Here is a 263,395-nt window from a genome sequence, read left to right as displayed (position 1 = left end):
CCCTCCAAGGAGCAAGAAACATTTGCAGCTTGGTGTCATCCCCACGGGGACAGGGGCTGGCGAGAGCCTCCCCCCAGTTTGCAGGGCTGCAAACCTCAACCCCAAACCGACCTGAGCTTTCCCCCAAGGAGCCCTGTAAGTTTTGCTAATCTCGAAATATTGTTGGCATCCGGACCAGTGATTTACTGCATGTTTTGCCACAGCAAGTACTTTCCAAAAGGCCATGCTAAGTTTACACTGAAGCTGACACGATCAGATAATCAGCTGCTGGCTGCTCCCGCCGTCCCTGCTGGCTGCCGTGCCGGGGTGCCAAAGGCCGTTGGCTTCCCCGCGAGGAAGAAGTGACCACAATCACAAGCAGCAGAAAAAAAGGAACCCCAAGGGCGTTTTTCATCGGCCAGGCGGCAGAGTGGGATGTAGGTCATGACCTGCCTTGCGGGAAGTTGTGAACTTGAACGGGGCCCTGGTATTTCCCTTTGCAAGTCGCGCTGCCAGGGGCAGAAAATAGCTGGTCCTGGCCGTGTCCACCTCCCCAGGGGATTTGCAGGTTGTGAAATTAAATTGGCTTCTCACCTTCAGTGGCACCCGGGGCCCGTTTCCAGGCTGGGTGAGAGCCCGTTGTGTTGCTTTGCGTTCCTGGTGCATCGTGGCCCCGCGGGATCCCCAATCTCTCCTCCTTGTGCACCCATCCCCTTGGGATCTCTTCCATCCCCTAACCCCCAGGAGAGGGGAGCCAGCCTGGCGCACACGGCCGTAGTGAAAGCCCTGCAAAAACGCAGGAACATCTGTGCTGCGTTGGTGTGTGCATGGGTGAGGAGGAGGAGGATGGAGCATCCCCTTCCTCTGTTGTTTCCTTGCAGGGCCTGCGTTACTGGGCAACGGATCAAAGCTTATTTGCTCTCTGAACCCCATGTCCTGCCTGACCTGCTCTGGAGGTGCTTTGGGACGATGCCTGCTCCGGGGAAGTCACAGGACCACTGTGGACAGGGACGGGCAGGAGAGCGGTGGCTGGGTCCCTCCATCCACGGCAGCAGGGCACCCTGTGGCCGGTTGATCGCCTACATCCAAAGCGGGACTGGGCCACATCTGGCTGCGGGGATGTCATCTCTGTCTTGAGGACCAGGCAAAAAGGGGACAGCATCATCCCAAAGCCTGGCACAATGTTTGGAAGGTTTCAGATCAGCTCAGGGTGAGAAAAGCTTTTTTAGGTGTCCCCGTGATGCTCTCTGGTGGCAGCAGGGAAGCGTGCAGCCGGGACAGGGCAGGGCTCTGAGCACGCCCCAAATTGGGGGGCGGTTCCCAGTTAGTCAGAACATGGAGCGAGTCACGGGGATTTGGGATAAGGACCTGTCCCCCCACTTGTGGCCTGAGGGTACAGGGAAAACCCTGGCTGATGAGGCTGAGCAGGAACTGCCTTCCCTCCTGCATCAAAAGGATGGAGATAGGGTTGAGGATGGGAGGCGATTCTGCCCCCAGCTGCCACCAGTCACTGTCCCACTCCCCAAACAGCTCTGATCCCCTCTGCCCAGGCCGTGCACATGGGGAAGCAACCCAAGGCAGTGGAATCAAGCTGATCCAGCACCTCTGGAGCAAGACACTTGTTTTTCTGCACACTTCGTGCTGTGCACCCTCCCCCCCCAAGACTGCCGCATGGCCACAGACCCCTTGATGGCCCAGGCTGCCCTCCAGCCTTTCCAAACCCCACTCCACTCTGGCCAGAAGGGCTGTGAGCTGCTCCAGTTGCAGCTGTGCCCGGGGTGGAGCATGGCAGGTGCTCTGCATCGGGGCGGGCAGTAGAGGAGAATGGGAGGCAGAGAGGAAGGAGGGGATGGGGGGAGAGCAGGGAGAGGAGCCTGGAATGGGCCAGGAGGCAGGTGAGGGTGCAAGTGAAAGCATTTAAAGCAAGGAAACTGGGGGTGTGGATGGGAGAAAGCTAGGGAGGAGCTGGGAGGAGAAGTGGAGGTGCCAGTCCCTAGTGTTGGCCCTACAAGAGGAAGTGGAGAGCAGAGCAGAGCCTTGAAGACCCTGGAGAAGGTCCTTGATGGACATAATGCTGGAACTCCAAGGAGACAATGAAAGTCAAATGAGATTGGGAGCATGTGCACAGGTGTGTCACTGGCTAATGGGGAAATGCACTTTGGCAGGGATTTTTAGTGCCTTGAACTCTTTACATCAAGGCTGGATGCCTTCCTTGGTGTCACCTGTTAGTGGGCTGACTGGGAGATGGTGGGTGCTATGGGGGACATGGGCACAGAGGTGAGCAAAGGGGGACTCTAGCAATGGTGTCTGCCCCTGTGTAGTGCAGAGCTTGAAGGTTAAACATTTAAGATTCCTGCTGAAACAAGATGATAAAGGAATTAACCTTTGGTGTTGGTGGAGCCTGGGGCTCTTCTTCAAGCTCTTCTTCCCCCTTCTGTTACAGAGCCTCCCAATTTGCTGGACAAAGGACTGTAGTTTTGTCTGGTGTTCACACAGTGCCTTGCATGGCTGGGGGGGACAATCAGGTGTGTGTCCCTTTATACACCAAGGTGTATAAAGCCTGCTAAATAAAGCAGTAAAGGTGGCATATCAATATTTTGTGGCTTTAGGGGCTCTTGACTTTTAATGTGGAAGAGAAAACAAAGTCACTGCTTGCAGCTTTTCCCTGCCCCAGAGCAGGACCAGGCAGGTGCTATCAGAGCCTTATTGGCATCCCCAGCTGCTGTCCCCAGGCCTTGGTAGAGGTGACCCCCAGCAGGCTGAGGACAGCGGGACTGGCAGGGGCTCAGCCCCTGTGGGCTTTCTGCCTGCTTGTCCTAGGTAAGCTCAATCTGGCAGCCCCAGACATAGAGGGGGACTGGAAAAAATGCCAAAGGCAGAGAAACGCCTGGGGTTTGACATTGCTTCTTGGGGCTTGAGGCACAGGAGGTGACTGACATGGTGCCAAGGTGTGTGAGCAGTCCTGCTGTCCCACCATGTCCCCTCCCAGCTGGCCCCCAGGTGCAGCTGCTGGAGGTCACCAGTTCTGCCCTGTGTGGCTGCTGATTTGGAGGGTGCTGTTGACCTTGCTCTGTGACCGTGATGTGTGATGGCCCCGTGGCTAGTACTGCTGGGGCTGTTTTGGCTGGGGGCATGGGCAGTGCTTCTCTGCTTGCCCCCTGTGATGCCATACTCAGGTTGGAGGAGACTTGATGTTGGCGCTGAGCTCCCTGGCTCAGCTCCTAGCAATATGTTGGTCAAAATCGGGTATCCCTGTGTGGGTTTCCCTAGTTGTCTCCACCTGCCAGCTCAGAGGAGAGTTATTCCATCACAGCCCCAAAATAACAATCAAAAGAGGCTGATGGTCAGACAGGGCTGGGTGTTTGCAACTATGAGCCCTGCCCAAATCTAGCAGTGCCTTTCCACCTGTGTCCCAGGGAGAGGACTCAGCTGCAGGTTCCCATAGGTGCCGTTTCATGAGCCAGTGCTGGCTGTTGACGTGGGGGTACCTAGTGATGGGCAAACTTGTTGCTTGCCCTAACTGCTGAATCAAGCTGTTGATGCTGAGCACACCTCGTGTGAGCTAATGTGTTTCCCCATGCAGCAAGGATGGCTTGGAGCATGTGCTGCTGCTCTCCTTACCTGGCTGCACAGGTTGTGCTGCGTGAACTGTACTACGGGTCTGGCCGAGATGCCCAGCAGTAACTTGGAGACACCCTGAATCGCACCAAAGATGTCTCTTCCTTATTGCCTGGATGTGTTTTCTAGACCAGACAAGGAAATATTAAGGCAATGCTAGTTTAAAACAGATGCCCCAGAGCAGCACTGCTAACAGGTCCTGCCCCTGGGGACTTTGGGAGAGGGACCAAGCTGTGATGAGTGGAGCCCGCATCACGGCTCGGCCCCGGGAGATCCTGCCTGCCGTCATTGCTTCCTGGTGAAGTAAGCACCTGCTTGCGTGTGGCACATAAAATGGAAAGCTTGCCTACGTCCCGGCCCACCTCCCGCCTGCCCTGGCCGTTTGACTCAGCATGCTGCGAATATCACAGTGACACGGAGCCTGGAAAAACTTCTGCTCGGAGCCGAGGGAGACGTGACGTGGCAGACAGGGCGCTGAGCCTGTGTGAGTTTGTGGCTGGTCACTGTGCGCTTTCCCCATGAGCTCCCTGTTTTTTCTGAGGTCTGACTTCACCATCAAGGAGGGGGGGAAAGCAGCCAAAGGCATGGGGCTCCCCAGGCAGGACACAGCCCACCATGGGGACAGTCTCAATCCTGTCTGTAACTGCAAATGGCCAGCAGTGATAGTCTCTGCCTAAAGAGACTTAGGCACCTCTTTTCTGTTGAAATTCAAGGGATTTGGGCACGTCCTGGGCCTTTTGCGGTGGCCCCTGAGGACTGCGAATACTGCATACCCAGAGCTGGACGTGGCTGCAGGGAGATGAGGTTGGCTTCTCTGCTCTCCCATCAGGTGGCTTTGAATATGCTGCTCTGGGGGGAGGCAGTGGGGGGTCCTGGAAGTCCGGGGTGTCCCCCTACCTTTCCCCACCCTGGTACAAGCTATGGGTGATTTCTACTTGTTGGCACTGATCATGAAACCCCTTGGAGCTGGGCTCTGTCCTTCACCTTGGTAAAGCACCAAGCACATCACTTGCACTAGGGACCTGGTGACGCCACACCTGAAATTGGTGGTAGCTCAAATGACAACACACAATAGCTGTGCTGCTGCTTTTGCAGCCCTCCTGGGGTGCAAAGGACCCATCCAGGCTCTCCAGCCGTGTTCATGGAGAGGGGGGGAAGACAGGAAAAGCATGGAGGATGTTATGGCTTCAAGGAGCCCTTCCCATCAGGAGGACGGGGCCTTCATTTATTCCGGGCCTTTGGTGTCTCTGCTTTGCTTTAGGGTATACAAATGGAAAGGCCTCATCACCTTGTGTCTAATCCTGGAGTCCTGTCTAGGCACTCGTCCTAATCTTTGAAGCCTCCAGGATTTGGCCCAGCTGTCTGAGGCATCATCCATCTTCCTGCACCAGCGTATCAGCTGTTGGGGATGGCCACGCCTGGGCTTTCCCCCAGCGGGTCCCCTGCTACTGTGATTTCTGAACTTGGCAAGTCTGGGTGAAGAGGAATCTGGCTGTTTTGGGGACAGTGTAGCCACACTTCCAAGTGAAATATCTCATTTTACAGCCTGTTTCTGAGAGGTTTCTGTTCTGCAGAGGGATGAATGGAAGCACAAAGTATTTCACGTATTTGTCCAAAGCCATTTGGTAAATCCAGTGTCAGAAAAGACCCTGGAAGACCAGACTTCCCAAGCAGTATTTTAACGTTCAACCCCTCAGCTGCCCGTGCGAACAGCTAGGACAGCCTGCGGGATGTATTCTTAGTCCTGCTCATTTGCTATCGTGTCAAGCATCAGAGGAATCGCACTGGGGACACTTCCCTTTGTTTCCTTCATCGGACTATTTTTAGCTTGCCCTGACAGAGGGGCTTTAACTGAGACACCCTGCTCTCGTCTGTCGTTGCTGAAGTGACTCCGCAGGAGCGGTTTTTCCCTCCCTGCCTAGCTCGTGTGTCGCGCCCCATGAGCGTGTCTGTCCACTGTGGATAGCTGAACCTTCCGCTTCCACGGCTGGTCCCCCAGTGAAGAGCTTTGGCTTTGGACTCGGGCAACTTGCCACGGATGCCTCTCGCAGTCTATGGCAGGGAGCATAGTGCTTCTGTGCTTGAGTTTGTTCAACGTACGGCGGTCTCGCTGGCAATGCGCGAATAAAGAAGATGCCAATATACTAGAGTAACCTGGCCCAGATAAGTCTTGATGATAAACCATGTTGATTCGCTTGCTCTTAACCTATGAGTCATCCTGTGAGTCAACAGAGAAAACAGCACCTAAACGTCATTGATCCAGTTAAAAACCGGAGTTTTGTTCAAATCAAAAACTTCAAGTGTAATAATTGCACTGATGTTCTTTTCCAGAGGAAGTGTTTAAATTTCAACTGTACTCACCCAAATTGAAATGGGAGAGAAATTTGAGTACTTCCTTATGAGCTGGAGTTTCAGTATTGATTTCTTTCCGAGGTCTTTAAATTGCTTTTCTTGCATGAAATCGAAAGAAATCTGCTTTTGCAAAGCACTTCAGTTTAGATTAGACTGCATGATCACTTTTGGAAAAAAATGCAGGGAAGACTTCTGAACAGAGAGTTTATGCTGCTGTGGGAGTCAAGATGACCACCTGAGAGCTGATGAAAAAAGCTATCAGACATGAGCAAAGTGACTGTTGTAGTCTCCCTGAGAAAGGTTGTGTGTTTATCTCCTGAAGTCCCCACAGAGATGTCAGCTGTCTGATAATCATGTGGCCAGTACTACAGCCAACACTTGTTCTGGACAGAGGTTTTGGCAGATCTCAGTCCACCTCCTTCCAGATCAAGGAGGTGCCAATATCATCTAAGACAGGCTGAAATTTCTGTATGTCAAGACATGGAGAAAACAGAGTTTCCCCATCCCTCCCCTCCAGGTCCCAGATCCTTCAGGGAGCCAAAGCTGGCTCAGAGAGGTGCTTGGATGGAGGAGGACAGATGGTCTCTTCTAGCCCTACATTGCAGTTGGGCTGGGGAGTGGGAATGTCTTCTCTTTTGCTGGAGCAGCTGCAGAAAATTTTCTGGATTGTGGCCCAGTTGGCAAATTTGAGCTGCTTCAAGCTGCTCCAGATAAGGGGGAGGAACTGCCAGTGCCTGTCCATGGTTGCCCAGCTCCCCGCAGGCAGCAAAAATTGCGGGACCCCCACTTCTCCCCTCCTTCTGCAGGGAGCTTGGCCCTCTGGCACCTCAAAGGTATTTTGGGAAGGAGAAGCCTTTATTGGTCATATTCCTCCCTGCTGACTGAAGTAATTAAGGAACACTTGGGTTATTACATGGTTTTGAAGGACAAGTGCCTTCTCCTGAGACACTGATACCTTCTCTTGATGTCCTTGCTCTGTCCTGCTGCCAAATGTGGTCACTGAAATAACCGAGGGATGAAAAATCTGTCCATGGACCAGGAGGAGATGCTGCCAGGCTGTAGCCTCCCGGCCGTGCTTGGACTCCGAGGGGCAACAGGGCAGCAGGAGGGTGTGCACACGTGGAACTTGATCTCCCTGCGACTTGTGAGGCTGGTGGCTATGATGAACTTTTCTCTCAGCTTACAGGGGGAGCAGGGCTAGCAGAAAGTGCAGGCATCCTTCATCTTGCTCCTGGGGAATGGCAGTTACCTCCTTTATATCTGCCCCTTCTCTCCTGCTGTCTGACCTCTGTGTGGAGCATCAGGTGCAGAGGTCCTCAGGGCAGTGCCTCCATGCCTGTGTGCAGTCATGTCTATCCCTGTCTTTACAGCCAGGAGCTGAGCCTGGGGTCCCAGGCCTGGCTGAGGTCAGCACCCAAGCGACAGACTTCTGAGCCAAATAATCTGCAGAGCTGCCCTACCCTGGTGTTCTCTCCCCGTCCCTTCTTCTCACCAGGTCCATTCCCAGTGCAGGGGTCCTCCATCCACCTGGGATGTGTCCCTCAGAGCACTGTGCCTCTTGGGATGTTGGCATCCCATTTAACATTAACCTGGCCATGAGATTTTGCTTTTTCTTCTCTCCCTCCACTTCTTGGGTTGTCATGGCTCCTCCCACCCAGAAAACCGCCCTGCTGTTAGCAAAGCTCAGTCCTTTTGCCCTGTTGGAGCATGTAGCTTCCTTCATACTCTGGCTATCTCAGAGCTGTTGCTTGACCTCGATGCCCCTGTTTTGAGGTGTTTTCTGGAGACCACAAAGCAATGAGCCCTTGGAGCAAAGCCCAGGAGAGTTGGCTTGCTTCACTCCTCCATGACAGCATCCCTGGAAGCAGGCACATAGCTGGGGAACAGGAGAAAACACTGTCAACCTGAATTTGAGGAAGGTTAAGGAATTAGACCATAGGTTACAGAGATGTTTTTAGTAGTATCCCATGCACAGCACGGACAGGTGGGGGCCAAGGGATATATCCTGTAGGGCTAATGGGGCTTCCCTGGGCTAGTGTAGGATGTTGGGGTGAATCTGAGTTTGGGGGCTGGCAGAAGGGTGGCTGGACACAAGTCCTGGGGTGACCTGACCCCATGGACAGGTAGCTGTTCCTGCCTTGCACGTGCAGGACCGGGCTGGAGGATATGAAGCAGGGCTGGCCCATGACTAAGCTTCTCCAGGAGCACGGGTCAGCAGAGCTGGTGTACGTGTGCAGTGGGGTGTCTGGGAGGGGTCTGCGTGAAGATTGGAAGGGATTGCCGTGGTGCAACCCATTGCATCAAGGTTGAGGGGCTATGGGGAGGACATGGGGGCAGGTGGGTCTGCGGTTGAGTTAGTTAGGGAGGACCTGGGGAGCCTGGGGTTCAGGTGGAAGCTACGGGAGGACCTGGGGGGCAGAGGACTGGGCAAGGTCCTGAGCAACCTGCTCTAGCTGATGCTGCTTTGAGCAAGGGGGTTGAACTGGGTGATATCCAGGGGTCCCTTCCAACCCCAGAGATGCTGCAATTTTGCTGCTCCAGGGGTCAGCCAGAGGAGGACATGAGGGGCAGAGGGGCCTGAAGCTGTAGTAGGGGCTTGGGGAGGACTTGGGGGGGGGCAGGTGGGATTGGGGGGTCAATGCAGGATTCTTGGGGAGGACTGAGGGGTAGGGGAGGTCTGGGGTCAGTGGAGGGGCTGGAGGAAGGCACGGATGGGGGGGGAATCTTGGGTCAATGGAGAGGTTGGGGAGGACCAGGGGGTTTGGGGTGGCTGAGGTAGTGGCAGTGTGTAGGGGGGGTCAGGAAGCCCTTAGCTAAAGGAGCTCACAGGGGTGCCGGTCCTGGGAACAGGAGCTGTCAGCCATGTCCCCAGGGAAAGGTGACCTGGCCCTGGCCTGCCTGGTCCCGTGCAGGGCGAGGGGGTGGGGGTGGGGGGGGCAGGGCCATATGCTCTGTCCCCACGGGAGGGGGTAGGGGCGAGCTGCTGAATGTGCAGGTCCTGGGTGGCTATTCCTGGCGGCCCCCGCCTGCGCAGGCAGATTGGTTTGCAGGGAGGTGACAAGTGCCAGCCGAAGCCTATAAAAATCTTCCAGCTCCTGTCCTGGCTCAGTGACCTGGTCCCCCCCCTCCCAGCACAGCCAGCCCAGAGCGGAGACCGTCAGTCCGGAGCGGAGACCCCAGACCCAGAGTAGAGACGCCTGGTCCAGAGCGGGGACCCCAGATTCGGAGTCGAGATCCCAGGTCCGGAGGAGAGATCATTGGTCTGGACTAGGGACCCCAACCCGGAGCAGAGGTCCGAGAGCAGAAACACCCCCTTCCCCAGCCCCCAGGCTTTGCAGCAATGACTGGCAAAACCACAGGTCCGGTTGCAGACCCGGCTCCAGCGGCCCCGAAGGAAGAACCAGCGCCAGCCCCGGCTGCTGAACAGCCCCCGGCCACGGAGCAGCCCGCAGCCCCCACCGAAGAGCCAGCTCCCACCCCAAAGGCAGAAGCAGCTCCAGCCCCCGAAGAAGGCTCCCCGGCTCCCCCAGCTGAGCCCCAAGCCCTGGCCACTGAACCTGAGCCCAAGAAGCCTAAAGCAGGTGAGGAGGGGGATAGAAATCAAGGTTGGGGGGGGTCTTCAAGGCTGGGAGGGTGCATGCGGGGGCGTTGGGGGCAGGGAGGGAGACGGTGGGGTGCTGTTGTAGAGGGGAAGGATGCTGGGATGAAGTTGGAAGGGATATATTTGGCGTGGGATAGGGTTGGGGGATTAGGCAGGAAGGGGTGGCAGGGGCCTGACGACCAGCCCAGAGGTCGTGCGATTGCCCTCTGACAGCCCTAACACCCTGGGAGCCTGCCCTCACTGCCTCGGTTTGTTGCAGAGCCTCCGAGCTCCCCCTTGTCCTTGGCTGTGGAAGAAGTGAGTGAAAATTCGGTTACGCTGACCTGGAAAGTCCCGGAGCAGACTGGTCGCTTGGGCCTGGATGGATACGTGGTGGAGTTCTGCAAAGATGGAAGTAGGCTTGGGCTTTCCTGCCTCGTGCGCATGAAGAGCTGGTGTGCTACTGTGGAGGGCAGGGGACCGCCCCACGAGGGCAGTTTACCCCATGATGGAGCTGGGCATAATCCCACAGTGCATTTCCCGGACATGATTTCCCTTTCTTTGCCCAGACAAGTTAATTTCAAATGGCCATTTAATTTCTTGGAGGAGAGCAGCTGCCTACCAGCTGTGAAGAGCAGAGCGCTGCCTTTAGCGCGGGGCTGGACTGTAGAGGTTCATCACTGATGGGTCCAGCGTAGAGGGTGGGGGAGAGACCGGCATGCCCATAGGTGATGGTCTCTGATAAACTCCAGCCGCCCACAGACCTGGGGTTGGGGTGGTGATTCAAGACCTCAGGAAGAAGAAGATGCAATTCTCCCATGTTTGCCCAAAGAGAAACACAGAGGGGATGGGGATAAGGTGGGAGGATGAGGGAGGAACAGGCCCTGCTGGGTAATGCAAGAGCAACTGGCAGGCAGAAGTAGTGGGCGAGCCCTGCGCGGTGGAGATGGGGGCTCCAGACACCTGGAAGGAGGAGGGCTGCAGGCTGCTAGAGGATGGAGTCAGGCTGGAGGGTGGCAGTAATTATCTGTGGTTCTTCAGTGGCACTGCTTGTTGGTGGAACGAGGTAGGTGAATGAGACTTAATTTTTTTTGGGGCACTCTTGTGAAGCCCAGCTTGGCTTTGGGGTGAGAGAGACCCACCTTGCGAAGTTGTGGAGGAGGGATCTGCAAAGCGAGGCTGGAGGTGGTGGACTGGGTGTGTGGGTGCTGGGTGAGGCTGGAACAGTCTGAGAGACCCAAGTGGTTGGTAGGTCTTGGGAACATGAGCCATGACCCTTAGCTGTTTGCTTGTAGCAGGCATGATCAACACCTGTTTGGCCATAGGAGGTTTTCACCATGGGGCTGGTGGGCTTGGGAGGTAACAACATCTGGACTTGATGTTTGAGAAGGCCATTGCATGGGAAAAGGGAAGATGCAGCCATTCCTGGAGGGAGCTGGCTGACAGCGACACAAAGGTCACAGTTTTGGATGCTCTCCTAGCTTGCTTTGGGTTTGGCTGGGTGACAAGAGAGTACTAGTCATTCAGTGATGACCACATGGGCTCCACAGCTGCTGAATTTGGGCTGCTGCAAATCTGGCCCTGTTTGGCTAAAATATGGTGAGATTCGTCTGAGGGGAGGGTTGGTTTCCTCGGTTTGAGTAATGCAGGTGGTGAAGGGATGGAGGAGCTGGTGGGACTTGGCTGGTCTGTTGGCATTTGACTGGAAAAACTTCAGATTGAAGGTGTGGATAGTGGTCTAGCAAACCCTGGCACACGTGGGTTGCTTTGGTTGTCTGCATGGGTCACCTAGTCCTGTGGTGGCTGCATTGTCCATTTTTTAGCTGAGAAACCTCTTAAAAGGCTCAGCAGGGGTTGCAAGACCTTTTTGGCTGATGTGGGAGAGCTCCTGTGGGGTGAGTTTGAGACACCCCTTCCAAGCAAGGGAAGCTGCTTGGGAGCTGGGGAACATGGTGAACCCCAATGAGTCTGGGTCAGCTGGAGGAGCAGACTGGCTTGTTGAGTGGTAAGACAACCTTTGGGAACTCCAAAAATGCACTTGGATGGTCATTAGAGACCATGAGAGCCGTTCTTGTTCTGCAGACCTTCTGGTCTGACCCTGGAAAATTCCTTTTGCAGACTGGCTGGTGGGATGGAGAGACCAGCTCTGGTCTTGTTTGCTAGTGAGTCCAGGCTTGCTGGCAGCTAATGGTGGCTCTGTGAGCCCTGTTTGTTGGTTTAATTGATTTTTTAACTTGCAAATAACATGCTACTCAAAAGTAGTTGATGAATATTTTAATGGAGAAAAGTTCAGCATCTGCCAGTGTCTGGTACCCTTCAGTCCTTGGCAGGGCTGGGTGGCGGCTGGCCTCCAGGACAACGTGGGATCGTATCCAGTCCCTGGTGGCCAGCCTCACTTCTAAAATGCCTTTTTCTGCTGGTGTCTTGAATCGCTTGGTCTTTGCAAGGAAGTAGTTCTGGATTTCATCTCCTGTGACGTGATCCAGCTTGTATGGTGTGTGTGTGACCAGCCACGTTGTGCCTGAAATGCTCTTCTGTTTTTGTTCTAGCTACAGACTGGATTGCTGCGAACCAGGAGCCTTTTCTTTCCACACGGTACACAATCCAGAACCTCAGCTCTGGAGAGAAGATCCATGTCCGTGTGAAGGCCGTGAATGCCAATGGAGCCAGTGTCCCAGCCACCCTGGAGCAGCCAGTCCTCATCAGAGAGATCCTCCGTAAGTAGTGCTCCTGTCACGATCCAGGGTCTGCCACTTGAACCCCCCTTCACTCTGCCCGCTTGCATGTGACAATCCAGCCTTGGACTTCAACATTATTCTCAATAACTGGGTCCAATTCCCTTGGGGTGGGATGCAGCAGCTTCCTGACCTCAGGACTATACATCCATCTTTTAGACTGTGAGGCCTTAGGGGCAAAGGGTTGCAACCAAAATGCCCTTAGACCCATGGCCTGGGAGAGCAGATCCATGTTTTCCCATTTCACTGCAAGAACTCGGAAACAGTTGCATGTTCAGATGTTCAGCACATCTCCTGTCCTTTCTTTGGGCACGCTTACATCTTTGACACACACATACATGTTGGGTGGTTGTGCCAGAGGCAGCCTTGTTTATTTAGATGAGGGAAGTTGAGCTGATTGTCTCGAGCATGGGAACTTTAGTCATGCTGAACTCGCTAGTAAATAACTTGCTCCCATGCTTAGCAAGACTTGCATTCCTTCTTGGGTGCTGTGAACATGCTGAGGCTGATGTATGATTGCAAAGCTGCTTTTCATTTATTCAAGGGCAACTATAGACTTATTTTCCTGTTCTGAGGAATTACTAATGTGCGAGTTTTTCTATTACTCAAAGAATGCAGCAGATTTCTCAGCTACTTAAAAATAGTAATAATATTAAAAATTATTCTGGGAACCATCAGCCTTTGGTAGAAAAAGACTTGGAGAAAGCTATCAGAGTCTGGAAAGAGGCTCTGCAAGGTCCATCCTTGGACTCTGCTTGGAAGAAATGAACCTGGCTGGGTAGTTCGTGTCTTGTGCCTTGTCCAAACTCCCACTCTGCCTAGCAGGGCTGAATCCTTTGGTGATTTAAGCAGAAATGTCAGTGGAAGGAAGTTCTGTCTGGCAGCATCTCTCTCTTAGCTGTGTTCACCTCCAGGTCTCAAATGCATTGTTATTTTCATTGTGGGGCTGGGGAAACTGAGGCAGGAGGGGAATGCGTCGAGATGCCAAATGCACAGCTCAGGTCTCCCACTTCTAGACCCATGGAGCACCCACTAAGCTGAACAACCCCTCCAGGCTGCCCGAGGCTAGTCCCAGATGTTTGCACTGGCTGAGAGGCATAAAAATCAGGGACCTGAAAGACCCATGCAAAATCTGCTCTTGTTCCACACAAAGTGACTGAGGTTTTTAGTTCTTTTGTTTGTTTTACTCTTTTGCTAACTGAAACTCTTAATCAGCAAATGGCACTTTCCTAGTTTTGCATTTCACTTGAAATACATCCCTGAATGTAATATCCGGCTTTGCTGAGAAACAAATTGCCCGTCAGTGCCTCGCTAGCACCCCGCAGCCGCCCCACTGGCACTGATGTGCATCAGGCACACACGTCCGTCCCTCTCCGCCCCATCTCTAACCTTCTGGTTTCACCTTTTGTAAAGAAACACATTTTATACCTCCCAACAGACCATTTATACTTTTACAAGGGGAGCAGCAGGGATTTTAAATAGCAACAATACAGAAGGCAGACAGTTTGAAAACAGGTGGCACGAGAGCAGGCAAGCGGATTGGGGAGGTGGAGAGAGAGAGGGAGAAAACAGCCACACGCTCATCACAGGAGTCAGATTTTTCAGGGAAATGGGGCAGGAAAAATGCCTTCCCGCACGCGGCAACGCTTCACTTGGGACACTGGCCTTGGCCATCCCTCTGCAGCTAAGCAAGGCACGTGTGTGCAGGAACTGGGGAAAATACTCATGAATTAACATTCCTCCGTGGAGGCCAGGCTTCTCTGCTCCGCTCAGACTGATAAGACCAAGTGTCTGCGTCAATGTGTGGATTCCTGGAGCGAATAGCAGCGTGCGTGGAGGAGAGACTCTCTCAGCTGTCGGTGGGGCCATCTGGGACCGCCGGGCATCTCTCTGCCCTCCCTGGCCCACGCCTGCGTTTTACTCTCACAGCAGTTTCGGCATCACTCACTTCTGGTTTAATTCTGGCCGTTGCCCACCCCCCTGCTCATGCCATCCCTCCCCAGAGCTAAACTACGGCACGTTTAATCCGGGCAGAGACACACAGTTCTTTTATGAGGGACTCACGTAAACCCGATGCCTCCCCAGAAGGGCCGCGAAGCAGCACAGAGCCGGTAGGGTTACATGGCTGCTATTTTCACCCCCGGGAAGGAGAGACAAGCTCTATCAGCATTCTCTGGTGGTTTTTTTGCTTATTTTTGTTATGTTCCCTTGGGGACGTTAGCCCTCATTTTCCAGCCTGGGGCTTTCGCAGCTCCGCACCACCTCAGCCTCTTGGCTGCCCCGACCGCACAGCTAAGGAGGAGGCCTGGTGAGCCTTGTCCTTGATGGAAATTGGGTTGTGTGCCTTAGAAAAATCTGCTTTTTGAGTTGGGAGGAAATACTTCCCAACTGGGAGATGCTGTCCTCAGCTTCAGCACCGTGAGGGCCGTGATGTGGTAGTGCTGCTGTGATGGCTCTTCTGGCTAAGCCCACGTGGATCATCATGGACTGGCTGTAACAAGGGGGGTGAATGGTCCATCGGGGTGGTGTCACTGGGTTGACTGCAATGGTCAAGGGCAAATGGGGATGTAATTTTGGGGTGCTGGCAAAGGGGTGGGCTGGCAGTGCCCGGCAGGGAAGCACAGTCTGGGAGAGAAGAGGGAAGAGGTGGCTGTGTTTCTGGGCTGGATGTCCTGATGGCCAAGCGGGAGGATGTGTGGGATGGGTCAGCCTGTGTGGGATCTCTCAGGCTGCAAGAGATTTCCCAGAGCCACGTGACGACGCTGGCCTTGCGACGTGGCTTCTGCTCCCCCAGAGCTCCCGAGGATCCGCGTACCCCGTCACCTGCGGCAGACTTACGTCAGGCACGTTGGGGATGCTGTGAACCTGATGATCCCTTTCCAGGTAGGTGGGTGATGGTCCCCACAGAGGTGCCTGCTCGCGTGAGCATTTTGTGCCTGCTGCAGGGGAGGGATGGAGGGGACTGTGCCTGCATGGAGGCTTTGAGAGCAGAAGGGGCCACTTGCCCCCTGCATATCCCTGTCGAGCCCCTAAGCTGAGTGAGTCGGGAGGAGTGGTCTGGGGGGCTGCCGGCACCACAGTGCCCGGTGATGGGCTGAGCTGGCAGCCAGGGCTGGCCTCTTCCACCCTCTGTTTTGCCTTCGATTCCCATCGTGAAAAGTCCCAGCTCCTCCACGCTTGATCCTGTAGGTGACCCTGGGACGAGGGGTTTTACTCTCTCCATATCTCCCAATGGGAAACCAAACTGGGGGCACAGGCTGATCATCTGAGCTCCTCCATTAACCAAAGCAGGGTGACCCCCGAATCTTCCTGCACGGCTGTCGGTGGGCACCGGAGAGCGTGTGCACCTCCCTGTGCCTCAGGAGAGGTGGCTGCCTTCCCTTGGGATTTAATCCCTCAGACCGTTTCACTGCAGGTTGATTTTTGCAGTGATTTTTCTAGGTAGCATGAGGTGCCTGGGATCAGCCATGATCCAGCGTCTCCACTTCCCCCACCTCATGTAGGCTGGAGGGTGGCAGCCATGCAGGAGCTGGGGTGCGAACCCCTCCCTTGTTCCTGCCCAGTGCCCATCTCTGCTCACCCAGGATCCATCCTGATGGTGCTGACAGTAGGAAAACATCAGAAGAACTAAGTCATGGGCTGAATATTTTGTCTGGAGCAGGGCAGCCCCAGCTTCTGAGTGATGGGGAGAGAGAGGCTGGTGCTGGTGGGTCAAACTGGAGTTCACCTGCTTGGCTGATTTATTGCACGTTCTCTGGAGAGGCCCCAAAGTGTTCCCACCACAGCCTCTGGGGTTGAACAGCTCCAGCTATGAAACACCTGCGTGTAGAGCAGGGGAAAGGAAGCAAGAGGCAGAAAGCTGCCCCTAGGATGAGGGACGTGCCTATGCCACGTCTAGTTGGCAGCTGGGAGATGGTGCTGGCCACACTCCAGGCATGAATCAGCCCTGGACACAGCATTCAAGTCCCTACTGCCAGGCTTGAATCTGGGCTCAGAGCCTGGGCAACGTGAGCTCAGGTCTGCAAAGCCCTGGGCAGGCAGAGGTGGGCTTGCTCGAGGGCAGCTTCGGGGACCAGTGCAAGAGCATCACCTTGGAGCCTGACAGCTTCCCTGCAGTGGGGCTAGCAGGGATCAGCTGTAGTTTCTTCCCTGGTGACTGTGGGATGGGAGAGGCTCTACCATGCCATAGCTGTCTGGAGAAAGTTGGTAGCTCTGCTCACCCTTCCTTCTAGCAGGACTAGTTGGGACCATGCTCTTGAGCAGCTCCTAACCTGCCCACCCTGGGTTGTTCCAGGGAAAGCCACAACCCCAGGTGATCTGGACCAAGGACGGCCAGCCCCTAGACACCAAGCGCATCAACATCCGCAATGGGGAGAAGGACACAATCTTTTTCATCCGTGAGGCGCAGCGCAGTGACTCTGGCAAGTACCAGCTCACCATCCGGATAAATGGAGCGGAGGACAAAGCCACCGTGGAGATCCAAGTGATTGGTAAGATGTGGGATGGGGCCCTGCAAGGTCACTCCTGTTTGCCTACGGTGAGATGCCCTGGGGTCTCATTTCTGGGGGCAGCTCCGGTCCTGGGTGGGAAGGGACAGGGCCAGCAACAAGGCAGGGGACTGTGGGGTTGCTCTTCCAGTGCGTGGAGGACTCTGGTGCCGATTTGCTCTGGTTGGGGATGCAGGGTTTCTGCTAGCCCATGTCCTTGTGCAGAGCTCAGTCAGCTTCTTGTCCCTTGTGCGTTGCAATAGGACAAGAAGAGAGTAGAAGGGGGGTGCAGGGGATGGTCAAAGTGCAGAATGTGGGGAGAGCCAGAAATTGGGATGCCACCCTGTGAGGGTTTGCAATTGTAGAGCCACCAGGCCCCCCCCAGAACCTGAAGCTGGTGGATGTGTGGGGCTTTAACGTGGCCCTGGAGTGGACTCCCCCGGCGGACAACGGGAACTCCGAGATCAAAGGTTACACGGTGCAGAAGTCAGACAAGAAGAGTGGGGTGAGTCTGGGCACTCCTGGGAACCGCAGCACCGAGTGCCCTGGTGCTGACAGTGCCCTGGTGGGTTTTGCAGTGGGAAGGGGAGGCACGAACTGCTGTTGTCTCCCCACCATCATCTTCTTTCTTTGAACAGTCTGGCTTTCCTTACCACTCTCCCTTTCCTCCCAGAAATGGTTCACGGTGCTGGAGCGCTGCACTCGCACCAGCTGCACCATCTCTGACCTCATCATGGGCAATACCTACTCCTTCCGTGTGTTCGCGGAGAATGCCGGTGGGCTGAGCGAGAAAGCAGCCGTCACCTCCAGCGTAGCCCACATCACAAAGACAAGTGAGGACAGGGTCCTGACTCTGGGAGGGGTGGTGGGAGGTGTCCTGTCCCCCTTTGGGCTGGTCAGGGGCTTCCAGGGCCCTTGGCACAGTCAGCAGTAGTGCTGCCATGCTGGTCCCCAGGATGAGACCTGTGGGAATGAGGCGGTGCATCCCTGGGGCAGAGGTACACAAGTCCCCTGTCCTCCCTCTGCACCTCCTTCCACCTTTGGGGAAGGCTGGTGCTGTGGCCAGACTCCTGGGAGGGGTCAGGACATGAACATCCTGGCCCCCAGCCCATGGACTGGTCAACCCCACTTGCAGGAGGACCCAAATGGGTCATGCGGTCCCTGGCTCCAGGTTTGCTTCCTACTGGATGGCAGTCTGGGAGGCACAGTATGGGGCTGGCCTGGGCAGGGGAGATGCCCCCGGACTGGAGTAGGAGGCAAGGATTCAGACCTAGACTACCTTCCCCCCTTTCTCCAGGGTGAGGTTGAAGCAGGAGCAAGAAAGGGTGAGGAACAGCCCCAGCTTTGCCCCACCACTCAAGGCAAGTGGAGGAATAGACCCTTGCAATGGTCCATCCCAGAACCAGGGCTCAAATCCAGCATCCCTCAGCCCTGCTCTCCCCCGATCTATTTCCATCCTGCTCCCTGGTAACACGTAGTGAGTCAGGGATCTTGGCCACCCTGCAGAGCCTGCCTCCGTCTCCTGTTTCTGTCCGCTGTATTTTGTGGGTGGAAGAGGAGATTGAGAGCTGTCTGGTCTGGATGTTGCCTGCTGCACAGAGCACGCATCACACAGTTGGTTTAGAGATGGGCATCCTCCCCTTGCAAGGACCCTGCACCGTCCCCACCAGCACTAATGTGGCATGGTTGCATGAGAAGGTATTTATAGGCAGGGCTGGTGAGAGCTGAAGACAAGGTCCTGGAGTCAGGCTAGGTGCTGTTTGGCTTTTTTTGTGAGGGAGCAGAAGTACTTTGGGGTACCCTGGGCTGAGTTCCCTTGACCATACGGCTGGTCAGCCCAGGAGACCCAGCTCTGCTGCAGCCAGCTGTTGCCCTAATTTCCTAGAAACTGTTTACCAGCCTGAGAAGATCCCCCACCGAGACATGATGGAGCCCCCAAAGTTCACCCAGCCCCTTACAGACCGAACCACCACCCGGGGCTACAGCACGCACCTCTTCTGCTCTGTCCGAGGCTTCCCCCAGGTCAGTAGCTGGATCTCTCCTCCATGAACGACATCGTCTGCGCGTGTGGGGAGCCACTGGCTGGGTTTTGCAAAGTGGCTGGAGGTGCTGGGTGACGGCTGCTTGTGCTGGGTTAGGGTTTGATTGCGGTTAAGGGGTTGCAGCTGCCCTCTGACACAAACCAGGGCAAGTCTGGTTATGTTTGCACAGTGGAAGTGAGAGAGTGGTTTCACTTCTTGCCATGTCGTTCCCTTCTGCACTGGGGAAGAAGTGTGGGGCAGTGGTTAGAGCTCAGGGCCGGAAGATTTGGCTCTTCGCATTGCCCCTCACTGTGGATCCTGCTGCAGCCACCAGCTTCAGGCAGGGCCTGGACAAGGAAAGAAACAGCTTTGGGAGGTGGCCGTGTTTTGGGGCTTATTTCTCTGCCTGCCTCAAAATGAATGAAAAACCCTACTGCCTTCCAGCCCAAAATCATCTGGATGAAAAATCAGATGGAAATACGGGAAGACCCCAAGTACATAGCGATGATTGAGCAGGGCGTCTGCTCCCTGGAAATCCGCAAGCCCAGCCCTTTCGACGGGGGCGTCTACACCTGCAAAGCTGTGAACCCCTTAGGGGAAGCCTCGGTAGACTGCAAACTTGATGTGAAAGGTAAGATGGGCTGGGGAAACTGAGGATCAGGCCCAGGAAACTCCTTGCCTACCTTTCCCTGTTCTCCCTTCTGCAGTAACATGGTTTGTCCCTGTTTTACATTATGAGTCCAGGTGATGGAGGAGTCTCAGGGCACTGGGCAACCCTGTAGAGCTGGAGCTCTGGGCTTCTCGGGTTTATGGTCTTGCAGCATGCCTTGGTCCTGAAATCCCCTTCCTCTCATTTATGGCCAAGAGTAGGGAGGAAACCAGAAACTGCAGAGCTGAAGGACCAGAGATGCTGGTGGAGGCCAGGACAGTTGTCTACTCTTCAGTGAATCCACCAGGACTCTGCTGTGCTCCAAGTCACCTGCAAGCCATGTGTAGGGGGGCTGTGCCAAAACTACGCCAAAGCCAAGAGGTGCCTGTCCCATGGCCCGGACACCTGGCTTGAGAGGGACAGCCCCAGCACCTTGTCCTCGATGGCGAGGTGACTGTCCAGAGCTGGTCAGATGACACAGGAGGCTGGTGTCCCTTGCCTGGCCGGTGCTGGTGTGCACAGCACCCAGGGAAGATCCCACTGGGCTCTTTCATTTAAGGAGGTCCTGTCCACTCCAGCAGCCTGTGGGTGCCGTGTCCCTGGCTGTCCTTGCCTGTAGAGCCAGGACAGCTGGAGGACAGCCAAGGAAAGGTCCCAAGCCCTCACCACCCCTCAGCATGACCAACAAGCACCACATCCATCAGTCGTGTGAACATCTAAACCTGTTTGTAGATGGATTTTTCTTGTGACCACAAACTGTATCTGCCAAACCTGGACTGGGTCATATCCCTGTCCCTCAAACTCTCTTGAACAGCTGCCAGCATCCTGGGCTGACCCGGTGGGGGTAATTCCTCCTTCCTGTCCCCTCCGCTTCCCATATCCTTCCCCAGTGAGAGTCAAGGATGCATTGATCCCCGTGCTGCAAAATGTCCTTGTTTCCAGGACAAACTCCCTTCTGGTACCCTGTGCACCTGGGAAGGTGGAAAGGATTTGTGCCTGGCTCCTCCAGGCCATCCTCAGTGTTTGGAAGGAGGAAGTACCGTGTGAAGACCCTGATCGGGTTCCCTCCTGCAGGCATCCTACAGCTTTTCAGTGTTTCCCTGATACCATCTCCTTAAGCTGGGCGTTGCAGCTGCCATATTAAATGTCCTCAGGCAGAACTATCAATGGCAAAGTGCCATGGCTTGGCTGGGTGTCTGGCCCACTCCACCCACAGCCAGGTTGCTCTGATTTATGTCTTGGGGTCCTGCCCAGACTTTCCAGCTCACATTTCCCTGCTTCAGCAGAGTATCCAGGCCAGTCCTGCACAGAGGCACCCTGCTTGCTTCACCCACCCCTCAGGCACCTCTTTTGGGCCCTGCAGACGCACCTGAGGATGCAGGAGGTTGCATGCCACCCCCCCACACACTGAGCCAACGTTTCTCAAGTCACAGTGTTGAACACGTGTTGTTTTTATTACTTCGCCTCCTGTGGCTTCCCGGCACATGGTTGCCCCAAGACACACTCTGCCCTACTTCCCGCGCGTGCAGGGCTGTGATCCGGCTGGCGCCCAGCACCCTCGGTGCCTGCTGAAGCCACGGTGCTTTTCAGCACGTTGTGGGGTCGGTGTTTGGCTTTGCAGCAGCTGGTGCCAGGGCTTCCAGCCGGTGCGGTGAGCAGTGACCCAGCCAGCCCTGGCCACGCTGCCCTGCGGGCAGGGCCGTAAGTGCAGCCATGCAGGCAGCACCGCGGAGTCAGCAAGGAGGCTGAGGGCAGCTTGCTCTTTCGCTGGGGACACAAGGCTCTTGGGAATTGCCCGGACTGAGGTTCAGGCTGGGACTGGGGGGGTCTTGGAGACAAACTGGCCAGGAGCAGGCGGCAGTGACAGCCTACACAGTCACTCAGAGCATGTGTGCATGGGGGTGGCGGGTGTAGGGGCATGTTGGTGGTGCACGTGAGCAGATTCATCATGCCGTGGCTGGCTTTTAGATGGTGAGTGAGGTGAGGGGCGTTCAGGGGTTTATCATCTGCTGCGCTTTCCCACAGTGCCCCAGTGAGGATAACTCAGAGCGCGAGATGAAGAGTGAGGTAAGTCTGGGCTGTAGCTGCGGGATGGAGGAGGGATGGATTAGTCCATCAGGGAGGGAGTGCACTGAATGTCCTGGATTAGCCCTTGTCAGCTGCTGACAGACCCAGCCAAGGGCTGCCTTGACCAAGAGCTGGAGATGTGCTGGTGGGGTGGGATGCTGCAGGGCCTGAGATAAACCTGCCCCTTTCCAAGATGAAGGGAGGGTAGTAAGCTTGGGCAGGAGAAGGAGGAGATGTATGGGGAGACTGGTGGGCCTGGCAGGCACCTGGGCAGCGGAGTTGCCGGGGGGCAGAGCCTGGGGTTTGTAGACAGGGGCTGGAGACACAGGGTGCCAGGGATTGATCGCACATGGGGGGCAAGTACTGGAACTGGGGGCAGGTAAAAAGGGGTGCAGGGTGGGTCTGGTGGAAAAACAGAGCTAAAGGCTGGACCTGAACTTTGTGGGGTGGAAGAGGACAGAGGAGCTGGGTCAGGCTTTTCTTGTATGGGAGACATGGCTGGGACCAGGTTTCCCATCTGATTCCAGACCACCAGTCTCCTGGCCCATGTGGGGCAGCAGTGCCCTTGTCGGGACTCAAGTCTCATTCTTTCCTTCTGTAGGTGGATGCTGCAGCTCACAGCCCAGCCGCCGTTTGGTATTGTAGCACGAGGTGATGCTCCTGCCATGGCCTCTGGGCCTGCTCCCTCCCTGGCAGTGCACCTAGGTGGCCCATGTGTCCGCCCTGCCACGACACAGTCCTTCCTGGTTATGTCCTTAGCTGTGACAATAAATCCATTTGAGGAGATGCTGGTCCTCCTTAAAAACACTGCAGCCTGTCTGTTGTGGGGTCAGCATGGGAGGGCTGGAATAGGGTGGGTGGACACTGCTGCTGAGGGTGCTGTAGGCTCATGGTAGCATCCCACTGAACCATGGGTGGAGGGGATGGTTTTCAGGCTGGGGGAGAAAGGCCTTGCTTTGAAAATTGCATATGAAAACGGCTAAACCAGAGGCAGTTCAGCCAGGAGGAGGAAGAGGAAAAGTTTCCTGCTGGAACTAGGGAAGGATTCTGGCCGGGGGAAAAAAATAGCAACATCAAAAACATCTTGTGTTGATGGTCCCTCATCAAAGCAGAATATCTTCATCCTCATCAGGATGAAAGGAGAAGTAACGATCCAGCAACTCATCACTACCCTGGCACTAGCATCCCCTTCCCCATGGCAAGAGACAGTTGGAGCAGGATACGCCAATCCATTATCTGGAGGTGCAATTGGTCCTGTTAGCTATGAATAGCTCAGATGCCGAAAGGAAGCCTCATTCCTTACAGCTCCGAGACAGTTCAGGTCAGATGCTGTTTATTAACAGAAAGCCCAGACAGATTCATCAGGTTGACTAAATACGCTGTTAAGCGAGGCTCAGCATCATGATTTAGCTCCTCCATCAGCACAGTCGTCCTTCTCGGGCCGATGGGCCAGCACGCCGACGAAGGCAGGAGCTCTCACAGCCACGTGCCACCTCTGCCATGGGGACGCATCCCTCAGCCTGAGCGAAAAGGCTGCCTGCCCTGAGACAGCCATCTCCTGGCTATCCTGGTGCATCCTGGGCCCCTGGCTCCCACACCTGGCACCGGCAACTCTGAGCCCACTACCCTGGGAGCAGGGTACCCTCACGCCCTGGGAGAGCAAAGCCAGGCAGTGCCAAGGGCCAAAATAGCCAGCCCTTCCCTGCGGCTTCTCCCCAAGAGCCCTGCAGTGGGGAACCTCCTCTCTGACAGTGTCCTCCTCAGCTCACCCACTCCTGGCGCCCAACGGCCGGGCCGGGTTGAAGCCCTGTGTGGTGGCACCCGTGCCCAGCCGGAGCGACCTGTCTCAGGGCTCCCCCCGTTCAGTCATCGCGGTCACGGCACTGCCTGCACTAGACAGCGTTTCCACCATCAGAGGGCATTGTCGTATTAATTTTTTTATCCTGGCTGATGGTCAGGCGGGCTTATTGAGCTGGTTTGGGTTAGCGATGCTGCCTGGGTCGAGGGTTGCAGTCCGGTTGCCCAGGCAGTGGACCAGGCAGCCACGTCTGGCAGGGCGAGAGCTGGCACCCTCCAGCATGCTCACACACGGCCTTGGATACCAGCAGGGCTGTCCTGGTCCCCGTTGACATCCAGCATCTTGGCTCACGGCTGTGGCCAACCGGAGCCTCGGGGGAACAGGGGCTGCAAGCTGGCTTTACAGCCCTGCCAGACGGGTGGGAGCAGCAGCATTTCCGAGACTGTGCAGTGCTGCAGACTGTGCCTTTTTCAGCTGTTTGTTACAGTCCTACAGGGCGAAGAGTGTGTTTGTAACCCCACGGGGGACTGGGGAGGGCAGCAGCATCCACATATAGTGAGCTCTCCCCGGGAAAGGGCCAGAGGGCACAGAGCGGAAAAATCTGCTAGTTTTTTTTTCTGAAAGCAATCATCTAAATGTCTTTTAATTTACGAGCATCCCAGTCCTTGTGTTTCTGGGCACCTCAGCAAGAAGCAGGCAAAGACATCAGTGCCAGGAAAGCAGCCTCCTGCGAAAAGGAGACGCAAGTGGGAATCAGACCTGTACTTGGTAAACAGCAGCCCTAACCCACGGCCAAGCCATAGCTGCGTGAAGGGACCAGGCATACCGCATGTGTCGGTGTCCTCTCTGCGTTAGCCCAGGACTGACAGCTTGAACAGGGCAACGCTGGGTGGGCAGCGCTCCGGCTCCCCGAGGACCTCTTCTCTCTTTTGGTGCGTGGCGGTGAACGTGCTGGGAGTGTCAGAGGCTGCCTGGTCCCTGCATGCTGCCCCGGGAGGGCTGCAAATGGCTGGGGTGCACCGGGAGGCCGTGCGGGATGGTCACCGTGGGCTCCTGCGATGGAGCAGCCCCTGCCCATGAGGGACTCCCCTCCAGCACAGCCGGGGGGGTGGGAGCCACTGAGCTGCGGGGCTGGGGGCTTCCTCTGCACGAAGCTTTTGGGCCCTCGTGAGTCAGGGTCTGCTCAGACATTGGACAAACGTGCCCGGGACCAGGCCAGCTGCCCCCAGGACTCCGCATGACGGGCACAGACAGCCCACCCTCCTGCCCTGCAGGTCCCTGGGAGCCACATCCCTCCCTGCACGTGTGTGTTAGTGCATGCTCTCCCTCAAGCATCCTTGGGCACTACTGATGCAGGTTTTCCAGTCCTTCAGCTGAGGGAAGCCGGGAGGGCGGTCAAGGCTCCTCCTTCGCGCTGAAGCCCAAGGAATGATTTGCTCCTCTCCTCACCATTGCTGTGCTGCTGCAAGACTCCTTGCTCCGCTCCAATGCGTTTTGCCCAGAGTAGTCCGAGTCTGGAGAGCCCAAAGACAGTATAGACACTGTATATAGAGATCCTAGCCGAATGTGGGATGCTGAGCCCAACCATCTTCTCTCATCCTTCTCCCCACCCTCTTTTGCTGCCCTCCTGTTATTCTCAGTGAAACGTAGCCAGCTGCAGTTCCCTCTGGACTGAACAGGGCTGGCTGCCCTGGTGGGTAGCACCCAGCAGGCCCATCTCCCCCACCACCTGTGCACTGCATTTCTTTGCACAGCCTGCTAAAGAGCCACCCATAAATCTCACCCATCCAAGCTCCTTTTCCTCTCTGCAGCCTCTCCCAGCCGCTGCAGGAACCTGCTGCAGTCACTTGGCCCTTCGGTGACGTCCAAGGGGCATGACCCTCCCACGAGAGGAAAGGGGTCATAGGAAGTGTTTCTCCAATGGGAGGCTAGTGAATAAGGGATGCTGATAAGAAAGGAATCCTGAGTAACTCAGATTAATTCTTCCCACCACCTAGTCAGCCCTGGAATAAATCCTGCCACGGAGCCAGGCCTGGCAGAGCTGCTTGGAGCATCACCCAGAGATCCTGCCTCCCTCCAGTGCAGGATGAGCTGGGAAGGCCCACTTGGATAAGAAGAGGGAGAAAGGAGCTGAAGCCTCTAAAATAAAAAGAGAGAGAGGGCACACGGAGGGGATGCAGCCCTCTGGGTGCAGCTCAGAGGGTGACAGGGTGCTTTGGTGTCTGCGGTGAGACATATCAAGGCAATAAAGGGTGCTTCTTGCTGAATGTGCTCTGCTATGTTTGAGGCTTTCACTTTCCTACTTTGGTGGCCTTGTGGGCCAGAGACAGACCCCTTTTTTTGTGGGAATAGTGGGCTCCTCACTCTGCAGTGGGTGCTGAAGTTGCCAGGGGATGCTTTCTCCAGATCCTCTTCCATAGTTAGCGTCCCAGGCCAGCTCACCTATGCAGGGACAGGGGTGCTTCTGAAACCCCTGTGCCTCAGAGCTGCCAAAAATCTCATTAACCAGGGCTCCCCTTGCTCTCGGCAGTTTTGCTCCCACCAGCATGTCCCTCTCCCCTGGTACCCAAGTACTTCCATGGGCCTGGGAATGTGGGGGCCAGGGGATGAGGAACCCCTCAGGGATCCCCCAGCATCACCGACCACCATGCTCCAGGGAGCCAGAGGTCCCCATCAACAGCAGAGGACCTTCTGGGTGGTTTTCATAATTTTACTTTATTTTCATTAAGATAAACCGCGCCTTTGTCTGTACAATTTCTTCTTAAATATTTGGCAACCTTTAAAAAAACAACAAAAAAAACAACAAAAAAGTAAGGAACAGTGCAGGCTACAATATCAAAACAGTACGATGCTTGTGAATAAATAACTCCCTAGAGTAGCTTGGGAATACGGCTGTTCAGATTGCACAGGGTTGGCAAACCCAGCTCTCCGAGGTCCTCGCCCCTTCCCCTGATGGCAGGAACAACAGTAAGATGGGAACCCGGCTGGGCATGGAGAACCTCCTCGCTGGTCTCTCCTAGCCCCTAGTTGCCTGGTTCGGCAGTGGTGTTGTTGATGTTTTTGTTGGTTTTGCAGCAGAAGTACTGGTTCCAGATTTGCAGGAAGGCTGTCCGGAACTTTTTGATCCTGAAGGCGTAGACGATGGGGTTCATAGCCGAGTTGCCATGGGTGAGGAAGATGGCGATGTAGGTGAGGATGTGCGGCGTCTCGCAGGACGGGCAGAACAAGGTGATGCAATTGAGGACGTGCAGAGGGAGCCAGCTCAGCGCAAAGAGGAACAGGACCAGCGCTAAGGACTTGGCAATCTTCAGCTCCTTCCCGTAATACTTCTGTGGATCAGTGGAGCTGGAGGAGACCTTCTTGTTGAGCTGCTTGCGGATGAGGTTGAAGACCTCCAGGTAGATGAGCAGCATCAGCAAGAGGGGAGGCAGGACCCACACAAAGAAGTTGAAGTACACCATGTACTCCATGCTGATGACGGTCTCAAACTGACACTTGATGACAAACTCCGTGTGGCTGGCATTCAGCTCCTGAGTCCTCCGCATCTTGTTCAGGTTGTTCCAGCCAAACATAGGGGTAAGTCCCACCAGAAGGGAGACAATCCAACAACAGGCAATAGCGACCGCTGCCCGCCGGGGTGTCACCATGCTTTTATACCTGTGGAAGAGACAGGGACCGCAGGGAAGAATTAAACACTAGCAGGATCCCTTGACCAGGTTTAAGGCTGCTCCACTTGGGGTGCCAGTGCCCATGCTGAGATTGCACAATGCTCTTCCCTCTCTTCCTTGGAAATTTATAACCACTCGTCTGGATAAACTTGTTAACATCCTCGTTTCTCTGCACGTGCCCTGGGGAACCCCCACCCTGTCTCCCACTGCCTCCTCCAGCCTCTTGGGGTTGATTCAAAGCCAGGAAATGCATTAGCAGCCCGGATCAGGGTGGGGAGAGACTGTGTGTTCAAAACCCTGTGATCAAAAGTGACCCCAGTACCTAGAGGGGCTTCATGTCTTTACGGCAGCCCGTGTTACATCTGAGTACCCCACACAGCAGTGACTGAGCTTTTCCTCCCCCTCACCACATGCCGTTCCCCTGCACTGGCCCTGCTGGGACCTTGCCCAAGCTAATTCTCCCTGCGCCGGTGGAGGAAATGGCTAGCAAAAGCTTCCTCTGGGACCTGCTGGGCTGGAGGAAGGATCCATCGGTGCTAATGGACCCCCGGGGAAGCTTCTGGGCAGAGCCTGTTTCATTTCCTAATGTGCCGGGCTGATTGACAAAACCCTCTTTCCTAATGGGATGGTGCCAAGCGATGGAGGGAAGAGGAGAGCGGTGCTCTGGCTTGGCTCTGCCCCCTCCCTAGTGCCACCAGGGAGCACGCTGGGGCCGTGCCCATCTCTCCTGAGCTTTCCAAGCGGGAAGTGAGGCCCGCTAGATTGATTTTTCCCCTTGGCCCTCAGATGAAAGCTTTTCCTTGGAGGCTGAGAAGATTCACAGCCCAAGTGTTATTGCTTTCCGCTGGAGGGGACTGAACAAAGCAGGTTTGCTGGGGTTTTTGAGCAAAGCTGGTGTTAACCAGGCCATGGGGACTGTATGGAGGTGCTGGAAAACCTGGATCCCTTTCCCAGTGCTCAGAGCTCCCCGCTGCATTCCTGTAGCCCTGAACTGTGGTATAAAGACGAAGCTTTCAGAACTTTTTGATACACTAGCCCTGCAGCCGAGAACCCACATCCTTCTCCCCCCCTTGAAGGTCCCTTCTCAAGTTCCAGCTCACAGGCAAATTGTCAGGGTGAGAGCACAGAGGGACACAGGATGGAGCAGGGACACTGGTCCCTAGGAGTCTGGAGGGTCTGGAGCCACCAGTCCCTGACGGTTTTTCCCAGTGGACCCCCTCTAGTCTGGGAATCAATTTCCAGCATCCCAGAGGCAGCCAGGTCCCATGGGAAGGATGTGGCATTGTGGGCTGCTGTTTGCTCTGCCAGCCAAGGCAGGAGCCAGAGGGTGATTTATTCCTTGTGGGCAGGAGAAAGGGCAGGAGACCCTGAGAAAGGCATAGGGCAAGGAGAGCCGGGGCACGGGAAGCCTGAGGGGTGGTGGGGACATTGGTCAGGGAGCCCCAACACCATGGACTGAGCAAAGAGAAAAAGGGGTCCCACAAGAGCATTGGTGGCAGAGGGGTACAGGAGGCCCTCGTGGGGCTGTGCCCTGACCTGTGCGTCCCACATCACTGATAATGGAGGAAGAAAGCCTTCGCGAGGGCTTCTGTGCCCTTCTGTCCATTACCCCCTGCTCCCACCCTGCTAGGCTCAGGCAGCCAGGGGGAACTAAAGATAGTAGCATCAACCCCCTCCCTAGCTCCTCTTTGCAAGCCCCTCTCGTGGCCCTGCAAGCTAAGGCTGTGTCCCCGCAAGGTATCCCCCAGTTCCCTGGGGTCTTCTAATTCTGCATCCCAGGTGCTCACCCGGTGCTGCAGCACTGCGCAAGAGCAGTCACAGGCGAGACGAGGGTGCTGGGCAGCCCCCGTGCCACTGCGGTCCCCAAACACCTTCCCTGGGCTTGCAGCCAGGCCCCTGGCACAGCGCGGCACTCATCCCTTCTCCCTCTTCCTGCACCCCTGCTTTTGAAGCACACACTCGCCACCGCTGCAGTGGGGAGCACGGGGGTGGAGTGGTGGCTGGGACCCCACTGCTAGCCGTGAACCAGAGCTGAAGAGGAGGGCACAGCGTTCACACTTGCAGCCAGAGTGGAGGGGACGGGGGAACCGCTGCAGGGGACCCAGCCCGGGTGATCCCAGCCCCCTGCAGCTCCAGAACATTGCGTGTTGTTGCAGATGGTTATCAGATCAGCTGTGGAGGTCGCAGAGACCTCAGGTCCCAGCGTGCATGCAAGCCAGCGTGGTCCAGAGGCTGTAACACACACACAGCAGGCCAAGCACCCCACACGCTGCCGGCTGCACAGCCATCTCCCCACTTCACTGCACATACATCCTGCCTCTTTGCTGCATATCCATCCCTTGCCATGCTGCACATCCATCCCCGACCACACTGCACATCCATCCTCTCCTTGCAGCACATCCATCCCTGACTACCCTGCGTATCCATCTTCTCCCTGCTGCACATCCATCCCCTCGCCACATGGCACATCCCTGGCCTGACACAAACACAACGGTCTGAGCGTCTGGTCCTGACTCTCCTCCCCACTTTGCTTCGCACCCTGAGGTTTAACCAGGGCACCGCAGAACCAGCCAGTGGCTGACACATAATCAAAGCCCGTCTGTGCGTCTCCGTCCATGTGTGCCCACGTCATCATGGTCACAGGAGCCACGGCGGAACCTGAAGAAATACGTGGAAATGAGCAACATTTGGAGCTACAGGGATTTTGTTCCCTTTCCTCCTTTGAGCAAGAAGCCAAGGCAGTGAGGTTTACCAGCTGCAGCACCCTGCAGGTAATGGTACTGCCCTAGGGCCCGTGGGTGCCTGCTTCCCCCCACCTCTCCCTGGCAGCCTTGCATGGTGAACCAGCAGGAATTTGGGCTAAAACCCAATGATAAAAAAAATGATAAAAGCCATAAAATGACTGAGTTCCTTCTCCTTCCACCCTGCAGGGTCTGGCCATGCAGTTCCCATAGGGCTCAGTTGCTCTGAAGGCTGCAAATCTTACTTAAAAGGAATGAAATGTGAGATCCCACCTGTAGCCCAACACCATTGCACAGGGTGTTTGGTGGTGAAGCAAATAGTGGAAGGGCTTGGGAGTGCCCTTGCTGCTCCCACTTTCCTGCTTTGGAGGTGCTAGAAAGAAAAAAAAACCCTTCTCATTTACCTCATTTTGCATTAATATCATAGGGCTGGAGTTTGGGACGGGTCTGGGAGGCAAAAGCACTAGAAAATGCTGGTAATGGCTTTCAATTAATAAATAATCATATTATTATTATCATCATTATCATCATTGCATTTTTATTACTACTATTATTTTTATTAACAGCTGCGACTAAAACATCAACAATAATGGTCACCACTATCATCACAAAATATGGGTTTGTTTCCTTCATCTGCAGTGTTTCAAGCCTGACCATAATTTCCAGCTTTTCCTCCAGTCCTCCCTCCCTCTGCTGGCTGCCTTCATGCTGTCCCTTCCCCATGGAGATGGGCATCATCCCAAGCCCTTCTGGACACCCCGCCAAGACCAGGAGAAAGGAGCCTGGAGGGAGTACAGCCATCCTCATTGACATTGCGGTGAGTTGCTATGGGCAGGAGTTTCGGTCTGGTGTGGAACCAGGATGTCTTCGAGGATTTGGAAAACATTGCAAAGAGCCAAGATATCCATTATTGATAGAGTGCTGTTTGCATCCCCAGAGGAAGCACAAGAAGTGACAGCTGGCGGCAGAGGAGGACAAAATGGCCCCAGGAGTCACACAGAGCTAATGGGTAAGGGGACGAGAGCTGGAGCAGGCTGCTCCGGGGAGAGATGGTTACTCGTGACAGTGTGTGCCAAGAGATGCTTCAGTCACACACTGTTTCCTGGGCAGAGTATGGAGTCCCTGGGAAAGATGCTGCAGCCCTGCTTCTCCAGCATATTGCAAAATGCTCCCTTGGCCCTTACCTGAGGACATTATTCTACATTTTCTTTCCCTGTGCTCATCATTTCCAGTCTAGATTCACCTTCTTCCTTACGCTGGTCACCAGACCGCCAGGTCTTGGTGTGGCTGGACCTCCTCATCCCTCTCCACTGCAGCCGAGGGAACGGGGCTCAGCCCAGCACGTGCTGTTCACATGTTTGTGCCCCAAGACAGAGTGGAGGGTCCATTTCCCAGGTCTCCTGGGACCCACAGTTTGGTCCAACTCTGTAGCCAAGAAACATTTCCTCTTGGCTTGGATGAAAAAGCTTGAAAGATTCCATGGCTGGTTTGAATTAAAAAAAAGTTTTTAGTATTCCTTTGAATACCATTTTTTTCTTCTAGAAAATACTTGCAACTGTCCAGCCAGCCCCAAGATGAGGCTTCACTGGTCCTTGCTCTGGTACGGTTTATTTCAGTGTAATTCTTGGGAAATTAATTCACTAAATGAAGGCAGGATCTCACTAATGAAATGAAGCTGGAGCCAACATGGTAGGAGGAAAGGAGGCCAAGCTGACATGAAGCTCATCTGCATTACGAACACAACAAGGAAAAGCAGCCAGAGCATGTTCTGATCTAATTGAAAATCTCTAGACAAAAGCACTTTGATTTCAGAGGGTTTAGGTTTCTGGTCCTTTTTCCTGGCCGTATCTTTGCTTCAGATCTTTCAGGTCCTCAGGGTCATGGGATGGGAAAACTCAGATGCTGGAGCTCGAAGCTGCTGAGAAGTGTGAAGCAGTATCCACCCCCTGAGAGCGGGAATATCAGCTGTGATCCACAGCTGGGACATGGCAGTCCCAGGGAAGGCAGAGGGGCATTGCATGCCAGAGAGACCTTGATCACAGCTCCTTCTCAATTCTAACTCCAGACTTGAAGAGTTTATTCCTTTTTCAGCCTCTTGCCCATGACTATTTCCCATAATTCTTCTTCCCTTGAGATCTCTTTTGGGCTTAATATAGGTTAAAACCCTTGATTTCAGAATCTTTAAACTTATCGAGGATTTGAAGGTATATTAAAATGTCTAGAAAGGTCTGCTAGCATTGGTACAAATGCCTTAGCACCAGCATCCCCCTTGGATTGTCTGTATGCATCTCCTATTTGTTCAGGTTGGGACTGCCTCCTCGCTGGCTTTATGCCTCCCCAGTGTGTTGGGGCTGGGGATGACTCAGGCTTGTAGGTGCTGCTGAAGGTTTGCAAGGGGGGCTGGAAAGCCGGTCCTGCTGGCCGGGAGCTGCCCTTGTCCTCCCTGGAGGGCACAGCTGTGTCCTGGATGGGTGTGCACATCCTGAGCTGCTCCACCTCCAGCTACCTGTCCCTCAGAGCCCATGCCCACGAGCGTGTCCACGTCTCAGTGCTCCCCTCCAGATCGTCAGCTTCCATCTTTGCAGCTCTTCAGGGCCAAACACCAACCATGTGATCCTTCATGCTCTCAGCAACATCCATCCAATGACTGCCGGCAAACTAACACTAGCGATGGGCCAAGTTATCTGCAAAAACAGCTGGGACCACCAAATGAGGCAGAACACACCCTCCCTACTGCCACAGAGGAGTTTTGCACCCTCCTGCGTCATCCCTGCAACGTTCACAGCCGGAATGGGGGCGACAGGCAGTAACGACACAACCTTGGAGGTAGTGTGAGAAAACAGCTCCCAGGCAGAGGGATGCAGACACTCTTTCAGCGCGTTGCTCTCATGATCACGTCACTTCTGCTTTTCCACCGTCGTCTGGCGCTCTGAAGAAATGGTGTCCTGTGACAGCTGGTGGGCAGGTGGCTGGTGATCCTTGCCCTGGGAAGGGACGGGTGTCAACCAACGTCTGCCAAACCTGGCAGCTACATGGAGCTCTCCATGGAGCCCGTGCCCACGAATGCTTTGAAAATGATGCCCTGGGGGAAGGAGACAGGCCGTACCAGCATGTCCTCCGGGATGCATGGGAGATATCCCTGATCCCTAAGTCTCAGACTTGTTGCCTGTCAGACGCCAGCCGGGCCAGCCTGAGCACAAGACCTAAACGTACTGTGAGACTGGTCCAAAGCCTGTGGAGACTCTTTCTGATGAGCCAGAAGAGTGTGGCCTTCTGCAGGGAAGACATAAGTGCTGGTGGGTGACAAAGCCCCTGTCCTGCATTGAAATGGCCCAGCAGCCTCCATTGGCACAGGATTTCCTTGCCAGCCCAAGGCCAGCATCCTGCCACAAAGACTGTCCCCAGTGCTCCAAAGGGACAGGGAGGACCCAAGGTGCCCTGTCCTCTCCTAGCACCTCCGGTTGGCTCGTCTGCGGGACTGCTTGTGAAGGCAAAATTCAAGATGTGCCAGCAGGGCCCTGGGACAAAGAGGGGACAGGGCAATGTGGTGGAGCACAACTACACCCCCACCCTTATCTCGCACCCCAGCTGACTGCAAATAACTCACAGAGCCCAGTGCTGACTGGGAGGAACCAGGCCATCCTGTTTGCAACTGGTGAGGTCAGAAACAGTCATGAGATTAGCAAAAAGGGGTATATTTTCCCCAACATGGCATGAAGTCAGCAAAAAAGGTATATCCCTTCACCAAATATTGTATGACCATGGGTCAAACTTGTGCCCATAAGTAGTGCTGCAGCCTAGGGCCATTGAGCTCTCCTGCACGGCAGTGGGCTGCATGGCGGTGAACCTCCCCCTGAGCTGGGATGGCTCTCGGGGTCATTCTCCAGGAGTTAAGGGAACCTCTGGCAAGAAACCATTGGAGTGGTAAGAAACCAAGACTCGAGCAATAACAAATGTGCAGTAAGAGTCACTTGCTATGACTACATTGTATAGCCATCTTCAACAAATCTGTTTGCAATAAACCCAGAGTTAATATGTAACCCCCTTGCCACGTGACAGGGGACATGGTGGAAGAGGATGAGCCAGTGCCTGGTAGTTTGGGCAAGGCAGTTTCCATAGTCCTGGCCTCAGATTCCTTGCGTGACCTCGAAGAAGTGGCTTAAAGGGAGTTAAGGAGGAAAATCCCCACCTGGCTCCATGCCCAGGTTTTCTTGCTCAGGATGAGAGGGAGCTGAGCTGGAGGGGGGACTCGAGCAAACACAACTTTGCTTTTTCTGCAAGTTGCACTTTTTGCAGGGTTGTAAATGGATTCCGACGACAGGAGAGGCACTGATGGGAGTATCTGTGTCTTACTCATCACACGTGCGGATGAGGCTGCATCCCAGACCTCTGCCTAAGACCTCTCTGGCACCCCTCAGGCACTCACACCTCAAGTCAGGGCTGTCCGACTGGTGTCTGACACACCAGTTACACCAGTGTGGAGCGTGCACTGGGACAGGGACATGGGGGAACCGCAGGGCGCTGAGCCTGGGGGACCATGGGAGAAGGGACAGTGCAGGCTCTCGCACACCCTGCAAGTACAGGGCACTCGGGGCTCCCTGGCACAGGCACAGCAAAGCCTGCCATGCACAGCAAGAAGAGGAGGGGGACCAGGGTGTCCAAACAGGGGAGTTTGTGAGGGCATCCTGGGGTAGATGTTCCTGGTGGTTGCTAGATCCTTTCTGCTATGCAGCTACGAGGCCCTGGTGTGCAAAGTGCTGGAAATAGGTGCAGTGATTTCAGTGGTTGTGGCTGCTGCCATGGTTGGACTCCCACTGAAGCCCTGCCGAGGGCAGAATGAACCTGGCAGGGCTTGGAGTGTCTCGAACCATCCCATTACGTCTCAGCAGAGGATTTCCACACTGTAGGGTGTCCCTTGCATCTGGGAGCAGCTCCACAAGCAGCTGGTGCCTTCTAGCCCTATAGCTCAGCCCACACGGTGTCAGCTGGAGTTAGGGCAGCTCAGCGCCCGCAGCAGAGAGGGGAGCTGCGCGTGACCGACCCTCTTCTTTCAGGACCTCTGCACCCAAAATGCTTTTTCTGAGCACTGTCTATCGAAGCCAAGGGGGTGCAGCTGGCCTGGCACCTGACTGGGGATGCACGGGCAGAAGCAGCACCACATCCCACTGCCGTAGGAGCAGTCCACACCATGCCGCAAGGCTCCTTCATGCAAACCTGACCTAAAGCCACCATAGGAGAGGCTGAAATCCTGTTCGCTGGGTTTTACAGAGCCGTAAGTGCACTTGGTTGCATGGGTCCCAGTGAGGTCCCTCCTGGCCCAGTCCATGCCCTGGATTATAGGGTGATGGCTTGGTTTTATCAGCAGAAAATGGCAGATCTCTGTGTAGAAATTACTCTGCAATGACTGCCCACAAAGCACAAGTGGCTACAACCAGACGCAGCAGCTGGCAAGTTCGACAGACGTTTCTAACTGCTTTTAATAGCCAGTAATTCTTTAATGGATAAAGGCGATGGTGATTATGAGGCATATGAGAGCAAATCCATCCTGCCAAAATTGACTGGTCCCTGCACGCAGAGATGCTGTGTCCCCAGGGCTTTGGTGAGTGCTTCATTTAGCAGTGGGTGAAGCTCGAGCTGGCCACAGCTCTGGCAAACAGCAAGAAAGTGACAGAAAAAGGAGGGTAGTGAGAGAGCAGGTTTTGTGCTCTGAGCTTTGTCAGAGCAGGGATGTGCAGGTTGTGCATGGGCTGGCACCGGGGCTGTGCCCATTTGCAGCTCTTCTGGACCCCAGACAGGGCCCAGGGGAGATGCCACTGCCTTGGCGTGGGTTCACGCCTCCCCGACACCTTTCCCGGGCCCTTGGAGGTGTCGTGAATTCCCCGAGGGCTGCAAAAAGACACAGGCACATCCAAAAGCACTAATAGGGACACCCATAGCTCCGCAAGAACCAGGGTAGATACAGCAGAAAAGGGCTCGTATGGGCTACAGTGCCTGGAAATGGAGGAGTGCCATGTCTACAAGGCAGCCGGGCTGTGCTGAGGTCCTGTCACCCCAATTTGTCAATATAAAACATAAGAACATGTTAGGGACTTCCATCCAGCTGATGGCTCCAAGGGTGGGAGCAGACCTCAGTGGTCTGAGGCCTGGACCTGGGTATCCAACACATCCCCCTGCCTCTGTTGCTTTCCTGACACTTTCAGCCCGTGAAGCTAAGCCCCTGAGCGTGTAGCAGCTCCTTCACCTTGAGCTTGACATTTCCAGTGGGGCAGCATCACCCACAGTGCCGTCAGGCTGCTTGAGGGGTAATCTCCCTGCTCCCTGATACACACAGACATGCACACTTCAGCCACCCGGTTTCTGAGCCTAAAGCTGTCATGTTTCTGGTTCCAGCCAATGGATTGAGTTTGACCTTTGCCTGCTGAGCTGCAAGAGATTGTATTATCACATCTCTGGTCCCTGGGATGTTAGGAACAGCCACAAACTCACACCAACCCAGATAAGTTCATTGCTGAGAAATCATAGCCCCCCTCTCCGGACTGAGACCAGCCTCATCAGAGAAATAGCTGGCTGGATTTCTGTAGCCTGCTTCATTTGGGACGTCTGCTCTGGCGGCTCCCTGGGCTCGAGCGATGAATCACAGCCCATCTTTGGGAAAAAATCACAGACTTCCAGTAACTACAGATCTTTCAGATCACTTTCCAGTTGTCCTGTTCTCAGTACAGAGAAGAAATGCAAGTAACCTCCGCAGCAGCTCTACCGCAGGTCTGTGCTGCTGGCTTCCCCCTGGACAGCTCAGCGGCTCTCACCGAAGCAGGGAGCTGCAAGGGGAAATGGGAGTGCGGGAAGGCAGGAGATCACAGGGAGGGAGTGTGGAAAGCATGGGAACCTTGCACGCATCTCTCTTCTTCAGGATCTCCCCCAAGCACAGGGGAGACACTGCCGTTGTCCAAAGAAGGCAAAAGAGCATATGTCATTCACAGCATTTTTTTTCACATCCTTCATGCAGCACCCTTCAACTGAGCAGTAAATACAAGTCCTTCCTGTATATAAAGTTAATCTGGTTTTCAAACTGAGCTTGATTTACAGCGTATGGTTGGATCCTAACGTGTTTCAATACATGGTCACTGCAAAAGCAGCAAGACTTGCTGAGGTTTATTCTCCAGCCAGAATGGGCCCCTCATCCCAAACTTGTGTGGAGGGGGTTAACCAGGGGGCTGGGGAAGCCTGGGGCATCCAGTGCCTTACAGAAATGACAATGATTTAATTAATACCTGTCTCCCTGGGATGGCAGGCCCAGGGATGACCATCCCTGCCCCGAAAGGAGCCCCGAGACCACCCAACACCATGGGCATCACCGAATCTCCCTGGGGTGCTGAGCGCAGGGGTGCAAGGGTGGCCGTGCTCCTGATGCATCACCCTCCTGGTGCTGAGCGATGGTCCCGCAGGAGCACCCGGTGTCCCTGCCAGGCAGGGGGACCCGGCTGCGCATCGCATCGAGGCACAGATTTGCTCCTGCAGCAGCGCGTGGCAACGAAGCAGAGGAAGACTTTCCCATACGCACTGCCTGCTTCCTTATGGGGTAACAGACAGCATTCAGCCTCCCGCGCCCAGGCGGCTCCGGGGCTCCCTCCCAGCTCCACCATGTGTGGTCACAGCCCTCCAGGATTTTCCTGGATTGCTGGCTTCTCCATCCAGGGCCTGGGGGTAGGTGGGAGGGAAGTGATTTAACACCATTGGCAACAGCTTCAAAATAACGAAGCAAGCTGCAGAACCTCAGGAACTGGGGAAAAAAATGTAATGTTCTTGTCGTTTGGCTCCTGATTTCAGAGACCAGCATTTCTGAGCATTTCTCTGCAATGCAAAGTATGAGAAGTACTGCTTTTAAAAAAAGAAATAGCAGTTGAGATTCTTCAGTAATAACAGGACTTTGGGAATTAGGACACAGAGGAACAGCCCGGGCACTAAGAGGTAGGAGGTAAAATTATGAGAGTTGATTACATCGGCTAGTGGGCAGTGTGATAGATTCGAGCAGTTTTCAGTGTGTGACCTCCATGCAATAAAGTTACTGGACATTTTTAGTGTCTAAACAGTTTTGTTGTCAAAAGGAGAAATTCTGTGTTCAAACATCTCCTTGGAGAGAGCTGTGGGCCCCCTATCCCATGGCTCACCCCGCTCTCCTGGGAGCAACCCCAACTCCAGCAAATGATGATTTATGCAGAGCAAGAAGGTTTTAAGGAGAGATGCTCCAAACCCAGATTCATTCCTCTCCTGGAAGCATCCTGGATGTGCTTTTTGCTTTCAGTCTCTCCTAACACCTTCATGGGGAGATGGATGCATTTGGACAGGAGCCTTGGGTTGTCTGCCCTTGATATGCCAGACCATCACCGCGTGCATCGGGTCGCCTCGCAGGCTCTCACACCTCAGTCCTCCTCCCCAGCTGCCACTGCCTGCCACCATGGCAATTAGCTGGGAGATGATTAGGCAGACCTGACCCAGCAGCTGATCTCACATACCTCTGCAGGTCACTGTACGACTAGAGAAATCAGGGCTCTGTACTGGTGTTGCACCAGCGAGAAGGGATAAAAGGCAGCTTCGGCTATCTTTGGTGTAAATTCAGACAGACTTTGCTGGATAAAAGTGGAAATTTTTAATTACTACTTATATTGCAGTTGAATTTTTCTATGCATTGAATATTTACCTTCTTTATCCAAAAGAACCTATCTGAAATGAGGACTCTGAAAGTCAACCCCCAGAAATGGAGAAGGGGGGAAAAGAGGGGAGGGAGAATAAAGAAGGCAATTTTAAAAACAGCTTAAAATGCCAGATCTGTCAAGCGTGGGCTCTATGAGAAGTCAAAATAAGATGGCAATTACAAAATGCCTGGTGCACCTGGACTCTGAGAGCCTCCGTGGCTCTTACTCCATCTCGAGAGAGAGCCTTGGGAAAATGCTGTGATTTGCAGAAAGCCCTTCATGCCAGGAGGAAGGTGCCAACTAAAGAAGGGCCTGGGTGCCATCTGCATAGCACCGAGTGGACTGCCCAGCCCCACCACCCTTCCCTGTGTGTCACTGTCATGCTCTGCAAATACCGCCAAATAAAAGGACAGGTTGGGCCCCAGGGGACAGCTTGGACCAGCTGAGTCTCAAAGGCAGGGACAGCCATTGAAGGGAAGGAACAGGACAGAGATATCAGGTGGAAAGGTCTTGAGACCTGCTGTTGACATTTCATTCACATTCAGCAGGAGCTTGTACCCTGTTCCATGGATAAACGGGAGATGGGAAATTAGAGATAACATCTCCCAGTAAGAGGCATTAATTCAGCCATGAAGCACAACTGAGGTGGGTCTTTATCTATCGAATGCAGAAGGATGCTTGAGAAAAAGATATCCTAAAGTACAGCTGGAACAAGAGATTAATATCAGCTATCTTTTAATTTCTTGATTTTACACTTCTGCTTGGTAACCATACTTCTGACTTTGTAGTCAAACAACTTAACTCTTTGATTTCTTAGGCTGCAGCTTGTTACTGCTGTCCAGGATCATCACAGCAGAGTCTGCTGCTGCAGAGGGAACATCTCCCTTCGTGCACTTAGTCCAGTTCAAAGATTAATACATTCAAGGCTGAAAAATTGGCTGGGAGCTGGCAAAACAAGAGAGGTTGTTTTCTCCCTCTAATGTCTAAATAGGAATTAGGAGGGCAGATGAGATCTACTGTTTTTAAACCTCAAAGGACATGGTAACCCCAAACAACCAGTTCAACATCCCTATACAGTGCATATTTCCTCTGCTTAAAAGATCAATTTCAAAGGAAAAATGTGGTTAGATTAATTTATTTTTTGCTAATGAGTTGGCTATATGTACTTTGAATTAATGAAAACCATTTTGGAGGTGTCATTTTGCACTACAGCTGAATTCCAACTTCTGTACAAATGCAACTTGCCACAAAGCATGAGTAAAACCTGTGTTATGCACTGTTCTAAAATGCAATAAAAATGAGAAAAGTGAGGATCAGAGTACACAAGTGTTAAGCCATAAAATTATTTATATAGAGATGAATCTGCTCAGTACAGATCTATATATCTCGACCTGATAAATGAAATGCCAAATTGAAAGTGAAGGCTCCAGTCAACACCGCAATCAAATGTTCCTCCATCTCAGAGAATCGATCTTTCACCAAGAAAGCAGATAAAAAGTGCAAGTGCAAAGCAAACCTGAAGTTTATTATTTAGATCATGTTTCCTGTTTCAGATTTAAATGATTTATTGCCTTGGAGGAAAACCAATTCACCTTACTGCCTGCAAGGAAACAACTCATTATTTCCATCAGGATGGCTGAGAGAAAGAGCTGAGACCCAAGACCAGGAATTACAGTGGAATGCATCAGCTTGCCATAAATTACATATTGCACATCTTCCTAATTACCTTGGCAATTAAATCTAGGCAAGGAGCAATGGGCAGACATAGTCTGGGTCTGCCCAGGCAGCCTGGCTGGCGCAGGGCATGGACATGAAGGATGCACGGCCCAGGCAGGATCGAGTCCTCCCCATGCGTGTGGGCTGTGCTGGTCCCCGTGAAGCCTGGCATCTCCCTTTCCTGACGTACAAAAGACATGCAGCAGTGCCGATCCATGCAAGAGGGCCCCCCAGGCCTTTGGGACAGGGGTGCTTTGCTGTGGCAGTTAGGGCAGGGGATGGCTCTGGCAGGCTGGCACCTCTGTGCTGCCAGGGCCAGACCAGGCTGAGAAATCATGGGTGTAAAAGCAGGAGAGGGACAGCTGCTGATACTGATGCACCTCAACCTCCCTTTGAGCAAAGAGACCCGCTGTGAACCCATAAAGTGCCCATGCCCCAGCAGCGCTGAAGGTGGGGAATGACCTCCCTTAAAATAAAACCCAGTTGCCTGCACCTGCACAAGTCTCCTCCATGATTTGCACGGTGTTGCCGTGTCTATCCGGATGCAGATCATCCGTTTCCCATGCAGTCATGTCTTGACTGCTCAGTGGCATGGATGTACAGAGCCATTTGCACTGGAAAAAAAAAAATGCCTTAGGAAACAGCATCATTTGTGAGTGTCAGAAGTTTTAAATCAATCACTGTTGTTAACAGAGCAGCAAAGAAAGAGACATAATTTCATCTGCAAGACTGTGCTAATTATGGCTATGTCTGAGACAGCATTTCTCAGCATTGGCCTCTCAGGGCTTTAGGAAGGTCTGTAGCATCATTCCCTCTGTGAACAGATGGGGAAACTGAGTCGCAGAGGGGGACTGTGACATGCCAAGCGAAGCAAGATGAACCAAGTTGAACGAGAAAGCATCCCTGATGCCAAGAGTTGGCACTTTCCTGATCTAAAAGAGGCTAAGCAAAAAATATCCTGGTGTCTGGATGCAGGGAGAGAAATGGTCCTGACAAGGTAGAGACATAGAGGTAGGAGAGAGGTGCCCAAAGTGGACTGGGAGGAGCCACAGGATTTCTGTCCCTGTGTCTCAGGGCAGCATGGGAGAACAGGGGCTTGGGGATTATTTCCCTTTCCTCCTCTAGCTCCTTTATGCGAACAGAGATTTTCATTAAGACCGAAAATCAAACCACACCAACCAAAACTGCAGCAGCTGTTGGAAGCAGGCCCCAGCTTGGTGCTGGGGTCAATGCGCACGCAGGAGGCAGGCGGGGAAAGGAGAAAGAAGGGAAAAGGCAGCGAGAGATGGGGCAAGGGCTCCAGGCTGTGAAGGGTGAATATAGATCCTGCCAAATTTTTCCACACGCTTCAGCAGTGCTAGGATCCTGCTCTATGTTGCCTTACCAAAAAAATACATTCCCCTATTTTCCCCCTCCCCGTCACCAGTCCAGCCTTAATCCATAGACACCCTCCGTGCTGTGTTGGAAGGAGGATCCCCTGGGGTTATTTTACATTCTCCTGCTGATGGCATCACCAGTGATGTCTCCTTTCCACCTGGATCTGCCCGTTCAGCCGCCCTCCAGCTGGAAGCACGTCTACGTGCCCGGCGGCAGGCTGCAGCGGAGCCGGGCTGCTTGCAGAGCAGGGGAGGCTCAGCTCATTGCTATTCTGCAGGGCACCCGCGGGCTGTGGGGCTTTTTGTGCCCACCTTGGACAGTGTCAATTGCTCTTTCTTGCGATGGGGCATCCCATGCAAAAGTCGGGCTGCTGCCCCAGCAGCTGGGTGACCGTGCTGCCAGCTAAGGCATCTTCCTGCCAAGAGTGCAGCCAGCCTCCGGGACGGCTGGTTTCTGAGTCCGGGGACAAGAACATTCCCATTCAGGGCACCTCAGATGACGTATCCCAGGAGGACTGGGTCCCTCGTACTGCTCCTCCCACCCCCAATCCACATGCTAGGCTCTCCTTGCAGCCCACCCACAACCACCCACCCTGCGTCTGACAGGATCACTTGGGAAAAGCATCCGTTTTTCTCCAGGATAAACTGCCACTGTTTGTAGTAGCTCAGCTGCGCTGGCTGTCATTTCTCCAGGCTCTGAGAGGGTGCTGTTGTCCCCAAGGGGATGAACCTCTCAAGATGTCCCTGTCCCTCCCAGGAGCCATCTCTCACCCTCGTGGCCTCCTCTGTGCTCCATGTCCTGATGGCCCCGAGCCAAGCTTCCCCCTTGTGCTATCTGCTGGGAGCCTTGAACCCTTGTGAACTGTGTCTGGGCTTCCCTCGTGCCCTTTGGGTAGGACCCTGGAGGGTTTCTCCTCATCCTTCCTCCAGCCAGAGACTTTCTTCCAGCCCACTGATTTCTTTCCACTTTGAAATGACTCCTGCGTGTGTCATGAAGAAACTCATCTCCCAGGTCATTTCACCAGGTTTTGTCCTCCATATGATTTCCTCCTTTTTTTCATTCCTTTCTGCACTACAAAGACCTTCTCCATTCCCCCTGCCTCCAAGCCACAATAGCAGGGCAGACAATACTCTGAATACTTTCTGAATTTCAGTCCCCTCTTGACTCCTTCAATGCTGCTCTGATTGGTTCCCCAGAGCCTTCTTTCCATGCCAAGGCTCATGCTATGACCCCTTGGGATGAGTCATTCCTCCCGGCTGTCAGGCTGATTTTGAGCATGGCCGTTTGGACACAGTGGCTATGCGGCCCCGGTTCCTGAGCGAACCCCTTTGCCCAGCCCTGCCTGGGCTGCCTTGAATGCCCAGGGACTCCCAGGTCCCAGCCTGGTGGCTGCCACATCCCTTTGTGGTGCAAATCCATGTGCAATATCCCCTTGGACTCAGGAACAGGCTGCTTTGAGATGTCCTGGACAGAAGACCTGGCTTGCTCTGGCTTCACCTACTGCAAACTCCCCAAGGACAGTGGCAGTGGTTCTGTGGTCCCTCCATATCAGACCCTGAAAGCAGAGTTTGGTAGGCTTTGTACTAGCTGCCTTCATCCAAGCTTGTGGCCAAAATCTCCCTTCTGGTCAATTGAGTCGACCTGGCACTTCTGGGACATGACTGAGCTCGTCCTAACACCAGGAACAGGCCAGAGAGACCACACTGTAATGCACCTTGGGGCATAAAGAGGGCGGAGGGTGGCTTAGCTGTCGGGAGCCACATGATACACGTCTGACCGGAGTGAGGCAGATGCCACACGCGTGTGCCATGGCCTGTGCAAGGACACAGAGACCAGCCTCTAGAGCCAGTGGCTGCGGAGGAGGTTGATACTGGCTGGGCTCAGTGGTAGAGGAGCGCCTGAGCCTGCCGGCACACTCAGACCCAGCCCCATGAGTCACTTTATCACCTACGCTGGCTGGCATGGAGCGGAGGTGGTATTGTTTCCATAAAGACCAGATGATGACAACATCTCCCATCAATGGAGTCAAATTCTTCCATCTCTGGGGTGGTGGTGGATTCAAGAGCTCCCTGTCAGAGGGCTCCTGCACGCCCTTAGTTGCCTCCAGCTCAGCTGGCTGGGATGTGGGGCTGATCCTGACTCACTCCTGACATGCTGCCTGCAAGGCTGGGCCGGGCTGGCAGGCTGGAGGCCAGGCAGGCTGAAACGGCAGCTTTTGCTTTGGCAAACCTTCCTTCACTAGGGTATTTCAGTTATTTCATTGTCGCCGGCTATACGAGGTCCTTAGAAAAGACTGGACACAAGGTCCAGACATGTATCGTCATCATCTTCATCAACCCAGTGCCCCTGAAAGCACCCCAGTCACTCTGGGAAAGGGAAAGCCAGCTCTGAAGTGCTGTTGGGAGTGTGACGGAGGCTGTCTGGGTGTTCCTGAGTGTTTTAGGGACCCTACTGCTCAAACATGGGTTTGGTGAGCTATCACACCACGGACTCAGGAGCAGTCATCACTCACCACCCCAGTGACCGGGCAGATATTTGCAATCTTGGGACACATCAGCAGTGGGGAGCCCTGCTTTTGGCCCCAAAACCCAGCTCCAGGAAAGTCAATCTTTGGTCATCAAGCTTGGAGTCACAGCAATGTTTTACTTTCCCTTCCCTTCCCTTCCCTTCCCTTCCCTTCCCTTCCCTTCCCTTCCCTTCCCTTCCAACTCTTTTTCTCCAGAAGAATCCGGCACTCTTCTCTAAAGCCTAAATGCTGCCTCCCTCCAGCCACGTGGGCACAGCAGTGCTAGAGTAGGAGGTGGGACTTGGTCAGTTCCCAAACGGATGGCTCTCCCGGGCTTTGTGTCAAGCCTGCCAGCTGAATTACAACTTTGCCTATGTTACACCCTCTCAAAAGACCCTCAGATCCTTCATCTACCTTCCATGCCTCTGCTTGAAAGGCAGAGGCAGCAGGAGGGTGAGGGGAGCAGAGATGTTGCAGACACCCCACTGTCCATCCCACCACGTCTGGTGGCCCTGGCAGTTGGTGCTCCACGCCTTTCGCTTGATGGAGAACTCATCAACAATTCCTATTGCTATGGGATGATGAAAAGCAAGCATATGGAGTCCCCATTGTCCAATGTCCCCTTTGTCTGCTTCATAGAGTATCCCCTTTTGGGCTGTTCGTTAAAAACATACCCAAATCACTACTGCTATGGAGATGGCAGAGCCCTGCTGGGTCCCATCCACTCATCTCAGCCTGGTTTGACAGCTGTGCTCACAGCAGGACGAATTCATGGGCAGGAGCCGCACTGCGTGGCTCCTATAGATGCATCTCAGCCCTTTTTGACTCTCTCAGTAGATTGAGATGCCACTTTCAAGTAGGACGGATTGAGCTGTGGCTCTCAGCGCTATTGGCTCCAGGCTCTGCACTTGAGAGATCTGCAGCCCAGAAGGACCATTTGGCTTCCCGAAGAAACCCTGTTCCACCTTGTTATGCCTGCGTGGAGCACCATGGCACGCACGGGGATCACAGAGGAGCCCTGCTGTCTGGTACCCCAGGGACAGCCGTGACATTAGACTGGGCGGACTGCTGCACAGTGCATGAATGAAAATGCCAGGTCATCCCCGCGTGTCTCGGCATCTACATCCACCTCCTGTGCCCTGGCCTCCATCCCTGCCCAAATGGGAGGTAAACCTGAGCGAGCCATGTTGCTGCTCTGTGCCTCAGTTTCCCTCCCTGTAAATGTGCTTCTGCCCTTGGTGGGAACATGCCTTCAGATTTGCTTGTGCACCTTGTCAAGGGGCAACGTTTTAACCTCAAAACCAGTGGAAATGGGGAAAACCCCAATGAAAATCTTCCCAGAGTGTGCTTTTGCCATATGGAGGGCGAGAGGCAGCAGGAGGGAGCTGGTTATCGTTCATCTCCCTGCAACTAAATGCAGGGAGACATAAGCTCTGCCGAGGGGACAGATGTTGACTTCTAGCTAACGGGGTCAGGGCGAAATGATCCCCTGGGCAGATTACCCAGCGCAGGGACTGTGTCTCACCCAGCTCAGTAACGGGCAGGAGGAGGCCCAGGACGAGGTGGGGTGCTGCTGCCTGGCCTGCCCTTCCTGGGTGCTTGGAGGTCACGCACCTCCTTTTGTCATTTTAATCCAGAAAGTTTGGGTCTAACCCCAAATATCAGCAAGCCCAGACATCCCTGCTCAGGAACTGGGGGAGCGTCAGTGCTCTTCCCCCCTTTCCCTCTGTGCTGCCATGAAGAGAGCACCCATCCCGTGGTCCCCCCTGGCCAGAGCCTTACCACATCCCACGCTCATCCCATGGAGGGGCATGGAATGAAATCCAAGCTTTTCCCCCAAGATCTCAGGAGCTGGAAACACTGGTGAGAGCCCAGGTTGCTTCTCTCTGGCCTGCTTCTCAGTGCCTGTAGCTTTCCTGAGTGACCTGATTTTTTTTCTGTCAGCAAACATCTCGTGGTGCCGCTGCGGCAGCTGTGTGTACTCCCGGAGCTCCTAATCCAGACATCCTCTCGCCGAGGAAAGAGCCCTTGCTGAGCAGGGATGCAGCACTGATCTCTGACTTAGTACGCATTCAGCTGAAAATTACTCTGTGGATCACGGAGTCTTGCTAAAAGCTGGCTCACTCAGGTATTTATAGGGATATTGAGACCAATGTAACCTGCTGGGAAAATACCCGTGGAGGGAAGCCCTCCACCTGCCCATTTCCAGTGCTCTCATCATTTCAGTGACACTAGAATTGTGCACCAGGTCTGGATTGCAAGTTTGGTCCCAAATCAGCACCAGAATCACTTTGGCTGAAATCGTCTGACCTTCAATTCTCCAGTGCTCCCCCCTCCCCAGTTTAACGGAGCCCCACAAACTCCTCAGACATCTCAGGGATGAGGATGCAGCTAGTGATGGAAACTAGAGCTTCCCATGTGTTACAAAGCCAGTACAATCTCCTGCGGTTAAACTAGACCCTGGAGCTAGATCCTGCAGGTAAATTTGGAGATAGATCCATCCCAGAGGTAGATCTGGGGGTAGATCCTTGCTGGGTTTAGCTCTAGCCCTGAAGGGGCAGAAGCACCCGGCGTTGTTTCCTCACAGCCTTTCCAGCGCAGAGACCATCGTCTCTGGCATTGGTGCAGCAGAGCAGCGTTCAGAGCCAGGCATGGATGCACTGCCACAGTATAATTATAATTGTAATGCACCAGCCGGCACTAGGACAGACATGCCAGCCCCAGGCCACATCGCTGAGGGAAAGGAGCTAGAAGAGGCTTTTCCTTAGGAGGAGCGGTACAGTCGTTGGACCTGCATGGCCTGTCCATGCACCATGGACCCGGTTCTGAACAGAGTTCAGCTCTCGGTGTGAAGTGCTTGCTCTGATTTAACACTGACACTCCGAGCTGAAAATCTCCAAAGTCCCCAGCAGACCCTTCCGGACCCTGATTTCTGCTTTTTATTCTTTGTCCTTCATTATGATCTACCTGTTCCCTGGGAATGAAGGTCTCCACAGGTCACCCTTGTTTGCTAAAAATATAGTTGGAGGAGGCCAGCAAGGGAAAAGAAAAAACCGAGGAGAGAGATGGCACCAGAGACCTGCCAGTCCCCCAAACTTCTCCAGCTTAGGAAAATGCAAACATTTTCCTGAGAAATGCAGTCAGTACTTTCACTGGGGCAGGGCTTGTGAGGAGGGATGGCATCTTTTCTTTGACTAATATAGACGGAAGGAAACCTAGTTGAGCTCCCAGGCGCGAGACACTCCCCCTCCCCACCCCCAGCAGCTCTCCTGTCTCATGCTCCCAGATCTGAGTCACCTGGATGTTTTCGAAACATTTCCTCCAGATTTAAAAATAAGCCTCAGAAGAGCCATGGTTGGCTCGTTCACTTGCTTGGCTGGGTAGGTTTGCTTGCTGTTGCCCTGATTTATCATCTGCTTTGGCCGGGCTGGTTAGATACATCTCCTGCGACTCAGCTTCCCAGGGGACTCCCAAATGAAAAGCATCACCTTGCAGGCAGATTGCCCTCAAGTGCAGCATGCAATGCCTTTTCTTAATTTCATCCCATTGATCTTCTTTTTCAGGCTGAAACCCTGGTGCCAGCCTGAAAAATTGCTTGTTAGATGTGATACCTCCACGTTTCAGAGGGCACCATCTCCCCCAGGGCACCAGCTCCCACAGCTATAGGGCAAGGGGCCACCAGACTTCTCAGCCTCAGCCAAAACCTCTCCATCTCCTTCCCATCTATGTCCTCGGTTTTTGAAAACCCAAATGCCTGAGAGGCTTCCAGGCACTCAGAGTCCAGAGCACTGGAAGATTTCACTACATTCTTCAGTGTTAGTCCATCTTTCCTGGAAATTTAGGCAAAAGCATGGTCCCATCCCAAGGCCCTCCTCATCCACCTCTCCCTCCCCTCCCATGGCAGCAGGGTGTCTGCCACCATCCTGCCAAGACCGTTCCTGAGTGGAGGAAAGGGGGAAAAAAACCTGTTTGCCAGCTCAGACGTACGCCCTGCTCCGTGACCCAGCTGGCCATGGGCAACGAGGCTTCCTAGGGTTCCCTGTAACCCAGCCCCAGCTGGCCCCACGCCTGTGGCTCTTGGCAGGCACCAAGAGAAGGGGAAAGAGCGCTGCAATCCCAGCGAGGGCTGGAGCTCAAGCTCGCCTCCTCTCCAGCATCACCCCAAACACAGAAAAGGAGGGACAGGCACTTCATTTGCACCAGTGCCCAAACAGCCCCTGGCACAAGCCAAGAGCAGCCCCCCTGCCCTGTACCCATCCCCTGCCGTCCCCCCCTTAACAGTGTCCTGCTGCAAGGAGCTGGGATTCGCCCTCCTCCTGGCTTGCAGGAGCTGCAGGTCAGGGCTGATGGGTGCTGCTGCCATCCTTGAGCTTTTTATCTCCAAAGGCTCAGGACAGGGCACTTCTGAAACAGCAGACAGTGCCAGAGCTGTCCTCCAGAGCTGCTCACAGACGCAGCTTTATCCTCACAGATCCTGCTTTATCCTGGGCTGTCCCTCTGCCGAGTCCTGTATTCCCCTCTCAGCTTCTGCCTCCCATTTCCTAACTGTTTCCAGCCCAGTTTGATCTAATTTCCACGCCTCTGCAGCCTCACACAAAATGCAGCTGACCCTGGCTGGAGGCAACTAGGGGAGCTGCACTGGCAAGGGCGAGGCTGGGGTGACGGGTGAGCAGCCAGCACCGTGGTGTGGGGGCTCGGAGACGAAGGGCGGGGGATGCCCTGGGGGGCAGCAAGAGGCCCCAGGGGCGAGGGATCTTGCTACAAGCAGATTTCTCCAGGTTTTCTCTTCCTGGCATGAGTTTCAAAGCACTTGAGGAAAGAGAAGATGGTCCAAGACAAGCAGGCGGGGGGAGGACCCTTGATGAGACCCCAAGACAAGACCTGTCTGCATCCACGCATCCGACAGCCCCAAGGCGCTTTGCTGTCTGAGACGTGCTCCGTGGGGGCTCTGGCTGCAGCAGGGCTCGAGCGCGCTGGTTCCTCGCCACCCCCAGCACACCATGAAAAGTCTGACACAGTGTCTCTGAGCGGAGACGGGCGCCGAAGGAGCTACATCCCTCCCCAAACATCCTCATCAGCATCCCCCTCTGCATCCTGTCACCAGCGGCTGCTGCGGACATGCTGGGGGGCCGGTTCCTGTTGGACGCCCCTGGCCTGCTGCTTCCCCTCCCTTTGAACTTGTTTCATCTTCCCCAGCAGTGGTGAGTGTGGCTGTGAGGGGGGAAGCATGGGCTGGGCCGGGGGACCCTGCTGCGCCTGATGAGGGTGGAAATGGGGCGAGGAAGGATGCAAGAGGGGAGATGGGGGGCTCTTCCGCCAGCACGAGCGCATCAAACCTATTTTAGGTATTTTCCAGCTGTTTGGAGCAGCTCCTGCGGAGGCTGGGAAGTATGATACGCTCCCCTCCAGCCTGCTCAAGTTGAGCAATGCTCCTACATCCCCCCATAGCCGAGGAATGGCCCCACGGGGGGATGCAGCCTCCAGCAGCCCCAGAGTGGTGCTTCAGAGGGTTTTGGGACAGAGGGAGAGGGTTTGGTGGGATAACACAGTCCCCAGATTCTGCCAGGGGCATGGGGTGCTGGGTTTGCCTCCAAGCTCCACACCCATCAACATATTTCAGTCCCCAATGCTCCCTTCCCTCTGATATTCAAGAGCTGCTGGTGGAGGGGAGGTCACTAAGAAGAAGAAAAGTGCACCAAAATTCCCTTTCTTTTTGGTAACCCCCCACCAAGAAACTACTCACTGTTGGAGTGTCCCAGCCAGGACCTCCAGCCTCCATGCTGCATGGTCAGCCCATATTCCTTGGTGTTCCCATGTCCTGGCTCGGCACGTGTAAGTGTGGCTGCAGACCACCTTTGCTGCTGCCCCTAAGCAGCAATTGCCCCAAAGACCCAGTGTGGTGGTGGAAAAGCCAGCCCTGACCTAGTGATTGCTTGGGCAGCCTGCCCTCGGCTCCGTGGGAAACCCAGCCATGGGAACGAGGAGGACGCCCAAGCTGGAACAGCAGCTTTGTGACCACTTGGGCATCTCCAGCTGGGATCCCTGGACAAATTCAGAGATGTCTCATGGTGAGATTTGCTCAAGACATGGCCATGCTGCCTAATGCCAGGGCAGCAATGTCTGCCGTCCACCCAAGACTCGCTCTCTGGTGGGTTGCATGAGGGAATCTGGGGAGCAAACGGCCGGTGAATTTGGCGGCACAAGGAGCAAACTATTGGGCAGTGCCTCCAAGCTTGCAGACCCAGGGAGGGGGTTTTCTGTGCGGGGCCAGGAGCTGGAGCCGGGCTGCGCTACACCCTGTTCTCCCCTCCTTGCCAAGCTGCACTTCCAGCCCCAGCTCCACACTGCCTAATTAAATAGAAAGCTTTGAAAGCCTGGTGGTGACTTTGTTTCCCCTTCAGACAACTCTTTCCAGCCAACACTCCTGTCTTCTTCTCATCCCAGCTGGCCAGTATGTGATAGGAACCTCAGTGGCACCTGAGATCCTCACGCATCCCTTCAGGGTTTCAGAAATGCAAACGATACCCTGCAAGTGAAGCCCTTAGCACAGACAGCTTTTGCTCTTGGCACAAGGATGGAGCAGAGATGCATGGAGCCTCTCTCATTGCTGCTCCTGTTCCCTGCTGGCCGCTTCCGAGAAATGCATTTCCCCTGCCTGCAGTCGGAGCGTTTTTCTGAGCCTCGTCAGAGCCAGCGCCAGCCATATGCGAGCTGATATCAGGGCCAAGGACGCAGGGGCTCCACCGGCACGTCAGCACAAGAGATGCCAGCAGGGACCCCCTCCACCCCCCTGGGCCACATGTCAGTCATGCTGGTGGGCCTCCACCCCCTCTCCCCCGTGCCAAGCTTATCTCTGGGCTTTTCTCTGACCTGTGCTGTCTTGGCAGAGGCGCAGGGCGTAGCGTGCATGCTGTCTCCTGACCCTCTCCCGTCCAGGCCTGGAGCTGGCCGACCACACTCTGCACCTCCACGTTGCCGGACGTGCCCCTGCTCCGTGTCCTGGCTGCTCCCGAGGCCAGGGCAAGGGCAGAGATGGCCCTGTGTGCTTCCCTCCCCAGCTCCAAAGTTTGCAAACCTCCAGCTGCTGGCAGAGCCCAGGATCCCATAGCAGATGGGGGCCCTGCTGCCCTCGCATCTCTGGAGATGTTTCCCTGCCGTATCCCAGGCATGAGCTGCATCATGCGGGCGCAGGGCATCTGCTCCCCCTGCCCCTTCGTGAATGTCTGGCTCATGATTTACACTCGGCCTCTGCTCCTCCCGTTGGTTCTGCCCGCTGTCTTGGTCACACAGACCAAAATATAAAGGCACTGGGTAACGGGTTTTTTAAGGTGAGCACCCACGAAGCAGGGCTCTGACCCTCAGACACCAGGGTGAGGGCAGGCAGGCAGCAGCCCCAGTGCCACCCGCGATGGAGATACCCTCCTCAGAGCGGGGGTTATTCCCCCGGCTGCCAGAGCCCACCCCGGGTGCAGGATGCATGCAGAGCCCAGGCGATGCCGGGAGAGGCGAGATCCACCTCTCCACATTCACTGCCAGATTGCAGGCTGCAGCGGGGGATCTTTTCTAGAGAGGGAGCTGCGTTTTTCCAGCACATCCTTCCCTAAAAATGAGTGCGAGGCAGGTACCAAGCACCCCTGGCTCAGTGGACACTTCACCAGGTGAAACAAATTGACGAAAGCAGAACGGCTGAATCGGCCCCTTGGAGCATCCGCGTTGGCTCCCTGGCTATGAGAGGAGTTGAGGCAACGCACTACGATGGAGATGGTCCTGCAGCAGGCACCTCACGAGGGACCTGAGTCCTGCCAAGGTGTCTCAGACTCCCGGCATCTGGCACCACTTTGCACATCTGTGGGTTTGGTGTCACTGAGAGGTGAAAAACTGGGAAGCTGTGACTCAAGCTATCAGCGCCTGGGCCATTAAAAATGTTTCAGCATCGTATTTTGGTAATGCACTTTTGGCATCTAGCGACAAGTCAAGAGAAATTTTGGGCATTTCTGATTTAGAAAATATCCTTTAGCAGTGTCTTCTATCCTATTTGTGTTCTCCAGCATTGTTTCACTGTTGCTGTGTCCAGGACATGAACCAAGTGGCTAAAATCACAGCACTTGCCAACTGCAGGGAATTAACAACAGGGAAAGAAGGAAACGTCCAGCAACCAGAAAACAGGAGAGCTGGAGAAGCCAAATTCATATTGTTAAGGCTACAAAGTCTTTCAATACTAAACTGGGCTACAAGAGCCATAGTAAAATCTCTTGATGCTGAGTGACTGAGCATGAAATGGGATGATGAAATTCGGGGTCCATATTGCACAAGAAAAACCCACCCAAATTATAGCCAGCATGAAGGGCTCTAACTTAATCCTGCTCTCGGGAAAGATGCTGCTGTCAGAGCAGAACTCTCCCTGAAAAGGCCCATTTGATGCTCAGATGCAGTATGGGAGGAAAGAGACGGTCTGGATTTGTTAGAAAAAATGACAGACAGGGAACTAGGGAGCGTTGCTATGTATAAACCTGCAGTCCTCCCACGTCCTGAATCCATCCCCACCTCAAAGAGGATGCAGGAGAACCAGAAAAGCTCTGAGAGCAATGACAGGGTGAGAATCGCAGGGCACACCGGCGGGTCAAAGGATTTTTCCAGCTGGGAAAATCACACTTACGAAGGAAGTTAGTAAAGACCTGAGAAAAGGTGTGCGCAAAGGGAAGTTGAGCAGGGACCATGCTTTTTGCCCTGCATGCAAGACGGAGAGGGCACCCACTGAGTTTCCCCGACAGGACCAAAGGAAGAGCTGTTTCACAGCAGCTCCACGTGGGATGTACCGGGGCAGGATGGCTTCCAGAAGGGATTGGACAAATTCCCGGAAGATGGAGGTGCTGACGGCTCCGATGACAATGCTCCAAGAAAGCTCGAAAGCTTGTGATTGCCAGAAGCTGAGTGGGTAGCAAGGACTTCTTGCTCAACGCACACACACACACTTTTTTTCCACAGGCATCCACCGCCAACCACTTTTAGGGGAAAAACCTCAAAGCAACAGATCTCTGGCTCAACCCAACAGAGCTGGGGATGCCAGGTGCTCCTGAGCAGTCATCATCGGCCCCGATGCAGGATGCCTCCTGCCCCTGTCCACCTGTGTAAGAAAGCAAGGGAGTCCTGCCCTAGGAAGGGCTCCTAGTCCTGTGGGGGTTTGGGCAGCACTTTATGCAAGGGATTTTGGTCCCTTTGGAGATCCTGACACTGATGCACCGAGGAAGAGCCATGTATCTGTCCAGCAAACAGGCTGGAGGCAGGGTCTGAATGGGGCAGCAGGGAGACGCGAGCCAGGCGCGTTCTCAGCCGTCCCTGCCCGCGGCACAGGCTGCCGGCAGCACCGGCCACGCCAGGCTGCGAGTCGGCAGCACTGCTGTTTCGCTGGCCAGCCTGGACCGCTGGCGAGCACCATCTGCACTCCGTCACTCGCACACGAGTCCTCAGCATTGACCTTCCCGTCTCCTCTCTCAGCTGGGATGAGAGACCTGTTGCCTTTTCCTTAGGGAAGGTTTCCTCCCCTCCGGGCTCCACGGGACTCACCAGTCCCATCTCCAGCCCTCCCATGGCACCAATGAACCACGGGTTAAGTTTTCCAGCAACGCTTTCAGCAGGTCACCATGAGCGGAGCTTTCCTGCAGCCGATGAGCCTGGCAAACACCCTCTTCTCCTTCCCACAGCCCCAGGACCTCCTCATACAGCGCAAGGGATACCAGCAACAGCAAATGCCCAGCGAGGATGGCCCCGTGCCAGGATGCCCTCAGAGAACAGCACTGGCAGTGTGCATCGCATCCCCTTCCTGCCCTGCTAACACCCCCTGGTCCTGCCACGGCACCCCGTCCCCTCGGTGCTCTGTCCCCAAACCCCAAAGTCCTGGCCTCAAACTGAGGGGCCGTGTCACTGCACTGGCCAGGAAGCGGTTAACTATCTCCTCTCGGAGCTGCAGAGCTCAAAGAAAGTGTGTTCCCCGATTTATGCCCAAGCACAGTGGCGAGGCAGTCAGACGATATTTGCAGAGGGCTCAGTTTTGTCGGCAGATGTTGAGAAGGGGAAGGACGGGGAAACGATTCATTTGCGTGGCAGCCTTGTAGCCAGGGCTCTGCCTGGGGAGGTGAGGCTGCCTCATGAGACGCCCTGCGGTCTCATCCCAAGCCCCTCGAGCCCCCAGAGGAAGCCAAGTGTCCCGCAGGTCCCTGAGCAAGCAGGTCACTAGCCCCAGGCTCCTGGGCTCCCCTCAGCAGGGAGAACCTGGGATAAAGACAGTTCTATCTTCCCCTTTCTGCAAGCAGGCTAAAGCCCAGCGCAGCCAGAGCCTGCTCTGATCACTGCTGTGGCCAGATGTGCCCCGTCCTTCGGAGTGGAGGAGTTAAGAGACCTTCCCCCTGTTGTGGCTACTTGGAGAGTTTGTGGGCTCCTCGATCCCTTTACCCACAGCAGCAGCCACCCCTGGACCCGGTCCCGAAGCGTTTTTCCTACCTGACGGGGATCTTCACTCTCAGGTATCGATCCACAGCGATGGCCAGGAGCGCCAGGATGGAGCTCTCCGTGAGGATGAGGACGGGGCAGGCCACCATGAGGCAGCTGTAAAACTCCGTCTGCGGTCCAATGTTGATGATGATGGCCAGGGGGATCACCAGGGCCCCCACGGCCACGTCCGCCACTGCCAGCGAGACGATGAAGCAGAAAGTGGCGTCCCGCAGCGCCTGGTTCATCTTCACAGCCCAGATGACCAGGATGTTGCCCGGCACGGACACCAAGGCAATAAGGACTTCGATGGAGATGTAGGCAGCCTGGAAAGCTGAGACGGGGTGTGCCATGATGCTCTGGTCCCCTGCCCACGAGCACTGGGGCCCTTTGGTCACCTGCAAACACACGGGGAGGCGGTGAGCAACTGGCATCCTTAGCTGTGCTGCGAGACGGGATGGAGCCCGTGCGGGGGGGGCCAGGAGAAAAAGTCTCCGTCTGTGCCTGCCCCTGCTGCTCCCCCTTCCTCAGGGCATGGCCAGCCCCCGCCGGCCCAGCGCCCCTGTCCCACCCGTGCAGCGCCCACCTCCATCCTGCCGCGACCTGCTTTGCAAATCGTGGCAGCCGCCTGTGAGCGCCCGGGGAGCACCAGGCGCCTCGTCCCCCTGCACCTCCCGCCGCCGGGGCTGGGGACCCGCTGCCCCTGTGGACTCCCCGCGGCCGTGGGCCAGACCCCTGCGGCCGCTGCAGCCGGCAATGACACGCTGCTCCCCTCCCATCTGCTTCCTGCCGTGGATTTGCACGGTGCTTCGGCAGCAGCGAGCCAGTCCCGGCCAGCTGGCAGCTTACCTTGTCCTGGACGCCAAGTGCTTTTCTGGGGTGCCTCCCCCCAAAAAACGGAGCTCTTCACCCCCAGGGCGGCCCAGGGGGCATGCTGGGTGCGCGCCAGAGGGATGCTCAAGGCTCTGGGTACCACACGGCCGCTTTGCCTCGGCCCGTGTCCCGCTGGTGTCACCGAGCCCCGCTGCAGCGCGCCGAGCCGTGCTCCGCTCCGGGTGCCCTGCACCGCTCTGCTCCTGCAGCCTCTGCCAGCTTCCAGCGGGAGCTGGAGCATCACATGGTGCAGCGCAGCGGCTCCTGCAGCGGTTTAAAGAGCGACTGACCCGATTTGGGGCACGCCGTGCAGAACCGAACTGAGCGGGGACGGGAATGGGCTGGACTGGGCTGCGGTGAGGGCGGGAGCTGGGCTGGCCCAGCCCGTTGGCCTGGGATGGAGAGGCAGAGCCGCTGCAGCTCGGCAGCAAGGGGAGGTCCGGTGGCACAAGCCGAGGTGGAGCCACGCTCCGAACTCGCTTTGGGTCCCAGTTTTAGCATCAAAACCATCATTAAAATTCAGTATAAGCACAGTTCCTGAAGGGGATGTGAACCCCGAGGCAAAACCAGATTCAGCCTCAGCTCTGCTCAAGCAAGGACCCAGGGCAGCACCTGGACACGGACCAGCCTCTGCTCCGGGTTCAACCCCAGAACGGGACCAGAATCCAAAGACAGAACCAGAACTGGCACCGCGAGCTGGGCAATTTCTCTGAGACAGCCCCAAAGCTGCATCCAGGCTCTGGCTGGCAGCATCCCACCCCAAATCAGTGCTGGGATGGATTGGGAATGAACCTTTAAGCACCCTTCCTCCTCAGGGGTGCTGTCTTCCGAATGGCACCCCAGGTGCTGTGGGGCGGTCCTGCAGCGTGATTTACACCCCGAGCTGGGCTGGGGGTAAAGGAAAGGGCTGGCCTTATCCAGGGGCAGCATCCCTTGCGGAGGGGGCTGCACTGGGGGAAAACGACCACCGCTTCCCATCACCTGGGGTCCGCAGCCCAGCCCAGGCATTGAGCTGGCTTCAGGGCGCAGCTCAGAGCCAGGAGGAGAAGGCAGGGGCCGTTTCCCAGCCCCAGACAAGGCGTTTGGAGGGATGCACGCCCCAAACTGGTGCTGAGGCTGGCCCAAAAGCTAATTAAGATCATGGGAGAAGCTAATGGGGGATTCTCGGGAGCAATGGCTCCCCCCCCCCCAATTTTTCCCCTTTTGATGGGTAGCAGAGAGGCAACGGGTTTGGGGGTTGGATCTGACTGATGGAGCTGAACCAGCAAGCCCAAAATGCCACAGCATCACCCTCGCAGAGCTGCTAAACCCCTCACCCCCCACGTAAGCCTCCTTGGATGCTCTCTGCACCCCCCAGTATCTCCAAGGATCCCCGCCCCAGCTGTGGTCCAGGCACGCACAGGACTAATCCTGCATAAGTGGCTGGGTCCAGTTTATGCAGGTGCTGCAGGGACCAGGGCTGATTCCTCATCTCTGCAAGCTTATCTACAACCTCAGACTGGATTTGGGGAAGGAGACTCTCCACATAGCTCTCCTGAACCTCGTCTGCATCTCTCCGGTGGGTTGGGGTGCATGTCCCCCACTTTGCTCTGTCTCAGTGGCAGATGTGCCAACACCTGTATTTGTCCCTTGGGGCTGGCCCAAACAGCCCCGACCATCTCCTCCATCAGAGCCTGCACACTCTGAGGCAGGGATGGGGACGGCTGTGGGGACCATCACCAGCCCGGTGCTGCATGCTGGGCTTCCACCTCGCTGTCCCGAGCTGCCTCGACAGAGCAGCCGGAGCGGGGCCGGGGGTCCAGCATACGGAGGTCGTCCAGCGGCTGTGGCAATGTGCCACCTCCGGACACTTTGGCTGTGCCAACAGCGGGGCTAGGAGAGCTTATTTGGATTTAAAAGATCTGTTTGCTCTGCAGGGAGAAAAATAAACCAAGGAGGATGGTGGGTTCACATAAACATTTTGCTATTTATGGGAGGCATTTGCTGGAGTGTCTCGCAGCCCCTAGTTCATCTCTTCACACATCCGCACAGCGGGGGAAGAAGCAGTCACCCCGTTACATGGCTCAAGCCTAAAACCAGAGGCAACATGTGGGGCAGGTATGCTCAGGGCATACCCCCAGGCTGGCTCTGGGCCCTGCAAGGTGCCATGAGACTGGGGAATGGAAAGGGCATCCCAAGATAGCCTCGAAACCTCTTGTCTGCCTTCTTCCCGTGGAAAGCATCCTTGCACTCAACCTCCGGCTGGGAGGAGAGCAGGAAAACCAGCGGGTTAATCATGAGAATGAAATCCTGAGCCAAATGTAGGCAGGTCCCAGCCTAATTGTATGTAAATCTTCCAAACGTGGTGATTAAAAAACCACTCCTTTTCCTTAGTGGATTCAGTGTGTTTCCCCCCGGGACTTGTGATCCAGAATACTTTATCTTAGCAGCACCCCTGAAAAAGAGATCAGGCAGAGAACAAACTCCCCAGCTGAGACGTGAGTCCCACCAAAGAGCACTGGTGGGAAGGGAGATATAAGCTCTCTCGCCAGCCTGAACAAACTTTCTTAGGACTCTGGCAAAGCCTGCAAAAATCGAACAAGCAAATGTGCCCAGTCGTGATTGATGGTTGTTCCATTTCGTTGTGCAGAGACCGCTCCGTGGGCCAGGCCTGGCGTACGTGGTGTCATCCGCTCATCCTTTCCAGCTGAAAATGGGCTAGAGCTTGTGTCGGAGAAGTTTCAGATATTCCTTAAAAGAAATGCAGGAAGCACGATGTTCTTGTGAACATCAGGCACCAGCAGGTTACCCAAGTCCTCCGGGCTCTTGCTGGGGTTTGGAAGAAGAAAATATCCTGAGAGCTGCAATGGACCGTGATGTTCCCGAGGAAGTATTGGATGAGGCTGCTACGGGCATCTTCTGCTGGCAAATACCTGGTGTCATCTGCCAGGAGTAACAGGGGGTGAAGGACAGCAGGACGCACGGGCACGGTGTGAGTTACAGCATGGCTTGATGCATCAGGACACTCCCGACCTGGCTTTTCCAGCTCACCGTCTCCTGCGAGAGGAGGATGGGAGCAAACCTGGGCCACTCCAGGAAGAGAAAATGGGAACGTTCAACGCCTGGAGCCCTGCCAGCGTGACACACCAAACGGCTCAGCATGCTGGGGCTGGGGCCGGTTGTGCCGACCTGCCCAGGTGATGAAACCAAGCCCCGTTTGCACACCTCCAGGGCTAGGCAGGAGCCAAGAAATGCTTTTTCCGAGAAAGCATGTCAGGACATGGGCAGCTCAGTTCCACCCATCTCTTAGTTCAGGCCTTTTCCAGTATGCGTGATCTTTGTCCTTCTCATGCCTCAGTTTCTCTGCATGAAGGACACGACCACGCTGCCGTCCCGAGTGCTCAAGGCAGGAAAGGCTGAGGATTTTTCCACCTCTGTGGTCATGGGGACCATCCCAGAGTCCCTCTGGTCACGAAAAGGGGCCTCTTAATTAGGGAAGTTAATTAGGAGCGTGGCTGGTGCCAGCAGCGCAGGGCTGTGTGCTTGGAGGGCTGACCCTCTTCGCGAGATATTAATTAAGATGACTGGCACCCCCGAACACCACGGTCCAGTGCATCCAGACAAGATGGCACAAGGAGAATTGGAAGAAGGAAACAATTGGGAAAGACCGGAGCTTTCCCAAAGGTGCCTCTGTTGCGCTGACATGCTGGAAGAACAAATTAGGAGACCCAGTGGCTTGAGCATCAGACTATCATGCTTTTTGAGGATGTCTTCAGCAAACAGGGTTAACTCAGAGCGATTGCGGGGCTCATCCTTGCTTGTCAGTGCTCAGCCCTGCTGCAGAACGATGCTCACATCGTGGTGCCCACGCAGGTGCCACCAGGGCTGTTTTTCTTCCATTTACAGGGGTACATGGTCCTTGTCCCATGGGAAGCCATTTGGGTGGCAAGAAGCGTCCCACTTTTCCAGAGCGGAGCATCCTTGTCTGGACTCACTGAAGGGCTCAGGAGCTGCTGCAGATACTCAAAGGTTGTGACACAGCTTAAGAAAAATTCCTGCGAGCTAGTCTGAAATGTGAAGTCCCTTCGTTTTCTTTTGGGCTCCTGAGCTGTTAGGTCATGTGCTGGCCACATTTTCAAGCTTTTCTGCACAGCCACAAAGGGTAATTTTTTTTCATCAGGAAGCTGAGATTGCCATCTAATCACAGGACTCCCAGAGCAGGGATTTTAACATAAAAACCCCAGCGCTGAAAGATGACAGAGAGATGACTGCCTTTCTGCAGAATGACACTTTCCACCAAGCACATCTCAGCCCTGCAGCCGAAAGCACTTTTTAAAGCCGGCTGGCAGCACTACCCATGCGCAAAAGGGAAACTGAGTCATGGGCTGTATCTGGTGCAGCAAGTAGGTGCAGAGCCAGGATGTGGTCCTGCTCTCCTTAGCTCCTGCTAAATACCTAATTAGGCTGCTGGCTCCAGCACTCAGGGCTGGAGGGACAAGGCCGGCAGCTAGCCAAAGAGAGGGGCCAAATCCAGCTCTGTGCCCTGCCAGATGCCAACCAGATGTTGTCTGCAGACCACTGGGCTGCAGCCAAATAGAGCGTTTTGGCACTTCTCCATCCCACCCTCTGCAAGGCGTTTAACCCCAACCCCCTGGATTAGCATTAGTCGTGTTTCCCTTCTCCCTCCAAGCCCCTTTAGCTGCAGGCAGAGCCGGGAGGAAGCAAGGAATTCAGGGTCGTCCGCCGGAGCACGCTGCTGGGATGGCAGGAGGGAGGACGCTCGCGGGGCTCTGGAGCCAGCCTGAACCTGAGTCCGGATCTGGCAGAGAAGAAATGCTGAGCCATCACTCGGTCCAAGGGAAAACAAGTCCCTGAAGTGCCAAAACACAGCCAGCTCTTTGCCGACGTTGTCCTTGGCGCGGTAGCTGGGTAGAGCAGAGGTCTCGCCGGGTGCTCAGCACGCTCCGGATGGCAGAGGGGTGCTGGCATCTGCCCCTGAGCCCCAGCCCAGGCCTTTGCCTTCTTCCTGATGTATCTTCCTTACCACGTGCGGGGCCTATTTTAATCCCAAGCGGCTGCCGGAGGGAGCCCTGTGAGCGTTATCGAGCCAGGCCCTGTGCCAAGAGCTATTCCTAAGCACCACTTCTAGCTTTGCGTGCGGCACAGGAGGGGGTTAAACCTTTCCACTGCCACAAGTCAGCGTGCTGCAGTTTATCGGACAAATGAAACCCTTTGCCCTCACTCCGTGGCATCTCTTAAACCAGACAAGTGCTATCAAAAGAACTTTTTTTTTGTTTTTCTTCTGTGCCCCACGTAGAGGCGGGATGGTGCTTGCCACCTCTGGCTCCGTGGGCTCCGAGCCAGGCCCACGGGGAGGGAGGCTGGTGGTGTAACTGCTCTGAAGCAGGCAACAGCAATCATAGACCTTTCTGGGACAAAGACTCGTGCAGAACAGTAACTTTCCAGGGAAGAAAAACAAAAAAGAAAACCATAGAAAGAAAAGTGTCTCATTAGAGCCCCTGCGAGTCATGGTTCGCTAGGGAAGATGGATGAGAGACGGAAACCCCTTCCCTTAATGGACCTTTGAGCGGGTGTAATCATTTTCTGATTGATCTTTGGGAAAATACTGGGAAGGGGATGAAGAGATGAGCTGGGAGGGAGTGCAGTGCTATGCCTGGTAAACGCAAGGGTCAGCCCCCGAGCTGGGGACATAGTGGCCCAGGGACAGTGGCCTTTGCCCCCATATACACCATGGTGAGCATTGCTGGGTGAAGGAAAAAGCAGGGGATGAAGGAATGACAGTGGCAAAGAAGCCACTTTGACTTGAAGTCTCCCTCTCCTCTCCACCTCTCTCCTTTCCCCACCCATGCCCCCCTCGCATGGGGTGTCCCCTGGCACTGGCATCCCCGTTCAAGGCGTGAGAGGTGGCCTCCAGGCAGCTGGGACGGGAACGTTATGTCCCCATGGATGCTGGTCCCAAGATTTCTTTTTTCTCACCTTAGAATTGTGTCCCTCAGTTCTATTTTAAATTTCTCTGCTTTTAGCTTCCAGCTGTCACTTACTACATCTTTCGCAGCTGGCTGAATAGCTCTTGATTTCAGTAACAGGGTTTTCTCCCCACTCAGACACTTATAGACCATAATCACATCCCCACCCTCCAAAGAAAAAGCTCCTTCTCTATTAGGATTGAGCTGTCAGGCTCTTGGCGGGAGGTGACTTCTCCAGCCTGCAAGTCCTGCGTTCTGCAGCGCAGAGATGCTGTTGCTAAAATTATTTCCCTCAGATCTCTCCAAGCTCAAGGGTTTGTTTTTGTTGTTTTATTTCCAGAAATGAAGTCGGGACAGAATTTCACTGGCCAGGTCCCCTACATTGCATGCTGTTTAAGTACTTCACACATGCCTAAATCTACAGAGTGCTATTGAAGACATGGAAAATTCCTTATCAGCAAACAGGATCCGCCTCCTGCCCAGCTTGCCTTCTCCTCTTTCTGCTGCGATCCTTTCCACGTGGCCCCAGATCAGCACAAACATTCCCCAAAACATCTGATCACGAACCAAAACAGTGTCCCAACATTCCTCCCTCGGGGATGGCTTCTGCAGAGCAAGGGCGCTGGGCTCCGATGCGACTCTGCGATGACGTCGTAGCCAGACATGTGATATTTGCATTGCGCAGAAAAACCCAGAGATATTCAGCAGCGACATTCCCACAGAAACGCTGGCTGTTTTCCTTCAGGATGTGCAACTAGAAGTCCCCTGCCATGAGCTTGGCACATACCAGCCCCAATGGACGCAGGGCAGCGAGCCTGGCTGCTTCTCCTGCGTTTCCTCCCCTTGCTCCGATGGGCTGAAAGGATTTGGGCTGCAGGGCCCAGCTCATAGTTTGCCCAGCTGCGTGGTGGGAAACACCCAGCCCAATTTATGTGCTGGGAAGAGTGAGGAGATGGGGAAAGGCAACTCATCGCAGCGGTGTCTCGGGGACCCGCTTCCGCCGCGGGATGCTGCGCTGCGCTCCCATGATCTCGCCTGTTGTGCACGAGGCCATGCAGAAGTGGGAACCAGGTGCAGGAGGCTCAGTGTCTCAGCTCCAAAGTGTCCCAGGAGCTGGCTCCCAGCCCTTGCTTTTGGGGCACTAAAGGCCCGCATCTGCTCCCGTGCCCCCCCAGTGCAGAGAGGGAGTGAGGGAGGATGCAGAAGTTGCCTTTCTGGGGAGCCGTGCTCGAAGCCACCTCCAGAGCTTTTCTCTGCAAAGCCACCGCCAGTCCCCAGCTCAGCGGCAGTCCAGCATCCCGCCTGGCTCTCTGGAGACCTGTTGGGAACAAGGCTCAGCCCGACCCCCAGGAGCAGCCCTTTCCCACGAAAAACCCTGGCTGAAGCAGCCCAGCATTTGCTGTCCCTGTTTGTCTCCTCCATTCAGGGTGGAGATGCAGGGATGGGACAGGGGAAGGAAGCCCCCCCCACTTGGCTCCTTGTGCCTCGTGTTTTCCTGTGGGGACTAAAGAGGGTCAAGCCCAGTCTCACTCCTGCTCCGTTTTCCCAAAATATCACAGCAGGCCAGGGAGCTGTAATACTGCACCTCTGCTTATCTCCGGGCTTTAAAGGGCAGCGGAGATCCAGCACAACCACTGGATAAGCAGTGGGAAAGACAAGCTCAGACACTGCCCCAGGTGCACCTCTAGGTCGCTTTCCCGGTATCAGGGACCTGCCCAGTGCCAAAGGCAATGGCGGTTCCCAGTCTCTGGATTTGGGCTCTCTAAAGAAATGCTCAACATGAGCATCTGTCCTCCACGTCCAAAGGCCCTTTGGGCAGTCAGGGACATCCCTGGAGCGAAGAGCAGAATCGCTGCCTCCACATGGCACAGTGCCCAGGTAATTAGTCCCAGGTAATTAGTCCCAGGTAATTAGTCCATAAGGGGGATGGCTTTTATGCAAGGATCAGTGGTGTCCTGAGAAAGCCCTTGGGGCTGGTTGGTGGTGTCTGCTCCTTTGAGCGCTGCCCGGGGAGGAGGACACGGGCAGCTGTCGGCACCGTGAGACATCGGCTGCTGAGGGTTTCTGCTCCCCTCAGCCGTTTGCTCCCCAAAAGCGATTAAGTAGATGAGTCCAAAGGCACCAGAGGTGACGCTGGACAGAAGTGGCTGAGCAGGGTGCTGGGACACATCTCCCGCATGTCCACGCTGGAGAGGACCCTGGAAGGGAAATACGAGAGACAAAAAAGCTCAAGGCAAATTCCTGTCCCTTCTGATGGGGTGAAAGCAGAGACGTTCCCTTGGAGAGAATCAAGTGCAAGCGGGGTGGGTGGAGCCGAGGCCAAAAATTCCTCCCCTAGGACCGTCTCCCCTCTAGCCAACAATAAAAATGCAAAGGAAAGGGTTTCCGGGAAGTCCCCCCACTTCCCCTTAGCCTCCCCTCCCCGGATTGGGATGTTATGGCCCAAAAGGAGAGCCGGAGCCTGGGAGGGGGGCAGGAACTGGAGGAAACCAAACCCTGGGAGCTATTTTCAGCTCTTGGGCAGGAAAAGCACCTGCTGGGGTCATTACACTGAGGGGAAAAAACAAACCTCAAGATTTTATCCTTCGGGGGCGGGAAATGAATAGCTGGGCTCATCCCCATCAGAAATTGGTGCCGGACCCCGCAGGGGTTTGCTCCGAGGATTTCCAGGTCAGCGTATGGGCGATTCCCTGTCTCAGCCCCTGCACAAAGGGCTGTGTCTGCACCCCAGGCGCCTAGACAGGTATTTGGGGGTGTTTTTCCCAGGAGGAAAAGGGGTTCAAAGGAGTCAGAGCTGCTCTTGGCCTCCGAAGCGGGGTGTGCAGCCCGAAAGGCTGGACCCAGCGTGCCGATAACTGGGCTTCTGGTGCCCTCTCCCGTCGGGAGCGCCGCACGGCTGAGGCAGCCGAGGGGAAGGCTGATGACTTCTGCATCACTCTTGGCAAGGAAAAGGCAACCTTGTTCCCCCCACAGCCCCGTGGGATGCTGGAGTCCTGCAGTGACACCGCAAAGGAGGGGGGTTATCCTTGGCCACAGCCTCAGGGCTCAGAAAATTGTCGTTTAAAGGCTTTTCCAGTCCTCCCGGCTGGTTTTGCTGGTGGCAGGCCACACAATTTTCTGAGTGTTTGAGACGTGCTGGAAGGAGTTTGATGCCCCAGGGCGGGGTGTCGGAGCACCCTGCAAGCACGCAGGGGAGCTCCCAGAGTCTCTGCAGTGCTGAGGCTCTTAACAGAGGCATTTATCCAGCTGTCCAGATGCTATCTGTCCTCAGCATGTCCCCTTCTCCCCATTCTTCCCGCTCCCCATGGAGACCTTTTGTTTTTAAGCCCGCTTCCCCCCAGCCAGTTGGGAAAGCGTCCCTCCTCTGCGCCCCATCCCTGCAGCACCCCGTCCCAGCCTGGTGCCAGCCCCTCTCACCTCAGCCCGCAGCCCGGGAACAGCCTGGTCACCAAAGCTGGCCCCGGTCTGGCCGGGGAGATGGGTCAGCAGCGACATTGCATGGGGGCAGCAGACTTGCGAGGGCAGCGAGAGCACCCTGAGCATCGCAGGGCTGGCCGCTGCGGAGTCAGGGAAGTGGCCTCACCATGCTGGTTTTCTTCTTCCCCAGGTCTTGCGGTCATGGTAGCAAAATCTGGCTCCATCAGCTCGTGCCTGTGTTCATCGGGGTCATTTTCTCCCACTTGGCATGGCTTTGCACGGGAGGAGGATTTGGGGAAGGGCGTGGGGATGGAGAAGGCGCTGGGGATCTGTCTGGCAACCAGGCAGATGGGATGCGGGAGGAGATCCTCGCCTTTGACCCGCCTTGGTCAGCAGGGAAAAGCAGGGTGAGAAAAGCATGGCATGATCCCACCAGGCGCGTTCCCACCATCCCCGGAAGGGAGCAGGGCCAGCATGCGAGTGGCAGGGGTTTCCCAGTCGTGGATACCCGGGGGTGGCATCCGCGTGCTGCGCTGCCTGTCCGGCATTGGGGCCTCACTGCTGCAGGGCTGGGATTATCTGTGAGACGCTTGACCAGGCCTGACTCTACTTGCTGGAGCACCCGACAGCTGAGTATGCGAGCAGGAGCCGGGGTATTTCTAGGGCTCCACGCGAGGCGTGGGCACGGCTGCCCGGCGGGGCTCGCCCTGCAGAGGGGGACCCGTCCCTGGGCAGAGAGGAATGAGTCCTGGTGAGAAGGGAAAGGGCTGAGCCACGAGCCGCAGCCTCTCTCCAGGCATGGGAATGCGCGGGGTGAGGCCTCTCTGGAAGGGCTGGGTCCCATCCGCAGGGACCGGCTTGTCTGGCATCACCGCTGGTGCATCCCGGGGAGGGTCTGCAGTCGCCTCTCCCCTCCACTCCCAGCCCCAAGCCAGGAAATCCCCACGATCCTCCCGCTCTGGCTTGCTGAGGTGCCCTACATGGGGTCACCATCCTTGTGCTGATGTTTGCTGTGGGGGCAGAGAAAAGCAGAAGCAACCAGTTAATCTCCCGAAAGCCCTGCAGATACCTCTATCGCATTTTTTTTCCCCCCTGTTCCTCAGGCCCTGATCCCAGAGCATCAGCATCTGGGTTCAGGTTGGGTCATCAGCGCCTCTCAAGCCCCACACTTGGAACATGCCCAACATGTAGCTGGCGATGACTCCATGGTCAACCATCCACGAGACCTGGCCTGAAGCTGCCTGAGGATTTTTGGCTCTGACCCAGCACACCAGCTCCCTTCTGGACCCCTCTGGCCCCATCTCTGCAGCAGCTCCTTGCAGCCCACCTCGGGGCTGCCCACCCGCTGTCCCCTGCAGAGGGACACTGCTGTCCCCAGCTCCTGTCCCTGGGCCTTGCGCCATCCCCTGGCCCAGACAGCTGTCCCTCTCGCGGAGTCAAATAGCCACCATATGTCGCTCATGAATCCCTCGCATTCATGGGTCTTCCTCCAAACGCCCACCTGTTCCCCAGTTCGCTGAGCCAGACTCTCCCACCCCAGGAAAACAGCCCGTTGTTGACAATCCGAGTGCTCCTCGGTCCCTCCGTGACACATACGGGGACAACACGGCTGGCTGGACCCTCCGTGCATGGGACAGAGCTGCCGACTGTTGCATGCCGGGGACACCCCAGCACGGGAGAGCCCGTGGGCCTGGCACGCTCGTGCTATGTCAAAGTGGGGTCTGCTGGTGGGGGACCTGCGGTGAGACCCTCCTCCAGCTGCATTTTGGGGCTGGTGAGTTGGGAAAAGGAAAGACCATGTCCAGGACATGGGGCCGTGAAGCAAGGGTGGCCATGGCATGGTGGAAACACACGAGGTTTAGTGCTGCCACTGGGGCACAGAAGGACTCAACAAGTGTAGGCCAGCAGCCTGGTATGTTGGGGCACCCAGTATGGTCTCTGGACTGGGAGCCAGTGAACTGGTGGGCTGGGACACTCAGTATGGTCGCTGGACTGGAAGCCAGTGGACTGGTGGCTTGGGGCACCCAGTATGATTGCTGGACTGGGAGCCAGTGGACTGGTACGTCAGGGCACCCAGTATGGTCCCCAGACTGGGAGCCATCAGACTCGTGGGCTGGGGCACCCAGTATGGTCTCTAGACCAGGAACCAGTGGACTGGTAGATCAGGGCACGATGGGGCTGGTTGGAGCAGTTGAACCCCCTGCCCTTCACCCTGGCCCTTAAACAGAGCTGGAGAAGCAACGACTATTAATTAGCAACATCATCCACAAAACCTAGGGCAGTAATTAATAATCAGAATACACCCATTATGCAATTGCACTTTCCTCCTCCAAGGCAGCTGTGTAATAACACCACACTACTGCTACTAATATCATATGGCTGCAAAGTGGGCACGGATGGGAAGCAGGTCGGTCGCACTACAGGTGCCACACAAGCCCCAAGAGTGAGGTGGCCGCCCTCGCTGCCCAGCTGGGGCATCCACGGCTTGCAGGGGTGCTCCACTGCCAAGCGCCAGGATTGTTATCCCTGTTTTACCGGTGGGGAAACTGAGGCACGGAGGCCCAAGCTGAGCGGACGGGTGTCTGGGTTGCAGGGGGGAGCAGGGAGGAGGGGGCTGGGGTGTGATGCCCAGCCCTGCGGTGGGGGCTTGCTGGGCACCGTCGCTGCATTACGATGCTTTGGTCCGGCGCAGCGCTCTGCACGGGTGCACGGTTCCCTCGTCCTGACCCCCCCCAGTACCCGGCACCCCGGGGAGAGCTGGTGGCACGGAGGGGGCACGACTGCTCCTTGCACCTGGGTGCTGCCCAGCTCAGGGCTGGCACAGCTCTGCCGCCCTCCTGGCTCTAACGCCAGCGGTGTGGGAAAAGTGTGTCTTGTAGCCTGGGCAAGCTCAGCCTGCCTGGTCCTTGTGCACAGTGCCGCACAAACCCTGTCCGACTGCTCTCCCAACCCACCGGAGAACCCAGACTGGGGGAGCTGGCAGGACCTGGCTGCTCCGGCCACCACTGCTTGCTTCCCAGGAAGCGATGGAGAGCAGGAGCCAGTCCCCCATCGCTGCCCCCAGGCTGGACCTAAAAGCAGCCCTGAATCCCTGGCAGGTTGGGACCTGGCCACGCGATGCCTGCGGCTCCTACTCACCGCAGGGCAGGCTCCGAGTGTGGGTTGCCGGCTGCTGCGGCCCCATCGCGGCTGAGCAGCTGTCGCCATCCCAAATCTGCGGCGAGCAGGCACGTCGGAAATCCCGGGTGTCCGAGGAGAGGTCTGCTCCGCATTCCTCGCCTGGGCCGCGGGGGAGCGGGGAGAGGGCCAAGCATCCCCCCGCCGCCTGCAGCTGCTCCCAAATATGTTATGACTTGTCACTGGAGCAGGAAGGGATGGCGGCAAGCCTGGAAAGCAAGAGGGGACGCGGGGCAGCGGGGTGCACGGGGCTGCGGGTGGGATGACAGGGTCCCCGGTTGGTGCCGGTGCTGGGGCAACTTTGCTTACGCGTCGGCTGGAGGAAATGGCTTTTTGGGGGGACACCTTTTCTGCCCAGAAATCCTCCCCACTGCTCAGCAGGATGGTGCTTTCGTTGGATTCTGTCCCCTGCTCAAAACCTGTCCCCAGCCTCTTTCTGCCCGGCAGCAGGACATTGCCTGTGGTCCTTGGGGTGTCAACGCTGTCTCCACCACCCGGCTCGCTTCCAACCCCCAAAACTCGCTGCTTTTTCTGCCCTTTCCAATGGCAGGAGAGCCAGGACAGGGAGAGCAGGCCCGGAGGAGCAAGGACAAACCTCCCTTGCTGGGGTTTTTCTCAATGAACCGGTATTTTTAGCCCGGGGCTCAGCTTCAGCCTCGTGGCTGCTTTTCCCCGCTGGCTGTGAACGTGCAAGCCACAGCCACGAGGCCCTCGTGCCCCCCTCCCCTTTTCACCGGGGGAAGGTCACCCCGTGACAGATCGCAACACGTTCTCGCCGGTGCACACACAGCGTCGCCTTTGTGTGCCTCCCAGCCGCGACCATCCATCACGGGCTAACCTGACAGCAGGCAGCAGAGCCCTAATCCCCGGCCGGCTCCGAATTACCCGGGGTGCAGCCGGCGCGGGCAGCAACGAGACCTGGGAAAAGCCGCCCCGCTCTGCCCATCCCGTGGCCCTGGACGTGGTGATCCGTGGTGTTGGCTAGCAAGGGAGCCCCCCGGGTAGCCCGGACCCCGGGGGTCCTTGGCAGCATGGGTGCGTGTGCTTGCTGGGCTCAGGGACCCCAGACCCGGCTGTGTCCCTGCACCGTGTCCGGGAATAGGTCCCGCCTCGGCAAAGAGGGTCTGACCGGCACCACGGATGGAGGAGCAGAGCCGTGGCGGGGCGGGCGCAGTGCTATCCTGGCTCCCCGTGTCGCTGGGGACGACCCACATCAGACACCCGAAAGGAGCTGGGAGGACTCCAGCCCCTTGGGCTCCCCTCCCGGTGCGGGATCCCTATCCGCAGTCCCCATGCTGGGGCACACGGGTCTCTTACTGGTGGCCTTGCCTCCCCATCTCCGGGGACGGGCACCTCGCAGGTGCCTCCCAGCACTGCTGCCCGCTTGGCCACGGGGAGCTGGAAGGAGACGCGGCTCGTGCGCCGGGGCCGCGCTCACCCTGCTCCCCGCCTTGCCGGGGAAAGCCCACCGCAACTGCCAGCGCCTGCTCAAGTGATGCTGCCCCCGTTTTATGAAGTGCTAAATGCTTGACCGGCCTGTTGTATGGGCCCGCCACATGTCCCGCGGACCTCTAAGCCTGTTATGTCACTGCTGGTTGCTTTATCCTCCATGCTATCTCGATTAAAAAAGCCCCATCTCTACAGCAAAGCCTGAGTGGTCCTACGGCGTCCAGCTCGAGGAGCTCGTCAAGATTGCTTCCACCAGCAATTTCCAAGGATAAAAGTCCACTTAAGCAAGGCAAATTTCCTCTCAGCCAGTTGATGTAACGCTCCTGGGCGCGGGTTATCCCTTTGTCACAGCTTCGTGCCCGCAGCCGTCTCTGACCATCGGTGTAGTGTCCCTGCAGCCCAGCCAGCTCCTTTCCAAACTCAGGGACGCAACTGCTTTGCTGCTTTTACCTAATGCATGGGCCAGGCTGGCACTTTGACACGTCCTTCTCGTATATTTAAGGGGTTTTGGTTGATGCCAGGGACCGCGGGGTTTACGCTAAGGCCAGGCTGAACCCGACACTGCAGTTCCTGCTCTTACTACTGTTGTTGTCCAGTAGTTTTGTAACCATAAAAATATGGGCTCAGAAATCCTTGGGTGTGATGTCCCCCAGATCTGGGGCGTGCAGAGCTCGTCCTTCAGGCCAAACCCTGGGGGACCCCAACGCTCCCCATGGGACGGTAAATCCCTGGTGCTGAGACCCTAAGAGAGCTAAAAGGGGTGTAGGCCACATTTTAAGGCTCTTGGCCCCAAAGAAATCATTGCCATGGGGCCAGGTGGGCAGGAGGGTTTGCAGTGGGCATTCCCATTCGCCAGCAGACCAGCCAGGCTTGGAGGGCTTTCGGAGAGCTCGGGACAAGGGGAAAGCGCTCAGCGGAGGTGGGAAAGGGTGAACTCAGCTTAGGGGCGGCCGACCCCGGCGCAGCCTCCCTGGGAGCCCGTTTTAGGAGCCGGCAAGATGCCTCCTGGCAGCGGTTGGTGCTGGCAAGTGGCCAGCCCTTGGTCAGAACCCTCCCTTCGACGATGACAGGCTTGAAACGGCCAGAAATCAACCCAAAGTTACGGAGGGTGCAAGCGGGCAGGCCCAGGGAATGCGACGTGGCACGGCCTCCCCGGGGAGGGGGATTTGGGGAAGGAAAATCTGGTCACGTTTTGCCCTTCTCTTTGCTGACATTCTTTCCACTGACCGATCCCTCGGCTGGAATTTGGCCTGGAGCAGGAATAGGAGGAGATGGGAGATGGTTTCTTCTGTTCCCAGTGGAAAAAAACCCCCTTTGAATTAAAGACAGAGCTGGAGAGACACGGTCCAGAGGTAGGAGTCAGCAGGGAGGGCAGAGAACCAGATAAAATCCCAACCCTGCTGTTGCTCATACAGGGACCGTTGCTGTGCCTCAGTTTCCCCACTGGCAATGTGGGAATGACGCGCTTCTGCCAGGGGAGAGGGATAAGGCAGGGTTGTCTTGGCGTCGGGGCAGGGGATTTGCTATACACATATCCAACACCCAGCACCAGGCCAGCTTGGGTTAGCGGTGGCGGAGGAAGGACAGTGTCCGGATGGGAGGGGACCAGGCCGCTGCTTGGTTCATCTCCCAAGCTTGGCCAGACAAGAGGTCCTGAGACAAGCAGGAGAAGGTGTCCGTTGGTTTTAGTGCCATGGAAAAGCCCTGGAAGAGAAGGGATTTCACACCTAAAGTGCTGCTCTGTGTCTGGGCTAAGTGGCTCAGCCGGGGACCTTTGCGAAGCCTGCGGTGGAGGAAGGATTTGCCCCAAAGTCACCGCTGAGCCATCCTGGCTGCTCCCACCCGCCCTGAGCGTCTCGTCCTCCTGGGGACAGAGGGAAAAGCCCAGCCTGGGGCGGGGGGGCACGGAGCTGAGCGAGGCTTCGGGGCAGACGGGATGGCTGCTGCCTCCCTAGCAGCGCTCAAGGCCGGGCTGCTCCGGGAAAGACTGGGATCCCGGAGCGGGGATCCAGCAGGCTCCCATGAGGCCGGCATGGGACCGTCCATCCCGGGGCGGGGGCTGGAGCCGCCCGGGCACCACTCTCCCCCAGCCCGGCCGCGCCGGCTCCGGGTAACTGAAAGGACCAGATGACGCGGGAATGCGGGAGGGAGCTGGCAGCCCCGCGGCCACCCGCCGTCCCCGGCGGCACCCAGAGGGCTCAGACGAAGCCCTTGTCCGCGGCGCGGCCGAGCTGCTCCTCCCGACGTGCCAGCTCCCCCGGGCCCCCCCGCCGGCCCGGGCCGCGTAATCCCCGCGGGGAGAGCACATGAAATCAGACGGACAAGTTTTGATGCGAGGCAGCAGCTTAGGGCGGGCTCAGGTTTCCTTTAGGTTTTTCTATATTTATCTCCGTGATTTAATGCCAGCGCCGGGGTTTAAATGGCACCAAGCAGTTGGCGTGAGGAGACGGAGCAGCCGTCCCCGAGCCGCGCGCACGTCTCCCCGCCGCCCGCCCGCCCATGGAGCTCTTCGAGACCAACCCCTACTTCTTCCCGGACCAAAGATTTTACGACGGGGAAAACTTCCTGGGCTCCCGCTTGCAGGGCTATGAGCCGGCGGCTTTCCCGGAGCGGCCCGACGCGGCCCTGTGCGCCGAGGGCAGGCCGGGCGCGGAGGAGAAGGACTCGGGCCTGCCCGAGCACTGCCCGGGCCAATGCCTGCCCTGGGCCTGCAAGGTCTGCAAGCGGAAGACGGTCTCCATGGACCGGCGCCGGGCGGCCACGCTGCGGGAGAAGCGCAGGCTGAAGAAGGTGAACGAGGCCTTCGAGGCCCTGAAGCGCAGCACGCTGCTCAACCCCAACCAGCGGCTGCCCAAGGTGGAGATCCTGCGCAGCGCCATCCAGTACATCGAGCGCCTGCAGACCCTGCTCAGCTCCCTCAACCAGCAGGAGCGGGAGCAGAGGGAGCTGCGCTTCCGCGGCGCGGCCGCCCAGCCGGGGGTAAGTGCCTCTGCCCCCCCCCCTCACCCCCCGAGGGGTGCAGCCCCGGGGCCCCCAGCCTTGGGCAGGGGCCCCCGCCGACCTGGGCAGCGGGGGGGGGGGGGGTGAATCCCTAATGGTTCCCCCAAGAGGAACCAGGCCCGGAGCGGGGGGGCAGGGACCTGGAGGCAGCTCCTGGGGGAGCGGGACCTGGACCCCCCCCCCCCCCCCCCCAGCCCTTGGGACAGCAGAGCCAAGGCGGGGGATGCGCCCGTGGGCTGGCGAACGTGCCTTGCACAGGGCAACGACGAGCCGGCCCAAGCCATGCTCGTATAAAAAATAACAAATAATAAATAAATGATAATTTAAATAATTTAAATAATAAATAACAATAAATATAACAATGTATAAATAATAACTGAATAATAAATACATAATAATAATAAATAAAAAACAAGTAAAATGTCCTCAATGGCTGGTGTGGCGCATCCCGTGCAGGGGGCAGGGTGAAAGGACGGGGGTGTTGGAGCGGGGCCGCCTGCCAAACCCTTTTCTGGGATCAAAAAAGCAGTTTGAGAGCCAGACAGGGACACTGTGTCTTGCCATTACAGCTGTTGGCCCCAGGCGGACACACGCTGTAAGCCAGGACCCTTTGAGTCACCAGATTTTGGTGGTTTAACTGGGTTTTGGGGGATATTTTTATCTGTGCTCTGATTCCTGGGGGATACGTGAGTGTGCTTTTCTCTGCTGCCCCGAGGGTGACAAATGGACTTTATAACAGGCATGGAAAATTGGGATTCACAGAGATTCATCTGATCCAGCACCAAGGGATTTAAGGGAAAACCATCAGCTATCAGGGTAGCTCAGCACGGTACATTTAGGGGCTGTGTAAATGACTGAAAACAGTCTTAGGCATCGCTGTAAAAAGTTCTTGGGACTTCCCAGCGTACACCCAAGCTATGTGCTCTCGTTAGTTTGATTTGCTTGGATTTTTCTGCTGCCCCTGCAAAGACTGATGCAAAGTGCTTGCCCAAAATACAACCCATGCTGAGCGGTTCCTGTGTAGCTGCTCCTCCCTGTGGCCTTCTCCAGCTGTGACCCATGACCAGAAACAGGGAATTCACGTAGTGAGTGTGAAATCCAGTATTTCTGGCAAAAAAAAAAAAGTCATATCTGCATGAATTTCCTATTTAGTGAGAAACAAACTGAAGTGAAAAAAAATCATCTTCTCATCCCGCTGCGGATGGACTTTGTTTCACTTTGTGTCCCGAAGAAAGGGAAAGCCCGACCCATCCTAGTGTTCACACGTGGGGTGAAATCTTTAATTCAGTGCCAAAGCCTTGTTGAGACAAGCTGAGGTTGTTTCTCTCTCCATGTCGGCAGCCAAGATATACCAGTGACCCAAAATTTGGGGTTTCGCCAGGTAGCTCCCCAACTACCGTGGGTGGGTTACTGTGAACTAGCTCTATCCAGGTGAAATATCCACCTCTGTTTTCCAGTCGGAGTCGGTGCCGCTGTGATTTTTTAGCCCCAAGGTGCCGTTTTTAGACGGCTACAAGTAGCAGATGGTGCTTTGGGGCTGCTGCCACAACTGGCAATGCAGAACTGCATTTCAGGCTCACCACAGGTCAGTGAACATCCACTTGGAGACTGAGAGATGAAGACAAAAAAAAAATTAATCCAGAGCTTTGCTGAGTCATTTTTTAGGTTGTCACTTCTTCACAGTGAAACATCCAATTGACCCAAAATCTGCAAATCAAAATGCCAAAAGACCTATTCCCCAGAAATTCCCCTTGGGATGGTCAGAGGTTTTCCAGCCCGTTTGACAGCTCTGTTATCCTGATTAGGTGCTTTTTTTCAGTAAAAGGCTGTTTTGCCCAAGGATGGGCGTCTATCTGTAGCCCTTTCTCCCAGGCATTGGCTGAAAAGACACTTTTTCACCTGTAGCGAGCCGACAGCAGCATTTTTCACTTGTTGACCGCAGTGCCCAGAGCCCCCCAAAATGCTTCTCAGCTGTTTTGGTTGTTAACCAAGCAAAAAGATGCCCTTTCTCTCCCTTTCTAAGAGCAAACCACCACCAGGAGTCTTGATCGCAAGGTTTATCCCTGCACGTCGTGCTGGACCATGGTGGTGGGGATGCTCAGAGGGAGTGGACAGGGACATGGAGACCACATCTGCATGGGGACAGCCCATCCTGGCTCCCCTCACACTGGTGTCAGGCCCAAATTAGCCCCAGGGATCCTGAATGCTTCGCCCAGTCCTGCCAGCGGCTTGGCAGGGAGGGCGGCGAGGGATGTGCCCATCTCCGCTCGGACGCTGTGCCGAGGCTGAGCGCGACGGGTGGCCCCGGGGTGTTTTGGGGGTGGCGGCGGCGATGCCCACGCTCAGCATCTCGGCTCCTTGCAGGCGGCCAGCGAGTGTGGGTCCGGCAGCTCATCCTGCAGCCCCGAGTGGAGCAACCAGCTGGAGTTCGGCAGCAATCCCGCAGGTAGGGAGGGGCCTGCTCACGTTGTCCTGGGGTCCCGGCGTCCTGCAGCCTTGCTGGGCCCAGGGCGAGGACAACGGGGTGGGGTGGGGGGGATACTGACTCCGAGCACGGCTCGGAGAGGACAAAGGGAGCCTTGTTCTTCTCTCCTCACTCCGCAAACTTCTGCCGGTGCAAAGACATGAGCCCCTAGAGGCCCATAAATCCTCCAGCGCCGCCTTGGCTCAATGCTCAGTGAGTCTAGGCTTCTTGTAGTGCCTGGAGACGGCAATTCCCCCGAGACGCCTGCTCCCAACCAGCCAAGAAGCTGGCCTGGAGCAGCCCAAAGCCACGCTGGCTTGGTCCCCATGAAGGATTTGCTCTTTGCCATCCCTCGGCTTTGCTTTGCCCACTGCACCTCCTGAGCATCACTCTCCCTGGGCTCCCTTCCCCTCGCCCCTAGGCCCCCAGCCCACCCCCATAGCAGCTGCTGATTTTTTTTTCAGTTTTGCAGCAGCTCCCCCCCTCCATCCAAATTCCACCTGTTTTTTTTCCAGGAGGCAGAAACTTGCTCTTAAGTCTCGTTTGATAGCAGGGAAAAAAAACCCAAAAAGTGTCCCAAAGTTTTGCTCCCCACTGCCCTCTCTGAAAGACGGTCTCATCCCCTAGCCCCCGGGTGCAAGCCAAGAGCGGGTCCCCAAGTCACTCCGGCCATGTGGGACATTGCAGGGCACCACCTGCGTGGAGCCAGGAGCTGCCCCCAGCCCTGGAGACCCCAAATAGGGGAGTGTCCCCTGGGCACATGGTCCCCGTCCCACCCCCATCTCCAGCAAAGACGTTATTCCCCTGCTCCCTGCAGATCACCTCTTGGCTGACGATGCTTCGGAGGACCGCAACCTCCACTCCCTCTCCTCCATCGTGGAGAGCATCGCCGTGGAGGACGTGGCCGTGACGTTCCAGGAGGAGCGAGTTCAAAACTGAGCTGGCGGAAACCTCGGTGGCTCTTTGAGCTGGTAACAAGGTGGAAATAAGACAGCGGAATGGTCCAGCTGCTGGAAAATGTATTTACTTCTCCGGCGTCGTGGACTGCGCCGCTGAAACCACTCGCCTCCTTTCCTACTCCTTGCAAAATGCTCCCGCTTGGCCAGCTAAAAAAAAAAAGGGGGAGAGATGGGATTTCGGCAGCGCCGTGTCCCCATGCTGGTGGCAGCCCCAGTTCCCACGGGGGGCAGCCGGCTGGTGTGGGGTTTGTGTTTCGTTCCCCGTCCGGGGGTGTTCGTTTCCTTGGGGGCCAATGTGTGTGTGTTGGGTTCGCTTTCTAATTTTTCCAAGATGCTCTTTGACCAACGTCTTTCACCAGCTGGCATCTCGCGGGCATCGAGGCCCGGCGGAGGCTGCCCTTGCCGTCTTTTCTACTGAGCACTGTGTGGAGTTGCCATTTTTTTTTTAATTATTATTTTTGCTAACTTATTTGGATTTTTTTTTTAAATAAAGGCATTCTTGTTTGAACAGGCTTGGGGGTCTCTTTTATTGCTGTCCCCTTTTGTGACGGTCTCTCCCACCTCAAAGATTGGAGACTTTTCCCAGTTAGAAAACCCCAGGCTCCCAGGCTGTGGCTGGACCTCAGTGTGGTGACTCCGCAGTGGGAACACGATGGTCCTACACTTAAATCAGCTCTGCAGAGACCAGCCATTTCACTGGTTTGCAACTGGGGCTCAGTCCTGTATCCCAAAAGCACTCAGGGAAGCAGACAATGCCAACTCCATGTTCCAAAGAGCTTTTATTTTTTTTACTTCAGCCTCTAGAAATAAGGCACAAGTCAGCACTGCTTTAAAATCCTGTTTATTGGAACACAGATACATCCTTTCCTGACCCAATTCAGGGTTTGGAGTCCATGCAGTACCAATAATATGAAGAAAGAAACAGGGCATCGATATAAAGGGGTCACCGACTCTTCAAATTAAAAAAATATTTAATACTGTATTAGGCAAATAATACACCGAAAAGACATCGTGACTGTATAGCCTCTCAGATATTGCACTTCCAAACAGCACATGATAAGTATAGGTCATTCCAGCCATCAATAAATATCACATCAGAAATAGGGGCCACACAAGGCAAACGTGGCATGAGGAGACAAATAGATCCTACCCTACGAGGAAGAAATGGGAAGAGTTAAGAGCCTCCTGGATTGATTCCTGCCTGTAGCCTGGAGGCAGGAGGGGAGAGCATCTCCTCTGCACCCAGAGAGGAAGGGACGGGTGTTTCCCGGGCCCCCCAGGTGCCCACGGAGGGTCCCCGTCCCGTGGGCGCTGAGCACCGTCCCGGCTGGCAGCGAGCCATATGGGGCGGTGCCAGCCCTTCCCCACGCAGCCCTTCGCGGACCCGCCGTGCAGGCGCAGCCTCCCCCTGCGCCGCGTCCAGTCCCAAAATGCAGCGCCCCGACCGGCCGCCCCTCGGCCGATGTCCCCCCCCTCCTCGCCCCCGCGATGGCCGGGGCCCCTCCACCCCGCACGAGCACGGCGTGCCAAACACCGACCCTGACGCTGGCCCCGGCCCCTTGGCCCCCCCGGCACGGCAGCCCGTCCGGGGAGCAGCTCCTCGCCCAGCGGCCCCAGCACGTGGGTTTCCACGCCAAGCTGAGCCTAAATCCTCGTCTTCGAGTCCTCCCGGCAGCGGCGTCCCCGATGCGCAGAGCGAGGGTGAGCCAGTGCAGCAGCCCTTGGCATATTGGCAAAACGAACCAGGCAGGAGAAGGGTTTACAAGTACCGCAGCCCGCTTGCGAGGCGTCTCTGCAGCTCACGCTACCTCCGCCAGCAACGGAGCAGGCACCCAGCGAACGCGTCCGTAACCCGGCCGATGCAGGGAAAGGTGGGCAGAGAAGCCACAGACGGGAGCTTGGAGCAGCCATGGGGAGCTGAGGGGGAAAGGTGGGTGCACAAGCAGAAGGAAGAGCAACCTTTTCAGTCCATGTGGCCCAAAGTGGCGGGACTGCAGTGTCTGTTGTTTTGGGCTGAGGAACAGGCACGGGCTGGGCTCTGGCCTAGTCCCAGAAGGCAGTCAGCACGTGGCCATATGGATAGTGCAGATGTGCTGAGAAACAAAGCAGAAAAGGCTCCTTAGGGATGGCAGCTCACCTACATCTGGGGACCCATGGACCAACGAACCCAGTCGGAACTGGTGGTGAACCCTCCTGGCCCAGCAAGGTGCCCATGGGTCTCACGCAGCGGTGGGTTGTTCCTCCACCGCCAAGGTCTCCATGCACCCTGACGGCAAGGCAAACCTCAGCAAATGAAGAAACCCTGCCTGAGGGATGCCAGGCAGAGGACACCGGGCCTCAGGCTCCCCTCTCGGCCCCCAGTCCAGCTCGGAGACCTCGGTCCTCCTCGCGCTTACCCAGGGCCGGGCTGGTTCCCGTCACGCGGACCCTCAGCAGGAGTATGTCCGGACTGTGGAGGTCTCCAGTCTTGGCGACCCCGAGGCACCAACTGGAAGTGAATCAAACAGCAGAGCATGCAATTAGTGATTGCTCCAATTAGCCCTGAGATTCCCACCAAAATGTTTGTTGCTGCTCCTATTAGGCAACGCCCATGTACTGGAGCCACGTGATGATGAGGGTCAAAAGAAGAGGCACATCGAGCCAGCTCCAATGCCTCCAAGGCTCCAGGATATTTGGAAAATTGATCCTTGCCATCCTTAATCTGGGTGCGGTTAACCCTTGGGATTTTGTCCCAGGTTTCATGGTACTCAGCTGGGTGGGAATCACAGCTTGCAGGTTTGGGGTAGAAAGGGTTAATCAGAGGTTTGACTCAAACTGTTGGATGAAAAAGCCATGAAATTTGAGTGAATCAAATCTGAAGTCAGGAGGAGAGCTGAGCTGAGGGCTTGGAGCTGGAACATGACAGCACAACTTTTAACTTCTCCTTCACACACTTATTTCTGAGTGTGCTGAAGCCAGCTCTGTACCTCTAGAGACGTGGTGGGTGATTTGGGGCAGTGGCACCAACATACCTGGCCCAAGGAACAGACCAGGAGTGACCTGGCTGGAGCTTGCGCCTCCCTGCAGCTTCTGAAGGGACCAAGATAACTTGTAGAAGGGCTTTGTATGGTCATGGCATCCCGTGGAGCCCCAGAGCCAGGGACACACATGCTCAGGTAAAATGTGCGTGACAACCAGCAGCACGGGCAGCAAACACGTCAAAGCAGGGGCCTGCCAGCCCTGGGAGAGCGGCTGCTCAGCAGCGCTCAGACCGAGTTGGTTATTCAGTCATCCCCTTTTGGGGATGGTTCCCAAAAGGCAGGATAGACAAGCCTGGCCCAGATCTAGCTGCCATTTCCCAGCAGCCCCCAACATTACCCCAACAGGTTCTGCCCTGGACACCATTCGTGGAGTGGATGATACAGATCCCCATTTAATGTCGTAACTTGTCACAGCCCTGGTCCAGCCCTCACCCTAATCTTGTTGCTTTGAATTGAAGAAACCACACACCACACCAGAGTCTGCAATAAATGCCCTGAAATAACATCTGTAGCAGATGACAGCTCAAGGATTGCACGGCTTCAGCCTTGCAGGTGATCAGCAAGCTTCTCCCCCTCTCCTCTCCCAAGGGCACCTCATTCCCCAGGGATACACGCTGCAAGGTCTGGGCACAGGACCCCACAGTGGGGGGAATGGGGCAACCTACCTTCTGGGGGCATTTTCTTGGCGGGGGCAGATGGGGGTGGCAGGGGAACCAGGCTGGTGACGCGGAAACCAGCAGGCAACGTCTCGGCCGAGCCGCTGAGCATGTTGATGCTGTGAACGTCTCGTGGGCGGAATCGCTTTCGCCAGGATGGGGTTCGCCGGAAGGTCTTGTCATCGCTCTGTGAGGGAAAAGCAGGTTGTGTGGCGTTGGATAAGCCCACACTTCTGAGTGGCGGCTGGACCTTCCACCCCTGTGAGATACCAGCACCGGTTTCCCCTAACTGAGGGTCTATCCATACATGGAAACCAACCGTACGGTGCAAAGTGCACAGCCAAACTGGGATGAGGACACTGGAGACATCTCTCAGATCCCACAACATGGGCATGATCCTTTCCAGCTTACGTACCTCTTCTCTCCAGCCTGCCCGTAAAGATGCCCTCATGACATCGACACACGAGCCCTGGTAAACACCCAAAGGGAAGCATTTAGCTTAAGCCACATAATGGCATCTGGAAGTGCGTATTTCTCTCCAAGCTATAAAGAAAGCCCAGACTAGCTCTGCTATCGTATCTCATGGAGGAAACCTATATGTAGGAGAGGTCTAGATGAATTCTCACCTTCATTGGCTCAATGTGAATCAACTGTGCAGCTTTCTGGCTGTCTAATGGGGTATCTCCAACACACCACCTTTTCTGGTCACAAATGTGCCATGTTCAGAAGGTCTGTGCCTCTAGAAGGCAATATTAAAGCAGATGGAAGGGAAAGCCATGTGGGCCCTCTCGAAATTCAGACTGCCAAGCATGAGGCTAGGAAAGATGTACAAGACTCTACCTCTCCTGCCTCCAAGGCCTGGTAGCTTGTTCCTCAGGGCCTCATCTATTACTTTTAACTTATTCCACTGACACTGTTCTTGCAACTCCTCTAGAGAGTCTGTGATATCCTACTTGGGTCTCTTGGAGAAGGAGGAGCGGGCAGATGTCCTGCCTGTACCCACTGATGTTGCAAAGAGGCCCTGGGATGCTGCAAGCATTTTCTTGATGCAGAAAATATCTGCTCACCAGCATGACTCTCTCCAGGTCAGTAAATCAGCATCGTGCTTCCCAGGCTATGCCACCAGGTGTGACTACAAGAGTTAGAAAGTTTTGCCTGCTGAAGTATTCTTCCGCAGAAGGTGAAAAAAGCAAGTATTACAGCATTGGCCTAGTCACCATATCCTTGTCAGGCTCCTGCTGCTTTTTTCTGTCTCTTGCTCAAGAACAGGTGCCCATCATGATCTGGGCATGGAAGAGGTTTGGTACTCACATCGTCCAGCCTCCGATCGGTGCCCAAGGCAAGTAGGTTGTTGAATTCCCTCTCCAGCACCTGTCGAGCCTGCAAGTAACATCAAATGAGTGTTCCCTATGGATGGGAACAGGTCTCAGCACAAACCCTCATCCCAGGAAAACTCCGAGAGTGACGGAGAAAAAACCCGCATGCCAACCAAGGCCTCTGCTTTGAAAAGCAGAGTCAAACTGGTGAGACTGGTGCAGCTGCAACACAGCCACATCCATGCAGCGCCCAGTGCAACCCGGGGCCGGAGGAGGGGACATGGTGAGCCGGCCGGCAGTGGGTCTCCGAGAGCCCCCAGGGATGCTCCCTGTACCTGTGTGTTCTGTGTGGGGATTTGCAACACAAGTGCCAGACTATTATGGTCGAAGTTTTCATCGAGGGCCAGGAGCGCCCCATGCACCCCGCTTTCGACGAGGTTGTTCGCGTACTCCCGGAGCCCGATGGACTGGATCCAGTGAATGACCTGGTCATTGGTCCACACCAACACATCTGTAAAAGAGCGAAGGCATGGCTCAGGGGCCGTGGCCAGCTCAGGTCACACTCCTGGTTGTGCAGGGACCTGATGATGTCCCGGAGCCCTGCCACACAGCCTCAGGCTGATTCTGGGACCTAATGAAGGGATCTTTCCCAGATCAGTGCTGGGGATGGTCTCCTTCCTTGGCCAGCAGCAACACTGAGTGCCCAAGTGCCAGGAATGGCTCCCTTCTATTTATCAAACTAAATGCAGAAATTACAGGCAGAAAGCAACTGTGCAAATTAATCCTAAGAACCCAGGGCTGCTGCTGTAATTAAGGGCATTATCAGTAATGAGACATAATCTAAGCAGCAGCCAGATGCACAGGGAATCCCAGGATAGCCAGCGAGGAAGGGGAGGCTGAGCAAGCTCAGGGATGTCCTGAGCATCTGAACGGGGTTGGAGAAGCTGATCCAGTGCTCAGACTAGGTCTTCCCTGTCTTGACACCTTTCCTCTCTCCTCATGCCTGACTGGAGTGAACTGCCTAAGGGTAAACTGCCTAAATGTAGCTGGAGCACAGATTCTGCTGGGGAAGTACTGCAGGGAGGTACCCCATGGAGCACAAGCCTGCAAGTACGGTATTGCTCAGAAGTATTGACCCCCCTGCCCCTGACAAGCATTGTGCTAAAAATAAGGGAGAGAGAGCACCACTGGGCATCTCTTGGGATGCTTTTCATCTCCTTTTCCAGAGCAGGACCTCGTACGTGGCTGCTGACCTTTGATTTCATGCTGGGTCTCTTCTCGCCTCCTCTCGAGCTCTTTGCGGTCGTAGTTGAGCCTCTTCAGGCACATGATGCCATACTGCAGGCTGGTGCTGCAAGGACATGAGGCGTCACGCAACCCTCAGGAGGGCTCAGCACTGCTGAGGCGGGCAGCTTGGAAGGAGCCCACGGAGGTCCCCGCTTACTCCCCAAGCACCTGAAGGATGCTTTGGTGCCGGGTCGGGTAAGCACAGACACAGCCCAAAGCAAAGGTCTTAAGGGAATTGTATTCTTATATAATAATACTCTTAAGGGAATATCTCTCCCTTTCATGGCAGTTCCTCACTCCATCAGCTTCAGCCTGTTCTACCTGCCAGAGGGAGTGTGGATCCAAGCAACGATGCTCCGTGCTCAGTGGCAGGGAACCAGCCCATGGGAGCCACCCCATGCCAAAGGCTTCACCCCCAGAGCAGGGAGGGCCCTGGCAGGCCCGTGGGACACAGGCCTCTGGTTCGGGGCGGATGGCGGTACCCCGTGACAGGGTTGGGATGATGATCTGCCCATTCAAAGGCCATGCCAGGACGTGATCCCCATGCACCCCTTTCTCTCTGCACGCCAGAGAGATGAATAAGTTGATGCTCATAATTTCTGCTGCAGCAGATCTCGATCCAGGCTGAGTGCCAGCAGGCGGGAGACAAGGCTGCTGGCACTTGGGCAAGGTACCTAAGATGGTGTGAGCCTTCTCGAAGCTGGGCAGCCACCGGGTGATTGCTCTGCCTGCCAGAGGCAGACTGGGTGGGATGAGCCCTTTTTTTTGCCTGTGGTTTGCTCCACAGCCAAGAGAAGGCTCGTTCTTCTCCGGTTTCGCTGAAGGGACTGCGCTGAAGGAGAACATTTGCCTGCGTGAGCTGCCCCACACTAGGCAATTGGATTTAGCCTAGAAAAGCCATCCCCCAGTGCTGGAGCTGCCGAAGACTGGGGAGAATCCCTCACAACCCCTGTCCTCTGCTCCATGCACAGGCACTGCGCCCAGGGGACCTCCCGGAGGATGGGACTCACCGGTGGAAGCTGTCCACCATCTTCAGGTGCACTCTGAGGTCTTTCTTGGTGAGGTGGTCCAGCATCCGAGCATCAACAAGACACTCCATGAAATAGCTGCGATACTGTGGGAGGCCCAGACTGGGCAGCCACTCGTTCCCAATCCATTCGTGGTTCATGTCCCCGTAAGCCAGCGTCTGTGAAAGCAAAAGGAGAAGCTAGGGAGAAACCAGGGCTCAGCAGAGCTGCAGACCAGCATCAGTTCAATGCTGCAGCCTAAGGACACTGTTTTGAGGACCAAACCTGGACCAGAAGAGTTTAACCCTACTCTGTATTGACAGCACTGGAGGGAATGGTCCTGTTGGTAATGGTCTGTGTCCTACTGATACGCCCTGAGAAGACAGGGCCAGGCAAAAGGCAAACAAAATAGATAGATGGAATTTATGATCGGTTTGTTTAAAACTAATTAAAAAATAGGTTTCGTTGCATTTTAGATTGTTTCAGTTCAAAAAAAGTTCACAAATCACCAAAACACCTGATTTTACCCCTTCAAAATGAAAAAAGGTCAGTTTTGGGTAGCAAAACATCCATTCATTTTCACTGCAAGTTGATTTAGGGTGCAAAAGGTGAAATAAAACCTGACAGAAGAAAAATAAAACATTCGGGACTGATTGGAACCAGAAGTGATGGATCCAAACAGGACTTTTTCCTCCCACCTTTTCAGTTCACGTAAATGTTCCCTATCCTGAACTTGAAGTCAGAAAAAAGTGAAACATAAATGTGCAACCAGAAACCAGCCTCTCATCCCGGGTGGCTGGTCAGTGTTACGTGGAGGTGTTCAACACCAGACCAGGGTCTGACAGGGGACATCTCTGAAGACATTGCTCTGCCTGGAGCAGCAAGGGATGCTGTTTGGTGAGAGGTCCCAGGAGGAGTTCAACTCCCGAGGAGCCTGGTGGCATCCATCTCTTCCTCCCATAACCTCCCCCTGTACCGCCCGCAGAAAAGGATGACATAGGGACCTCACCTGTGCCCAGCTGCCTTCCTCAGTGTCCTGTGACACACGCAGCATGTCAATAGAAAGGACAGGTAAAGTCAGTGATCCCGGCAGTCCCGTGCTGCGAGAGTGCACGCCGCGCACGCCGAACGCGGGACCCCTCGGCGCGGCATGACCCAGAGGGCATGGGGGGCAGGCTCGTGGGTGCGTGGCTCAGGGTGCTCCGGGCATTTTCACGGGCATCCCTGTCTTCAGAGCTGCATTACACCACGTGGCCTTGAGCCTGGAAACGGCACAGATGCTGGGGTTCACACACTCCTCCCGGTAAACATGGGCCCCCCTAAAGACAGACGGGTCCAGTGAAACACCCAGACTTTGTCCATGCTGTTTTGTGGGTCACAACCCCCAGAGGCACTGGCCAACCCAATTTGCCAAGTCTGCGGCTGCTTTTTCCATTATCACCCTGTGCCGGTTTTGCTCAGCCTTGCAAAATGTGCTAAATGCTGCATCCCTGCCATAACTCTGAGCTCTCCATCCCCAAACGGCACCCACCAGCTACGGGCTCTGTGCTGCCTGGCCAGTGGACACGAGCTTCAATAAAATGCCTAATAATTCACACAATTAATCTGAAATGCTGCCCCTGCTCTGAGACATGGAAACAGGGTCATTAAGCTGCAGACAGGGGAGCACGGCCACATCTCTCCAAGGGACCTGGAGCCATCGGGAGCAAAGCCACATCTCTCCGGGGGACCCCACACTACCAGCTGGGGTAGTGACACCTCCTGCTCATGCAGAGGGGAAGATCTTTGGGCCTGCAAAGGTCCATGGCAGATTAGTCAATAACTTCTCCGGGTGAAGGATGACAAATGTGTGACTTTTTCTCGTGCATCTATCTGAGATCACTCCCAGCTTTTCATCTTTCCTTCTTTTTTTCCTCTAACTCACAATAGACAGACAAGCTATTCTGGAAACCCAGCAAAAGCCACAGGATCTTGACAAAGGAAAATACATCTGATGGTTTTTTAGCAAGCTTTCAAAACTGTTGAGATTTTAAAGGCTGAAAGATGGTTTCTAAACAGGTGCACGGTACTGGTCAAGCGCTGACACATGAGACACAGCATAAGACCCCTTCCCTCTCGGGGTTTAGCGCATTAATGCATGCCCGGAGCTCAGTTTGGTAACTGATACACTGCGTGGCGACAGCGGGGCTGGCCAGGCTCACCGTCTTTGTGGAAGTTGCCATGTTCTCCATCTCCTCATGGGTGACCCAGATGTTTCCGGAGGACTAAAGGGGAAAGGCACAGTGATCAGAGTTACCAGCCATGGAGCTGGGGCCTAACAGGTTGAGTCTGGGACCGAACAAAGGGAATGGACCCAGAGTGACCTAGCTGGAAACAAGCCTGGCTTGAGATGTTTTAGGGTCTCCTGCCGTGTGGTAGAGGCAGGGCAACTCACAGAGGGGCTGCTAAGCAGGGGCAGGGGGGATCAGGCCGCCCTTGCTCTTGGCACTGCCCTTGGTGGGATCTTGCTGCGTCCTCCTAGCTCAGGCTGCCAGCACCTCTGTCACCTGCCATCTGCGCAGCGAGGAGCACAGCGAGGAGCATAGCTCTTCCCAGAGACCCTACAGCAGGGACCACGTGGCTCGTGCTTTTCCCCTGCCCTTCTGCAGAGGACTGCATGACCCGGGCAGGCAGCCGTGGGCTGAGCCGTGCACATTGCTAGGGATGGCAGCACCCGCCACATTGAGCCACGGCAGCATGCAACAGCCAGAGGATGGAGAAACCCCTCTGGCTCTTTCACCGCTTTTACACTTTGATTTCACATCCTGAGAGCCTGCAGGCCTTTCTCTGATGGCTGTGACCCTGGCCTTGGCCATCTGAGGGACACGTCATGCTCGGGACAGCAGCAGAGCATGTTGGTAGAAGGGGCCTGGGGGCCTTTCTTTCTGTCGACTGCTTTTCTACAGACACATCTCAGCATTACTGGGGCACCACTGTCCCCTCGGGAGTGTTAGGGACCGGCACACAACACAATCTCTCCATCCGTCCCACGACCTATCCAGGGGAAGGCTGGGTTCTGTACTTATTCTGACCTGACCCAGGAATTTCAGATGGTCCCAGAAAAGGTTTATGTGGAAACAATTGAGAAAACAGCTGTGAATATCTTCACTGGCAAATATAGATAGCATGCACTGTTTCACTCGGATTTTATCCTTTCCAGGGCAGACAGTCCCTGAGCTTTGCTCTTTGCAGGGTGCTTGACAGGGTTAGCCTCCCGCTGACAATCTCTGTGTGTGAGGATAAGAGCATCTGCTGGTGCTCAAAGACAGGAAAGTGCTTCACACTTGACGGCACTAAATTATCTTTGCACCTGAGGATACATGTCTGGTGGCTTGACTGGTCCGTGAGGGGACATCACCCCTTCCGTGGCCTGCTGCAAACACCAGCGAGCCCTTCCTCGCTGCGCGTGCCTGAGGCACCGGGACTCCCTAGGGACTGATGAACTGCCGTGGTCCCAAGGAGCTGGGGGACGTGGGGCCCAGCCACGCTGCCTTGCCCTGTTGGCGTCTCTTTCGGAGGGAGGTGGTTCCCGAGGGGGCTGGCGGTGCAGAGCACTTACCGTCCGCGACGTGGGTGGTGCTGAGGGGCTTGTGAGCGACACCATCTCCTGGATGGCCAAGCGCAGCTTCAGGCGATGCAGGGCATTGCTGATGCCAATCTCCCTCTGGATCTCGGTGTCAGACAAGGCCGACATGATGGCCCCGCTCTTCACGTTGGCTCGGCAAGCAGCCACGTACCAGGCTGGCATCCCCACCCAGAGCTGCCAAAACAGGGCAAAGCCAGTGACTGCCTGGGGGACATCCCCCAACTTCCTCTGACGGTCTTCAGGATGCCCTGTATAAATCTCAGTACCAAAGTGGGATGACTATGTGGGGCTCCTTTGTTTTTTAGACCTTGCACAGGTGGCCTGGTGGCAACCCAGCATCCCTGCATGTCGTGGACACAGCACGGGGAAAGAGCATCTGCTGAGCCTTTCAACTCAAAGCCAAGGCTCAGGCATAAGGAAATCCCCAACCACAACTCTGCAGACTGTGAGAGGGATGTGGGGATCTGCTCTGCTCCCTCAGCCCTGCTCACTTGGTCCCACAGTGGCTCTAACACTGCTCCTCTCCCACATCCCTTCTCAACCAGGCAGGAGAGCAAATGTATCCGTGACCAGGGAGAGGTCCCTGCTGCCACCTGCACTGACCACCCACTCTGCAGGGCTCTTTGAGGGGCTCAGGGCTTTGCAAGGAGAAGTTGTTGGACACGAGCTATTCTGCAACCGCCACCTGCGTGCAAGGACCAAGCGGGGCTGGAGTGTGGGGTACCGCATCCTTTGCCAGGGGAGATGCTACAGATTGACTGCCACCGCAGAGCAGCTGGTGCACGGGGACAATGCACGGGTGTGCTCTGCCTCACCTCCAGCCAGGAGACAACGGTCGGGCCATCCCAGTGAGCAAAGGGCAGTCCTTTCCTCCGAGCCTCTTCCAGGAGTTCGTGCCTGGAGGGAACAGCAGCAGAGGAGCGATTTACTGGGGGCTTGCGGGGAAGGGAGCAGCCGTGGCTTGTACAGGCCCGTGCCGTGAAGGTAAGTGGGAAGGACATTTCGAAAGAGAGGAGACTGCGGGCAGCAAGAAGCAGCCAGCAGCAAAGCAATAGTGGAGCTGACAGGGCTCCAGGAAGGGTGAAGTTGAGAAGATGTCTCAGTTTAGGGCTTTCCAGCAATTCTCACGCCCCTGCCATGGCTTAGCAGCCATCAGGTGGGACATTTCCTTGCTGGGGCGGGGAAGGAGGGTCACTCACTTCTTCCGCAGGCGTCGATCCTTCTCGGCCTGAGCCCCCAGCTTGCCGAGTCCCAGGGGGTCCTGCATGCCCACCTCTGTGTCAGTCAGCAGCACTACTGCAAGCGAGACATCCCCAGGGTCAGCGTGACATCTCCGGGATCACCGTGACAGCCCCACGGTTAGCGTGACATCCCCAGGGTCAGCGTGGGCACTGCTGGGGTCCCCACGCCATGCCGCTGGGGATGCACAGTCACAGCACAGATGATGATGGCCCCCTCCCATTTCCAACCCACTTCGACAGACCCCAGGTCCCTGGGGTGTGCAGAGGGGATCCTCACCTGCCAGCCCTTGTTTCAAGACACTCCGCCCTGAAGCAGTGAAGGATTCAGGTGTGGAAACATGGTGCCCACTGAAGGGCTGTGCAAGATTAGGGAGGTCCCATGGGGAGGGAAGCAGATTTGGGGAACGAGAGAGAAGATACAGTGACAGGGAGTCACTATTATCACTGCAGCTCTTGGAGAGCACGAATGCTGATAACATACTCGTGCCAGAAAAGGCCAAGGGGCAGAAAGCCCCAGGATACGCCTACCCTCAGACTGGGGCTGTACCGTCAGACCAGTACAGAAGCTGCACAGAGATCAGAGCCAGCAGACTCTCGGCACAACTCAGCTGTGGCCCTGATGTCCCCAAATCAGATGGGATGTCCCTACTTCTCTGCCTGGCACCCCCAACAGCACCCCAAAGCCAGACAGTGCCAGGAAGCATGCAGACAGCCTGGCCCAGGAGGACGCCCGCCCAGCGCACGTGGGAATGGGGCTGCTCACGGACCCTGCCCTGTGGCCCCTTCTCTGCTCAGCTGAATCAAGCGGCCCTTCTCTTTTTTCCCAAACAAGCGCCCGATGGAGGATTTGATCCCCTTCCTCTTGGAGCCCTTGTGCAGGGAGTCCTGGCTGCTGTTGCTGCTGGGGTTGCTGGCCTGCTCCTCCAGTGAGCTGGGGATGGAGGAGGGAGAGGAACAGCAAAGCCTTTAGGTTATTCCCGAGCAGCACACAAGCCACAGCAAACCCCAGACAGTCCCATAGCCCCACGCTCCCTCCACCCCGAGCCCTGGGGCTGATGGAGCAGCCACTGTTGGTGCAAGACCTAACGGATGCTCCACCTACCTCTTCCCATCCTCTTGACTTAGTGCAGGGTGGCCCAGCTTCTCCAGCCGCAACGTCCTGGGTGAGGACGGGGGGGAGGTCTCACATTTGATGGTGGTTTTATCCTCTCGGCTCTCATCCCGAGCTGCTGGTGACTGAACAGACAGAGGAGCTGTGAGGTTTGATGGCAAAACCCCTGGCCCCATCGCTGCCCTGCTGGCTGCCCCAGACTGACCCCCTCTCTCTTGCTCCATAGAGGCATGGCCAAAAGAGCCGACAGCACCCTGAGGCTTTGCCACGTACCAGGATTAGCCTAAACCTAAGCCCCAGCAATGGCTGGAGTTGCCCAGGCAGATGGGGAGGTCATAAAGGCCAAGATCCTGGGAATGGGGAGGAGAGAGGATGCAGCCCCATGGTCCAGGTCAGAATGCAGGGACAGAAACTGCCAGCTGCAGCAGCGGGCTCTGAGGAGCACATACGGGAATGTCCCCAAAACACCCTGTCCCCGGCAGGGATGCATGATGTTTGAAGACCCGATGGCTTTCCGAACATCCCCTGTCCCACCAGTACCCACAGGCTGCTGGTCCCAGCTCCCATGCCAGAGCAGGCAGTGCCATGCAGATCAAAGACGAAAGGAGCAGCCAAGAAACACAGAGGACATGGGGCTCAGACTCCAGTGATGTGGCCGGCATGCCTCCAAGCACCTGATGGGATCCCCCTGATGCTCCTGCTGAATCCCTGGGGTCCCCAGCTCTGTACAGCCTGACCTGGCATGGACAAAGCCAGAAGCAGGCTGGAAAAGGGGCTTGGACAGAAACCAACGGGATGGGAACGACTCACAAGCAGTTTCCTCCGGTGCTTCCTCAAGTCACTGGGCTGATTGCAAGGGGGAAAGTGAGAGAGACACAGAAAGGGAGGTGGTCAACAGAGAACACTTCCCGCAGCAGCCCTCCATGCCCCGGCACGGCGAGTGGCACTGGGGCCAGGCAAGCCAAGCTGGGAGAAGACAAACACAGGCACCCCGTTCCACGTCACACCCTACACACCCGTGCACACACCAGGGCATCGCTTCCACCCCAGTCAGCCACACGTGCACCCCGTGTTCAGCTTCATTCCCCGCCCCAGGCTCCCATCGGTCCTGTGTGCCACCTCACCAGTGTCATGATCCCCATGCGGTCGAGGTCCTGAGCAGCGCTGCGGGAGGACAGCTTGGGGGTGGAGCGCCCGCTAAGCGGTGGGGATGAGCTGGCCAGGGACAGGGCCGTCAGTGAGGTGGGGATGGAGGCCCTTTTGCAGAGCTGGGTGAGGTTCAGGCCCTCCATGCTGCCACTCGTCACGCGGGTCTCCAGCTCCTCTGCACGAAGCTCGGTGGACTCCTTCTCCTCTTGGATCATCCTGGGGGAGCATCAGGGCTCAGAGCTCCTGGCTCCCCACCTTTCTGGTGGCAGTCCGTGGCCATCTCACACCTCCTGGCCATGGGCTTTTCTCCCTACACCGAGGAAATGCACCCCAGGTGCCGTGACTTGAGCCCCTGGTTTCCAGGAATGGCAGCAAGACCCGTCAGGAACCATGGAAACTAGAGCACAGAGGGGTCCAAATTTCATTTAAAATTTTAGGGGGGGGGCTGCTTTTCAATAGCAATTCTTCCAGCAAGCCAGCACTGGTGCAGCTAAGGGACAGGGGGACAGGCAGCCGCAGGGAGGGAAGGACTGAGCCCTGTGGCTGGACGTCCTGGAGCTGCTTCCCTGGCTGAAGCTGGACCAAGACCTCAGTCTCAGGGCATTAGAGCCTCCTCCCACGGCCTGGCAGTTTGTGGCCCCATGTAGCCGTTTCAGAGCAAGATGGTGTCAGTTTTTGGCTGTGGCCGCTACCTGATCTCCTCATTGATGGCATCCAGCTGCTCCTGGAGCATCATGGCCAACGTCTGGGCATCCGAGTGCCCGCTGGGAGAGAGCACATCCATGGAGCTGAAGATCGTCTCGCGGTCATCCTCGTCCACATCGGAGATCTCAGTGTCGCTGTCAAATGCGTGAGGCCCTGTGGCCAGGACGCTGCCTGCCTGGGCCTGCTCCCAGTCCTGGGGGAACAAATTCATTGCTCATGCACAGCCATCCCATGTCTCTGAAAGCCAAACTGGAAGCCTCCAAGCAACAGTCAACATGACCCCAAAGCAAAACCTTTCCTGACGGATTACTCCCACACACGAGCCAGGTGAAGGAAATTGCCCCACATCCCCAGCTCAGGGGAGATGCCCCCATGTGAGGCCATCATCCAAGCCAGGAGACCAGACCAAGCACCCAGGAGGAGACCCCGAACCGGCGGCGGCATGAAGATGCGTTACCTTGGCTGGCTCCTCTCTCCGGGCAGCAAATCGACCCTTCTGTGTCCGAGGTAGGCCTGGGGCTGGCCCAAAGGTCTCAGCAGGGGCATGGACCACGGTGCTCAGGGGGAAGCGCAGGTCCGTGGTGCTGCCCATGTGGGACCTGGGGGAAGAGAGCTCGTTGTGGAGGCTGCTCCATGCAAGGATGCTCCCGGCCCCTGGCCCGCTGGCTGCTCCACTTGCAACCTGGGCTTGCCCAGGATAGAGGAGCAAGAGGACAGTGTCACTCCAGGATGCCCCCCCAGCAATGCCACTTGCTCTGAATGAAACAGGGTGCAAAACGGGGCTCTGGAGGGGAAAAGCGCTTTACTTCCCCTCTCCTGGCCCTGGAGATGTTGCAGGCTGTAGGAAGCCCAGCCTTGGGCACTACCCTGCTTCTACCTCCCTCTTTGCTGCAGTAACCACAGGGAGGTACAGCCAGTTCTGGCTGAAAACACTGAGTACAGCAGGTCTGTTACAAAGCCGTTGGCTGCACAGTCCCCTCCAGTCTTCCCCTCTCCAAGCACAGCCTGCACCTCTCAACGTGTACGGCCCCAGGGTCTCCCTGTGCCCTTCCTCCCCATCTCCAGAGTGCAGAACTGGAGCCAACCTGGGAGCTTTCCTTCTTTTTTAAAAGCTTCTGTCAACATTTTCACAGAAAGTCCTGATGAATAAAACCTCATTTGAAACAGATTTTCTAGGTGTGGGGTCATGAGCATCTCTTGGAGTCTCCTATCAGAAAGCATCTGGGAATTCTTCATCCTCCTCTTCCAAGCTGAGGCAATGCTCGGGAGTGGGTTCACATGCTGGGCAGAGCAACACAGTGTTTGGACAGGAGGACACTTTTTGCCACTCGTGGTACTAATTGGATACCTCCACCTTGCCTGGTCGCGTAGAAATGCCTGTAAAGGTGATCCTGACGTTGTCAGTTCAGTGACATTTGCCTGAGCCTGCAGGAAGTCCAAGGCAGCAACGGCAGCTCTCCGTGCAGGGAAGACGACCTGTTTATCTAGAGGGGGATGTAAGACCAGTGTCTATCCCGCTGGACACTGAGTCAATGGAAAGACAAGTAAAAGGCGGCAACTGGCTCAGCCCTCCTTGCCTTAGAGACCCATCCATGCTGCTGAGTGAAGTCCCTTTGCAGGGAATAGGACTGTTATTCCCTATATGCATTGTAGGAGGAGGCATGAGGATTTCTGGCTTGATTTAAGAAGGAAAAAGCAGCCTGGAGTACAGGCTTTCCAGAGCAGATCAGCATTTTTCCACCATGGTGGGTCTGGTTCCCAGCAGAGATATAGGTCCGGGCTCCCTATCCCAGTATCCTATTGAGCCCAGACAAAATCGCTAACGTGAGCAGCTTGGCTTGGCGTCAGCTTGGTGCTTGCAGACGAAGGTGCAGCCCAAGTTTTCAAGAGGATTTAAGCTGTGGAGCCGCTGACAAGCTGCTTCTGAGCTAAAAACAGATAAAGGAACCTTAGACAAAAGCTGACATTTCATCTGGGGGATTATTTTAGCCTCTGTAACTCAAGCTTTTTGCTGAATCTTCCTGAAAAAAAAAATTGCCTGTCCTGTCCTTACAAACCTACACAAGGAAGTCCCACATATGCCCCAGACACTTCTCCAGCGCTTGGCTGTCCTTCATCCTCACAGTCTCTTCCTCGCTCTTCCCATTTCTTCTCTCCATGGCAGATACGGAGCAGCCAGTCCCTCTCCTCTCTGCCCCAGCTGCTGACATATTTGAAGCTTTTACACCAGCTCCTTTCCATCTTTTCGTTCCTTCCTTAGAGGTGCATTTTTGCAGCTGGTGGTCAGTCCTGGCAGTCCCTCGCTGCCTCTAATCCGAGTTGTGAAGTCTCAGGAGGGGACACAGTCTGCGACGCTGGCACCCTCCTTTTCTTACTTTCCACGGCTGTTGCTGCTTTTCTTGCAGTAGTGCTGGCCCCCTCACCCAGTCCCGGAGGCTGAGACCTGATGGACTCACCTTGCCTCCTGCGGCTCTGGGCTGGGATCCCCCATTCTCCCAGCCAACTTTAAATGAAAGAGTGTGGGAGGGCCATCACGGAGGGGAGGTAAAACCAGGGAGGTTCACTCTCTTTTGCCTGCAACACCTTGAAAGCACCGTTGCACAGCACAGCATTACATGGGGTCTTTGTGCTGCTGGGCCATCACTGTGTGAGAGCTTCCTCCTTTCCCACCAGCCTATCCCCAATGCACCGGGAGGGGAAAGACATTTGGGGAACATGCAGCTTTCATAGCGACTTTTGCAGGACTAAAAAGGAGCAGAAAAGAAGAAATTGCCGCATGGTCTGCGGCAGTTTGAACCATGCAGATAGTACCGTGGCACCCACTGCCTGGGTAAAACCACCCCAGGGTGACAGACAGAGGTTGCACCCTTTGCACGGAAAGAAAACTAGTGTTCTTCTACCCTCAGAAGAGCAAAGTTTGGGCCATTTGGTTTGGCTGGGCTGTTCTCGACAGGCAATGTCTCTCTGCAGGACAGATCCACACTGGGGACAGTGCAGCTGTAGCTGACCCTGCTGCGAGGAGCCACCCCAGAGCCCTGCACTGAGGCTCAGCAAAGCCAAGAAGGCCAGATGCCAACTGCATTTTGGGGCCTCAAATCACGGTCCAAGAGCAAAACACCCCCAAGCCACGGGTGTGTGAATGCAAGTGCATGCGGGCTGGCACGAGCTTTGGCAGCTGGGCCCTTACCTCGTGTGCACACTCTCCACAAATGTCCCACTTCTGGTCTTGAGCTGATCAACCTCCAGTCTCAGTTTGTCAATCTCATCTGACAACCGTCGCTGTTCGGGATGAGACAAGAGACAGACGGGTTGGTTTTGCTCTGCAGAGCAGCTACATTTTGTGCAATCCATGTCCTCAGATATTTTCATATGTATATTCTCTTCAAAAATCCCCTTCCCAGGTTCAAAGCACCTTTGGTACATCAGTAAAGAAACAGCTCATGCAGGCGACAGTGAATGACCATGCTGGGGCGATGCCGCAAAGGGAGGGAGGGGGTGATCACAGGCCAGACAGACAGACACACGCATGCTGGAAGCGATGCTGGTTTGAGAGATGGAGGAGAATCGATCCCACTAGGATGCTGTGGCTTAGCTCCAGGCTGAACGCATGCATTCGTCTTGGCAAAGGGCTGGCAGTTAGGAACCCGCTAGACAAATCCAGTGTGGCCCTGTTCCTCCTGCTGCCAGCCCCGTACTCGTCGGGAGCCTGGGTCTGCGCTACGTGGCTGGGTTATACTGTGGGAGACGCAAGGAGGGAGGCTGCAGCTGAGCAGGGCAGATGGGTTCCTCCAGGCACAGCAAGATCCAGCCCTCTGTGCAAACACACCGAACCGGGGCTAGGCGACATGCAGGCAGCATCACATGAACCTCCAAGCTCTGGCTCTGCCTGGAGCTGAACATCCCCATGGCCAGGGAGCTGGACCTGTGCCCGCATATCCTCACCACGGGCAGGGAGCAGCTGGGAGAGCAGAGGCCCTGGGCGAGGGGAAACGGCCCGCTGATCCCCCCAACCATACACTAGACACAGGGCACATCCCAAAAAGTCCCACCACTTCCAGAGCTGCAGCCTCATGGCTTTCCGGCTCAGGATAATGTGGACTCATCTTGCAGACCCTACTTGGACACCTTATCTGAGAGCAGGGGAGGTGCAAAGACCTGCGGGGCCTTCTGCAACCTGGGCATGGAGCAAACCCTTCCCTGAGTTGAGCCAGGGGGTGAGGAAAGCCTCAAGGGAGAAGGCTCATGGCTGTCTTGGCAGGATTGTCCCTTGCGGCCAGGCCGCACCAAAGAGCAGCCAAGCACTCCAGAAAACCCTCCTCTAGAAACACGGGTGAAGCAACCCCAGCCTCGCCTGGGTCCTTGGTGGGGTCACGGATGGATGAGTGTGATAAAAATACGGAGATGGGACTGAACGTGCCTGTTAGGGAACCGAACCGGGGGTCTCCGGGAAGGCGGGTGGCAGCTTCCATCCAGCCACTGCGTGGGTTAGTTTGTGGCCTCCTGCTGCTGGGTGCTTTGGGATCCCAGCTCTTCCGTAACTAGGGTATTTTTAGGATGCGCGATTGCCACTAGCCGGGGATTAGGAGCGAGGAAGCGCAGTCACTAGGGCAGGCTCCCTGCAGCAGCATTTACCTTGTCGTGCTGGTGTTCCTCTATCTGCTTTTGGGTATTTTCCAGCTCTTGTAACAATGTGTTCTTTGAAAAACGGAACAAAAGAAAAGGGAACAAAAACAGGAAAGAAAAAGAGAGACCGTTTAGGAAGCGGCCATGGCCCCGTGGCCTCCCAAGGATGGCCAGCATGGAATCGCCGCGTGGACAGGGTGACGGACGTGTGGCAGGAGGGATGGTGATGGTTCCCCAACCTTTTCCTCACCTACCTGCCTGCAAACCAGTCTCTTCTGCAAACCTCCTGCTCCTCAAGCAGGGCTGTCATGGCCCGATTCCTGTCTCACACCGCAGCCACAGCACAGCCACGGCGGGTGAGCGGTGATTAGAGATTTGATAGGCAGCGTTTGCAGATTAGGAAACGTAACCGAGAGGAGAGCAACTCCTCGAGCAGCTGGGTCAAGGGCAAAAGAGTCCCCTGCATCTACACTAGCGAAAAGGCAGGAGGAAAAGAAGATGAGCTTGCGACTGCCTAACCTAATGCTCTTTTTGGGAAGGCTCTGACAGCTGGGCAGGCATTTCAGCATCATTTTTGCCCCAGAGAGACTCAGAAACTCTGTGGGTGAGCCAGTGCCAGCAGCAGGCTGGGGAGCCGGTGATGTCCCTTTGCAATGTGCCACCACTCTGGTCCCTGTCCCCCACCAGGGGTGGGAATTTGGACTCAGCCCCACATGCTGGGTCCTGCTCTTCATCCAGAGCTGCCCAGACGTCAGCTGAACAGCTGGACCCACTGGTGCAGCCGGCTCTGGTTGGGGACAGGAGGTGCAGAGCAGCTTGGAGGCAGACCTGCTCCTAGATGCATCAGCTTGGGGATGCATCCTCCGTGCGGTTTGATTAGCGGGGGGAGCCTGGCTCCTGCAGGAACCCAAAAAGAGGTTAATTATCAAGGGCTGATCTCCCCTCTGCAAGGCAAGGACACCCCTTGCTCTGAGCTACCTGCTCTCCCAGTTAATTGCAATCACACTGGGGCAGCAGCAACTCCAGCTGGCTCCTGCAAAGGAAAGCCCAGCTCCCCAGGGTGAGTGGGATGGGAGGTGGGGGGCTTCTCACAGACTCTGCCCCAGGTTGGAGAAGACAGATCAGTCCGGCAGCAGGGCCTGGGGGACAGGAAAGTTTCAAGGCAGCATGTGCAGGGGGGCAGGAGGTGGGAGAGGGCGAACACTGCGTTTTCTCCTGCAAAATGCAGTGAGGGGTTTTGTTGTGCCAGCTGGGCACAGGCTGCAGTCGAGGATGCGCAGGGGAAGGCACGGGGAAGCGAGGGAATGGAGCAGGGCAAATCCTGCCGCTGTTGGAAGTGAAAGGTGGTGGGGAATGGGTCTCGCAGAGCGAGGGCTGGCCAGAAGCAAGGACGCAGTGCAGAATGCACTTCCCTGCATTCCCACCGGCCTTGGCGCCCAGCTGGCATCCTGCATCAGATCATTTCTCCATCCCTGCATGGGTACTTCCAAACCTTCGCACTGCAGCTGGCTGAGACCCTGCACCAGAGGGGCTGCAGACCCCTCACCCTCCCCAGAGCCCCAGAGGACCCCCTGTGCTGACGCTGCAGCCACTACCTTCTCCTCCAAAGCCGCCATCCTTTCCTTGAGGTGCAGCTGCAGCCGCTCATTGGACTCGCTCAGCAGACGGTCCACAGTGTCCGAGAGCCGCTTGTTGTGTTCCTCGTTCATCTTCTCCCGCTGGCGGGCCTGCAACGGCAAGCAGCGATGGCCACATCAGTCCTTGGGGCTGCTTGTGGCAGGAGGGGACTTCAGACCTGCTCCTCCCATCACGGGGAGCCAGCAGAGGCTCAGTGTCCCCCTGCCATCTCGTTCCTGCTGTTGGCGTAACAGTCGATCCACTGGGCCCAGCTTTGGGAGGAAACCCACCCTTAGAGCACAAATCACACCCTCCACTGGGGCTCTGCTGGTCTCTGCCACATACGTTTCCCAGCCAGGGATGAAGCACGGAGAGGAGAGCATCCAAAGAGAGGCCCCTCTATCCGCCCGACAGTGCCCAAAGCCTGACCCACGTGTCTCCCACTGCCCTGGGACGCCCTAGGGAAGCTGGGGTGTGCGAATGAGAGCACGCGTGATGCAGCGTGGAGACCTCTGCGAAGCACAGCATGGGTGCGAGTGCCCCAAAGACAACCGTGATGCCTGCACGGGGGATGGCAGGCATGCAGCGTCGGCAGCAGCCCAGTCCGTGCCCCCCAGACAAGCAGTGCCAGCAGGTCTCTGTTTCATAAGCAGCAATGCTGTGCAATGCTCAGGAGTTGCCCAGGCATTTAAAGGGCAGGTCCCACCAATGCCCATCCTTGGGATCAGCAAGGACAAGGGCAGGCTCCGCCCTGATGCTTTTGGTCAGCTCTTGGAAACAAATAAAACTTTAGTGCAAAAACTGATGTCAGGAGAATGCTTTGCACTCAAATGCCTTCAAAATACTGGTGTTTTAAGGCTTACAGGTAATGGGATGTGGGCTGAAATGCACAGCAATATCATCAGCAGCATCAGGCGCTCAAGAGGACAACCAACTATTTGTAGATCTGCTTCTAAAAGACAAGGCAGGGCCCAGAGATGCACTCTGGAGAGAGTTCCTCACATGAGGACAGTCACAATTTGGGGACACCTTCCAGACCCCAGTGGGTACCAATGCTCTGGATTCACAAAGGTTTCTCCAAATCTCTGCTCTGTACCACCACAACCTGGACCTTCCCCAGCAGGACCCAGAGCTGCGTCACATGCTGTACTGCTGCCTTGGTGAGCTGAGAAATGGGCATCACAACCTCCCTTGCCAACAGCTCGATCGCTGGCTGAGGAGCACGGCAGCGACTGTATATCCCACAACACCCCGGTTCAGGCCCCCTCTTCGAGGGATCGTGCTCTTTGTTCCTAGTGCCCCTCAGTTCAGCTCTGTTACTGATCCAGGCTTGTAGGAAAAGCTGCTGGAGCCAGTCTCAGTATTTCACAGCTTCTGCTAGGTGAAGAGGCCTCCACGGCAAGCACCGAACAGACTCTGGACAGAGCTGGGAGGCTCCATCCACCAAGCAGCCCAACACAGAGGTGGGGGGATGAGCTTCCCCATCTGTCCCGTGTTTGGGCTCCTGGCTTGGTGCTTCTGTCCATGCCTGGCACTGCCTGGGCAATGCCCTGAGCTGCAGGCACGGTGCAGGGAGCAAGGCGGTGGCACCGGGAAAGGACTGGATGAGACACATTAACAACAAGAAAGGATGCCTGGGAGACGGGGAAATTGCTGCACAGCTGGCAGCAGAGACAGGCATCAGCTCCTGAGTGACTCCAGACAGAGAGATCCTGGCTGGGAAAGGACTAACCAGACTTTCTCCCCATCCTGCGTTGGAGATATCGGCTGAGCCAGCCCGTTGTGGGGTGCCCAGGCACCTGCGTGCCAAAGCAAGAGGGAACTGAAGCTGGACCAGGACCCACAGGACTCCCCCCATCTGGGTTGAGCAACACTTACCCTGGCCAGCTCCTGGTTCTTCTCCTCCAGCTGGCTCTCCAGCTGCCGGAGGTGCTCCTCGATGCTCCCGTGCCTCTCTTCTGCCTGGGAGAAGCAGAGCAGCCCTCTCGGATGGTGCTCCCCAAAATTTTGTGGTCCCTCCTGCCTTGCGGCGTCCCTCCCCAGGATGCAGCACTCCCTCCCACTGCCTGCATCCCCACCAGTTTGCTGTGCTGTCAGCCCCAAAATGACCATGCTAACAAGATCGGAGATAGAGGCACTCCACAGCCGGAATGAGAGCAAGAAGCCTTGAGCCTGCAAGGACGGCTTGGGGGCTGGCCAGGACACTGGGGAGCAGTGGGCCACCGGCCTTGGGGCTCTGTCACTGCACACAAGCAGCCAGACCCGTCTCTTCCTCTGGTTCCTGAGAGCTCTCCTGGCCTGGCCAACCCCAAACACCCTGCACACTTGCCTTGGTGAGCGCTGCGATGCGCTGGGCCAGCTCTGCTTCCACCTCGGGCAGCGTCTCTGCTTTCCTCATCGTCTGCTGCAGCTTCTGCTCCGCCAGCTCCAGCAGCTCTTGCAGGTGCCGGGCTTTCTCCTCACACTGCAAAATGGGGCACAATAGGGTGCCTGGCACCGAGGCTTGCCCGTATCCCAGCCCCAGTGCCTGCTTCTCCCTCTCAAGTGCCCAGGGTGGTGGAAGCCTTCAAGTCCAGCTGTGAGCTGGTCCCAACTGGGAGGGACTAGCCTCAGCTGGGAGAAAAGGATGATGGGGGTGAGGGGTGACTGCTCCCACCACTGTGGTTGACCCATGACTGGACCAGGAGGGTCTGATGCTTCCCATTTCAATCCTTTTCCAAATCCCCCCAAGATGCTGTCTGCCCATGCTTCCTACGTATGGTGCCACTGGGTCTGTGGCTGCAATTGCACCTGGAACTGGTGCTTTGCCCCATCTCTCCAGCCTCTGCTCCTGGCTGTCATCTGGCACAGTCCCAGGCCTGCCGATGGGGTGTTTCGAGGCGGGGGGGAGGACGGTGGTGCACCCAGCTAGGATGTGCCAGGCTGGTCTGGCCCCTCGCAAGGCTGGTGCCGTGCCACCCCATCCATGTCAGCGCTGGTACCTGGCGGTGCAGGGACTCCTTGTTGGCCAGCTCGCTTTCCAGCTTGTCGTTGAGGTCATGGATGGAGGTGGCTTCTCGCTGGGCTGCCAAGTAGCGTTTCTCCAGCGTGGTGATCCTCTCCTCCATGTCCTCTTTCTGAGCCAGAGCCTGAGGGAGCAATGGGGCAGTCATGTCCCGTACAAGTGGAGAACTACAGCGGCAGGTCCTGGTCCTTCCCCAGCCCCTCTCCCCATTTGTGGTCCTGATCTGTAACCTTCAATTTGGGAACGACCGGCCATACAGCTCCTGTAAGCCTGGGACACCCGCCAAGTCCAAGCACACAATAAAAACCCTGCTTCGTACAGGGATGAAGGACAGCAGAGTGGGAGAGTGATAACATGAGGGTCATGTAATCACAGAAGAACCACCCTTTCTGCTACTATGGACATGGCTCACTGCTCTGAGTCTGCAGCACATCTGGGTTCCTCAGCATCTGCTCACAACCTCATGGAAGTCCTGCTGATGGACTGCCTCAAAAATCCCCCAAAGGCAGTGGTAAGTTTTGGGAAATGCTGGCCTTCACCCTCCTTTCTGCATGTACAACAGGAGTTACTATCCCTCCCCAGCCCAGAGTGTGGAGCAACTGTGTCTCTGAAGCTGCAGTGGGGCCCAGGACAGGGTTTACAGCGTGGCAGGGCAGTGCCTAACCTCTCGGAGGTCCCTCTGGTACTTGCTGCTCATCTCCTCCGATTTGATCAGATCTTTCCTGGCAGTGCCCAGATCCTCCTCCAGCTCGGCGACGCTGGCAGCCAAAGCAGAGATGCGCTCCTTGGCCTGGACCACTTCAAAATTCTGCTTCTCCAGGAGGTCCTGCAGCTCCACCACCCGCCCTGCCTCATCGTCGGGGTGGACGGAGCCGTTGGAGAGCCGCTGCAAGTCAGCAGAGAGGGATGTGGATGCCTGGCTGTCCCAAAGCATGGGCTGGCATTGCCTGTGGCTACCCAGCAGATGAACACGGCCCTGCAGGGACCCGGTGTGATGGGGAGATGCTGGACAGGGCACAGGGACATTGGGCTCTGGGAGTCACTGTGAACAGTCTCCACTAACCAATGGCTGCTCACAGGCTTGATGGGACGGGGATGGTTGAGGGCTGAACCCCTGGATGCGCAGAGCATCCCTGGGAAGCAGAGTCCCACCAAGTGTCCAAGCAGGAGCACAGATTCCCCTGCACTGGGAAATGGCCTGCTTGGCCTGCATCTGCCTAGCAGGGAAGGACATTTCCCAGGGGATTAGACCCAACGGAGAGGGAAAAAGGTTTTCAAATGTCCAGGGGTGATTCAGCATCCTGTAGGCAGCAGCAAGGGGACTGGAGAAACTGTGGCTCAGTGAACTCAGCCAGAACAGATGTTTTCAGGGCTCTCACCTTCCAGGGAAGCTTCTGCACTGGCTCCTTGGGCTCCCTTTCATCCCGCTCTCCTGCTGGGGCCTCCCGCACAGGCCCTTGCTGCAGAGTGGCCACCTGCAAGACATCAGGGGTTAATTAAGCAGAGAGAGCTGGCAGGACTGGCTGGTCGGGCCTTGGGCGATGCCAGCCTTGCTGCACCCAGGTCCTGGTGCAGGAGGACAGGGAAGGCGACCGGCCCCTGTGCAGTGCTGGGCAGGCAGACGGAGGCCACCAGCCATCCACTGGGAGAAGGGAAGGCAGATGCTGCTCAGGATGGGTCTCACATGTCTGTGGGACACAGATTGGGTGTCCTCACTTCTCAGTTGCAACCAGCTTCCCACCAGCTTCCTCCACCTTTAAGAGCAACCATCATATTCAACCAGTGCCTATTGCTCAGGGGGAACCAGAGGGAAATGCTGAAGAAAATAGAGGGAGGCAGCGATCCTATGCAGGGGACGAGGGGGTGAAATAAAGGCCCAGCACTGATGCAGGATGAAGCCGCATCTTGTACAGACAAAGTGGTGCTTGCTACAGCCATGCAAAGAGCCTGAGCCCCAGTGAGGAGGTGTTTGCGCATGAGCTGAGCCCTGCATTGTGGGAAGCACTTCAAATACAAGCAAAATCACTAGTTTTGGCAGCCAAACACACTCCAGATCTGGTGCAAACATATGCAGCAGGAGCAGGAGATAAACCTCTGCGTCGTGCCTTGTTCCACTGGGGAAGGATGCGGAAAAAGCTCTTTGCAAGGCATCCAAAAGCCAAGTGCTGCCTCCCCACCGAGACCAGAAAAGTATTGTGAGATATGGCCTGGCAACTGGAAATAGGAGCAAAATTTTGCCACAGAGGCTCTAGTGGGTCACACTGGCTCTTTTTGGCAGCAGGGGCTGGGCTCCAAGATGAACAGGCTAAATATTGGAGGGAGAAAGAGAAGTCCCCGCACCAGGGCCATGCAAGGAAGGAGATGTGGAATGTGACAGGGTGCTTGGAGCAGGGAGATTCAGGTCTTTGCTGAAGCAGGGAAAACCCCAACAAGCAAAGTCACCGTCAGCCAGCTGAAGTGATTCAGGTTCAGGTTGCTTTTGTCAGTGAAATGAAAACCCAAATGGCAAAACAACAGAAAAAAACCTCTTCTGGTTTTCCAGAAAACCAGGAAAACCTGGAAAAGGTTTCACGGACCTATTGGTTTCTTTGTAAATATTAAGCATGCACAAGCCTTGATATGAATAAAACCCATTACATTAAAAATGTTGAGAGCCATTTTTCCGATTTGCATGATCATTTTTGGGGCTGAATTTCACCAAATTCAACATGAATTCACAAATTGGGTGTAACACACTCCCTGGCTCATCAAGCAGTCCCTGCCCACCAGCTGCCCCAGCACGGGCCCCGGCATAGGATGCCAAATGTCCCTCTTACCTGCCGATGGGCATCCACAAGCTGCTCCTCTAAGGTTGCCACTCGCTCTAACGCTGCTCGCAAGCGCTCTCGGACCTGCAGTTGTGCAAGATAACGGGAAAGGCTGTTACTTATCCGTAGCGAAGGTGTCCGGGAGCTAGGCAAACTCCCAGCCCTTCTTATCCGGCTGACTGCCAGGCTCGGGTGGATCACATCCAGGGCACAGGCTCAGCAACCTGAGGGCAGGGATGCTCCATCCCATCACCTGGAGAGGAATAGCCTGGGAAAAAGCGACTCTTGGGGGAGACTCAAGGCTGGGGTACCTTGAAGATGTCTTTTAACAGAGCAGGGAGATGCTCAAGGCAAATGAGTGAGGAGGAGCAGCTGTGGGTCCTAATGCAAAGACCCCATCAGGGTCTCAAATGCCAGCACTCACTTCCTCCAGGCAAGTGAGCCAGGGAAGCAAGATCCCTGTCCCCAACAACTTCCCTGCAGCTCAAACCCTGCAGCATCCGCTCAGCAGCCCCACTGGCTTGGCTCTGTGGCCGCAGCTCAGGTCTGAGCCATTGTATTTCAGCAGAATCAGCTGTATGGCCGTGGGGAGGGGGCTGCAGAGGGGACGCCCCAGAGCTGGGGACACTTGGAAGTTGAGCGCACTGAGCTCTGCTCAATCTGATGTCCCCGTGCACGTGCAAAGGCAGCCATGGCGCAGAGACTGCCACACTGAGCCTAATGGCAAACCCTTCTGGAGGACTGATGGATAAAATTATGGTGCTGCAGCTTTTGGCTACCCAAAAACTTGCTGCTGAGGGACCACGTGTCACCACCCGGTTTAACAACAAAAATTGGCATCCAGAGGGAGAGACAAGGCCAGGCCACCCGGGGGGGAAGGAGGGAGGTTGGGTCAGAAAACCTTGATGGTTGGTTCTGAGCGAAGGATGCTCATGGAGCGAGCCGGGAGGGAGAAGTCCCAGCAGCCCATCTCACCTTTTCGTCTAGTGCCTTGTGATGCTCAAACAGCGACTTAAGTGCTTTGAGCACCTCGACCTCACTGGAGACCCCGGACGGCGACTGGGCCTGGCGCTTGACCACGGTCATCCTCAGGGACCGCTCATGCCTCGACACCAGGCACTCCAGGTGCTCTAGCAAGAGCTGCAAGAGAGTGAGCGTGAGGCTCTTACCACCCTCAACATGTGGATACTGACCCAGCAGCTCGCGGTACCCAGTGCTTCTGGGAGCCGAGACCTGAACAAGAGGGTTTTACGCTTACCCGGGTGTTATTGCGCTCGGCTTTCAGCTCTGAGATCTCCTCTTCCCTCTCCAGGAGCTGCTCCCGGCAGGCACTGAGCTCCCGCGTCAGCGTTGCAAACTCCTGTGGAAATCACGGTGTGAAGGAGAAGCACAACCAGGCTGGGAGGTGATTTATTCCTGGCCTCCCCAAGGGCTTTAAGTGAGGAATGCAGCACCTTGGTGTTTATCCATTTGGTTTGATTAATAATGACACAAGAAACTGCTCTGCAGCTCCAGAGGTGCTCGACGGCATTTGAAGCATCCCAGCCAAGGCCACCAGCATGCTCCCATCCTTGCTGTCCCCTTGACACAACCCAGCAGTGCACCAGCCTTGGAGCGTCCCAGCAGGCTAAAACACACCGCAAAGCCACGGCCAGCCAGGACGGGTCCCCTGGCCCCGTGCCGACCTCTGCCCACGGCCTCAGGGTCTGGCTTTACCCAAAATTTCGTTGCAAGGGAAACGATAAAAACACCCTGGGTCTGCATGTTGGGCTGAGATGTTCAGACCACAGCCAGAGAAAGGCAGATTCTTGCCTGGTTTCATCCTTGGTGCCCCAAACCACTTGGCCAGCTCTCCAAGTGGTCTTGTCTCCCTTTGTGCCTTTTTACTCCCCGATTTCTGCAACCTCCAGGGTGTAATCGAGGAAGGGATGAGGCTGACCTGGAAGGGTCGCGTGCACGTCTCCCGTGGATGAAAGCAGCAGGGTTTTGAGCAGAGCACCATTGTGTGGCTGTGCTGAAGAAGCCCTGATAGCTCCTTCCAGCCCTGAGTCCCAGCCAAGAGAGACAGGTCATAGTGGAAGATGTATCCCCCACTTGCTATCAGTCTTGCAGATGCCAGCAGTCCTTGCTCTGGCCACCGGTCCCTCCTGGGAGGTCACAGCCAGCAAGGAAGAGCTGGGCACAGAGCAGTGCCAAAGTAGAGCCTAACTCCCCCAGCACAGATTTTGGGACACGATGGGTTCCTTAGGAATAGAGCAATTGCACTTGTGACTATGCTGGAGGGGAAAGAAAACCTGCTATGAACTTTCCACAGTGCAGGAGGGTTAATTTTCTCTTTAAAAATGAAAATCAAGTGTCCGGGTTAGCCCAGGAGCATCCTCCCACTGCTCCCAGGGCTCCATTGCTGGTTTAGTCACCAGTTCATGCCAGGGCTAAGCAACACTTTACAGCTAGAGCTTTTTGGGGTGTAAAATGCAAATGGGCACCACTGAAACGCTTCATAAATTTACATTGGTTTCACACCGTTGCTGAGAAGAACTAAAAAAGAAAAGGGTTTCAGAAGGAGCCGAGATTTGTTTGAGCATTAACAAACCAAATTTCGACAAGGGGCTGAGAGCAGTTTTACAGCATGAAATTCTCTTTCACTCTAATTTTCATGTTAAAAAACCCCAAATCTTAAAACTGAAGCAAAACATTCAGGCTTAAGTTGAATTAAACACTGATCAACTCAAAGTAAAACCTCCTGCAACAGCTGGCATCTCACCAAGAAATGAAGAGCTTTTTAATCTGTTTGTCCCAATCAAATTTTCCTCTCCTTCTCTCCCCATGCTCCACACAGCTTGCACTGATGTCTGGTCTCTGTCTGAAACCCTCTTGGACAGCACAAGAGCACGGCTGTGCTGGATGGGGTTGTTTTTACCTCTAATTGCTGATTCCTGAACACTGGACCCTGAATGGAGGCACCTTTCCCCAAAAGTCACAATTTTTGGGGTCGTTTGCAAGGCAGGGTTGTCTGAAACCCCAGCACCTGTCCTCTCCCAGGACGCAGCACCTCCGCGGGCCAGGCAGCAGATTTCCCATCATTTCACCCTTGCAGGGATTCCTTGGGCAAGGGTTTAGCTTTGCCATGGGAAGAGGTTGACCTGGCCTAGGCCCTCGAAGAGACCCTGGCCTCCCCCTCCCCAATTCCTGCTCTCACAGCGCTTTTCAGCCTGGGGTTGATACGACGGTGGTGGTGTCAGAGTGACACTGAGACCCCATGGTGGGACAGGACCTGAGCATGCCACGTGCCCCAATGGGGAGTAAGGGAAAGAGCAGTCGCAGCAGCCTAAGTCACCACCTCCATAAAGAGCCGCCTTTCTGCCCATCACCATCCCTCGGGGCTGCTGCCCCTTGACATCTTCACCCCAGGATCTGAGCTCCCAGGCTCCTTTCCAGCCCCGCTCCTGCCCCATCGCTTCCCCCGAGACTCCTCCAGCCCAATCTCCATCCATCATCCCCCAAAACGATCTCAGCAAGCCAAGTCTCTGCTGACAGCACCAGCCTTGCCCAGTGACCATCCCACGCCTGCTCTCAGGCCATCCGGCAGCTCCGAAAAGTGCAGCAAAGCCTGCCACAGAGCCGGCTCCTGGGGAGGTCGCTGGACCTGACCACGGCTTTCCCGGAGCCGGGCTCTCCCCAGCCCCTGGGGATTAAGGCTGGGCAGAGGCCAGCGGCACACGCGTGTGTGCGCGTCTTCGTGTTATGCAAGAGCTGTGTGCAAGAGCGAGCACCTTGCGAGTGTCCATGCAGAATACGTTGGGGCTTGGAAAGCGGGCGAGGGGAAAGCATGCAAGAGCTGCAGCAAGAACAGTTAGTGGTGCTGAGATTAGGTGCCCATATATTGATGGCTGATTCGGATTTAGGGATACGTCACTCCCCAAGTCCCTCGATACGCCCGGATAGAGACAGGGAGGCTTGCAGAGCTCAGTAAAAGCATCCTTCCAGCTGTGAAGTCCCCAGGGCCTGTCATTCAGCAGCCTGAGCTGCAACACGGACCCCAAGGCTCCCAAATCTGCTGAGGGCTAAAACACTCCTTCTGCCCCATGGCCAGCGGGGGAGGCTGGGGTTGCATCGGTGCACAGATGCTCTCCTTGCTGATGCCCTTTGGAAATCTGCAGGTGGGTGGGGTAGGAAGCCCAGCGGGGTTAAAGATACTCGATGCATTGCAAATGCAGGGTGCAATGAGGCAGCAAACGATGCTGCCTGCAGCGTGGGGGCACAGGACAAGGCTTTGGAGGCAGCAAGGAAAGAGGGATGCCGTGGCAGGAGCAGTGATTGCCAGTGCTCACCCTTCATCGCCTGCCTGCATGGCCCTCCGGAGCTGGAGGAACTGTACAGATTGCACCAGCAATCAGGTTTTCATCCCGAAAGGCAAGAAGATTAAAAGAGTGAAAATCTGGAGAGAGACACGCAGCCCCCTCATCCAACCCAGTGCAATCAGTGCGTGAGCAGGTCAAGGCACGGCAACAGCTCCAGACATGGGCGCATCCCGGGCTGGCGGGGGCAGAGCATGAAGATCCTGCCCCGATCCCATCCCATCAGGGTGGCTGGGGCACCTGGCTCTCTCCTAGGCCTCCTCCCTGCTGGTTATTTGCTCCTGGCATCAGTGGAGCTGCTTCAAACACTGCTGTTGGCTCGGCAGGGTTTGCCCGTGCCCTGCATGTGGGTCTGCTCCCAAATTTAGAACTATGGGGAGCCCAAGAGCAGCCACAGGGCGCAGAGGTGGATTCCTGCTTGTCACTGTGCAGTGACTATTCCTGGGTTAAACTGTGTCTTGCATGGCCCGGACAAGGCAACAGGACTCGAAGGGGCGACGGGTACGTGGGTTTGTATTACCCGACCCGTGCCAGGAACGGTTGGCCAGATCCCTCGTTCTGCACCACAACCAGGCTGCCAGGCCTGGAGCATCCCACGCTGAAAAAAGAGAATAACTGTCTTTCCTTGGGGAAATCCTGGGAAAAGGAGACTTCACCACTGCAACTAGCAGCAGCGCTAAGACGTGACAGCAGGATGCAGTAAGGGTTAGCTGAATACGCAGAGCTAGGCGCACTTGCAAGTGTCATTTTGATGTCCTCAGAGTCTAAAAAGGAATATGTCACTCCATCACCTGCCCGTAGCTAGCTCCGCTAGCCCCAGCTGTGCCAGATGCCTGATCTGGCACAGCGACCTTGCTCCCATGCCAGGGGCACCACGTGAACTTGGGGACCGTGAAGACAAGCCATCCGTGACTCCCATCTATGGACAGTCTCTTGGCACCCAGGCTGGGGCTGAAGGGGACTGGGCCACATCGTCAACTGCAGCTTTTACCCTGATCCTCAGGCACAAAGTTGCCCTGAGCCTCGGTGAAGTGGCAGTAAATAGGACCTGCATGATTTTCTTCTCCCCTTGTCTTGGCTAGGAGTACTCCAGGAGACGCAGAGGTGCCCGCTGCCTGCACTCGGCTCAGATAAGCTCTCAAACTAAGCAGGGACACCTATAAACGGATTAGAAAGTGAAGCAGAGGTGCCTGATCTTCAATCAAGTGAATGATGATTAGACACAGTGCTGGGAAGCCCTGAGAGTCCTCAGCAGCCATGCGGGAAGCCCAGAAACCTGAGAGATGGCTAAGTTGGATTAAAATCAAACCATCCAAAGCCAGGTGAGTGCGACTGGCCGGGCTCAGCCCCGAGCCCTGCAGAAGCAGGGATTCGGGTGAATGGATGCTATTTTCCCAGCGGGGAGAAGCACTCAGAGCACTGCGGAAGATATTGAAACAATGCATGATGGCTCAGGGCTGGTCATCGTTTGGTTGATGCTGGTCATGTCCCGGGTTTGGGGTCACCCACCTCAGCTGCACGTGCCGCCAGATGGGCACTGGTGGCAGGGGAAGGGAAGGATGCGCAGGATGGCCCTGCTGTCGCTGACAGCAGGAAAGGGATGGGAAAGAGCTGGAGGGAGGCCAGAAAACAGCTATACGGAGACGGCTGGGAAACCAAGGAGACATTTATGAAGCTCAGTCCCTTTGTACGGGCAGGAGACAGCTCAAAGACAACACAAAGAAAAAGAAGCATAACCCTTCTCCTGGGAGTTCCCAAACCAGGCTCCCAGAGATATGCAGGACTTCAAGAGCTATGGCCTACCCAAGCCCACCCAGATGCGGAAACATCCTTTGGGAAAAGGCTGAGAGGCAAAATTCCTCAGCTGCAAGCTGTCTTTTGCCTCTTGCAGCACAAACAAGGATGCGGCAGGATCTCACCAAAGCGAGCAAAATCCCCCTTCTCATGATAGGAGCATGGTGACCGCTCCAGCGCACCCGAGCCCCAGGAATAAATTGGCTCCAGCTGTGTGATTAATGGCATTTTAAGGCCCCTAATTGGAATGATTGCTCCTGACAGGCTGGGTTTACAAACGCACGGTGATGTGGGAAGTCAGCGCTGCTTACTTGGTGAGCGAGGGACGGAGCCCCATCCACCCGTGCGGGTGGCAGGCTGGGAGGAGGCAGACCCATCCCCGCAGTTTCTCCTTGCTGTCCCAGGAGCAGAGCAGCAGAATTACGAAAAAGCCCTAAGTCACTGTCTGGGGGATAAACACAACCCCTGGCAACGTGTGGCATGGGATTACGAAGATTAAATCCCGCCAGGCAAACCCAAGGCTTCAACCATCACCCACCGTCAACGCTGGGCAGCACGTCCTGGCCCTTCCAGCCACGGTGCCGTGACTCTGTGGGGACCATCCGTGGGGAAGGGGTGTCCCCTGCTCTTGGCACCCGGTCACAACTCCTATGTTTCTGCCCAGCATTGCTCAGAGAGGAATGTGCATACGGCCCAGCAAGCAGGAATCCAGATCTCAGCACCCTCATCCCATAGAACAGCCAGCCCTGGGGTTCAGAGCTGAGCCACTGGATCCCTCCTCCCCCAAAATCCTGAGATGCTTAAAAGACTCCTCCTATTTCTCCCCCATTTGCAGTTTGTATTTTCACATTGCTCTTCGCAAGCGCGTACTCTAGGTATGTTTGTGAGTTAAATGGGAGGAATTGGGGGGATCACTTGACGTCAGGACACAAGGATGCCAGGGATGGAGGTGGGCTCACAGGCACCTCCAGGGACCTTGGGAATCTTAGCAGGTCTGCCCATCCCAAAAGCCCAGCTCTCCGCTCCCCGGCAGCCCTGAGAGGCAGCGAGACCACAGCTGCATGGAAGATTTGCAGCAGGTTTCCAAGGATGTCGGTACCAGCAGCCTCTGTGAAATCTGGGAGTCTGTTCTCCCTCTCATGCTGCTGGGGACAGGGAGTCCTGTTGAGCCCCCAGTCACTGGGGGGCAAGGAGAATTACTGTCCCATATGGGACCCTGCACTGGGAACACATCTGGACACACCTGGAGCCCTGCACCTTGCATCCCTGGGTCACAGTTACAACCAGAAAAGCAGGGAGGGGAGCTGAGCTGAGCAGCCAGGCAGGAGGGAGCTGGCAACCATGCCCAGGGCCCTGGAGGGCTTCTGAGAGCACCTGTACCCCAGCCAGGCCTTGGTCCTCAGCACCAGCGCTCAGCGCACATCCCCCGAGCAGCAGGGAGGGGAGAGGGATTGGAGCCGAGAGCTTTCAGCCCGATTAAGTCGCATTCTGCGCTCCCACATGAATAAATAAATCATGTAAGAAGCATTAAGGCAGCTTAGTCTCCCCGGGAAATCTCGCTGCAGTTCTGCCTTTTCGGGGCTGAGGGATGCCCCCACAGGTAACGGGGCGGGGGGGCAGCTCAACCTGCACCTAGCCCCACATGGGCATAGGGGGCCAGGACCTGCAGGATGGAGCATCCCTGGAGCATCCCTGCCTGCCCTGTCCGTGGGTCTGCCCTGGACACGTCCCCTGTCTGCTCCAGCTGGGAGAAAAACCTGCTTTCACCAACCAAGGGGCAATCTGGCATTGCAGTTTGGGACCCAGTATGCCAGTGCTGGAGAAGGGCAGGTCCTGGAGCATCACCAGCCTTTGGGATATGCCCAGCCAGTGCTCTGGATCTCATGCAGAGGCAGCAGCATCTGGCTGCCCCAGTCCCCTAAAAGGATGCAGACTGCCACGTCCCCCGGCCACCAACCTCCCCACGCACATCCTCTGCACAGCTGGGGCTCGGGCTCTTTAGGGATACCAGGGAAGGGCTGTCAGCCTTGTGGGTGATAACTGAGGGGTCTGAATGCCCAACCAGCCCCAAAAGCAGGGTTTCTTCAAGCAATCCAGCAGTCCCAGATTGTCCTTTCCCAATGGAGTCTGACTCGTTGCAATAAACACCAGGGCAAAGGTTTCAGGAAGGGATATTGGCTCACAGGGAGGTAGAAGGAGGAGGAACAGGATGGGACAGGCACCTGGAAAGCCCCTGACCTACGTCTACGCGCTGCAACCCAGAGGAGACACCGGCCGCATCCTGCTTACCTGGTACATGCACATGCTGGGCTTAGTCCCATTGGGCAGGTGAGCGCCTTTGGCTTTGCTCCCTGCATTCATGCCGAGGCCTCATCTCCGGCGAAGGCTGGGGCTAAGGGCGCTGGTGGCCGCCGTGCCCGGGTGCAGAGCCGTGGTGGGGACAGCCTGCCCGCCGGTGCCAGGGAGGAAACGGGGCTCGTTGGGAAAGGCTGGGCAGCAGGAGACAGCGGGAGCGCAGGGAAATTCCCCATCTGCCACCTGCACTAATCACATCCCTCGCCGCGGCGCAGGGGAGCTGGAGGGACCGGCAGCCCTGGCCGGGAGCAGGGCACCCAGCGAGCTTGTCGGTGCAGCGTGTGGATGCGGAGTCCCTTTGTGGTGACCCAGTTTGCTCTGTTCTGTCTGCACATTGCCCATGCCGAGGCATGGACAACCCCTTATTGCAGCTGGAGCGGAGACTAAATCCGCACGGTCCCTTAATCCGCGGCGGCTGTGGCAGGGCGGGCGGCGTGTGCTCAGGGTGACCTGGCTTGCTCTCTCTGGCTGTGCGTTAGCAGGGGAGCCTGGAGCAGAGGGGACGCGAGCCACCGGCACGCAGGAGGTGACGGTGGCCATGCTTGCACCCTGGACACCTGGAGAACAGTGCTGTGAGGGCACCAGGGCACTTTGCAGAGCATCTCTGGGGACAGGCAGCAACCCAGCCACGGGGCTCCAGGAGCTCCTGGAGAAGCACCTCTGGGCTTTTTGCTTTTGGCAAGCTGAGGAGAGCCAGGACCAGTCCAGCACCACGCACTGGGACATGGGCTCTCTTCCCCACAGGCTGCTTCCCCCCATCCAGAGCGGTGGAGGGATGCTGAGAGTTGGTTGGCCACCAGCCCAAGCTCTGGCCAGGCTCGTGTCACCTATTTCGGTCCATTGAGCATTTCCCAAGCTGGCTCTCTTGGGTGCCCCACACCGCAGCATGCAGGCAAAGCGACAGGATCCAGGATCTCAGGACTGGCACAGTCACATGGATGTAAGTCTTTCAAGTCTCCTGCTTCCCCTGTCTGCTGGGTTCCTGCCTGGTTCTTCCTGCACCCCACTCAAAACAGAGAGGTGCAAAAGCCCCCCAAATCCTGCTCCCCGCAAGGTCCTGCAGGGAAGGTGGGCAGCTCAGATCTCTCCTGTGCATCCCTGCAATGCTTCCCCGCCTCCCTTCCTGGCCTGAGCATCTCTGCTTGCAGAAGCAGAGCTCAAATCCAGGCCTCTGGAGCACCTGCAGCAGGACCAGTGGAGGAGCCAGGAGGTGAACAGCACAAGACTCTCAAGCAGAGCCAGAAATCCCAGCAGAGCCACGGGCAAGTCCCGATTCCCCTGTGCCCCAGGCTGCTCGCTGAGCCCAGACCTCCAGCAACTCCCTTGTGTGCTGCCGTCTGCTCCGGCTCAGCGAACAGATGGACCCATCACATCGCCCTGATCCCCGCGCTGTGCCCAGCGTGGCAGCGGGGCACCACCAAGGAGGGCTGGTGGCAGAGCTTTCCTCAGCGGGTGAATGCTGCCGGGCCTGGCGTCTCCACGTGCCCACCCTGCCCGGGTCGAGCCAGACAGCCTGCCCGAGCATCCCCTTCCTCCGGCTCAGTCCTGCCAGCCCCTTCAGAGGGTCTGTAGAGCCAAGCCTAGATCCCTTAGTGTATCCAGAGCAATTTCTGGGTGCAAAGAAGCCCCATCCCACTGCAAAAACCTTTCCTATGGCCTTTGGGCCCACAGCTGAAAGGGAGCAGAGCAGAACTCCAGCCCTGATTTGAGGGTGAGGACCTCTTGCTCAAGGAGAAGCAGGCAGAGCAGTGCGCTGAGAACATCCTCCGGGAATGAGGCTCTTGGGAGACCAGATCCAAGCGGGGCAGAGAGAGGAGGCAGTGGCCAGGGCTTGGCAGCATCCAGTGCCCCCTCTCAGGCACAGAAAGTCTACACCTCCCCCCTTGCCCCCTGGGGCAATGGGGCTGCTGGAAAGGAGCCCTCCTGGCAACAGAAGGGACAGAGGGTTTCTTCCCAGCAGCGGGGAAGGAACATGGCTGATGTCCCTGTCCAGAGACTGCAAGCAGGAGGGAAGTGAGGTGGGGATGGGCAACCCATGAAACGGAGGACTGCCCCATGCCTCGAGGAGCCAGCTGGAGGCAACAAGCCAGACACAACACCTGAAAAGCGTCATCCCCTCCCCATGTGCTGTTTAGTACCCGAGGTCTAGTGTGGGCTCTGCGTCTGCCTCCCTGTCCCCCCTGGGGCATCCTTGGGAAGCTCTCACCCCTTCCCCATATGCTAACAGGGGGATTATGGTCCCGTGCTTCCCCACACAGGCTAACAGACCAACAGGGCATGGAGGAGAAGGGGAGATGTCCACCCTGGTTCTGGCTTGGCTTGGGAGAGCTTGTTTTATTCTTGGCATGAGGTGCAACACAACCAGCACCAGCACCACTATAACACCAGCTCAGCCTTCCTAAAAGAATGGGCTAAAACCCACCCCAAGTGGCCAATCCCCCCTCACACACCTCAGCGCGGGCTCCCACTCCTCCTGGGGCCACATCCTTACCTGTGGGAGGGCCGAGTTCAGCTGCCTCTGGAGCTGGTCCCGCTCCCGCAGGGTCTCCTGCAAGCGGCTCTGGGTGACAGACAGCGTCTCGCGGGTCTCTCGCAGCGTGTCCAGCAGCTTGTCCCTCTCATCCAGCATGTTCACCATCAGCTGCTCAAAGTCGGCATCAGCGTCGGGGCCCTGCTGAGGGCCCAGAGGGTCCCCCTCGCTGATGGTGGGCATCACCTCGCACATCATGGTGGGGCGCGACAGGCAGGCAAGGGTCCTGGAGATGCCCACGGGGTGGGCAGCAGGCACCGTGGAGCTGCAGGGCCCCGATCACATTGCGATGGGCTCCCACAGGCCCTGGGGAGCCAGCGCTGGAGAGGGCAGCGGGGAGGTGAAGGTCGGGGGCTTGCCCATCCCTCCTGCTTGGGCACCCATCAAGGCCTAAGTGGAAGCCTGCATCATTCCCATGGGGATGGAGAGATGTCCTTCCCACCGAAGATGCTCTTGTAGAATGAAATCCCTCCACTCGGCTGTTCGTCACTGCCGGGGCTGTTGCAGCCCCTCGTGCTGCTGCTCTGATGCCTTTTGGAGGGGCTGGAGCATCGACGAGCCACCGGGACGTTGTTCAGAGGAGAATGAAGTGGCCCTTGGGGACACGTCCCAACAGGGAGCCCAAGCTGACAGCAGCACAGGGAGCATCTAGAGGACATTTGGGCTGCGCAGGCATGCTGAAGAAGAGTCAGATGAAGGAGGGCTGTTCTCCTCCAAGGCTGAGTGAGATGGTCACTTCTGGTATGGGCACGTGTCTCTGTTTGGCATCACAGCTCTTCAAATGCAAGGTGGTGACCTACAGGAGAGGGGACAGAGATAAGATCCCTCCTGCTGCCCCCAAGACCCCCAGGGCACCTCCGAGCACCCTTCATACCCCATCCAACCTGGGGTGGCTGCAAACAGCGGGCTCAGCCCCCACAGGAGTGGGCAATGTCACCCGTCCCCAAGGGAGTGATGTGAGCGGGGTGCCCACTACCACCTGCCACACGCTGGCCACTGCCACACCGAGCTGCAGGGACCAGCACCCCCAGGAATGATGACAGACACATCGGCGCCTTTGCAAAAAGACCTGCAGCAGCCTTTGGCATTCGCGTATCCCAGGTCAAGATCCCATTGCCCTCCTCCGAGCACCTGGCTGCTGATGGAGCCTGCAGCCCATGCCATGCCCCCCACATGCCTCCCAGCTGCAGATACTCCCCATTAGCCTAAAATCAGGATCAAACCCATGAATTTGGACCACGCCTGGCATGAAGTCAAAGCAACAAAAGAACTGAATGATCAGTTAATGTTCACCCTCCCTCCCTCACAGCCCCAATGGGGACAGACGTGGCGAGACGGGACACTCAGCATTAAATCACACAGTTACAGAGCATCCTCTGATCATCATATCTCTTCCTGGGGGTTGGAGCCGGCAGCATCTCCGAATTACTGCCCAAGCACATGCGCCATCCCTCAGCCAGTGCTAGGGATGAGAGGCTGGAGGGCAGAGGCAGAACCACCAATTTGGGCAGCAGCCTGGATTTATGCTGGATTAAAGAGTGGTGGTCCTGGGGCAGTTGGCCCTGAGGGTGCTGCTGGTACAAGCAGCCTCACATCCACTTCCACAGCCAAAAGCCACTGGGGAGAGAGGCTGGGACATCTCCCAGCTTGCAGCCTGCAAGCAGAGATGTGGAGACTTAAAATAACGGGAGGAGGGGGGATGTCGGGAAGCGCCTGGAGCTGCCGCTGCAGGCGAGGAGCCAGACAGGGATTTCTGCTGATGCAGCCTCTCTGGGAACACGTCTGCCCAGTGCAGCCAGACGAGGTGCTCCAGCAGCACGGCTCAGTGTGCTGCTGTCACGCCAGCCACCCCAGGGACCCCAGCCGCCCCAGGGACCTGCCAACCCCTCACTGCCATCTTTGCAAGGTCTCATCAGCAAGGCAGCATCATGCTGGGAGATTAAACCAGGGGCAGGACTTGAACCAACTAGCAAAACCCAGTGCAGTGAGCTTGGTGTGAGGGCAGCTTGGCTAGCACCAGCTATGGGACAGTTGCCCTTAATTTAGCAATTTTTTAAATCTTTGCAATAGATAAAATGCCAGAAACTAGGTCTGAAGCTCCTTGTACCACCCTCTTTCCAAACCAAGATACACACGTGGGAAAAAAGGACCTGCATGCAGTAACGGGCCACGCCAGCCTTTTCTGGACCTTTGAGGTGGAATAAATGCCTGTGCTTTCTGCCTATATATCAAACAGATAAATTGCACAGTGGGGCATTTCTCCCTGTTCAAAGACAGCGTACATAAGGAGACAGCATGTGCACTCGGACGTGTTGACGCATGCTGCTGCTGCCGAGGCCAGGGCAACCATAGCTGAGTGCAAAGTTCTTGGGATGACATTGTCTCATCAGCTGATGGGAAGTTTGACACAAAAAAAATCCTCTAAAAATAGAGAAGCCCTGGCAATAGCACTAGCCCCTCCACATTCATCCAATGCACTGCGGGTTAGGCTGAAAGCCAGCTCTCATGGGCTGGGGATGTGCGACAGGGCACTGTGTTGCACAGGTGGTTTTCCCACGTCCTTCCCTTTTACGTATTTAAGTCATTCCTCCAGTGGGATAAAAGCTGTTGCGGCCACGTAATGCTGTCCTGAGTCTCTGAGGCTTGTTCATGCTCCTCGCTGGCCATTAGGACACAGGTGCCTGGGATAACTGTGCTGAGAGTGTTCTGTCCCCGCAGCATCCTTGCAAAAAGGAAGCTGGAGGAGGAATGGGCTCATGCAATGGTCCGCTCCAGCCCCCAGCTCTCCCCGCACTGAGTTGGACATGAGTTCCTTCCCATAATCGAGCAGGTAGAAGGTTCTCCAATCCTCTGTCCTCTAACTGGCAGCCCCAGCAGTACCCGCACGTGAGCGTGGTCACACTGCCAGCCCTCCTGGAGGCAGATGCCCCATGCGCTTGGGAGACTCTGGGCAGAAGAAGAGCAGAAATCAGGCTTACCCCATGGCTAAGCCCTATTGATTTGGGTGCAAAACCCAAACCAGACTGCTTTTATGCCCCACCTAGCTGCTGCGCCTCTGGTTCTGCAGCTGAGCACGGAGAAACATGCTTACACTGCGGAGAGCCAGACAGCCCCCGAATGCGATGTTATGCAAATGGCAAAATCAGCCACGTGGCCATGTCCCCCACGCTGCCAGCGGGAAAGTGAATAAATTAGTGGGTGAATTAAGAAACACTGATCACGGACTGGAGGGAACAGCCTCATGGGTGAATATTCACAGGTGCTCAGGGAGAGGAAACACTGCAGGGAATGACTGAGCCGTAAATCTGACGGGAGCAATGTCAGGAGGGAAATTTATCCCAGCTGCAAAAGCAAAACTGGCTTTGCGTGCCAGCAGCCCATGGGGTGAGCAGCACCAGGACGCCGAGGGTACCACCAAGAGACTCTGCAGACTGGGCCACGGTGGCTCCCCGCAGAGGTAACCCAAGGGGCTGGACCCACACAATGCAGGAGAACACACGGATTTACCCCACAGCTCCATTCCCATGCATTGTCCAAGGGCTAATTTTCTTCCCATTTCCTCCATGGCCTAACACGTGTGTGGGCAGTTGCAGGTGATATGGGTGAGCCCACATGCAATTTTGCGTCACTGCAACCTGCTCCTGCATACAGTTACGTCCTATTACCTTCACCGTGCATCTGTGCTCTGCCCTCTCGAGCATGGCTCAGCAAAGGTGTGACAGAGCATAAAACTATCCTCCCAGGACAGGCAACACTTGTCTCCTAAGGGTCCAAAGCTCCTTCATACCCAGGTTTGGGGGAATGTCTTCATCGGAAAGGGCAGTCACGAATCACATTCTCCCCTTGCACACTGGGCCACCAGTCACTGGTGCTGTGGAGGATGTGTGCCATGGCATCAGCCTCCTGGACAGATGCTACGAATCACTGCAGCTGGAGAAGCACTACAAACAGGGATGCGACTTCTTACTGCCACAAAGCACTGCCAAAGCCCTTTCGTCCTGGCCTGAGGCCCCCAGGCACATGGTAACCAGCCAGCCCTGGGCTTTCAGGCTCTCTGTGTGCACTGTTGACACTCTGATGCTCATCCCCGGCTGGGACCTGTGCACAGTGCCAAGGCAGAGAGGGGCTGGCAAGAGAAAGCCCTGTTATAACCTGGCTGCACCTCAAGCCTCCCTCTGCCTGCATGACCCCACAGGCAAATCCAGGCTGATGCTCTGCCGCACTCAAAATGCACCCTGTGCAGTGGAGGCACCAGCTACATCCATAACCGCTACAGATGGACACGGACACTCATTCAGCCCAGTACGATTTGGACAGTACAGCCTAATGGGAAGCACTGCTGTCTGGGATCAAGGCAGCTGCAGAGGTGGCATTTGTGGTGCCAAGGGAGGACGCCAGGGCCACAACAGGTTTGATACCCGCTATCTTGGAGCCTTTTGGAGATGGAAGTGTTCAGCAAGCAGCAGGCAAGAGTGAGGGCACACAGATGTGCACATATGTGAGGGCACGCGCACGTGCAGGGATGTGCATGTGCACAGCAGCAAGCGTGCACACAAGAAGCTCAAGCCTAGCATCAGCTTCCAGCTCCCTCGTGATGACTTTGACCAGGACAGAAGCAAGCATCCCCCCCACTTCCGTACCACCCCAAACCTTTGGACTGTGTCCATTCTCCCAAAGTAATAGAAAATCACCCATTTTCACACACCTTTTCTCCTGTGAGTTCAGGGAAAAAGACACACACCTCACATGGTGAAGCTGGGTATTTCTAGGTGGGCTTGGATGCCCAACTGGCCACTTTTAAGCATCTTGGGGATGATGAGTGTGGTCGACCACCCAAACCCAAACGCATCGCAAACTTTGCCCATGACTTCAGCAGCAGCAGGGGCAGACCTAAAGCAGCCCAAAGGTGCTGGATGTCGAAGGGATCTGAGCTTACTTGCAACAAGCAACAAAATGGTGCCTGTGAATCTCAATCTTTATAACTGTATCTGGTAAAACTATGTAAATGCTAATGTCTGGGTTAGAGGGCCTTAACTGATGGGATAATCATTGGCTGGAGGAGTGAGGATGCGAGGAGACAGCTGGTGAGCAGAGAAAACAGACACTGCACAGCTCTAGCCCTTTGCTGGGTATTTTTAGTCCTGCGGGGCTGCCAGGCACAGACTTGCTGGAAGCAGGTTTGTCGCCAATGAAAACGTGCTTCCTTTATAACCCTCCCAAAATGTTGCTTTTGCCACCATTTGGGACAGCAAAATAACGTGGCCATGCACTGCTCGCTTGGAGAAGCTAGTCTGCAATGACAGTGCCCAGATACAGAGCAGCTGATGGAAAATGGTTTTTTTTCCCCCAGGCTGATATTTGCTTGGCGCGACTCTGTAGAGAGCCAAGCCACCAGCAGGATGCTTGTCCCACGGCGTAGGACACGGCACCCATCCAGGACCCTCCCTGGCAGCCACACAGGTGACCCAGAGAGCACCCCAATTTGCCTGACACCCCTTTTACATCAGGATGAGAAGCACTCCCAGCATCTATCCATGGACAAAACCACCCGTGCATGGAGGCAGAGAGAGATTCCTGGGTTTTCTCTGAACAGCTTCCCTCTCATCTCAGCCCTGACAAGAGAAAAAAATCCTCCGTGGCTCTGTCAGCAAGATCATCACCCCAGCAGGCAGCTGGCAAAGACGGTTTAATGCGCACCTCGGAGGCAGCAAGCTCACAGAGATTGATCATCCCATAAAAACGTCAGTTTGATCTTTTCCGCTCTCAGAAAATCCTCATCAGCCGCCCAACCTGGCCTCAAAAGAGCAGCACTGCTGGGGTGGGAGAGCCCAGTGCGGACATGCTCCGCGACCTCGTCCATAACCGTGCTGGCACCCGAGGTTTGCAGCGCACCAGCACGAGAAGTCTCTCCCCACCGCTCAGGTGGCCACATTGCCCGGCTGAGCTGCGGCACAGCAAGTGATCGAGGACATGGTCCTGACCATCCTGCACTGACCCCTTCCCGACCAGGCCTGGGAGGAAGAAGGACAGTGATCCCCTTTTGCTGTAGGATTTTCCTTGCAGGACTCCATCCATCTCTGCCTTGTGATGTTAAGCGTCATTACATGGACAGGGTGCAAAGGGGTCGTATCCTGATGTTTCTGGCAAGCACATCTCCACCAACATTCCCACAGATGCAGTCACAACCTGGCTAGAGTACATCCTGCCCTCGCTGAAGCTGGATGCCATTTCGGAGAGGCCAGGACACGCTGAGCCACTGATCTCCCCAGCCGGCCCTTGGGAAGGTCTGTCCCGACCCATTGAGTCATGGGGATGGTTTGTAGCTGGCAGAGGGGGAACATCTCCATCAACATCTCTGCTATGGAGTTTACCTTCCAGTTTACCCTTCGTTGGAGATGTGGTAGGTAGAGGCTGAGAAAACGCAGATCGTTCCTAGGCATGAGAGAAAGGATGCTTTTACGGGGCACCGAGCAGAAGTGAGGTGCAGCTGAGGCAACACAGTAAGTCCTGGAGGCCTGGATGGATGATACCCCAGTTGATTTGAAGAATGCTAATCACTACACAGCCCCATCAAACGGGACTGGGAAGGTTCTACCCCTTACCTTTCCCTGCTGCTCTCCTACCTCACACATGCCAAACCCCAGAGGATGGCTCACCCAAAAGAGGGGTCTATAAAAACATCCACATTCCTGCCCCTTGCAGCACTTTAAGGACATGTCCACTCGCAGACACTGGTGGTTCCCACTGCTTGCAGCTCCCTTGTTGCCCGTCCCCATCATGGCAGAACCATCGGCTGAGCTTGCCTTCAAGGTGCCTCTCCAGTGGGACACCAGCACCATCGTGGCCATGCCAGGTCTGAGCTGCGCTCTGCTCCCACTGCCCAGGAAATCGGGGGGCTGGAGACCAATGAAGGGGTTGTGGTTGGGCAGAAATCGTAATTTTAAGTACAGAGTCTGGAAATGGAAATCTTCACCCATGGCAAGTCTTGGAGGCTGGAGTCTCTGCTGCATGCTTGTGCAGGCCATGGATTTAAAGTCCAGAGGCTTTTCTGCCGTGGGATCGCAGGAGAGCCGTTGGTTGTGCCACGCTGATGGCAGATGTCCAGCTAGGGGTTGTCGGTGTTGAAGACAGCCAGCTGAGCTGTGCATGTGCCTCTCCTGCCCCACAGAACTTAATGGTCCCTCTCCATCATCCCTTTCCTCCCTCCGTTCCTGTGCTTGTGCACAGCCCTCTTTCCATATGCTTTACAGGTTACATCAGCATTACGTGAGAGTTTTACAAGTCTGGACCTGAGCAGCCCTTGCCTGTGAGCTCAAACACCTCGGCTTCTCCATCCCAGTGGATCCACAAGCAAAAATACGCATTGCAATAAAAGAAGCAAACAGCAGGTCCAGCCCCATGCCAGCATCTCTCCCCAGGTCCTTTGCTTTGCTCCCTTGCCTCAGAGGCCTCACTGGCATGCACCACGGCCTCAGGGGACCTCCAGTCCCCCAAGAAGGACAAGGAAGATCCAATATACCATGAGACCCATATGGTGATGGTGAATCCATGCTCCTTAATGCAGCCCTGCTGACAGCAGGGTACCAAGCAGATGGTACCCGTCCGATGCCAGGGACAGCCTGTGGCCAGGACACCCAGGGACAATAAGGGAAATGGGGCATTCTGGCTAGAAATAAGGTGCCAATTTTTGGTAGCAAAGATAATTACGGATTGGATCCACTTCCCAAAGAGTGAGATGGATTTGCAGGGAAAGAGACGCTGACATGAAGAAGGGCTGCTGAGATCTGAGCTACGCATGCATCTGAGCCCTGAGAAAAATTACAGCTGTGCTCACCCCCCTGCTCAGGTCTCGGTGCCCATCTTCACCCATCTGGGCCTCAGCACTCACATCACGGCAGGCAGTGCTGGCCCCAGAGCCAGAGGCTGGGGAAGCCGGGTGCATTGCCCAGAGCAAACCTCGCCTCCCCACTGCACGGGCTCACTCGAACGCCGGGCTCCCTGAGAGCCCTGACGTCCAGGAGCAAGCCCTGATCCGAGGCTCGATGCCCGTGCATCCTGCAGGCTACCAGATCAGCCCCAATTGGAAAATCAGAGGTGAGAGTGAAGGCTTTTTGCCCTGTTCATGTGCCACATGTGCAAATCACCCAGGGTCCCTGCACCTGCAGCAATGTATTCTTTGTTCCCCAGGGGACAAAGCTCGACCTGCCCCTTGCTGGAGATGTGACACTGCAAGGATGTGGGCAGTATCTCCAGGCTTCAGACCCTGTCTCAAGGGTGGCACGAAGCAGCGAGTGTCCTTAAAGTGTGGGGACAGAAGACAGCAAAGGATCCTGCAAGCAATAAGAAGACAGATATTCCTAATATCTTACCTTAACAGTTACACTTCTGCTGTGAAGGTTTGCTCCAAAACCAAAAAGAGTTTCCCATCCTCAGCCTTTCCTTGCCCTAAGCCGCTTACTAAAGCAAAGGAGAAACAGGGAGGAAAAGTGTCCAGATCTGGCTGTTTCTTTGCAGGGAGAAGTAAGCGTTGGTATTCTACCGATATTTATAGTTCCCCGTGGGAGAGGAGGCATTACACACAACTTCCAGTGGGTATTTTCAGAAAGCCACCTGCTCCTCGCCACTGTGCAGAAATGCAATTGTTCCGCAACAAAAAGCTTATCAGACGATCAGCCGAAACCGCTATCGGGTCCTCTGGTGCAGACAAGGGCGCACAGTGCAGACGACGGTGAATACTCCTAGGAGGGCTTTGGCACTGCAGCCAAAGCGTAACCCGCTGGAGAGTGTTATATCGGTCACGTTATGGTTCCTGACTCAGTTTCCCTGTTTCAGAATGCAAAATGGGTTAAGTGGCCTAAATTGACTCCAGAGAAAGATGCAATCTCTGTTTGTTGCTAGCAGGAATTGGGTAAGGGGAGGGAAGGCTGGGATGAAGACATGCCAACACGCAAACCTCCTGCCTCTGCACTTTGGGGTAAGAAGACAGATGGGAAAAAGAATTGGAAGGGCTCCAAACCAGAGAGTCCCACTGACAAATGGGATCCCAAAGCCTGGCCAAGAGACACAGCAAGCCCAGACTCACCTTTAAATTTGATCTCTGGGCCTGCAACAGCCAAAAATCTGACTTGTGGGAGAGACAATGACCTGTCTGAAGTTACCACTAAATCCAGCAGGATCCCAGTATGGCCAAGAGTTCATACGGGAGCCCAGCAAGCGTGTTGGTGAAGCAAGGGAATATAGTCACAATAATATGCCTACGAGCTGGATTTCACCCTGTTGCAGAGCTGGTCTAGCAGTCTGCAGGCTGAAGCGGTTACTCAGGACCACTAGAAACACTAGGAAACCCCCCCCACCCCCAAACCCTACAACCAGCATCCGACACGCAGTTATCTGCACCAATAACATTTTGTGGCAGGTTTCCGCAGAAACCTGGCAGCATCGCTCAACTGATGGGACTGCCAGCAACGCTGGAGAAATAATGATTTCTGTAGAGGGCAAGCGGTCATGAAACCACAAAAGAGTTTGTGCTGCGAGCTGTCCTCCCTGCAAGGGAGGGGAATGGGCACCGAACGCAAATCCCTCTTCCGCGATGCGGTCCGCAGTCAAATCCACCTACTGAGACGAGGACAGGGCACTAACAGGAAAAGCCACAGGCTGCAATGCTGGTTACAACCATTTCCTTTTTAAATAAGCCAGTCCACTTGCCATCCCTGACTCCCTGCATGCACGCGGCTGTTTTATGCTTTTTTTCTTTAACTTTGCAACTAGAACCTCTGCCCTCTGCTCTGTTAAGACAAAGCTGGCTTCTCCTTTGACTTCTGCTTGACTTGAGGTCAGTTTAAACAAGCAGCAAAAGGAAATGCAATTGAAATGCAATTGCTACGCCTCCTCTAAAAGCAACACGTCAAGGTGAACCAGCCCCTGGAAGTGTCTGAACTGAAGGCGAGCACCAGGATCTCAGCAGTCAAGCTGGTTTCCAGCCCAAGGTGGATGCAGACTTCTCTATGAGGGAAAGAGCCATGGGGAAACAGTCTACAAACATGGGGAGAAAACCCTGTGTTTCTCACAGAGGCGGCATTGTTACAAAGTCCTCTTGCCTTCAGGAAAGTGAGTCTTTGTGCCTCAGCTTCCCCATTAGCATGGTGAAATTTTGAGTTGCTCTCAGCAGTGGGGACAAAAGCACAGAGCCCATGGTGCAATGCCAAGTGCTAGCCGAGACCTGGAGTGATGGCTGGAGATTTTCTGTGATCTTACTTAGCGTTTTGCTGTGGGTACACCTGTCCTGACCCCACAATGCTGTTGACACGGAGTTATTTCATGTGGGAAAACGACACCGTGGAGCCAGGAGCCATCCTCCTTGCTGGCAAACCACCGCCTGCCCTGCTTTAGTCACACACTATGAGCACGGGCATTTGCCAATTTATTCAGCGACAAGGGAAGAGTCACTGGCACAAAGTGGGTCTGCTGATCTCTGCACCATGGATGTGTTTGAGTCCTGAGAAAAGATGTAGTGATGCCTCTTCACCCATTCCCGGATGGTGAACCCTTGTACCCACATCACAGCAGGCAGCTGGGGCTTGCCAGCGATCCTTGCACACTTGGCTCATGGGGACACAGGAGACCACAGACTGTAAGGAAACCCCACGGCAAAGTCCATGCTCCTCGCAATGCAACGGTCACTTGGCTCATCTTCCCGGGATCTGGGGTTTCTGCTGCGCCATCCAGCCCCCTGGCATCTCTTCTGCACCAAGGACCATCACCCTTACCCTGAGAAGAGGCTTTTTGTGCAATGAGCCTCAAAAATAATAGCCATTGCCACCATTTGCCCTGGCCATTTTGCGTTATAAAATTTGACTGCTGCCTCTGCAAACTTCAGAGAGGGAGATCTGCTAAATGAGTTCTCCAGGGCATGGAGCAGCGCTCAGCTTGCTGCCCTGCTCAGGCAGGTTTTAGGCATTTTGCCATTATCCTTCTGCCTTCACCAGACCGCAGATTTTGAGTGGCATCGAGAAAGAGTCCAGCTAGGTAATTTGGAGAGCCAGAGAAGAGGCAAGCCAGGCCTTTTATGTGAAATTTGGGAAGTATTATTGGGCATTCAGAGCTAGCACAGAGCAGAGCGGGGAAGTGCCTACTGCTGCTAGCTCCGGTTAGACTGCCTGCAGACTCGGGAACACGTCCCTGCATCACCCTCCGAGGGTTTCCACCGCCAACACGACCTGAATGTGAAAAGCAAGAAGCGAAGTCCTGCAGCACAGTCCGCAACATGGGGAGGCCTCCAAAGCTCAGCAATGCACCAGCTACCACATTTTGGGCTGCAGCGTAAGGAACGGGACTGCCACAGAGCTGCGTTATTATTATAAACCTCAACCGACGTACACGCGGACAGACAGCAGCAATGAAAACGCTTCGCTGGGCAGGCTGCGCTTGCAGTGGATGAGCCAGAGATGAAGGTGATGGGGAGGGGAAGGGGCAGCTGGCAGAGGGCGAGCGCTTTGCAAGGAGGACGGAGGGACCGCTGTGATGGCGAAGGGCGAGGTGCACTTGCTGCGTGACCTCTGAAGGATTTCACTGCCAAAATGGATGGGGTTCCCTAGCAACAAAACAACCGGCGCGTGAGCAGAGGTAATGGTGAGGAGATCAGCACCATGAGCCCTCCCGACTCCCCAGATCCTCCCATCCCACCTGCCAGCAACCCAAAGGTTATCCCCAGATACATCCGGACATTGCCTTCCTCCATCACGTGGGAGGTTTTAGTCCTTCCTATCCAAGAAGCACACCGAGACCTTGGTCTGGACATCCGATGACCCCGACCAGAGGCAGCTCGGACAGTTCTGGGCACTCAAGAGGTGTAGGGGCTCCCCTTTGTATTCATCCCTTCCACTTTCCCTTCCTCATGCTAAGTGCAGGCTGACATCATTCCCCTCCTAGCTTTTGCTTTAGCAAGTCATTTAATCCCTTTGCTGATGGCAGAGCTAATACTAAACAGCTTACACCCAGCTGCAGAGACTCCTTGGTGGGGAGCGGGGAGACCAACGTGCTACTCGGCTCTGTGCAATGAGGATCGAGCCAGCTCCAGGATCGTAACAGCTCTGCAACATCCGTGGAAGAAAAGGAGACGTACCCCAGGTATTCCCACCCCTCCTGAAACACATCTGCTGACCCAGCTGGGAGGGATAGGATCTCAGAGCTGCCTTTGCTCAGCTCCTGGTAGGGCAAGGCAGGACTGTGGGGTTAAATCCCCGCCTGGCTAAAGCCTGCTCTTCTTCCTGAGCTGCCGCGTGCCGGGGAATAACCACAACCCTCCCCAGCCAAGCCGTGGTGCTCGGTCTTTCGGCCATCTCCCCACGTGGTCTGGAGGGGGTGGATGGAGCTGGCAGAGACAGAGGGCAGGACCAGTCCCAGCACGGAGCGGGCAGGGGAAGAGATGGACATGATCTGCACCACAGCCCCAATCTGCCCCAAACCACGGCCAGAATAACCCTGCACACATCTGACGGTGCCAGCGTGACAGCTAGGCGGGGAAGGACCCGTACGCTGAGTGTCAGCTCCTGGCAGCTCATCCCCGTGGTTTATAGCAAGCGACACAGGCAGAGGCAGCTGCGTGGGGACATCCGAGGACAGCGACATTTAAAAGGCGGCCGGGGGCAAGCGCAGACACTAGAGCGGTGCCCGCATCAAGCGAGTCCGCATCCCCGGCCCACACGCTTCGTTACGCAGAACGAGTCCACAGACGAAGCCCGCCTGGCACGCAGCCGCCGGGCGCTGCAGCAAGGGGCGAAAAGAGCAGCAAACGCAGTCCCCAGCCGGCGGGGCAGTGCCGCGTGAAGGCTTCATCTGCAGCTGTCTCCCTCTGATTTTAAGCCTTGTTTCTTTTCAGGAATGAGGTTTCTGTGATATCTCTGCCCCTGCACATCCCCAGACACCTCGAGGCAGATGACGATGCTCCTCTCTCCCTTTGACAGTGAGATGGAGACCCCTAAGCTGCTGTGCTCCTATAAGCTTTGAGAATCGGGTTGAGAAGGGAAATCTAAATAGTTTGCCTTTGAAAGAACTGCGGGATCAGCTCAACCCTCATTAGCCATCAGAGAATCCACAAGGAGCACCCTAAAAATACCCAGCCACGGAAAAAGCTCCAGCTGGAGCTCACTCCTCCTCAATAGCAAAGCCCAGCTCCCTCCAGGGACCCCAGCTCCCGGCCCGCGCTCTGGGACAGGCTCACTTCACAGGTTGCGGCCGTTTGGCCAGGGCTGTCTTTGCTCTCAAAAAGGCTGGAAATTGCGTATTTTATATGCCTGCTGTTGCAATAAGATCTCCTTTCTGGTACAAGCAAGGAATAACATTAAACCCTTGTCCACTGTAGCAGAACACCAGGACAAACAGGTTCAAGCCCACCCATGGAATAAGTAACGCCAACCTCGAAGTACCCGTAGCCAGGAACTCCTCTCTCCGAAGGCTCCTGGTGGGGAAGGAGATGCTCGAGAGGGAGTTTCCCTTCCCCTCAGAAGGGACCTGTGTGTTTGCATCCTGGCAGCATCCAACAAATGACAGATAAGGGCGTGAGGGAAATCCAGGGAGGAACAAGTACAGAGAAAGATAAGGAAGAATAAATCAGGCTTTTTGTGAATGCCACAAGCTGCTGCCAAATCCAGTGGGAAGCTTCCGACAGAACCATGCCCCACCAGACCACAGAGACACTGAAGTTTAATTGCTTCCCATAATTGGGTCATTCTCACTGAAGCTTCAAGTCAAGAGCAGAAAAAACGGAGAGGAAAAAATGCATTGAGAAAAATACGCAAATTGCTTGGAGATGACCAGCCCAGGGAGTTTCTCATTTAAGAAGTGGCTTGGCTCTTTCCTGAGCTCGTATCCAATTGCAGAGAGACATCCCACAAAATGGGGCTGTTAGCACCACAACGTGCCACTTGCCCCTTTCTGCCTCGCATTTCCTTATGAGGATCCAGCAGTTCCCAGATTCGGAGTCTGTTCAAAACAGAGAAAGATTGGCTCTCGCTCGAGAGCAGGGCACTGGCTCTCTAGGCTCTCAGGAGGGGCTTGGAAACATCTGAGGGTTGCCAGTATCAAAACGCAATGGAAACAGGACCCCCTCAGCGAGACATGAAACTCATCTGGACCTTAGGTTTTCCTTCTTTGCATGACACCGTGCAGAGCATCCCTGCTGTCACCCTGCGGGCATCACGGCCCAGGGCTGCCACGAAGGAAGGGAGCAGAGAAGCCCTCGCCCTTCCTGGGGACTGTGTGCACCAATGCAACATTCATTCTGAGAGCTTAGAAGACATTTGCAACAACCCAGCCTTGGGAAAAGCGTATGCTTGCCACCAAAAGGGATTTAAGCTGCATTAATGGAGCACTGTCCACGTTTTCTGAGGCGCTGCCCTGCTTTGTGCAGAGCTCAGAGAACTGGAAGTGATGGTAACAACCAACTTGTTCCAAATCCAGGGAAAGACAACATGAAGCCATCAGGGTCCAGCTGTGAGCAGGAGAACAACCGGGGGCACCGGGGCCCAGCATGCACTTCGCAGAAGGGCAGCACCTAAAGTGCGATGCTGCAACTCGGCCATGGTGGGGAACTGCAGCAACCCAGCACTGTTCCCCTATTTTGGGGGACTTGAAAAAGCCACATAAGCTTCAGAGGGAGGAAGCAACACAGATTTGCTCCAGAAAGGGTGAGGAACGACATGGTTTGCACCAGGACGGCATCTCTCCTCTATGCTGGCAGGTCTCTCATCTGAGGTTTCATTGTCACAAAAGGCAGCACTGGGCATTAGTTCAGCTCAATTTCCAACTCGTTCCCTCCTAAAATGTCAGCTCCATGGAGCTAAACTAATGCAGTGAGCTCTGCGACCTCGCTGGCAGCAGCTCTGCCGTGCAGGACCCCCGTGACCCCGCAGCTGAGAGCTCCGGGAGCCTGTGCCCTCATCCCTGCTCTGCTTCCCACAATGTCCACAGCCAGTGGTGAGCGTCTCCCCTGCCGTGCCCAGCTCGCCCAAGAAGGCCGCAAGAGTGGTGGCACCAATCGTGTCCAACCTGTCCCATGCTTCCACTGATCACCCCCAAGGGGCATCCCCCCCCCCCGTTACGCCCATCGGCACAGGGCTCCTCAACGCAGGGCTTTGCGATTGCCCCTGAGCACTTCAAGGACCTCCAGGACACACCAGGGACACTTGCATGGCAGATCTCACCCTGCAGACGGGTGCCAACCTGGCTGGATTTAACCCATTTCCCAGGGCAGTGATGCTGCTGGAAGGAGGTAGGTGGGAAGCAACCACACAGCCAAGCACTTGCAGCAGGGATGATCCAGTGAACCAGCCTGGCTGGGATTAGCTGAGAGCAGGATTTGACCTGATCAATATGAGACATCACCAGGGAAGGGGAGAAGTGCATTTGCAGCTCAGCTTGCTTTTAAAGAAATTAAACGTAGGTAATTATGTTGGTGCCCAACCAGCTAGGAAAGATGCAGGCATGGCTGTTTCCATGCCGATCCCTCAGTTTGAGCAGTGCTCCTACAGGCGCTCGGAAATGTGGTGGCCAGGAAACCTTAACATCCCTGAAGGAGGTATGAGGGGCAGGGAACGAACCCAACATGTGGCAACACATCTGCTGTCCGAGATGACAATATCATGCATCCTCTCTATTAAAAGCAAGCAGCGTATTAAAGCTCTCAAGCTGACAGGACGCATGCAGGGTTAGGAGCACTAACGAGATGGGTTTGCAGGACATCGTGAACTACTCATTTTAAGAATGCTGCTAACACAGACGGCATCACAGCAATGAGGATGAGAGTTGTGTAAGTGGGATGAACAGGCAAATTAAGAGGCCAGGAGACAGACAGTGAGTTGCCAGCTCTGCAGGGACAGAGCAAGGACCCACGAGCTGTATTTGCACTTCTACAGCCCTGCTCGACTCCAACAAGCCACCCTGCAGCGTTACCTGTAGCGTTGTGCTGAATGGGGAGGAGAGGATGGTTAGATTTGGAGGAAAAGCAATACAGCAGGAGAAGGAGGCAGGAACGCAGCAGGGACTGCTCTCCCAGACGACAGGCTGCCAATCTCCCTGCCTGGACAAGCATCTGGCCAGCATGGCAGGGGAGGGAACAGCATCCCAGGAGCCCTGCAAGGACCACACAGGTCATATCCCTCCATCCCTCTCCACAGACGACCTACACATGGTAGCTGAGCCAACCCTTTAAAGGTTTTGCAGACAACTTTAAGCTTTTTACTTCTTTTGGACCCTGGGCATCCTATAGTCCCCAGTCCCTGTGGCTGCTAGGCCAGGCAGCCAAGCAGAGCCCAGGTACTCCTACCCAGCTCTGCCAGCACTGGCCTAGGGATGGTGCAGCCTGTAGCAGCACGTCCCTGAGACCCACCACGTCACCAACGCAGCACCAGCCGCTGTGCTGCTGCGACACTGCAGTCCCTCCAGGGCAACGTAGGGGAGAAAAACCTGTGTGTCAGGGGTTGGTGGGATGCTCACCCACGCAGAAGTGGCTCCCTGCCCAGCTCAGATGCTCCACACAGACACCAGCCCACCTGCAAGGAGCTCTACCTGCTGTGCTGATACAGAGGCATTTGCCGAGCAATGCTCAGCACAAGCACATCCGAAAGACAGAGCTCGCCTGACCTTCTCTGCACTAGACAAATGCACCAATTCCACTTAACCGATTTAGGAAGTGACCCGGTTTGGACAGCTGCAGCCCCTTCTCTGCCGTAATACAGTGATTCTAGGCCAGCTTGTTCAAAGTGATGCTTGCTGCTGTGTTTCACCTCATTAACATTCATGTTAGGATCTTCAAACTGTGCAGCCAGGGCAGTAACACCTCCCTGGTGTGGACAGCCATCCAGTGCAGGGAGCTCAACTGCACTGAATTAACCCCAGACCCAGCATCTCCTGGACTAGCCTCTGAAAAAAGAAGATGGGATTTTTAAGCACTGCCCTTTGCAAAGGGTTTGGACCTGCTGAAGGAGATGAAGGACATCAGGCTTACCTAGGCTCAGACAAAGCATTCACGGCACCTCTTTGTATGCAAGTTAACACCCCCCCTACACATATCCCATCACTATCTCCCTGTGATAACATGAAGTGCTGTAGAAGGACTCTTTTTTCCCCTCCAGTGTCACAACTGCATCTGCTGTCCACCACATCTCAGCTCAGCAGAGCCATTTTCATCTGTTTGGTCCTGCTCAGAGCTGACATGCAAGGATAACTCAAGGGCTGGGTCCATATCCAGCACTGCACTGTCTCCTTACAGGTGACACGGAACATAAAAACCTCTCCCAGGCTCTTCCCACCCCGGATGGAGAGTCACCCCAAAGCACAAGACTCATCTCTCCCTGTAGCCTGATCCATGTTCCTCCCAGGCACTGGGTCCCCACAGCACCTGAGTAGGTCCAAGGCAGAAAACCTTCAGCACATGGAGCAGACATGGATACGAGTCTGCCTTGCTCCTTGATCTCACAGGATTTCCAAGGAGCACTGGCCAAGCCTGGGGGCTGAAAGAGATAAGGACCAAAGCTTCAAGAGATATGGAGGAATTCAGTTCCCGAGGCCCAAGACCCAAATATCCTCCCAAATTGCGTCTCAGCACCTGCTGTGCCCTGTAGGCAGTGTATGGCCCTCTTCTAGCTGTGTATGGTCTGGGAAACGTGGGACAGGATAAGACAGGAGAGTTTCTGGGTCAATCTTGGTCTCATGAGGGGGACAGACAGGTTTTCTAGTGGGACTGATGTCGTGAAAAGCAATTACACATGAAGACATCCCCAGCAGACTCTGTTGCGCTCTGGCCTGGAGCTTGAGTCATCCTGGGTTTGGATTTTAATTAGCCCCGTTCTGGGTATCCGTTCCCTACTTCCCTCCAGATAATGATTTAATTATTACAGACATGTCTTCAAATTAGCAGCTTCCTCAATGGACTATTCAGCTGGGATCTCCTCACTTACAGAGCCCAACTCACCACCATCAAAAAAAAATGCTTGGGAGCACAAAGTAAAACCAAAACCCTTCCTGGAAGGAGAAACCATGCAAGCACCCAGCTCCTGAGCAGAGGCCACGTGGATGCGCAGCAGCTGAAGCAGCGTGTTCTTGGCCAGCACCAAGCACCATGAGCAGCACATAAGAGAGCAGCATGAGCCAGAGCAGGTATCCAAGCATGGCCTAAGCATGACCCACAGTCATAGGCACATGCACTCCAGGGAACGTTGTGCCCAGCAATAAGAGCGTTTTCTCTTTGCAGAGTGTGCCTGGGCTGTTAGATTCAGCAATCTGAGCAGTCAGTCCCAGGACGCCTGGAGCTGTTCAGTCCTTGATGCCTGTGGTTCCCCACCTCTCTTCCTTCTCACAGGGACAGTTGCCAAGCCCTTCTCCTTCCCTTACCTACATCTCACAGGTGGATAAGAAGCCTAGCTCCCTGTGTCTTTGCACTGTGCAGGAATACAGTGGCATTCGAGCTGGTCTTGTCCTCCCATCACCATCCTCGATACCTGGTAGGCCACAAGTAGACGGAGAGTCCAGGCATGAGGAGGATAAAAGGATGCACCGCAACTCAGAGCCACTGCTTTGTGTCCCCCCTAATGGGATCGCATGTTTTGGGATCCCTTAGGAGAAGACAGCCCATGGGGAGCCGGCAAGGACCCCACTCACTGCTAGGCTACAAGAGCCCATGTGCTCTTTGCAGCCTCAGCACTTCCCAGCAAGCCCCCCATGCTGGAAAGGACCACGAGATAGAGGGGAAAGCAGGTGCCTGGTGGGACCATGCGGAGGAGCGAGACAGCTCCTGACAGCAAGCCAGATCTCCTCCTCTGGGAATGGGACTAGGCAGGGGCCATATTGAGGTCTGACAAGACTCCAGCTCTTAGGGATGAGGGTTGAAGAACACAAAGAACAGTATTATCAGCCACCCAAAAGAAACGCTGGACATGCATGCAAAGCGAAGGACACAGCACAGTGAGGGCGAAATCTTCAGAAAGCAGCTCTGCAATATGACTTGTTGCCAACAAGCAGTAACTCACCCACAGAAAAGCCAAGTCCCCAGCTAAACTGCCAAGCAGACAGGTTGCTTCCTCACTGCAAGGGCCATCTTGGACGTTGGCCAAGCATCTCCACACCACAGGGCTACAAAGGGGCTGGAGTGGACACCACACGCTCTCCACCCCAGCCTGGCACAACCCCTCTCCCCACAGCAGGCCAGGGAACGGGACGTTCTCATGTGGTTCCCCATCCTCAGGGCGCTGGGCACAAGTTACCTTTCACAGCGCAGCAACACGGGGTAATCTGCAGTGTCTCTGTAGGGAAAGGACACAACACAAATAAGCCAGCTAGGTCTGAAGATCTGGGAAATGAGCTCTCATGTCATGAGAAGCTTTGCCCTCACCTTAAAGCAGGGCAAACCCTGGTGTCTCAGTGTCGCCATGGGCTCCCAGCCCTAGGGCTGGGACGGCAGGAGATGCCAGCCACGACAACAGGGTCCTACTATGAACCTAGAAGCTCTTTGGTCTTTTTCCACTGATGCATTTGAACTATTGATGGCACCTTGCGTTCCCCCCACATACTGCAGAAGCAACCACCTCTAGCGAGGGCGAACCTCAGGATTTCCTTCATCTAAACTTCTACAGTCCCCACGCTACAACCAGAAAACCAGATTTTGCAGCAGCAGCTGGAACAGTGTTACTGCCTCTCCCTGCTGCAATAGTAGCAGGGGCAGCAGCGGAAAATCTATGCTGGCTCCTCCATCACTGCAGTTCACACTCCAAAGTATTAGCTTAAACCAGCTGTAGCTCCTGCTGCTGCACAAAGAAAGCCCTCGAGCACAGCCCTGCACGAGTCTATGGCTAAAAACACAACCCAGGTCTCTCAGAATCCAGACTAAGGGCCTGTTCGGTTGGCTAGAGCAGCCTTCCTCCTCCAGTTCCCCTCCTAGGCACCAAACACACAAGGAAAGCAACTAGGCAGCAAAAACAGCCAGGCAATGCAGCCCATTACCCCAGCTAATGGGTTGGGGATACAGCTCCTGGGACCCCTCAGGCTCCTAGTGTGATATGTACCCACGTTTTCTGGGTGGTGAACGCCCTGCCCGTTGCATCACCGCGGTCCCCTTGCAGCACCTCACTCCGGGGCATCACCTGCGTCTGTCCTCCCTGCCAGCTGCCAGCGTTCACAAGTCTAAGGGCCACCGAGCATTTTGAGCTCGCCACCCTGTCAGATTTGCTAAGAGAGACCAACACATTTGGGAGTTAGCGGGGGGAGAGAACAGGCTGTGACAAGGCAACCCTGCCAGCTTCATTTCCTTAAGAAATCAGGCTAAAGAAGATGGGGATGGAAGAGAGACAAAAGAGAAAGAGAGAAGGATATTCATTAACCCAATCAAGCCTCGTAGAATATGATAACGGCAGCAATAACAGACACCTCCCCCTGGCTGAGGACAAAGAAAGGCTTCCTAGTCATGAAGAACAGCAATAAAACTGGAGGCGACGAAAGGAAATGACTTAAAAATGCCTGAAATGTCGCATCTTTTTAAAAAACCTTCACCTAGAGAGAAATAATGAATAATGAGAACAACGATATGATGAGGAAAGCCAAACAGCCAGAGAACAAGTGGGATGGGGAGCAAACATCTGAGCTGCTGTGCTCACCCTCAAAAGCCACCCTGGTGACTACAGCATAGGGTGACTTCTGGAGGGGGGGCAGTGGGTAACCCCTCGGAAATTTGGGATGCTGCAAGGCCATGCTGGTGAAGAGGGCAGCACCAGCTCCCCTGTGCAGCCAGAGGGAAAGAGGGACCGGCAGGGCCAGCCCAGGGCCAGCCTCACCCCACTGCGGAGCAGCGGGTCCCATAGGAGCTGCAGTGAAATGCCTCTGTATTTTGATGCATCCTCTAGAGGCTCTAGCCCCGCTCTCCTGGCACCCACGGGCCACACCGCCTCTGTAACACCTTGGGAGATCCCTGCTCTGACCACTTGAGGAGAGGAGCACGGATGCTTCATTGCTTTCTCAGGGCACTTGCAGCGCTTTCAGCGCAGCCGAGTGCCCATCTGCCAGAATCGCGAGCTCAAAAGCAAACCGAGCATCCCTCCGGCGTCTCCACGAGCACCGCGCCACGAGCGGGCACCCACATCTCCTGCCTCTCGGGGGCTGTCCCACCTTCGGAAGAGCTGAGCCAGAGCATCCGCAGCCGAGGTGAGCCGGGGCCGTCAGCTGCACCCAGCGGCAGCCGGTGCCCACATGAGGCAGGCATGGCCTCGCGTGCCCTCGGCTTTTTTAGGCTGCCGTGATGTTGGCCTGGGAGAGGAGCGTCTGGGCTGCATCAGTGTCACGCAGCATTGCGGGCTCTCTGGCTCCCACACCAGCGCTAAGACAGCTTCATCCCAGCCCAAGGGATTCAGCTGAAGTCCTTCTGCTCTCGCTCTTCTAGCGATGGCACAAAGCCCCCTTCCTACTTCGACTGCTGAGATGAGCCAGCCCTCCCCAGCCAATTTGCCTCTCCGGCATCTCACAAGCAGCAATGTGAGGAGTTTTGCAGGAGCGACTCAGATTCCTTGTCACAGCCTCCCTTCTTGGCATCTCTCTCCGCCACTTCCCCAGCCGGCCATGAGCTGCATCTGCAGATAACATCCCTGTAAAGCTCCCGAGCAGAGACCCCGATGTGTGTATACCCAGCTCCTGCTCCCACTATCTGCAGGGCGCTGGAGGCAGACGCACACACATGCTGAGCCCTGCCTTGGCTCCGCATTAATATGCACACAATATGGCCAGAGTTGCTCTGAATCTGACAATATTCGCTTTTCGGAAAACAACAACAAGACGTGAGAGCCAACCGCACGCATCTCTCTGCCAGAGCAAGGCTGAGGCAGGCAGGAAGCTGAGAGCTGTGGCTGCACAGAGGCCGAACTCTTTCTCACCCAAACCATCTTTGGAGGATGACAGGAAGACAATAAAGTCATCACAGCCATCACCAAAACCTTCTTATTAGCAGCATCCTCCCATCACCACCAGCTCAAACCAGCTCCCATGGCCAGCTTGCTCTGGTTATCAGTGCTATTAAGCAACTGTCCTGTGCCTGCAATTCTTGCAGCTCTGGTATACAAAAGCTCTAGATGCCACCGAGCATGCTTGACCTGTGTCTGCTTCTTCCAGAGGATTAGCCCCAACTGAAGTCAATGGGGATGGAGAAAGGCAGATGGAGACCACAGCGGTCTCAGCTGCCAGGGGAAAGGGACAAGGGCTGCCCCAGGGACCCATTAATGTGGTTGCTCATAAGCTGCATCCGATCATCTGGTGGAGAAGTTCTGCAACATCTCATGCGCTTTGGAGGACAGGCTCAAGGAAACCTCCAGCTTGGCACAGCTCAGCAGGTGACTACGTGGCAGCTGACCCACGGTAACTCTCCATGTGCATGCACCAGCCCTGAAGGAAGGAGGGGGAAGAAAGCTCAGGGTGAAGGCAGCAGCCTGGGAAGACTCTTCTGCTTCCTTGTCCGCAACAGGGTTTTGGCATTTCGGCTGGCCCTGATCAGCCCATATTAGAGCAGAGACCCCTTGGAAGGAGAGAGTCAGGACTCCAAGTGATGGAGGATCACTGCATCCTGCTCCGACGGAGCATGGTGGCTCTTCCCAATGGGTCACCACATCTGCCCCTCTCCCAGGACAGTGGCGGTACCTCCCTGGCATCTCCAGTGGCTGGATTTCCTCCTACCCACAGTGGAGAGAGGAGGAAACCAAGTGGCCAGCTGTCTGCCAGCTGTGTGGGAATGGAGGCTGGTTTCCCCAACTTTTCAGCCTCCAAAATCTAGGCAGTTTTGCAAGACTGGGGGAATTATCAGTGTGTGCATCCATGACTTGAGCACATTATAGCAGGATGTAGTACTCCCAGGCAACCCCCCCTTCTCGGTGTTTGCCCTGAGCCTAAGCTAAACCACCTCTCCTGGCTGCATTTACAGTTGAGAAAGGATCCCACTCAGCAGCATAAACATCTATCACATGGAGATAAAAAGAGAAAAATCCATATACCTTCAATCCAAAGTCTCCTAAAGAAACGCCTCCACTTGGAGCATCAGTCGTTTTTTCTAACCTCAGCACCTCCCAGCTATGCCAAACTACAGTTTTCACATCTATCGCATTCAGCACTGCTCTGAAATCCCACTGTCCACGCCAGAAAGCCAGTTTGCTCATGATCCTCCAGTTTGCCACTTCACCCCAAGATCCAGGCACGTGACGTGAGCCCTTGGCTTCATTCACAGACCAGCCAACGAGCTCTCCCTGCCCTGCCAGAAAACTAGTATGGTCAAGAAGCCGAAATCTGCTGGAAAAAAAGCCTGTCTGCCTACAAATTAGACACTAGTCTGTCCAGTGCCCTGTACAAACTGAAAATCCTAGCATGTCCTCTGTATTCATCCACTAAGGGCAGAGACCCAGCCGTTCGCACCAAAGCAGTGAGTCCCCTTCCCTGCCACCCATGCCACAGAGGGACAACGTTACTCCACGTCTCAAGCCAGACATGTAAATTATGCATTTGCTGCAAAGCAAGAATAGACACCATGGGACATATACACTGAGGGTTAACAGGGATGGAGCGTGTTACACTGTGTTTTTCAACAGCTCCTAAAGCACGTAGCCATTTGGACACCAGAGCATCCTTGTAGGTAATGCCAGCCAGATGGGTATTCACCTTCACTCTCCTCATCACAGGGGCAGCTCAGAGGGTTCCCACAGTGCTTGCAAGATGAGCTGGAAGGGATTCGGGAAGCGGTTTTCCCATCCCCTGTGCTGCGACAGGCTCAGTCCTCGCTGACTGCTGCTGGCACACTCAGCCAGCCCGTCCCAGGCAAGGCCACAGCAACGATGGCATTTCCCCAGTAGCAGCTGAGGGTCTGTCTCCTTACTTCGGTGAAATGCAGCTCAGGATGGGTTTTTTGGGGGTATTTTGCTTGATGTGGAGGTGCAGCATCAGGCATGAGTTTCCCCTCTTGAGGCTGCTGGCCTCTACTTCCCCACACACTGCTGGGTGGGGATCGAACATCTTCTCCCCTGAATGTTAGTGCACCCCTGATTAACACACCTTGCAGCATCGATAGTAGAAGTAATAAACGTTCATTTACCCTGAAGATGAACATAGTTGCTGCATTATTTAAACACCGGATCTCTAGAGCAGAATTTCACCCTTTGTAGTGTAACAGATGTCCTGTACTGAGCCATGCAGCAATATTTAAATAAAAAATGGTGGCTGTACAATAGCCAAGCCATTTGAGAATTAAAGCGCTGGTATTTTTAGGCAGCAGGAGTACGTGTGGGAGACATCTCAAAGTGCACGCTGATGCCATTTGCTGCAGGGCAGTTAGAATTAGATTTATTGACGACGTGTGATTTGAAAGCGACACCAGCGCCCATGAAGAGCCGTACAGTGATCAGGAAGGCTGGGTCTTATTTTAGTTTAATTTTAAGAGACAGAATTTCTTCACATACATGTAAATATATAGCACATGCAGAAAGAAAGCCATTTCTGGTCTGCAAAGATGCTCTGATCACCCTCTCCAAAAATGGTCACTGCAAATGTCTTGTAACTAAATTAACTTAGAGCAGATGATCAAAAGAAAAAATGCTTTTTTTTAAATATCGCAGCCCCAAAGTGATGACAATGATTGAGTGATTATTATCCAGGTTTTGATGCTCGGGAAGGAGGAAGGAGAAGTCTTTTTCCTCCATCAAACACTAGCTGTTCTCTGGATGGCACATCCAGATATCGGTCAGGTAACACTAGCAAAGCAAACCCTTTCTGGATCTGCAGATCACAGAATCACACAATCACAGAATGGTCGAGGTTGGAAAGGACCTCTGGAGATCACCTAGTCCAACCCGCCGCTCAGGCAGAGTCACCTAGAGCATACTGCCTAGGACTGTGTCCAGACGGCTTTTGAATATCTCCAAGGATGGAGGCTCCACAACATCTCTGGGCAACCTGTCCAAGTGCTCTGTCACCCTCACAGAAAAGAAGTTTTTTCTCATGCTCAGATGGAACTTCTTGTGTTTCAGTTTGTGCTCATTGCTTCTCATCCTATTGCTGGGCACCTCTGAAGAGAGTCTGGCTCCATCCTCTCTACACCCTCCCTTCAGATACTTATACACATTGATAAGTTCCCCCCTCAGCCTTCTCTTCTGCAGGCTGAACAGTCCCAGCTCTCAGCCTTTCCTTGTATGAGAGATGCTCCAGTCCCTTCATCATCTTAGCAGCCCTTTGCTGCACTTGCTCCAGTAGCTCCGGACGGGGCTTCACCAGGGCTGAGTAGAGGGAGAGGATCACCTCCCTCGACCTACTGGCAATAGTCTTCCTAATGCAACCCAAGATACCACTGGCCTTCTTGGCCATAAGGGCACACTGCTGGCTCATGGTCAGCTTGGTGTCTACCAGGACTCCCAGGTCCTCTTCTGCAGAGCTGCTTTCCAGCAGGTCAGCCCCCAGCCTGTACTGGGGCATGGGGTTATTCCTAGGTGCAGGACTCTGCACTTCCCCTTACTGAATTTCATGAAGTTCCCCTCTGCCCATCTCTCCAGCCTGTCGAGGTCTCTCTGAACAGCAGCACAGTCCTCTGATGTATCAGCCACTCCTCCAGGTCCTGTATCATCAGCAAACTTGCTGAGGGTGCACTCTGTCCCTTCAGCCAGGTCACTGATGAATAAGTTGAATAATATTGTCTCAGTATTGGCCCCTGGGGGATACCGCTAGCTACTGGCCTCCAGCCAGACTTTGCATCACTGAGCACAACCCTCTGAGCTCTGCCTTTCAGCCAGGGCTCAGCTCACCTCACTGTCCGCTCATCTAGCTTGCACCTCCTGAGCTTGGCTACGAGAACGTTATGGGAGACAGTGTAAAAAGCCTCACTGAAATCGAGGTAGATGACATCCACTGCTCTCCCCTCATCTATCCAGCCAGTCATCCCACCATAGAAGGCTATCAGATCGGTTAAGCATGATTTCCCCTTCGTGAATCCGATGGTCTCGAAGGAGAGACAGCTCAGAGCAGGAGAGATGAGCCTTCCAGTCAGGAGGCAGATGGTGACTGTGACCATCTTGGCTGCCAGGGGAAAGGGCCACGGGCTGCCCCACTAACCTGGCTACCCATCAGGAGCACCTAATCACCTGGGGAAGATGCCCTGTGACTTCTCATGCTTTTGGGAGGACAGGCTCAGGGAAACGTCCAGCTCGCTCCAGCTTAGGAAGCGATCGCGTGGCAGCAGACCCACGGTAACTCTGTGTGCACGCACCTGAAGCAAAAAAAGCACCTCGACTTTGGCTTTGCCTGTACTTAAACACTTAATAGAGATGAAATAAGTTAAGCCAGGTTACTCTGCATGGTGACTGGAGAGCCCACGTCCCCAGGAAGGGATGGGGAGACATGTCCCGGAGGGATGCTGGCAGTGACTCTAGGGACCTTGCTCTGTCTTCTGTGTCCCACTAAAGCTTGCAGGTAGCTGCCTGCAGCCGCTGCAGTCCCAGCGAGGAATAAGAAGCAAGGATGGCAACTGTTACCAGGTGGATGGGAATCTCCAGGACTTCTATCCAACAGCTCTAACTCAGTGAGGTTTTCCAAGTGCAGGGGCCAACGTTTTGTTCACTCAGCGCTGCCACGGGGCCTCTCAGGACCTTGGGTTCCTCTCTGGCCCTGCAAAGCCTCCTGCAATCCTCCTCAGCCTCATTTAGCCCAAACGCCTGTGGAGTCGGACCTGCCCGCTGCCTCGCCACAGAAGCAGGGGTGCGGACAGAGATGTGGACATCAAGTCCCCCTCTGTCTGTGCCAGCCGCGCATCCATGGTCGGACATGGCCCCCGCTGTCCCTCCAGCCCCCCGTGCCCAGGAGGGTAGCACGGAGAGGAATCCCCACTGCGACCGCCACGCTATGCGCCTCTGCAGGGAGATGCAGCCGACAGCGATGCCACGCTCAGCCAGGATGTCACTGGCAAGGCAGGACAGCAAAGGTGCATCCAGCAGAACGGTGCTTCCAGTGCTGGATTTACCCTGGAGTTTTCCAGCCTTGCTGCCAAGCCCCGGTGATGCCTCCCCTCTTCAGTGACACCCACCAGCCCTGGCCAGAAACCAGCTCAGCAAGCCCTGGAAGCTCCACGGAAACACTTCCGTGCAGATACACGGGAAAAGCAAGATCCGGACGTGTCACTCTCGTACTTTGTTCCCTCCACCCCTTCCCAACAGCGAGGGAGCTGCAGAAGAGCGGAAAGGGGGCACGGTGGTCTGGCGCTGAGATCAGCTTCGCAGCACCCCAGGGAAAGCAAATACAGTGAGAAGATATTCAGCATCGACACAGCTATCTCATTCTGCAGAGCTGGCCAAGCCCCGCGGCGCTTCCCAAGCCTTGAAACAATGCTATGTCCTCCCAAAACTCACGTCTACCCTGTAGACCCACCACCTGTGTCCAGCTGGGTGCCCCCACTGTTGGTGCAAGGATTTCAAGGCATACTCCTTTCTGCCGCTCCAGGGACACGGGACTCAAGCCCGTGCCCAAAAGGGACTGTGAGCAGGAGGGTGCAGAGCCTGTGCGCCCTGGCTGCGGGGGCTCTGGCGTGATCCGAGCCCCCTCGCTGAGCCTGCAATCAAGGCGCTTCACGAGCACTAACTCTCCAAAATCAGAACAGGATCTCACAACCTCACCCTGAGAAATCACACTCTTGCAAGGGACTTGTGTGTATTTGGGACAGTCTGGGACCAGAATAACTTCCTCTCTGGTCTGATCAGCATGTGAATAAACCAGCCACAGCTAAAAATAACCTCTGGACCTTTTTTGACTGCTTCCTACACGACGGTTTTGTGGGGGATGCTAGAAAGAGGCTGGGTTCTAGTTAGCACAGCTGCCAGGCGCTGGATTACAGGGAAGATTAACTGGATTACTAAAGCTGTAAACTTTGCAAAAGAGCCCATCTTTTGCCTCACTGTCCACGCGGCCCCTGGCACCATTGCATGGAGAATGGTAGCAGGCGCCACCACCAAGCCCTTTTATTCATGATTAAGAGCTTTAGATCAAGTTCACGGTACCTGTGTTAATGCCTCAGCAAGGCCATAAACACTCTTGCTAATTTTAGAAACCAGAAAATACAGGCCTTGGCAGGAGCTGATCTATTCAGGGATGCACGGCACGAACGAGACTCCCGCAAAGGTGAGTGCCTGGGCCGGCAATGCTGCCGAGCATGTCCCCTTGCCCGGGCTCTCGCCATCCAACGCCCAGCCTGGCTCTTACCTCTCGGCTCGCTAACGAAAACCCCTTGGGCACCAGGAGGCCGTCAGCCCCGCAGCAGCACATTTATTCTGTCCCAGCGCATTAGCCACATCTTGAATGATGCTTGCAGAGGAGATGAAAACCATCTGTAATTATGGAGACAATTCGTTTCCACTCAGAAAGAAGGGAAAACAGAGCTTCAGATAAGCAGCGAGCTAGGCGGATGGGCAGTGATTCGGGAAGGGGGTCCCTTCCCCTCCAAGCTGTGCGATGCTGCCCTAGCGATGGATCCTCTCCCCTCGGGGAGGCTGGAAAAGAGAGGCCAGGCGGCGAGAGCATCCGTCTCCGCTGCGCATCCCCCTGGCACAATAATTGCTATTTAAAGAAATCGGCCACGCGCTGCCAGCGTCTCAGGGCACAGCAACCTCCCCGGCATGCAGCGGCACGGGCTCAGCACGGCCGCTTCCTGGCCTGGGGACCGCTCGTCACGCAGCTACGTCGGCTCTTAAAGGCTGCAACGAGGGAGGCATCACGCTCCAGCCTTTGCGCTTCCAGCCTGGGAACTGCCCTCTCCTGGAAATCCGTCGCCACAGGCAGGATCAAGGGGGAAAAGAGCTCTCCTCTGCCACTTGCTTTGATATATTTTTTGATGCAGTTAAAAGCAGCCACCCAGCCCGTACATCCTTACACTTGCTAACAGAAGCGTGGAAGAAATTCAGAATCAGCAGCTGAAAAATCTGCATTTCAGACAAATTCTAGCCTTGTCAGTCCTGTAGGATCACAGCACTGGAGACAGCAACCCCAGTGTGCTGATTTAAGATGCTTAAGAAAGGAGCATGCCTTGAAATCATTGCACCAACAGTGGGGGCACCCAGCTGGTAGATGTTCAGGAAAGGAGGGGGTCCTTTGGCAGGACCTGGGGGACACAGGATCACTCCCCTCGTAGCCAGTGACTTTTTGCCCCATCTTTTGGAGAGATTCTGACACCCAGCTCCATTAGAGGAGCTTGATCCCTCCATCTCCCACTTGTAGGATGGAAATCACCGCACTTCCAGCACTGCAGATTAGACAGGGGAGCAGGGCTGGGCCACTCCAAGCACAGCTTCACACAAAAATGACGGAGGTGGATGAAAACCCGCTTCATTCCTTCAGATATCCTCACAGTGCAAGTGAAACCGATGGCTTTACCATGCTCTCACAAGGATTTTAACCTGCTTGACCACAGCACAAGCGGAATTAAAATCCAATTATACCAGCACAACTTCACTAGCAAAGAGCCTTGAATCATTTTTCACAGCTACTGCTCCAGAAGTGCCCACATGCAGACCCTCAACACTACAGTTGTTGCATGTGATTTTTTCCCTTCCTCCCTCCCAAATGCCAACTCGTGGGAGCACACCCACACGCACACCCACCTCCAAGCCTTTCGGCATCATCTGCAGGCGGAGCAGCCCTTCGAGCACTGCAAACTCCCAGCCACGCTCCTCGGGAGCCCAGCCAGAGCCTGGACCCACGCGCGGAGTCCACGTCAGAGCTCTTATCTTTGGCCAGAGCTTACCGACACCTCCCTCCCCCTTGGCGCTCTGCGTTTCACAGAAAGCATCTGTAAAGCGGGGATTCGTTATTGCATTTAACATTACTCTTGGAAGAAAAGCTAGGCTAAGGATCTAATATGCTCCCCTTCCAGATGATGGCCCGGAGACCTCCTGACTCACTTCTGGGAGCTATCTGGGAAGCCTAAGACATGCCAGAGCCTTCTTTAGCAAGAAATTAATTGTAAAATAAGGCTTCAAGGTTCACTGAAGAAGCCGGTATTTTTCTGCTTTGCTGGAGAACATTATTAAATGGCACCTCGCGGTCAGACACTCACGCAGAAGTCGCTCCCTGCCCCCAAAAAGCAGAAACATCCTTGAGCATTTCCAGATGGGTCTCGGTCTGGGTTAAGCATCCTCCGAGGTTGCCTCCCCCGGCTATGGTGTGGATTCCCACCTCTAACACGGTGCCGAGCTCCTTCCTGGGGCTGATGTACAGCCACGATGCCCCTACCCGGTGCAACGCAACCCTGCTCACACGTGCAAGAAAGGGAAGGCTTACAAAAAAGGCCCTCAAAAGACGCAGACAGGACGCAGGGAGGTTTTCAAGGTGAAGGCTCAGTGCTTTTTTCTCTAGGCACCTTCTGAGAAGATCAACAAGAGGCCGGATCCCAATTCTCCAGCTGGTTCAGTCACCAGCATCAGCAATTTGACTGCTGGTGAGCACTGAGACGCCACTGGACCGAGCCCTGCAAGTAGCTGGCCCCCTCATTTAATCCCAGGTCTGCCAAGCCATGGGTGATCCGGCCACCCCAAAAAGCCTGCTCAATCCATCAATCCCACGCTGGCATCGTGGGAAGCTGTCAGTTTGGGTGCTCCCTGCGCTCCTCCAGCCACAGGCTCTAGACAACCTCCATGCAAGACAATCCTGTCTCCCCCAGACACCAGATCTCCTCATTTCTTCCCTTTTGGAAACTGAGATAGGAGCAGGGATATCACGGCTCATGGCTGACCAGCACCACTGGAGGGGCTCTGCACCTGCCAGAGAGCGGCTGTCGGTGCCTACGAACCCCTTGTCTGCTGGGCCTGAGCAGCAGAAGACTGCAGAAAGCCCAGATGCCACCATTCCCAAGACACGGGCGACCCAACGCTGCCACATGGAGCTCAATCAGCCCTTGTGGCCAGCAGCTACGCTTCCAGGCTCCCAAACGCTCTGTCCATGGACAACCAGAAACCATGCTTGGGTTGGATGTGTGCTGAGGGGGCACGACAGCCCTGGGGAGGTGTTAAATCCTGGCATGGCTCGCGTGTCCATAAAGCCAGGGGACCACGACTGTCAGCTCAGCTCTGGTGCAGCAGATGAGGCAGGAAGAGCCTGCATGGAAGCTGGAAAGTCATCTGAGCACCCGCAAGCCCCAAAGGGACTGCCTGAGCCAGCTTTGCTCATGACTCCATGACGAATCTCCGGGAAAGTCCCCGGAGATCAGTCCTGGTTCCCAACCAGTACCGTCCTGAGATGCTATGCAGGAATGCGTCGTGGTGCCCTTGAGAGCACGGGCATGGATGCCAGCGACGCCCAGACCATCAGAGCTACAAAGCCACCAATTTTCCACCTCCTCTTAAGCACAAGCAGCACCAAAACCATGGACCGCACCAACACATTCATCCAGGTACCAAACTCGAGCTCAAATCTCATCCACATGCCAGCTTGTGCTCACAGTGTGGCGCGGTGGCGTGAAAGCCCGCATGGAGAACCTCATTCCAGCACACGACCAGATGGCAGCAAATGAGCTTAAATTAATACTTTGCCAACACTGACTTGGCCAAAATCTGGGTGTCCCCAGAAGGTTTTGCACAGCTTTAACAGAACGCAGCCTCCTAAGCCAATTGCTGTTACAATGATGCAACTTGGGGGGATAAACAAGCCCCTAAAGGGCTGGTGTTATTTGGGAGAAAATCATGGTGTCTGGAGGCAGCTTGCCACAGCTGTGACAGGACTGCGCTGGCCGTCGGGAGGATGGGAACCGGCACAGGCACCTCTGGGCTGGCTAAGCCGGCTGGACGCTTGCTGGTCGGTCCAGCCCAGAGCTCAGCACTGGGAAGATGCTCGCGGGGAGGATGCTTGCTGGCTGGTCCAGCCTGGAGCTGGGGACTGGGAGGATGCTCCCCGGGAGGATGCTCGCCAGCTGGTCCAGCCCGGAGCTCGGTGCAGGGAGGATGCTCGCCGGGAGGATGCTCGTGGTGCTGGAGACAGCACCGAGGGAGGCAGGAGGAGACGGCGCTGGGAAATTGTGCGGGCAGGAGAAGGCCACAGGTAAGGACCGGTCTCACCGGGATGGGCCCCCCTGTAGCGGGGGGGGGGGGGGGCATGGGGGATGCAAGGGCACAGGAATGGGCTGGGGAGCCCCTGGAGGCAAAGGGCAGCTGAAAAGGAGGGACCCCCTCCCCACCACTGCGCTATAGGGACTGCTGCCCCCCCCCCCCCCCCCGTTCCCCACACCCTGCTGCCCTGGTGGGGGGGGACGTGGCCAGCCCTTGGCCCCCCCCATGCCCGTGCGCAGCAGGGAAGGGGCAGCACATCCCCCTGGCTCAGCCCTGGAGGTACCGGGGTGGGGGGCCGAGCACCCCCTAGCTCAGACCCCCCCCGGCCAAAGGGAAATGGGGGGGGTCGGCGCATCCCCCTGACTCAGAGCCTCTCCCCACGGAGACAGCCCCTCCGGGGGCGGCGGGGGGGCTCAGCACCCCCAGCCCCAGTGGGGGCAGAGCATCCCCCCACCCAGCCCCACCGGGGCGGGGGAAGGGGGGGGCAGTGGGGCAAAGCCCCCCCCTGGGGGGGCGGCGCGGGGCCGGGCCCCCCCATGCAGCCCCGGGGGGCGGCGCGGCGCCCCCCCCCCCCTCCCCGGCGCGGCCCCGCCCGCACTCACCGCCGCCGAACACGCTGGAAGCCGCCGCGGCGCCGCTGCCGCCCGCCGCCCGCACCGCCGCCCCGGCCCCGCCCCCGCGCCCCGCCCCCGGCCGAGCCCCGCCCACTGCGTCCCTTCCCCGGGGGGGGGCCACGCTCCCCGCTGGCCACGCCCCCCCCGGGGTTGGCCCCGCCCCGCGTCGGGGGGCTGGGGCTCCGGGTGGGGGGCGTCCTGGGGGCGGGGGCAGGGAGCTCCCTTGGGGGGCAGGAATGTCCCTGGGGGGCAGGAACATCTATGGGGGGAGCAGGAACATCCATGGGGGGGCAGGAATGTCCTTGGGGGGGGCAGGAGCCTCCCTGGACAGAGCAGGAACATCCCTGGGGGGCAGCAACATTCATGGGGGGGGGCAGGAGTTTCCCTTGGGGGGCAGGAATGTCCCTGGGGGTAGGCACATCCCTGGGGGGGGGGCCAGGAACTGTGCTGGGGGGTCAGGAACCTCCCTGCAAGCCAGATCCCTCCTGGGGGTCAGGAACCCCTCTTGTGGGGCAAGGACCTTCCTTGGGGGCAGGATGCCCCATGGGGGGCAGGAACCTCCCATGGGGGTGAGGACCCCCCCCCCCCCCCCCCCCGGGGCCCTCAGCCAGCCCTATAGAGAGGAGCCTGGAGCAGCCCTGGGCTGTGGGGTGCCGTCCCCACGCGGGCAGCCGAGGCACAGCTGCCCCTTCCCCCCGGCAGCCCCCCAGGGCCGAGCCCCACGTCCCACCACGTCCCACCACGTCCCACCACGTCCCCATCCGAGCCACGGCTCCGAGCCGCCCGTCCCGATTTTGGTGACGGTCACCCAAACCCAAAACCTGTCACCCTTTGGCCAAACCGGTCCCCCTTGTCTGCTGCCACTGCTGCTGCACCTCCCGTTGCCCGGCCATGGCGTCCCCTCGGGGTGTCCCTCACGCAGACCATCGCGGAGAAGCCCTGCGCGGAGACGACGGATGGGTTTTATCGGGGCCGCCAAGCTCATCCCTCGCTATTTTTGTCGGAAAGCTTCGTGGAGGCCTCGGAAGATAAACGCCATCGGTGCCGCCGAGCCGCTGGAGGAGCGAGCGTGCCGAGTGCTAACGCCGGCCTGGCTCAGGAACAACGGCCTGCTCCGCGCGGCGCACGCTGCGGCTCCCGTCCCTCGCTGTTAAAATCCCATCTGGTTTCCCTGCGCCACGGTTTTCCCAGCCAATAAAACTTCTACTTTTCAGCAATAACAACGTGATAGAGTTACCAAATACCGACGGTGACAGCGTAGTCCGAGGAAAACATTTTCAAGTACCTACGCAACGGGAGAGGTGGATAAAAACCATCAGCGTAAGGATCTGTATTAACTGCCATCCTACTTAATTCGTATAGACTGTTTTAAAGATGGATTAAGAGAACCAGAAGCAGCTTTTTTGTTAAGGAATGACCTTTTTCCGTCCAGGAAAAACTATTCTCAATTGTCGGCTATTTTCTTCGCTGAGAAAATGCTCTTAACGTATTTTAAGAAACGCGGAGAGAAGGAAATATGGTTGGAAGCGCTGGTTATACAAGCGATCAGACGCCCGGCTCTGCCGGGAACGCACGAGAAATGTGAGAGTCCTCTGCGCCCTGAGCACTGTCTCGCTCTGGGGAGCCGCGAGAGCTGAAGCAACGTCCGTGAGAGCATCCTGGTGCAGCCCCGGCCTTCCGATGGCCGAATTATCTCCGGTCGGTTTATAGGAAAAGGGAGCAGGCAGGAAAGGCAGCGCTCGGGGGTCGCTGCGGCACCCGTCCGGGACGGCGCCTCCGGGCTGCTGCTCCCCTTTTCCCTTCGCGGGTCACCGTCGAACGACGCGTTCGCCAGGAGGTGGCATCACTTCTTCCACGTGAATTAAATTCGGGCGTAAAAGAAGTAGTAAATACAGTTCACGACTTGCTGCCGCAGGTCACCGTACCGGTGTCGGGTGGCCCGACACGAGGGCGCGGGGGTGGGCGCCGGGGGACGGTGCCGCCGGTTTTATCAAACGCCGGCTGTGTGTGGGGCTGGCGGCCGGGCCCCCCGGGATGGCACTGGGGCACCGCCACAGCACTCGGGGGCCATGGGCACAGGGGTCCTCGTTAGTGGGAGGACTGGGGGGCAGTTACCCCAGAGTCCCCGGTTACCGGAGGGCACTAGGGGGCAGTTACCCAGAGACCCTGGTTACTGGGGGGCAGTTACCCTGGAGGCCTCCCTTACTGGGTGGACTGGAGGGCAGGTACCCCAGAGGCCTTGTTATAGGGGGGCACTGGGGGGCAGTTACCCCAGAGGCCTTGTTACTGGGGGGCACTGGAGGGCAGTTACCCCAGAAACCTAGTTACTGGGGGGCACTGGAGGGCAGTTACCCCAGAGGCCTCCTTACTGGGTGGACTGGAGGGCAGTTACCCCAAAGGCCTTGTTACTGGGGGGCAGTTACCCTAGAGGCCTCCTTACTGGGGGGCAGCTACCCCAGAAGCCTTGTTACTGGGGGGCACTGGGGGGCAGTTACCCCGGAGTCCCTGGCTACTGGGGCGCAGTCACCCCGGAGGCCTCCTTACTGGGGGGCACTGGGGGGCAGTTACCCCGGAGGCCTCCTCACTGGGGGCACTGGCGCAAGGCCCCTTGCCATGGGGCGGAACAGCCACCCACGGGGCAGGCGGGGGCGCCCCTCCCTCCGCCGCTGCCGCCGTGACGTCAGAGCGCCGCGCCGCGCCGCCTGGCGTGCGCTGGCGGATGACGTCAGGGTCTCGCGAGACGCGGCGGGCGGCGGAGCCGGCCGGGGGGGGGGGGGCGGCGCTGTCACCGGGCCGCTCCGCTCCGCTCCGCTGCGGCCCGGGACATGGCCCCGCGCGGCCGCCCCGTAGCCGCCGCCATGCCCAAGCGGGGCGCCCGCAAGCGCCTCAAGTTCCGGGCCGACGACGTCTGCTCCGAGCGCGGTGAGGGCCGCGCCGCGCCTCGGGGGTGGGGCCGGGCCGCGGCCTGCGCGCCGGGCCTCGGTCGAGGCCTGGCCTGGAGCCTGGGGACGAACCGCCCTCGCCTGGGGAGTCCGGGGCCCGGTGCCCGGCCTGGCGTGGGGGAAGGAAGGGGCCGGGCCTAGGCCTGATCTGGAGGCTGGGGGTGAAGCGGCCTCGCTGGGGGGTTGGGGCACCTGAGCCTGGTGAGGGGGGAGGAACGGCCCGACCTTGGCTGGGAGCTGACCGGGCCTGTCCGGGCTCCGGGAGGGGGGAAGTGAGTTGCCTTGAGCTGGAGATGGGGGGACGTGGCCTGATGTGGGGGGAGTGAGCCCGCTTGGCCTACAAAGGAGGAGGCCAGGGCCTAAAGGGTGAGCTAGGCTTGACTTTGTGTGTGAAGGGGAGTTTGGGCTTTGGCTTTGGTTGAGGGGGAGGGAGAGCTGGTCGGTTATGGGGGGCGGGGGACCCCTGGTCTCAGTAGCCCAATGGGTTGAGGTAGAGGCCTGCTGGTGGCAACTGGCCTGCGCAGCTCTGCTGGGGCACCCTTTCTTGTGTTGTTTATGTGCATCTCCTGCTCAAGTCTCTGCTCCCATGGGGCGAGTCCCCTTGGGAGATCATGGTTCTTACGTCTTCCAGCCTCTCCGCTATCATCCCTAATCCCCTGACGTCCTGTCTCCCATCTCTCCGGCAGTGACGGTGGCAGATTATGCCAACTCAGACCCAGCTGTCGTGAAATCGGGACGTGTGAAAAAAGCTGTGGCCAATGCAGTTCAGCAGGAAGGTGAGTCTGCACTGGGGATCCTTTATGGCACCTGGGTGGGGGCTGCCTCCCCCTCCCCTCACTGGACTCTGCCCTGGTTGGGAACTCCCCCTCCATGGCCCGGGAAAATCTGGCTGCTTAGTTTGGCGCCTCAAAATGTGTCTGTGTTCCTCTGCAAAATCAGATGCTTAGGATGTGAGATAGGAGGTTTTGTAGAAAGCCTGCTGGAAGTCCAGCTAAGAGCTGCTGAGTCTTTGTTCATGCCTTAAATGGAAGGCCTTTTTCCATTTAGTTCTGTGGGTTATGTCCTACCTTAAGGAGAAAATAACATGATAGAAGTTTCTACTACTTTACCGCCTCATACAAAACTGTAGACAGCTTTATTAATGAAAAAACCATTTTACAATGGGAACGTGGTTTTGGTAGTTCTGCCACAAGTATTTTTTTTTCCCCTGTGCTGCAAACTGCAGCGAGGTCTTCTGAGGGTGTTGCTATTGTTTCTGTGCAAACTGTATAAAAAAGCAGTTTCCTGGAAAGTTGTTGCAATATTTTGTTATCTACTTCCTCCTTGATTTTTAGCTGCTGAGGGTAACAGGAACATTCTGAACAAACACACCCTGCTTGCTTGAAAACAGTTAATGTTTAGAACTTGGCTCTCAGCTGGTCACACATGTAGAGTGGGGTGGAGGTGAATTTTATTACACAAATGGTGAATACTGAGCCCTTCTTAAATGAAGAAAGTCTCATTATATTGCTGTAATCTTACATGTTCCAAAAAAAGGTGCTCTTTGTGCAAGGGCCTGTATGAGGGAACTGTACTGGGTAGTGATGTTGGTGAATATTTTTTTCAGCCACTATTTCTCATGCTTTTCCAGTCAGGGCACCTCCCTCTTGCTGCCTGCTTTATAATAGGCTGGGCTTCGCCTTTCCCAGTTCCTCTCCTGTTTTCTGTTTCATGTTCTCTGTTTTGCCTCAAAGTGCTGCACTTCAGCCTCATATGTAGCAAACCATATTGTCATTTCCTTCTGCCCCTGAATCCTTGCGCTCAGCAACACCTGCCCTGTCTGGCTTAACCCCTTACCTAAAATCCTTTGCCCCCTTTCTGGCTCACCTCCGTGCTGTCTAGGAGGTGACTCCCTGTTGCAGGCTGTTCCCTGCCTGCCCCTTCTCAAGTCTTTGTGCTGCAGAGGCGCTAGGGCTTCCCCCTCATTATGCAGAGATCCTCAGGATCTCTCCTCCCCAGTCCTAAAGCCTTATCTGGTGCAGTCATGACTCATGGTGCAGCTCGCCACTGCACAGGGATGGCAGAGGGAGCAGGGAGGAGCAGCAGCCTCTGCCCACTGGGCTGGCCCAGAGAGCTTTAGCCTTTGGCCTCGCTCACCTCCTGTCTCCCTTTGCTCCAAGTTGACATCGCTCTGTGTGTGACTGCCAGAAAGCAGAGTTTCACCGGGGAGCAAAGGCCGGATGGAATTTTCCTAAGGTTTTCCCCACCCCATCCTAACCCCTCAGTGAGGGACATTACTGCCGTGAGATGAGGAGTGAGTGTCTCTTTGGCAAGATAGTAATGCAGTGCAAATCTGGTGTATGAATGGATGTTGTACTGTCAACTCAGAGGTTGATCTTTTCTTTGCAGGATGTGACGGTTTCTTTTTCTAGGCCCCTGTCAGAGTCTCTGGCTGTTGTGTTTCCTTGCAGAGTGTCGTCCTCTTGCTTGGCTATATTTGATGTCATAACTTCCCGTAATTTGTGTTGCCATCTGCTTGTCTTTGGCTATAAAAGGTCACATAGGGAGGGCAGGACTATTTGATGGTTTGAGGGGAAACTGCTGTCCTGACTGCATGCAGTTTACAAAGTATACCGTGCAGAGAAAGGAAGAATTGGTTTAGGAAAGGAAAGGAGAAGTCTCTTAGTTGCTAGGTCCAGTCCTCTGCTGTGGCTGAAAACCAGGTCAGAAAGTCCCTCTTCCTAAACTGGTCAAGCTTTATCTTTAGACTCTCTCCTTCTGCCTTGTTACTGTTTCGGAACCTTGTTTTTCTGTGGTCAGAAGTAAGAACACCTCTAGGCTAAGCTTATTTATGGTCAGTTCATAATTTTTTTTCCTGCCACTCCCATCCCTTTAAGTCAAATAGCTCTTCTCCCTTTCTGGTGGGTCTGATGGCTGTAACTGCTGTGTATAAAAGTTTCCCTGGCCTCAAGTTTACTAGGTTAGAAAAACTCAAGCAGTGAAAGTCTGCTATGGTGTTGTCAGCTGCCTCTGGATAGAAAGCCTTTTTTTCATGCAAGCACATTAGGTTGAAATTCAACTTTCTCAAATTTGTGTGACCCCAAGTTGTACGGAGAACTGACAGTGTTTTTGCAAAGACTTGTATAATGCTGCTGTATTGTAAGACTGCACCTTTCTTTTTCAAGACTATCAGATTACAGGCTCACATTTGGATTTTTCTGACTAATGAGCCCTCAGTTAATAGATTAAATTTAAAAAATCATATTTCCGAACAGTATTGTGTATAAATGTTTCCACAGGGACAGCAAAAAAATACTGAATCCACTTGTTTTCTTGATTAGTCCAGAGCCTTTTCCCTTCATTAAATTCTAGGATAAATTGGGCTCCTGTGCTTGGCACTGGGTTATATTGCTGATTGTTCATCTGTCTTCAGCCACACAATCTCTTTAACCCCCTGAGAAGGTAGGATACCTTTGCTGTGTTCGTAGGACAATTACAGAGTGGATGCAGGCTTCATACAGAAGGAGTGGCAGTGGTCATGCAAGGAAGCTCTGGTATGCTGGGAAACCAGTTAGCACTGTAGAAAGAGCTGTTGTTTCATTCAGAATTGTAAACGGCTTCAGCTAAACCAGTAGGATCATCTGCCTAATGTGCTGCTAATCATCCTCATTGTTCATTGTTTAAAGCAGACAGAATAATTATGTTTTCAGTTCCCTCGCCCATGCTAATCTTGCTCTGGCATGGTAATCCTCAGGCCAGGATTTACTTGCTTGTGTCACTACAGAGCTTTAATACGGTTAGCGTGTCATTTCTTAGCGGTGGCCCTGGCAGGGATCTGGCTGCAGTTGGACTGAAAGATCTCCTGAACTCGGACTGCCTCTTTCTCTCTTCTAGTGTATTCAGAGTGTGTCATTGCTTCTCATTCTAGTAAAATCCCTCTGTGGTTTGGAAGCTTCTTGTGTTCCTGCTGAGGAAGTTCTCTCCGTATCTGGAGAGTCTTGTGACAGTAGCGATGAAATGGATACAAAGGAAAGCATCAACGGACGAACTGCGTCTAGAAAAAAGAAGAGCAAAAGGCACAAAGGTATGGTCACTGTCCTCTCCTGGGACAGCTCTGCCTGGGCTTCTTTAGGATGTTTTTCTGTGTGTGCAATGTTAGGGTTTGCTATTTACAGTCTTGTGGCTTTTCATGGCATTCTGTAACTTGTGTGTGCACAAAGAAATGCCGAGGGTTAAAACACTGTTCCCAGTTCTACTGATAAACCTGCTGTGACCGGTCAAAGATGTTGACTTTTCACTAAGGCAAAGCTTTGGGCACGAAATCAAAGCCTAAGATCTTGTTGCTTTCATTGACTTACTGTCAACCTTGGAAAACTAATGCTGCTCTCTTGAAAGTTATGAAACTTTGCTACATGTGATACTCTGTTCTTCACCGAAAACGTTGGTGAGAGCAGGATTTGCTTTGAAGAACAAACATTTCTGTCCGCAGTGCCTTTGTGGGCAGAATACAGGCTCTGTTTTTAGGATATTTCCAAACCTGCAGTTTACTATAAATGGATTTAGAGAGCAACTGAGTGAATTTAGCCCTAGTGGCATCACAGAAAGTTTATTCTAAGAAGCTCTGTCCTTCAGTACTTATACTTTGTGCAAATCTATAGTATGCAATTTGCAACATAATCTAAGCAACAAATGGATTTGCTGTGTTGTGGAATCCTGTGACAGGTAGCTTTCAGGCTGACAGTCTAAATTTTACTTTATCCTATAGCTGAGAGAAAAAAGGTTACCTTTGTTATCTTTTAAAGTTGTTATGTAAAGATACTGATTTGTGTGACAAATCAACATCCACTAAGGATTGTAAATGCACAGCGCTCCTCTGGGATAGGACTTCCATGTCTATTTATTAAGATGTCCTTGGCACTTCTGGAAAAATAGGAACATCCTAGTAGCTAGTTATGGGTGTTAGGAGTCTGGAAAGACAATTTCTGTTCTACCACTTTGTTTTACTTTCAGCAAATTGTTTTATTTCTCAGTCATCCTTATTTTAAAACCCAGCAGTTGTAAAACTTACCCCTCAAAGAGTTCAGCTGGCTGCTTAGATCAGTTGTGCAGTAGCAGAGTTGAGGAGTGCTGTAATCTAAATAGAACCTACATTGGCTTTTTAACCCTTATTACTGAATATGAAGAAACAGACATGTGAAAGGCTGTCATCTCATCTAATTACTTTTAAGCAGTCTGGGTGACAGATCTACAGGTGATTTGCTTCATTCTTCTTTTAAATTTAATCTGTCCCTTCTTGAGAGCTAGACGCAGACAAAGCTTGAAATCTTGATCTGTTCCATCTCTTGTCCGAAAGGACATCTGTCCCTTACTTGTACCAAACTTGAATGAGGTCCTTTAGCCTCTTTACTTAAGAGTATTACAATGACTAATACTCAGTCTAGTAACTTATTTCTACTACAGGTGCACGTTTAGGCAAGAATAGGATAAGGTAATAGGACAATGATAGGTCTTCTAGCTGAACTCAGCAGTTCTGTAGTTTGAGGGCTTATTGCATCAGAGCTGAAACAGTGATAAGGACATGTGTTATGGCCTGTGGTGGGTTTGCCTGCCATAAATCTGTCTAATGGAAGCAATACCATCCAAAGCTTTCTATGGCAATGAATGTGACAATTAACACATGGAGGTGAAGTATCACCCTGTGTTCTAAACCCATTATCTGATGATTAGGTTCTCAAGTTCTCCCTCAAGTTCTTAAGCTCTGAGAAATGGCAAGTAATTCACCTCTGTGCCATTCACTGGTTTATAAACCTCTTAGCTTTTTTTTTTTTCCATTCCTTCTTTGTACAAGTTGTATGTTTTCTTTCTCTTTTCACCTCTTAATATTCCCAATGCTTGATATTGTTCATTATTCGTGTTCCATTAAAATCTTATCTCCCATAGTTTGAGGAATGTCTGTGAAAAATGTGTTTTGTTAACACTTGCTGAAATGAAATGAATTCGTGAAGCTTCAGTTCTGGCTGCATAGCTTTTAATGCTTCTGAGAGGGAGAACAGGCCATTCTGTTCATTTATGAATTTCTTTAGAGTTTGCTATCCTAGAGGCTTTGACTGAAACGTGGACTTAAGAAAGCAGCTAATTAGCCATTAGAAGGGTTGCAAAAGAGAGAAGTGAGGGACAAGGAGGGAGACAGCTTTGACCGCTGGACTTCAGTGAGGCATATTCTCCCCTGCTATACTGTGTTGGTCAGGAAATCCTGCGTATCTCCTGACTATTGTGCTGTGTCGAATTGATCTGTTCTAAAACACCTTCTTTTCAAGTCTGTTAATGTTATGAGAAACTGCTGTAACTGGATGTATGGACTGCCTAGCAGAGCTGCTACAAGAATCTTGTGACCATTCAACCTCTTTGGAGCTGGAGAGTTTTAGTAGAGACCACCAGAGGTCCCTTTCCACCTAAACTCTTCTATGGGTCTGTCACTTTGCATACTTGTGCATCCAGCACAACAGCAAAAAAAAAATGAGGGCGCTTATCCAGCAAAGAGAGAGTATAATGGTTGTATGGATGGACCTGTGGACGCTAATGAAAACCAGTAGCAGAAACAATGAAGTTGTACTAACTTGGGCTTGTTTAGGTGACTGTGTACATACACGTGTATGTATATACACATACACCTGCACACACAAACTCAAGTTACTCGCCCTGTACTAGCAGTAGTAAAGCACATGCCTTCACTTCCTGTCTAGGTGTGATTTGGTAAAGAGATTTTTTTATAACAAACAGTAACATATGTTCACTGCATTTAGAAAATCCTGATGGTGATGGTGGAGAAGAATATCCCATAGATATCTGGCTGTTGCTGGCTTCCTACATTCGCCCTGAAGACATTGTCCGGTTTTCTCTGATTTGCAAGAAAGCCTGGACTGTTACTTGCACTGCCGCCTTTTGGACCAGGCTCTACAGAAGGTGAGACTCTAAAGAACATTTTAACTATTTGTAGGACACTTCAGTGGTGACCAGTTGCCTGCAGAGCTGCAAATGAGGGAATATTTCCTTATAGGCTAGGGACCGTAATGTTTGCATACTGACATGGTGGTGTGTGCCTCGTTTGACAAGGGGGTTGCAATATACTGCATCTGCTTTGGGATCTGGAAATGGATCTGTCTGTGGCGGCATATTCCCATATGCTCCATACAAGATCTCAAAGCCTAGTATGGTTTTTTGCTTGCCGGAGCCTACACACTTCTGTTCGTAACCACGCGCTGTGTGTGCTAAGTATGCAGAAAGTGCTTACAGTAAGGTCAGGCCTTTGCCTGCCTTTAAAAAAGCAAGCATCATTGATAGAAAACTTGCCCTGCCTGAAGCTTTGACTGTGGTCACCTTCCCGTATTTAGGAAGGCATAAAGGAAACTAAGGGTAGCACCAAGTATTTAGGAGAAGTCTCTTTGGTGGAAATGGGCTATAATAAATTAAGGAAGAGAAGAAAAGCAAAAGGGTGGCCGGAATATAAAATAAATCCTTCTGTCCTCATTCATGCCACTCGGACTTTCCTTCAGGAGGGAAAATTTTATTTCTGTTTTATGGATCTGTTGCCCAGGAGGCACGATCAGCAAGAGTACAAAGCAATTGGCAGCTATGGCCATCCTTGCCCCATTCTTTAGTTTTTTAGCAAAGGCTCCTTGTGCATGTTTTCTCTGATCAAACAGTGCCTCAAGCCCAGGCATTCAGCCTGCTCAGGCAGTTGTCTACATGCTCATTACAGCTGAAGTGAGTCCTTGGGGACTTGCAAGAATCTGCAGGCCTTTGCACATCCTAAAACTAAAACACCATCTTGTCTGTCTTGGACAAACTGTCTGCAAGGGAATTGTTTGTGAGTAGGGAAACTGTAGCATGATGTGCTTATGGTTACACTAGTGAGTGCTTTTTGTCTGATACAGGTAAAGTCTTTGCGACTGCCACGTGATTTCATGTAGAGCAATACAAAGTCCTTACATCAGTCAGAGTTGATTATGGATCCCCTGATGTTCATTCAGATGTTCAGTTGTCTCAGCCTTGATTTTTCATTGCTCTCTTCTACACATCTCTGGCTTTCTGACTGTTCAAAGCATGTTGGGTTTGTCCTTTGCTTTTCAGGCACTACAGTCTGGACGCGTACCTGCCTCTCCGCTTGCGACCAGAATCCATGGAGAAGCTGCACTGTCTCCGTGCATGTGTCATCCGGTCACTGTACCATATGTATGAACCTTTTGCATCTCGAGTCTCCAGGAATCCAGCTATTCCAGACAGTACTCCTAGCACTTTAAAAAATTCCAGAGTAAGTGCTAGTGCTAAGGAAGTGGGATATGTCTGAGATGTTGCTTTTTCTGTATTTTTATTCTCTTTCTAGGAAAAAAAAAATTGTTTAGATGATCCTCAGTGAAGCCTGGGTTTAAGATGATTCTCAGCTTAGAATAGTGACTTTTAAAAGGTTCCTGGTTACTTGTATCTGTACAGTCACGGCTATAATGGATCTTTCTTACTCTTCTGGGTGCCTGAGTCCTACCATAATAGCTTTGTAATCAGCAAAAATACTTGCTTCCTTGAAAATCAGAACTGCTGGTGATATAATTTGCAGTTCTCCCCTCCTCTGTTGCAGATTTTTTGCTGAAAGGAGGCTGAGGTAGGGTCAACATTTGTATCTTCTGCTTTATTCTGACATTGTCTGCCAGAATGCATCTTTTCTCCATAGCAGGCCTGTGGAGAGCATCAGAAGCGACACTGATAGCCTCAGAAAGGGGCTCATTTCATCCTACGTCTCCTGTAGGTCATCCATCGTGTTTGGTTTCTGCGATAGGGAGGGTAGTGAGATTGTGAGCATGGCAAATGTGCAGAGCAAATGTCTGCTTTGGGACTGGGGCTGCAGTTGTGTTGGCCTGTGAAGGATTTGTCACTGGTGTGGGCAGGCGGTTCCCTTTGCTATCCAAGCTTGGAGCACTTGCATATCCATTCCTCTTTAATTGCTGTTATCATTAACTCTGAATTGCCTCTGTGTTTCTTGTCTGGTTTTAACTTACAACTGGCTGATACTCAGTGAACAGCTTAAGCATCAGTGTGAATTCCCCACACTCCAAATCCAAAAACTTGTTGAATGAGGTTTTTGGAGTCAAACTGAAAGGGTTTTGGTTCAACAGTTGTACTTTCCTTTCCATGCAAAATACAGCAACCCCATCTATCTGTGTAACATCCCTCCTTCCCTACCTCCTTTCTTCCTTCCTCTCTCTGTGAGGATACTGGAAAAAATGTCACACTGCTTAGGGAGCATCCAGCAGTAACACAAGCAGGTGGTGCTGCAGAGCAGGAGAAAAGCACACGTGTCTGTGTGCAAGTCTTTTATCTCTGCATCCAGAGCTTTTTGTTCTCTTTCTGAATTCCCAGTTTGGATGTTGTCTGTCTTAAACAATTAAAGGCCAAAGCACTTCTAGGAAATTCCAACTTAACCTTAGTCCTTCTGAGCCTAAGTTCCTACTAGGGCATGCCCACTGCTCTGACCTGATAGCGTGGCTATGCGAGCTAGAAACCCGTGAGATAATACCTACAGAGTTGGCAACTTAAAAGCATTCATGTTGACATCATAACGGCTTTGGTGCCCACTGCTAGCGCTTCTACTGTACTAACAGTTTTAGAAAGATTCTTGAAGTGCGATCTTTTATTACTCAGCTTTTAAAAAAAGGAAATTAAATGGTGATGAGGCTTTGTTAGAACAGTAGAGGTCTGACCTAACCCCTTGGAGCATAGAAGAGCTATCATGAGTGTGGTCTTGCTCTACTACTGCGTTGCAAGACTCTGAGCTCCAGCTGTATTACTGTGCGTTGAAATGTCTAGGCACAGTGGGTATGGAGGAGGTTCTGTCGTTGCCTCCCCACGTTCTTGCTTTCATGGGTTTTGGTTATACCTTTACGGGTCATTGAAACTAATGGCAGATGCCTACATAAATTGCATGTGGCAAGAGGAGACCCCAGTCCCCGATGTTACTGGATCTAGCTTTTCCTCTTTAATTTCCTTTTTTCTTTCCCTAGCCTAGCTTGTGTGGGACACTGGAGCCGTTATGGTGTCAGCAGAAGTGTTTGCCCTTTAAAGACACCCCCATTATTTTTGGTGGAGCAGCAGGCCATACGGCGCGTCTGAAGGGCAGGACGGCTGACCCGTGGACGACATCCTCTGCCCCTTAGGAGGTACTGACCGTTTTGTGCTTCACTACTTGCCATGACCAAACAAGCTGTTAGACCAGGTTGTCTCTGCAGGTGAACTACAAATGCCACTAGCTGTGGAGTTAAACTTGGCAGCATCTGCTGCACACACAAGTTAATGAAGATCTGGAGAATGTTGTTATCAGCGAAAACTGACGGCCACCTCCTCCTGGGTGGAGGCCGCTTGACACATGTTTCTGAGCTTGACTCTGCATAGCTTTGTCGTTCACCTCATCAAGATTTGTCAATGTAGAGATCCTTCAGGGACTCTTAATTATGGACATGACTCAGACTTTGAGTAAAGGATCTTGTATCTCCTGTAGTTGCTAATTATGGAGCCCCCATGGTGGAGGCTGGTCTGGCTTTCTTTTATTTGGGATCACTCTAACTGGAATTAAATTATATGTGTACTTTCCCCAGCGATCCAGCCAGGCCATCTTTTGGAGCGGGAGAAACTGTATATGGGTGATGGGGAGTTATCTTCTTTACCCCTGTTGTTATTCTTCTTCCTGCTGATACTGTTAATAGGACCAGATAAGACCAGCTGTGGTGGGCTGGCATCTGTGGTGTGGAAACACATTCAGTGATGGTCAGGCTGACTTGTCAGATTCTCTCCTTGGCTGTTGCAGGACAGTAGCTTCCACTCACTCAGGTCAATTAAACTGTGCTAACCTGGCACTGTTTTTATACTCCAAAATATGACAGTCACTGCCCAGTGGTGTTAGGACCTTCTTTTGTCTCTGAAGTGGCTTAGGAACTTTCGTATCTGTCACCTCAAAGGTCGTACCTCAGCCTTTGCGTTTCTCTCTGGATTCTTTCCTTCTCGACCCTTTTTCTGTTTTCAGATGTTCCTTGCTTTAGTCTTTTTCGGAGTCCAGTTTAATGGGACTTCTTGGTGTGGGTGTGGGGCATGGAGGAACAGATGAATCTGTTCTACTCATCTTTCCCTTATGGAAAGGATAAGTGGTGCAAAGGAATTTTTGTTTAGCAGACTAGTGGCTATGTGTTGTGCCATTCTGTTGCATGACGAGTTGACCAACTTCAGACTGGGAGACGGAAAGTGTTGGGTGTCGTCTTTGAACGTAATGAATTTGGATAAATGGCTTCTAACTGCTCCTCAGTAATTGTGTTTGTAATTGGAAGTCTTTATGCCCTGCTGAATCTTATTTAAAGTGTTGCCTCTAAGAGTTTCATAACTTTGTGTTTCTTTTTTCCACCTCAGTGTCTGCTTTTCTGGTGCAAAAAGATTGAAGGGAACAGACAAGAATCAATGTGGGAATTCAATTTCAAGTTCAAAAAGCAGGTATGAAAGCTAAACTGTCGTGAATGAAGAGACAGAACAGCTATGACTTTTTTTTTTTTAAGCACTAACGATTTTTCTGGGTGGTAGAAAGGACACCTCTGAGTTCAAACGATGAATGGAAACTTTGAATCCCATGATAAAGCACATTTTGAGACTACACTCAATTTTCAGTCTATATTACCGATGTGTTTAGATTCCTACATTTTCATTTCCTCATTTGATATCCTCTCTCTACTTTAATACATGGATCATTTGTCACCCCAAATAACCTAATCCTTAGGTTACTGTTACTTGTTACCACCAAAACCCAGACTTTCTGAGTTTCATGGTCAAAATACAGGCCTAAATCTGAAACTTCTAGCCTTAACTTCAGAAGGATTCCCCTTAGAAGTGAAGAAAGCTGACATGTGCTAATGAAAACCACCAGTAATGGCTCTCATGGTAAGTGTGGTGTGTAGGACAACCTTGAGAGTCTGGCAGCTCTCCTCTCCAAAGAAATCGTCCTGAAAATTCCCATTCCTGAGTGATGGCTTTTCATTGTTTATAAAATAGTTTACCAAAATGTGTGGGACTTCAGTGAGAACCTGCTAGTCAGCACCAGGGAGAAGAAGCCAAATTCTTCATAGGTTCCTACTTAGCTAAATAAATTTCTCTCTTTCTTTCAAGTCTCCCAGATTAAAGAGCAACTGTTGCAAAGGTCTTCAGCCACCCATTCAATATGAGGAAGTCCATACAAACCCTGATCAGGATTGCTGTCTACTGCAGATCACCACGTTTAACTTCATATTTGTGCCAATAGTCATGGGTATGACGTTTACCTTGGTAAGTGTTTGGAAAAACTTGTAGGCAAACTTTGTACTTAGAGTTTCTAGCAGGAGGTGAAGAGGAGACCTCTGGTCCCTATGGTTTTATGTAAATATGGTCCCATATGGTTTTATGCATGCTGTTGCATCAACAAACTAGTTGTGGGCATCTCCAAGTTAATTCTCAGAGGCATTGCTGAGGATTTCCTCAGTTTAGTTCTGCAGATCCATCAGCTCTTTCCTATTTGATGTAAGCAAATATCAATGAGGTAGAGAATTTGCAAGAAGCTGAGGTTTTGCTATGGCTGGGAGTGGTTAGTTATCCATGCTCCAGCAGGGAATAGTGTTGCAGTGTTTTTGTCCCAGTTTGACGATGTTACCTCATTGCTGGGAGAAACAGCAGCTTTTGAACCAACTTCCACAAACTCACTGGGAGTGGCGGCTCCCCAAAGTTGCTCCAGAAAGAAGTATTGTGTCAGAAAATAGCAGACCAGGTGTGCTCACAGCAGGAGCAGCAGTAAAGCATGGGGCAGCATGTTGGCCTTAATTGTCAGGGTTTAAAATGTGGCCTGTGCCCAAGAAGGGTTTGGTCTGGCCTCCCTTAGTGTGGAGCAGTGAATGCCAAAGTCCTCTGACAACCTCTTGCTTCCAAGATCACTTCTCCATTGTTTCTCAGGGTTGCCAGCCCAAGAGAACTGGTTTGGATCCAGTGCTGTGGAGTTGGAGCTTAGCTCTGCCAGCACCTGAAATACTCTAGATGCGTATAACTTTGAGTTCTTAACAGTTCACTTTTAGATCAGTTGAAATTCTTGCATTCATTTGTTGCTTTGATTTGAAATGGTATTTTCTCCTTTGAGGTGAATAAAATCAGCAATTATATCTAAATCTTTTTTGTGTAAGTGAAAAACTTATCTAAAGGGAGTTATCAGTTCTGTATTTTAAATGTTGACTTAACCAAAAAGAAGTAACTTTGATATCCAGTGTCAGTGATCAGAGTCTATAATCACAGTATCTGGAAACAACTGGATATTTCCAGAAAATACATCTCCTATAGCACGTCCTTGTCTTTTTTTCTTGCAGTTCACCATCAATGTGAGTACAGACATGAGGCATCATCGTGTGCGCCTGGTGTTCCAGGATGCTCCTGTTCGCAATGGCAAGAAACCTCGCCTTGATCAAGGAGTACAGGTGGTGTTGGACCCAGTGCATAGCGTGCGGCTCCTGGATTGGTGGCACCCACAGTACCCCTTTTCTCCAAAAGCTTAGTGCTCTCCTGAGTCTGCAGCAGCCGGCAGGTGACTGAATCTGGCAGGCTGAAGAGAATTTCTAGGAACCAGGAAATCGTATTTTTATTTCTTAAATAAATTCTGCAGTCTCCTTGCAAGTGGTTGAAGCTACTGAGCTAGTCTGTATGTATATAACTTCTGGTCAGTGATGGGCAGAGCTGAGTGTAAAGCGGAAAAAATTTGTAAACACACTTTTATGTAAAATTCACGTTTTATGATTTGAAAGGAGCTCCCTGGAACTGTTCATTTAAAATCCTTTTGGTGCTAATGAAAGTGGTCCTGTTTTCTGTTGTTCAGGAAGAAGCAGGAAGCTTTAATATGACCAGAAGCAGTTTCACAAACAAAATCCATATTTGTTTTACTGCAGCATGATTGCGTTCAAACACAGTGTGATATTCCATTGTCCAAGAAGCAGTAAGCAAAGCAGCAGTGATCAAGAATAATACTGACTCACAGTCAGATGTGAGTTTAAAAAAAAGCATAAATGATCAAACAAAGGAGTTATTTCAAAGAGGATTTGTAAGGGAAAGGGCTTTGAATGTAAAGATATTCCACGTTCTCACACTGATGTTTCCCTTTGAAAAGAAGATCTAAACTTTTAAAACCAAAAGGTGCTTTTCAGAGACGATAAACAGAGTGGGGGGAGAGGAGTTGCAGGAGATAAACTAAAATAATTGAAACGGTTATGAAGGACTTGAGTCTGTTTCTGTACAAGCAATGGAGAAGTGTTGACCTATTGACGCTGAATAGCCCAGAAGCAATGAGTTCTCAGCTGAACAAATTAAGAAGAACCCCCTAAGCCTTCTGAAACCACTGTGGCTCTGGGTTGGTTGCTCAAGACGGGAGTGGGGTGCTGAATCTGGGCCTGTCAGAAGTGCAGTGCTGTTGTGTCCAGAATGAACTGGGCTTGGAAATTCAGCAAGCGAACATTTTTGCTACTGACTGTCTCATGGAGGAGAGCAGGGCAGAGGGCGTGCTGGAGTGCGGGTGAGTAACAGTGACGACAGTAACCAGATACTGAGCTCTGCAGCTCGTCGATATAAAGGATTAGCTTATCAGTCCCATTTCATACCAGATCTTGTCTCAGGCAGGAATAACTAAGCATTTTTCTGTTGGCCATGTATAGTGGTTACTGAAACTTCTGGAATAGAGGGTGACTGGAGGGAAAGGGAGTTTTGCCTTCTCAGTTTGAGTCTAATACACAAACACTCCATTGTCTCTGTGTCCCATGTAGCTGCCTGCCAGGAGTTTGTCTTATATGTGCCTTTACCTCTATGTAAATCACCACCAAGGACATCTACCCCAAGCTTGCATTTACATTAGATATTCGCTCTGTGATGTTAACTTTGAACAAATTTATCTGGGAAAACTCCTGGCTCGCTATTTCCCTTTGCTGCTGAACGTGCACGTTGAAGGTGGCCCGTAAATTGTTTTGAAACCAGCTAGTCGAAGTAAAGATAAGAAACCTGTGTCTTAACTGTGATAATGAAGGTCATTCCTCTTGCAGTGCAGGAGAGGAAGGGTGGTGTCTGCATGCTGGGGCTGTGTGTAAAAGCTGTGGTTAGAAATTTTCTGTCCAAGTGTCATGCAGTAGAAGTATATAAAATGCCTTCAAAAAGGGAAGCTGTTTTGGGACAAAAAGTGAATATTAAACTTTTCTTTGCAATGTCATTAGGTATCACTGAACTTGCAGCGACAAGTCCACGGTGGTTATGTGGTAGTTTCTCCTTTTTAATAAGTAAAAAATGGTCAGTTTGCAAAGTTTTTCTTCTTAAATGAGAATCCTTTCTCAGCTGGTAGTGTAGGCGGTCCTAGGGAGGTTGTCTGTACAATCAAAGCCGAATTTGCAGAACCTGAGGTGCTTTGAAGCACATGCTTCAAGGTGGTTTTTGCTGTGTGCCCTTGCCTGCTGGTAGTCCTTCCACACTTGTGTGCAGAGTACTGCTAGAACCTGAGGTTAGGAGACAGATCTCCGTAGTTTACGCTTTGTGTGTATGTTACGGGCTTGGTGCCCCTGTGATTCATTTTCTCAAGATTTTGGAGGAGTCAGTATGTGACTGCCTAGAGGAGGGAAGCCCTCTACCCTGGGAAACACTTCCATTTCATGAAAATGGTGCTTGCCCAGCATGCCTGGCTTATTACTGCTTGTAGTGTGGATTTGCTGTTCCCATGTCTCCTGATGGGATGGAGGGTGGGGGCAGAGAGGTTGGATCCCCAGCTCAGAGCTGGGCCGCAGGAGGACGACAACGGAGCAGACAAACGTTTGTCTAAAGCTCTGTCCTAGCGCAGGAGCTGCCTACGGAGAGGTGCCCCAGGTGAGTGGGGACTGGTAACTGCGGCGTGCGTGTTGCTCTTGCTTCCGTAAGGAAATACGGAACAAATCTTGGGGCTGTGCATTTCCAACATCTGTTAAATCAAGAATATATTTTAATCAAGCATACGATGCATCCAGGATGCACTTTGCGCTCCGGGGATAAAGCCCTCCAGCAGTAGCTGGTCCAGATGGCAGATAGCTTTCAGCCCCATCACTCTCCCTTCGTAGCTTGCTCTCCCAGACAGGGTAGCACAGGGCATAACCATGGGATACGGACGGGTTGCTTCCCGCTACCAGAAGGCGAGTGCTTTGAAATTCAAATCTTTAACTCTGGACAGAGCCCCCGTAACCCAAGAGGGACATCCTCCATGCCAGCCTGCTTCAAGGCTGCTGGGCAGGTTGCAGCCAACTGTCAGGGAAGATGTGATGAATCAGCTAGTTTGGGATTTGCTGCTCACTGATTACTGCTTCCAGGAAGAAGACACAACTGGCACAAGGGATCCCAATGTATAAAAGCAGTTTTAACCTCTTTCTGCAAGTAGCAGGCCTTATGATGGCTTGAATGACGGAGCTGTGCTGCTGAGCAGCAGAGCCGGTAGGGATTTGGGCTTTGTGGTCTGCACAGGTGGTCTGAAAAGCTCCCATTTCTGTGCTCCCAGTCTTAATTTTTTTTGCTAAGACAAATCATGTTGCAGTGAGTCTCTCAAGAGCTTTATGCACATCTCGGTGCCTGAAATCTTGCCTCTGGGGTGTCTGTAGGCAGAACCGAGCCCCTTCACATCACATTCCCTCCATTTTGCTCATCACTCAAGTGGTGGCTCCTGAGCTCTGCACGCTGTCAGGTCCGTGACCTCTGTGCGTGTCTGTGAGGAAAGGGCTTAGAAGCTGCTTTTATTTATTCAGACATCTGTGAACGTCTCCAGGTGAGTCACAGGCTCCCTTGCAGGGTGTGCGGGGGCTCTTCGCCTCTCCTCTGAAGCCACAGGGCCTCGGGCCACGGGGTGACTCACAGCAGTGATGCTCTTGGGCTGCAGATGTTGGGCCCTGCTCAGCAATGCGTGTAGCTCTGGGGAAGCATGTTTTTGCTGCGCTCCCTTATCCACAGCATAGGAATGCTGCAGTTTGCTCGTAACCACTCTTCAGCCCCGAATGTGCGGGTTTTTTTTCCTCCAAGCCCAGTGTCTTGAAACCTGCTTGCCAAAACATCCTTTTCTGTGTTCTCGAGGTGCTGATCCCACTGCCTGTCGCGCTGGTTGACCAAACATGGCTGAGCCATGGTCTCTGCTAGGGCTCTAGGGAGAAGAGGTTGCAATTTTGTTTAAGGATGGTAACTGCCGTTCTAGCGCGGCGTGGCCCAAAAGGAGCCGATGTCCCAGGTGGTGCAAAAAAGGAGGCACAGAGCGGTAATGTGGCTTCCTCAGTCCCGGTGTTCTCCCTGGCCCTTGGGGCCCTGTTTTATCCGTGCTTTGTCCTGCTCAGGCTCATGAATAATGGAGGAGTTGGGGCCTGCCGTAACCTAATCTAGCTCTGCTCTCCCGTATCCCCCGTCAAGGGGGAGACTTGGCCTCCGTCCTGTCCTCACCAAGCCCTGCTCCTTGGCAGGGATCAGGTGTCAAACCGGAGCTGTGCCAGGGCAGGGTGACAGCTGGATGTGCAGGGAGGGTGGCAGGTACCTCAGGGGGGTCGGTCCCCCTGCCCAGCCCCGGGACCTCTTCCATGCTTGGTGCTCACCTCCAGTCTGACCTGCAGGGAATAGTCCTCCTTGACCCCCAGACTGGGTGCATGCCTAGAAAGGCATGTGCACATCTGTACACACATCTGTACGCACATCTGTGTGCATGTGCACCTACATCTGTGTGCACACCTCTCCCCTCCCACACATCTCCTCAAAACAGCCCTTGCACCTGGGGAAAATGAGAGCTGTTTTTTCACTCCAAGGAAAACAAACTCTTTGGCCCCTTTTAAGCCACCCCTATGTATTCCCAGATTCCTCTCTTTCCCTGGTAGAAAAATTAATTTGGTGAGCAAAAAGCAAGAGAGCGTGCCAGGCCTCAGGGCGGAGGGAGGTTCGGAAGTGGCTCCCAACACTGGGGACCTGGCTGTGCCGTGGCCTTTGCCGGGGGCTGGTGGAGGGATCTTTTCCTGGCACCCAGAGCAGCGTTTGGGTTTCCTTGCTGGGGCCAGGATAGAGTGAGGCTACGGTTTGGTCTGTGGGATGCGTGGGGAGGGTGAGAGGACCCAGGATCTCTGCAGGTGGAGAAGGGCTGTGCCCCATGTGATGAGGGACACTGAGGGCTGCATCCTGGCCGCGATGTCCTCTCCTGGTTCTGCAAGGTTCACTTGCCTGGAGAGGGCCAAATCCTGCCTTAGATGTGCACCCTGAGGTCATTACCCCTTGGGGCCTTCCAAAAGGGATCTTCCAAGCTTTTCCCAGGCTCTGCTTTTTCCTCCCTCCGGTGTCCCTGCAGCCCAGGGGGATGGTGGTGGCAGTGAGTGGTGCCTCGCAGCCCTTCAGCACGCCCAGCCTCTTCTGGGGCTGGGAAAAGGGAGCAAAAATCTCCTGCCAGCCCCTGGGCATTTACTCCTTCCTTCCCCAGGAACCCCAAAATTGCTGTTCGCAATCTACCTCCCGGCTCTGCCGTGGTCCCGCCGGTGCCGTGGGGCGTTCCCTCCACTCCTTGTGCAGGAGGGCAGGGACACGCTGATATCTGGGGATAGAAGAGAGGTTCTGGTGGCTCCGGCACAGCACCATGGTGGCACCACCCGTGCGTTACCAGCCGTACGTCCCCCAAAGGCTGCGTTTCTCCGGCGGGGCTGCGCCAAGGCCCCCGGCCGTCACCGCCCTTGGCCCCACGCGCGCCCCAGCAGCAAGTGCAGGCGGCGGGGCTGCCGTAGGCACCACGTTTCTGCCTTTTCCCCTCCCTTTCTTTCCTGTACGGGCAGGAAGGACCAGCCCACAGCTCCTTCCTGCACAGAGATCGGGATCACAGGGTGTCCTGCAGCCATCGCTGGTCACTTGGACAGGCCTCGCACGCCAGCCTCTCCCCACCGAACCCAGCATCGCGTCCGTACCGGGTGCGATCCAACGGCCGATCCTTCCCGCGTCTCCGGGCTGCCGCTGTCCCCTCCGCAGCTCCCTCTTGGCCCTCGGGTCGTCTTCTAGGCTTTGCCCGGGTGCAAATGCTGGAAGCTCATTTGTCCCTGCTTTGAGGCAGAAACGGGATCTCTGCCGAGCTTCCCATGACCGGATGGGACAGAGGGACCAGGATCCCACGAAAGGAAGAGCAGATTAGAGGAATTCAAGGACTTAAAATAAAACAGCTTGGAAAAGAGAAAGGTTTATGGGCTCCTAGCTCTGCAGGCTGTTTTGCTCTGTACCTAGCGCTGCAGGTTTCTCACCTGCGTCTTGCCCTGCCTTATCTTTCTGCACCTCCCACTGTCCTCGCGACGGCATCCGAGAGCCACAGCCCAAGCTGAACTGAAAGCGCGCTGAGCCGGCCGAGCACGTCGCGCTGGGGCCCCGGCCTGCACCTCCTGGGAGGCTTTGAGGCCGATTTTTAGACAAAGGAGCCTGAAAAAAGACGTCGGGGCCCTATCGAAGGTAGGATGGGTCTGGGCCGGTCAAGAGAGGAGGAAAATGGGAATGTATTTCCGTGTGGATGAATGGGCAGCACGGGAAGGGAGAGGAAGGCCAGTGCTGGATGCTGGGGGCTGGGAAGGATCCGTCCCTCTCATCACATGCTGCAGATGAATTGCCAGTGAGGAGGAGACAGGTCACTCGGAGATGTGCCCAGCTCTGAGCTGGGTGCACTAAAGTTGTTCATTGCTGATATGTGGTGTCTTGTTAGGCAATTTTCGGGGGTGCTTTCGCCATCCGGGCTGCGAAGCAGGGCTCACCACAGCTGCACGGAGCCGTTTTGCTAATGCCCTCCCTTTTCCGCTGCGGGTCTGAAAGAGGGAAGTGGCGGCTGCAGCGCTGCCGGGATGAAAGCGAGATTTGTGGGGTGCAGGAACGAGGAGCAAACTGGGCTGCAGGAAGGGCCCCGCAGAGCCCGTTTGGCTGTGGGGCAGAAGGGCTTCGTCATCAGAAGGGTCTGGGGGAGCGTTGGCTCCTGGTTGGAGCGGCAGGGCGGGTTCCCCTCTCCCAGGCTTGTGCCCTGGCCGGGGACCCCAGGAGGGATGTAATCCTGGCTCCCAACAGCCGTCGGGATTTCTTCAGGCTCAGTGCAAGGGCTGGAAAATAAATGGCGGCAAAAAAGATGCAACAGCTCTGTATCCCCAGGCTCCTGGCTCAGCGCATAATACATTTTAGTCTCAGTGGGATGCGAGGGACCAGGTTTGCAAGGGAGTTCAGGGTGCTGTTGGCCAAGTGAGAGCCCTGGGGGGGGGGGGGTCTGCTCCTGCCTGAGGGTCCAGAAATGCCCTGGGGATCACGATGGAGGTGGCGGATGGACGGGATGCTGCCAGCATCTGGTTCAGGGGTTAGAGGGAGGCTGAGACTGCCCCAACCCCAGCAGCAGGACTGGGGCTCGGGGCTGCCAGCCCTTTGCCCCATGCTACGTGGGGTGACCTGGCTGTCCCCAGCCCAGCTGGCCCAGCAAGCTCTCCCCGGTGCAGGGCAGAGGACGACGGCAGACGCTCCTCCTCTGCAGGTGAGGGCTCGGGGTGGGACTTGCCGAGCGGGAAACCGGAGCCCGGAGCCCGGCTGATCTGGGGAAGCCGCCGGGGCTGAGCGCCCTGGCGAGGCGGCGAGGTTACCCGGCCCCAGCGAGCTGCATGCCGGGCCACCACGTGCCACCTAAGTCCCTGCCGTCTTGGTAGGCACGAGCCGTCTTGCTCGGCGGCGTGGGAAGGTGCTGCTCGGGAAGGGGGTGCCCCTGATCCAGGGAACACCCGGGGACCTGGGGGGGGAGGGCACTGTGGTAGGCTGCCAGGAAAGGGGTGTCCCCAGGGCATCAGCTGCAGGGACCCAAGCCAGACCCAAGTGTCCCTTTATCAGCTGCCCATTGAGGCTCCTCTGCCTCTCTGCATGGCGGGGCTGCGGGAAATGGGTGTATTAACCCAAAAGCTTTGACTCCTCGTGTCCTGTGGTGGACATGGCTTTTTCACTCCTTCCTAACTGGGAGATGACCCGTTGAGCAGGGAGTTGCACGGAGAGCGGGGCAGGACGCTGGGTCGGCTCAGCGTGAGGCTGCTCCACGCTGGGATCCAGGACTGCTCCGTCCCAAGTGTCCACGATTTGTGTGGCCCGGGAATGGTGCTGCCTTGCTTCTTCCGTTTCCTCTGCTTGAGCAAGCAGTGATTCCTGGTACTGGGCTGTGCCGTGACTGTGTCCCCCCGCCGGGATCCCCCCGGGGACCCCGCTGGCTCAGGGAGCTTTGGAGGAAGGGGGAATTTGTGGTGAGGGGCCCTGACACCACTGGGCAACTCGCAACCTTTCCCCGTGCCTCAGTTTCCCCCGGTGCAGACGGGCACTGCTGACGGTGGGGAAGGTGAGGCCTGGTTGCTCCGTCCTCCCAACAGATGTTCTCGCTGCTCTCAGTGCAAACAGCCCAACCTCTCCCTCATCCTGGAGGAAGGGCCTGGGAGCCGCCTCCCGCTCTGCACGCAAGGGAGGCATCCAACCCCTCCTCGCACCCCTCGCGAGAGCTTCGCGGCAAGCGGGGCGCTGGGGGAAGGCATGCCACCAACATCACCTTCTCCAGGAGAGCTGAGCCTGCCTGAGTGCCCCAGCTTGTCTCCCCTCCCCGGAGCTCAGACTGGCTCCTCTTCACTTAACCTGGTGCTCGGAGGAGGAAAGCACCCCCGGCGCGGCAGCAGTGCGATGCTTGCTGCCCCGTGTGCCTCCGGGCCCACGCTACTGCTGCCGGGGCTGCCCACGGCGGGACGTGGAGGGTGCTCATGCCGGACGGTGGGCATCAGCCTCTGTAACTGAATGGTCCTGCCATGGCTGCGCTGTTTTGGGACCAAAGTGTCCCAAAAGATCTGCAGGCAGTGCTGCATGGTGGGTACAGGCAGGCCGCACCGGAGGGCATGGTGGGCTGAGCGCTGAGACCGTAGTCGTTAGCATCGTTAGATGGATGGGCTCTGTTGCCCCTGGGGAGCGGCTCATTATCCAAGAAATCCTTTCTATCTGGGATGGGGGTCTCCAGGGCTCCCATCAATCCCCTGAGGTCTGGGAAACCTCCAGACATTTTTATTTAGCAACATGAAATTACCTTTTCAGCCCAGGGTTTGGTCTGTCCCTGGTGCAGGGGTGATCCAACAGGTCAGGCTCAAGCCTGTGAGGAGGAGTGTAAGCGAGGCCACATATTTCCCCGTCCTTCCACTCCATTGTGGGACTGAGTCACTGCTGCCGTTGCAGAGCCCGTTTGGCCTGGGAGGCTCCTAACAAAGCAGAGGAGCGTGTTTTGCTCCAGGCAAGCCGCTCTTGGCAGCCAGCAGCTCCCAGCCACATGCCGAATGTCCCTGCGACGGCACAGCTCTGGGGGACTTGCTGTGCAGCACCAAGCTGCAGGGAAGATTGCATGAACCGAAGGCAGGAGGGGAAGAAACGGGGAAAGGGATGATCTGTGGAGGTGCCCCGAGCGTGACCGGGCCTGAGCCCCGTGCTGCACTGGGGACGTGCCGCGAGCGTGACGTGCCTGTGACATGCTGCAGCATTGCCCCTAGTTGTGCCGATCTAGTTGGGACACTTCATTTTACCGTGGAGACAGAATTGCTCAGGGTAAACAGTGCCTCGGTGCACAAAGACCTGATTAGGGGGCCAATTACCGGACAGTGTCTGTTACCTGTTGTTCTCCGTTAAACCTTCAAAGCAGGGAAACGCCTAGCAGCGAGGAGCTGTGCTAGCAGCGGGGCTCGGAGGGCGTCACGTTTCCCGTGGGCTCCCCTCTGCCCCAGCGCTCCCGATCCACTGACAAAAACGGTGCTCGTGAGGAGCTGGGGGTTGCTTAGCAGCACCTTGTTTTACATCCAGGACCAGCTGCCTGGCAGCCAAACCTCCTCCGATCAGCCAGGAAAGCCCTCGGCCACACGGAGTGTAAATCTGAGAAAACCCAGCGAGTGGTGATGTGCCAAGCCTCGCCATTCCCAGCTTGCTCCGTGGCTTTGAACGTGGAGGTCCGGGCTCAGGAGATCCTGGGTTCGATTTCGAGCACCTCTGAGAGCTCATTCCCACCCCGAGTGCTCTGAAGTAATCGGAGAGCTCGGCTTGGTCCCAGATGCTGTGCCAGCGTGGTGGCACCCGTGTTCCCTTCCCTGGTGTCTGCTGGGTTCAAGCTCCCAGGAATCAGCTCTTGGTTGAGACAGGTCTTGCTAACTGTGTGGCTCAGCCAAACCCCGGTGGAAGCTGAATCAGGTGAGAAAATGTGCTCAGTCTTTTCAAACCAGTCTCTGGAGGAAGTGAAACTTTTGTGGTCAGGCTGTTTGTCTGCCTTGCTTTCCCAGTAACCTGAAGCCTTGGCTGATGTCAGCCAAATCTGCCCAAGGGATGAGCTCCCAAGGACGTGACCTAAGGGACGGGAGCGCGGGAGAGGGACACAGTGCCCTGCTCAGACAGAGGCTGCTGCCGGAGCACAACCCTTTGTAGACATCAGAGACTCCACTTGGGTTGCACTCCTGAAAGCACAGGCAAAGGTGAAACTTTTGCAGCCACCAATTCAAACAGCTGTGAGCCATAACCCCCCAGGAAACCAGGCAGGCTCAGAGAGTAGCTACATGTGTTTTATTTGCTTATCAGAGCAACAAGTGACACTGCTGGGTGAGGTCAGTGTGGCAGGGATGTCTCTGGCTGCAGAGATGGGCCTTCCTGTGCCTGCTCCTAGGGCCCTGGGCTGGGGCCAGGTACCGTGCGTTGGGATATTAATGACCCCCCAGGGTTTCTGGGCAGGCAGATGGACAGGTTTTTCTTCTTAAAATTATGAAGGTCTGACACATGCTCTGGGGTGAGGATGTGGGAATGGGTGGTGCTGCCCCAGCCTTTGTGTTTTGAGGAATGCAGGTGAGCTGGGAGCATCTGCTACCCAGCAGCAGGGTTGGGCAAGTCACTGGGTGCCTGAAGTTGCTTGTTTTCTGCTTTAAAGGCATTTTTTTCACCTGTCAGTGCTTTGAATGAGGCTTAAAATTCCCTGGGGAGTTTGGGCAGTAATGTGTTTAAGAAGCCCCAGGTGAAGCCTTGCCTTTGTTCGGGGCACTGGGTACAGACTGCTGGGGAATATCCGAGCCTCCCCAGCCTCCACTTTCCCTACTTTGCTGGAAATAATTGGGAGGCTCCGAAACGAGCCTGGAAGCTTTCTCAGCTTTTCCTTAAACAGCCTGGGAGAGCTCTTCCTCCGCGTGTTTGCGTTCAAAGGCTGCTTTGACCCAAACAAGCCCAAGTGCTGTAAGTAATTCGGATACACGTGCCACGTCTGCCCCGCGGGGCCAGGTACCTGCTTGCTCTCCAATTACCCGGTCTCCCATGGCAGTCGCGGCCACACTTGTAATGGAAAAACCCCAGGCTAACACAGGAGCCTTTTAGCCTCCTGCCACACCTCTGCTACAGGAAAAAATATCTCAAGGGCAATGAGAGTTCCTTAGAGGTGACGCCTCCTCCCGGGAATGGCTTTTTTGTCCTACAAAGCAAAGGATGTGGCTGAGCTGGGGGAGAGCGTGGCCATGGGGCTGCTGATGCTCATGGTCACCGTGGCCGTGGATGCAGGTGGGGCTGATTTTGTGCTTGGTGCTGATTTTTTGCTGGCCAGCGCTGGGGGGAATCCTGCCTGCCCGAAGGGGATGGTGTCCAGGTGCCTCCTGATCCCCGCGGGTGCCCACCCCTGGGTGCTCTGGGCTGGGGGAGCCGTGCTGGGGGTGCAGCCAGGTGCCTTTCCGGTGGCCCGTCTGGTTTTGTGCAGGCTGTGCTGCGCCCTGACGCGCCGCTTCCTCCCGCAGGCCCCGGCGTGCTGGCCCGGTGCTATGCGATGCTCGCTGAAGCGCTTCCTCACGGCTGCCTTTGCAGCTTCCTTCCTCCTCCTCCTCTTCCTCCTCACGGACAGCTGGCGGGGGCAGGACCTGAAGGAACCTCCGGAGGTGAGTCTCTGCGCCAGCGTTGTCCTGCTGGGGCATCCTGTCTGCTGGGGTGTCCTTGTCCCCTTGGGAGCTTGTGCTCAGCCTCCCAACCCCACGTGGATACCAACCCCCAGCACTGCTCCCTGCCCTGCCCCACATCATCCCCAAATCCCCACCTCTGCCCCCTCCCCGGCCCCACATCCTTCCCAAGCCCCAGCTCTGCCCACTCCCCTCCCTAGGGTTGCCTGCCCCGGTCTGGGAGCCGGGAGGGCAGGACAGGGGTTCCCCCATGTGCCCTGGTCCCCCCTTAACCCCACGCAGATGCCTGTTGGGCCCTGGGGTCTGACCTGGCTGCCTGTGGCTCCTGTCCAGGTGGAGCTCAGGGGCCTGGCCCCAGATGCGGTCCTGCAGGCGCTGCAGCAAGACAGGGTCCTGCATGCCCTCCGGGACCTGGACAACCTCTCTGCACTTCACAACGTCTCCTACCACCTACTTGCCGGCTCTCCACCATCCAACAAGAGTGAGTGGCTTTGGGGCCCTGGACTGGGCAGGGCTCTGGGTTCATCTGTCCCACTGTGGTCCTAAGTCCCAGCAAGGACCTGCCCCATTAGCTGCTGTTGCTGGGGTGGGGAGGGCTCTGCTGCTGACATTTTGGGGCTTGGGGTCCTGCCCGTACCTGGTGGCCTGTGTGTCTCCATGCTTCTGTGCGTGGCTCCTGCCCCCCACAGCCAGCCTTGGCTACTCTGCACGGGGAGATGGAGGGATGGAGGGAAGTCAGCCTGGTCTCTGCTTCTGTGCCCTGGGTCTGGGGTGGCCGCAGCTGTTTCAGGTTTCTCAGCTCTCTACAGCGAGGGTGGCTGAGTCCCCATCTCACTGGGGCTGTTTCCTGCTCTCTGGTAGGGAGGTGGAGGTGGTGGGGCTGTACCACCAGGACAACCACACAGCCTGGGAGTTGTGGGTCAAGCTCTTGGGCAGATGCACAAAAAGGAATTCCAAGGTGCACACACCTTGGAAAGGAGTTTAGGGCAGCCCCACATGAGCCCATGCCTAAACCAGTGGTTGGACATGTGCAAAGCGCTGCACAGACCCACAGAGAGAGAGAAACCACAGCAAGTCTGAGCAGATGCAGTCATGGCCTGGCCATGGGGACGGCACAAATATGCTTCCCGGGCTGATTGCACCTCCGCGAGGTTCAGAGACGGCTGGGATTTTCAGCATGCTCCCGGGATGTGCAGCCATCCCTTGCCCCATGGGCCATCTCTGCCTGAGCTGCACTGTTCCTTCCCCAACTTTTGCATTTTTAGGCTGCTTAGGAACCCCTGGCCTCCTGCAGTGTCCTGTCCCCACCTTTTGGTCCAGGGTCTTGGGCATTTCCTGACATGCTGGAGGCTTTGGCTTCAGTAAGGACCTGCCAGACTTGGACATGTGCCCAGAAATGGCATTAACTGTGCAGGGTGGCCATGCAGAGAGCTTTCTGGAGCCTCCCTGCTTGTGGCTTGCAGGACAAGCTCGTCCTGATGCATCCCAGGTCACCTTTCAGCTCACTAATCCCTTCTCTTCGCCTTGCAGAGTTCCTGGCAGTGGGACTGGCATCGGTGCGGCGGCCACGTGGCTACTACCTCCGGGCCACGTTGCAGTCTATCTTTGAGCAGTCAACGGAGGAAGAGCTGCAGGAGATGGTGGTGGTGGTGCACCTGGCCGACATGGACCCGGGCTGGAACGCCCGAGTGGCTGCTGACATTGCCCGCAGGTTTACTCACCACCTCCTCCTGGGCCGGCTCCTGCTTATCCATGCTCCCCGTGAGTTTTACCCCACTCTGGATGGCCTAAAGAGGAACTACAACGACCCAGAAGAGCGGGTAAGGTTCAGGTCCAAGCAGAATGTGGATTATGCGTTCCTCCTTGCCTTTGCCGCCAACCTTTCCACCTACTACCTGATGATTGAGGATGATGTGCAGTGCTCCAAGTCCTTCCTCACGGCCATCCGCAAGGCACTGGCCTCCAGGGAAGGCTCCAACTGGGTCACCCTTGAGTTCTCCAAGCTGGGCTACATTGGCAAGCTCTACCACTCCAGTGACCTTCCCCGCCTGGCTCGCTTCCTCCTCCTCTTCTACCAGGAGATGCCATGCGACTGGCTGCTGAGCCACTTCCGCCTCCTGCTCACCCAGAACGATGTCATCCGCTTCAAGCCCTCCCTCTTCCAACACATGGGCTTCTACTCTTCCTTCCAGGGCACCATCAACCGGCTGGAGGACGACGACTTTGAGGCCGATGCCTTGGACCGGCCGGACAACCCGCCAGCGGCTTTGTTCACTGACATAGCAGTCTTTGAGAACTATGAGCCCCTCAAGGCTTACAGCACAGCAGAGGGGTATTTTTGGGGGAAAGCCCCAGCGGACGGCAGCGTCTTCTGCATCGTCTTTCAGCAGCCGGCCCACATCACCCGCATCCGGGTGCGCACAGGCTCCAAGGAGCGCCAGAGTGACTTCCTGCACGCAGGGACGCTGGAGCTGGGCTGGCAGCGGTGGCCCCGTGGCCGGGACTGCTCTGTCTACTCTGCTGCAGGCGTCTTCAAAAAGGGGGTCTTTGAGCGGCGGGGTCTGGAGAAGGAGGTGCCTCACCCTGTCGAGTGCGTGAGGATACGGGTGACGCAGGGCCAGAGCGAGTGGCTTATCATCCAGAGCATCGACATCTGGACAGTGTCAAGCACCTGACTGGGGTTGTGACCGGCGTCTGGGGTGGCTGAGCCTTTGCAAGGATTTTGCACTATTTTAAGAGGAGCTTTATTTTACTCAGTCCCTTTTTTTGACGGGGAATTAAATTATTCAGTCCTTCTGCTGATGCTGCCTCCTGTCTCTGGAGAGATCTTGGGGGCAGCTGTGGGCTCTGCTTTCCACTTGGGGAGGGGATGCTCAGCAGGGTGGTGGGTGGGTTAGGAGCAGAGCCCACCACACCAGGCTGGCCTGGGGGACGCTCCAGCAAGCGGTGCCTGGTCCCAGGCAGTTGGGTACCGACACGGGGCAGCAGTCGTTATAGTCCATCAGTACGGGGCGAGCGGTCTGTGTCCTGATGGCGGTCCTGCTACTACTGTCCAGCCTCCCCCCTAGACCCCTCCACCTGGCCGCGTGCAGACACCCTTCCAGGCACCTCTTTGGGCCCTAGGGTGCTCCAGACCTAACCCCCCCCCCCCCCCCCCCAGGCCCCACTGATGGCCTCTGCATGGATTCCAGAGCTCCCTAACCGCCCTCAAGCTCTGGGTGCCTCCAGGAAATCTGAGGGCACACAGGGGGGTGGAGCACAGGCAGCTGGACACCTGGGTCCCTTGGGGAGGCGGGGGAGCAGGGAGGAGTCTTGTTTCAGACCGGACAGTAGAAAAAAAATATCTTCACTGGGAGGATGGTGCATGGGACAGGGCTACTCAGCTAATTAATTGAGAAACAGATTAACCAGGCAGCAGTGTGTTCTACAACCTCTCCATCCCACCCCCCCCATCCTCATCTGAATTTTCTAACCTGCCACCTTGTGATTTCTAACCCTCAGTTATTTTCCTCTTTTATGCTCTTCCTGTTTTCAAGCTGCTCCTGGAAGGCCAAAGGGCCAATGGAAACTCTGAGGGTGCTGCTCACGCAATCCCTCTCCCCTCTGGGATCAGGGACCCAGGTTCCCAGGAGCAGGACACCCAACCCTGGTGCTTACTGGTCTCAGGGGTGACTGGAGGAGCACTGGCCACCAGCTGGACCCAGCCCACCAGCTCAGTCCCTGCCTGACAGCCCCAGTAATCACTCAGTTTTCAAGATACAAGGTGTGACTCTGATCTCCTATCAACCTTCTTGTGACACAGCTTGTAGTAGTTTTCCCCCAACTGTGTGCTCTGCAGTGCTACTCTGGGGACCAGTGTTTTAAGCCCAGCTCTCCTGGAGCGAGACGATCGCTCTCTAGGCACAAGCCAGTGCCAAGAGGCCCATGGACCAAGCCTTGCTGGCCTCCTGCACTGCCAAAGCACCTGAGTGCTGTAGGCACAGCTCAGTCCTGAAGGACTGCATGAACTTGCTCTCTGGGCATGAGAAGGCAGCACAGAGAGCAGCAGCTCAGTGCTGTGGACTCCAGCCCTGGAATGATGGGGCATCTGCCTAAAAAAAGCCAGACATATAATATATCTGTTGCATTTAATATAGAGATGCTATGTGATAAACTCAGCACCTTCCTTACATTATAAATATTCTCAGTGGGATCAATATATACACTGCAGAATCACTTCATTTTCCTCCACACAGCCAAAGTACAGTCAGAGCTCTCAGTTTTCTTTATATTTTTGAGAAGCACAAGCATGGCCTTTCTAGGGCCCCGAGACCCAGTCAGCAAGCATATCTGATACTCCAGTAAAGCCGTTGTCCCAGTTCTCTTTGACACAAATGCCACTGAACCCACTGCGACAGTGTCAAGGGGTATTAGGGTGGGTACAAATGAAACGCTTTCTCCCCAGTATGTTATTTATCCACTGCCAAACCAGGAAAAACAGAAATCTAAAATGTAAATCACCCCATTTACCTGTTGGTCTCTTACTTGTGAATGTACTAATCAGTTTTATGATGTGCAGCTACACGGAACGAGGCTGCTATCTCAATTATGCTGGTGTAAGTCTGGAGAGACTCCACTGAAGACAACGGAAATCCTCTAGATTTGCACCAGAGTAAGGATAAGCAGCAGCAGACCACTGGCAGGGACTCCTGCCTCCTCCTTCCCGTGCAGTGCACTCATCTCAGCAGAACAGTGCCCGACTAACTTCAGTGCCAGCTAAAGAAGAAGGAGGCCTCTTCGTCCTGGAGCAGCACCTTTCACAGAAGGCATCTGTGGCAAGTGTAAATGGAGGCAACAACTGTCTTCCAGGGAGCAGCAGTTACACCAGAAGGCCTAGGCTTCTGGTTTGCGGTAGGATGTTGGGTCCTAGAACTGCGCAGCAAGAAGAACGGCTCTGATCCAAAGCAAATCCACCTCCTAGTGCTGGAGGCAGGCAAGTCCTAACTTTGTTCCCTCATACCTATGTTTTTTTTTTTTTTTCCCTCCCTAAACAGGACTGGACAAGTGCAACTCCTCCAAATGCTTTCTCTGAGACCACAGAAGTGCCACAAAAGGGCAAACGCACTACTGGAGGGCTCCAGGTTTCAGCAGACTGTCATATGACAGCACAGTAGCAGAGGATGGCTGAGAGAAGCCACACAGCGAAACTAATTTTATCCCACAGATGTTGACTTGGCCAACTTACAGTACTTGATACCGAGACCTCATCTCTAACGGGGGGAAGGGAGGAGGGGATGATGGAGACTTCAGTCCCAGCAAGTAGTGCCTGTGGGGTCAAGCCGAGCACAGTGCACTGGAGCTGCAGTCCCCACACAGGTCAGCTCGTTAACCAGGGCAGCAGCACTGCATACAACCATTTACGTGCAGGCATGGGGCCAACGGGTCAGTGCAGATCTCAGGGAGCGAAGGTTAAGGAGCCTCTGGGCCGAGATGGAAAAGGCAGGGGGACAAAACCAGAACCAAGCACTTTGGCCTGCCCCTCTATATGAAGACTGTAGTATCAGAGGGTTAGAGCTTTCAGTCAAACACCACGGCTGTCCTGAAGGATGGCCTACAGTCCACCTCTACCAACTGAGCGACCCTGTCTCTTGGGAAGTGGTGCTGTGTAGCTGCTTGTCTAGCTCAGCATCTTGTGGCGGTCGAAAACAGTCTTCCTCTGCTCCTGCACCTGGCGCTTCCAGCGCTGCTGGGCTCCCTCCACCCTCTCCAGCACGGTGTTGGCTCTGGCACCGGATGGGGTGGGGACTGTGGCCAAGGAGCGAGCATCCTGCAATGCAAAGAAACGGGGTGAAAAAGGGTCAAAGGAAGGCATGCCCCTCACAAACACAGATGGCTCATCTCTGGGAGGAATTTCTACAAAAGGAGCAATTCTAGGCTTGAGCTGTCCTGACAAAGACCCTGATTTTCAGAGGTCCTTGACACCAGCTCCCCAACTCTGAATAAAAGGCTGCTGTTGAGAACACTCCCAGCAAAATCACAGGCCCCAAAGAGTAAGTCCCCATAAGAGGAGCTGCCCCAAGCCTAAACCTCTGCTGGAGACCAACAGCCAGGAATCCACAAGGGACCACACTCAAAGTGAAATGCATCGCACCTCTGAACTGGGCCACTACTTCCAGCTGTGCTCAACATACTAACTTACAGCAGCTGCTGATCTGTGCCTCAGAGATGGTGCTGCAGCACCTTTGTTTAGCTCGGCTGTTGAGACTGCTCCAACCAACCATATTTACACTGCAGTTATGTCAGAAGGCCCTTTGGATGGGGGCCTGTTGTGCCAGAAAATACACAGAACCAAAGGCAAACACAAGACCTATCCCAAGCAGTTTACAGTCCAGTGTGTTGGAGTAAGATAAATCTCACCTAATATCAGGGGTCTGCAGCGTGCATGTAGATCTAAACCTGAATTATTCCCGTTACATTCAGTGGAACGAAAACACACTTTTAGAATACAAATCATCTCATCCTGCAGGACCTCCTTTTTCCAGCAGAGGGAGGTAACGGATAAGATACGCACTTCGGAGCAGCTACTCCTCACTTACGTCAAACGAGTATGAAAGAATCAGGCCAAACAGTGACTCCTGATTTACAACACAGCATAAAAAGGACAGTCTGATCAAGTGCCTCATCTCAGAGATTGGGGAAGGAGGGTGTCTCTAAGCACTGCAGCTTCCCTTCTCAAAGTGTGACTGAGCAGCTGGTTTAGAGCTTAATCACTGAAGAGGCCGTGCCCACAGCAATCACAGGCCTTGGGACGGTGAGAAGATGATGATGACAGTTGTCTTTCACATTGCTCTCTGTGGACAGCCAACACCCCAGGCCTACCAAGAAATTCCTTTCAACCACTCACAGGCTTCACATCACACAGACATCCCCTGTGCTAGCCAGTGCGACTGCCGGTGAACTGCATCCTCCTGAGGGACGAGCAAATTACCCTGTGCTGCCCCATTGCTTGGGCACCATCTAGTATTTCTGCAGAATCATGCAGTGGGTTTAGAGCAAAGCTCTCTCCAAAGATGGTCCTATCTTTCTTCTCCAGGAAAGGAGAAGGGATTCTTTACAGAAATGAAGCTGGTTCACAGCGGGAGGAAGCATTCAACAACTCTGCCAGCAAAGAGCAGCAGAACACCAAAACAACACCCCAGGATCTCTAAGTAACATGTCCACGGTGCTGTGTCCAAAACACAGACCATCTCAAATGCAGCAGCAGGCAGGATCCAGATCCTAGGACAGACTGGGGCTTTGCTAGGGGAAAGTCACTCCGTTCTTCATTGACACAGACCTTCAGCGATATGTCAGTGGGTCAGAGCTGGCTCTGCATTACAATCTTGGCAAAGGTGCTATGCAGCACCTTTGCTTGGCAAAGCTATGAAGGTGATCTCAGTTAACTGATATCTAGCTGGGTTTTTCATCAAGTTTATTTTTTGAGGCAGAATAAGGATGTTGTAAACAGCCACAGTTCTCATAAGGAAAGGCCCCGTCGACTCCAGCCTGCTGTCCTGCTTCAGTGCAGGGACGTGAGTCCAGGACGACCTACTTAATGGAGACAGGTGAATGGAGGGGCAAAAGCTTACAGCTTCGGGACAGCACGGAGGTAATCCGAACAGCAGTCTTGTGACAGACAGGGCAGAAAAAAGGATCTTTGCATCCTCTCCTGCCTAAGTCAAAGCAACAGTCAGGGTCCTCCTTGGTACCTTCACTCCTCCCACAGAATGAAGCACTCTGAAGGCAGTGCCCATGGTTAACCCAGACTGAGTCCCAAGGTCCAGATATTATAAAAGAGCTGTTTTACAGAGAAAGACGCACTTGGCTTTCTCAAAAGGACAGGCTGAATGGGTTTCCTTCAGGGTACTACAGCTGACACCCCGTGAGCACGCTCCTGGACGTAGCCTCCAACAACGAGCAGTGAGAGCAGACAGCTGAGCTTCAACTCAGCTATCCACAGGGCAGGACGCAGCCTGTTGCACTGCTCTGAGCACAACCGGACAGTCATGGCTTGTCCCCTGTGGAGTTGCTGCTCTGCATTTTTCCCTGCCTTCTCTTTCCTGGGTGTCAGAGACCAAGATTGACACCTTTCACTGGTGTCCACAGCCAGGAACTACTAGGAAAGGCCTCCTCAAGAGTCTCCTGGCAGCTGCTGGCCTGGAGCTGGCAGTCGGGGAGATGCTTGAGCGCAGCCCAGGTGCTCTGTCAAGTGAAGGAGCTCAGCTCCACAACAGAGCTCTGCCTAGCACTGCACCCTGCTCAAAGACCACCTTCAAACTGAGAAACCTGCAGGAAAAGCCGTGTCCTAGGACCACACATTCCACTAAGGAGCAGCAAGTCTTGGAAACAGCCCCTGCATCCCTCAAACAGAGCATGGGCCACAGCTGGAATTAGCATGACAGTTAATCATTGTGTGTGCAGCCACTCCACTCCTCCACCCTCACTGCATGCTAGCCATCACCTCTGCCTCCAACACTTCATCTCTGAGAGACCATCCACATCTCAGCCTCCCATATTTCCCTACAAGAAAAGGGAATCCTCAGGGGAAAAAGAAACAAGATTTACAAGTTCAGAGCACTCTTGTTCTGAAAGCTCCCTTGGAGTCACACCCAATCACTCCTCTTGGAGAATTCTCTCTCTCCCAGAGGGAAGGATGCTGGAACTTTCATGCACTGAGAAATTTGTCCTCCTCCAAAAATCTATGAGAGACAGGTTCTCCCTTTGCTACCGGATCCTAAACTTCTTGCCCAAGATGCAATGAGGTGGTGTCCCCAAAAGAGATGGGATCTGAGTGCAAATTCTGCCCTTGGGAGAGCAGAAGGAATAAGGGCCTGAATACACTAGGGTCTAAGCCCAATGCAGGGTCCAACAACAGCAGCAACAGCTCCAAGTCTGCTCCTTTAAGCAGCTAGAAGAGAGGCCAATCCCTTGCTTCAGCAAATGATTAAACCCATCTTTCCTTGGAATCTCACCACCAAGTGACTACACACTACACAAATAGGAGCCATTTGACTTTTGGTTTCATCCACACTGTGACATTCCAATCATGGCCACACTGTAAAAGACCACCCTCTGCCCCAGCCCTGCTAGAGGCTCAGAGGACAGGTCTCATCTTGTGCTCTTGGAATTTTTCCTTGTGCTTCAGCATGTTCTAGCACAGATTTGAGTCTAAATGTTTACCTGTGGTGAGTGTCCAAAAAGCAAAAGTGCCAGTCCCACACTGGACTAGGGGACAAGCATAGCCCCTGTCAGCCGTTCCCTCATGACTCTGCTGTCATCCCACCTCGCTGTCTCTGCCATGAGTGCAGCCCCCCATTTCGGCCTACATGCCCCAGCAGCACAGGCTCACCTCATTCTCCTCCTCGTTGTGCAGGGGCTGGGTGTAGGCATCCGGCTTCCGGATCAGAGGGTCCACGAGCACAAGGAAAGCCATGTAAAGCAGCAGTGCCCCCACCACAGACAGGTAAATGATGATGATCACCTGCAGTTAAGGACAGCACGGTGGGAAAGGATTGAGGACAGACATGAAGCACCACAGGGGCCCCAGGACTACCAGGAAGCTCCTCTCAAGGCTGCCTCTGATGTTTGATCTCTTCCCCCATTCTAACTTTGCTTACCAGAAAGTCTCTTGCCCCTTCTTGCAGGAAGGCTGATGCTGGGCACTAAGAAAAAGTGCCATCATTGCATAAACCATGCTGATCTTCTCAGCAGTGTGCCAATTTAGGACACGTGCTGCCAGTGAAACAAGACCAACAAGACAGGTTGGTCCGAGTCATCTGGCACTGTTCCACACCCTGAGCAAGGACACTGGGCTCCCGTGCAGCACGCTCTGCACTGCCAGGACTTCTCTTGACTCAGAGGTGATACCCCTGGCACTAACGCTGTGTGCTACTTGTCACCTTTTGGGCTCTTCTCCAGGAACCCACCCAGTCTAGTTCTGCCTGGGATGGCACCGCTGGGAGGAGCCAGCCAAAGAGAGGACCCACAGGTACCTTGATGGTGGTGGTGCTGCGCTCTTCATACTTGCATTCGCACAGCAGGCAGTAGGCCTCCACATCGTTCCCTGGCACCGGCATTGGCTCCACAACATGCAGGCAGTTGCTGCAACAGAAAGAAGCTAGAGTCATTGTCAGGACAGGGTGAAACTGGTGCTCTGTGGAAGGGTGCTGGGGTTTACTCTTTTCTCTGTGCTTCAGCTTTCCCGTCTATATCTGGCTGATAAGGCTGATCTGGTTTTGAAAGTTACCCTCACACCTCAACTAGCCTGAAGTTCCTGGGACAGACTGTGTCAAAGGGCCCCTTCTGGGACCTTCTGCAGGGATTAAGTCCAGGTGAGAGGGACTGGAGAGTCATCCTATAATCTGCTAAGAACTCATGGCCTTAAAAAAAAAAAAAAAGAAAACAAAAAAACCCTACATCTCCCAGATTCCTGAATCTCTGTTCAAAAAGCACCCCTCACCTGGGTGGAATGTCATCTATTGAAATGGCTTCCTCTGCAAAGAGCTGGCATGCAATGGCAGTGAATTACCTCCTCAACACTCCCTGGAGTGCCAGCCTTCAAGGAGCAACCCCCAGGCTTCCACAAAAGACTCACCAGTCCTTCTGCGACACATTCTTGTTGTAGATGTGCCCGCTGATGTTCCGGTATGGGGGACAGATGCACTTGCAGCGGATGTCCTCCGAGCTCTGCAGAGGCAAGAGAAGACAACATTAGTAAATGAACACGTGGATACAATTCTGCAGCCCTCAACCAGGGCTGCGCAAGAAGGCAAAACATTCCCTAGAAGACAGAAAAGTTCATGCCATGTCTCTTCCTCCTACTGTACTTCTTTCACATGAATAGTTTCAAAGTTTTAAAATATATTGAGCACCTCTGCTCCAGAAGCCAGGTACTCTTCAAATTTTTGAAGTGCAAACTCTAAAACAACAGGAGTTGGGGCAAAGACCAAGGTCATGCATACTCACAGCTCTACAGAGTATAAAAACACATGCACTGATCTGTTAAAGCATTGATTATCTTTGCAAACTTCCCTAGAAAACCCGTTGTTCCTCTGCCATTTTTGTTTCTGTTGTACTTCACCCACAGCTCAGTGCCTGTCTCAGAAGCTGTTCACTCACCTTGCTGGCTTGTGCTGGAAGCGAAAGGATGCAGCACAGCAGTGCCACCAGCAGCAAGGAGTTTGCACACTTCCAGGTACACTGGGCAGACATCATGAGGGCCTGAGGGAACAAAAATTCACATCCAGGAGAGAGAAGCTGAATACAGCCAGAATAAGTGACAGTCTGAGCTTTCTCTTCCAACCCGCTTGCCCCTATTTTACCTAGGAAGTAGAAGCATCCCTGTATCAAAGCCAAAGCTGATCAGAAGCTCACAGATCCTTAAAGACAGGTTTGCTCAAAGAGCTTCCATCATCTGAATAGCTATGGATGTCCTTCACAGACCTACAGCCATGCACCCAAACTACCACGGTCCTGCAAAGGATATCGATGGCTTCCTTGCAATTTGACTTCTGCAACTACGCATAACCTCCTGTACGACCCTTACTATTACGGAGCCCTTCATCTGATAATTTGCTGCTGGGGATTTTGCCGAGTAAAAGATACAGGACTGGGAAAACCAAAGACTGAGAGCGAGCTAAGGAAGTACAATGGGGTCTCCTTACTGTACAATACGACAAATATTAAGTCATTCATCTTCCAGCGGCCAAAGCTTTGCTTCTGAATGGGTCAGCACATTTTCCTCTCTCTTGAGAGGAACCATGGCAAAGAGCAAGGAATATTTACCAATTCCTGAACTTCCTTTACCACAGGGTACCTGTTTAGTGAAGTCCTCATTATTTTGCTATTGCAAGTTGTAAGCGTGGTGAAACTGTTATATTGCTTTTGCTACAGAGGCATATACAAAGTTGTTACCAAGATGTGTGTTTGCACAAATCAAAGGGAATAGGAGCTCATTATCTTTTTCATAAAAGGCAAAGTTAGCCCTAAAAAAAGACTCATGTTTCAACCCTGGCACGCCTGGAGACAAAAGGCCCAGAAGGCATCATGCCACCTTGAGGATAGTTCCAAAAAGGCACTTCAGCGGAGGTTTTGTATTCAGGGAAGGTAATTTACAGTTTCATTAATCAGCTCCATATGGCACACGTAATCCCACAGCTAACCCCAGGTACTTATATTCTATTAGCTAACATAATTCCATTAGTATTTATATCACAAGGTTATTACATCATCATTTTATCTTATTTCAATGTTCTAAAATTAAAGTAACTAATTCTGCGTAGATTTAATGGATTACAACCACCAAGTCCCTCCCTTCTTTATCTAAACAACAGAAGCCACTTCTGTCAAACTGACCTGCCAAAAATGTCAAAATGGGTTCCAGAGCTACCAGCTTAGCACTTCACAGGATTTATTAACCTTATTCCCCAACTAGCAAAACCCAGGCACTATCCCATGAAAGGTGAATCATCTTTCCCATATAAATTCTATCACCAGTTTAATTTAACAGGTCTGGGATTTACAGAATCAAATTGCCCCCCAGTGATTTTGACTTCACTACAGCCAGCAAGTCTCCTCGCAGAGTAATTCCACAATTAATGGACGTTACACGACCACTTAAATATTTAGAATTGGTCTAAACATTTCAATCTATTCTAAACTGCACAATTCCTTAAGTTTTTGTGTCAGTACTGCAACGACAGTGACAATAGCAATTCCTCAATCACTGCTTCTTTCTTTGGAGAGACCCTCCTGCTACATCGGCATCGTGATTCGAGCTCTCCTTCACAAATTTTAGTTAATGATGTAGGATGTATTTGAGTTGCATAGTCACCGTTCCCTATCACACGGAAATGATTTTGGACTACTACCTGTTTGAATTTCTAATCCAACGACGGAACATATAGCTAGAGTTTAGTGGTAGCCTGTTAAACTAAATTCAGATGATCAGAACAAGTCTTAACTATCTTTTTTAATATGAACAGGGAAAATATGTGATGTATTATACCATGTTTACCAGGAGCAAAAAAGAAAAAAGCATAGAGAGTGAGTCCACCCATAATAAACCACAAGATATTACAGCCACATAAATAACAATGTACGCACAGTCCTTTCCGAGCTCGATGCATTCAGAGGGGCACTTCCACACATGCCTTACAGCTACTGCCCTCCAGATCATCATCCCAGCTTAGCTGGCTCTCTAAAAGCATCTGTACCTGGACCAAGCACTAACAACGCTCTGACTGACAAGGAGAGGGAACAAACACGGGAAACATCTCCGAGTCATGACCGAGAAGCGCGGCAGCTCCCAGACACCTGACTGCCGCCGAGGCGGCCCTCGGCACAGCTGCGAGCGCTCGTCCTGGGCCTCCCCTCGGTGGGAGGAAGCCCGATAAACTCTTCACCTTCCGCATCCTCTGGGAGCCCTCCCGAAGCCCGAATCTGCCAGGGCTCCGAGGCGCTGCCCGCCCCGCCCCGCCCCAGGGCTCGGCGCACATCTGCGCTCTCACCCCCACTGCATCGAACCGATTTGTCTGCTTTATCCAGGCTTCGTGCCAGAAGCGAGGAGCGAGGCTTTTCCCGGCAAATCCCTGCCAAGGGGCCACGGATGCTGGGGGTTTCCGCGCCCCGGCGGCGGGGTCGTTCTGCCGGGCTGCTCCGCTAACCGGGGCCGTGGCGGCTGCCACCGCACGGGCCGCAGGCCGCGGCCACCGCAGCATCCCCCCCCCCCCCCCCGCAACCGACCACCGGGGCCCCCACAGCCACCGCCCGCCCTGAGGGAGGGGCGCCCCGGCGGAGCGGGGGCAGGAGGGACCCGGCCCGGCCCGGCCCGGCCCGGCCTCCCCCTCAGCCCCCCCCGCGCGCAGCCGGTACCGGCCCTACCTGCCGCGCGACGCCGGCGCGCGACGCTCGCCCCCCGCCCCCACCCCGGCGCGCGCCCCCCCCCAGCCCCTGCGCTCCCATTGGTTGCGGCGGGTGACGTTACGCGACGGGCAGCGCCGGTGGCCAGTCAGAAGGCAGCTGGCTCCGCGGCGGCCTGAGGAGAAGGCCCGCCCCCCCGCCGGCCCTGGGCGGTGAGGGGATGGTGTGGCGGGAAGGCGCCGCCCGGCTCTGCCGCCCCCGAAGGTCCTGAGGCGGCCCGGGCGCGGGGCAGCTCCCGCTCCAGGCGGCCTCGGGAGGGGGACGGAGCCGAGCGGAGCCCCGAGAAAGCCTGGATCTGCCTCAGAGCTGCGGCCTGCCCTTTGCGACCTGCCTCCCTTGGCTGCCGTTGCTCGGTGCTGCCCGCGTTCATCTGAATGAGGGAAACCAGGCCCCAGCGGGGCCGTGCTTGGAGTATCCCCGTTCTGGCTGTTGTGTGGTTGTAAATTATATTCAGACTCCTCTAGCTTAAAGGCTGTGGCTCTGCCACGAGTCTTTCACGTTAGAAACCACTGACCTGGTTTTGCTGCTTTATTGTGTTGAGAAGGATGTTGTGCTTTTCCAAGGCCCAGAGATGCTCCATTTGCTCCAAGAGAACATTTCCGAAATCTTCTTGGTGTCTTGGTTTGGCCCCACTTTCCTCGACCACACTCTTACTTGGGTTTGTGAATAACATTGGCCTTGGTGTTGCTGTGGGCCACGAAGCTGCCTTCACGGATAGCAAGTCTCCTGTAGAAGGCCTGTCGCTGAGATTTAAGGCATTGAATAAGTATATCTTACCATCAGTTAAAATTGTTCCCCGCTTAGGTTGGAGTGATCTGATCCTGGGGATGTTCTCTGGGAAGTTCTAGTCAATATAATTACATTCCATTCTGGCATTTTGCTGATTTATCTGAGCTCTAGGTTTGTGGCTGCTCTTGCCCATGAAACCAGGACTGATTTTTCCTTCGGATAAAGAGTTTCCGTTGGTGGAAGGGGAAAAACCCCTAAACTCTGGTTTAACATCTTAAAACCCTGTGCCCTGCTGGTAGTGACTGAAGCAACTGTACCTTGCTTACGGTGGGCCAGGGGAAGGTTAAGTATTATGAACCATGTCTCTGTCCAGTGAACCGCTCTGTACAGCACTGCAGCCACATCCAGCCTTGGTGTTAGGAATTTGTCTGGAGTGAATGCCCTGTGGAGCCCCGCTAACTGTAATGGGAAGGACGTTTCCAGCTTTCTGCCAGAGTTCACTTTTTTGATGAAAATAAAAAGGGGAAGGTTAAAGTGAGATGTATTCAGCCAGAAGTAGGTGAAATATCTGTCTGGAATAGGCGATTTTAACTTGTTAGGAGGAAGCTTTGCTGATGTGAGTAAATTCACTTGAGAGTGCCTGCTCTGAGGTGTGTAGAATGTGTAGGTTGTGGAGACTGCCAGCCCTTAAAATATCTCACAGAGCTTCGTGCACCCAGATGATCAACCTTTCCGTTGAAAACAATACACATGTGCCGGTCAGTATAGCTCTATGGCTACTGCTTACAATGGCCTCAGTAGTGCCTGGACCTTGGTGTGGGAATTACTGATACAAAAGAATTTTCTTACCCCATTACCATGATGTGAAAATCCTGAGCCTGCCACGGCTGCGATCCCCTCATGCTCAGTTGGAGTCTCTTATAGGATCATGGTCTAAGCCAGCTGGAGTAAGTGATAGTATCCAAGGGAATATTCCATGAGAATAATCCTAGGTATTAGATGCACAAGGGACTTCAAATTCCTTCCTCCTACTCCCATGTTGCAGACTGGAAGAGCTGCTTTGTATGAACTCACTGTACTTACTTCAGAACAGAACCTTAGGCCTGGTTATGGGTTGCTGTCAATGTTGTGAAATGACTAGGTTCTTACAAGCTTAAAACCCAGATGACCACGGGGCTTTTATGTTACCAACTTTCTCAACACAACTGATGAGGCAATATCTTTATCTTCTCTGTTACAGCTCTGTTGTCACAGCCATCTATTCGTTGTTCCTGAGCTACAGTCCAACGGTATGTCACTGCTTGTGGGGCTGGAGCAGGACAGATAGGCACCTGGAGTAAACAGCCTAGCCTAGTGACAAGACGCTGAGGAATCCTCCTGGAATAAGAAAAGAAATGGGCCCAGGCAACAGAGACACCGAATGTGAGGATCGGAATTTTAGGTGAGTGCCCATGTACCTAGTAGTACTAAGTGCCTCAAAAGGCAGGCCCACCAAATGCAAGATAAGCGTGAAAGTTGCATTTCAGCTTTAAGTCCCTTTTTTCAGGTGGATGGTTTCTAATTTTGTGGAAGGGAGGGTTAGCTATGTGTGCATGGACTTTTATTCCAAGGTGCAGGGGAGATGTTTCCTTTGTAGTGATAGGTATCACACACAGCACCTTCCAAACACTGTTCACTGTTCCCTTTCTTGCTGGCTTTCATCCTGCCCAGCACCCTTTTTGCCCTTCCCAGGTAACTCTGATGAAGTGGGCTTGATTGCCTTCTGGATATCATCCCTAGAACTGTTTGAAGCCCAACAGCAGTGGAAGAGGAGAGAGTCTGGCTGGAGGGAGCAGGATTTACTGCTTTACTTGTCCCTACCTGTTGCTCAGCCTTGTCCGTTATCCTATAGTGCGGTGCTATACAGATCCAAAACGTGGTCACGTTTTCTGAATTTCTCTGTGGGCTGAATGCAGGTCCCTTTGCAAATCTAACTCCCATGGCAAGTCCTGAACTTTTACAGACCTGTCCCTGAATTCTGGGTAATTTGGGACTGATGTAAGTCACTGAAACTGTAACTTGAACACGGATCTGGCAAGAGTCTTAATTGTACTCTGGAGAATGAAGGCTTAGCAATGAATTTGAGGGTTTGTACTTAATTGGCAGCAGGCAGGGCAAGAGAGGTGCCTCAGAGGCACTTTCCACAGGCAGCATCCTGGGAATAGAGTCCAAACATGGTTTTCTGGCACAGAGGGAAAGGGAATCAGAGACTGGCAGAAGAAACAAAGAAACACAAATATGTAAGAGTGAAGAAATGCGCTCAGCATGGTCTCCAGCACCAAGAATACTCCTCTTATTGCCTCTATGTAATGAGTCCATAATGGAATTTGCAGCATCAGCTTTTGCGGGACAGGTGACATTTTTGTTAATATTATCAGTGGCTAGGGACACGTTAGAACAGCATGTCCTTGTTCTCTCTGGAAACAGGTGTTAGTGACCACACTGAAAATCTTCTTCCGGGAAAACAATGGAGTCACATTAGGTGCCAGACATTTAAAGGGCAATTTATTTTAAATTGTAAACAAATAGATTGACTTGTAAATATCCTGGAGATACAGCCTACCGTTACAAAAGAAATCCTGTAGGTTGCGGAGAAGACACTTAATTCTTCATCTGTAACAAAATGATCTGATCTTTGTGTTAAGCACAAAATGAAATTTGTTCTCAAAATGCTTTCAGATTTCTAAACTGATAAAAGAGGATGCAAGGAGCGTCTCTGGGTGCTTGGGCATTGGGCCAACCTACTTGAGTTCTCTTCCTTGCTGTAGATGGCTGGTTAGACCAAAGAACAGCAATTATTCTTCTCTTTTTGCCGCCAGTTCCCTTACAACTCTAAGAAAATGGCTCCTGGTGCTGCGTCTCAGTTTCCTCAGTCCGGAGGTATGCTGTAGTGCGAAAGGGTTTCTGTGAGGGTGACTGAAGAACTGCTTTTAAATATGCTTTACGGTCTCAACAGGAACAGATCTGATGATCTTAAAAGCACATGTAGAAACCTTTTAGGGATTTCTGAGCATCTGTTAATGAACAAACATCGTCAATCACAGGCTGGGGCAGCTGGTGTGTGCGTGGGGGCTGACAGAAGATGTGGCTTTCCCAGCATGCTGGACTCTGATAACCCGGGAGATACAGTGTCAGTATGTGTCCTTTGGTCATGCACAGACAGGCTGGCGTTGTGAAGGACTCTGTCAGGCATGACCCCTCATGGGATGAACACTGGGCAGAGAACAACCATTAATATAACAGCCATGAAAGGATAAATCTGGACCATGGAATTGGGTGTTGGGTCTCATGGCTCACAGCTGTGAAATAATTGCTCGCTCACACCTCAAAGTGTGGCAGTGAGGAGATCGGTAGTGCTGGGTTAGGGCATCTCTGGGGCAGCAGCAAGGGGGGAACAACCACGATATGGTTGTGTCCCAAAGGGCCTGACCCCTGCTTCTCTCACCTTAGATGCATTAACCTGTTTTGTAGGCTGCTTCTGCCCCTAGATTGGAAAGCATTTGACAGAGGCTGAAACAGTCTAAGGATTCCTAGTTTACAAACAGGACAACCGAAGAGAGAAGGCTGGAGGAGTGCTGAACCCCAGGGCCGTGCTCTAGCCACTGGACCACACTGCTTCCATCTACCTGAGTTCAGTGTGCTTTCCCACGTGAAGAACAAAGGCTGGATCCTGTTAGAAACGGAAGGGAATTCTCTGTCGTCGATAGTATTTTCCAAGAGATGATTCTCTCTTGAAGCCAGGGAGCCTGCATGGTGATGCAGTCCTACTATATGATCCATGGGGGCACTTGAGGAGAAGCCTCATCTGCTGGACCTGTCATCTGAAGTGCTGGGGATATATACTTTTATGGTGTTGGGGCTGGGACCCTTCCAGGGCCAGACACATCACCGCTTCTCTTATTCTAAGACACCAACCAGCACAGAGCAGTACCTGCAGAGGTGGCAGTTGTATCACATGTGGGTGTAAAGGTACCTGTGAGCCAACAGTGACAGCAAGCTTAGTCTTGTGCCATGTTTTACCAAGCCATGCAAGAGCTGTTGCCATTTACTTCAGAAGAAGTAGTAGCTCTGTTCTACCACCAAAACCAGTAGTGCCCTGCTGAATAACAGTTATTGGGAAGTTGATTCCCATCTGGTTCCCCAAGGAAGGGCAATCCAAAGCCACTTTGCCCATTTTGGCTACTACCAAGTCCTGCCCTTCATGCGGCACCACTAGCTGCATTAGCATGGGGTGACTATCAGCATGGGATAACTGCATGCTGCTGTGAGCTCTTGGTACCCCCAAGCCCTTGGGTTATCCTCCCACTAAGGAGTGTGTGAGGTGGGGAATCAGGCCGAATGTGACAGATCACGTTAATGGGACCGAGTGGCCACAGCCTTTGGTGACAGTGCTCTGCTGTTCAGTTGTTTTGCACTCATCACTGGACCTCACAGGCTTCCCTGTAAGTCCCATGCTGACTTGGCACAGGAAGGGAGTAAAGCACTGGAAAATCACTGGAATTGGCACCCTTTGCTGTGACTTCTGGTTCAGCTAAAAAGAAGCTTCTCGAAGGTGTTTGATAGGATGGCACAAGACACGTTTAGGCATAAATGCATTATTTGCATCAGACTTGATACAGCTTTTTTATCTTCTAAGGTCACTCCTGCTGGTGTGCAGTCATCCCAACCCATCTCATGCAGTGACCTACCGGGCTTTGTAAGCTAAGGAGTGCTGAGCTGGGCTGATAGTCAGGGATCCCTCCTGTTTCAGAATGGGAGAAAATATTCTTTATGAAGCCAAGGAAGGCTTTCCTGCCAGAGGTCACCGCTTTGTGGGCAACAGAAGGCCAAGAACCTTTGGTTCAGAAAGGTTGCTTGGTGCCGTTTCAGGAGCAGCAGTGTTAGGCCAGGTGTCTCAGGCCCTCTTCTAACGCACACAATTGGGGTTTTGTTTCCCTAAAAATTCCCAAGTCTCAATTGGATATGGGATTTTTCTTCTGATCTGCTATGCTGAGCTGCTGCTAAACAGCTGCTCTGTTTTGGGAGGGATGAAGTGATTTCTGTGGGGAGCTCCATACGGCCCTGGGCAGGATGAATTGCCAGTGTATGAAAGGGCTGGTAGGACTGGGAGGGAGCTGTGGTTATAGGATCCCTTCTGCACTTGGCTCCCTTCTTGGAGCACGATGCTATCCGGAAATATTAGTAGGAGCTCCTTTTGGAGGAATGATTCAGTTGCATTTGGATGGGGTAATTTTCAGCATAAGTAAAGCATATGATCAGATTCCCTAGCAATAAAAAAGAAGTGCAGACATGTTAATAGGAGGGTAAATTCTTCAGCCCTCAGCACAACCCAAATTCTGTGCCTACATCAACTGTTCCATAAGGTTTTAATTTGGGAGCCCCCAGATGGGCCGTTCCTACGTGTCCTTCAGTGTAGATGGGAGTTTTGCCTAAGAGTTCAGGGCCTGAAGGAGGAGGGCATTGGAAGCTCTAGCTGTAGTAGCTTGTCATCCTCTGTGTGCAGCAGCACTAGGCAGGACTGGGACACTGTCAGTGGGTTTTGCAGCTCTTGAAAAAGGGACAGGAGGTGATCGTAAGCATTTTATCACTATATTACAAGGAGGAATTAAAATCTAAGCCAGAAAAGCCAGCACTGACAGGCAGGTGGGAAGCTCTTGAAGGCCTGCCAGAGTGGTCAGGCCCTAATCATTTGTGAAGCCTGAAGTACTTCTGCAGAAAGACCTCTTGCCTCACTGGGCATCCTAGCCACAGCCTCAGATTCAGGGATCTGGGCCCTCGTTCAACTGCTAATTGGAAAGAAAGCTTGAGCTGCTCCCTCTACGCATTACTCATCTAGACAAAGTAGGAAGGGTTGTTTCATTCATTAAAGGCCGTTTCTTCTAACCAGGGTGGTATTTTTTAGGCTTTATCCACGTAGTGCTAATGACGTTTTCCCAAGGAAAACAAATCTGTGGGTCCTTGTTCTGAACTGTGCTATTGAAGGAGGTACTTTGAAGTACAGGGGAAGGGGCTTGTAAGCTATACCTATACATTAAGGATTCTGGAGCTGTGATGAGCAGCTTAACCCTACAGTAGCATATTCTGTTCTATACAGCTCCCTGTATTGCACCGATCACCTTAATACAAGCATGTATGTATACGTATATGTCATATCAATATACGTAGATGTCTTCTCAGAGGTTCATCTAGCCAAATAGTCTGTCTCTGTAAAATAGTGATACATAGGAAGAATGTAAGAACCAGGCTAGTGTGTGGGGATTGACTCCCTGGTTTACCTTGCAGACCCAGCAGGCTGCAGCTTAGGAACTTCCTGAACCAAAGACCATGGGCTCATTTTAGGATATAATAGCCCCTTGATGAACTTTTCTTCCATGAATTTTTCTAAACAGCTTTTCAAATCCAATTATACTTTTGGCGTCTATGACATAGCATTATGTTCTGTGGTTTCGCTGTGCCTCGTATGAAAGTATTTTCTTCTGTTTCCTGCCTTTCCCTGCAGGTGCATTAAGCATCGTTAACACAAATCTCTCTTCGGGTTCTGTTCTCACCTCTTAACAGGGTTCACATTAGTGACAGAGATTTTGGAAGTTTGTTTCATTTTAATATATAGGCTTTCTATCTGCTTCTAAGGGAAGACAGGAGGGAGCTTTACCTTGCAGCAATGGAGCAGAGAGTCTGAGGTCATTCTGCAGTTTGGTTGTGGTCCTAGGACAGCTTTGTATCCTGCATAAGCAGGCTTAATCCTTGTGACTACACAGTCCCACTGTGCTGGAACAGAAAAGTTATTTATCCTGCAGCTCTCTTCAGTCTTTTAAATATACCGAACTTGGGATGTGGAGGACCATATGGAGTCCTAATGTTTTGTGAACTTGATCCAGTATTTCCTGTGAAGCCAGTGTGTGAGCAGAGACAAAGGTGATGTGCAGTAGCTTGCTTCACACTGTGGTGCTTGTGTCCAGTTTAAATGCATGGCAGTAGCATAGTGAAGGGCTGAGGAAGGGCAGATAACTGAAATCCGCTTCAGCCAGGCTTTGACCAATATTAGGATAGCAAACACCAAGAATTATCTGAGAATAGGAGAACGGGCCTAATCCACTGTTGTCTGTACAGTTTCTGTCATCACTTGTAATGGAGTACATATATTTGTGTTCACTTGTAGCGATACATTACTGTCACATTATATTCTTGCCAGTCACCCCAGCCGTGTTGAAATTAACCCAAACTGTTGTGTTCCCAGCTGCTCTTCTGGGCACTCCTATCCACAAAGGATTGCCTAAGGTGTGGGATTTCCCTGTATGTGATCTTTTGGGGTCAAACTTGCTCCCCAGAAGGCAGTGACACTTTTGTTAGAAAATAGTCTATCCTATCTAAATTAATCTTTTTGTTTCTAATTTTGGAGGTAATAAGATAGCGGTGTGGCAGGCAGTGCTCTCACCACACATGTAGGTTGTATTAAAAATAGACTTTAAAAAATAATTCCTGGGCCCATTTAAAATGATCCTGGATCTTTGTCAGAACTCCATGCTTTTCCTCCCCCAGCATTCTTCTCTCTGGAATCCTGCTTCCCTTGTGTCTTTTGGGTTAGCCTTGCTTGCTGCCGTACATATTATTTCTCATATTATATTTCACCTTTCCCCTCTCTGTGTCTCACTGCAGCCGTTGATCAGGATGGTCCTGCGTCCCAGTCTCTGCAGGACGGGAGGGGATAATGTTTCTGACAGAAGACTATACGAGGCAATTAACAGTTTTTACCAGCAATTAGACACTAATTGGAAAGCAGGTTATTCTCTGCTTGTCAAAGAGCCATGGAGTACCTCCCCTGCCTGGAAGGGAAGATAAAAGAGGGCCTAGGCAAAGAGGAAGCTCTGCACTACTGCTGCGCTTGCTTTCTCCTGCTAGTCCAGGACTTTTTCAAGGGTAGGGTCGAAGCAGTGTTTTCTGACAGGAGTGGCCTGTGCCAATGTGGCATACCACCACTGAGTCAGTGAGGCCTGCACTGGATTGTTCTGGGCTTCAGCTGGTTCCATGAACAGGAGAAGTAAGCCAAAACTCATGTCTCCCTCCGTGGCTGTTTTGGGCTCAGTGAACAAGTGTGTAATGCAGAGCAAGTTCAGCCTCTGGACTCTAGGAGTCAAGGAAGTCTGTGGAGCGATGTACTTGCCCTTTCTGTGGAAACATGAATGATCTATGCTGCTGGGACTTTCAGACCACCGAGAGGAGCACGGGCCTTTATGCAGGGAGAGGGGGATGGGGGCTGCTGTACCAGGAGGTGCTTGGTACAGCACTGGAAGGCAGGTGCTGGTAGGTGTTGAAAAGTACTGGTAAATAGTGGTATCCTGCTTAAGAATCTTGCTGCAGATGATGGAGAGACTAACAGTAGCTTTAGAGAGCTCTGCATCAGGGATCCCAGTTGTATCCTCTTGAGCCTTGCCATTAACTCAGCATAGTCACCCGCAGGAACATGGGGTCTCCAGTGGAGTCTTGCTGTGGCGTTGGAATAGCGAGGGCCTGTGTTCCTGAGGAGGTAGGAAAGCTGGAGAAGTGCTGAGAGCCAGCCCACTCTGGAGGGAGCTCTGGACTGATCACCAAGCCACCAGACTGCCCCAAGACAGCAGGATCAGGCCTCTACTTTCTAGTATTGTGTTGTTTATTTATTGCTAGCTCCCTCCAAAGATATGCCCTAGCATTTCTAGTGGGTCACAGTGCACAACCCCTGTTTATCTCCCAATTGGTCCTATTTATAGATTTCAAATGTTGACAGGTAGAGAAAATGAGACATCTGAAGCCTGAGGGACTGTCACTGAGAAGGCAGGGATATTTATCTGAGCTGATGAAACTTGTCATTTCACAGTATTGGGAACTCTGCACATATGTTGTGGATCATCATTTTCAGGGTATCGGTGGGCCTGTCATTCAAGGCAGAGCAAACAAAATGTTGTTAGAGTGGAAAGAGCTATATCTACCCAAATAAATTGTACCAAGTTATGACCACCTGTATGTGAGTCACAATGCCATGAAATTTCTCTTAGAGGCTAACATCTCTCCTTTGGTATTTTTCTAAAGGTGTGATCTGATAGTACTGTTTGTCTTTCCTACACACCCAGTGCAGGCCGAGTGGGAAAGCCCACTCAGCCACATGTCAGACAGGCTCAAGTCTCTCCCTGGTGATTTCAAGCCAGCAGAGGTTTGGTTCCATTACTGGCTCCATTGCTTCCTATATCTTATCTACAGAAAGCTACTGCTGGTGACCTGCCGTTGCTCAGCAGGAACCTCTGCTACCCAGTCTTTAGCGTTAGGTTCCTCCAGACCCTTGGATGATGCGCCTTTAGCATGCCATGAGAGCCCCTTAAAATTATAGGTTTTCTGCCTCAAATGCAACAGAAATGAGAAAAACCCTGTGGCAAACTGCTCTTGCTGTGATGGGCAGATTTCACAGTCCCTTCCCAATTTCAGTGACTTTTTCCTGGATTCCCTGGATTGGGAATACTTACGATTGGTAATACAGAGATGGCCAGTTAGTCCACAGAAGTGTTGGCCAAGTCTGCAGGGTGTCCCAGTGGCAGGAGTTATTGTTGTGTTTGCAATAGCCAGTGGCAGGAGTTATTGTTGTGTTTGCAATAGCCAGCTTGTACTGGTGCAGGGAGCCATGATCCTGTAAAACATTTGCAGTTTTCTCTGTCTGCTCCTGTGATACAGCTCTAGCCTGTCAAAAATACCTTAGCAGGTATAGCTCTGGAATACTTATGGCTTAGACTGGAGATCTCCAGAAGTCCCTCCCCTTGTGTGATTCTGTGTTTTATGAGACAGGCATGATTCAAGGCATTGCATGGGGACCAGCACAACACCATACTCTAGATGTCTTTTGCAGAAGGGGTTAATTTCAAACCCAGACAAATAATACCCAAGTGTCTCTGCAGACTCATCTCCTGTGTGCCAAAAAGCCATCTCATACTGTTCAGGGCTAGCAGACAGCAGCAAGGGAATTCAGCCTCCACGCAGATGCTCACACCCTGAACAACCACGACCCAGGCAACCTGCAGCCTGAGTGGCCCCAAATACTGCTGTTCTCTTGGTGACGTCCACCACAGTCGCCAACTACAGCACAGCTACTTCTGCTGGCTGAAGGTCCTGTCTTGTTCTCCAAGACCCAGGAGGCCCCTACCACACTTTAGAGAGCTAGGGCTGGGGCAAGAGAGTGGCTGGAAAGAAGGGACTTCATTTCAATTCTTTTCCTCTTCCTTTCACACATTTTTCAGTGGAGATACTGAATAAGCGCACCGCTTAATTTCTGTTAATTTACCTATGTGTGCTTTTTCTTCCAGAGTTAGTTCTCCTTTTGGAGGTCCCTCCACAGGGCTAAAGAGCTAGATTTTGCACGTATACATTCCTGTTCTGGGGCAGGGAAGTGAACCTATTTTCCCTTGCTGAGAGGGCCAGTGAAGTAGCTTGGTGGTGGTCACCCAGCTGAGCCCTAACCAGGAGTTAGAAGGAGCCAGCTGGCAGGATGCTGATGGCAGAGGAACATGGCACCAAATCAAAACAGGGGTCCATCTCCTCCAGGATCCCGTCTCTCATAGTTGACAGTGTGGTGGCCATCGTTCTGTATGATCCAGGAGGAGAGGCCTCCTTGACCCCCCCCCCCCCCAGGCTTCTGTCTTCTCTTGGGCAGTCCTTTAGGGCAGTAGCCCCCACCCATCCCTTATCCCCAGACCCTTGGAGCTCCTATTCAGGCCACTCTCTGCGTGCCGCGCAAACAGGCTGCTGAAAAGTGCAGTTACACATGTGAGGATTGAGGGCAGTGCAAGCAGCACTAAAGCAGGGAAGGTGGATTCATGCTCTCGTGACTACTTCACCTGAGACCTGTTTTGCTGATAGTGCTGAAGATGATATGAAGTTCAGATGGGCTTTCCGACCTCAGCAGACAGTGTAGGGTTGTGGTAGGAACTGTCTTTACGCGCGTTAATTGAGCCTATGTGATCCAGAGTGTCAGAGGGACAATGTACACCCAGCATTGTATCCTGATTCACTTGCTGGGGGTGGAACATTTCACCAGTCAGAAAATCAGACCCTCTTCTCCGTGTGCTGGTTTAGATGCTGAAAGTTGAGCCTGGCTAGACAGCAGATGCAGAGACAGTGGTCAGTGAATCAGCCAGGCTTCGTTTTCTTTGTAAAAATGTGTTGCTGTTACAGTGGTGGTAGGCAGGCAGAGGGAAAGGGCCCCGTGGAAGCAGAGGGAAGAGCAGCAGTACGCCCCTTCTCCGCAGCTCCCTCCCACCGCAAAGGTGTTTATCCCATTGACAAGCACTGTGCCCCTTTCATAACTGCTGCATTAGCAGAGGATCAAGTGGCACTTAATGAGAGCAGTCTCCTTCACAACGTATGATTGAAAACGTCACAGTGATGGAAGGGGAAAATATTTGCAGCGGGCTGACATAAGCCTTGGCTGCCGATTGACAACAGGTGTGTGTGTATTTTATGGGATGCCTTCCCCGTCCAGCATTTTTGCTGCACTCCCCTCCTTCTATTGGCTCGATGTTTTGCAGTGGCGCCCCGGAGCATCTGCTGAGCTCAGTGGGTGGGCAGGTGGGGAAAAGAGCCCAGCAGCATAATTTGGGGAGAGGGTGGTTTGAGGCCAAGCGTTGGCTTCTGAATTAGCAAAAACAAGGAAATCAGGTAAGGTATAAACCAGACTTTCCCATGGCAGTGTTCCAGGTTGAATTGGTAGGCTTGACCATGGCTGGGCTCTTCCCTTTAAGGGCTCAGTAAACAGCTTTGTCCCTCAAGTCTGCTGGTTTGGCTGGGTTTTGCTTCTCCCTACTGCTGACCGTGGAGGGGGTTTGTCTGACATGAGGTTGCTGGGTCTCAGCCTATCTTCATTATGAACCCGATTTAACCAAGCCAACAACAATCTTATTATTGCCCCTGGCAAACCTGTTCCTGGAGTCAGGGACAGATATTGATTGCTTAGCGTGTCTTCTTACCCTACGCTCTTGCTGCTTTTGGTGTCCCATCTGTCTTATATGGGTTTGATTTCGGAGAATGCAGGGTATTCAGTCCGGGCCAAGTTGCTGATGACAAGCTAATTAAAGATCTAGCAAGAGAAGAGCACCCTAATGAGGCAGAAGTGGGAGGGAAGGCAGTTTGCCAGGTCTGTGCTGTGCCACTCTTGCTTAGGAGAGCTAATTGTGTGTTGTAATTGATGGTCCAAGGGATGTGGTGCAGAGCAACAGATCTCTCTTGATGGAATGTTCTGAAAGACTGTGATGGGATCATAACTTCCCTTGGCCAGTTCTCCCTCTATGGTGCCAAGTAAATAACTTCAACATGGTGTTGCGCAGTCTTATACTGTTGTAATAGGTGATCTGGAAACTATGCCACAGCAATGTTAGTCAAGACAAAAAGCCTAGAGCTGGAATGGCATCTTCTCAGGGCTACTAGTGGTCATGCTGAAGGTCATGTGCTACCCAGCAGCCCTGATCAGGAGCCAGTTCACCTTCATGCGGTGTACAGTGCACTGGGAACAACAGTCGGAGTGAAAGGAAGGTGGATTCTGGCACTAGCTGGAGTAGATGCTCTGCTGGATTATCTCGTTAGGAACGTGCATGCTGGGAACTCACAGGGTCAGGTGGTGTTGGCCTAGCCCATACCCACAGGGAACCAGTGGCACACAGCTAAGTTAAGCAGCACGCTGGAGATGAGGCTGCTGGCAGAGCTATATAAAGGACAGTGGTCTCACTGTCCCATTCTGTGTCTGCTTCTCCCAGTTCATCCAAATTAGTCAAAGCAGAGCTCTCCTTCACTTCTGGGGGATGCTGAAGTGTGAGGAGGAGTTGATTTATGAATATTTAAGATAACTTTACTTCCCTTTATTTAGTTTTGTTCCCCAGCCACTCTTTCCATGATCAATTTCCTTTCTGGACAGTGGTGCTGAGTTTCCTTTGATTAGCAACCAAGTTTGCAGGTGCATCTTATAAGCCGTGCAGAAATTAATCAGAGAGCCTCTGGATCCTATCTGTAGCTCTGAAAGGGAGTGGGGACTGGAGAAAAGTCATGTCAGGTCTGGTGTGTTTTGTCCTCAGGTCTGGAGGATTTTCTAGTAGTAAGAACAGTTGCCTCAGGAATGCTCGTTTCTCCTGTTAAGCAAGTCACACAATGGTTCTGTACTTCCCACCTCCTCAAAAAACAGTCTGGGGTGTCACTCATGACTGGACTCATGGTCCAGCAAAATGTTCTCGAACAAAAAAGCACCATACAAATGCCATTGTTATTGTCGCAATTGTGTTTGGCACAGGCCTCTGCTAGGAAGATCTGTTTGCAGCAGAGAGCCTCTGCCCTTGAAGCCAAGTGCCCAGGGGTATCAGCAAGTGCAAATAGCCATATTCACACTGTCATCTTTGCACTGCAACCTCTCCTCGCAGCTTCTAAAATTCCTCTCACCAGGGAGGTTATTTCCTTATTATTTACACCTGTTTGGGCAGGCAGACATACTGAACACTTATAGAGTCACCAGGACTGAGAGCTTTTATGCATAACTATATAAAGAGGTGTTAAAGCTGGCCATGTGTAATTTATACTCTCCAGCAGGGGACTCAGCCCACTGCACGCAGCCTGCTTGAGAATTAGCTCTGCTGTCAGCTCAATTGTCAGCCGGATGCCAAAGGAGGTGGACTGATACCCTCCGGGTCACAGCTTTCCGCATTCTTGGTCACAAGTCAGCAGAGTCATGAGCCCTGAGACAACTGATGTGATTCTCAGGCCCTGAAGCACTCAACAGGTTCCAGTAAAATGCTCTCACGCAGACGTACACAAATACACACACGCACACATACACACTGAAAGGTGAAAGAGTCATAAATATGATTGGCAGAGGAGAAGACAGAGACGCAAAAGTGGTATTGCTGTCTAGATGAAATACTAATCTAGGATTTCTAGTGAAAGGGTGCAGAGGTCTCGCTAGCAGATAAGAATTGGGACCTTCTGTTCTGAAAGCTTCACTGGCAGGGATGATGCTAACACCCAAAGCTGGTGTAATGTGGCCTTATTAGTTCAAACGAGTGCTTTGTCTTATTTAAAGCTTTCGCCATTGTCCTACTGCTGGCCAGACATATTGGTGACCTGTCATGCAGTGCACAAAGTTGACTGTAGTTTGGCTGTTGAAGGAGAAGGCCCAAGAGTAGGGACAACAAATTGCCAAAATAACTACAGCAAGTCATTCCCAGCTGGTATTTACTGCAGCCAAGGGTTTCACAGTTCAGTGTCTCCTGGCCATTTGTCCTCCCAGACTTTATTCCTGACCTTAGAAAGGACCTCTGAATTTGAGTGGCAGAAAGCTGTGTCAGAGTTCCCATTATAAAATAAACAAATTATGTCAACTCTGTAACACACTCTTGTCTCATTATTCCAGCTAGGAGGCAATTCTAGACACAGCCAGATCTGAGGGTTAAAAACCTCCTGATTTTCCTCTTTTTGATCAGTTATTTCCGTTTGTCCTTCTGTTACCTTGTCGTCCTTTTTGGTATTTACCTTCATAAGGTATTGAACAGTTTTGTTTTCTCATCACTCTTTTGCTGGGCTGAACAAGCCAAGCTTCCTCACTCCTTTAATACAGCTAGCTCCCCATTACGTTGAACATCCCGTAATCCCATATCCATACCTCTTCCTACCTGAGTGAATTGTTCTTGAGTACGGACAAAGAACAGTGTTCCTAGTACTCTGGTTGTGGCCTCAGAAGTTGAGATCAAAAGATGGCATTGATATTTCTCCAACAGAAATGACTTAACCAGCTTGTCCTGGACTTGCACTTGAAGTTTTCCTTGCACTGCTCTTATGGTAATCTTCGCTTCCATATCCTCATTCTTGCAAGTCATCTTAACTTCGCCCTGGTCATGATCACCATCATTATTGTTTAAAACTGAGGCTTCACACGTTTTCAATCTCTCGTCACTGCAGAGTGCATCCATTCATCTGCTTTTTTTGTTTAACACCTGAGGAGTCTTTCACTGTTTATTTTAATGAATTTGTAAAATCCTGCCTAGATCGATATTTGCCAGTTCTTACTTGATCACAGCACTTCTTGATCTTGAAAACATGCCAACTTGGAAAAGGGATAAAACCCAATAATATATCTTTTCTCAAACTCAAGAAGCCTGACAGAGAATCTGTAGACAATCAGGGTGTGAAAGGAGTACACGAGGAAGTTAAGGTCATAGTAGAAAAACAAAATTACTTTGTTTACATCTGTGTTTGGCCTGGAGGTTCCTAGACTTTAATTTCTCATTTGTTAGTGTCTCTGCTGGTGTCTTTCTCAAACTGAAGTCTCAACGGGTTATGGAATTTATAGATGAAATGAAACTAACAGATTTCAAGGACCAGATAGATGCAAATCAGCAATGCTAGCTTTCATTTAAAACTAACTTGGTTCTATAACAAAAACTTGAGGATTAGTTCCATGAAAACATCAGCCCAGTGCCCAGTATTTTAAAAAATAAAAACAAAAACAAAGAATATTCAGATCTGTTATGAATGTAGAAAAAACAGAAATCATCGTAGTGCTTCTACAGAAATCCTGGGTGTTCCCGATGGAGTGTGCCTGCATCGTGGGTGCAGTGTGTGGTTCTGTCTTCTATTTTATATCCAAAAGGATATAAAGCTGAACTGTAGAAGTTCAGAGAGGAATAACAAGGATAATCAAATGGCACTCATCCACAGATGGCTAAACAGAAATTTTTTAGGATGGAAAGACACGGTGGGAGTTGCGGCAAATATCTGTGAATGATGACCAGAGTGGGAAGGTTAATGAAGAATGATTGATCATTAATTTTTCCAGTGGGAGAACCACAGGAAAACCAATGGGAACTAACAGGATACAAGTTCTGATGAAAGAAATAAAGGTGGCTAAGCACCAAGGGTGTAATCAGGGTGTTGAGCTCCCTTCTCATACAAAGATGTTCTTAGACTTTCCCTCCAAGAGAGTGGCATTTTTTGTACCACCTACACAAGGTCAGAGAAATCTGTTCAGTCAAAGCCTCTTCCTCAGTAAAGGCAGATGAAAGCAACTTGTATCCTTTCTGAGCATGCACAAATTTAACTCCTTTAATAACCTAGTGCTTCCCAGTTATTAATAATAACTGATATCAGACTGCAGCATGTCAGCAATTCTTCATAGATACTTAATGACAGACTTTATGGCAAGCAAAACCATTAGAGGAGACCTGTTGCCAGGAATCCTAAACCCCTGACTCCTGCATGCTGAGATTTGGACACTGACCCCTGTCAGCCTGCCCTTTGGGGGATGGTTTGTCCAGAAGATTTTTGACTCACACAGGTTGCCTTTTCTGCATTTCTGGCCCTTTTTTCTTCTTTGCAGTCAGGCCTTTGCTGATATGCGCTGTCATTCCATCTTCACCTTAATCTCCATTTCCTTTCTTTCAGGATCTCTATTGTATTTGTGATTGCTTCCCCCCTTTAGCCCTTGATATCCACTTCAGTGTTTTGCAGCAGATCATGTTCCTTCATTTTCACCCTAGTATCTGTACACAGATACTTCATCTGACTACCTCATGTTCACAGACAAAATTAGCACAGTCCTTCTGCTTGCTATAATTACTATTTTGACAGTTCTCATTAACTTCAGTGTTTTCTTTTTCCTTCCTCTCCACCCTTCTGCTGTTGTCCTTCACTTTGTCTTTTTTGCTAGATTTTCTACATTCTGAGTCAAACCTCTAGTTCAAGGAAGAACCAGCTTCAAGGTTGCTTTGGACCTTATGGTAACATTTTGAGTATGTCCAAGGATGGAGATTCCTTCCACAACATCTCTGGGCTGCTGTTCCAGTGTTTGACCACCCTCATGGGAAAATTTTTTCTTAATATCTAGCTGCAACTGCCCCTGTTGAACCTAGTGTCTGTGGTTTCTTGTCCTATCACTGTGCACTTCTGATAGGTGTTTGGCTCTGCCTTCTTTATAAGCCACTCTAGGTAGCAGAAGGCTGAAATTCAGTCCCCCTGAGTCTTCTCTTCTCTTCTCCAGGCTGAACAAACTTTGCTCCTTCATCCTCTCTCTACCTCGTGGGCTCTAACCCCCTAACTAGCACTCTATTTGGTGGCTCTCTGCTAGACTCACTCCAGTATGTTCATGTCTTTTTTTGTACTGGGTAGCCCAAAACTGGATGTAGTACTCCAGATGTAGTCTCATAAAAGGAGCGGAAGGATCACTTCCCTCAGCCTGCTGGCTGTGCTCTGGCTGATGCAGTCCAAGATGCTGCTGGCCGCCTTTGCTGCAAAGGCCCACTGCTGACTCCTGTTCAATCTGTTGTCCACCAGGTCCTTTCCTTCAAAGCTGCTTTCTAGCCAGTCGGCCTTCAGCTTGTCCCACTCTCTGGGGTGATTCTGGCCCGGGTTCAAGACTATGCATTTGCCTTCGTTGAACTTCATGAGATATCTGTCAGCCCGTTCCTGCAGCCTGTCAAGATCCCTCTGAATAACAATGGGACCTTCAGCATATTGCCGGTACTCTGCTTGGATTTTGAGTTTAGGATATAGGAAGACAGGATGGAAGAATATCTGCTCTTGCATTTGTGTGGCTACATCCAACTTGCATTTCTCACAGCTGCTGTCAGGATCTGAGCCCAGAATCCCAAGTTTCCTTTCGACTTTGGCTAGTGAGCCTGATCCTTTCCTTGTGCCTTTCCTTTCACTGCTTTTGGATCCCTAAGGCTCTGTCCTAAGGAGAGCTGTGAGACTTTCTCTGTGAGGCCTTTCCTGAGACTTCTTAGTGTTCACATCCTCTGCAATGTTGTGCTGCTTCTTCCATTCAATAGCACCATCCTAATTTCCTTCCCACTGGGGTTCATGCTTGTAGTCCCCGACCCCTACATCCGTCCCAAATACAGGGAAGCCTCAGAGTCCTGTGGAGCTCTTCTGCAAAGCAGAATCCCCATGTATCCAAGGGGAATGTCCTCCTGTCCGGTCCCGAACTCTCCCCTCTGCTCAGAACTGTTTCGAATCACATAGTTGAGTGTCCACAGATACTACGTGCTGCTTAGCTGCTTGTTTCATCTACTGCAGAAACAGTTTCCTCTGCTAATGAACGCAGGGTGGGATGTGAAGTGAAGCCTGCAGATCTTAGAAGCAGATGCAGATGCACTGACTTGAGTCTTTCAGCATGAGACACAGAATTAGTGGTGGACAGTTGTTCTTCTCTTTGCTTGCTGGAGTGCCATGTGTTACCGTCCTCGCTTGGTAATGCATGAGGAAGAAGGGAGAGGTGTGTAGGCTGCGTTTGCCTCAGTGTCCTGATAAACTTGACAGCTGGATCAACAGAAGCCTCCTGAAGTTTACAAAGAGAATGCAGAGTCCTGCAGCTGGGCTAGAACGATCCCATGCATCAGTCCAGGCTGGGAACCAGCAGCCTGGAATAGGACCTGGGGTCCTTAAGTAAAGCACACTGAGATTATGGTGGATGCAAAGTTGAATATGAGCCAACAGTGTGCACTCATCATGAAGCAAACCGCATAGACTAAGTCAGTAGAAGCATGGTTAGCAGAGCGAGGGAGGTTGTTATCCCTTTACTCTGTGCTGGGGAGGCTGCACTTGGAGTAACGTGTCCAGTTTTGGACTCCCCAGTTGAGGAGGGATGCGGAGAAACTAGAAAGGGACCAGCAGAGGACAACAAAGGTGGCCCAGACTTGGAGCGCTTGGCATACAAGGTCCTCCAAGGGGAGGCTGAAGGAGCCAGGCTGGTTTAGTGTGGCCAAGAGGATGCTAAGAAGGCTCTAATAGCAGCCTGCAGCTACCGGAAGGGAAGTCACAAAGATGTCAGAGCCAAACACTACTTGGTGGTGCCAGATGACATAACAAGGGACAACGGCCACAAGTTGCACCTCACCAGGTTCAGGTTGGGCATAAGGAAAAGCGTGGTCCCCATGAAGGTGGTTTGGGCCTGGAACAGGTCAGGGGAAATCTCTGACCTTGCAGAGGCTTGAAGACTCAGTAGACAGCGCCATAGCTGCCCTGATCTGGTGTTGGAGATAGTCCTGCCCTGAGTTGGAGGCTGGACTGCAGATCTCCAGAAGCCTCTTCCACTGACACCCCTGTGACTCAGTGACTGTCAGTGACCCAGCTACAGCTGTCTTTCACCTGCCCAATTAGGTGTTTTGGGGGTTTTCTGGGAGTTTGCTTGTACCTAAGTCCTGGATCAGTGCGGTGGCCTTGCATCTGAGGAAACAATGGACAGAACAATGTGATGTGGCAAATACCTCATTTTTAATAAATACAATAGAGACCACTACAGGCCTCAGCTGTTCTGTAGACTCTCACAACATTCCTGTCACCTTCTAACCGGGTTAGTGTGGCTGACTTCCTGGGACCTGTTTGGATGGCTTTGCCTATATGCAATATGGCTCAGTATTAAAGAATGACATTTCTTAAGTGAATCGTTTCAGGAGCTGTCAGTGCCTGAAAAGGTCTTCAACTCTTTGGGCCTTGTAAAGGTAAATCAGGACAGTCCCTCTCCTTTCACCCTCTGGTCTAACTCAGAAATCAGCTGACATAGTTAAGCTGACAGTCATTAGATTTATGTGTCCTTCGCTTCTGGCATTCTGTCCTCCTGTCTGATCTGGCAATTTGGGTCGGTTGACCTTTGTGGCATGTGGCAAGGCCAGTGTATCTTGGCTTCTGCCTCAGGCGGCTGTGGCTTGTTGTTTAAGGAAGTTTATTTCTCAAGGATATGGTCATAAGTTAGCAATGTGCGTGTTCTATTTTTGCAGGCATACCTAGAGAGTCAGGAAAGAGGCCAAAACCCTTCCAGAGAAGACAGACAGCAGATCTGAATGTTCTTATCAATGAGGTGTAAGCTTATAAGCTACAAAGAAGACACAAATTGCTAAACAGGATAAATAAACACACAGGACTGGGAAAAGAAAGGGTGCCTGGATGGTCAGATAGACAATTAGAAAGAAGGGGATGAATAGAGAGTAAATACTTTGGGAAGAAAAGGTGAAATTCTAGGGTAGATGTATGGGACAGAGAACTAAACATCTATTTTGAAAGTTGGGCGTGGAGTCCTAATAAACATTAAGGCCAGAAATTTTGTCTTCAGATTGTTGCAGAAGGTGAGCAGCAACAGTTAATCATTTATTTGATTGCTCCCTGCTTCCTGGAATCCTTCTCCATGTCCTTCTGGGCTGCTAGGAGTCTTGCCCTAGGTACTAGGTTGACCCTCCTTCATCAGCAACCTCCAATGCCTTCCACTTTGCTGCTGCTGCTGCTGCCAGTTTGGGGTGAGACCCAAGCTCCTTAATATTGTCACGAAACAAATGATAAGGATGGCCAGGAGGAGCATCCCCCTAGTGACAAAGCTCTCTTCCTCCCAGCAAGGGCTGGGAAATTATCAGCAAGACCCTGCTGGCCTTGAGGAACTGGGATGAATCCAAGACTTTTGTGATACTGAGGAATACAGGACAGCACTCTCGGCTGATAAACGTGAGGTTTCTCCCCTTCTCTCCTGCAGCATATGCTACATAGACAGATGTTGGGTGGTGGGGGTCTCTCTCAGGGGATCTCCCTTTGAACACAGGGAGATCCTCCAACAACAGGCAGTTGCAGTCTTGATCCTAAGCAGAAAGACTACTGTCTCTGCTGCTTTTTCAAAAGTCAATATTAGTGTGAAAGCAAGGCATCAGTTGTCTCCAGCGATGAGCATGGAACAAGACTGTTGTGCTAGAGTGCGTTGATCAGTCACTTGCACATGCTCAAGGGAGGAAACAGAGCAGGAATTAAATTAAATTCCATATGAAAAGCCTTGCAATGCTTGTTAAAGGTTAGACCAATGGGCTCCCGTAGCCTCACTCTAGAGATTGCAGGAATATGTGAGGGAACAATGTCTCAGACTGGGGAATCTCAGAATCACAGAGGATCCCAACAAAAATGGACTTTCCTCTTTATATCCAAAGGAATGAATACTGTCCCATGAAATGGCATGGTTTTTCCTAAGTCATATGCTGCGGAGAGAGAGGGGAGGGAGATAAACCACTGTGGACTTGACTGTCTGCCTCTCCCTTGGTCGGTGTCTTTCCTGCTTGCCACTTGTCTCTTCCCATCGCTCCGCTCCCACCATTGTCTTCAGCCATGAACAGGGACATGAAGGCAGATGAGTGCTGCTGAGGGCATGGACATATGCGTAGGGGATGGAGAGGTCTGGGCCTGGAGATCAGCAGGAGAGCAGAAGAGAAGGTGGTGGAGAGCTAAGACAGAAGGGAGTACGGGGAGGATGGGAACTGCATTGGGAGTGTGATGAGCGCCTGATGGGTGAAAGGCTTGGATGAGCTGGTGTGTCACAGAAATGTAGTTCTGCAATACAGTGTCAGGACTGCGAGGGCACTAATATGCCTAATTGCCCTGACCAGCCTCACCTGGGACCTCCTCCCACACCCCCTGGCCCTGTCTCCTGAGCTCTATTTAAGCTCAGGCCTGGGCCTCTAGGTGTATTGGCTTCTGGGTCTGTTCCTGAAATGTTGTTTGGCTTTCCCGGATTGACTTTGGACCTGACTCGTTGCCTTGGCTTTGTCTGATGATCAGCTGGACTGTCGATGAAGCCTGTTGCTCTTGCCACTCTTGCTCCGCTTGCCCAGCTCAGATGCTGTGGGACTGTGTCTGGTCAGTGCAATCCCTGCCTTGCCCGCTCTGGGGCCAACCTCAGCTCCCCTTTCCTCAGGGAGCAGCCCCATTCTTCCTGCTCCCTGACGTCCCGCTGGCTCAGAAGAGCCCTGTGGTAGGGCCTATCACACGCTGGGTCACTGTTGCGTGGGTGAATGAGTGAGGGAACTGGCTGCCTCATGGTATTTGAGGGCAAAAAGCTCAGTTGTGTTCATGGTGCAGTAAAATCCCTCACAAGGATAGCAAGAACCCCACAACTCCCAGTAAAGACACAGAGCTACAGAGTGATATCAGACCTGCTTTGGGCCCGGTCCCAAGAAAACATTTATAGGCTGGACACCTACTGTCTTGCTTAATGTCGTCTGGCTGTTTTGTGCTCGCAGGCGGGAGGTCAGGTTACCCAGATAGCAGTCAGAGCTTACAAGGGCAGGCTCCGCTCTGTCAGTGGTGCTGGATCAGATGAGCTCTGGTGAATCTCCTTAGGTACAGACAGAGTCTATTTGAAGGAAGCTGTAGGCAGTGAATTAGAAACCCAAAATTTGGTTCTCTCTGCTGTTTAGATTTTGGCATATCTCTTTTATGTTGCTCTGAATACTTGGAGCATGTCATCATCAACAGACTTTGAGCAATTCGCAACCAGTCACTAATGCAGCTGCAGCTTTTCCCCTAATGTGTAGGATATCAATATAGTAGTATTATTCCTTTCCTTGAGAAAAGGACAATAAAGGATGTGGAGAAGTTTGAAGTCATACAGTAAGACAATGTCAGAGTTGAAGTTCTGCCTCTCACTTCCCCTATTGCTCTACTGCACTGTATTTGCGCAAGACTTTGTACAACAAGGCAATGAAGCCTGACATCAGACTCACTACAGTCTGTGTGATTGAAGTAATAGATAATAATAATATTGAAGTAATGTGGCCTTTGAAGGCAATAATGAATTGTTCATTTCGTATACCTTTCACCTTTCAGACACCTGGCTCAGGTGCCAGAAAGGACTATGATGTCTCATCCTGGCTAGATATTTGAGAGATAACAAACAATCGAAATAAGCCTTCGGCCCCTCAGAGCTGTGAGGTACTCTCTGCTATCAGGCTGCATCCTAGTTTTATACAGAATCCGTGCTGTGGATTTGAAGCAGTGTTGTAATGTCTTATTGTAGGACACCCTAACCAAAACTAAATGCTGGGAGTCTGAAAACTGGCTGAGATGTGACATCTGCCTTCCCCTTAGGTGAGGGGAAGCCCATCCTAATAGTTCCAGTGGGCTTTGCCCTGGGCATGCCCACTCTACCAGTACAACCAGTGGCCTTTCTCCCGCTGCTGTTCCCTTGAAATGCCCAGTTGTTCTGTTGCATGCATTAGATTTCTGAAAGAGCCAGGGTTTGACTTTGGCCTCTTCTTGCACCTGAATTGCCCTAAATCCTTTCCTGTGTTATACCAAGATAGGGTAATGAGATGATACTGAGTTGCCTGGTGGTATATCCATAAGGCAATAAATAGAACATTCCCCAAAAGACCAACCTTGCAAGTGTAACTGAGCTACAAGAAAACAGGGGCTTTAGCACTTCATAGCATTTTAGCAACTTGTCTGAGCTGTACCAGAAATTATGCCTTAGGCAGTTTGTACAGCTATCTGTGGTATCCATGTCTGCTTCTTTGAGGCTCCAGGTGTGCCGTGAGGCTTGAGAAGAGCACAAATTGGAATATATTCTTACTGCTCTGCAACAAAGGTTCAAGGTTCTCAGACTTAACTCATTAGTTGTTCATTTCTGTGTTTTAGCCTCATTTGATTTGAAAGTAAGAAGACTTTTGTGGTTTCTGTACAACTCCTAATAGGCAATTTAATGCTTGGGTGGCAAACATGAAAGCTTGGTGCTATCTGCCCAGAAAGGCTGGAAGATGTGGAGTAGGAAGAAGGCCAAAGGTCAGACTTGAGGAAAACCAACAAAGATTTTTAGAGAGGGCTAGGGCTGGCTGAGCTAATGGTGCTTTAGGAGAATACTGATGGTTATGCTTTCTGTGGAAGAGTCACAAAATCTGTTTACACAGTAGCTAAATCATAATGGCTTATTTTGGCAAATAATTTTCATTCCTAACAAATGCAGTTTTGAGACAATAACCACTTGCTAATTTGGGATGAAATACAGTTGGAATCTGACATCCTCAGGTCAGCTCAGAGCTACCGTTTGGTGGGTTTCCAGTAGAGTCCTCACACACGTATCTGATAGTAAAACAATCTTTGTTAGGGCTGTTGAAGGGAGAGAATAACCAGGCTTACAAGCAGTGAAGTGGGTTGTTGGAAAGGGATGTGTCAGAAGATTGTTAAGCAAAGCACATTGCATAAGGTTGCCCTTTGGGTTTCTGAGGTCTGGTAGCTGGGACATGCTTGCAATGTCCCAGACTGATTTTAGCGTCTCTTGGGTCGTTAGTACTCTGCTCTTCTAGGGAGGAGTTCAACCTTATATGGGACCTTCTGCATTTTGTTGGCTGTAAATGTGCTGATTCTGTTTCTTCTGGATGTGTCACCTACACTTTATGGCTTAAATCTTATTGCATAACCTTAGCAGCTCAGCACAGGTCAAGCTCCCTCCTTAACAGGAAGGATGCTTAGTTATTAAGTGATGGACAAGGCAGAAAATCATCAGTGGATTTTAGCTGGCCACTGTGATGGTGAGGAACTAAGAATCTGATATCACAAAACTAGTTAATCTGAAGTAAGAGGGTTAGGGATCAATAACTCAGTTTGGGTTATTTGATTCCTTAGAAGGTACATAAAATGTGAACCTGTTCTACTCCTGCTAGTTAATTTGGATACCACTTGCTGTGCCTACTTTACAATTAATTGCTTACCCAGACTTGGTACATATGTAGTTTTGTGCAGGGGGACAATTGGCCCATTGCCTGGTATGCGTGGGATTGTGTTCAAAAGGTTGGAAGCAAAACTTTGAAAATGGTGTTTGCTTTAGATTGTTGCCTCTGCTGTTGGATGAGGCTGGACTAGGCAATGTGACACTGCAAGTACTACAGAGTTTGCCTGCCTTTCAGCACCTGTAGTGCTTTTTTATGTCCAGCCTATCTCCCAAGCATATTTTCTTTCCTGAAGAAAACAAGCTGCTGAAATTTATCCATCTGCTTTTTAGAAGCATTAATGTGCTCATATCTGCCCTTCCTCACAGTATTGCATGGGGTTGCATTCAAAATTACTGAATATAACTGACATATCCCCCAAGCTGTGACTGTGTCCCTGTGGTGAGAAATGTGTGCAGTGAAATACCCAGAAATGTCTTCAACTTGCAGACCTGGGAAGGGTTGGGAGCATGGACAGCTTTGGGTGGACCGTGGGTGCCCACCATCCATCAGTGGACCGAGGGAACTGTGCCTGTAAGCTTTTCAAGGGTCAGAGTTATCCTTTGCCTCAGGCTCTTTTGTTTTGGGACATTGTCTTGTTTCTTTCAAGACTTATCTAGATCAGCTGCAGGTAACTCTAGATAAATGTCTCCTAGTAGAGTAAGTCTCCACTGATAAGCAGACCCTTGTCTGCTTTCAGGTGCATCTGATCTCCATTTCTAGCCTAATCTAATGGATACTTATCCCCTGTTAATGCTTCCTAAGTATATTTTACTTTAAAGGGGTGCACAGAGCTATGGTGGTAACAGGGGCTGCTTTCAGCCACCCAGTTGGGGGGCAGGCTCATGTGTTCAACTGCATACCAATAAATTCACATTAGAACTGTAGGTTGGTGCTGCAATGTGCTCACAGTCCTCATCTGATATTCATAATAGTGATTTTTTGTATTTACAGTACATAGGGCTTTTTCTTTTCAAATAGTTCTTTAAAAAGAGAGTGTCTTTCTAGAAAACTCATCTTTAAATGTGCTTGGCCACTCGCTTTAACTGAAGTTCAGCTTATCTTATCAGTTAGTAGCCCTAATTATTCTCAAAATTGGTTTCAAAGCAGACAATTATGCTGCACTTTGCTTTAGAGCATCCCGAGCCATTCAGTTATAGGGAAGTTTATAAGGAGTTGCTTTGAAGAGGAAACAATCTGCAGAAAAAGCACCACTCCGAGTGACTTCTGAAACGCTGAAGATTTATGTTAATCAGATTTGTCCAGCACCATTGCTGGTATGAACTGAAATAATAACAAATAGGAGGCAGGTGCATCGGGTTCCCGTAAAAAAAATCATCTGGATGTCTCACAGGCTAACAGCTCTGTGACAGGCTTCACCTACCGGAGGGAGAGGGCGAGAGAGATTAAGTGTGAGAGGACGGGAGGGAGAAGGCGAGACAGAGAGAGAGCAAGCAGCAGAGAAGGATCCCCAGGACCCAGTTCTGATCCCACAGCTGAGCACTGACTGCAGAAAGGACACTTGCGAGCTGCAGGTTTGACAGCACTCTGGGTGGAAGAGGACCTCTGGGGAGAAACACGCAGGTGAGTGCGTATACCTGTTTCAGATGAGTAGCTGTAGCTGCTGTGAGGTGAAGGCAAGTCTGAGCTCCTTGTGATCACCTCCGCAAGGCAGAAAGGGCGATTGGTGAGGAGTGACAGACCCTGCTAGCGTCCTGCCCATACGAAGGGGGAGACCGCGACCCCTTTATGAAGCTGCAGGATTTCCGGAGCAAGTAGAGGTGAAGGGCGAGCGATGTCTTCTCTTGTCACCTTGGTTATTCCTGTGGTTATTTCTCTGTTGGATGCTGGTATCTTTTTCTGGCTGTAGATTAGACTTATTTTATTCCCATCTTACAGTGCTGGATAAAGAGAGAAAGAGTTTGACAGAACAACCTTCAGAAGGAATGAGGTAGTGTTCCCGGTGACCGGGAGTCCTCTGCGCCTTTGTAGGTGCCAGACACTAACTTGTGCAGGCAGATGTCAAGCAGGACAGTACTAGAACAATGTAGAAAATAATATTTAGGTGTCCTGCAGTGAAAGCAGGAAGCCAGCGTGTGCTGTGGCGTCTCAGGGTTTCAGAGGGATTTTCTGCAGCATTTGTTTTTGTCGAACTTCCTTGCACATTAGGATATGAAATGTTAAAATAGTTCTTCATGCGAGCACTGGGCTGTTTTCATCTGTTGCTGCCGACGGAGTGGAGAAAATGAAACAAACAAATCAGAAGTGGAGATATTTGTAATATGTCCTAGTTTGAGGGGGAAGAATGAGAAAAAGCCTCAACTTGAATCCCTTTTGGCATTTGAACAGCACAATTTTTTTACTATTTTACTGCAGTGGGTTTTATTAACCCTCTGCGTGCCCAAGCGGTGGCTCATGCAAAGGGGTTCGACCGCGCGTAGTCAATTTTAGCTGGAGTAGAGGGCATCCAGCAAAGCCCAATAACCATATAGGGCCATACAAGAGCGGCGCAAGCGCGCTTTATTCCCTATGCGCATTAAAGCTCGCAGTGAGTTAAAATGTTGTTTTCTTTAGTGTCTTGGGTGGGGGGATGAAAAGTTCTGAAGGGATAATATCTCTGGTAATATGTTGATGTTAAATCACATCATTGGTGAGTCTGTGTTAAATCTCTGTTGCCCTCTGTTTCGTTTTTCCAAAAGGAAAAACGTACGAAAGTTCCAAACCAGCCAGCCCAGGCATTGGAGCACACGGGAAAGTTAGTCATGAGGGCGCTTATCACAAGGGGAAAGGAGGAATGTCAGATTTATATGCAGCCAGGATCCATCCAAGTCATGGATTGTGCTGGTAAACCCCTTAGTTGGTCATGGATGCAAACAGATTAAATCAGTTCTAAACAAGGGAATAGAAGGGAATCTGTACACCGTGGGAAGGAAGGAGCTAATCCACAGTGTGAAAGTAGAGTACTGCTGCTTCTTGAATTTGTTACCCTGGTTGTAATCTTTTCCTTATGCTGAGCTGCATTTCAGTGTGTGAAAGTCCAACGGACAGCAGTGGGTCTAATCATGGCTCTGTATGAACAGTGATGACAGACCTCAGCTTGCTGGTGACAAAGGGGCAGACTGGCATCTTGGACGTGGGAGGTAAAATAGCGAAGGCTTTGGGACTTAAAATAGTCCCTTAAATTTCTTCTTAAGCATACAGTATGGACAATCTGGTGTTGAAAGGCTAGGCTAAGCATGGGCATCTTACACTGAAATCAGAGCGAGCTGTGAGTAAATGTGATGCTCGGTGCATCACATTCATTTAAAAAACAAGTATTATGAATCCAGAAGGCTCATTTGGGGCACCTGTGTGCATAGCGTGACTATTCCTCATCCTGATACAGGACATTCTCCTGGTAAAAACAAAACTCTGTTCCTATGACCCATTTGGTCCCTGGCCTGATCTGACTGAAAGAATGTCCCTTTTCGTATACACGACCAACAAGAACAGTGCTGTTAGAATTGCATGATTTGATATAGTATATTGGGTGTTCATAGGGCTGCAGGTCACTTCTAGCCTCCACTGAATTTGGACCTTTATTCCATTTTTCCATTACCCAACAATCCTTTTCCAATGGAGTGAACACAGCTCTTTTTTTCTCTCTTGTACCGTGTTTATGAGGTTCTTGCTGCTGTTACATCAATGTAGGTTATGAGCCTGACTAATGAGCTGTTGCACACATCAACCCATTACACATCCCTGAATATTTCTGCCCAAAGGCCTCTCTGACCTTCAGTGCAGTGACTGACCAGAGATCCATGCTGCAGGGGAATGTCTTGGCTTGGCCAAGTGACACTAGTATGAGATTAACTCTTGACCTTGTTCTTCTGTTCATGACTGGCAAATCCAGTCAGCTTTTTGGACCTGCCAGATCTTGGTTTCTTCACTTCTTGTTCTGTCGGGGCTCTGCAGTTGACACTGACAGACTCTAGGAAGAGTTGTGTCCAGCCCTCACCAGTCAGAACTGGTAGACTTTGTACTGGTATTCTGAAGAGGAAGAGAATTACAGGAAAAACAAAAGATTGGAAGAATCTGTTTTCCAATTAAAATGCGCTGTTAAATTCAGTCCTGCAGCTGTTTCCTTCTGACACTCCTTCACTGCCCTTCGTTAGGGGAAGGAACTTGCTTGAAGGGGAAAATGCATCCCCTTTGCATTGAAACCAGTGACCGCTGCTGAAGGCACCGGGCTTCATTTTGCCATTTTGCAGGTTTTCAACGGTATGCGGTAGTTTATCGACTGGCATGCAGGGGTTAACAGGACTTTCGGGTGGGCGGGTGGAAAGCAAGCTGTGAAATGGAAGAAGGTCAGTCTCTTGGAGGAGTTTGCTCTGTCACAGATGGTTTTAAGTTATCAGTCCATCTGTAGGAGAGGTCTCTATTCCTTCCCCCCAGGAAAAACTCTTGTAAAACCAAGGCTGGAAATAAGGCACAGCCCTATCAGCTCTAGATGCAGCGGAGTAGGCAGACTTGTGGCTCCAGGTACTTCCTAGGACTAGCTGTCCATCAGAGTAAGAGTTCCAAAGTCATTAAAGCAGATCCCAGCAGCTAAAAGGGATTTGAGACTAAATATCGTTGGCAGCGCACTTTTCACTGGGGAACAAGTCGTTGAGAAGGGAGCATACATGGGAAAGGAAACCCCAGTAAGCCTTGGAGCTCTGGATAGCTCAGGTATTTTGGTTCTGCAAACTCTGCAAAGTGGAAGACTTGTTACCTCCATTGATGAAGGCTGAATTCTGATTTTGGTAGAATCTAAGAAATCTTTCCTCTGGAAGCATTTCCCTGGTTTACATGAAACATTACGGTCTTTAGAGACTTAGACTTGTGTAGCAACTGTGTTTTTTAAGGTACCTAATTTTAAGGCTACAGCAACCAATCAATGAAGTGACATAACTGCTACCCTGCTCCAGTGAGACTAAAATCCAAGGAAGTATTCTTGGGATGATCATTGGTCTAAACAGGTAGAAGAAGGAGCTCTAGGGAATGGCTGTTAGAAAGCAGTATCTTCTACTGGGTGAGAGAGGATTTTCCAGCAGCAAATGAAAGGCCTGCTTATCTTATTTTCTTGGCCTGCTAACTCTGAAATTACTTGCAGTTGACTTTGGAATTATTTGTATTTTTATACCACTGAAAATGTAATGAGGGATATAGAACCGAATGATGTTAGCTGTAACATTAGTTTGAACAATCACATTTTCCTCTGTTGCTTCCTAATGAACTATGAAGATACAAGTACTCTCACCAAACACAACTGTCAAACAGAAGGAAGAAATGAAGAAAATTACTCCATAATTTCATGTTCATATTTTCCTTTTTAATTGTCTATTAAAATAGTGATCCCCAGGGCTGCAAAGGAGAAATTTTGGATCTCTAGATCAGAACAGCTGACAGGACACACTGCTACCGCCAATGTGTTTTCCACTGAAAGATCATTTCTCCAAGACTCGTGGAAAGGGTACCCTTGGTGGTCCTTTTGTCTTCATCCCGTCTAATGTGAATCTTAGCAACAAGATGAAGTTTTTGTTGTATGTTCTCTTCCCCATTAACCCAGCATTTTAGAAACTCTAATCTCCTAGCAGGACACCAAAGGAAAATCTTATTCTGGTTCTGTCAACTGAGACAGCACATGAGCTATGGACATCATGATAAAAATATTTCCATTGCCAATTACTTGAGCCAGCCCTTCATCTCAGGGTTGAACATGAGGATTTAATATGAATATACAATGCAAAGAAAAAAAGATAGCATGCTTTCAATCAGAAGTGAATGAAAGGTGGGTCCCAGGCTGAGCAGGCCTGGCTGCCTGTGTGTTGTGCTGTCTCTGTGAACACTGGGAACTAGACAGAGGTATCTTTGCTCTCAAGTGGCGCTTTCTGAATGAAAACCAGAGCAGAGTCAGCTCAGTCCAGGTAAGCTTTCTGGGTAGAGGAAGGAAGGTTAACAAGTTGCAAACAGACTGGAAGCAATTGTCCTTTTGGAGGACAATGTGCTGCACTGGCACTTCTAGGATAAACCTGTCCATGGAAATCAGTGGCCTTGTTGATCAGCCTCATAATTGTGCTGGAAGAAAAGACTGCAAAGTGAAGTGTCTGTTTTGGCTATAGCAGTGAAGCTGTTCTACAAGGAACTAAATTTCCTTCAGCTCTTCTTAAGGCCTTTCAGAATTACGCAGACTGAAAGACTACTATGAAGGCCAAGCCCAGACTTGGCTGTCCCACATACAAATGTATTAATCTGCTGTTTTTACTTCTCTTCAAAGGAATTATGAACTCTTCTATGGACTGATGGCCTCCTCTGAGGACCAGTCTGCTGGTGTGTCTGGCAAAACTTCGTCCCTTGCCTTGACAAGCCATTGATCTGCACAAGTGTTTGTCCTTCTTTGAGGCACAAAGTCTTGATCCAGCCTGCGCTTAGAAATCAAGCATTGCCTTGACTGATTGTCGCACCTGACCAAGCTGGCATGTTGCCTCAGTTGAGGCTTGCCAAAGGCACTGGGTTCAAGCACGCCTCCCCTGGTGCTGCGTATGGGCGTATACGTGGGTGTATAATGAGCCCCATACAACCACACACAGTGCAGTATGGAGAGATCCTGGCTGAGCAGCTCCTGAGCGCAGGCCTAGCTTCTCGGAGAGTAGAGAAGTGAGAGGGGGACAAGAATTAGTCATTTGTTCTGCCACTTAGTGGTATTTACAACAGATTGATAAGAGTTGCGGTTTCTTCCATACAGATCACTAATACCGGTGACAAAGAGACTCGTTGAACAGCTATGAAGAGCGCTCTGGTCTGAGCCAACAGACAAAGCAGCAGACAACAGACTGGTCCTGGGAGACGCAGTACTGACTTCAAGTGGGATCAGCTCAAAAGCTCAACCTGTAAAGAAGTGAGTTTGATCATGCCTTTGCTGAGATTTGTATGTGGGTGATACAGACCTGGGATTATGAGGTGTCACCTTCACTGTCACAGCAGGCAGTCCTCCGTATTGCTATAGGTCTTCATATTGCCTGTAAATGTTCTGTGCGGAACGGCTTCCTATGGCACACACTGATTTCCCTGCTAAAATGGCTGGCTGTTTGAAGATCTGCCTCATCTGTTGATGAGCTAATGTGTGGCAAGTAGCAAGTATGCTGTGGTTTCTAACATTTGTTATCTTGGAGGCGCTGTTTCTTTTGACAGCTAGTAGTAATGTGTTGTTTTTCCCTCTGGACATTTTTTAAAGCTCTGTTGTATTTGCTCTGTGGTACTTGCTGTAAATTTAATGTGTGTGTGAAAATGCATGTCTACGTTAGGAATGTATTTAGGGGTGTGTTGCGGACACCGGCATCAACAAACTGCCTGTTTTCATGCTGCCATTCGTATCTGCTTCACCAAACTGACATGAATTGTCCTGTTCACTGCTCTTATGGCTTAATCATTTTGATTCAGTTGGGCAACACAGATGGTGTCTGTCTTCTGGCATTTTGTCTCAAGGCCACTTTCATAAGGAAATAGCTATAGAGTATCTGGTGCATGCATACGTCAATTGTGGATGGCATGAGCAATCATATGTTATATTCATAACCCCTGAGATAGAAGAGAAGATCAAGTCAAGTATAGATTTACTGAAGGGATAAATCTCACAGAATCTGATCCTTGAACATTCCTCCCCGCTCTACGCAAGGCCTCCATTCATCACTGAAGTGCTTCTGAGGTTCCCCTCTGACTGGCTCAAAAGTTTTCATGAAGTTGCACTTCTGCGGTTGCTGGCCTTCAGTTCTGAAGTTCTAACCAAAGTCTCTGAGATTTTGCTTTAAAAAAATCTTCAGAAATGAGAAGACACAGACTCAAAATATTACTTAATGTTAAAAAAAAATTAAAAGTTAAAAAATTAACCTCTTCTCGCCCCAAAACTAAGAGAGAGAATTTTTAAGTGAGACACCCCTCTTCTCAGTGAGTGTCTGGATTCTCTAGTGTAATGCACAGCTAGAACTTGAGAGTGAACACAAAATGATTTGGTATTTTGTTTAGCACATTCACTGGGTTGGGGCTAATTTTTTTTGAATTGCCAAAGCAAAATAAATGGCTGCATCTGTTGCTGGTTAATTTATTTTAATGCTAATTCAATTCATCTAATGTGGGCTATGCTAATGGCCTTGTACTCCACATAGTCCTGTGCTTGTGCCAATGTCTGTGGTACATCCCATGTCTCTGGACTCTACCTACGTTTGAACGTTTGTACCACTTGCTGTCTGTCACTTCTCTACAAGTTTGACTAATATTGTTCACCTGTCCCTGCCAGCAATTATGTCACATCTTGTCCATGTGTTACACTGTGTGAACCTCATAAACAACTACTTGTGACACCACTAGTACCTCCAAATCCTGTGACTCCTAAATGTTTCACTTATTCAGTTAACAGATTTATGGCCCTATCGCAAGTGTCCAGTCATAGTGCGCAAGGGTATACGGGCTGTTGCGCTGTCTCATCCAGACAAATTGATGGATAGACAAGATGAAGGGCAGACCTCCCATCCCATCAGGCTGTCTAGTTTATTTTGCAAGATTAAAAATATTGCTAATAGTCAAGGGCTTGCTCTGCAGTTGGAGCCACTTGGAAGTGCAGTTGGAAGCTTTGCCACTGCCTCTAAAGGGGACATCTCTGCAGCTGAAAATTGGGCAGACTTCTGGCTGGGGAGAGAAATAGACAAGTCTGAGTTACCTAAACACGGCTAGTGAATGAAGATCACATGTATTTTTCAGAGGAGAGTGAGTGTTGAGCCACTTCCAGTGTTAGCCCTGTTGTGCTGAGAGCTGGTGAACAGCATTTCATATAGAAAGGGTGAATTGCCCTTTGGAAGTACTCTTCTGCCTCCATTGACTGAATAGCAACTTCAGTGATCATGTTAGTGTGGGCAGCTATGTTTTAGGCAGCTGTGAGTGTTGATATAAATTCCACCATGACAGGTTGTGGTAGGGATTTTTTATTTTTCATTTCTTTTAAAAATTCTATGATTCTTTTTTTTAGTATTGAGCTGAAATCAAAATAAAAACGTGATTTTTCATGTAACAAGACAGTTTTGTTGAAATTTTAATATAGAATAGAAATTTTATAATAGAATTTAATAAATAATAGAAATTTTAAAAGTAAGCAACAAAGAGTGTGAAAGATCCTGTGCCAGCAGATATGGTATTTCCTGGTCCACATTTAACACAGAAGACAGTAGAAAATTCGATGTAGTTGGATTAAGTCTGCTGAAGGAATGCCCTCTTGCATTTCCCGACACTGTTATTTTAACTGTGCAATAAATGTGAGGCATTAACATCCTTCTGTCTCACTCTCCAGAAGGCAAGAATTCACAGGAGTTTAAGGACTCACAGAAGCTTATCTTTAATCCATGTGAATTTCTAAAATATGTAAGGCCCTGTGAACTCAGCAGTTAATAGCACAGAGTGGATATGGTACACTGAAAGATGTGCACATGGTGCCTATTCCTATCTGTATAAATATCTGTCAGCATTTTGGGTTTTTTACTAGATTTGAGCAATAGCCAACTTGCAATAGTTTGTAACTATTTTGATGTCTATCCAAAGTCAGACCTTACTGTGAACCTCTGTCTGTCTGTGTTAGACAAGATGCATTTCAGTCACATAAAATTCTTAAGTTTCTTGATCAAATATAGTTTTGAACCTGAAGAGTATGTTCATGTTGCAATATAGATACCCATTAGTATTGCCTAAAGTTGAAAGAAGAAATCAGGAGTAACAAAGAATAAATCTGACCCTAACAGTTTTTAAAAAGAGCTTAGATAATACTGTACAAGCTAATGACATGTAATCATGTTTGTTGAGAGTTGTAAGCATTAGATATTTCAGCTCCAGAAGTGGTGACATGTTTAGAAAGACACAAAACTGTAAAAGGCAGTTGGTGCAGCCTGACTGGATATTTGCTATGTAAATTAGTGTTTGCTATTAATATAGCACAGTACTTCTGTGGAGGACAGATGAAGCCCATCAGGAGAAGACAGTCAAGAGTCTCTGAAGAACTCAGTCGTCAGCTGTGCAGTGCCCTGACCAGTTCAACCTGGAACCATCTTTTGATCATTTCAGTTTTGCATTTTTCCTTCATACAAGCTGCTCATTCCCTTCTTTGATTTGAAATTTAAAACATCTACTAGTGGTTTACAAAAGTAGCTGTGTGATATGCAAAATTACCAACACACAAAAGCTGAAACACTGATATATAAAGCTCTTGTTTGGTGAATGGTAACAAAATTCACCCACGCCAGACTTGGGAGGTCATGTAAAGAGAGGACTTGGCTGTGACTCACACAGTGCCATGCATCATCTCTCATTTCTGTTGTTTCACATGCATCTCCACTAAAGAGTGAGGTTCATGGAATGATTTTCCAGGTAGTGATAGTAGTGATCCTGAAGTTACTCATGAGATTTCTATGGTTTGCAGGACCCTAAAATAAAATCTGTGTTAAGGACAACAGTGGAACCTGATTATTTTTTTGGGGGAAATGTCTGTGTTCTTATTTGCATCTAAAGATTAATGGAAAAACAAAATTTATCCTTTTGATTCAGAATTTGACCCAGAAATATTGTGAATTATACTTTCTTTAGCCTTCCTGTGGGACATAAAGCACAAATGATTTTTGTTAGCTTCGTTGTCTCTTACCCTTAGCTGAAACCAAGCACAAGATCACAAAGAATAAAATAATAATGCAACTCCAAGCGAAATGTGTAATGTCAGGAAGTGCTGGGGTTCTACCCGGAGTTTTCATCTGATGTAACTTGGCAATAGCAGGTTGCATGAGTATGTCTCTTGCTACAGATAACAGAAATAAGATCATAAGAGTGCTGTCAAGGTCCGTCTGCTTTCTAAAACTGTTAAAATTTGCATGTTCTAGTGTGACTCTGTGTTGACTGAATGAGTGCAGAGGGTAAATAGAGACACAGCGTTAATCCCACATGGGAATCTAATCTAATTGCTCTTTCAGAGCTTCGGTAACTCTATAGTTTCTGAGTATCTCTCATATGGCAAAGAATCTGCCTTCACAGTTTGCTTGGAAGATAGTGATATGTTACATTACACGTTGTCCATTTTATAAATACAGGGAGACACCTTTGGCAGAAGGTCACACGAGTGATCTATAACAACGACTACTTAATGCCAAGCTGGCACTTTACCATTTCTTTCTAGAATAAGTACTAACCTGTAGTTTGCTCTCAGGTCTGTTGGCCTGTTGCTAAATTAGACAAGCTAATTTAGATCAGGATGTGCTGTTGCTCCATGCCTCAGTTCAGGCATCCATCTCTATGGCTTTCTTCTCAGCAACTGCTCTTGCCATCCATTAGAACTTACTGCTTAAGTGCCATGTGGTGTAATATCTGCCTGGTGCACGAGAGGAGGTCTTTGGAAGGAAGCCAGACAACATGGAAATGGAAGATGCAACACAGGGATGCTGATAGATGTGTGACGTGTCCATTTAGCCCTGCTGCCTGGTTTGTGATATGCTCGTGGTTCAAAACTGTGTCACGGTCGGAGAGGAGGGGAATGGTGCTGAGGGTGCTTTGGAAAGAGGAAGCAGAGCTATGTTAATTAGCAGGCCTTTCATGACTGGATAGGCATGAAACTGTCGTATGAAACAACCAGCTGAATAGTATTAAGGGCTTTTGTTTTTCTTGTGAACTGTAAATAATGAAATGATTTGTTGTCTTCCAGGAAGGTTTTGTTGTTGAAAACAAGGAGCTGAACAAGGCATCATGGCAAGCCATCAGGCAGGTGAGAGAACAGCCACAGCTGAGAAACTTATCTGGGAAACTGGGAAACCCCTGCGAATAAGTGCAACTTGCTTTTCTTGTTTGAAAATAAGGCATCTGTCTTACCACCGTAAGGAGACACACCAGTACCTGGCCCATCAGATTTTGCTTACCTTTGCAATAGTGTTTTCCTTATGCCAGATCTTGAAGGTTTATTTGGAATAGTAACTGATGTAAAAGATTCTCTAGCCAAAACATTACTAGACATGTGAGCTGATGTGCCCCTGGATTGCAATCCAGATTGCAGATTTTCCCACTAGGACCCTAGCTTTATCATAAGTCAACACAAAACCATGGCCCTTAATGCTCTAGAATTTGAATTCACACCCTGTAGTGCTAGAAAGCATAGGTGCTCTACTAGTCTAAGAGGAGCTAAGCAGGAACAGTTAAGTGTTCTGCAGGGAAGAAATGCAGACTGAGGTGCTGTTTCTAAAGAATTAATGTGTTATCTTATTTCAGTGTGTTTTCCTTGCCTTTCTAGTGAAAATCTTCAAGAAATCTTCCATCCTAGGAGTTACAATCACTCAGTTTGTTGATGATATTCCAGAAGGATGCAGTACACCTGACTTTGAGCGGAAACCTGTCACCCTAACGTTACAGGAAGGTGAGACTCGTGAAAAACGGTTGAAGTCACAGGGCTGGAGGCTTGACTCCTTATCTCACCTGCATGAAACAATTACCTTAGTTAAATGAAGTTTCTAAAGAGATTTGACTAAACAAACAAGCAGAAAAAGCTTTGTGTGGCCAAGGCCTTTGTTGTACTGATGAAAATTCCATCTGTACTGATGGAGCTATCCCGAGGTTTTACTAGTATATGGGAGATCAAAATCTGGCTCCTAATATATGCAGTTAATCTTGTGAAATCTGAAGGAAGCTCTCAGGGTAAATATTTTGCAGCAAAAGATTAAGTACCTTGAAAAAGTTTTTTTCCTGTTGAAGTAACTTGTGTTATGAGAGTTCAGCACTAAGATTAACTGCTTTTTAAATTAAGGTGTACTTCTGACACTGTTTAGACTGTGCTTCTCTATTGAGAATCACAGAAGGGTTGAGATTGGAAAGGACTGCTGGAGAGCATCTAGTCCAACCCCCATGCTCAAGCAGCGTCACCTAGAGCATGTATCCAAGGATTGCGTCCAGACGGCTTTTGAATATCTCCAGGGAAGGTGACTCCACAACCTCTCTGGGCAACCTGTCCAAGTGCTCTGTCACCCTTACAGAAAAAAAGTGTTTTCTCATGCTCAGATGGAACTTCTTGTGTTTCAGTTTGTGCTCATTGCTTCTCATCCTATTGCTGGGCACCTCTGAAAAGAGTCTGGCTCCATCCTCTCTACACCCTCCCTTCAGATACTTATACACATTGATAAGTTCCCCCCTCAGCCTTCTCTTCTGCAGGCTGAACAGTCCCAGCTCTCTCAGCCTTTCCTTGTATGAGAGATGCTCCAGTCCCTTAATCATCTTAGTAGCCCTTCGCTGGACTCGCTCCAGTGACTCCATGTCTCTCTTGCATTGGGGAGCCCTGAACTGGACACAGTACTCCAGAGGTGGCCTCCCCAGGCCTGAGTAGAGGGGAGGATCATCTCCCTCGACCTACTGGCAATAGTCTTCCTAATGCAACCCAAGATACCACTGGCCTTCTTGGCCATAAGGGCACATTGCTGGCTCATGGTCAGCTTGGTGTCTACCAGGACTCCCAGGTCCTCTTCTGCAGAGCTGCTTTCTAGCAGATCAGCCCCCAGCCTGTGCTGGTGCATGGGGTTATGCCTGCCTAGGTGCAGGACTCTGCACTTCCCTTTATTGAACTTCATGAGGTTTCTCTCTGCCCATCTCTCCAGCCTGTTGAGGTCCCTCTGAATGGCAGCACAGCTCTCTGGTGTATCAGCCACTAAAGAAGCAATATGCTTCTTTCATGGAATACAGAGAAGACAACTAATGAACCCAAAATCAGTGGGAAGCCTTCCAGTAATCTCCAGTGAGGCCCTTGAGGAGACTTCCACATTTTTCAGAGTGAAGTAACCAATTTTGCAGCCCCTCCTCTTTCACAAGACTGGACAGTTTCCAGCACTATGGATTTCAGTTTTGTTGTCACACACGTGTCGATTTTCGTGGACTATTGAGATTGTACGGAGGAGCACAGTGGCCTCTAGTGGTGCATCCCTCATCTTCCTCCTTCTCCACCTTCTGCATGCAAATTTCAGGCATGGACCAAGGCAGTGTCTGGCCACACTATCTGAATTTTCCACGTTGTGTGATTTAAAGTAGGATCTTCATCGTTCATATGCAAAAATGTCAGAACATTCAGGGCAGTCACTGTGTAACCTGAATTCAGTGTCTATGCAGATGCACTATGATCATTCCCCCTTTTCATTCGGTGCATGGATTAAATGATACTCATGGCAGAGTAGTTGTGTCCTGTGGTAGATGACAAATATGGGAAACTCCAGACAGAATGGCTACAATTTGACAAAGTTATAAGCAAGTGGAAATAAACTTTAATAATAGATAGTTTTGGTATTACAAGCCCAGAAAGAGTTGGAAGAAAGATACCTCTTGGTAAAAATCTGTTGATTGCATGGCAGGAAAGGGCCTACTTTGCGGGAGCATGCTGTCTATCTTTTGATGGTGATTCTACAGAAGGTTGTGGGAAATGTTGCAAGACTTTCTGAGGAGACATCTCCACAGTGTTAGTCACCTGAAGACCAGAGCTATTACAGAGGAGAGAGACTGATCATTTCCTCCCTGAACCACGTCCATGACAACTCATCTCTGTTTCTGTTCCACTAAGGCACTCCCACTTACCTACATCTCTGTCATGTCTGCATGTGTGAGTCATTTCTATGACTTGCTTTTTTATATTTGTTCTCATGTCCTGAAAGCCTATTAGGAGGAAAAAAACAACAAAAAAGATTTGTACTAGGCAATGATAAAGCTGTTAAAAGTTTGAGGTGTCAGCTGCAGTACACTCATGTTCTTAGGGGAGCAGATGTAAAGGAGAAAGCTCACAGGCTACCCCATCTCTTCTCCCTTCCTTGCCTCTTCAAAACGGAGAGCCAGATGTATGTAAAGTGCAAGGTGGTACCAGGCTAGAAGACAAGAAAGGTGTTGCAGAAAGATGACATGCGTGAGAATGCATGGAGAAGCCCTGCACCCTCCATTGATTCTCCAAGATGTGGTACAGCGTTGTCTGTGAAGAACGTGTTTTCTTGAGTGGGTAGAGGCAGAGAGGGTATCTACTTGTTTTCATCTCCATTTTATCCAAATGAAAATGCAACCAGGAACAGTGACTGGTGTTCACAGATGGATTTTACTGATGTTTGGAGTCAGGGCTCCCCAGCATGGTGAGTCCCCTGTTACAGAATATCCTGCCCAGTGTTGTAGCAACAAAGGGGAGGCTCTGAAAGAATGGAGAAGTAATGGGAGCTTGAAGGGAGAAATGTATAAGGAGAATGAATTTTGTCATTTCATGGCTAGGCTGTGGCAGAGGTAGTTGCATACAAATTGGTATTGATCGAAACTGCACCAGAAGCAAGTCTAGACTGAACTTGCCGTAATGTTGTTGATTTCAGAGATGAACAGAAGATGTTAGCAGTCATAGCTGGCACCACTTTTTGGAAAGCCTTTTTTATTGAATACAGGCAAACCCTGCCATTATTGATGTGGGGAAAAGTAGCCCTGCCTGGACTTGATAGTGCCTGTTATCTGACCCTTCTCAAATATGAAGGGAGTTAGAAATCAGACCATGATAGCAAATTTAAGGTTAAAATCCATCTCTTGGGTGCACAATTTCTCTATCCACACGGGTGTGCAATAAAAATGCAGGCAGAGACCGTACTTGTCAGTGATGAATTTTATAGTTAGTTTCCAAGTAATCTTTTGGAAAGCCAGTAAGGTAGAATAAGGATTATTGCAGATGTGTTAGTTGCATGCACTTAGACATTTGATGTAAGCTAGTAGTTTTAGGTTTCCTTTATTGAGCAAATGAAAAGAGCTAAGTATTTCCAAAGGATGATTCTGCCTAAGACGGGAGAGATGGCACACTCTGCAGATCGCTCTGTTGATTACATAGGGATCCTAGTGCCAGAGTCATCCCCACCTTTAGACAGCTATTGTGTGGTTGTCTACATCTGAGTGAATGATTTAGACTGCTTTTATAGTTAATGGGGATAAATGTGCTCTTGCCTGAGTTTGGAACAGCAAGTCCCCTAAATGACTCATTTCAATTAGGCAGCCAAACACTAAATGGCTAAAATTAGGAGAGGTGAATACCATCTTTAATCTTGGCTTGTTCCTTTTTCATCACCTTTCTTCAAGTCTCTCTTAAATGAGTCATCTTTTGCCTCTTTTGAAAGGTAAAAATGCCATTTTCAGAGCTGTGGTCAAGGGTGTCCCGAAGCCTGATGTGGAATGGAAGCGTACAAAAGGAGGAATGGATGATCCTGCCAAATACAAAACATCCTTCAGTGCCATTACGAATGAATTCATTCTGCAGGTAAGGGTCAAATACTGCAGAGAGAGCCCATTAAGCAGAGAGAGCAATGGGCCACCAGGGAAATGTGGGTGGAATCTAGCAGAACTATGTAGGGAAGACAGTATTTGAAAAGTGTAAAACAGCTCAGGGTTGAATTGCTTCACTCCATCCGTATATTGAGCTTCAAGATGAAATAGGAAGAGGAGCTGAAGGTCTAGTTTGATGTACATTGCAAAAACTACAGTTGATGACACTGTGTGATTTTCTTTTCTTAAAATATTTTTTCAAAAGAGCAAAATGGTTTAAAGAGGTCACAAATGAGAATAAGTACAGATGTCACCAGATCTGAAATAACACACAAAAAATAGAAAAGAAAGCTTTTTAGAGTCATCCTGGGAACAGAAGAAAGATCTGAGATGTCACTGAGTAGCTGTTTTATTAGAAGGTGGATAACCGAATCATACCACATGACTGCCAGTTCTTACTATGTTCTTCTTTTTAAGATAAATAAACTCACTGTAGATGATACTGATATGTATCGCTGCTCTGCTGTGAATGAGTATGGGGAAGCTGTGTGCACTGCTGGCCTCAGGATCATACAAGGTAGGATTGGCAGGTTCTGTAGTCCGAAGGTCCTATGGTCCCAAGTAGTTGATTTTGCTATGCTGTGGGAGTGGGTGCCCAGAGCATTGTCCAGATATCCTTGGTGTGAAGGGCTATTTTTCCAGTCACTGAGAACACAAGGTCTTCTGTGACTCCCCTAGCTTTTGTAGCTCCATGACAGTGATGAACTGTAAGGCAAGGGAGAAGAAGGTAGCTATTATGCTCAGTTTGCTGAAGCATGCTCAGAATGTCTGGATTTAGTGTTGATCTGGCTCCATTGTTTCTTTATGAAGTTGGACAAGTTGTTTAGTCTTTCGGGAGAGATCCGTCTCACTTCACATTGGATGTATGTGGTGCACCTGACCTAGTCCCCTGATTTCCTTTATAGTCAGAGGAGAGAAATGGGCACTTTGTGGGAATGGTATAACTGACTTATTCTGGGAATCTGCTTGTGTGGGAGGTGGACTGTTGGAAGTGCTCCTTTCCCCTCTCTGCCTATGAAGTAAGTGTAGAAGGCCCCCATCTGCATTTGGCCAGATAATCCTTGCACCCTCAGTTCTCCATCTCTAAAACAAGATGCTAATATTTCCTACAGTTGCTTAAACCATAAGTGTCTTAGGGCAGAAACTGTCTCCTCCACTGCATAGTGTATCCAGTAAGCACAGAGGCTATTGCAATAGGAATACTGAATTACAGATGGGAATTACAAGGAATCCATGTCAGCTTGACAAAGAAATCCAGACTGGGATTTTCTCTTGCATTGATAACAGCTGCATATGTTTTATAGTTCATTGGCTGACTGGTATTAGTCTGAGTGTTATCTTGTTCATTTTATGGATTGTTTTTCCTCTTTTCTCTCCTAAACTATCAGTTGGCTTTAAGAGGAAAGCGAGACAAATTCCCATTCATCCTGCTGATGGTGAGCTATTTGTAATTTTTTTGGCATACCATATGCACCTCTGTCAACCTCGTTATTATTTATTGTCCTTCTTTAATGTGAGAAATAAAATCAGTTCAGGTGAAGCAAGCAGGAAGTGAGACAGTTGCATGAGAAGGTGCCAAGGATCTTTCAGGAAGTAACAGCAAAATATTGCTAGGATGTACCTGCCTCCCTGGCACTAACAGAGAAGGAGTAGTTCATTCTCCTATAGATATTACAGCAGGAGAAAAGGGAATAGTAAGTCTTAAAGTCTTCAGCCTGAGAAGGAGGCAGGGTTGAATGGGCAGCAACAGTAGCAGCTGAAGAGGAATTTTTAACAAAGAAACACCAATATAATTCTTCAGGAGCTCATCCGTCTTTACTGGCCTTGGAATTTACCCAAGTCTTGTAAATTATGAAGTAAGAGAAGGGATAATAAATATCTAGTGTTCTGTCCACTCTTTCTGCTTGCTGTTTACCTTTGGCTGAAGTGACATTCTTGGTTTTGTGCTGTTCTGATTAATGATTCCAGGTACATGCTAGAAAAGAATTTTGTTATGTCAAATGCAGCTGGGTCTAACATGTTAATGTGGCTGGGAAATAGTGGGTCTTACCACAGTCCAGAGCATCTGCTCTGAAAAGAGAGGAAAGAACTGTAGGAAAGGATGAACTGTAGTGGCTCTCAAAGAACAGAGCTATGGCTGATAAACCTGACAATAAGTCTTATGGCAGTTTTTCAGAAGGGTAAAAACACCTGAAGTTGAACACCGTATAGTCAAATGACCTCTTCTTGGTGGCTATTTCACATGATCTTTCTTTTTTGAGCTATATATTTTACTTTGTTGGGTAGCTCCATTTTCTTACCTGAATGTTTTTTCTTTTTGCCTTTAACAGAATTAAAGAAGAAAATTCAGGAGTTCAGGAAGCTGCTGAGAAAGCGGTAAACCTCCATAAGGAAGGCCATTGTTACACTTCCTAGTTGTTTCTTAATATGATAGGGCCAAGGACAGCTTCATAAACATTTAACGCAGCAATTCTTGTTTCCAAAGTTGCTATGAGGCACAACATGGAGATACATAACAGAACAGTTTGCCAATGTCTGTTAGGCTGAGATAAATGCAAGGTACCAACCTTGTTTTGAGGTGTATGTTCCTCTGCACTACAAGGTTTTGTCTTAAAAGATCTCTCTGCTATTCCTTTTTTTAGCTAACAGCTTCCTAGTTTAGTGACACGTGCTTCAGGTAATGATATTTTTGGCTTATCAGGGAGCTGTATCAAGGGATACAACAGTACCAGGGATGAGCTCTGGCCCCCAGGCCAACTGCGGAGCCTGCCATGTGCACACTAGTGAACTCCCTTTGCATCCCAAGTGGATGGCCTCGCAAAGTCTGCCCAATGGGAATGATCCGTGGCGTGTGCAAAGTCCTAAACTGAGCCAAGAAATTATTCAAAAGAGTGCAAGTTGGCCTGGGTCAAACTGTGCCAGGGACTCTGCTGACAATTTAACAGTCTGGACAATTGCATTCCAGTGCCCTGGACATCCCAGAACAAGAATGTGCCCTGGCACTGTTTCATTTGATAGGATAGATGCAGAAAACCTGTCCCAAAAGAGTCCCATCCTCTACCTCTACAGGGGCAGGTGAATGAACTACAGAAAGATTGGAGAGGAAGATGAAGGGGTTAAGATTAAGGGAACATCAAGTTCTTGTTCTCTGTCAAAATTTTTAGGTCTTTTTTTTTTTCTTGTTCTAAGAGCCCCACGACCACCACCAAAACCAGTGGACAAAGAAGCAATCTTGCAACTGTTGCTGCATGCCGATAAAAGAGATTACGAAAGAATCTGTATGAAATATGGAATTACAGACTTCCGTGGGATGCTGAGAAAGCTGCAGGAGATAAGGAAGGACACAGAGATTGAACATGGAGAAGTAAGACAAACTGAAGCCACTGAAACACTGATTTTTAAAGAACTGCAGAGTTCTATGTTTCCTGAATCAGTTCTGAAGATAAGCTATGCCTTCCTAAGTTGCCCTGTAGATTGAAAATTTTACTGTATGACAGAGAATGATTTGCTGCAATGCTTTAAAGAAGTCCCACTTCTATACTGACATCGATGAAATGTTATTGACATTTTTTGGAGTCCACTTTAAAATTTTAGGAGATAATGAACTTAGGATAATCCTTTTAGCAATCCCCATGGCTAAATTCTGTATCTGGCTGCCTCTGATGAGAATTTGGACATCAAATTGATGAGTTATTACCTAAGAGTCAAGATACACGTGCAGGGACATTTAGATTCACATACAGGGACATTTAGAAAACTGGACGAATAGCGATTGCAGAGTCTGTGAATGACCAGGAGGGTAGCAGGTAAAATGTAATTTGCCTACAGGAGGAAACAGCGGAAACTTGCAGGTGCTTCTTCCATACATATAAAGTTAGAGGTAGTTCTTTTCTATACAGATAAAAAGTAGGTTTCACAGTAGTTTGGCAGCTTAAGAACTTCTGTCATGCCAGCCTTATCATTTACTAGGTGCTTGTATCTTTTTCTACAGTTAATGCGCAGTATCAAGAACCAGCAACACATCAGGGTCGACAAAGAGGGAAAGGCTACATTGAGTCTAGAGATGGACCTGAAAAACAGTAACAGCAAAATTTATCTGTTTAAGGTAAGGGGAGGGCGGGGGATGTGTTGGGCAGTTCATAACAGTAACTGAAGTCTTTTATGTGAAATGGTCGATCCACTGGGCAGTGGCTGAGAGCAGATAAACGTTGTCCCAGGAAGCTGTCTGTCCGTCAGATCCCTTGATCAGAATCCTTGTTTGGTTAGAGAGAAGTGTTGGTGTGGGGAAGCACATAGTCTTTGGTGGTGCATATCACTTGGGATTTGAAGATTCAAGTATAGGGGAATCATTTCAGTCAGCTACTGACATCTTTTGACTTCAAGAGCACTTCAGGTAAGAGAAAATTCTAACAGATGCCTGGAGTCTTTTATCAGAAAAACAGACTGATTTTGTTTGAGTGTTATATTCCATTCTAATTCACTTTCTGTGAAAGAAGATTGCAAGGAGATAAAACATCCAGTGTAATTATGTAGTTATTCTGTTGTGCTCCCCAGGTGATCAGTGCTGTGGATGTTTTCTGGAAGATATATTTTAGTCAAACTGTAGTTAGTGGATTTAAGTTAGGGAAAATGGGAAAAGTTATCTGATTTTGCTTTGCAAGAGGAGATTAGACTAACTCTATGAACTTCTGAATTGAACACATGAGGCAAAGTCCATGCAGCCACAAAGTGGAGAAAGTAACCCAAGTGTATCACAGGTTGGAGAGGGGTGAACTTGCCTGCTTATCCATCTTTGAAGGTGCTAAAATCTAAGCAACAAAAATACTTTGTCTTCAAAGTTACAGAGAATACCATTTGTTAAGCCCACAACCTTATGTGAGCTAGAAAAGTAGTATCATTTTGCCAAGTCTGAGAGTCAGACGTTCTCTTCTGTGCCGGACTTACTGCATCTAGCATTGCCTATATGTTTTATGAGCAATGAGCAGCAGCAGTCCACTGTAAGTAATAATAGACTGTAGCCTTCTCTGTTGTGACTCATTGACATCAACAAGGCAATTTCAGCACAAATTTGGCCTAATTGATTTGAAATGCCTTGCACTAGTTATTCATTGCCTTTAAGAGTATGTCTTATCTTTTCCTAGGATGGTAAGAGGGTGAGATATGGAACAGGGAATGAATACAGAAAGCGCTACCTGAAGCAAGTAGGAAAAAAGTATTATTTCATTGTCAACGATGTGCAGCCAGAAGATGCAGGCTTGTACCAAGTCAGAGTGGATGATGTGCCTGTTTTCTCAACTGAGTTGGAACCTGAATGTAAGGACTTGAATTTGATGCATGCAATGTGCAGCTGTAACAAGAAATTATTTTTTGGTGTGAAATTTAACTTAGGAGTATGTACAAAGCTCAACAGTAAAAACTGATAACTACAGAAGACTGTTTTTGTGTTGCCAAGTAAGGGCTCTCTCCTCATATGACACAGGTGGAAAATGGCAGGAGGGTGATTATGTGATGGAGGTGTTTCATTTGTAGTCCAAAGAACTAGGCTCAAGTACCAGTTTGGCTCTGACTTCTGGGTGAACATAAACAAATTCTTAACTTAACCTATGCTGTAGTTTCCTTGTGTAAAGTCAGAATAATAACAAGCAACCTCAGTAGTAGTAGTATGATGCTAAAATCCTTTAATGACTGCAAGCTACCCCCATATCAGAGTGGTGGATAGTATAAATGTACAAGAAGATAGTAAATATCTCTTTCTCTGTCCTTTAGAACTGGGCACAGGTGCACATCCCAGTTTTTCTTTTTTCTGCTTAAACCGGTGTTCACAGGGTTGAGAAGTTCTTTTCTTTCTTCCTTCTACTGCAACAAGCTTTTCTTGGAAGACAGAAGTCCCTCTGTTTCCTGTCTATAGCCTTTGATTTTCCATTGCAGCCATCCCTGTGAGATTTGAGCACCCGCTCAGTGACATACGTTGCCTCGAGAAAGATGATGCTGTCTTTGAGTGTACCCTACGTGCTCCCTGCTACGATGCTGTGTGGCTATGCAAAAACCACCTCCTCGAGGCAAGTGAGAAGCACCAGATCTCTGTAACACCTGATGGTCTGACCCACCAGCTGATTATCAAAAATGCTCTGCCCTCCGACAGTGGCATGTACACGCTCGACACTGGGCTCTGTTCCTCAAATGCCTGGCTTATTGTAGAGTGTAAGTGACACTGTATTATTCCTGTGGCATATATAGTATACCTCTCACTGTCTGGTTGCTCTGTTAGATGATACTGTGCTGAGAAATGATTTGTGAAGTCTCTAGTTCCTAAACTGTATTTGGAGAAATGAGGGCCAGGTTAGACCCATGTTCCTCCTCAGATGAGACAAAATTTACCCTTTTTGTTAGTCCTGACAAATCTTGGCTCATTTCCTCTACTATTACTATAATGTGGTATGTTGTCCATCAGTTGTCTAAAAATAATCCCTGTCTCAACATGTGTTTTTCACAAAGCTGCCACTGCGTGAACAAAGTACAATGTACAGGGGATTAAGGAGCTTTCATGGGTGTCTTCTAGATAGTATTTTTCTTTCCAAATCAGAGGTTAAGCATGTTAGAAGAAGCTGGGAAGATGGGAAAACATGCCTTTCAGTGAAAGCAGATTATCAGTCAGGTGACTTCTATTTTTTTACTTCTAAAAGGTCATTGCTCTGCTTTCTGTTGAGTTCCTGCTGCTGCAAAAGCTGCTGTCTCTCGTAAGGGCTTTGTCTGATGACTTTTCAGAAACAAAAAGGTTGCTAAATAAGGCTTACAAGGGAACTGGCCACTGCTTTCACTGAGCCATTAACACTGCTGAAATGGTATCTGGTGTGAAAATCAAAACTGCATGTGACCTGATAGCTCCACTGTTCCTCTGAGAAAAACCTGAATTTTGAATTAATAGTACTGGAATCTTTAGTCTTCAGGTTTGCAGGTTGGAGATCTAAAATGCCAGAATGCCAAATATGCAAGCTGCCCCAAGAGCCATGAGATCCCAATTCAAGGGCAGGAACTGATGGCCACTCTGTGTATGGGATATTCTATTACTCCTCCAGGGCTGGAAAACAAGACACAAGAAACTAAATGGGTCCCAGACATCACCTAAGCCCTTCAGGATTAGACCTATCATGCTGAAAATTTGCCTTGCTTTTCATTTATTTTAAACAAACATGTTTCCACTAAAAATAATTGCCTTTTTAACTAAGAAATGTAAAATTATGTCTGAATAAGCCACTAAAAACATTCAGGATTTGAACCGAATATAATTTTATTTAAATATATTATGTTTCAGGTTTTTAGAATGAAATGATAACAAATGCTAATGCATTTTCTTTGGTTGCTGATGCATTATATGACATATTAATTGCCTGTTCTTTTTTTGTTTCTTTTCCTGTAAATTGCTTCTGCTCCAATCAAACAATGCATCTTCAATACAGATGCCAAAGGAAAGAGGAGACAGGATGAAAGAGATGAAAGAGATAAAGCTGGCTGGCTGAAAGGACTTTTGTCAGATGAAGACAGGGCTAAAAAACTTCGACAAGGAGAATATCTTGGTGACCAAGATCACTTTATGGACATTAGCATGGAAGAAGATGGCTTGTACAGAAATGGCCAAGAAGGCAGTCAAGGCTACTCCATTGATGTTGATGGCAGACATAGATTTTTGGGACAAGAAGGGCTAGATGGAGCCGACAGAAATGGAAGGATGGGGTTTGGTCAGTTTTCTAGAGCAGAGATAGATGGAGACTCAACGACAAGTGGTGGTAGTAGCAGTAGATTGACAGGTTTAAGAGACAAAAGTGGATTAGGGTCTTTCCATGGCGAGGATTCTATGACAAGCAGAGCAGATACTGGTGATGGATTAGGAGGAGCAGGTGGGTGGTATTCTGTGGATGGCAGAGGTGATGCTAGAGCTAGATTCAGAAGTAGAGAAGGTTCAGACACTCTTCATGGCAAGGGTGCTGTGTTTGAGGATACTAGTGCTGGTACTGGGGCTAGGGTGGGAGAAGCAGGCAGCAAGGAATTTCTTTATGGTAAAGAGGGTTTGGCAGTTGGAACTGAGGCTAGCCTGAGTGGAAAAGGAGGCATGGCTTCTCTTTATCAGGAGGAGGATATGATGGGAACAAATGGTTCTAGCAGTGCTGGTGTAGGTGGAATGTGTTCTCTGTCTGACAGGGATGCTGTCCTACGTGGAGCCAGTCCTGGGACTGGTCAAAGGGCTGAAGAAATTATGGGGTCTTTTCATGGCACAAATGCCACAAGAAGTGGATCCAGAGGTGTAGGAGGTAGGGACTCTCATGACGGTAAGGACAGTATGTTGGACGTTCTTAACACCGAAATGGATGATGCAAAAGGTGTGGGCTCTTGGCATGACAAGGCTGGTAAATTAGGTGATATTCATTCTAGACATGGTTTTGGAGGTGTCAAGAGATCTGGGGCTACTGATGGAAGTTCTGTGTTAGATGGACTCAGTCCTAGTTCAACCAGTGTAGGAGGCATGCGGTCTCCCTATGGTAAGGATGATCTGTATAGTGAGACTAGTCCAGGGACTGGAGCTGGTAGGAATGCTACAGGTACTGAGATTGCTGGAGGAATAAGATCCCCTTATGGCAAGGATGACATGCCTACTATAGCTGATATTAATGGAGCAAGTATAAATAGAGGAGAAATAGGGACTCCCTATGGCAAGGATGACCTGAGAGTTGAAGCCAGTGGTCCTGCAGGTCAGGGAGGAAGAACTGGCTTGCTGTATGGCCCACATGGTCTGCCAGCTGGACATGGGGCTAGACCTGGTGCAGGTGGCACTTCCATAGGGAGAATGGGGGCTTTGTATGGCCCGGATGGTCTGCCAGCTGGAGCAGGTGTTGGAGATGTCACTGCTGTTAAAATTGGGGAGTTCTATGGTAAACACGGAGAGTCAGCTGAACCTGGGGCTGGAGATGGAAACTGGATTGGAGCTGATGTAGCAGGTGAAGGAGGAATGGGGTACCCCTATGGGAAGGATAGAGTTCCTGTGGGAATGGGGGCTGGGGCTGGGGCTGGTGGTGCTGGTGAAGCTGGTGCAGGAGGATTTGGCTCTCCCTATGGAAAGGATGGCCTCCCAGCTGGGGCTGGTGTTATAGGCTTGGGAGGTGTTGGTTCTCCCTATGGCAAGGATGGTCTTCCAGCCGGGGCTGCTGTTGGTGGTGCTGGTGTAGCTGGTGCAGGAGGATTTGGCTCTCCCTATGGCAAGGATGGTCTTCCAACTGGGGCTGCTGTTGGTGGTGTGGGAGGTGTTGGTTCTCCCTATGGCAAGGATGGTCTTCCAGCTGGGGCTGGTGTTGGTGTTTTGGGAGGTGTTGGTTCTCCCTATGGCAAGGATGGTCTTCCAGCTGGGGCTGGTGTTGGTGGTGATAGTGTTGGTGGTGCAGGAGGATTGGGCTCTCCTTATGGCAAGGATGGCCTCCCAGCTGGGGCTGGTGTTGTTGGTTTTGGAGGTGTTGGTTCTCCCTATGGCAAGGATGGCCTTTCAGTTGGTGCTGGTGTTGTAGGTTTTGGAGGTGTTGGTTCTCCTTATGGCAAGGATGGTCTTCCAGCTGGGGCTGGTGTTGGTGTTGGTGTTTTGGGAGGTGTTGGTTCTCCCTATGGCAAGGATGGTCTTCCAGCTGGTGTTGGTGGTGCTGGTGTAGCTGGTGCAGGAGGATTGGGCTCTCCCTATGGCAAGGATGGCCTCCCAGTTGGGGCTGGTGTTGGTGGTGTGGGAGGTGTTGGTTCTCCTTATGGCAAGGATGGTCTCCCAGCTGGGGCTGGTGTTGTAGGTTTGGGAGGTGTTGGTTCTCCCTATGGCAAGGATGGTCTTCCAGCTGGGGCTGGTGTTGGTGGTGCTGGTGTAGCTGCTGCAGCAGGATTTGGCTCTCTCTATGGAAAGGATGGCCTCCCAGCTGGGGCTGGAGTTGGTGTTGGTGGTGTGGGAGGTGTTGGTTCTCCCTATGGCAAGGATGGTCTTCCAGCTGGGACTGGTGTTGGTGGTGCTGGTGATGCTGGTGTGGCAGGATTTGGCTCTCTCTGTGGAAAAGATGGTCTTCCAACTGGGGCTGGTGTTGGTGGTTTTGGAGGTGCTGGTTCTCCCTATGGCAAGGATGGTCTTCCAGCTGGTGCTGGTGTTGGTGGTGCGAGTGTTGGTGGTGTGGGAGGTGTTGGTTCTCCTTATGGCAAGGATGGTCTTCCAGCTGGGGCTGGTGTTGGTGTTGGTGGTGTGGGAGGTGTTGGTTCTCCTTATGGCAAGGATGGTCTTGCAGCTGGGGCTGGTGTTGGTGTAGCTGATGGTGCAGGAGTAGTAGGTGCAGGTGGTGTTGGGATTCCCTATGGAAAGGATGGACTTCCTGTGGGCCTAGGAGCTGGGTCTGGTGTCGATGGTGCTGGTGTAGCTGGTGCAGGAGGATTTGGCTCTCCCTATGGCAAGGATGGCCTTCCAGCTGGGGCTGGTGTTGGTGTTGTAGGTTTTGCAGGTGTTGGTTCTCCCTATGGCAAGGATGGTCTTCCAGCTGGGGCTGGTGCTGGTGTTGGTGGTGCTGGTGGTGTGGGAGGTGTTGGTTCTCCTTATGGCAAGGATGGTCTTCCAGCTGGGGCTGGTGCTGGTGGTGCTGGTGTTGGTGGTGTGGGAGGTGTTGGTTCTACTTATGGCAAGGATGGTCTTCCAGCTGGGGCTGGTGCTGGTGGTGCTGGTGTTGGTGGTGTGGGAGGTGTTGGTTCTCCCTATGGCAAGGATGGTCTTCCAGCTGGGGCTGGTGTTGGTGTTGGTGGTGCTGGTGGTGTGGGAGGTGTTGGTTCTCCCTATGGCAAAGATGGTCTTCCAGCTGGGGCTGGTGTTGGCGTTGGTGCTGGTGGTGGGGGAGGTGTTGGTTCTCCCTATGGCAAGGATGGCCTCCCAGCTGGGGCTGGAGTTGGTGTTGGTGTTTTGGGTGGTGTTGGTTCTCCCTATGGCAAGGATGGTCTTCCAGCTGGGGCTGCTGTTGGTGGTGCTGGTGAAGCTGGTGCGGCAGGATTTGGCTCTCTCTATGGAAAGGATGGCCTCCCAGCTGGGGCTGGTGTTGGCGTTGGTGTTGGTGGTGCGGGAGGTGTTGGTTCTCCCTATGGCAAGGATGGCCTCCCAGCTGGAGCTGGTGTTGCTGTTGGTGGTGCTGGTGGTGTGGGAGGTGTTGGTTCTCCCTATGGCAAGGATGGTCTTCCAGCTGGTGTTGGTGTTGGTGGTGTGGGAGGTGTTGGTTCTCCCTATGGCAAGGATGGTCTTCCAGCTGGGGCTGGTGTTGGTGGTGCTAGTGTTGGTGGTGTGGGAGGTGTTGGTTCTCTCTATGGCAAGGATGGTCTTCCAGCTGGGGCTGCTGTTGGTGGTGCTGGTGAAGCTGGTGCAGGAGGATTTGGCTCTCCCTATGGCAAGGATGGTCTTCCAGCTGGGGCTGGTGTTGATGGTGGTGTTGGTGTTGGTTTGGGAGGTGCTGGTTCTGCCTACGGCAAGGATGGTCTTCCAGCTGGGGCTGGTGTTGGTGGTGCTGGTGTAGCTGGTGCAGGAGGATTTGGCTCTCCCTATGGCAAGGATGGCCTCCCAACTGGGGCTGGTGTTGGTGTTGGTGGTGTGGGAGGTGTTGGTTCTCCCTATGGCAAGGATGGTCTTCCAGCTGGGGCTGCTGTTGGTGCTGGTGGTGTGGGAGGTGTTGGTTCTCCTTATGGCAAGGATGGTCTTCCAGCTGGGGCTGGTGTTGGTGGTGTTGGTTTGGGAGGTGTTGGTTCTCCTTATGGCAAAGATGGTCTTCCAGCTGGGGCTGCTGTTGGTGGTGCTGGTGAAGCTGCTGCAAGGGGAGTTGGCTCTCCCTATGGCAAAGATGGTCTTCCAGCTGGTGCTGGGGTTGGTGGTGCTAGTGTCGGTGGTGTGGGAGGTGCTGGTTCTCCTCATGGCAAGGATGGTCTTCCAGCTGGTGCTGGTGTTGGTGGTGCTAGTGTTGTTGGTGTGGGAGGTGTTGGTTCTCCCTATGGCAAGGATGGTCTTCCAGCTGGGGCTGGTGTTGGTGGTGTTGGTGGTGTGGGAGGTGTTGGTTCTCCTTATGGCAAGGATGGTCTTCCAACCGGGGCTGGTGCTGGTGGTGTTGGTGTTGGTGGTGTGGGAGGTGTTGGTTCTCCCTATGGCAAGGATGGTCTTTCAGCTGGGGCTGGTGTTGGTGGTGTTGGTGGTGTGGGAGGTGTTGGTTCTCCTTATGGCAAGGATGGTCTTCCAGCTGGAGCTGGTGTTGATGGTGGTTGTGTCGGTGGTGTGGGAGGTGTTGGTTCTCCCTATGGCAAAGATGGTCTTCCAGCTGGGGCTGGTGTTGGTGTTGGTGTTTTGGGAGGTGTTGGTTCTCCTTATGATAAGGACGGTCTTCCAGCTGGGGCTGGTGTTGGTGGTGTTGGTTTGGGAGGTGTTGGTTCTCCCTATGGCAAAGATGGTCTTCCAGCTGGGACTGGTGGTGGTCGTGCTGGTGAAGCTGGTGCAGGAGGATTTGGCTCTCCCTATGGCAAGGATGGCCTTCCAACTGGGGCTGCTGTTGGTGGTGTTGGTGGTGTGGGAGGTGTTGGTTCTCCTTATGGCAAGGATGGTCTTCCAGCTGGTGCTGGTGCTGGTGGTGCCGGTGTTGGTGGTTTGGGAGGTGTTGGTTCTCCCTATGGCAAGGATGGTCTTCCAGCTGGGGTTGGTGTTGGTGGTGTTGGTGGTGTGGGAGGTGTTGGTTCTCCCTATGGCAAGGATGGTCTTCCAGCTGGGGCTGGTGCTGGTGGTGCTGGTGTTGGTGGTGTGGGAGGTGTTGGTTCTCCCTATGGCAAAGATGGTCTTCCAGCTGGGACTGGTGTTGATGGTGTTGGTGGTGTTGGTTTGGGAGGTGTTGGTTCTCCCTACAGCAAGGATGGTCTTCCAGCTGGGGCTGGTGTTGGTGGTGCTGGTGTAGCTGCTGCAGCAGGATTTGGCTCTCCCTATGGCAAAGATGGTCTTCCAGCTGGGGCTGCTGTTGGTGGTGGTGGTGCTGGTGGTGTGGGAGGTGTTGGTTCTCCCTATGGAAGAGATGGTCTTCCAGCTGGGGCTGGTGTTGGTGGTGTTGGTTTGGGAGGTGTTGGTTCTCCTTATGGCAAGGATGGTCTTCCAGCTGGGGCTGCTGTTGGTGGTGCTGGTGAAGCTGGTGCAGGAGGATTTGGCTCTCCCTATGGCAAAGATGGTCTTCCAGCTGGGGCTGGTGGTGGTGGTGCTAGTGTTGGTGGTGTGGGAGGTGTTGGTTCTCCTTATGGCAAGGATGGTCTTCCAGCTGGTGCTGGTGTTGGTGGAGCTAGTGTTGGTGGTGTGGGAGGTGTTGGTTCTCCTTATGGCAAGGATGGTCTTCCAGCTGGGACTGGTGTTGATGGTGTTGGTGGTGTTGGTTTGGGAGGTGTTGGTTCTCCTTATGGCAAGGATGGTCTTCCAGCTGGGGCTGGTGTTGGTGTTGGTGGTGCTGGTGGTGTGGGAGGTGTTGGTTCTCCTTATGGCAAGGATGGTCTTCCAGCTGGGGCTGGTGTTGGTGGAGCTAGTGTTGGTGGTGTGGGAGGTGTTGGTTCTCCTTATGGCAAGGATGGTCTTCCAGCTGGGACTGGTGTTGATGGTGTTGGTGGTGTTGGTTTGGGAGGTGTTGGTTCTCCTTATGGCAAGGATGGTCTTCCAGCTGGGGCTGGTGTTGGTGTTGGTGGTGCTGGTGGTGTGGGAGGTGTTGGTTCTCCTTATGGCAAGGATGGTCTTCCAGCTGGGGCTGGTGTTGGTGGAGCTAGTGTTGGTGGTGTGGGAGGTGTTGGTTCTCCTTATGGCAAGGATGGTCTTCCAGCTGGGACTGGTGTTGATGGTGTTGGTGGTGTTGGTTTGGGAGGTGTTGTTTCTCCCTATGGCAAAGATGGTCTTCCAGCCGGGGCTGGTGTTGGTGGTGCTAGTGTCGGTGGTGTTGGAGGTGTTGGCTCTGCCTATGGCAAGGATGGTCTTCCAACTGGAGCTGGTGTTGATGGTGTTGGTGGTGTTGGTTTGGGAGGTGTTGGTTCTCCTTATGGCAAGGATGGTCTTCCAGCTGGGGCTGGTGTTGGTGTTGGTGGTGTTGGTGGTGTGGGAGGTGTTGGTTCTCCTTATGGCAAGGATGGTCTTCCAGCTGGGACTGGTGTTGATGGTGTTGGTGGTGTTGGTTTGGGAGGTGTTGGTTCTCCTTATGGCAAGGATGGTCTTCCAGCTGGGGCTGGTGTTGGTGTTGGTGCTGCTGGTGGTGTGGGAGGTGTTGGTTCTCCTTATGGCAAAGATGGTCTTCCAGCTGGTGCTGGTGTTGGTGGTGTTGGTTTTGGAGGTGTTGGTTCTCCCTATGGCAAGGATGGTCTTCCAACCGGGGCTGGTGTTGGTGGTGCTAGTGTCGGTGGTGTTGGAGGTGTTGGCTCTTCCTATGGCAAGGATGGTCTTCCAGCTGGAGCTGGTGTTGATGGTGTTGGTGGTGTTGGTTTGGGAGGTGTTGGTTCTCCCTATGGCAAAGATGGTCTTCCAGCTGGGGCTGCTGTTGGTGGTGCTGGTGAAGCTGGTGCAGGAGGATTTGGCTCTCCCTATGGCAAGGATGGTCTTCCAGCTGGGGCTGCTGTTGGTGGTGGTGTTGGTGTTGGTTTGGGAGCTGTTGGTTCTCCCTATGGCAAGGATGGTCTTCCAGCTGGGGCTGGTGTTGGTGGTGCTGGTGAAGCTGGTGCAGGAGGATTTGGCTCTCCTTATGGCAAGGATGGTCTTCCAGCTGGGACTAGTGTTGGTGGTGCTGGTGTAGCTGGTGCAGGAGGATTTGGCTCTCCCTATGGCAAGGATGGCCTCCCAACTGGGGCTGGTGTTGGTGTTGGTGGTGTGGGAGGTGTTGGTTCTCCCTATGGCAAGGATGGTCTTCCAGCTGGTGTTGGTGTTGGTGGTGGTGTTGGTTTTGGAGGTGTTGGTTCTCCTTATGGCAAGGATGGTCTTCCAGCTGGGGCTGGTGCTGGTGGTGCTGGTGTTGGTGGTGTGGGAGGTGTTGGTTCTCCCTATGGAAAAGATGGTCTCCTAATGGGAATGGGAGCTGGGGGTGGTGGTGCTGGTGTTGTTGGTTTGGGAGGTGTTGGTTCTCCCTATGGAAAGGATGGTCTTTCAGCTGGATCACGTGTTGGTGGTGCTGGTGCAAGGGGAGTTGGCTCTTCCTATGGAAAAGATGGTTTCTCAGCTCTGGGTGTGGCTGGAGCTGCTCATTTTCCTTTCGGGGGTGGAGAAGGAATGGGATCTTATCGCAGTAAAGATGGTCAAGGCTATTTAGGTGGAGCAGGAGGAGCTGCTTTTTCTCCTGGCAGATCATCTTCAAAAGGTGGGGGTGTTGTTGGCGCCTCTGCAATACAAGCTGCAGGGTCTCCCTACGGCAAGGATAGTGTGTCAGCTGGCTCCAGGGCTGGGGCAGGGGGTGTTGGCAGGTTGGGAAGTGATGAACGGGAGTTACATTCAGTCCCTGGTAGAGAAGGTGCGGTAGGTGCTCTTGGACTAGGTGGTGAATTTGGGCTGGATTCCCGTCCTGGCAAATTTTCTATGCGAGGTGAAGCTGGAACTGGTGCTCACAGTGATTTCAGAGGATCAGGACACAAAGGTTCAACCGGTGACAGAGATTCACTTTCAGGTCAAGGAAGTGCCAGGGGTGAGGACAGGGATTTAGGAGAGTTAGGCTCCTACTATAGCAAGGATTCTGCCTTTGGTGGAGCAGGAAGTAAATCCCATTACAGATCTGCTGATGGGAGAAAGTCAGGTGTTCTTGGTGAAGGTTCACTGGGTTATGATGAGATATCAAGTCCTGATGGTGAACTTTCTTCAATAAACCGGAGAAAACAGATACCTGGCCTTGATATTAAAGCAAAAGAATACTTGAAGAATACAGACAATATGGAAAAAAGAAGACGTTTTCCCAAAGACGATTTGAAAGGTATGTCTTAATTGATGATTTTCATGTTGCTGGTGTTTGCATTTTGATATTCACACTTCTAATCCTGGAGAGAGGTGAATCTTATGGTTAATTCGAGTATAATTATATAGAGAAATTTGTTTATCCTGAGATCTGTTCCTAATTGATTTGTCTCTTAATCTACCTAGACAATTTTCAATATAGCATATATGGATAGATATTGTGGAGTGCTGTTCTTCTATCTAAAACTTTATCTAAATTATCTAAATCTAAGTTATCTTTAAATTATGTAAAGCAGATATCTGCGCATTCAAATAAATGATTCAGAGCATACATGCAACAGGCTTCAGTTCACAAGCATATGAGTTCCTATTTAGTTTTGAGGAATATGACTTTATGTCTTTGATTTTGCTGCAATTTAAAACTTAACATTTCTCTTTATTTGTTCTAACACCTACTGCAAAGAACTGCATTTTTGAACAGTTCTGGGAACCACTCTGTGCCCCATTATATTGAACTAATGTGCACATCAGGCCTAATGTAAAGAGCTCTTATCTCTTCTAACATGAGAAATTATAAGGTGTTACATATAGGAAAAGGAGAATAACGTGTATGCATCTGTATGACCCTGACTAGTGGCTACAGTATCAAGATGATAACATGAGAAATGGTAGAAATTAGAAACTTTATATATATAAAAGGAGGATACTAGCCTAACGGAACTGCTGACCAAGTTAGAAATTTCCAAGGCAACCGTAACATAAATACAAAATAAGGTGTAAAGTCAGGAAAATTGGGGCCAAAGGAGAAAGGGTAAATAGGGCCCGTACTGTTTATTTGAGAGAGGATGAAGATGTTAAAGGGGAAGAACTTGGGAGGGAAGAAAGGTAATACAAGGGGTGGAGAACAGTATGACTGGGGCCATTCAGTGAGACCACTTGAGCTGCCCTGTATCTGGTCAGTGCAGCAAAAAAGAACGATAATGGGAAAGAATAATAAAATAGGACTTCCATGTCCTGAAGGAGCCTGTTTTTTCCCCACTGGCTGTAGAGGGGGCCGAGGTAATTAGCATAGATTTAAAATAGCAGATCTGTAGATGAATAATCTGATTTGTGATGGAATCATTGTCCATTAGGTTGATATAAGTGCCATACTGAATGCAGGCCAGTTGTCATGTCCTCCAAAGCAATGAGTTTATGCCATTTGGCCCATAACATCTTGGTCCAAAACCCTGTCATGACTATAGTATATTTTTTAAAAAGCTTTCTCCTCACCTACATGTGCATTTTTGTTTATATATTGCTCTTTGTCAGTCTCTGCTCTTCTGTAACACAGAGATAGCATCTTTTATACATTTTGTTTTCTGAACTTTCAGCAGCCCGCTGTCATGTCATCAAACCATTGGTAGATGTCAGAGTCCTGAAAGGGGAGTCAGCTGAGCTGTCTTGCACTCTCAGTAATGATGAAGTGAAAGGAACCTGGTTTAAAGATGGATTAAAGGTAGGTTGTTTTCTTTGATTAGTAGTGCTCTGCTTTCTGGCTTTACCTCTCATGTAGTGTGTCAAGGTATCCCTCCCTCTGCCATTCTTACAGTGGTCCGAGTATGGCCCCAGAAGAACTGCACAGGAGCCTGTTTAGACTAAAATTCCTGATAGAAAGCCAGCAAAGTTTCTTCCCCCTTCCTGCTTAAAGGCATTTCCATTCTTGTTGACACCAGGAGGGTTTGTGTTTTCCATGCTTTTTTCATGGGTGGAGATGGGGCATCCTTTCGATACGGATGTCTGATGTGTGACAGAAACATGCAAAAAGCAATGGTGAATCTTCAGAGGATCTTCAGTTTGAGGACATGATCCTCAGAAATGCATAACAGCAAGAATACTTCTTCAAATCAGTGTATAAGGTCAAGCGCATATATCATATTTCATGGACAAAAACAACAAAGGGGAATAGATTGTGGAATTCAGAGGATACTGTAGGAGTTCAGAGCTGTCATGCTCAAGCGTGGGCCAAAGTTATTATTAAGAATAGAAAGAGAGAGCTTGGAGATATTATTTCTAATATTTTAGGACTGTAGCTCAAGGTTAAATCTCCCATTTACTTTAACAGACTTTGAATCCAGGCTTTATGGGGAATATGTTGGTGCATTAGTGCTTATATGCAACGTTACCAGATAAATAATCCCAGAATATTATTGCTATTGAACAATTTGGACCGCAGCAGGATGTTTCTTGTGCATTAATAACACATTATGGTGGAGGAATGTTGTAAGCACAGCTGAGGTTTCCTAAAAGGTGCTGTTTTCTGGGAATTGCTCTGTTTTCAGTGCTTATTGCTATTGTGAAAAGACTGGCTCAGGCACAGCTATTAGTTACAGTTGCTTCAAACACACAGGGCATTCCTGGAACTTTTAAATTATATTTCAAATTTATTTGTCAATTTTTCTTAGAGGAGTTAGGTCATATGTCTAAGATTTCTGTCTTGTTAAAGTTTGGATTGTTGGTTGGGGTTGTTTTTTGGTTTTTTTTTTAAGAATAGGTCTCTGTGCTTTGCTTTGTAGTTAAAAAGCATGGATGGAGTCCTTTTTGAAAAGGAAGGCTCAGTCCACAAACTGATTATTAACAAAGTAGAAAATATTCATGCTGGAAAATATAAGTTTGAAGCTGCAGAAATAAAAACTGAAGCTTCTCTTTTTGTTGAAGGTGAGTCTGTTCAAACTACTCCCATTCTTAATGCAGTGCACTAGCCTTGATGTGCTTGAAATGTAATACATTCTCTGTGAGTTCTATAGTTGGTCATCAAGACAGCTTTATAATATAGAATCTGCACAGATATGGGAGATGTTTTTGATATAGATTGGTGCATTTTGTAATTCCAAATTTAATCAGGGAGTCTTCCTGAATAGCTCCTATCATTAATTCATTAGTGCACATAACACTTCATCAAACCAGTTTCTTCATTCTTGGGTGTGTTTAGTGTACCACCTCTGAGATTATGCATTCAGGACAAAATTTGCTCCAGCAAAAAGGACAGTATGATACCATAAATACTTTGTGACAATATTCCTATAGCAAAGTGCATGTGCACTCTGCATGCAGCTGAAGGAGAAGATACAAATGTGAGACTCCAAGCCTCACCTGCATCATCATGAACAGCACTGATTCAGTTTGCACATGCCCCAAAGAACCAGATTAAGTATTGTTTGGAATATACAGCAACCGTGAATACAGAGAAGTCCTGCCCTCCAGGGTGGGCTTTATACTCTTTGAATTGCAATTATTAATGATCTTTTATTGTCTGCTTAGATCCTCCTCAGGTTGACAAAGTTCTCCTCAAAAACCTAACAAATGTTCCTACTGTGGTCAAAGCTGGGCAGAAAATAAAGATCGAGATCCCATTTGAGGGCCAGCTACCAATCAGAGCAACGTGGCTAAAGGATGGAATGGAGCTAGTAGATGACACAAGGATTCGTGTTTATAAAGCAGATACCTTTACCATGTTGTCCATCTCCAGCAGTGAAAGAAAGGACTGTGGGGATTACAAAGTCAGGCTGAAGAATGACCATGGAGTCCTGGAGATCAACCTAAAGCTTGTGGTAATAGGTAAGAACTGCATAACATCCACTGTGGCTTTCATTGTAAAGCTCAGGCAGGGGAGCCTGAGCAGCACTATGACAATCTTATTTAGGGCTACAATGCATTTCAAGATGAATAAGGCTTTTATGAACGCTGCTCGTAGGAACATCTATTCTTGCCTCTCTTCCGAAGTCCCCAGCTAGAAATATACTGAGAAATTCCTAGAACTGCAGAATTTCTTGAACTTGCATTGACTTTGGTAAGGTCAAAGGAAGATGTTTACAGTAAGGGGTTCTGACTGTAACCGCACTTCAGGTTACTACAAAATCATCCCATATCCCGTGAGCACATGCAAAGAAGATCCAGGCACATCAGCTGGCAGGCAGCCATGGCAGTCCAGGACTGTGGTACTAATTGCGGGGCATACTGCTTCCAAACTGGTATGCTCCGTGTCGTTTGGCATGGCTGGGCCTTGTTAGGTGCCTGGCAGAACTGAAAGGTGTACAGGTCCACATAGCTGTGCTTTCTTCCAGCTCTTTTTATTCCATCTTTGCCTGTTCCCCAGCCTGTTCTCTAAAATGCTTGTGTGTACCCTAAAACCTGCAAACCGAATGCAACATGCTTACTTTGGGTTAGCTCCAGCTGGAGTTCTCTACAGCCATGGACACTGCAAGATTTAGTAACAGGTTGTGGTAAGCACGTTAAGTTCCAACTTTATACCCAACAAGAACTTAGGTGCAAACTTCTGCTATGGGTTGAAGTAACTACGTAAATTCTCTAACATTGTCATTCTTAGTTATTAAAAAGCATATCAATCAAGTTAAATTACTGTTACTCTTTTAAATGAAACATCTTCCTTAAGCCTCTTTCTTTTTGTCCTGTAAAACTGCTCTTGGAAAACTGAAAGAATTGAAACATACATAATCAATAATAAGCTTCTTTCCTCAAAGATAAACACTAATTAAATATCCTATCTGGCTCTCTGTTTTAGATATGCCCGTGAAAGGCTATTAAAACTCAGATATTTCTTCCCCTGTTTGTCTCTTATTAATTTAGTATTCCATATTAATAGAATCTCTTTTTGTGGGCTTAGGCATAATGATTAGTGAGCCTTATAGATAACAGGTTATTTTTGTAAAAAGCTCTTTATCCTGAAATAACCTCAGTTTAATTTTAAGCTTTTCAGGAAAACAGAGTAATATTACAGATAGCAGTTATAGGCCTAGGGAAACTTCTCAGCTGCATCTAGTATAATGTGGTAAGTCTGTGCTGGTACAGAAAGTGAAATGCATTTCTGGGGAGAAATAGGCCAAGCCTAAATTAGAATTATTTTGATTTAGTCAGTTCCTATGTAAAATCCACTAAATCAGGGTACAGGCAAAAAAGCTTGCTGACACATTTCTTACACTTTAGCACAAGGTGACACAAATTTAGTTTGGTTTTGCACAGCCTCAGCAGTTCAGTTTTGAATGTTGGGTAATTGTGGAAGATAGGACTACTAGACAACAGGCGTTTCTAAAAACAGATTATCCAGGCCAAGTTCAGCCCTACCATAAATGTCTGCTGTTTTGGAAGTCCAGAAAAGATGTTCATCCTTATATGGGAGCTGACTTGGTACAATGCTCATGGGAACAGTCAACCCAAGAAGCAAGGGCCTGGCTTCTTACCGCTTATCACAACTTAGGAGAAGAGTGGATGTTGGAAGAGGCAATTCAAGCACCTGTACCTAATTTTGCAACTATGCATATATTCTAGCTGAAACCAACTCTCCCAGCTGGTGAGCAAGAGACAAGGATTGCTCCAAACCCAAGAACATGTCTGAATCTAGAGCCAACTTGCAGTTGTTGTGTTTCTCTTTTCAGACAAGCCACAGCAACCCACAGGACCCATCAAAGTTGTAGAAAGCTCCTCAAGTGACATCACCATTCAGTGGAAGCCCCCAAAAGATGATGGGGGCAAACCAGTGCAAAGCTATATTGTCGAGAGGCAGCAAGTAGGCCAGGAAGACTGGGTGACTTTGGGAGAAACCCCCAAAAGCTGTACCACTTTCACTACCAACAAAGTGGAACAAGACATGAGCTACTACTTCAGGGTGCGAGCTGTGAATGCAGAGGGAACCGGTGATGCACTGGAATCAGATGAGGTGAAGGCTGTCGGTAAAGGTAAGGAAGAGATTTTTTTAATCATATTCTACAACCATGTGGGAAATTCATTATTAAAGCTGATATCAAGGATAACTCACTGCATTTTGGATGTTGCTACAGATCTGAATCTGCATCCTGGCTGAACAAATCTGTGAAGATTTCACACCAAGCCTAAGAGCTTCTTGTAGGCTTTGGTGATACTGAGTGAGACAGTGTTAAATTTTCAGTTTTGTTCCAATCTGAATTCTAAAACAAGTTAATGGGGGAAATGCAATATGCATCAAGACCAGAGAGACTTTTTCCTTGGGTGGCTACAAAGAAAGCATGCAAGGCCTTTTCTTAACTCCACAGGCAAGAGTCTCTCAGTGCCTGCCGCACTTTTTAGCATGATCGCTTCATACCCCTGATTTCCAAATAAGCAATCCTATTCTTTGAGTCCTCCAATGAAATAAAATATTAGAACGGTTTTATTACAAGCATGAACGTAGTGCTAGTGAGAGAGCAATACTCTATTTCTCATTTTCTTCTACCTGCATTTTCATTCGCACGATTACAGGCCATCCTCTGCAAGGATAAAATTTTCTGCTAATTTTTCGCTGTTGTGCCCTTCATTAGTGTTGCTATATTTTGAGGGCTCTAGCAGGGGGATTAGAAAATCCATCCTGATCCAGATTTCTATCATTAAAAGCAAGATTAACACTGACCTTTCCTATGGTGTAAGAATGTACATGCTTCTTTCCGTAGGCTGACGGTGTAATTCTTGGTGATGATGATGACAGCAGGTCATTCACGAAAGCAATATTAGGAAAGGAGGTCCACGCTCCTGGATCCTGTTTGTGTGGGAAATAGGATATACAACAATATGTTTTAATTCAGGTCTTCAAAACATATCCATATGAATACATTGAGGAAACCGAAGGAAGAAACTACTTGGAGCACTTGCCTTGCAAGTGCTTGTTTTGCAAAGAAAAAATGCCTGCTAATAATGAAATGCTAATCTCCTTCTAGCTTCACCTGGTCCCCCAGATCCCCCTGAGATCATCAGTGCCACCAAAGAGACTATCACAATATCCTGGAAAGCACCTCGTAAAACTGGCAATTCCCAAATTGTGGGGTACATTGTTCAAAAACGCAAGATGGGTACCAATACCTGGGTGCCAGTCACCAAAGTGCCTATAGCAGGTAGGTAGCTTAAACCCTGGAACAGGCTGGAAAATGTCAACACGGGAAAATGTTCAGCCGGCTTGTAAGGTAATACGCTGATCTTTGATGTGAAGTTGCTGTCTTCTCACCCCTTGCTTCCTGCTTAGGACTTTATACCTTTTCACATCAGTGTTTTTCCTCTTGAATGTTTTTCCTCTTTGAATTTTTTTGAGCTGCTAACTATCTCCATCTCAACCATCTTTACCCTGTCTGAAGTTTTACCTTCTTACCTAGTCTACACTCTTTCTCACAACTAAGCAATTTTTTCAGAAGTCTAAGCCAAGGTTACACAGCTACATCATAGCAAAGCCAGTCCTTGGTTCATAAACAGTTGAATGCCTGGGAGGAGGGTTATGATCTCTTATTGCTCTCAGGAAAGATTTTATCTAGATTGTGTGTAAACATATGGCTGGGGAAGAGTACAAAGAAGGTCACTGCTGCATCCTGGGACATAGCTCCTCTATGGATAAACTGACATCTTCAATTTCTAGAACTAAAATCTTCACTTCACACGCAGAAATGCTGTCTTTAATCCTAGTGCTGGAAATGTGGCAGATAGGAATTTATAAATACAAGGGACATAAAGAAACCCAAGTGATGTGTATGTGCTCTGAAATGTGTTTTGACTATAGGTCTTAATTTTCTGTCAGGTGCAGGCTAGGACTTCTTAGCTGGTATAGAAGAGTTTAGGATTATCCCATGAGGAAAAGCAGTATTTTTCCATTCTCTGACTTAATAGCTCTCAGATGGTGTCTGATCTGAAAGGGAATACAATGAACACATCCCAGAAGTACCTGTGCGCTAGGACATGGAAGGGCAGAGAAAAGGGGGACAGCATTTATACATAGCTCCTGAGAATTATGCAGTGTGCAATTCTACATGGCATAAAGTCTAATATCATCATGTCACCATTTACTGCTTGGGGAACTGCTCACCTGAGCCAACACACTCCTTTTCTTCCTGCAGACAGGAAATTGAAAATAACTAACCTCAAGATGGGGCTGCAGTATGAATTTCGCGTGGCAGCTGTCAATGCTGCTGGTGTAGGAGAGGCCAGTGCACCGTCACAGCCTGTCTTTGCTGGGGATTCCACAAGTAAGTGAACTGCCCCCATCTCTCTGGCTCGGGGATGCTTAAAGCAGGATGTAGACTGGGGGTGTTTGTGGAGAAGCAATGTTTCAAAATGGTTTTTAAAATATGTGAAGGGAAAAATGAAATAATTGGAGACCTGTTTCATGGCTGAGAATCCACTGTCTGCATGAGAAAGGAATGGAAGGATTTCCTGTGTGATGAGTAAGTCAAAGTGTGGCAGACTTCCTGTGCAGGAGCAATGTGCAGTGTGGGAGCAACGTGCAGTCTGAAGAGGTATTTAGGATGGGTAACAAAGCACTGCAAGAGTGTTTCAGATTCTGCTGCACTATTGGTGGGAGCAGGAACCTGGATCCAGCTCTGAAGAACTGGGACAAACTGCAAGCAAGATAGCAAGGTGGATATCCAGTGCACTGCAAGAATGTTGAGAGTCTCAGGAAGTGACTGAAAAGGGGGCACAGAAGTCCTAAAAAAACAGTTGACATAAAATTTCTCATTTCAGAAATTCCAGGTCAAGTGAGGGACCTTAGAGTGGCCAACAGTGACAGCACTAGCATCACCCTGACATGGAGAGAACCTGAGCCAAAAGATGGGGTTGATGTGAAAGGCTATGAGGTAGAGATGCGATCTCATGACAACCTCAACTGGACCAAATGCAGTGCTCTTCCTATAGAGGCAACCAGGTATACAGTTAAAGGCCTGCAAGCCAAAGAGTTGTACTTCCTGCGTGTGAGAGCGCTCAATGACAATGGCCTAGGAGAAGCTGCAGAGCTTGAAACATCGGTTGAAGCTGCTCCTCCTGTTGGTAAGTCAAAGTGGTCTGCTTTCAAAATGAACTAGGTCCTTCTACAGGTAATAGGACACAGATGACTTTGCTGAAGACTTGGACTGTGATCTTTTAGTCTGTGGGTCACTGTGACAAGAGCTTCTTTTAAGTCCCAGACTGTAGCAGAACAAGTATGACGTTGCTCCTTTAGAGTATGCTCTTGTTTTGTTACTTCATCAGGAAAATCTGAAGATTCAACTGACAATAAATGTACAATGCACAGAGTGGTGAGCTCATGTTAAAGACTCATTATGATACAAGAGCCCCAAATATTTTTCCACAGATTTGCATTTTGCCTCTCACACGGAGCGCCTTCACTGTTAGGTGGAATGAATCCCACAGTCTGGGATAAGTCCTATCACTTTATAACTTTTAAAAAGTCGAGAAAATTTGAAACATGCAAAATAGTCACTTATAAGGTTTTTTTTCTTTTTGTTCTTCAGCTTTTCCAAAAGATCAGATTTGAAACGTTACTGAATGGAAAAAGGAAAAAGAAGCAAAATACATAATTAAAAAAAATAAAAAGTTAAATACAATAGTATATTGGTGAAAAGAAAAATAGTTTTAAATGTTAAAAAAGAATATTAAATGAAAAGTATTTTTAATAAACTCAGACCTGTTTTCTGAGGATGTCATCCGGGGTTTTCAGTGTTCATAGCTTGCTATTTCGCTCGGTCATGTGAAAATCTCAAAGACACAAAGAATTTTTGAGATGGTCAAAAAATACTCTTGGTTCAGCTGTTCTAATGAATATATCTTTCATAAGCATCTATTGCACTTTCCTTTTCCATAAATATCGTTTTATGCAGAATATCATCCATGGGACAGGGTAAAGTGTGTCAAAGAGCTGCTTTACCCATGACTGAGATGTCATGACATCATGTGAAAATATTTTTACATCATTCCCCTTGTTTAGTCATAGTGGTAAATAAATAATAGCAAAATTTAAAAGGTGTGATGGTTAGCAAGGAACTCTAGTGCCGAATCAAGGAGCTCTTTTTCAACAGTACCACTATGATTTTACCAATAGCCCACAAGCTAGCTGTGGGAAAGACTGTAGGAGTATCAGACACATGCAGGTGAGTTTGTCTGTCATTAACTTTGTCATAGCATATAACCTTTGATTGTAATCATTGTCTTTTCCAGTTCCTCCCAGGTTTCTAATAGAGGACAGAGTGAAAAGCTTCCTGATTATAAAAGCAGGCAATACCATCCGAGTGCCAATTCCCTTTGAAGTAAGTTTTCAAATGGTTTCATAAGAAATCCCCATCTGTTTTTATGCTGTAGCCAGTAGTAGACATGTAAACTGAGCTATTTTTTCTTCGCATGGAATTTTTACAAGATCCTGGGCAAAACCTTTAAGTTGCTTGTACTTTGTAAACTTTCTGCACAAGGAAAACAACAACAATTCCTCTGTCACTTTTGGTATTAGTGGGTTATGAGATTATGGTCGTTGATTAATCTCTGCAAACAAGGCACTTTGATATGGTTGGATGGACAGTATTCAACATTATCATCATCTGCTACTAAACACGCATACTTAAATTCATCAGCTGATTTCCCCCTGAATCCCTTGGAAGACCCACAGGTAGGATTTCTAGCAACATCCTGCTGACTATATTCAGCTTCCTGAACAGCAGTACTTTACTTGTATTACCTAAGAAATAGGTTTGCACTGACAGAAATATGATGTGCTTTGACCTAAGCTTGGAGCAATACAGGTGAGGCCTAGGGTATCAGGAAGAGGTTGATGAAGGCAGAGCGTGCACATTTGCTGGCCTTCCTCCAGCTCAGGCGCTATCTTGGGCAATAAAGACTAAAGATGGCACAATAGATAGATACCCTACAGAGGATCCTTTTTCTTTCCAAAACCAGCAAATATTTTAGAAAGTACAAAATAGTAACTACTGTTACCATCTGTTGTTCTTGAACCAGCACACCTTGTTTGACATAGTTATACATGCGCATCTTAGTACAGCAAAAAAAAGAAAAAAGTTCCAAAGAAACTAAAGTTTCTTTATAGGATTTAAAAGTTAAAGAAACAAAACAAAAAGTTAAAGAAACAAAAGTTAAAATTAAAGAAACAAAATAGAGCTTTGCAGAGATATCTGAACTAGCTCTGAAGGGGGTTGCTCAGGCACTGGAAACAGGTTATCATCGTTATCATCATAATCTTCCATTTGGATCTAATTTGTTTAGATCCGGCTCAGGTATTTCTACATATCACTGGATTGTGTCATGTAGATATACATTTGGGAGAAGATGGCAACACTAAAGGTGTAAAGACATAAATTGGAGACAAAACAGGTGGGCTGTAATCTATGTTGCTCTTTGTAGGCATCTCCAGATCCTGTAGTGACCTGGTTAAAGGATGGACTTCCTCTGCCGAAACGGGCCACAATAAGCACCGAACATGGTACCACCCAACTGCTGATCGAAGCAGCTGAGTTGTCTGACACTGGCACCTACACTGTTGAGCTCCAGAATGGGTTAGGGAATAAAGAAACATTCAGCTTCCAAGTTCAAGTTACAGGTAACTCACTACTATCTATATGCGCAGATTTAGGGATGAGTAGGCAGTAGGTGAGGAGCTGAGCTGAACACAGTGAGCTCTGATTCAGTTAAGCAGTGCAGGCACAGGGAGAGCTAAGGAATACAGTTTTCCATGAGATTCAGTCCAGCCACTTTGTGGTATCACTTGGCTTTATCTGCGGGACAGAGCAGTCTACTGATTTAAATCGCACCTCCTTACCAGAATGAGTCTGCTTATATACACAAGGTTATGAAGCTAGATAGTGCAAACCACAGGAGAGCAGCTCATGCTCTTTGTAACAGCCTAACATTAATCAACAAAAAGCTGCAGTACCTTTATTTAGTCATAGCCATAACAACTCTGTAAGCTGTCTCACTAAGGTGAAAAAGTTTAGCCCTATCAGCCCTCATCTTCTACCTCTATCCATAAAAAAAAGAGGCTCAGCACTGCTGGTACAATGCAGGAGAAGTTCATGTGCATTTGAAAGAGGAAGATTCAAATTTTGTCCCTTCTAATGAAAAGGATGTTTACTCAGCCCCTAGACTTAGAATATCTGATGGCCTCAAAGGTTTTAGGGTTCCCTACTGTGCCACTTTCCCTACATCTTTGGTATTTTTGCCTTCATCTGACAGATATCCCACAGTCCCCTGGACCTATTGAATTAGAAGAGAATGTGTCAAATACAGTGACAGTGACGTGGCAGCCATCAGCATCTGAGAAATGGGAAAGTAATCTCTACTACACGGTCCTGAAACGTGAATCACAGAAAGGCTTGTGGCACGTGGTGGGTGACCTGATCTACACCAACAAGTTCACATTCACCCAACTTATCCCAGGCCGGGACTACTACTTTAGGGTTGTGGCAAAAAATTACTTGGGAGCCAGTAGTCCATCTGAAACTGTGAAGCCTTGGAGACTTCGAAAAAAGAAGGGTGAGACAGCTTTTACAAATAGCTATCAATGTACCCATGTTGTCATGCTTTGTTCCTTTTAATGTTTCTAGTACAGCTTCCTGAAATAGGTCTCTCCTCCTGTGAACATTTAGTTGCCCAGAATGAGAGTGCATAGAGATACCCTAAGAAATTCCTGTTTGGCAAGGAAGGCTTGTCCTCTCTGCACAGACATTGTTGCAAGTCAGATACTATTCCTTTATTTCCAGCAGCTGTGTCACACACAGTTCATCACAGAATGAATTCCCAGCAAAATGTGAGGCTTAAGTTTTGCAGAAACCAAGGTTTCTGACTTAAAGGTTAAAATTCGGTCAATTTGAGAATAAATTACAATTCACAGGTGCATGGCATGTTGGGCAATTTGCAGTGTAGAATGCCATTGCTAAAAGTCACAGTTGAAAATCAATCCTTTACTCTGACTTCTGTCCCCATGGAGCAGTATCTGAGTTTATGTTTGTATGTGTCTGTTTTTTTATTTTTTGTTTGTTTTTATTTAACAGCTGAATTTCAAGTCAAACAACCAGAATACAGGGAAGTTAATCAAAATCAACCCCCAAGACTCCTCGTCCAGCTGAAGCCTCATGTGGTGACCACTGGGACTGAGTGCCACATGAGCTGTGCAGTTGCAGGCCATCCACCACCAAAGATCACATGGTACAAAGATGGCAGGGACATCTCCAAGGATCCTACCTATTTGTGCACAAATATCTTTGGTGTCTGCTCCCTGGTGATCGTAGATGTTGCAAAAAGGGATGAAGGAGAATATATGGTAGAGGCCACCAATGGATTGGGCCGTGCATTCAGCAAAGCCTTCCTCACCATTAAAGGTAACAATCTTTAATGCCTTTAATTCGTTATGTGACATTAAGATTTGTCATTGCTGCCAAGATGCATTAAAATTGTTGCCATAGGGCTTTAGTGACAGAAAATATCTCCTGTGAGGCAGAGTGCATTTGGACTGCTTTGCTGAATTTTAAATTAATCTATTAGTGGTGAAGTGTGAAAGACAGAAATGGAAATTAAAAGGCAGATCTGAAAAAAGACTTGATTTCTAGATGAGCCCAGAGGTTTTGGTTGACCTTTTTCTTTTAGAAAGAAATATCCCATTTTCATTTAATAAGATAATATCTAATTTAGATTTTTCTACAGGGCAGGAGTGGTAGGGTAAAAGACTTGTGTGATACCAAGATTAGGTGAAGTGATGAGGAAAAAGCTCGTGTTAGGTAACTAAGGGCAATGAGAACTGAGGAAAGAGGGATATGAGGTAAGTGTAAAAAAGGGTCACTGGAAATCCTGGCATGAATAGAAAATCAGTGTAGTTGAGGATGGATGGATGGACTGTGGATATACTTATGGATAAACATCGCTGGCAGTTTTACTCAGTTCCTTATGAAATATCCTTAACTTTGAGTCAAATGCTCTCCCTTTACTGCAGTTTGGGACACTTCAGTGGGCTTATATGAGTGGAAAAATGAGCAGAAGAATTATAAGTGGTCATTTAAATCCCTGTAATCCTTTTTCATGCATTATTTTTTTCTGCCCTGTAACATTTCAGGTCCTCCTTCCAGCATACCTTTCAGACTATCATCTCCTTCATTACAATATTGAGTTACTTCTCTTTTCCTCTTATTTTCAGACTCCTCCCTGTAGCATGATCTTCCTGAAAACATCTCTGCACTCCTATGAAAACCAGAAAGTTTTCATTGAGAACTGGCTCTGTATGAAAGCTATCTATGTATTTTCAGATGTGCATGATAGTCTGAGTGTTTTATTTTTCTGATCCAGTAGTTGTTTTTTGAGCATGGTGCTGCACTGTAGTCAAAATGGAAAAAAAGCTTTCAGGGAATTGTATCTTTTCATAATGATCATGGTTTTCCACTATGACTTTTAAAATACATGAAAAGCTTCAAGAGCACAGAAGATGAGTGAAAAAAGGATTTGGCCAAAATGAAACTTGCCATGGAGATCGCATGTGTGAGAGACCGTTCTGTCATAGCACCCAGCTGTTGTCAGGCTGTTGCAAGAACATTTCTTGACACTGTAGCTCTGTGAAGCTGACCTTTTGGCTTGTGGTTTTCTAATCCGCAGCAATCATTTTAGATTCCATGTAATCCTTGGCAGATTTCCTAATTCTGCTAGAAGCCGTTCTGCATGTGTTCCACTACCAGTAGCAGCTAAGCATATGGTTTGCTTTAACCTCGAAGTTGAAAAGAGTAACTGTCTGCATTTTAAACAATCAGTTAGCTTTACCTGAGCATGAGATAAATTCTCAGGCTAGGCTAACATAGGACAGCACTACTGGCAGAGAAAATGCATCGACAGGAGTGAATGGAAATCTAGAACCAGTTGTATTTTTGTGGGCAGATCAGTGCTGTGCTTTAAGAAACTGCTATAGCAAGTGCTATAGAAAAGGATATAGAGGTCTTAAACTACCGCATTAGTATCATCTTTGAAATGTAATTGCCCCTACCTCATGACATCCCTGGAATATTTTTGCATGATGGAAGAAGAGGTTAAAAATCTTTCATGTTTGACCAGAAATATATGATACCACCAGAGATCCTCCCTCTGCCATGGCAGGGAGATTCCATCACTGAGTGGAGAATGAGACCGGAAAGTAGCAATGTATGATGACTTCCCAAAGGTATAACGTTGCAACCTTAGCACCAAAGCTACTTTCCTGACAGCATCACAGAAGGCAGAAGAGTCAACATCAAAGACTCAAAGCCACTGATTTCTCATACAGCCAGTCATACATTTATGCGGGGCTGAAATGCTGTTCTTGATTATGTTTTGTACAGAGTGTTGTACAGACATGGCAACAATAAATTGTGAAATTAAACCTTATTTCAGTAAAATATACCATGAGTAAGTGTTTATTTTGGAGACAGAAGCCCAGCCAGTTCTTGAATGCCAATTCCGTCTCTATTGCAACAGTTTTCACATGTAATGCCTGTGTAAGCTCACCCCTCATGTAGATTCTTATTTAAACCTGAAAGAACAACATATCTAAAGCTTTTGTAAGTTCATTTCTCACTAATATCTGAGCATGCTGATGAAGTGTCAGAATAGTGCAGTCTCTAATCATTCAAATTAGGTTCCAAAAATACACTGGCATAAGCCAGCCACTTACTGACGGCGAGTGATCTCATGCTTCTCCTTACTTGAAACTGTTCATGCTGGCTGCTACTGAGTACATTTATGTTTCATTTAAGCTTAATCAAGGATCGTTCTGTCTATATTGTGAAAACCCTCACCTCTGTATTGTGACTACTATCTCAGGCCCTCTTCGATCACCCAGGCGAAGTCTATGTACATGCCACTGGGTCATATGCAAGATAATTGCAGGGCTACCCCCTCTAAGCATCTTCCTTCAGGAGCCCAATTGCCTGTTCTTCCCTTTCTCTCTTGCTGCCACCACCTATGGGCACCTTCATCCACCAGGGCTGCTCGGATACACCTCTGTTTTGTGATCCAGCATACAGACTGCCGAAACCCCACACATCTCTTCTGCTATGGAAACCATCTCGCTTGAGAGTGGAACTTCCAGGACCGGCAACATGGACCCACCTGATCCTGGCCCTGCAGCATGTGCCCATCCTACCAAGACAAGTAGGACAGTGCCAGTGCCTAGTCTGTGCTCCTTGGTGCTCCTGTGCCGTGTGGATGTCACTCCGTGTGCTGATATCTCAAGGATTTTTGGTCAGCCAAGTCCCTTGGTGTTGCTTGTCCATCCTGAACAGATCACATGAGGATAGGGCACAAGCAGCAAGCATGTCTGTTCCCTAACAATCACTGTACTCACTGGGCCATCTGCCATGGCTTGGGGGTGAAACGGGAATGTGTGCTGAGCCAGAGTCCTGGGACCACAGTCAAGAAAACAAGTGCCTCTTGCTACTGCTGAAGGAGTCTGTTATGCTCAGGTGGGAACTGCAGCACTGCACCTGCAGGAGGGTCCCTTGGGCTCTAGATGTCTCTTTTGAGGTGGCTTGTTGCTCCTTGCAAAGAAGAAAAGGAGTTAAACACAGAGGATTGGGCCATGCTGCTCCTTTCCCTTGGAGAAGGGCCATCTCAGTTTCAGTTTCCATATTGGCAATAGCCCAGTGTTAACTTCAATGTAATCTATGTGTTTATTTATCCTAGTAGGCTTGAATTAGGTTCATATCTGGAGATGCACTTGCTGCTGTTTGTTTATGACTCTAAGCATGCTAACAGGAGAGTTGCTTTCTTGCAAGAGTGAGTGATAAACCCCAAGTTCTCACCAGCTTTAGATTTACTTGTGCTGCCGAGGATGCTGTAGGAGTCGGTGGCTAGTGTCTGTGTAGTGGATCTACAGTGCTGAAGTTACAGTCTCTGTTTTCTCCTTGACTGATAAGCATAAGGGCCAAGCTTGTTGGACGAGCCTGAATGTTTGAGACTGGAGCATGAGTGATCTGTGGAAGAACCTGGCATGCCAGGAACAGAGGGCTCTTGCAAGTCTCGCTAAGTTACAGACTCATCCCTGTGCACAGGTATTCTCATCAATTCAAGCTGCTTCTCTGCTGCCTTTCTCTTGAGTATTTTATATTCCAGCCCCATGTGCTTAAACCACTGGTATTTAGGACCTGGGGAGCAGGGCGGGGTGGAGCTCTGTCATCTGCAAGTCAGAATCTGACTACTAGTGCCAGTAATTCAACAAGGAAAAGGATGTGTGCTCAGGTAAAAGACTGGCCAGGCAGCATGAAAAAGCACATGTGAGTGTGTCAGTCAGTGGCACTGCTTGCTTATCCTGTGCACTTAGACTACAGCCAAGTGAGCTGCGCTCCCCTTTCCCTGGAATTACGTTCCAAAGTGGAAGAGCAGATGTTCCTGGGTCTGCAGGCTGAAGGCATATATGGCATGGAGACCACTGCAGCGTCCACCCTGGA

At 52.0% G+C, this 263,395-nt stretch overlaps 8 protein-coding genes and 1 long non-coding RNA gene across 15 annotated transcripts; 5 read left to right on the top strand and 4 right to left on the bottom strand.

Annotated features, from left to right (window-relative positions):
* The first annotated feature begins 9,124 nt into the window (after positions 1 to 9,124).
* On the top strand, positions 9,125 to 22,295 carry MYBPH (myosin binding protein H). The gene is made up of 11 exons (XM_026101257.2): positions 9,125 to 9,530; positions 9,810 to 9,944; positions 12,079 to 12,246; positions 15,059 to 15,147; positions 16,559 to 16,754; positions 17,117 to 17,256; positions 17,425 to 17,584; positions 18,637 to 18,773; positions 19,217 to 19,403; positions 21,447 to 21,488; positions 22,090 to 22,295. The coding sequence occupies exons 1-10, from the start codon at positions 9,290 to 9,292 to the stop codon at positions 21,455 to 21,457; spliced, it is 1,464 nt and encodes a 487-aa protein (XP_025957042.2). The 5' UTR covers positions 9,125 to 9,289; the 3' UTR covers positions 21,458 to 21,488; positions 22,090 to 22,295.
* Positions 22,296 to 25,982: 3,687 nt separating this feature from the next.
* ADORA1 (adenosine A1 receptor) lies at positions 25,983 to 55,707 on the bottom strand. Its single transcript, XM_026101213.2, has 3 exons — positions 55,322 to 55,707; positions 54,485 to 54,870; positions 25,983 to 26,943 (listed from the first exon to the last, which is right to left on the bottom strand). The coding sequence occupies exons 2-3, from the start codon at positions 54,823 to 54,825 to the stop codon at positions 26,310 to 26,312; spliced, it is 975 nt and encodes a 324-aa protein (XP_025956998.1). The 5' UTR covers positions 54,826 to 54,870; positions 55,322 to 55,707; the 3' UTR covers positions 25,983 to 26,309.
* A 16,106-nt stretch (positions 55,708 to 71,813) lies between these two features.
* On the top strand, positions 71,814 to 76,289 carry MYOG (myogenin). The gene is made up of 3 exons (XM_026101243.2): positions 71,814 to 72,333; positions 74,719 to 74,800; positions 75,636 to 76,289. Exons 1-3 carry the CDS (start codon positions 71,854 to 71,856, stop codon positions 75,755 to 75,757), a joined length of 684 nt encoding a protein of 227 aa, XP_025957028.1. The 5' UTR covers positions 71,814 to 71,853; the 3' UTR covers positions 75,758 to 76,289.
* Positions 76,290 to 76,602: 313 nt separating this feature from the next.
* On the bottom strand, positions 76,603 to 147,775 carry PPFIA4 (PTPRF interacting protein alpha 4). 4 transcript variants are annotated; one of them, XM_064498348.1, is made up of 31 exons: positions 147,550 to 147,775; positions 113,944 to 114,778; positions 104,204 to 104,305; positions 103,921 to 104,085; positions 102,955 to 103,029; positions 101,518 to 101,613; positions 100,803 to 101,024; positions 100,116 to 100,262; positions 99,460 to 99,598; positions 99,013 to 99,092; positions 97,113 to 97,244; positions 95,527 to 95,589; positions 94,082 to 94,173; positions 91,352 to 91,493; positions 90,882 to 91,087; positions 90,165 to 90,405; positions 89,851 to 89,886; positions 89,032 to 89,165; positions 88,697 to 88,860; positions 87,888 to 87,984; positions 87,504 to 87,585; positions 86,662 to 86,862; positions 85,265 to 85,327; positions 84,073 to 84,099; positions 83,067 to 83,242; positions 82,023 to 82,120; positions 81,105 to 81,280; positions 80,765 to 80,833; positions 79,463 to 79,640; positions 78,174 to 78,265; positions 76,603 to 77,870 (listed from the first exon to the last, which is right to left on the bottom strand). In XM_064498348.1, exons 2-30 carry the CDS (start codon positions 114,178 to 114,180, stop codon positions 78,207 to 78,209), a joined length of 3,699 nt encoding a protein of 1,232 aa, XP_064354418.1. In that variant the 5' UTR covers positions 114,181 to 114,778; positions 147,550 to 147,775; the 3' UTR covers positions 76,603 to 77,870; positions 78,174 to 78,206. The 4 variants fall into 4 exon arrangements, with proteins under 4 accessions (XP_064354418.1, XP_064354417.1, XP_064354419.1 ...); XM_064498347.1 differs by lacking the exon at positions 147,550 to 147,775 and adding an exon at positions 146,663 to 146,744; XM_064498349.1 differs by lacking the exons at positions 89,851 to 89,886; positions 147,550 to 147,775 and adding an exon at positions 146,663 to 146,744.
* A 1,636-nt stretch (positions 147,776 to 149,411) lies between these two features.
* On the top strand, positions 149,412 to 163,321 carry TMEM183A (transmembrane protein 183A). Its single transcript, XM_026101237.2, has 8 exons — positions 149,412 to 149,596; positions 150,303 to 150,392; positions 153,524 to 153,679; positions 156,399 to 156,558; positions 157,726 to 157,906; positions 161,041 to 161,121; positions 161,788 to 161,943; positions 163,005 to 163,321. Exons 1-8 carry the CDS (start codon positions 149,500 to 149,502, stop codon positions 163,188 to 163,190), a joined length of 1,107 nt encoding a protein of 368 aa, XP_025957022.1. The 5' UTR covers positions 149,412 to 149,499; the 3' UTR covers positions 163,191 to 163,321.
* LOC135323769 (uncharacterized) lies at positions 161,055 to 168,705 on the bottom strand. Its single transcript, XR_010385295.1, has 2 exons — positions 168,597 to 168,705; positions 161,055 to 166,816 (listed from the first exon to the last, which is right to left on the bottom strand). It is a non-coding gene; the product is annotated as an uncharacterized LOC135323769 (long non-coding RNA).
* LOC112983858 (alpha-1,6-mannosyl-glycoprotein 4-beta-N-acetylglucosaminyltransferase-like) lies at positions 163,666 to 177,413 on the top strand. Of its 2 annotated transcripts, none has more exons than XM_026101235.2 (4): positions 163,666 to 164,197; positions 174,456 to 174,593; positions 174,945 to 175,092; positions 176,142 to 177,413. In XM_026101235.2, the coding sequence occupies exons 2-4, from the start codon at positions 174,480 to 174,482 to the stop codon at positions 177,284 to 177,286; spliced, it is 1,407 nt and encodes a 468-aa protein (XP_025957020.2). In that variant the 5' UTR covers positions 163,666 to 164,197; positions 174,456 to 174,479; the 3' UTR covers positions 177,287 to 177,413. The 2 variants fall into 2 exon arrangements, with proteins under 2 accessions (XP_025957020.2, XP_025957019.2); XM_026101234.2 differs by lacking the exon at positions 163,666 to 164,197 and adding an exon at positions 168,513 to 169,125.
* A 1,308-nt stretch (positions 177,414 to 178,721) lies between these two features.
* TMEM9 (transmembrane protein 9) lies at positions 178,722 to 188,567 on the bottom strand. 3 transcript variants are annotated; one of them, XM_026101252.2, is made up of 6 exons: positions 188,511 to 188,567; positions 185,748 to 185,849; positions 185,224 to 185,315; positions 184,622 to 184,730; positions 183,979 to 184,110; positions 178,722 to 180,417 (listed from the first exon to the last, which is right to left on the bottom strand). In XM_026101252.2, exons 2-6 carry the CDS (start codon positions 185,841 to 185,843, stop codon positions 180,268 to 180,270), a joined length of 579 nt encoding a protein of 192 aa, XP_025957037.1. In that variant the 5' UTR covers positions 185,844 to 185,849; positions 188,511 to 188,567; the 3' UTR covers positions 178,722 to 180,267. The 3 variants fall into 3 exon arrangements, with proteins under 3 accessions (XP_025957037.1, XP_025957036.2, XP_064354018.1); XM_026101251.2 differs by lacking the exon at positions 188,511 to 188,567 and adding an exon at positions 188,138 to 188,362; XM_064497948.1 differs by lacking the exon at positions 188,511 to 188,567 and adding an exon at positions 187,734 to 188,073.
* Positions 188,568 to 215,253: 26,686 nt separating this feature from the next.
* On the top strand, positions 215,254 to 259,329 carry IGFN1 (immunoglobulin like and fibronectin type III domain containing 1). Its single transcript, XM_064498050.1, has 27 exons — positions 215,254 to 215,398; positions 220,581 to 220,733; positions 225,558 to 225,617; positions 226,137 to 226,259; positions 230,002 to 230,141; positions 230,624 to 230,723; positions 231,595 to 231,642; positions 232,537 to 232,582; positions 233,396 to 233,570; positions 234,198 to 234,311; positions 235,348 to 235,519; positions 236,135 to 236,407; positions 237,664 to 239,970; positions 240,634 to 240,774; positions 241,249 to 242,355; positions 242,722 to 246,192; positions 247,547 to 247,671; positions 248,729 to 248,870; positions 249,474 to 249,770; positions 251,606 to 251,905; positions 252,896 to 253,069; positions 254,057 to 254,185; positions 254,682 to 254,984; positions 256,152 to 256,240; positions 257,343 to 257,538; positions 258,171 to 258,470; positions 258,989 to 259,329. The coding sequence occupies exons 3-27, from the start codon at positions 225,599 to 225,601 to the stop codon at positions 259,327 to 259,329; spliced, it is 10,632 nt and encodes a 3,543-aa protein (XP_064354120.1). The 5' UTR covers positions 215,254 to 215,398; positions 220,581 to 220,733; positions 225,558 to 225,598.
* Positions 259,330 to 263,395: the final 4,066 nt, after the last annotated feature.

This window comes from Dromaius novaehollandiae, chromosome 27 (assembly GCF_036370855.1).
Source record: "Dromaius novaehollandiae isolate bDroNov1 chromosome 27, bDroNov1.hap1, whole genome shotgun sequence".
Classification (NCBI taxonomy): domain Eukaryota; kingdom Metazoa; phylum Chordata; class Aves; order Casuariiformes; family Dromaiidae; genus Dromaius; species Dromaius novaehollandiae.
The sequence above is the reverse complement of the archived record's forward strand: the minus strand, read 5'-3'. Positions and strand labels throughout refer to the sequence as shown.

Bases quoted from the DNA above. Each gene is read 5' to 3' on its own strand.
- MYOG (XM_026101243.2), top strand. From the start codon at position 71,854: ATGGAGCTCTTCGAGACCAACCCCTACTTCTTCCCGGACCAAAGATTT. The intron at 72,334-74,718 runs GTAAGTGCCTCT...GGCTCCTTGCAG, and splicing joins GCGCGGCCGCCCAGCCGGGG to GCGGCCAGCGAGTGTGGGTC. The intron at 74,801-75,635 runs GTAGGGAGGGGC...TGCTCCCTGCAG, and splicing joins GTTCGGCAGCAATCCCGCAG to ATCACCTCTTGGCTGACGAT.
- ADORA1 (XM_026101213.2), bottom strand. From the start codon at position 54,825: ATGGCACACCCCGTCTCAGCTTTCCAGGCTGCCTACATCTCCATCGAA. The intron at 26,944-54,484 runs GTAGGAAAAACG...TCTCTTCCACAG, and splicing joins AGAGTGAAGATCCCCGTCAG to GTATAAAAGCATGGTGACAC.
- TMEM9 (XM_026101251.2), bottom strand. From the start codon at position 188,347: ATGCTGCGGTGGCCGCGGCCTGCGGCCCGTGCGGTGGCAGCCGCCACG. The intron at 185,850-188,137 runs GTGAGAGCGCAG...TTGTTCCCTCAG, and splicing joins ATCGGTTCGATGCAGTGGGG to GCCCTCATGATGTCTGCCCA. The intron at 184,111-184,621 runs GTACCTGTGGGT...CCTTAACTGCAG, and splicing joins GCAGCACCACCACCATCAAG to GTGATCATCATCATTTACCT.
- TMEM183A (XM_026101237.2), top strand. From the start codon at position 149,500: ATGGCCCCGCGCGGCCGCCCCGTAGCCGCCGCCATGCCCAAGCGGGGC. The intron at 150,393-153,523 runs GTGAGTCTGCAC...TTCTCATTCTAG, and splicing joins CAATGCAGTTCAGCAGGAAG to TAAAATCCCTCTGTGGTTTG. The intron at 156,559-157,725 runs GTGAGACTCTAA...TTTGCTTTTCAG, and splicing joins TGGACCAGGCTCTACAGAAG to GCACTACAGTCTGGACGCGT.
- LOC112983858 (XM_026101235.2), top strand. From the start codon at position 174,480: ATGCGATGCTCGCTGAAGCGCTTCCTCACGGCTGCCTTTGCAGCTTCC. The intron at 174,594-174,944 runs GTGAGTCTCTGC...GCTCCTGTCCAG, and splicing joins ACCTGAAGGAACCTCCGGAG to GTGGAGCTCAGGGGCCTGGC. The intron at 175,093-176,141 runs GTGAGTGGCTTT...TTCGCCTTGCAG, and splicing joins CTCTCCACCATCCAACAAGA to AGTTCCTGGCAGTGGGACTG.
- IGFN1 (XM_064498050.1), top strand. The intron at 226,260-230,001 runs GTGAGACTCGTG...CTCTTTTGAAAG, and splicing joins CACCCTAACGTTACAGGAAG to GTAAAAATGCCATTTTCAGA. The intron at 253,070-254,056 runs GTAGGTAGCTTA...TTCTTCCTGCAG, and splicing joins CACCAAAGTGCCTATAGCAG to ACAGGAAATTGAAAATAACT.
- MYBPH (XM_026101257.2), top strand. From the start codon at position 9,290: ATGACTGGCAAAACCACAGGTCCGGTTGCAGACCCGGCTCCAGCGGCC. The intron at 15,148-16,558 runs GTAGGTGGGTGA...GGGTTGTTCCAG, and splicing joins ACCTGATGATCCCTTTCCAG to GGAAAGCCACAACCCCAGGT. The intron at 17,585-18,636 runs GTGAGGACAGGG...CTAATTTCCTAG, and splicing joins AGCCCACATCACAAAGACAA to AAACTGTTTACCAGCCTGAG.
- PPFIA4 (XM_064498348.1), bottom strand. From the start codon at position 114,180: ATGATGTGCGAGGTGATGCCCACCATCAGCGAGGGGGACCCTCTGGGC. The intron at 86,863-87,503 runs GTGAGGCAGAGC...CTGTTTTGGCAG, and splicing joins CCGTTGTCTCCTGGCTGGAG to CTCTGGGTGGGGATGCCAGC. The intron at 82,121-83,066 runs GTGAGTCCCATC...ATGTCCTTGCAG, and splicing joins ATGGTGGACAGCTTCCACCG to CACCAGCCTGCAGTATGGCA.